The sequence below is a fragment of the Atractosteus spatula genome, chromosome 1, assembly GCF_055471065.1.
Source record: "Atractosteus spatula isolate fAtrSpa1 chromosome 1, fAtrSpa1.hap1, whole genome shotgun sequence".
Lineage (NCBI taxonomy): Eukaryota > Metazoa > Chordata > Actinopteri > Semionotiformes > Lepisosteidae > Atractosteus > Atractosteus spatula.
The window spans coordinates 11,109,949-11,352,351 of NC_142706.1; the positions used below are offsets into that span (position 1 = coordinate 11,109,949).

Here is a 242,403-nt window from a genome sequence, read left to right on the forward strand (position 1 = left end):
CATATCTGCCACAACCCTCGAGGAATGAGCCAGGGAGGCTGCTGTAAGAGTGAAGATGGGGTGGAGGAAGGAGTGCCAGATAAGATACGCGCAAAGGGTACTCAGCAAATGAGTATTCAAACATCAGACAGCAGAAAAGTGGGATTACAATTTGACTTTCCCCCAAATTTCTGTTTAACAATCAAAAAGTATTGTTTGATTTTTCTCCACCGGAAAAAAAATGTTTTGGTGTTTTAGCTACTGGCAGGGTATGCAATGGATATGGAAGACACTAATTACACTAATTGGAGGGCACCTTAGAATGGTGGCACCTTAGAATTGTCCTAGATGTTGCAGCAGACCTTGACCCATTGTGAAAATCTAAACTTTTCTTTATTTTTGTGTTTTGACTTTGCATTTGCAGGATTGCAAAAGCATCTGAGGCCTTAACTAATAGTGAAAGTAAAATTCACTTAATTTATTGACTTATTCTTGTATTTTGTGTTGTAACTATGTATTATATTTATTTGACACAATACAAAGCAAAAAACAACAGCAACTATCTTGTTTCTTACTAAATTTATATGTTCCAGGAAAGACTTACAAAATGGTGGGAAAAAATCACACAACATAGAGGACTGACAGAAATTCAATTTGGCGTCATCTCCTAAGATTAAAAAGAACAATGGCTCGCAGCCACCCTAATTCTGTTTTGTCCATCTGCATGTCTTTCATCTTTGACACTAGCTCAGTAAGAACTCTATCGAAAATCGATCCAACCCCAGCGCTATGTGCACTGCTGCGATGGACATGCAATCCTCACTGGAGGACGTTTCTTTAAAAGGTGAGGTCTGAGGTGTGTTGCAGTAATGCACATGGAATGTTTACCGCAGCCAATCGCTTCAGTCAGCATTGAGAGGCAGATACTGTACGTAGCAAAAAGAATAAAGAAATACTCATTGAGTCAATGAGAGCCACTCCTCCGGCCTTTGAAAGAGGTGCTGTCTCAAAGCCATACCCTCCCACATGCTTGTATCATTAGAACGGTTGCTAGGCAACCCCATGGCCCCGCCATACTGAAGTGACATCAGGTTTAACTGGATTCCCCAGGTGAATGAAACAGAAACAGTAAACTGTTTCAGCCCCCAGGCTTCCAGATATCAGGACATTAACAGCCTTTCCAATGACTAGTCACTGCTCAGCGTTCAGGAGGTGTGGCACTAATCCCAGGGCACTCTGGTTAGCCTGAAGTCAACGACCTGTTATCAGGTGAACTCAGGAAAGAGACCACAGCAGATCTGTAGTTATATGACATTTTAGTACCTTTATCCCCAAACCCTCTCTAAATCACCTACTAAGGATCAGATGGTTTCCATCTTCCTTTCTATTACATAATCATAATTGTAAAGATTAAATCGCTTCAGATGTAGGGTTCAATTTCCAAGTTATATTTATTCTCGTTCAGGAAAACACAATTAAATTAAAAATCACAATAATTCTCCTTTCACTTGCTCAAGATTTAATTTTTTTAAACCTATAGTACTGCACTCTTCAAACACGAAACAAAACAACACCCTCGTCACACCACAGATTCCAGTCCTGCCTATAGTAGCACTAAAGTGTCACTCTACATTTGAACACTGTATAGTACCAAAAGAGAAGCTCCATCTATGTCAAGAGGGAGCTTTCTGCGTCTCCGTCCAGCTGCCGTTCCCTGAACTGATACACAGTAATGTTATAAATGACAGTCCCACTGTCCCTATTGACCGTCTGTCCATCACCAGCTGTAAAATCGGAAGGAGTCTGTGAAAAACTTCACTTGTTCACCCCGCTGCCTCATCGCATGTTTATTTGTTTACCAACTGTGGGACTCCTGAAGATACGATTATATACATTTTAAGGCTTTAAGGATGTTATTACTGTAAATGAAACTCCAGGAGTGCTATGGGTTGGGTAGTGGTTAGCATCGTGTCACGAACCGCACGCAAACGTGCAAGCAAGCGCTCCCGCATTCTCACGAGCACTATCCATGCGTCAGTTAACACCGCACACTTTCCTCTTCAAACACCTCACTCTCCTCCGGGCCCTCCCTCACTATTGAGGTTTCCTCGTTGAGCTTCCCTACTACTTCCTATTCCAGAAGACCTGGAGTTCACGCTTCTGTCCTTGCTGGCTTGGACTCCTAGCAACCTTTCTCGACCACGACTTTGCCTTGCGTTTTGGGCTTGTTTGATACAGAACCGTAATAACATCCTGACCAGACGACACCGGAGACAGCTACGCACAGGGTCCTACCTGTAACTCCTGATGCACTGCTGCTTTGTAGCTGGGGGCCCTGTGTTCAGTTCCCGAGGTGCTGTCTCTGTATACTATTATCATTCTAATCTATTATTGGAGTTAGTATTTTAGTGGTTATCGAATAAGAATAACTGGTGTTTTGCTACTTTTGTTGTTGTTATGTGTTAATAAGAGAGATGTGAGAGTAACAATGGTCAGAAACGTGCAAGAAAGGTTTACAGACAACAAGAGGCACAAGCACCGACAGGCACAACGCAGTATCCCTTCTTAAAGGATTTGAATTTAAAAAAAATTAATAAACTTAAACTTAATGAACAAGCGATCTGAGCATTTATTGTCTGCTGAAGTGGTTATTGTTCCCATATCATCACGCAGCAGTATGTATATAGTATTGCGACATGAAGTAAGGTTCAGGATCTTGTATTGGTGGTGGTGGAGCAGTGGTTAGCATGCCTGTCTTGCTGCATGGGGGTGCTGAGTTCGCTTCTGGAACTGGGGTGGGCCCTGCTTGAAATGTGTACTGTGTGGGATTCCTCTGGGAACTCTAGTTTCAAAGACATACTTCTCGTGCCCATTGCTTGCTGAAGCTCTGGGTCCCCTGGTGACCATGAATTGGACGAAGCAGGTAGAAAATAAATGGATGGATTATCCATTAAATTCTGTAACTCTTAACAAATTATCTAATTTGTCCTCAGACTAAATTACCCATGGAAAAAAATTTACATTCACAAGTTAAATGTTAATGACTTCTGCAGCATCTTCTGCAAGCTCACAGGGTTAACAGGCTCCAGGAAGCTCTTGGTTCTCGAGTTTGTGGTCCAATCTGGCTAACTTTCATTCCGCACAACTCTGCGGCGCTGAAACCACACCTATCGTCTTCTGGAGAAAAGGGGGAAAATATTGGGATATGTGGGTCTGTGGATAAAAAAAAAATACTAAATGAAAGTGAAGTAGAAACTATAGATACAGACAGCATGCAAAATGTGTCATGTATATAGACTGTATTGACATCTTTCTGTATGACCACGATTAATTATACTTATTAAGTTATAGTTATTAAATTTTCAAATACCATAATCAAAAAAGTATTAATACTCATTTTCACACCGTAGCATTACTATTACAATTTTTAATGGTCACTATACATGGGGACATATTTTAAGAGTCTTGTAGACTAAGGATTGACTATTTTATTTCTGTATGTATTTCACTTCCATATATCCATTTACTAACCGCTTCTAGCGATTCATGGCCGCACGGAGTTGGAGTCTATCCCGGCAAGCAACGGGCGCAAGGTAGGGTGCACCCTGGCCGGAACGGCAGCCCATCGCTGGTACATTTAACCTCTTTATTTTTTAAACAAAGATAAAAAAATAAATCCGTTTTCCAAACTCTAATCTTTGGCCAATACTGACCTCTAGTGGATTATCTCCCTTCGGTTTCTGGATATTGATTTGCTTGAGTGAATAATCAACCGTTTACCGTCCTGCGGTTCAGGCACGCACGGGAAGTGGCGTTTCAATTGCAGAGTGGACTTCAAGGGTCCAGAAACCCCTTGAACTGGCTAGCTGATGATACGAATGGACAAAAACATCACGGCACTATTCCGCAATAATGATTGCGTTTTAACGACATATCATGGCGTATATAATTTAATGGCGAGCGCCTGTCTCAAACGTGCACACGCTCTCGTTGTCCCTTCAGTAGTACGAGACAGAAGGGGGCCGCGGACACTTCATTACGCGTGTTTTGGGAGTGCCCACATGTGGCCCTGTTAGGAGACTGGTCTTTTTTTGTCCACTGATCTATCTAGGCAAGCACGGTCCGTGCTCACAGCCAGTGCACTCGATGAATGTCGTACAGTGCGGCAGAAAACAAATCTGTTTGGCAGCGGCTGTGCACCTCATTGAAATGTTGAGTTCTTCCCAGCCGTCATCTTGGTTTTTCTAGACATTATATGGAAAAACGTTGAGGTGCAAACTGTGGAGGCGTTATGTGATGGGAAACGTGTAGCGCTGATAGGGTGAGGAGCGGATTGTGCTGGGTGGGCGGACTGTTTTGTTACGCCTATGTGATATTATGTTAAAAAACAAAAAGTGTTCAAAAAGAAAGGAAATTAGGGTATCAGTAGAAATAGACAATCTAAATCACGGTGAAGTAGAAGCGCTATAACATATTTCGAGGTAGTATCAACTCCCGAAGAACAGCTGACCTTTGTCAGAAGGGATTCAAGCGCCAATCCTGACTACAGATGAAAGTGTTATTTGGTTTTAAAGGCTCTATGTATAATTAAACTGCCTGCCCTAGTTTAGCATCTTCAATTGTTAAATGCCTGCTCCTTGCTCTAAGCTACAGTTTGCTGTACATGTTTTAGATAACTGCTAAAGTAAAGGCCCATTTTATTTCATTAATTTTTAATTGTGAAATGCCTTTAGCTTTACAGGCAGAAACACGCTAGCTACAGCCACACCAGCAGTTCAAAGAAGACTAATATAGCATGTATAGTATGTGGTATATACTATGTGCATTTAAAAAATCTACCTTGTGTTATATATATAAAGACTGTAGATGCTCATAAACACTACTCCTATCAGTTCTGTCCTGGTAATACAGTAGATGCTCTGGAGTGAAATCAGACAGCTCTGTCAATGGCTAAGTATCACATTGACAGCAGCCTTGATGCATGGAGAGACACTCCTCTTCTCCCCTCCTGAGTTCCTAATGTCTCCTGTCATGGAAACTCTACGACAGCAGCCCTCAAAAAGGGGCGAGGAAATACAAAGTGCGTGGTATTAACAGAGCCGAGGAAACGAGGAGGTAACGTTCGCTTGACTGTTTACGCCACCGGTGGCTTGCTGTCTCGTTTTCTCTCATTTTCCTCTGCTTCCGCGGTTCAAAGGCAGAGTGATTTTACCTGATACCGACAGCGTCGACACAGCTGCAGCGTGTCTTCATGCTGAAGAACGGTGCAACGCTAACGAGGGGGCACAAGTGGAAGCTACAGTAGGTGGAAGTGCATTTTGAAGCAGAAATAGGAGGAGCGTCTTTACGCAAAGGGTTGTGGAAGAGTGGAACAATCTGCTGGCTTCTTTCAATACACAGCTGGATAAGGTCCTCATTCAGTCCTCTATCTATTAATTAGCTACTAGCTACCAAACAGGCTACATGGCCCAAGGGCCTCTTTTCATTTGTAACCTTTCTTATGGTACTGTTGGTACTGCTGGGGCAGGGCAGTGGAGTAGATCTAACAACTTATAAAGACTTGTGACACGCGCACTTTGAGCAGGTTAGAGTTTAATTGGGTCCATTAAATCAGGAATGGTCAACCGTGGTGCTTGAGGGCTCAAGGGTTCATATTTTTATTTCAAATAATCTCTACGATGTTTTAGTTCTCAATTTACAGTACCTGCATATTCTGTGCAAACAAGGGTTTTCCAAAAGTTTTAAAAATGATGGTTTAAGGGTGACATATTAAATCATTATAATTATCCATAAAAGCTGCTGGATTGTGGCTCTCTAAGACGAAGGTTGGCCACCTTTGTTAAAGTTGTTACTTGAAATGTTGCAGAACATTAAAGACAGTGGTCATATTTAACAGGAGTGTTTATAAATACTGTAGGAAAACCCGCCCAAGGGACTCTCTGTTATCACACCATGCTGCAAATCTAGTGTATTGTATGCTGGGGTGGAATGTAATATTACAAATGAATAAAGCAAGGACCCTTTGAGAGCTGCTCTGGCTGGGTTGTTTAGTTTTTTAGTTACTTTAGTTACTCCACTGGTATAGCTGGCTTCAGGCATTGGTGTCTACCACTCAGGGCCAGCAGGGGGCGGCCTGCTCCAGTCTGCTGTGACATACTGGTTAGTGAGCTGAGCCCTGCTACAGTACAGCTGAAATTCATCAGCTGTTTGAAAAGGAAATTACCTTCACAAACAGAAGAACCTGTGCAGCTGCAGTTATATGAAGCCATATTTCAAAACTGTTTTTTGTTGTGTTTGAGTGGATTGGTTCTACTTATAACTGTTTACAGCCATATATTATAGTGTAAGTAAAAAAAAAGTTACAGTTCATGTAAGTCAGTTACAAAAGCAAAATACTTGAAAAAATCCAATTTGCAGCCTTGAATTCTTTTGCCTGTGAAAACCTTTGTGAGATGAACACTCCTCAGCCATTAGGATTTCATGAACTCATCTTATGTCTAAACTCTGAAACTTGTGCTGATAGGGTTTTCTTGAGATACATAGACACTGTATACCTTTGAATATTCAGATATCTCTTTATTACACACAGCATTATCAACAAAGTTATGTACATTACACGGAGGTGCAGCAAGCTTTGTGAGCCAGAGACATAAAGAGATGTCACACCGAGCATCTAATTTCTATGCACTGCTCCATACCTGACTTCCCCTGTGTCATTAGTTCAAATTCGTAAGATAAAAGATCCTCCTGTCTGCCATCTGTCCCTCAGCTGCTTTCTCGTGTATGGAATGTTTTCTGGGATTATGTGGTTGTGTCTAGCATCGCGCAGGGCTGGCCCACCAATTGAGGACAGTGTGAATTCAGTATCATCTGTGTTAATTATCTGTCTTACTTTTAAAATCTCACTTGCACTTCTCTTTTCCTTAAAAAAACACCTTTTGTCCCACGCACAAATTCAAAAGATGTCTTAATTAAGCTCTTCAAAATGCTTGTAGATTAATAAACATTCTCAACACATCTGCTGTTTAGATCTAGGTTTCCAATAATGTTACAGCTAGGATTGAAATTATTCAGTGTTTTGCATTTCCTTTCAATTTCCTGGATGGCTGATGAAAAGTATTACTACTAGCTGTAATTGCAGAAGCTGACGTCAAAGTTTCAGGTTACTCCTGCAAAAGCACCTCACACTGTCTTAATTAAGTCATTTCAAATCTTTCCACAACCCTGGTGTACTTAAACGTCTTACCCTGCTGATTACTTATACCCATTTGTATTGATATGGTCTATGAACACCATGTTGATTTCCAGTTTTAGGCATAACTAAATTAAAACATCCCAGATCGCAGTAAGATCTTTGCCCTGTTTAACTGCTTGGTTCAAAATACAGGTAAATCCATTTGCAACCTAATTCAAAATGTATTTCAAACCACAACAGACCAAAGCATTACAGGTTTATAAATGGAGATGTAATAAGGATCATTTTAGTAAGTCATTTTAATCAATTATGATTGCAAACTCTAGATCTGAATACATTGCATCGAGACTGGTCTGAGAGTAACACTTAAAACACTGTTAAGAGCTGATTGTATTTCACAGCAATGACAGCTTTACTGTTGGTTTGTGACCAGTGCTGATAACTAAAGTACCTTTGTCCAAAAGTCAGTGTTCTGTCAGAAGAAATTAATTATTTAGCATTGATTAATTTTTATTATGTTCAAGTTCTTATAGACAATTTTTTTGTCTACTTTAGGAATATGTTTGATGTGCATATGACCTTTTGGCCAGTTGTTGCAGTACTGGTCAGTCGAGAGTTAAAATGAGTAAAATTAGACATCCCTTTAAACTGTTTTTTTAATGGAAACATGAAGACAAACCACCACAAAATTTCCATTTTTTTTTTCAAACATCAAAGAAAAGGGAAAACTTTTGCTCTGGACTAGACACTCAGAAGCTTTGAATACAATAAAGACAGACTGCGCAGTAGGTGTGTCAGGCTATAAGAGGAGAGACTGACTATTACAGCTAACTTGTACATTAAAGTTCTTTTACATGAGGGACAACACCAACCGCTGTCCAGACTCGAAGTGTCCGACTTTAAATGGGTCACATGGCCCTCAGCCAAAGAGCTAGCTGTTCAAAGTCTCCTGTGATTCTGGAGATCTCGAACTTGGACAGTCCACTCAAGTTCTGAAGGACATCTGTTGCTCAGGAGGTTTTTGTGTTGTGCCCACACAATTTTGAAAAAATGTGTTCTAATGTGTTCTAAATTCTAATGGAATGTAGTCAGGAATCTAGGTGTCTCCATCACAGATGTAACTGAAGCAATCTCCATCTGTTTTAGCCTTGCACTTCCCACATTATTGAAGAGGACAAGGCTGACTGATCATTTCTCAGTCTGTTGTTAGAAAAGGACTTTCAGGTTTATCCTTTTCACTACACTGAGATTGACATTGTCTTCTTCACGTTATTCTGTGTCTCATGAGCCTAAACAGTGGGTTAACAGATACAGGTGATTGTGAATGACTTGGTGCTCTCGGGACTCAAAATGATCAATTGGGCTCTAATTCTTTTGCATTGTTAATTGTATTTTGAGCCCTTAATCCTTCAGTCCTACTGTGTCTATTTTCACGCCCCATTTCAGTATTTGATTTGTAATCAATGGAATCTATCTCCTGAAAGGTAATGCAGCATAGACACTAAAACATTATCTTTATACCGATTTCAGATCTTTTTTTTAACCTTTTAGCCTTTGAGGTCAAATGCATTTATATTCCCTTACACTGTCCACTTGTGTCTCTTGGCTGGCCTGTCTGAAAACTCAATAAGGGTTTAACTCTACATGGGTTGGCACGGGCAGACAGGCCACCAGTGGGGGAAGTTACAATACCTAATTCTAGCTTGGTCTTGAGATTAGATCCAGAAGGTAGGCATGGCTGGGCCTTGTCACTCCTACGATGGGCGACCAAGGAAAACCAGGCCGCTGCTGTAAGTGGTTTGGTGGACCAGTAGGTGGCTCTCTTCCCACTGGACCAAAATTTCCAAAAGGCAGTGTCCCAGATGTTAAAACCGTGGTCCTGACTGTTTAATCATTGAGGACTCCAGGATCCTTGCAATGACAGATGCTGATGATTAAGTTTCCTTGATGGGTGAATAAGACATAGAAGCAAATAATTGTACTAATCTGTTCTTAAACAGTGCCTGGCGCATTACTGGATTAGAGAATTTAAGCGTTGTAACAGCTAAAGGTAATCTTTAATCATACAGTGACACACAAATGCTTTTTATAAATGGACCTTAGGTTTATTAACAAAGTATTAATATACTCAAAGGCATTGACAAAGCCAACCCAGTGAATCACCAGTCAAACACAAACCAGAGGACGCAAGTACAAACGACAGGAAGTGCGTTTCAAACTTAGTACAGGAGGCAGTTTTCAGAACGAACAGTGAAACAGGAAACTGAAGGAACCAGTGGAAGCTATTGTGCATGGAAATGTATTTAAACCTGAGAACTAGACTAAAGTGTTACCCAACATTCCCTGGAACTGGTTCTGAATGTTTATGTAACTGGTCATCCAGTGTGTTTCCAGATTCAAACCAGCTCACTACCTCAGCTTCTTATTCCATGATAAACACTTCTTCCACCCAGCAGTCAGCCCCTAGTCTCCTCAGGGTCATGCTTGTGCTCAGCTAGACAGGACAGAATTATAAATGACCTGCTTTCACAAAAAAAGCTCTTTAAGGTCAGTTGTTTAGGTTTTTCATTAATGATTTCTTGCAAATATCCTGTCTTTAGAATTCCAAACCTGTAACAAAAGATAAACTGCTGTATGACTAATTCACAATACAATGCACAGTACTATGCGGGAGGTTTCTAGATGTGCAATACAAGGTTACAGACATTGCAGTTGAAATCCAGAGGACTGAGCTCTGCTTAGTCACACTATAACGTGTCATATATCCATGTGTGTGAATCATAGTTTGGTTTTAGCTGCTTGCTTATACGCTGTATACAGTCCCTAGCAACCATGAAGGCGTCTGTACCCTGCTGCCCACTCCACACACCCTTCTTATCTCACCGAACATTACAAGCACTACATGTCATAAATATTTCGTTGCATTTATACGAAAGTGTATTTTTGCAAAGGCCTCCCAGCAGAGGAGCATGGCCTTGACATCACATGTAATGTCCCTTCACTCGGCCCCCTCTCCTAGTCGACAGCACGTTTCTGTCTCGAGATTTTACTGCGTTGCTCGCGAGCGAAGTACTAGCACACAGAGCGATGGCTAGCAGTCAGTGGGCTATGAAACACCTTCCTTGTGGTGCTGTGAACACATCAAATTTAAAACCTCAGCAGAATGAATTCACAGTGTGCCCATAACAACCCTGATAAAGCTGATAACCTGTTAACTGCTGTTCAAAATGTATAGGCATTTCTGGCATTCCCTGTCTCATACACAAATAAATGCATGTTCATTTCAAAACATAGTTTTTTTTTTTAAATGCAAACACATTTAACTGGTCTTTTATTTGTTTAGGCTTTATATTCTACTGTTTTTATTAGGGTCATCTTCTACATCAGCGGTTAAGTATGCTGAAGTGGAGATGGTAAAGACATTCTCAGGAGGGATTTTGTCAGGTCCCCACAACAGTGTGACAGGTGTGCTTCCTGTGGCAGACACATTCTGTGGAGGAATGCTAATTCCTCAGCTGAGTGAGGCGACCAGACAAGTGCAACGCTTCACTTGGAATGATCTGCCTCTTTCTGCACAACTGAAGCGGGAAATAACGGGATTTTTAACCCTGAGCTGCCTGCATGACAAAGGACAAATGGGGAGCAGGCATTCACGTTCCTGTTCCCGTTTTCCCACGAGGCTCATCTGATCAAAGACAAAAAAGCGATCATTTCCGAAAACCCAATCATTTGCCTTCTTTTGTTTTTTCGTAAGCTGCACATCTGTAGTCACAACAGCAGCGCACCGGGTGGAGGAGTGGTCAGCTTCATTAGAAAACAGAACACATTTTATGACAATTTGGCAATTTATCAGGTAGGTTATGAATTAGAACTTGATCATTTTGGCTAAGATTGACAACGTTGTTCCAAAGAATACACATTTTGATCAAAAGCAGCCGAGTTCAGTTGCTAATTGGTTTACCTGAACAATGCTTTGGCTTGTCTCTTTCGATTTTTTCATCCTCTGCTTGTGCTTCATGACTCAATATCCTCAGTTTCAGGCCTTCGTTACTTCCATGTCAGCCCTTTATGGGGCTGTAAGGCTCCATGAAGGATCTAATGGGTCCTGGAGCAATGAAATTCTCATGTTCCAGGTCTCTCACTTGGCTGGTGCACAGCAATGGAAATACAGGAACCGTCTTGACAAACGTGTCTTTCAAAGCTCATCCCACAGAAGCTCCTGATGGATTGTGCCCCATTGCTGTCATGCCCGGGGGTGATGAGAAATGTCTCTAGCTGAACGACGTGATTGAAGTAGTTACATTGTCTTAAGCTTCACTCATGATGAGGTTTTCCTGTTTCCATCAACCCCTGTTTGAGGTCTTTCTTTCTGTCTGTTTTACACAACTGTATTTGCCAGCAACAAGCTCCACTCTCCTGTAACATGGTATATTTGGTAAAGGGTTAATAATGACCGACAAGATCTTTCCCTTCTCGAATTCTGACAAACTTCTGGTGTCACTCTTTGGCTTGTGCAGTTTGTTGCTGTGTGTTCACACACACACACAGCACCCCTTGATCAGATAAGGGAACGAGAGCTTCCCTTTGAATGTCCCTACGTTTTCTTTGTTATTTTGCTTTATTTTCATGACCTAAAATTGACACATGTGTCTGGAAATCGAAAAAAGGTGATCAGTAGGTTTTGGATGACTAAGACTATGCCTGAACATTTGATTTCACCTTGCTGCACAAATTAAACTTGGGTTTTATAACCCTGTCACACAGGTAATTGCAGTGCAGAGACCCTGATCACACGCAGTCTGCTGTTCTCCCTGATGTCTGAATGGCCCATTAGAGCCTCATTAGAGCCCTGTGATTAGCAGATAGCTGCCTCAAGTTCTCTGACCGTTCTCTAGACAGGAGTTTGCTTTTCATGGCCCTAACATGATACATTGCTTTTGCAGGCTTTTATCGTTTTAGTCATTTACTACTGTGTTTATATGGGCTGTCTTGTATAAATGTGGGGCTTACAATTTAAGGCATTATAAATTTCTTGGTCTAATGGCCACATAAAACAACATTAATGTGACTGATGTCAAAGGTAGAAAAGATAAGGAATGTGGAAGGGGTCTAGCATTAAAGGCACATTCCTAACTAGTTATCTCCAGAGTGTAATACACATCTGTGCTCCAGGAGTTGCGTCAGGTGGACCTGCAGACTTGAGAACTCAAACCATCAGTTCTGAACACTCAGTGCTGCACGGCAACACAATTTTGTAGACTCCAGCGTATTTCTCTAAAGAACTCAACTCAATGACTTGTCCCATGCATCCAGTCATCTGAACAGTGAAATGGTTCATCTACTGACATGACACGTACTGACTGGCACGATACCCCTTCAATAGTTTTGTGATAAAGACTTATAATAAAGACTTCTATCATAAAAGAAGGATGCTGCACTAACTCTATTATAAATACACTTTCAACAAGTTATGCAGAAATACTCTTTTGATATACAAAAGAAGTATAGTGAATATTAATGTGCATGTAACAGTGTCAGTACTTGTTTTTGGATTATATATCCTCTCAGTATAGTTACATATAGTTAGATTTACTGTATGTATGTATACTGTATATAGTAAGTACTATATGTAAAGCAGGTCTTAACTGTGTCTTTATATTGTTTTAAATATAGGCAAAGAGCCTCCTAACTCCTGCAACCTTTTGCTGTACAACTTCTCTGCCTCTGCAGTACTGTAGGTCCGATTCTGTGCTTTATGTTACAGTGTTAATGCGTGTTACTTCATCTTTGAGCAATCTGTGAACAAGCTTTGCCCCTTCCATCTCTCGATAGGCAGCTTTGACGGCACCGTGCTGAGAGAAGAGAGCCAAATAACTGTCAAGTTACAACATCGCCGCTTACAGAGCCTGCAGCCCGTCCCCGCAAATAAGATCGGCGATTTATTTCCGTGTTTGTTTGTTTACGTAGCGCTTCGTGAGGATCTCGGGCAGGCGCTGCGTGTCAACAAGGTAGAACAAAGGAACTGCTGCCCTGTTCACTTCTAACAGTACATCTTCGGCGAAAGCAGAGAGCAGCAGCACACATCTGTGAGCTGCACTGCGCTTGCCATTTACACGACGGCAGGAGCCGTCAATGGGAATTGGAAAAACAAAATCCTTCTGTAAAGGTGACGGCTAATTATTGTGTCTGATTTAATATTCTAGTCCTCCCATTTACCCCCACTACACTTCTTAATACTAGGCGCTATAGCCCTTACTATACTATATAGGGGATACTATATCCCTTCCACCCACCCCTATAAAACTGAGTCTGGAAGGATGACATTTCGAGTTAGTTATGGCTCATGTGGTGCAAGAAAATGCTACAATCTGCAACACTCTCCTTGACTAGCACATCCCTGTAAGGATTAGGGGTAATAAACTTTTGTGAGCATCTCTACACCGCTGACACTCTCTGTAAAAAGGAATATGCTACAATATTTGTAATGCTTCTTGCTTTACAATTGCCATTTCAGTATGCCAGGCCATGTTAAGTACAGTATGTCCAGTGATTTAGAATTCTGTTAGGAGGTCATAAGAACACAAGGCCGTGTTGTTTTTATTGTTTATATCGGTGCAAATCTTGTACACATGACAGGTACGCAAACTTTCTGTCCTTCATTGTCTGTGGAAAGATTTCATTCTGCTTGTTCAAGATTTTCTAATGTACAGAAGCTCCCACAATTGTGTTTTTAATAACAGAATATACACTGAACCTTTTCCAACTGAGGTTCATTTCAAAGTTCAGGTGCTTTTACTGTGACCACAGCATGCACTGACAACAGAAGAGGCAGAGTTCCCGGTCTTCCAGTATGCAGACACTGACAGTTTCTTTGACAGACTGTTCATCAATGTCCTTTACTCTCCAAATAGTGTCTGTGGCTCACCATGACCCACAGGACATTTCTTAAGGAATGCTTGGAGTTAGTGTATTCATCGGTACTGTGACTTCCATCCTTAATCTCACATTTAACCCCTCCAGGATGAATGGTAACACTTGAACTTTAGTACAAATACAGTTGTTGCCCAGTAAGACAAACAACTCTGAAACAACTATTCAACTTTGACCTTCTGCTTAAACTGTGTGTCGATCTGCTGCCCGACATGTTATTAGATGAAGTTAGGGTTGCCAAAAACTCTGATAAGTGACTTTTAATGGTTAAATGAGTGTCTTAGACTGGAGTTGGACAGTTCTGGTCCAAGGCACCATAATATCATCTGGTTTTGTTTCTGGCTGGGCTCTTAAGTGCTTAACTTAACAGGTTTCTTCACCTAATACTTTGCAAATTAGATGTCATTTTTCTGAGTTCTGAGACTGTGGGTAATTTTATGCATAATGATTAGGAATATGAAATCAGCTTCTCTGTTAGGAGCTGACCACACTTTAAATTGAAATTTTTTTTCTAGAATGAAAGCCAGCAGAAGCAGGGCTGGCAAGCCCAGTATTAGAAGCTAAAGTTGAGTTCTGAAATGTATTCAGAAGACTTTTTAATGTCCAGTAGTTCTGTGTGAATATATTGTAAGGGAGCAGGAAGAGTTTAAATAACTGCTGATAAGTAGAAACAAAAGAAAAATCAACAACATTTAGACTATGGAGTCTTAATGAGGTGAATATATGGTCAATCTCATTGGAATGATTTTTTTGTGGTTTTTAAATATTTCGCTCAACCACCGTTTCCAAAGGAAAAGATAACATATTTATTTGACTAACTTTGAATAAATATAACACAGCTACAGTATATGTGTTGTGTGAAGGACTTGCAAAGGAATTTTAAAAATACTTCTTCTTTTGTGTTTTTTGTGTCTCTGAAGTCGAGTCATTTTGGTGGTCTTGGCAGTCATTCTGAGGTCAGTGATTGGAAAGAAAACTGAATTCAAGCCGCTATCAGGACTCTCTCTCTCCTGCTACAGTGCTCACAGTTAGTGTACAAAGGCATTTTAACTTTGGGAATAAGCCAATGAGCTTTAACAGAAAGACATTAAACTCAGTGTCTAGAAAAACTGTTTTTTTTTATTTGTCCAGGGCACAGACAAACACAGTATACTGTGCAAAACTGGAAAGTCTCCCCAGTTACTTTTCTTGCTCTTGTTGATCCAAAGGGTAATGGGGCAATCTTTATAAAAAACAGCAAATACCGGATAAGGGGGGTGAGGTGTTAAGCACTAACATCACTGTTCAACAAGGCCCATTGAAAGGCCATGCAAGGAGTTGCTATGGAGCTATGGTTCAGCCACACAGGGAGTCAGATGCCACATAGCTGGAGAATCTGACTCAAGAGCATCAAAGGTCTCTGTGAAGGGAGGGATTTACACTTATTTCAAAGATGCTCATTTGAATGGGCGACGGTGAACTAGCCACATGAAAGTTTGTTTTACATAGAGCTTACAATGTCTTGCTCGTCGTAGTACCTTCATACAAATAATAAAATATCGAATGGTAGTCTATATGATGCGCTGTGCTTTCGGTAATTTTGGTAAAATTGAGAGAGTTTTTCAAGAAAAGTGCCAAAGCGAATATAGTATTCTCTTATTCTTTTGTTAGATTATTTTAAAATAGCTTTTAATGTTGTCGAATTACATACTTAGGCATTCAGTCAACAGATACAGGTACACAAAATTAAATTGTGTTATCCATACCCTTTTCAAAGATCATCATCATTTGTTTTGAAATGTAGTAGTTTAATGTAACGATTGCAAGGATAAACTCAATAGACAACAACTGGAAACTTAAGAGACCTCATTTCCTTAGGCCCCTCCCATATCGTATACGACGGAGGGCGGGGGGGGCTGGGTTTGTAGACTGTTTCCATAGCACTAGAAGCTTGACGGTACCAATAGGCAAAAACGGGGGGGCTTCCAAAACTATTGAACTGCTTCAGCCTACAAAATAACTGTGGACCCTCTTCTAGGGCTAGCAGGTATAACTTTAGAACTAAAAACTTAATTCAGTACCCGGATTCAGTGAACGGCTTCTGTCACGCAAGCATGCGTGGCCCGACATCGTGGCGTTGTTCCTACCCCAGGGCGCAGTGGAGCAGTCTGTATTTGAATAATACTGCGTCCAGCGCGGCGAAGGGAGCGGGGCGGGGCTGTTCCTTCCCTCCGGCACCTGAGAGAGGAGCAGCGGCTCGGCAGTGATTTATTTCAGCGCCTAGCGGAGCCTCCGCTCAGCGCGGTGAGAAGTGCTGCTACTGACACTTGAAGCACCCGAGTTGCGTCAACTTCTCAGATCTTTTTGAAGATACGCGTCTGGGTAAGGCTTTGGAAAATCTTGTGCAAAGGACCTGAAAAGGGACTCCAAGTTAAAAAGATGCCTCATTTTGTGTTCACTGTTCCAGCTGTTACGAAAGTTTATTTTTGTAATGATACTGTAACACTACGTCAGTAATAATAAGAGTTGTGCAAGTTACAGGTAGCTGTCCGACTCTGAGCAATATGTGAGCTAGTGTTTTGTTAATGTCTGAACATTTCTAGTGTGTGAATTTCTAAATCCACCAATTCTTATTTTTATGACCAGTTAAAGCAACAACTATGTGTTTTCGGACATATTCAAACTGCAATGTATGTTGGATCTAAAACCTATACTACCAGAACAAAAGAGATTCCTGTGCTGTAATTCTCTGGTGAACCCACAGCAACATAACCTGTAGGATTCTTTAGAAATTCTAATACAGATGCAAATATGTTTCTGTAGAAAAATCGTGACATTTCTGAGATACCTTCGGTTTGTTCTCATAAGGGCTGCATTAAATATTTACCGATGAAACTGTACAAGGAAATAAACAGAGTGGTTAGGAACGGTAAATGTTTTTCCTATTGTAATTTAACTGGTATGGTAATTAATAAAGCTAGCAAACGTGACATAGTTGTACTTTGATTTCAGCTGATGACGTATACTTTAACGTCCGTAGTGTTGTGAATTAAAACTTAAAAAGACTTCTCCAGAGCGAATTTCTATGTCAAAATATATGGCTATGCACACACAGTTAGGGGAAAGTTGTTACTCTGCCATGAAAAAGTTGCTTCAAATCCACTTGCACAAGTTAAATTCCAATTTGCTCGCATATAGGCCTCAGCAATTTAGATCAACACAGCACTCTACCAAAATAACCTGAACGCAGCTCCTACTGGGACTTCAGACAGCATCACAACCTTTTCCCAAATGTTTTTCTTTTCATTTACAGCAGACTTGTTGCACATCTCCTAAATAGCAAGCCAGTTCAGTTTTTTGAAGCAAGTTAACAAAGGTAAATATGGAGTATGACTTCTCTAAAGCTGCCTTCCAGAGTCTGACAGTAAAATATGTTATCATGGAAGAGTCTGGCACATACAGAGTAGGGCTGGTGGCCTAACCGATATTATCCAATGAAATGAGACATATTCTTTTCTAAAAAAAAAAGCATTCGTGTTTTAGTTCAGGTGGGTAGCTGCGTCAGCATGTGTTGGCTGCAAAGGAACAAGTAAAGGTTTATTCCATGCTGAAAAGAGAAGAAAAGAAACACAACGTTTCAGCTGTGGAGCCTTCTTCAGGTGTGAATTCATGTTTTATCCCTCCCTGTGAGAACAGCAGGTGGGACTGGCACAGATTTGTGTGTGATTGTGGGTGGCATGGTGGCGCAGTGGTCTGTGTGGAGTGTGTATGTTGTCCCTGCTTTCCAGTGGGTTTCCTCCAGGTGCTTCCAGATATACTGGAAGGTTACTTGGCTTCTGGGAAAATGGCCCTGGTGTGAGTGCGGACGTGTCTGTGTCTGTGTGTGCCCGGCGACGGACTGGCATCCCTTCCAGGGTCTACCCCACCTTGTGCCCGTTGCTTGTCAGCATAGGCTCCAGCTCCCCTCCGACCCCATATTGGAAGAAGTGGTTCCGAAATGGATGTATGGATGTGTGTGAGAGTTTCAGCCAGTTAATAATGTTGCAGTCTGAGTTCTAGAGGGTCGACGCAAGCTTTTCAAGCACTAAGTGACTCAACTGGTAAAGACTGTTGCCCAAGCGCCAGTCGAAGTCTGGGTCATGTCACTGGCTAGCTGTGGCCGGGAAATAACTGACCAGAGCAACTCTTAAATGGCTGAGGCTTTCTTCTTCAACTCAGCGGCCCCTCTAGCCCCTCAGGCTCTTGCAGATGTAGTGCTGTCAGCGAGAGACACAGCTCTTCTTCAGTTGGTACAGAACCTCCGGCATGGAGGCGTAGATTTTTAACAAGTGAGCCAAATTTAAGGGACGACTCTGCCCTCCTGTGTGTTTCCCCATTTTTTTCAGACTAGTGTTAACGCTTAAATACAGTTGTGATCATCTTTGCCAAAGACTTCTTTTAAGTTCAGGAACTGCATAACAAAGTGAACAAATGAGCGGCAGAACTGTTTGTATTTTTTTAATGTAGAATATTAAGCTTTGACGTGCAGACTGGCGGAGGAGGAGTCGGACAAAAGTGCAGATTACACTTTTGTAGGTGTTCCAGTTCATACACACCTGTGGAGCGCTAACGCAGGCAGCCAGTGGACAAAGAATGGCATGTGCTGATGTAGCATAGGCAGTTGTCCATCAGATTCATATTGCTGCTAATGTAGCTACAGTACTTCAAAAAGTCTGACCTCGAAAGCCCACACAAGTGCCAAACCCACTATGCTAAAAGGCCAGCCCCCTACCATAGGAAGTGTCATGGGGAGTGATGTCACTGTATCTTTATGATTGTGCATTGTGAGACCTGGGCTCCTCTAAAGTAATTCACAGAATTAAGCACGGCCGCCCACCCCTTCTAAGGAAGTTACCTGCCATTGTAATGTTAATGGTTTATGAAATACTGTATAATAATACATTTTTGGCAATTACTTGCCAATTAATTCTTAGTGATGTCTTTCCTGATTTTAGCAAGTGGTAGTCAAGCTTTTCAGGGAATTAACTAAATAACTTACAAAGTCTGTAAACTAAACTGTTGCACTTTGTATTTGAACTTTAACTTGTGTTCTGCTTCTTAAAGGAAAAGTGTTGTTTGTAGTGAATTCCAATTAAAACTTGGACACATTACCATCCAGTCCATGCTTGGGGTTCTCTGACTTGGTGTGGAATGACCCCAGAAAAAGATAGACATTATAGATGAAGTTTAAAGATCAAGCAATTAAATTAAATTGAATTTAAAGAAAAATGAAGTTGATTTCTAAGCTTGAAGTTAAAGTAATTTAGACTGGTTGTAAAGTTCTCTAATTTTGTCATCTTCAGTATTTGTGTTGTGGTGTTTAATCTCATGGCCTCTCACCCCTCTCCAGTGTTACTACTTATACATTTCTCTTTTTAACTTGCCATGTATATTAAAACTCAATTTTTTTAGTTTCTGTACCAAATAGGTTGCACTGCTGTCAAACCACAATGCTTTGACCTTGCCTGCTGTCATATTCCTGGCTGGGTGATGATGAATTGCTTTTTCAAACTTTCTTGAAGTGTCGACAAAATGATCAGCTTGCTGTGCCCAGTAAACTCCCGTAATCAGAAGGGAAAATAATCATTTTCAGTCTCTGTTTAGTCCTGCTTAGTGGTTGTCAACACAATTGAACATGAGTAGAAAAAAAGATCACATTTTTATTGCATTGGTTCAATAAGAACTGCTCTGTAATGACTTGTGGTACTATAGAGAGGCACTTTCTCCCCAGAGACTGCTGAGATATATGGATAGATACATTTTGTCTAGAAAATGAAATTACAGTCGTCTGCCTTTATAAATTGATTTTACTAAGGAAAAATAATTATGTTTTTTGACAACATTTTCTATCACTTTAGCTTATGAAGCTTTGCCTTCTTTGCTTTTACATAAACTTTGATTTACAGTTTAGGAGCTAAATAAATCTAAAATTTCATCCAGCCCAGATGCTCTTAACTACCTAGCTGGGAGAGTATTCCCAATACCCACTACTCTTTGAGTACAGAAATGGTTCCTAAATTGTGTTTAATTATTATTTAAGGATTTCCAAATAATTTCCCAACAGTGCTGAATGAAGAAGAAACTTTCTGTCTGATGGAAAAGTCATGGATGGCTGGAAAATGTGAAAAAAACGTCTTAGACTGAGACTGGTGTTTTCAGCAGTTGTTTTCCCTACCTCAACCTAGTTCAAGCTCAGCTATTCATTATTTACAGTGGCCAATCACACAGTCTTCACTCATGCTTAAATAATGGAGAAGCTGCAAATGATTGTTTTATGAACAACACATTAGAGTTCTACTTTCACTGGAACTGAAGTGCCATACTAAATCATACTTAAAACCCGTTTTAATCTAACTTTTCCTGAGATTTATTAAAGGTGAGAGCAAAGTCAAGCAAAATTACCTGTGTTCTGTTGTTAAACAGTACTGTAAATTAAAGGTGTGAATTATAGGGCAACTTTAATTACACTGCAGTGCCTTGCAAAAGTGATGTCCCGGATTACACTACAGTATACAATATTATAATATTTAAATTATCTTTAATCAAAACTTGATTGCTCAGCTTGATTGAATAGAATAGAGGGAAAGTAGTTAAATGTCAGCCAAGACGGTCAGGACAAGTCCAAAACTAAAATATGCTCATTCAATAAGTATTAATTCCCTTGAGTCAATACTTGCCGGAAGTGTCTTTGCCATTAGGATGGTGCAGTTTTCACCTGTTCTTCTCTGCAGACGTGCCGAAGCTTCGTCGGGCTGGCTGGGGACTGTTGATGGACAGCAGTAATTTTCAAGTCTTGACACAGATTTTCTGTCATATTCAAGTTAGTAAATGGGCCACTGAAGGACTTTCACTTTCTTCTTCTTGCGCCAGTCAAGTGTAGCTCGGGGTCGCAGTCCTGCTGAGTGGTGAATTTCTGTCCCAGTTTTAGATCTTTAGCAGACTGAAGCAGGTTTTCCTCTTAAGATTTGCCTGCTCTTTGCTCCATCCATTTTCAGTCTTGACAAGCTTCCCAGTCCCTGCTGATGAGAAGCAGCCCCATAACATAATGCTGCCAAGATTGGCTGTGGGGATGTAGTTGACTGGGTAATAGACTGGATTGGGTTTGTGCCATGTGTAAGGCTTCTAATTTTGTCTCATCATTTCACAAAATTGTTTTCCACAATTTGGTGTTATTGCTTAGGTGTTTAGACTCGCATTTTGCCATTCTGCCAGATAGGCCACCTCTGGGGAGTGAGTGTGATATTGCTGTATATTTTGTCCTTTGACAGCCACTAAACTCTGTAGCTTCTCGAAAGTCACCGGGGGCCTCACAGTGGCGTCCCTAAACAGTATTCTTGCTCTGCTGTTCAGCATGGCCTCGCCAGTGTCTGAGGGCTCTGATACACTTCACAATGATTGATTTCACTGTGCACAATGAGATTTTTTTTCACTCCTTTCTCCTGATCTCTGCCTTTCTACAGCTTTATCCCTGACGTGTTTTGAAAGCTCCTTGGTCTTCGTGGTTAAATCTTTGCTTGAAATTCACTACCTGACCGAGGGACCTTACGGAAACAGATGTATTTGTTCCGTGAAACACTATTACTGGACACAGACACAGGCCATTCAGCCTCAGAAATGACTGACGTGCCCAAATAGCTTTGTGCACCTGAATTCAATTAGGTGTCCTATAACAAAGGAGATGGATATGTATGCAATCAACATACTTAAGTTTTATGATTTTTCTTTGCAGGTTGTGCTGAACCGTAACCATACGCTGTTTAACTTTGAGCCTTCAATTTTTGGTTAGAAATGGTAATTAAAATGCATATTCATCATGTGTACTTAAACAAAATGGGACGTCATTGGAAAGAGGTAAACACTATTGCAAGGCAATGTACTAAACCCATGTATGCATTAGGTGGCCTGCAGCTTACTTTCAGTGCTAATCGTTAAGAATTTTTGTTTTCTAGTTTAAGCCATCTAGATTCTAAGATGTATTCCCTTTGCTAGTTTCTTAATTAGGCTATTATTAGGCTTTCATTGAGTAAGTACCTTTTAAAGCAATGTGTAGAGTCCGACTTATGAGCTCTGAGGGCTGCCTGGAAGAAGCTGAGATCAGAACAGACCAGATCAACCTTTCCTAATCTCTCGGACAGTTACTGGCAAGCCTGCAGACTTTATTCATACTTGCCAACATTGGGAGCATTGCTAACCCTTCTATTCAAACCTTAGGTGTCCCAGATACCAGCAGTTGTCTCCTTCACCTTTGGAAAGAAATAGTAAGAAAGGCAATATGACTTGTAATGCCTGCATTCATTCATCTTCTTCGTTGATCTTGTCATCTCAGTCGGACCGGCTGTGGCTGAGATCGGAGAGCAACATGGAGCCCCGGTCTCCGAGTCCTGAGGTAGGAGCGGAGATCTCCAGCTTCGGAGACCTGTCCATTTCTCACAAGGTGGATCCTTCCAAGAAGAGCCCCGCGGTTTCAGCTGAAAGCTGTGGCTACCCGGACTACGTCTACATCCACGCCGCGGCCATCTTCTTCACCATCCACGTGGAGAAACCCGTTGACCGAAGCCTGGTGAGGTACGGCGACAAGGTCGGCTTCTCGGTGCCTGAAGCGAAGAATGAAGTCGCTCAGCATTATGCTCATGAGCTGGCCTTCAACGCACTGAAATGTAAGTGACTGGAGTTTACTGGACTTGCAACACTCGGTTCTACAATAGCTTTTCTTATGAAATCCTTTATACTTGCACAGTACATAAGCAGGGCTGTGACCTTTCTGTTGGACAAGCAAGTGAATTGCACATTGCAGTGATGTGCACGCAGGAGGAGTTAATATAGTCTGTCATGGTTTTCATGTACTTCAGGCTGTGATTTCTGTGTTGCTGAAAGCTCTGCTGGCTGTGAAAGCCCCCTATTAATGTGTAAGATCTTCTTGTCGATCTCTTCTTATTATAGCATAAGTTATATGAAGCATAAGTTAATTTTAACATGTTCCCTACAAAACACTTGACTAACTTGTGAACTTTGTACAGTCTTAATGAAATCAAACCCCATCATGTCTTTGGAGCCTAGATATACTAGATAATTTAACAAAGGCCAAGCAAACATTGCATATAAAACAGAACTGTCACGCTATTTCAGAATTTAATTTTATAAGATTATTTTGCTGACACTTTTGTCCAAGGCAACTTACATTTGCACCTATATACAGTATGCAGGTGGGTGTTTTACTATTTTACAATTCAGGCACAGTAAGACTCCAACAGTAGTGTCTCCTTTGAGATTTGAGCCTACAGCCTTCTAATTACAAGTCCAGAACCCTCTCCACTGCTCCACACTGCTGCCCTTGAACCCTTTCTTCCAGTCTGGGATGACAAGCATAATAGTATCTGGCTAAATGGTGTTTCTGCTCGTTGTGGTAGTATTAGTAAGTTCTGTATGGAAGTTGTACAGTATCTTGAGAGGCTAAGGTTCAGAAGGGGCTGGAGTGGGAGAAAGCTGGCGTGAAAGGAGATGGTGACGTGCATGCTTTTTTCTCTTTGAGACCATGAAGGCACTTCAATAATAAGCCCAAACCTACGCTACTCTGTTGCTGGATTTCTTGACGCTTCTGAAGTGCCACACGAAGGCACATCACATGAGAGTTGGGAAAGTGTACGGAAAGAGACATTCATTCCTGCTCCCTCAGCGTCCGTGATCAAACTATGCAAACTGCTGCGCTGCTACTGTACGTTTACTCATTGCCTTCTCTGAAGGAGTATTATTTTAACGGAGTTAGTAACAGAGGTTCGGGAGGATTACAAGACCCAGTTTTGGCCAATCCCAATCTCCTGCGTGTAAATACAGGTCTTTAGACCACTGTCAATAGACATTCTTCCCACCTTCGCATTATTGGGGTTTGCCTCTGTCTTCTGAAACAGTTTTGCGCGGTTTTTGCACAGACCGTTTTGGAATGCAAGACATACATGAACTCTATTTGAGCATCACAATGTTTGGCCAATGAAATGGAAGAGTGTTGCAAACGGGCAAAAGAACTCCTGATGTGCAAAGCTGGGAAAGATTTCTTTAGAAGGTGCTGCAACTGCAGGATCCTACCTGGCTTTTGAACCCACAACCTTTCACTCTGGAGTTCAGAGCTCTTTTCTACTGCTCCACACTGGTACTGGTTTTCTTCCTTTCTGTTGGACAGCAGCTGCTTTGCTGATGTTTATTGAGTATTTAAGAATAATACGTTTTGGCTTCAGCCCGTTGGGTTAAGAGCCTCCTGGCCATAGGATGAGGAGGCTCAACCCCCATTCAGAGAAAGGAGTTAACCAAATGGCAGCTGCAAAGGTGGAGATGGGGTAGAGGCAGGATGAATACAAAAAAAATGAGAAAGAGGAATTTATTTGCCATATATAAATGTACATTCAGATTCTTATTCACGCTGTTCTCTCCAGATGTGCACAGTACAATAGGCAACACCACACAATGTGCACAATACGTTACAAAACAGTAAATAATAATGACAGTCACAGCCAACCAAAATGCACAACATAGCACAACAACACACAACCGGTCGTAGAGAACAATAAACACAGAGGACAGTAGGTAGAAAGTGCAGAGTGCAGAAATACACGCAGGAGTTATATATAGCAAAAGCTGGTAATGATTAAATGATTATAATTTAAAACTAGTGGGGGAGTTTTGGCTTATCTGTCTTGTTTTATCCCTCTCAAATTCAGTTAGGAACTCAGATTTAGGTTTTGTTTTTTCCTTGCAGTTTTTGCTGACAGTTACTCTCTTTCACCCAGAAAAGCATGCAGTTTGAGCGTTCGAGTTTTGATTGAAAATATTCACTGCATTTGTTTCAAGAAAATGAGCCGTTTTCCAAGGCACTGTGTCCGTTCTGCTTTCTCAATACACTTTTGCAATGCACAATCGATAACCACAACTCTGTCAGCCAAACCCAGCCGCGGGGTTGTTGTTAGCTGCAGAATAAACATTATCTCTGTGTCACATCGGAAACCTCAACTGCACCCCCATTACTGAATGTCAGTGAGATTCAGTATTGATTATCTGATGATTCTCATTTGTTCTGCTCTTGATTGGAGTCTTCCTTATGAAAAAAATATTACTTTAGCACATATTCATCAGACAGCTATGAGAAAGCGACAAACGACAAGGAGTAGTTTTTAATTAAAAAAAAGCAATACACAGTCCAGGGAGACTCTGGAGTGAACATGACGTGACAGAAGTTAACCTTCAACGTTTGCTCTTTCCCACTCCTCTTTCTCAGGTGCTGAGCCAGCCAGTAGGGTCTTCACTAGCTAGTCTTGCTAGTTTGAATAATATTCTCTCAGTTGAAAGTGAATATAAAGGTTTCTTGCAGTGCAGTTTACATCTTATTCTTGGCAAAAACAAGAAGAATAATGTTCTTAATAACAAAAACAATAAACTAAGGTGGTCTACATGTACATCTTTTATAGCTGTGCACAAATATACATCTGTACTTCACTAAGGGTGACCCAGATAAGGTTATTTTAAGGTTAAATCTTAACATCTGTGTAATGAGTGTACATGTAATTCAAAATGAAGCCTGGAAAATACCTTTACCCCATTCATTTTGTTTTAAATATTGGAGCTCAGATAGGTTTGAGCACTGTCGTACGTGTTTTACTGCTGTGGTGCTGTATGCTCTATTTCTATGTTGTTCTAAGGGAAAATAAATATTTAAACTTTTATGATCTGAGTGAACACATATTATTATCTGTTAAAAGTTAAGTGAATGGATCCTTTAAGCAACCAGTAAGATCTCCAGATGTACTGCAGAAATAGATGATGCTGTGGTTCTATTATGAAAGCTTACCAGGTTAAATTAAATTGATATAGTATTTTTGTAGATTTTCCATGTTTTTACCGAACTGATTCTCTTTTTTTTGCCTCTCTTTTTTTGCCTTGGTTTCCAATGACTTTTTATCTTGCTAAAGAACTAAAGCAAAGTACAACATCAAATTTCTCTGTGCTGTAGAAGCCCCTTATAAAGACCACCAGTATTATGTCTGCTCATCACAGGAAAAATACTGAAAACGGTCAGTTGATAACTGCGTATGAGATTGTGTTGTGTGACAGATTTTAGCATTAAACATTATTAATTCTGGGGAATATCAGAATAAACAGAAAAAAACGTTCACCTGTCCCAGCACCTTACCCTTCACCGCCTTTGTTAGGAAAGAGAAATACATGAAGCAAAGAGACAGGTTGAAGAAAGTGACTTTCTTTAGACTTGAGGAGGGAGTACAGTGAGACTTAACCTCTTCACCCCACTGCAAAACGGGCACTCAGCATCTGGCTGAATTGAGCATGATAACGCAGACATTACATTCATAATATGGGCAGGGGCCTACACCAGTGTAGCTGACTGTGCATTCAGGTCAGCGTTCATGTAATCTGACCAAGGTGATCTTCGCTTGTCTATGTGTGGATCCTGAGGAAGAAGCTGGACTCTCTGTAGACAGAGATGGCGGGGAGTACCTTGTAGTTTCACTGAAGCCTATGTTAATATACTCACCAGGACGTTTTGGCTCAGCAGGGAGAAGGTGTTGATTCAAGCTTGGCAAAGTCCTCAATGTGTCTTGAGACAACCTGGTTGGCCCGTTGGCCCTTCCCCTTTGCAACAAGGTTTCATTTCTACTTTGTCGTACTGCTGAAGGCGGCAGGTGGTTTTAACCCAAGTGTTTCTGATCTTGACAGAGTCAAACCAGGGGACTACTTCAGCCAACAAGTACAGGTAGAAACCAGAAGGCTATTCAGACGAGTGAAAACAGGGGGCACCCTGTTACACAAAGGCATGTGGGTGTCTCTACAAACAACCTGACCATGTGGTTGACATAGATTTTCTAGTATCTCTCGGAACATGGCTTCATAGATCATGAATCAGTACCTACAGGCAAACTCAACCAATCAAGCTACAAGCAAAGATTTCATCTTTCTTGTGTTCCTGATGTTTTGTTTTTCAGTCAGGACACCTAAGCTAGGCCAAATACATATTTATTCTATACCCCGAGGCTTAGATGTCTTGGCTTGAGCGAAAATAAAAGTCTTTGGACAGTTAGCCAATGGCAGACATGACCATACGCCTGTCCCAGTGTTGGGTCCCTGACAACTCCCTCTAAAATGGGAATGAGCACCTCCACAATCACAACCACGTGCCTTGCGCTGTTCTCAAAATCACATTGATGACAGATGCACTCAGGCACACCTGGGGTGGGTCCGGTTGTGTGGTTTCCATTTCCATGCCTTATAAAGCCGAAACGTACGTCCACTGTGTTTGGAAAGTGCAGACCTCCTATCTCAGTCAGATACCTGCAGAATTCATAAATAATTATCATGCTTTGATTTCAGAAGGAATCATGTTGGAGCCTAAGAAATAAGTGTACTATAATGCCTTCAAGATTAAGGAATTGCTGCAGTCTTAGTGAAGTAGTCAGACTCTTATTGAATAGTGAAATCTCTAAATCTCTTCCTCTGTTCGAGAAGAAGATGCCCGCCTCTGAAAAGGGTGTTTTGTGTTTTTTATTTCAAATAGGTTTTGCTTGTGGATTATCACGCCGTGCCTAAGAGTTGAAATTAGATCTGTTTTAAGTGGAGCTTTCTTGCTAAACTGAATAGATGCCGATTCCAAGTCATGCATTTAGAATTTGACCATTTCAACGTATGCTTGTGTGCGCCGAAGAAAGAAATGAGTTGTTCCTCTTCTACTCGCCTTCTTGAAAGCAAGGCTTTTGAATAAGGTTATTTTGTGGGCAAAAGTTCCATTTTCCTAGAACGTTCCAAGAAAATTGGGAACCAAACCAATATATATTTTTTAACTGAAGGGTTATAGAGCCAGATGAATCTTTTCCCCATTGATTTAATAATTCACAGAGCCGCTGCTTGTTTGCACTGATCAGATCATTTCAGAATAGCTGAAATCACTTCTGTGTTCTATCTCGGAACTCCATCGGAGATGCATTATGATGATTTTAATAAGCTCTCCACTTATTATAGATGGGCTGTTGGCATGTTGTTGACAGGAGCAGAGTTTTTTTTGTTTTAAATCTGAATAAAATTTCCCACTGAACAAGAGACCACAAAGCTATTCTTTCAAGGGAGAACCCCTTAGCGATGACTGAAAGCAAGAATAAACCTTGGTGAGATTGATTCTTTCAGATGCTACTAGTGAGGAATTTAGTGAAGTCATTTATTTTTTCTTATGCTCAAGTTCGTCCTGGGCAGTATGTGATATTGGATTGTTTTTTAAGCTAATGTTATTCTATTATTTTAGCCATAAAAGTGTAAAGATTGCTGTGCTGTGACTTATGTTGTAATTACAAAGGCACAGTTGGAGCAGAGGCATTGATTTGTGTTCTGCGGAAAAAGGTTCAGAGAGTCACAGATCTTCACCTTTCATCTGCATCCCTTTTATTAGATGAGCACGGGGTGAGATTCAAATCCCTCTTTTTGCCATTTTTTATTTCCTTTTCATAATGTGTTATACTGTGCCCACGATTATAGGATATTCACCTTGCATTATTAACATCCCCATCTTGCTCTGTTCCCATCCTACACTTTTACACTCAAATGCACAATGTAAATGAAGTTTTGATCAGCGATGATTATCGAACCTGACAAGCCTTTTGAGAAAGTGGTTCAGAACGTACAGTATAGACCTATTTACAACACTTAAAGCCACCTCACAGTCATTCACACAAAAATACATATTTGACTCTGTGAAGGGTCTTAATAATTGTGCAGAGAACTGAGTTTGTTTTTCTTTTACTCATTTACTGTATTTATTTTTAGTATACCTAAACACTGAACTTAAGCTTCAGATATTTTGATTATTCTGACATCAGTGTATTACTTGGCATTTACACTAAAAAAAGTAGCTTGATGTGTATTTAATGAAGGCAAAAGAATTGCTGAAATTTTGTAGAAATGCTTTCTGCCCTATGTGTTGCTCAGTAAATCTTTAGTATTTCTTACATGATGACCTTTACTAAGTGACCTACTTTATTTTTAGTGTTGGTTAAGCTTTTATTTCATCGTGAAGTTAATTGATAATTGCAGTTGCTTATTACCGCGTACTGTAAGGAGTGTTTATTGATGTGGAAGGCATGAATCACTTGACACTTATCCCTTCTTTAAACTGTTTTCTGTATCCCATGCCCTAGTCAGAAAGGTTTTAACAGCTTTGATGTCTTCTCTGCCTGTGGTTTTTTCTCCCGTGCTTCAAAATAAACAGAAATTGACGTAGACAGGTACTAATCGATTGAAACAGAACGTTTCACAAATATAAACATGGAGCAAATAAGGTTATTAGATTTGATCAAACAAGAAACTTGTCTTGAGGCACATGTTGAACTTTATTATTAAAATTTATGTAAATGTTCACGTAATACCCAGAGATATCTATTAGCAGCCATTGTTAGCACAATCCGCAAGCATTACAACTCGCATTGGTCGCCAAGGATGATATTTAGAAAAGCACTTAAATAACTATCAATAAAGGCAATTGTGAACATGAGTAGATACATCAAAGGTAACCATTGCCAGTATTTTTTGTTGATGTTGTTTAATAAGGTTTACAGGTGTTAGTCCATTGATGAAAAGAAAAAAAAAAACTTAAATTAGAAATTACAAACCATTCAGGTTTCGAATGCAAGGTTATAGAAGACCTTTTTAGAGACAATCAGAACATTACTCAGCTTAACAAAAATTATCTTCTAGATCTAGTCAGCACTTATTAATACAACATAGACTGTGATGAAATACTAGACTAGATCTTCATCAGTGCATTTTTCTATTAATGTACTTTATTGGGGCTTTCTGCAAGCTTTTGATGACGTGCCACTTTGAATTCGGAAGTATAAGAATCCAAGGTGGTGTACGCACATGGATTAAGAAATCACCTCCGTCTGGAGTGAAGTCTCCTGAGAAGCACCACAGCAGTCAGTTTTAGGATTACTGCCTTTCCCAGTTTGCATCACTGGTCTAGATTCTGGGTAATATTCTATAAAGCCATAACAGATGGAGTTACAGTAGGGTACTGTATCAGCAGCACGAGCTGTACAGAAAGGCTTTGCGTTTTACTTATGTGAAGAGACACATGGCAAATTAAACTTAATGTCAATGAATGTATGGCATTACAATCTGGCAAAACAGAATGCACAGTTTAAATTTAACATGGGTCGCATTGAACAAAAACTATCGTATGGAAAAAAATGACGATTTACGTTAACTTGTTGCTTTCGTCATATAGACAGTGTGATTGTGGGGAAGCAAACGAAAGACTAACATAATTGTTGGCTTTCTAATTAGGAATGTGATATTAATAACAAGGGTAGATATATGAGAATTTACAAGGTACTGGTTAGATCTCAAATGGAAATTTTTGTTCAGTCCTGGTCACCACCATGCTTTTAGAAATATATTTAAAAGGCACTAATTCCTGGTGTGAAGGAGAGCCAGATTCTGACAGATAAAGGGGAACTGAAATGTTTATGGCTGAAACGTGTTGACTTGATTAAAGTATTCAGAATCCTGAAGGGCATCGGCCACAGTAGGTCATGATCAGCAACAAGGGTGAGGAAATACACAAGAGAAAATTAGGCTGAAGAATACTGGCGACAGAAAACAGGAGACACGTCCGTACACAGGGGATTGTAGAGGTTTAGACCCATCTCCCTTGCTAGGTTGGTGAAACTCACTGGAAGGGATCCTATGAGAAATGGCCTTGTGGATTTCTGGATCATTAACCAGCCAATCTAGTGAGATGGACTGCACGCCCCGCGTCTCATTTGTGTCCTTGTTATGTTCTTGTGAATGATTGATCTGAGCGAGGATTTGGGGGATAAATATCCCAGTCGATCAGTTGGCCAGTTAACCATCCCAGCAGACACCTTCTCCATGCATGTCTGGAGGCAGAGGACAGCCTCAGTCACAGCTGAGGACTGGAGCTGCCGACTGCGGTCTGGTTTCTGAGTGGAAGCCCTTTATCTGTTTTTTGAGCAGAGAAAAAAAACCCCACAACTCAAGAAAGAAGCTCATAAAAGAAAACGGGAAAAAAAAAACACAATTAAAAGGGGGGAAGGTAAGAGCTTGTCAAACAGAATTTGTAAAGAAGAAAGACAATCAGATGTCCTAGCCAACAGAGGTTTGGCAGCTGTACTGATGCGGTCTAGCTGTTCGTTTTTCCACTAGAGCAATGTCTCCAAACAAGTGCAGTCATGTATGATTTAAAGTCCTGGTCTCCCAGGAGCACAAGATAGATTTCCTGGCTGTGGGTGCAGCTGTCGTCTCCTCCACTGCTTAATAGAGACCTGATGATCATTGCTGAGCAGGAGGTGTCTGGGTCTTGTTGGCATTATCATGGCAGTTATGTCGGAAAGCTCACCAGTTATATACTTCCAGAACTGGAATTAAGCTATCCTCCTTATACCTTTGGCTGAAAAGCCCAGTAGTAAGATTTTAAAACGGGCATTGTCAATGCAAAAGCCTTAGGATGTTATATGGCGGCCAGCTGAGCTTTTTAAAGTCATAAATACAGTACCTAGCAAATAACTTCAATCCAAGATGAAAGGAGTATGACAAGGTGTTAATGATACAAACCACTGGCCTGGGACACAATAATAATTTCATGTGATGTGAATGTTGCAAAACAGTCTTTTTAAAGCCGATCTTCTTACAAACTCTTTAATGTCTTCTGGGCAAGCGTTACAGAAGCCATAGCCAATACTTGGATGGATTTTGCCAAAATCATCTTAATAGTTGTGTAATTACCATGTAATTAATACTTTGGTTATTACTCATAACCACAATTAACTTAGAAAAGCCTGGAATAGGAGATTAAAGACTTCAGGCTAGTTCTTTGTGTACCTCTGGGATACCTACTGTACAGTAGTCTCAGAAAGTTTTAAGTGGAATTCACTGCAGGACTGCACTTTGTGACCTAGCTTATGGTATACAGGAAGGCTTCACATATTGCATAATAACGTGTTGGATAAGCATGAAGTGTAACGGTCTTCTCTAATTGAAAAATGTCTCCTGGAAAACAAATAAGATCAGTCCCTTCACATGGATTCCTTTGCATCAATTTGTATATCATCTACAAGATCTATATGCACACTTCTTTCTCTCACTCAGTAATGTTTTCTCTTCTTTGCAGCTTTCAGTTCTAGTTCATTTTTAACACTTGCTCTCCTTACTTTTGCAGATCAGGACTTACTTGAAGACATAATGATTGACAGCTGCTTTTACCTGTCTCAATCAATTGTGAGTATGTAGATGAGCACTGCAGTACAAGCAGTCCTGTGGATGTTATGCTTTTCATGATTGTTTGAAACACGAGAAGGGTTATAATCGAGAGGAGGCTTTTTAGCCCATCCAGTGTGATGGATAATTTTAAGGCTTTTTTTCCCGTTTTGAAATCTGTATGACACCCTGTCTGTTGTTCTATTGTGCAAAGTATTTGCAATAGAACTACCTGCTCCAGCTGAGAAGCCTAATCAGGTTGTCCTACAGCCTTTGGCGCATTGCTTTGTTTCAAACACTAAGGTGCAATACTGATATTCCACTCTTAATATCAGCTCCTTTCATTCTACTTTTGCCTTATTTTCAAAAGCTGTATATACTAGATTTGTCAGCTCTACTTCGGTTCACTTCATCGAAACAGGAACAAGGGGAGGAAACAGCATTCAACATACTTTGATACTTTTACAGGACACAAAATAGAAACGGAATGTGTCCCAAGACATGCAACATACTTTATGATGCATTACAAAATGGATTAATTTAGCATAATTTATCCCACATTGGATTGTACCAACAGTTTCTTTAACGATAAGTCTCAGGCTGATATTTTAACAAGAAGCAGGTTTAGAGACAAGAAAAAGACGTCTAATTGCTAATGGGTTTTCTACGTTATGGTACAAAACAACCTATTTTGTCAAACTTGCAAATTCTTGCACTTGCAGGAATATCAAATCTGCGATTCCAGACATGACGAGCAACATTCAAATAATTATTTTCTAGGTTTCTTACTAATTTTTGTATAATTAGAGGAATTACCTCTTTTTCTCATCTGTATTTAACTAAGTACTCATTTTTTTTTGTGGTGTACTCACCCTAAGCCTAATGCAAACAGACTAACTTTGGTGTTATAAATTCTGTCAGGTCTGTGCTCATCAGGAAGAACTCCTTCTGCTGTTGAGTGCTGTTGCTTTTCTTGCAGGTCATTGTTACAGGTCAATCATCATTGTACAGGTAACATCTGTACAGGTCATCATCAAACTATGACCCCTGAGAAACTGCACAAGTAAACTAAAATGTCTACTTTGCTAATGATAGAGCTCCTCAAAACCTTTTGCCCATAAAGTACAGTATATGTAATTAAAATAAAGAATGTTTGTGGGTTTGCATTTTCACATTAAGTGTGTGCTGGGTCCCTTGGGACTGTTACGAGCGTGCGTGTGGCCCTCCAAGTACCTTGGGTATCTTAGGTGTGAGCAGCTGTTTCGTTTCACAGTTCTGCCCTCCTTAAAGATAAGAAGAACATTAAATCCCGTAAACCCTGGGAGAAAGAAATGCTCAGGGAAACACCTGGACTTCAAATGGCGGCTTTGTTCTCCCGGGTCTAAAGAAAGCTCAGGTACTTCATCACGCAATTCATAATCCGAGGCGTAAAACAATCGCTTATTTCAGTGCAGCAGAAGGAACTGAATTAAGTGCATATTGTGTTCTGCTAAATGGCTAAATAACTGCTACTTAAGTCTCCCCATTTACCCAGGGACACAAGAAAAATAACATCGTGATTTGCTCTGCACAGCTGGGCCCTGGTACAAACAGTTCCACACAGCAGCCAGTGGCATTCAGCTCCTTTCCTTGTGACACCTCCAGGCATTGGTTTTATTTCAGTCCGTCTCGTAGAAGCGATCCTCTTTTTGCGTTTTCCAAAGTAATACGGTAGGTTCTTGTGAGGTGGATCTTGAACTGCATGCGAATGATTCGATTGCTGCTTCTGTAGAACGAGCTGTGAGTACGAACCCTGTGTTAACTTTGCAGGCACATTCATTAGACAGGGCTGAAGAATCCCTAGAGCAGAGCTTCCCAGTCCAGCTCCTTCCTGTGCCTCCATGGTCTGCTGGGTTTTATTCCAGCTGAGCTCATCCTTGTTGAATTGAGCCTCAGTTGTATCTAATAATTTTCTATTTTGATGATGATGATAAAATTTTTTAATATTATTATTAATAATTTGACATTTAATTTATACTATTTCACTGATAAAATCAAATTAATTCTGATTCAGAAATACTTGCAGTGTTTTCATCTTTGCCCTTTGTAGATTGTAGCTGATAAATATTGTTGTGTGCCACCTGTAGGTCAATCGCACGTACAGTAGGATTGTGAGATCATGAGTCAGAGTATGAATGGGTGGGCAGGTGATCTTATTGTACCTCACCTTGCAGAGCTACAATCGCCGAGAGCAGATATTATAAAGTGTTAAAAAAGCTGAGGTCTTGGATGAAAAATTTTCCCTAAATTTTGAGGTTGGTGACCAGCAGTGTATGTGACCATGTTACAGTATATACGAAAGACAGACAGCAAGGAACAGCAGTAAAATTAGAAATAATACTGTGTAGCAGGAGGGATGAGGCAATAAAACTAAAAAACTAAACAAATTACAGCTTTTTATAACCTACCCCCCCCCCCCCCCCACACACACACACACACACACTTGGTTCCTTCGTGACAAACTGAAACCTGTGAGGTACTGTGAGTACTGTGAGGTACTGTGCACTGATGGAGCTGTAATTTCAAATTTGTGCAACTATTAAAGTTTCCTTTGTTAGCCTGACAATCAGAATCAAAGGCTGTGTTTTCGGCATCAGTTAAGAGGGCAGTGTCATACAGGAATGGTAATTTAGTTCATGAATGAAGTCCTATTTCCCCTTGTGCCTTCTTCTGACTGCGTTAATGTTAGGGATGTAGTGGAGAAGATAGAATATAAGGTATGGGGCTCTCGGAGCTTCTTGCAATTATAAAAATTAGTAATATTAGTCTTTGTATTTTATTTTTTGTTTATAAGGATATTTAATAAATATTTGCAGTTTAAGGTATTGTCTGTTTTGTTCTCCCTCTCCAAATGATTCCCTGTTGATTAAGAAGCCTCGTGACCTCACTGAGTATTCACTGCCCAGTGGGGGTGTGTTAGTATTAACTGGTATAACTGGCTTGTACTCAAGCCTGTGTCAGGACTGACTGCTATTTTTAATTTAATATCTCACATAATGTATACAACCTCTACAATCACTGACAGCCCCTTTTTAATGCGAACATTTGTGAGTAAATTGAAAACTGTTTTAGGAGCGGAAAATCATTTAAATAGGTTGTAATCAATGTTACTAGTAAGGCTAAGAAAACAATAGCTAGAAGAATACTTACAAAACGTGAGCATTTTAACAGGGCATTTGATAACGCGAACGCATACAACATTATATATTTAGATTCCCAGAAAGCTTTTGAAAAAGACCCTCGTAAAAGGTTAAGTCTTAAATTAAAATTAATTGTAATATATGTAAACAAAACGAGAATCACTAATGAATAATGGTTTTTTTTATAAAAATATTCTATACTATAATATAAAGGTGAGCTTTAGTATTAAGAAGTGCCAGGTAGTGTTTAATTACTCTGCTGTACGAAGTCTGTAGCCCTCAGTGTGCTCACAGAGCTGTGCAGCTGAGCAGGGTATTGCTTGGAACACAACAAGATTTGGCTCAGATCCTCTGCCCCACATCAGGAACTGTGTTTATTAAGGCGAAGCTGTGTTCTCTATCGGTCCTGCCCTGCAGTTGCCGGTGGCGAGTGGAAATAATCCTGTGGCTGCCCAGAAATATTTCTGTTACTCGTGATGAACTGCAGCTTTCAAACCTGGGAAGGATATAAATCCAAAATCCATTTATTTCATATTTGTCTGTGTACCTAGACCATCCGCTAGGTTATGGGCTGAGCCTTGCAGACAAAATCTCTGGGGAGGAAAAATATTGTAATTTTTATGTATTATTATTATTATTGCTTCGGGCTGGTATATGATTGATGCGTGTATATATTTACTGTATCTATTGGAGAGATCAATTGGTTTAAAAATCAGATTGGAAAAATACAGTATTGCATTCAGAATGTGGTTCAGCAATATTGTTGAAGACAGAGGTGTGCTAATCAACCGCGAATGGGTGGGATGCACAGCAATAATGTCAAACACTGGGTTTGGCGCAAAATTAACATTTAATCCAGGAACTAAACTGGAACCAGCATACGTTTAAAATGATACCCATAAATGATTTTGCGCAGCGTAGGTGTTTTTGCTTCAGAATGAATGAATGGCCTTCCACAAACATGAAACTGGCCTTTCCAGCATGTCCAATGCAACAACTCTCTGGAAATAATCATAAATAAAATGAGATGTAAAAACAGTTTTGCTTGAGATGAAACTCATTAAAACATAATGTAAGGTAAAACAAGCCATGGGTGTGATTATCTGAGGCATAGAAATGTCTTTAGATAATGTCATTAAGCCTACCGAACCTTTATAAACCTGTACGCTGCTCATAGTCAATGGGTTTATGTTGCTGTTACTCTGCATCCTTAAAGCATAACAATAAATTCAGGTGCAATGAACTGCTCTTTAAAATTCATTTTGCTCCTTTATTGCACCAGGTGTTATAAAGTTCAGCCTTGAAGATATCCCGGTATCCAGTAAAGATCGTAACTCTTACAGGGGCGCAGCAAGAGTGCAGATAGCAGTTTTAATTTCTCTCCCGAAAGAAAAAAATGAAAAGATCTTGCGAGATAATCCTGAGAAGTGCGGGACCTGGCACAGCCCAGAATTAACGAGTTCGAATTAAAGAAGCAATAACGTATCTTTTCGTTTGAAAAATACAAAATTGAAAAAAATAGGGTTATTTGAGCTTGGTGAAGCACTTCGCTTTATGGTGGGAGACCAGGGATTTACAGTGGTTTTCAGTGAGGCTGTAAGGGGACACGGTGAAAGTCATGGAGACCCTTTATCTGCAGGAGCACACAGGGAAGAAGAAGATTATGTGTGCTTAGGGATGCTCAGTTCATCCTGGATCAGTGCTGGTCTGGGCTCTTAGCTTGGTGACTTAGCAAGAAGATTCAAACTGAAAACTTACAGTAGATGCAAGTCTGGTATATTTTGTTGAGGACCAAAGATGGATGATTGTGTAGTGAAAACTATATGGTGAATCTATAGCATTTAGAGAACTTGTACAGTATGATAGCTATGTCTGTATTTTGAAAGTACTATTTTTGTATTATGTTTTTTTATTATTATTTTGATCCTCAAAGATACATTTACTATGACATTTTCAGTTTATGATCCATTTTTTTAGTTTTTGTTTTATTGCGTCAAGTAGTTTTAAATACAGTCAATAAAGTTGTTTGAGTAAGGTTTTGTATCCGTATAGGAAAACTCCTCATGGACTCTCTGTTCCTCTTCCAGCCAGTCTCACAGAGCATTAGAGCCGGACTCTGTATAAAACATGCCGTTTGAGTGCGGACTATGACATTCATACCCATAAAAAGAAGAAGAAGCTACCTACTGTATAATAATATCTTTTTCCGTTTTCTAGGCAATGTTGGGAAGCAATAAAAAGACAAGGGAGGGTTAGGATCTATAGTTTGAAGCACAGAATTCAAGTCAATGTAAGTTACGCTACAGTAGTACAATAGACTAATAAGACTTTCTAGTATTGCTCTGGAATCTACCCAGAAGAGAGCCTCCCAGTACCATCTGAAAACGAAGTCTCTACTCTGACAGGCAAAAACAGCTGAACATTTTTATTAGCCTTGAACAGAGAAGACCGTGAGGCAACCTGCTTTGAGCCGATTTGAAATCCATGGAGGCACGGATTTCACTCCAGTGGACTTCTTCAGAACGCGCAGGGAAGCCTGAAGCGGAGGGCACAAATGCCTGAGGGGAAGTGCATATGAAACTGGGAGCAGGCAGCTGTGGCTGGAAGGTTGCCAGTTCAAATCCCACGGCTGTCAGAGGAATCCTACTCCGTTGGGCCCCCGAGCAAGGCCCTTAACCCCAACTGCTCCAGGGGGCGCTGTACAATGGCTGACCCTGCGCTCTGACCCCCAGCTTCTCTCCCTGTCTGTGTGTCTGTGTGTCTCGTGGAGAGCAAGCTGGGGTATGTGAAAAGACGAATCCCAAATGCAAGAAATTGTATATGGCCAATAAAGTGATCTTATCTTATCTTATCAAATGGCCGAATCAGATCTCCGAATCAGTGACTGAAACCCAGACGGGCTATATGAGCCGAATGGCCTCATTGCAAGCTTTGTTAGTTTAACCCCATATTAAAGAACGGTATTATTGCTCTGAGAGTGCTCTGGGCCATGGTTTCACTGCAGTTAGACACCGCTGTCACACACCTACACAGATCATTGCAGAAAATTAAAATGGCTTTGTTCAATTAATGGCTTCTACAAAATGTAAAGAAAGCACTAATTAGACACTGGGGTTCCGCGTCATTACCTTTACAGATGAATGATAGCGATCTGTTGTGATTGTACCATCTGCTAATGATGTGATCACTGTCTGCTAGTGTGTACACCAAGGAAGAATAATTAAACTCATCCTATAATTAATATGTCCCTCCTGAGTTTAATTAGGAAACTGTCTCAGATATTAAAACAAAAATTCATCATAAAGTCCTTATTATGTCGTCCTGTAATTCATATTGTACTCGGTAATAGTCTAAGAGGTAATTTTATTAATATTTAGTGTAATATTTGTTCAAGTAGTATTTCAATAGTTTTGTTAATAAAAATATTGGACTATGATCAAACATCTACAGTATGAAGAGGTGATTGGATTCTGCCTGTTAACATACAAATATGCTCATTATAAAGTGCTACAGTCTTATATTTATCAAAAATGTTTTGTGGGAATACTTCAGAAAAGTAATGGGGTTTCAATGTTAATTGATTTGTATAAAAAAGTAAAGGGAATATAATGTACTTTCATAATGCGAGACGAAGACCATAAAAACGACAAAAAGAAAGCTTATGAAGTTTTTAGAATTACTGGGTCTTTGTAAGTGTATTAGTTTGAAGAAGAATTCCCGTTTTAAAACAGTGTTTCATCTACTGTGAGAATTTAAGATAAAGCTTATCCACAATAGATCAACATTGAACAAAAATGAGCTGGATCGCCTCTCACAGCCAGATAAAACAAATGAAACTGGAGGAATCCAAAACAGCTGAAGTATGGTTTTGATAGATGATTTGTGTCTGTGTTTATATTTTCAGAAACAATAAAAGAACCCATAATTATATGATCCCCCCCAGAAATCCCCTATGTTTTTTCTTGTGCATCTGTAGTGCTAGTGCTTAGTACATTTTACTAGCAGCTGGGCCGCAAATGTCCATTAATCTTAGGACACATGTTTATAAATACTTAGTATTTGATGTGTTGACTGCTTAAATATTCTTCACATCAGTTCAACAGGAGTGACATCGTCAGGTTGCAGCATGGAAACCCATTTAGTCATTTAAGATTTGGCCTCATCTTTGATGGACAAACTCTTGAATGATGGAACAGGAGGGTAAAGGGATGAGAGGGTTTTTCATGTGGAAAAGAGTGGACACTGCGCATTTTCAATCCTTGTGGCATCTGAATCTGGTCAGCCACGTAGCTATTACGCACATGTACGGTATGCACGTGACTTATACTTGTGCCACTCTCTTTTCCAGCCTGACGACCTGACCAGCCTGGTGGTAGTCATGCTGTACGACTTCCAGGATCGCAAATTCCTGCCGCGAGCGTGCCCTGAGGAAGAGGAGATTGAGGAAGTCAGAGACGTGGAAAAGTGTCTTCTGAGGTCAGTTTCCACTGCCAGCCTTTTCCACACGGTCCGTTTCCCAGAGCTGGGATTTCTGTTCCATCCTGTCCATGTGGTGATGACAGCACTGGCACATAATGCTACCTCAGTCCAGTAAAAACAAACGGCTTGCATAATCCCTGATAGAAAATCAGCACCGTTCAGCTCAAAATACAATTTGTGATATTGGAAGTGGAATTTACTCCAGTAAATGTCTCCCTGCACAGAACCTTCACAGAATCAATTTTCTGCCTACAATGCAATTGAATGAGTATGAAACTGAGGAATGCTGACTAGTCTAAAAAAATCAATCATTTATAATATCGTTAATATTTGGAAATTTGATTTTGTGGTAGATTCATGGGGTAAGCCTCAACCGTTTTGTATTGTACAAATAACAAAAACAATATTAGAGGATATAACCCACAAAACATTGAGCCCATGTACTTGAATTTCTGACACACATGTGACACGTGCTGTATATGGAAAACTGAACGCTTGGTAAACAAGACTGTGGTTTTGCAGAGTCAATAAACTATTTTATTGAGAAGTGCCTTTGTAATGAATCCCACTGTGCACTGCTGCGTCCTGGAGAAAGTGCTCCGTAGGGTTCGTTATGTTACATGTGTGTTTCTCAAAGTCATTTTTCTTTCGTTTGCGATTCCCTTTCTGCACAGATACAGGACTAAACTGGCCGCTGCCCTGGCTCGATGTCGAATTAAACACAATCTTCTGACCATTGACTACATTCTACCAGAGTCTGTGCGAAAAAAGCAAGAGAGAGCCAGCACTCTCCCCCTGTACGCCTGGGTAAACTCAATGAAAACCAGGTACTTTATTTTTATTTAGCATTACGTGATATAAAGCTACATTTATTACTCCACACCTTGGTATTCAGTAATTTTACTCTGAACTCACAACATTTTTTGGCATTTCTTATCGTTTCTGGATCTTCAAGAAACGGCTCTGATCCGTTAAGTGCTAATTGCCAAGCAGGCCAGGTGGGCCAAATAGTCCCCTCTCGTTTGTACCTGTTTTAAAATCACATTGAATTCCTTAATTTCATGAGTTTAATCCCGTGCCCAAGTCCATCAGAAAATTCAGTAAAATATAAGTTGAGTCTTGAGCAGCAGTGCTTTTGAAAGAAACGAGCATGAATGTGCACCTCTCGTCTCACTGTCACCCTCGCTCCTCAGACACTTTCATGCAGTGCACGCAGAAACATCATGACTGCTATGAAAGAGTGATAAAATAATCGACACCAAGAAACCTACAGACACTTTGGGTTCTGAGGATCAAGAGGGCGATTTTAATGAAGCGATCACGATGCATATAAAATGTGAATTTGCCCGTATCGTTGATGTGAAAAGCCGTGCCACAGCTCTGAAGGAGGTGTGCCTTAGTCCTGTATCGTATGCATTAAATAATGTTATTCAGATCGGTTCAAGCTGTGGGTGAGTTGTGGTGCAGGGTACAGTAATTTTTCAGTAATGATGTTTTCTGCATTCATTGACCTACAGTACATAAAGGCATGCCTCACTGCTGCGTCCTCATTCCTGGCAGCCATACGTAGTGTGTTAAACGGGAGCTCATTTGGTCTTTTGCATAATATCGCTAAAACATTTTTGTGTTTCTGTATTTGTAACTTACAGCAGTTAGAATTTGGACCACTGTTTTGAACCCACAGTGCCAAAGCATCTCATTAACAAAAGTAAATGGAGTTTTCACATTACAAAGCACAGTGCTCTTATTATTTATTAGTTCTCTTTTTTTCTCGTTTTTTAATGGACTGTTTAAGCTAACTGTAACAGCTCGGACTAGAAAATTGGGAACACAACTAAGAGATGAGGTGGAACGGTTAATTAGTCGAAACAGCATTGGCGTTTTCACGAGGTGATTAAGGAAGCAGCACTGAAGCACTGATGTTGAATGCAGGTGGCCAGGTGGTCGAGGAAACAAACTCATCCTAGCAAACACAGACACATCACCATGAGGTAAATTAGAGAAAGAAAGGACACCGAGGCAAAACCCAGCAAGAAATGCATTCGCCTTACAGTACGCAAGTCGGAAACAGCCCTTAGCCACTGTGTGAATGCATACAGAGAATTACCACTGGTGATATTTGCCCTTGCTGTGTAGGGGAGAGAGGAAGGAGGGACAGGAGAGCAGAACTGTAGGCTCTCTGGGGTTTATTCTCCATTAATGGTTAACGGGTATCAGAGGGCAAGAGAGAGAATGTAGTAGATGCAGCGAGAGAGCTAGAGAGAAAAGGATTGGAAAATAAGCCTGTTTAAATTAGGGGAGAGTAATGAAATCCCAATGAATTAAAAAAGTTTTTAAACCCTGTAATTAGAATAATGAAATACCAAATACAGCGTACACTTTAAAGTGCTCAGTACTGTAAACAAATGAGAATGAGCTTTTAGCCAAAATCGTACTATTCATTACCTTGCATTGTATGTCTCTGTAATTAAACAGGAAATAAAGCACACAGTAAATAGTACAAATAGTAACATCACTTGGGTGCTTCCCTGAAGTGATTACAATATGCGTTACTCACAATATTCACTGACAGTGAGATACTATGCAGACGTTATCACACTGACTTGAAGGAAGAGCGCGGCTTAAGTATAAAAGAGAGCATTAAGCTCCACACTATTCACCACACTACCTGCTCTTTATGCAGGTGATGTGAACTCTCCTTATCTAGAAAATATTATTATGGGACCAGTGGGAGCTTTCTAAGAAGTCAAACTTGCACAAATTGAATCTTGTGTAAACTGGGGAGAGGGAGTACTTAAAAATAACCTAACATAGGCTGCCACCAGTCCTCAAAGAGGCTAGCTGATCACACAACAGACTTTGTAATAATTTCTAACCAAACATAAAGGAAGTTATCTACCACATGCAGGCATTTTGCTTTCCAGATAGTATCCTGTACCACTGCTTTACTGTAACATTCTCTGCGTTGGTTATTTTTACTCACAGTCTTACCTGAGTCTGAGGCCATTTTCACCTGCTTGGTCCTCTGGGGATCATCAATCAGATCTGAGAATTATTGTTCTAAAGTACCTATTGACACTTTGGCAGGTGTGTGTTGCTGGGATCTCAGTGCTGTGAACAAGTTTGAATTAAGAAAGGAGTTCACTCTCTGATCTTTGGTCTGTCAAGAACTGCGTGTCTTATGCTCACTGCAGACATTAATTCTGTTAAGCCCCAGTCACTTATGTATGTTGGCTACAAAATAAATGTTTTTACAGAGCTTGAGTCAGCAGGATTCGGATGACAGGAAAGGCCTTTGTTGCTTTTTATGTGCTTTGCAGGGGGCATTCTTGGCTAGCAAGCTTATTAACTAACCCCAACTGACGCAATTTCATGGCCTTCAGGACATTAAGAGTAGTTCCTACTTGGGATCAACAACTAGATATTAATGTTGAAAAAGAGAAACATTAGAAATCACATTCCTGAGCGAGAGCAGCAGATCCAGTTGTCTTTCATGGCCATGTTTTCGTCCTTTAAAGAGTGATGCGAAACTCATGAAATGTGAGATCCATTTCAGTCAGGGCTGTATGGGCTCTGCTGTTATTGAAAATCTGTCAGATGTTATCCAGTCCAGTGTCATAAACGGTAAGGTCATTACTTGCACACAGGTTTGCGTCTAGGATTTACAGTAAGTGCTCTGTGTCTTGTGTACCTGGTATTTGCTGCACTCTAGACGATATCATTTGTGTTGTGCCGTTGAGCGTGTTTCTCTCCAGCCATTACTTCTCGAGTCTGAGGAGAAAGTGCTTTCACAGCTCTCTGGAGTTCATGGCAACAACTGGGTCCTACTGTATTTATCTACTATCTCTTGTCCAGGAAGAGTATGTGGGGGCTGAGAGCACTTATTAAAATGCTTTTTGGCATATTGAAATTTTGATTCCATTGGAACAAAAATGAACACTCTTAATGTTCAAGGCTTTTTAGTCCGTGGCAAATTTGTCTTATTTTGTATGTGCCTCTGAGTAACTGCAGTTAAGTTACAGTTCATTTTTCTTTTAATTGGAATCGCCAATTACTTTATTATATAACCACCTAATTTGGAGTTTGCTCGTTCTTTACATTTTGAATCACAGCAACACTTCCTGTCGGGAAGAAAGAACAGTGCTCCTCCAAGCTGCTATGGAGCTCTCAACACGTCACAGGCCCTGAGCCCACTGGAAGAGTAGTTAACATCACCACCCGCCTGCTGGCATCTGGGAAACTGTAGGAGTCGGCCTGGCACTGACCCCAACAGCGCTGAGACATTCGTTTTCTGCTGCTAGGGGAATCTCAGTCACAGTCGGCTAGTGACATGACTCAGAACATGCGTTTTAGCCAACTTTACTGGAGCACGTTAGGTTTCTCACATAGTGAGTAATACTCCCATTAGATTTCTTCTGTGGAAACGTGGAGTCATTAGTAGCTTAATTTCAGTGTTTTCAAATAAAAGTTTCCATCACTTTTTATAGTAAAGTGAATCACAGATACAGGTCATCAGCGATTAAGCAGTCCTCCTGCGGATTTTTAAATATTCCTTATGAGAATTGATTTTGTAATACAGTTTCTCATTAGTGTAATGGTTAAATTGTACAAATGCAATCGATTTTTATCAAACGATCCAACGGTTTTTAATTAATGTGGATATTGGAGGACAAGTTTAGTTGTTGTGGCACAGTAGCCAAAAAAGTCTTCTGTGGGCCAGCTGGGTGAAGAAAAGCATTTGTCTCTCGAAGAAAAAAAACAAAACAAAATGAAACATAAAAGCTTGTCAAAAAGCTAGTTCTGTCTCCTGATCTACAGCATGACCAGGAGATAAAGATCGACTAAGAATTCACTGGCACAGAACACTGATGAATGAACGCACACGACTGAAGAAAGAATGCTTTGTTCATGTATCATTGTGCATATAATTAATTTAGACAGCAAAACCTGGCTTTTATAGATAACAAAGACGATCAAAGGAAATAAAACAGCCACTATAATACTGTAATAAAATGTCTGATGTGCATGCTTTGGTGCTCTTCTCATTGTTTTTTAACATATTTGCTGAAAGAGAAAAATCACATCAGAAATTTATTTGAAAACATTGCCACAGTGCCATTTAATAATTGATGGACACATTAATTCATTTCATGCGTGTTTTGCAATTCGTGTTCCCAATTTTAATATTAATCAAGTGGTCTGCCTGTTCTGTGAGCCAGGGCATATCAAATATATAGGAACAGGTCTTGTTTTCTTGTAATTAGGTGTTGTAAAGACAGATTCTCTTGAGGACATTGACAATATTAGGGTGTTTTTGTAAGCTGTAGAGGAACTGTTCAGTTTGAAAATGTCTTTGTAAATTCTTTTTTTTATTATTTTCTTGAATTGGGGAAGGTTACAGAATGAAACTGTCTTTCATCTGGAAAGAAATAAGAGATTTAACTTGTGTGATTTATATTACCAGCCTTGAAGATGTGTGCTGCACCTTGGAGAAAGAGGGATTTTCTGAGGTGAAATCAATCTCCCAGCTCGAAGGATTAACTTTCTGTCAGGACCCTCACTGTCAGGATTTGTTGGTTTTTCCTCCACACCTCAAAGCTGACCTTTACAGGACAAAGCTCTTAACGGAGTACAAGCTCATTATTCAGGTAGGTTTTGGTGCAGCACTGTGCTTTTCATTAAAGACCGGAATTAGACGGAAAGGTTGTGCAGTTTGTGTGGCAATTCCAAACCTTTAGCACCGTTTGTGAGTAAAGTTGTAGATCTGTGCACGCAAGAAAAGACAGTTTTAGAACACTTTCATCCGGGAGTTTTAATTGCTTTATTTTTTTTAAAGCACAAGTGCGTTTAGACACTCGGCATTTATTGGCACACAGATGTTTGATGAATTCTGTCTCAGTGAGTGCAAAGCTCTTTAAAAGCTGTGTGAAATTGTTAAATTGAGGATTAAACATCTAAAAGAAAGTCTAGCCGGGTACATTTTACTGCTTTGGCTTAGACAAACTCGGGTGAATTTAATGGCATATTATCGTCAGCCTCGTTCCTCTGTGCTGTGACGTCCACCTTCAGGATTAAATGCTAAAAATCTTTTTGTCTGCAGTTTGTGAAAGTTAACACAGTCTGGGTTATCTCTTTGAGCGTATACTGGCTGCCTATGTGATAGATATGTGGTGCACAGTTCTATTAGTGTATCATGTCCTTTTTATTCTCACAGTGGTTCCACTCGATAGTATTGCTGACATCAAAGTAGTCTTTACTAGATATTCTCCTCTCCTGTGATTCTTTAATTGTTGACATCCTGAAAAGTATTTAAACTTCTTGAATTTCATCCACACTACGCAGACAAAGTGAGCAGAGGTGCCAAATATCAATTCTGTTGACTCAGAAGCAATCTGAAACACCATAATCTGTACCTGTGCCTTCCTATACCGTACATAGCTCTGTATTTTCAGTCTTCTCCCTTTGCAGTTTTACTTCCCCCTCCTTCTGTCTGATCCAGCAGCTTTGCCTCCTTATTCTCCAACATCTGCAATCACTTCAACACCTCATCACCTCCCTCACTCGCCCTGCTGTTTTAAAGTAATTCCTGTTCATTTTATCTCGGATATCAATGTCTTGTCAGGGCTTTTGTAATCTTGCCTTAAAACCCATGACCTGTTTTGATGACATCTTACAGAATCAGGCATTCCTGCTAATGGAAAACTTCAAGCAACTTTATATTTTATTTACTTTAATTTTTATATATAAGAAAACATCAGGGAAATGAGCAAATCTCCAAATACAAATACTTCTCTCTTTTTGAATGTGTAGGATAAGTCCCGCAGTCTGGCTGCTCACTCTGTGAAGGCCTTGCTGACCGATGACGATGATGTCATCATGGCGAACCCGACCTCTGGCTACACCATTGCCCACATGGCAGCTCTGAGCACGCTGAGCACGGGCAGAGTGTGGGTGTGTGGAGCGAGCTCCCAGGCCAGAGAAGAGCTGCAGGAGATCCTCTCACACATGGAGTGCAAGAGTATGAGTCTACAGTAACTATCATTAAAGGGGAGGGGAACTGCAGCTGTTTTTATATTTGGGGGTTAGAAAGAATCAGCTTTGACGAGTGCATTTCAAACCACAATAACGGTAAACCTGTTCCCATTTACATCACAAAACAGGCACAATTTCCAGGTATGCGCAGCGCCATATTCTGCGATTTGAAGGAGGTATCAAAACTTCTGGTGAGGTGAGGTGGCCCTATTACATTGTAAAGAAGCAATAGAATTGTAAAGAATTTTTTAATCCAATAGAAATAGTGCTCTTGACTTCAAGACGGTTTTGATAATAAATGAAACTTACTTATTAACTCTTCATGCAGATCGCTTTGGAAACTTTCTGCAGTGAAATGTCCGCTGCACAACCTGTGCTTAATTCGCTTGCATATTACATTACATTACGGTGACTAGTGAGCAGGAAGGGCCGCTTCATGTCACAGTTTGCGCAAACTCTTGCTCTGGCGAGACCAGCGGGTTTTGACAACAATGGCAACTTTATAGTCCTTTCACAAATGTTTTTCGATTCTGTGCCTAATTCGTGATTTGTAAAAGTTTTCAATACCATCAATGCTGTTATTTTGTTACTGAGATTTGATAACCGGTCTGAGAAATTGGGACTGCAGTTCCCCCTTTGAATCATCTTCATCCAGTTATCGCATCCTTGAAAATGAAGAGCCTGTAGAAAGTGGAGTAAATCAACGCACTGCTTTCCCAGGGTGCCCCGGCAGTCAAGCATTTATAAATAAGTTACCTCATAGCTTTGCCTGAATTTTATTCAGTTCTGAGTTTTAATGCAGGGTTTATACGCTCTAAATATAGTCTTGCTGTTCACTCATACTTTACTGATTAGTGTGAGTTCTATTTTGCAAACTATTTTATCCTTTAAAACGGAGGCATGATGTACGGTATACTTAGAGGTGGGTTCCACACAATTTGCAATTTGACTTACAATTCTCTTTCTCATTCTCCAGTTTACCAATTTTTCTACAACTGGGTGAGTCAACCACCCGGGAGACGGTACTGTGTGTGGCAAAATAATTAGCACCAGTCATTGGAATCACTGAGGCAGACTGATTCTCTTTCTTTTTCTCTCAATCTCCTTCACAGATGTAAAGCTTCTCCCTGAGAGTTTTACAGATATCGAGCCCACAGACCCACGGCTACAGAAGGCTAAAGTCATCCTGGTGATGCCTCAGTGCTCAGCGACAGGTGTTAGCAACCCAGTGGAGTTCATCTTGAATGACAGTGGAGGTAAAGCACGCATTGTTCGCAGAATGTTTTATTTGGAATCACATTCACTCTCCTTTCCTGCAGTGTTCTGGCAGGCTCGCGTTGACAGACTGTGCCTTAATGTGTCTAGATGCTGGACTGCTGCAGGACCTGTCTCAGGGGTCCATATCTGAAGATAAGCTGAACACCCTGGTCAGGCAGCAGCTTCAGGACCTCATACACGCTGTGAAGTGTAAGTCCAGGGGATGCTGTTTCTCTTGATGGGGGGGGGGGGAGAAATAAAGAGGAAATCAGCAGCTTTTGTATGTCAAACGCACCAAAAACGTTATGCTGCAGACCAAAAAATTCTGCTTCCAAAAGATAGATCATCTTTCTTTATTCTACACAGTGAAGAATAAGCTAAAACAAGAAACTGTTTTATCTGTTCTTTCTTTTTTCCCTTTGTGCCTCATTCATGTGGCAGTGTGTGATTTTGCAGTCAGTTGCTCTGACAGCAACGGTGGTATTCTTTGTGAATTCAACAGTGAACAGCCCCCTTTTTAACTTTTAACTTTTTAACTTTGTTTTTAAATTTAGCCCTTAGCCCTTTTAATTTAGCAGCCCAGGCTTTTGACCTGGGAAGTCACTCAGGCAACCAAAGGTAGAATCTGGTTGCTTCTTTTTCTTGGAAACGTGTCGTCGCAAAGCTGTGGCATCTTCACAGGAGGATGTGTCAGAAAAGAAGTGCCTCCACTTTGTGCCTTTTCTCCTATCACAAATGATTTCCCCCCAAACCATGAAGTCTTTCTAGGTCACCTGGAAAGTTCCAGATGAGGGTGATCTAATGGGGGGGTTCTTTTGCATTCTACTGTATAGTTCAATAGTTACAATTAGGCTGTCCCAATGCAGAAATTGTATCGGAACACTGACCTTTAAATCTGCATTCCCTTTCATGATTTGTAAGATTAGGTAATAACGGCTATAGCGTCATTTGATTTGAACATTTTCCTCTCTTGCTACGTTGTGTAGTACTGTATTCTTTTCAGAAGATTTTGAATTCAAGGTATACATGCTGTTCGAATGCAGTAAGGAAAAATGTGTTTTAGTGAAAGGTGATGGTAATGAATTGTTAATATTTGACTTGAAATATCATTAAGGTTGTATGTCACATGGGGAATTTAAGAAAAGTACATTAGGATTTGTATATTAGGCTTTTTAGTGTGCTGTGTTTTGCCTAGTTAAAGGCACAGTCCAACATTGACCCATCCAAAACAAAAATTAAACATAGCACCATGGGAACACTCTTTCTATTCTATCATGAACAGATTTCAGGGAAACTCTAACCCTATCCTTATCCCAGGCTTAAACCACCATTTAAAATGTGCCCGTCAACTGTGTTCAAGATTAATTCAATGATTTTTACAAAGTACAAGGAAACACAGAATGTTTACCGATGCCAATTAAGTGACTTTAATCGGTTTCCCAAGTGCTGTAGCTTTGTAATAGTTTGCCAAGATACAGTGTGTATCAACTGCAACATTCAAATTAAAAAACAGCTAAAGGAGAAACGCCATTACTCGTTTCAGGTGTACGTACTGCACACAAAGTAGGTTCAGTCCATGCTTGCAGCTGCCGTTCTGAAGATGTATTAAAAATGACTGTTTCTGAATTGTAACATTAGTGTTTTGCTCTGTCTGTTCTGCCGCGGATTGCGATGAACGGGCCGTGTTAAGGGAATGGTATTTTCCACCCTTTTGAGATTCCGAACACGGCGCTCGCCTTCAAGCCTTCAGTTGTTATTGTATCGTTTCCCTCTGAATGCAGTTTAGTAGAGCTGGCGAGTGAATTCATAGAGAGCTTGAGTGCCACGTTGCAATGAGGGGAAAAGCAGTTTCTGCTGTTTTACTGGCAGCCGGCACGTCAGTGGCTGTGTACTCCATCCTCTGCAGGCGTTGCCTTTTTGTGCTCGTGGAAGTGAGTTTTTACGCAACCATCTCCAGGCGCAGATAAGGGGAAAATAAGTACTCATGCAAGCCTGTTATGTGATACTCGTTCTAATAATTATTGTAATTGCTATACCAATTACACATATATGTAGATATTATAGAAAATGATTCACAAGTTGAATTATTACAGAAGGTAATGTTATTTTTTATGCTTCAGGGTTCCAATCCGATTCCAATCCGATTTTCACAGCACAAGAGCACCTTATGCACAGATGTCTGGGATTCATTAACAGTCATGCTGCATCAGTGTATTTACACTGTCTGCTATTTACCTGATTCCAGAATTACAGGTGTGATCTCTAACAGTGATTTACAAAGTGTCCTGATCTGTTGCTTGCAGTGACAGTAACTGACAGAAAGATGTGGCCGCTCTCTGGAAGGTACAGTATATTTGGACTGACTAGGTCCTTGATCTTCAGAGTCTGAGGAAGGAAGTACGAGGGTAGACTGTTTCACAGGGATCAAAGCTGATGTCCAGCTATTACTTTGACTAGGATGCTGACTACTAATAGAATACAGTAAATTTGGGTGAAAAAACTTTAGCTTTCATGTGACTCGGAGTCAGTCAGTAATTTTCCAGGTAAAATTTGTTGTGCTTATCATATTTTTTCTTAATTTTGAGTCATCTGAAACCTAGACTTTTTACGAACATTGCTTCTGTAGGTCACAGATTCAATATCCAGTGTTCAGAATAATTATTGCTTTTAATAGTGCAGACATAATGGTTGTTTTTGGGAATAGGAACTGGAAACCGCCTTCAGATAAGATTGCACATTTTTTAATAGTGCTTAATTAACACACTATCCTTCTAAGTGGTTAAAAATAAGAGTTTTTTTTATTCCATTATTGTAGCATAATAAAATCTCAAAAATCTTTTGTGGTATCATATCTGAATGTAGATCCACCCTAACCTTTAAATCAAACAAGCTCAAGAGATTTAAATTATGAGTTTATAGTTCTCCAGTGAAAGTGCTGTACTACTTTTTTCTGCATTTATATCTCTTCAGTTTCCTGGAGAAACACGGAAGCATCTTTGTCTTAATAAGCCACATACAATGCAGCTGTCCTTATAGTAGGAGTACATTTTTTGTTTCAGATTTTTGCTTGACCTCGGTATTTCATGGCGACACATTCACTGTGCACATCTCTGAATAGCCTCTGTGTACCAATAGTTAGAATTGTGAGATAAGACCACATGAAAACAATATAAGCGATAAACTCCCAAAGTGCAGGCCGTTAATCATGGTGCACGAAATTACTTTCTTGCTCTGACGTGTTTGCACAGAGGGTGTTTCATTTGATCTTGTCTGTGCTGGTGATGGATGGCCCGTGTCTGGTATGCAGGCTGTTTTGTGAAATCGCAGAGGAAGTGGGGTCAGTGATTTCAGGAAGTAAAAAGTAACCGTCCCTAGACACAATTTGATGCAGCCTTGTACAGTAACTGACTGCTCGATCAATTGAATTATTTTGTTAAAGTTTGCCAGTAAACCTTTTGATGATGCCTTCTGTTTTACTCTAGGATCTTGTAGCCCTGCAGTAGCTCTCTAACATGTATAGTCAGTTTCCTGCACTGCATTGTGTGCAGTTAGTGAAGTTTACTTCGACATCTCAGTGCACAGCCACAAATGTAAATTGCTATGGTAATGTCCCGAGTCACGTGGCAGGGATCTCACAGGGATCTCAAGTTCTTGTCTTGGTCACATCAGGCTTTGGATATTTCTTTTCCATTCCATAGCAGGAGCAACATTTAACTTGCAGGCTGATAGAAATTACAGGTCTGTGGCAAAGTGGTATTCACAGTGCTAGTTATCAGAAATTCCTCTATTCTGCATCAAGCGTGTTGTAGTGTTGGTATTTTAGTCCCATGTGACTCAGGAAAGCTTCACCAATTTTATGAACCACAGGTTATAAAGCTGCAACAAACTCTGCAGGCTGCTGTATTCGGAGGAGAAACAGAATCACGGACATACATGACTGAGACTCTTTATCACCCGTTATGCACTGAGACTTGAAAACTCTACAGTCATTAGAAAAACCACAAAGCTGATGCTATTCTTCATTTTCTGGCCCTAAATTCTGAATTAAGAAACTGACCTCTAAAGTGTGGTCAGGCCTGCTCGATGAGAGATGTTAGTTTACATAAATAAATGTCAGTATCTTTTTGGCAGCTTGGCTTAAGCAGAAGCCTGTTAGGGGAATAAAAACCTCCTGCCTGTCATGTGCAATATGTAGCTACTCCACCAGCAAGGTACCAGGAGATTTAGTTTAAAAAATGCAAGTCACTTTTTATCTGACTACACACATATGATTCTGTGTTGTGCTTTTAAGGGTTTATTAATAGAAAAGCCCTCCTGTGCTGTACAGCTCTGGGAGTGAATGGCCGCACTGAAGACTATAAACCTCCTGGTCTCGTCAGGACATCATCAGAGTAGCAAGAGTTGTTTTACATTTCTTAGGCAGTCGCAGGCCTAAAACTATTTTGCCTTATTCTTTCTAAGCAAGCAAGTATTCATACTGTAGGAGTCTTGGGCACCTTACAAATAACCTGATACTGTACATTATGTAAATCATAGTGGTGTTAGACAAGAGTCACCTCTCGTGTGTGAATTCATAGCCTTTAAATAAAGATAAATTACATAAAATACTTTTTTTAAATCGACACATGTTCTTGGGCTTATCTGTCATTTCAGTGACATATCTTTCAGTTGAGTCTGAACTCAATGGAAAACTTGACTGTGATGAAGTTATACATGATTTTTCCACCCTCAAAATGCTGAAAAAACTGGTCGCTTGTAATGCAAATATCTTAGAAAGTAAAGATTTTTAATTTTTGTTGTTTTGTGCTACATAATGTGATAGCCCAACATAAATGGTAAGAGGTAGACATAGTGTATTGCAGTATACTGTATGGTTTGCTTTATCATGGATGTTATTAACATGGAATGAAGTTTACATACTAATGCATTTGGATGTATTTATGTTGTTAATGGGGTATACAGACGCTAAAAAGTTTCCCTTAGTTGTTATATAGTGTTGGTCACACTAAACCACTAAAGATAGACAAAATCAAATATTTGGTATGGGAGCACACAAGTGTGAATAGCTATAGCTATTCTATAGCTTCTAGTACCGACAAGCAGCAATGCAAAGCGCTGGATCCTGGATGAAAATGACTGGAACTTCTTAGTCATATTGATAAAGATAATGATTCTAATAAGGGAATGAGGGGGGTTTTCGCCTGGGTTCAATCATTTGGTATGAAGTTCTAGTAGGAGATCATTATAAGCAGCTGGTTCCATAGGAGATAATACATTTTTTCCATGTTAAGGTGTCATCCAGAACATTGGCCAAATTATAGAATCATAAGCTTACTAAAATGGGGGAAGCACACTGGTTAGGCCACTGGGCTTTTGGCGGGCTGTGGATTTGAGTCCCATGCTGAAAACAGCTCTTGGACCTAAATTGCTCTGATCCACCCAGCTCATGCTGTACAAATGGGTACAGCTCTGGGAGTGTTGTGGGAACTTCTTCCTCAGAGGCGCAGGACACAGTCCTGTGCAGATTCAGTTTTATAGAGCTCAATAGTGGAACAGCAACGCACGCTGGGTCTGTCCTGCAGAGGAGACCAGCTGCAGTGGTTTTACCAGCTCTTATATACAATACACAGGCTCGTAAAGACGTTTCTTTCACACTTTGAATGTTTGTCCCGTCCTTCCTTACGTGATGGAAGTTGGTTTCACACTTTGAGTATTAGTCATCCCATTAGATGTGATAATTCCTGTTCTTAACACCTTGTAGGAGGAAATTAGTTGCTGCAGCTGTTAAAGCAAGTTACCTTTATTCTGTCCTACTTTACCTTTTACCAAGTCTAAATTAACAGATCCCAGCAATGACACTGATATCTTCCACAACCTGGTTCAGTAGTAATATTGTAGTGCTGGATATGTGCAGTATAGATATAGGTCCTACTTCAGCTGTAACACAGGAACATGACTAGCATCCCATCAAGGGGGATGGTCACATGCTTTCAGTCTGCTTAGCACTACAGAACTTGGGAAGGGAGAACTGACTGGATCTGTAAGGAGAAGAAACAGAGTAGTAGCACAGGAAAAAGGTTAAGTGCTCCTACTCTCCCCCACCTCTGCCACCACCCTGTGCACGTTATGGGATCACCATATGGGCTCACCATGGCGACAGCTGAATAAGGAGAAGAAAGGTGACATCACTCCACTGTCCGGCGTTCGGTGCTTTCAAAAGTGGGTTATTTTTATGGATCCAGCTGTAAGAGAGGGATGAAACCAATCCTACACAGAACTACAAAAGTTTCTTTTTGTATCTAATGGAAGAAAAAAAAAAACCCCAGTGGAGCAGTGCGTCTTTGAGTGGGCGCAACATGAAATGTTCATCAAAGTTTCAAAAAGGGGTGTCTCCTTAAATTCCTGTAATCGCCAGAAAGTAGTGAAAGCTGGAGAGCTTTGAGTCAGTAGTCTGGAACTGTAGGAGATGTATTTATATCTTAATGTCTAGAAGGGAATACTGCCTTGCAAACCATTTATTTCTGACAAACAGATTAAGACAGGGAAAAAGAGCTCATAAAAAAAAAAACAATTCTGCGAAGAAGCTGGACGTAGATTCTTGCCACTCTGTTTCAACTTCAACAACATGGCTGGCTAGTTTGTTCCATACTTACACTAGTAGGTCGGTAGCTGACAGTAGGATAGTAACAAGTAGTTTAGCAGTGGTTATGGCTCTAGACAAGCTCATGAAATCCCAGGGAAGGCCCACCCGTAGGTCCCTTGAAACAGGATACTGTACTTCACTGGAAAACATTAGTAAGATTAATTTTCATAATTATGTTTATCAAAAACTCCTTTATGTGTTGGAAAGTATCTGTGTTTCAGTAGTTTGTTTCAAAGTGCAGACATTTTTATGAACTGTAAATAAAAATATCTTATTCCCCATTTCACGGATTCTGTGTATTGCCTGTCCGTTTTAATTTTCCTAGGCACAGCGGAGAGCATGAATTATAGAAATAGGATGAGAAAACCCCCAAGCACTTCAGTGCTCTTTTTACATTTGACTAAGTTTCTTATTTGTTGTTGGGGTCATAGAAAAGGTTCAGCTGGAGACTGAGAAGGAATTGTTCTCGAAGCAGAACCTCTGAAAGGACTGCGTATTGAAGGTCAAGTTTGAAAGGAAATAAAAAAAAATATTGTGCAGTTCCTTTGTCCCCAGGTAAATGAAACATTCTCTCCTGCTGTCCTTTGATTTGATAAATGTTTAATAGCACTGATTTTCATTGAGCTGCTCTCATTTATCAGGAAGACGGTAACCTATTTCTAGTAAGGTGGAGAGCTGGTCCCTTTGTTCAATTAAATACGGATCATTTCAAACTGTTTTTACTTTGTCCATTTAGTTTTACTGCACAATATTTCTTCGAGGGGGAAAAAAACACCCTGCTTTCAAATAAGGTATTGTTTCGTAAATCACAATTATACTTCAAGCTTTGTCTGTGTCAGGTCCTATTGATCTAATGTTTTATTTAGCACTGAGTAAGAATTGCAGCTGAATATTGCTAAGTGGTAAAGGCTCCCCAGTGTGTTGTCCAATGCATTGGTGAGCTTGGTCTCTCTAGGTTTTGTTCTGACTCTTAAGCAATTGCTGAAATATCTCTGAAAAATATGTGAAATTTCTGACATAGAACAGAAAATAAGACAGTGTTACACTTCAAGACCATGTAATTGTCCACACGGATCTCAATGTAGATCATTCTTGAATATGTGGATATTTCATTGTGTGATGAGTTATAGCACAGTACCACACCTACAGGAAGTATAAAGAGATTCATATTCATTCCCAATTTTCTTCTTCAGCGATTGATGAACCACAGTGTTGTGTCTCACCTATGTCACCTGTATTGCTGTCATATTTGTGACTGTTGCCACCATGCATATTTAACTGCCCACACTCTGAGATGGCTGGGGCATTCTTACTGCATGGCACTTGTAAAATTCGTTCCGTACCTTTCAGGAGCAAGTTGAGACTTGAGTTTTGCAAATCAAAACAGAACGGAGGTTGCAATGTTATTTGCAAAGTAAACAAAGCATCGGCCTGAGAGAGGCTAGCTAGTGCAGTCTGTTACAGCTGGATTAGTGGAAAAGCCCACAAGATGAAGAAAATACCCTTTAAAGGCATGAACAGAATATGCAGTAAAACATGAGATGTATAATCAGTCTATATATTTTTAAGCTTCTTAGTCTTGGTACTAAGACTGACCTGGCAAAACTGAATGCTACACTATTGTTTATTACTTTTAGAACATGTTTCCCCTGTATATTCTCTGCAAGATGGATGTTCCAAAGAATCCTGAAAGCTCTGCTTCTTTGTTTGCAAGGGGCTGTAGGCTGACGCATTATTCTGTCAGCCTAGAAAACTGCACATTAGAGTTTACAGGACAAAGGAAACAAAATAAAGTCAATATGACTTTTGCAGAAGATGAGATTTTACACATTATTAGTGTGATGCCATCTACAATTTACATGTTAGTTTTCAGCTCTGTCACCTGCACAGAATCTGCAGTATCTTATCAGTAATTTTAATTTATATTCAGCCAATGTTGTTTTCGTAGTACATGACCATGGCTTTGCATAGTGCCTTTGCATTCATTTTAATACATGAAACTGAATTTACCTCGAATGGTAAAACTATAACTGTATTGCCTGATGTGAAGATGTCAGTAGGAACAAAGCGTGTTGGAAGGTGTTGTGGGAATATACAGTGAATACTGTATGTAGTCAAGACAAGGACATTTTATTTCAGAGAGTAGCTAGATTTAAACTCCTAAATAAACTTAATTTTAATTAATAGATTAATTTTCTCTAGGAATGGCTGGATCGGCTAACTTGGAGTTTTGCCCATTGAGATATGTTAATGTCTGTTCTGTGTCACAGTGTTTAAACTTTGACAAGTGTGACCTGTAAGGCACAGTCCCACAGAGAACTCATCCAAGTTTCTGGTGAATATGTACAACAGATGTAGAAAGCAAAAAAATATATACATTTCTTGGATAAACAAATGAGGCACAAATTAATAAACAATAGAATATTACTTGATAGTTCTTAAAACTAGGTATATTGTGAATGTAATGCTTCACATTTCATTTAATTCTTTTATACTGGGGCATTGTATGTTTAATAACACTTTTTGTAATAGTAATGGGATGCAGAAATGCAATTTACTTGATCTTCTGGAATCAAGCTTCTTTAATTCATATCGAAGAAAGAATTATACGTTTCATATCAGCCTAAACCAATTATATCTAAAATAAAAATTTTGATAGCAGAATGCTGAAAGCTGTATTTGCATAACCCAATAATGTCAGGAAAAATAACAATAAACAATCCACACAGTAATTTTGCAGAGTTTACATAAAATTAGGTGAGAACCGCGCAGAGTTAAAAAGACTCCATTAAATTAATTTAAACTTAAATTTAAACCCTATTTTTTATGATGTTCACTTTCTTCCTATATCAACAGTTGCAGGGGATTCCTGTGTTCAGGCGCAGTCTGCAGCAGGCGGGCTTGTGGGTTAGAAATATTTCATGTGAGGGTCCCGGGCAGCCAGACCATTAAAGGCACAAGTGACTCTGCAGTGAGAGTGAAACTCCCTGGCTCTCTTCCTCGTGCTGCAAGCTCACCGCGTGACAGGACGGCCTGCCACGTTCACAGAATGTGTGTGCTTGGTCTTTGCGTCTCCTCTGTGGCGGAGTGCAAAATAAAGTAAAAAAAAAATAGAAATCCACCGCGAGCGTGGATCTTGACGACCTGCCGTGCCTGAATGCACAGAGTCTGGGACCAAGGCCTGAATGATTATGATGTGGCAAAGCATGCCACTTTCAGAGACCTCTCCTTCAGACTTGTACAGTGCCATTCCTGTCTTCTGAAAGAAATGGTGTGAAATATTATAGCCACAGAGCCTGCCCAAACAATACAGAGGTGTGAGCTGGCAGTAATGTTAGTGTCACGCTCAGGAGAATGCCCTTTAACCAGTACTCTTCCACTCTGTCCTTTTAATAATAATAATAATAATAACAATTCCTTACACTTATATAGCACTTTTCTGGACACTCCACTGCACGCTTTACAGGTAATGGGGACTCCCCTCCACTACCACCAATGTGCAGCCCCACCTGGATGATGCAACGGCAGCCATAGTGCACCAGTATGCCCACCACACACCAGCTATCAGTGGGGAGGAGAGCAGACTGATGAAGCCAGTTCATAGATGGGGATTATTAGGAGGCCATGATTGGTGAAGGCCAAGGGGAAACTTGGCCAGGACGCCGAGGTTACACCCCTACTCTTTTCAAGAAACACCCTGGGATTTTTAATGACCAATCTTACCCAAAGGATGGCACCTTTTTACAGTATAGTGTCCCCATCACTATATTGGGGCATAAAGACCCACACAGACTGCAGGGTGGGTGCCCCCTGCTGGCTCTTCCAGCAGCAACCTTAGTTTTTCCCAGGGAGATTGGTTCTTTTGTACCAATCAGTATGTAGAGTCTAGCATTTTTTTCTAATGATTTTAATCCTGGGCACGTCGTCCCATTTCCGGGACAGAAGGAAACACCACCTTTCTGAATTCTGTACTGTAGCTGAACTGCCTGAACATGGGGTCTGGCTTTCTCTGGTCCACAGTTCCGAAGGCGCAGGCCGTGGTGTACTGCACGTGCTCAGTGCACCCGGAGGAGAACGAGGAGGTGGTGAGGAAAGCCCTGCAGTTCAAACCAGAGGGCACCAAGGTGCAGCCTTACAGGTAAGCAACCGAGAGTCAGGCGCATGTTTTGACGGTCGCAGTGGCTGAACAGTCTCGCGCTACTCGAGCAGGCAGCATTTCCTTTGCTTAAGCACTTGCAGGGCGCTCTCACTGCCATCCTGAAGAACACTGTGCACTGTAAATCACTCTCCGCTAGCCTCTATAAAGTTTTAACGATATGTTGTTTTTTTTTACTGTTTTCTGCATGGTGCGAACAGACTTAGCCCTCCCGTCCTGCCTCTGTGCTGCATGTCAGAGGTCAACAACGCCAGAGAAAACTTCTTCAGACTGGGGCCATGTGAGAGGGCCAATGGCTGTTTCATCGCAGTGCTGACGAGAGAGGTGAGTGAAGACTCCTCTCAGCTTTACAGGCTTACAGGTTGTTCCCCTGAGAGCACATTCTGTATTTATACCTCAGACATCCTGGGGGAGTGTTTCCAAACCTGTCCTAGGCTGTCACTTACTGAACCAAGTGTTCTGTGTTTAATCTGCCTGGTACCTTGTCGTTATTTAACTTGCATTGCTGTCTATGGGGTTTAAAATGTGCCCATTTTACGTATGTTTTAAATGATAAAGGACCTATAAGTGTGTCATGCGCAGAGTTCAGTATAGATATTAAAATACAGGATCAGGTGCTAGTCAAACGGTAGGGAAATTTCTAAAATGATTTGGAGAGCATAACATATCAGCATAGAGCAAAGCACATAAATGTAAGTCAAAAACCTACTGTGTAATATAGAAAGAGAGTTTTTTTCCCCCAAGTGGAAATCAGAGAAGCAGTCTGTTTTTTACATCCATGAACCGAACATTTTAGCATTTGTATTTTATCTCTCCTGATCTACCCGTTTAATAAATGTGGCATGTTTTGAAGGCATGCATTGTGTTTCCCCTCAAGCTTTAAAAATATGAAGTGTGACTGAGTAATGATCCCTAGACATCTATGGGAATCAGCCAGGTCACGTTTTGTGTCGTGTCCGGGGATTAAGGCTGGGAAAACTGACAGTGAACTAAAGAGGTGTTTTATTTACATTTCCATAACCTTTCCCCTTGAACACAAATCACTTTTCAGTAAACTTCATGCACTCCATTTTTATTCATTATTCATTTTATTCATATCGAAAAAAGATAGGAACAAAAACATATAAAATATGTAGAGTTACAGAAACAGTGTCGTGCTGAAAAAAAGTGCAAATTATCATACTGTAATCTTAAAAGCATTGCACAGAGCCAGCCATATTTCATATTATATATCGTATATCCAGACATCCCAACTTTGAAAAAGGCTTGTATAATTAGATAATTTGCTGATAGATACTATAATATATATATGTAAATACTAACTCACCAGTCCAGTTGAATCATCTCACTTTCTTTGCAAACTTTCATTGTACAGAACTTGTTTAGCAGATTGGAGCAGACTATACTATAGACTATACATTTCTATACATCGGCACAACAAGCTGTGATTTGAGCTCAGCTGTACAAGGGCATCAGACAGGAGTTTCTGACAAGTCAAGCATTAGACAGAATTAAAGGCTGTAGGAGGTCAGCTAACTCATCCACCCTGCACTTCAGAAATTCTTCAGGGGAGCTTTCAGTAATTCCACTGAAAGTAGTACTGATCTGTGAGGATGATGTTTTTTCCAGCATTTCCAAAAAGCTTTCAGAGTAAAAAAGCATTAGGGTCACCTCAGGATAGAATAGTCTTCTTTTTTTGTAGTTCTTTCATCAAAGGGTCCATATGCTTTAGAAATCGTTGCCATATTAAAGTTATTTTATCTATTATGTATACTTAATATAAATGTAATCTAGATTTGACTTAACAACTGTAACATACACTATTGTGAAGCAACCTGGACTTAAGATAAACACAGATATTTATATATTGGCTTTGTCATGTTTGTACATGCAAATTGGCCCAGAAGGATGACGATATACAAGTCGCTAACTTACTGTATATGCATGAACTTTTCGCTGGTAGAACCTGGAATACCCTGAACTGTAGTAAGTCTTATCTAGATAACATTAGTTCAGTGACATTTTTACAATGAAATTTAAGGGTAGTTGCTTCATTACTTGGATATAAGGTCTTTGTGTTTTGGGTATGCATACAGCATGTGTTCCTTCTGTAACACAAGTATAGAAAAGTATAAAAAGTACAAGTTGTTCACCAACTTGGTTGTTCACCAATTTGGAATCGCTGAATCATGGAGGCAATGCAATACCTTGTGCTATAAGATGTAAAAGATGTTAGATGTGTCCTTTTCAGAAAGGCTTCATTCTTGCAACTCACCCATACAGCTTTATATGGAGACCAAAATATTGATGATGCATAATTAGTGACAATCTCAGACACAGAACTTTGTGAATCTTTCAAAATCACTGGTGGCTTCATTGTGGCTTCCTTAAGCGTTTTGCTGCTTGACAAAAAGTAGTTCGGGAGATTGGCTTGATCTAGGTAGAGTCTAGGTTGTATATATACCCACTTCTTAATGGTTGGATCCACTGTACTCAACAAGATCAGCAAACCTCCGGATGTGTGCTTTTCTACCACATTTATCCCAGTTTTGTTTCAAAATCTCCATGGTCTTCGTGGTCGATCTGTTGTTTCACTATGTGAATTGTGGCACGAAATTCCGTATCTACAGTATCTGAGGTAATATACAAAAAGAGATGCAAACAAATGTTTTGCGCCTGAACTGATTTAAGGATGCTGCAACAAAAGGGCTTGAATATTTATTCAAATGATAGTGTTCTCATTTTCTCTGAGAGTCAAACTACCTCTACTATCATACTACCAGCTAGCTACAACTAGGTTTGCAACATAAAGTCCTACTTGAAAGTGTCATGTTCGCAAGGAGGAGACAGCAACAAAATATAGAGTTTTGCAGGTTGTCCTCTGTCAATGAGTGAAATGCTCTGTAAAGAAGAGTAAAAAGATTGAATAAGTTCTATATACATTTCATTTGCAGTTTTAGCTGACATTTAACTGCTTAGTTTGAGCATTCAAGTTTTAATTAAAAATATTGTCTTACAAGATGCTGTATTTGTTTCTTGTATTTCATTTATTGACAGAGTAGTACAACCTATAGAAAGCAATAATTCATATTGAATATTGTAAACTCCACTCTTATCACTTGACCAGATTTATCACCAGACTTAGAAAAATGTTTCTCAGAACGAGTCTGATTACCTGCTCGCTGTATAGTGGCAATAATTTCAGATGAGTTTCATATTCAAACCACAGCTTTTGAACAGTATTTGTTTTCGTATGCCTCCTTAGCGGTCCTTTTAATCAATAATGAGATATGAATGAATGGTGTTGCTTCTTGCTGGAACTGGTTCTTGGTAATCATTTTAATGTACCTGCATGACAATTTGAGGCAGAAAATAGTTCAGTTTTGGAATTAAGATCATAAACCATACCGAAACCATCATGCTGTAAACTGTTCAGATGACAAAATAGCCTTAACTAGAACAAGCAATGCATGTTGTGCTTCATACTAACCGAGAAAAAAAGCTCGTTCACACAGTGATCACACAGTGACTTGGAAGGGACAGCTGCCTCTTCAGCAGGACCTCTTTTACACTGATCCTCCTCCCCTGGAGACGGAGGAGGAGGAAGGGTGTTTAGAGGTTAAAGACATCATTAAATCTAGTGTCCTCTTGCAAGGACTGATGTTTTATGTGCCCTGCATAAAAAGCTTGGTTCTCTGAAGAAATTCGCATTTCCTGCCCTTGAGGGCCGTGGGGTTCTCTTGGGTGAGCTTTACAGACAACTGGAAGACCTGCTGGACTGCGACCTGCTGGAGCCAGTTGTCCGCTGGCTTCTCAGGGGGTTGGAACTGATGTGGAATTCAAAATGCTTATTTTGTATTCTCTCAAAGATAATTCTTTACTTCCTTATTTCTGCTTTTAGATTGCTTGTACAATATCGTGCATAATATTTTGTAATAAGCAGCATTTAAATTCAAATTTCAGTTGAGATTTGATGTAATTTTGTTTCAATTATGATGCCAGTTGGGAAATAATACACATCATTTTATGTTATTTGTTTGCAGATGAACATAATGTTAACCCTCTAAGCCTGCAAAAAGAAAGTAAAATAAAAAAATACTGGAGTATACAATCATGAATAGACTTCCTAAACATGCATGTTGATGGAGTAAACCTATTTTTAGGAAGAGAATCAACGGTCGATACTTTGTTCAATCAGATCCTTTTTTCCATGATAAACTGACAGGTGTGAAATAATTTCTCCTGTTCTGAGCCGCATTAGCTGGGCTTGTTTTTATTAGCCCAAGAGTTACATTTTTGTAATGCATCTGCCCCTACCAAGCCAACGGTGCAAGTGGGGAGAATCGATGAATTATTCACGGCTCTGTCTCCAAGCGTTACTGTCAGCAGATTCACTTTAAATAATCTCTCGTTCAGACTAGCACAGCTACTCGCCCTCTCCCTTTTACTGTTTATCAATTATGCAGGTCTCTGAAAAGTAAAAAAAACTTTCAAGTGCGCTTTTGTGTGGTGTGGAGGAGAATGGCTGTTCACTTCACAACATGTCTGCGTCACTTTCAAACTCTGTTATTTTGTACAACACTTGAAGTGAGAAGGTGGAAGGCTTTCTCCATTTCTAAAAAATGCGGTCACATATATGCTAGTGTCCTGTTATTCAATTTAAAATCACTTTCTATTATAAAACGGAACACGTTTCTTTCTCTGCAATGTCTTTCGATTTACTATAGTGAGTCTCACAAAAAATCTAAACACTTGTTGAACTGCAACATATTTTCAAAGTTGGTATCGGGGAAAATGACAAAAAATTGTAGGCCATGCATTCAATATCTGTTTAATTGAACACATATGACCTGCTGTAGGTACAGTAAATTCATTATGCTGATTAATCTAACTTAAAAAACAGGGGGGGGGGGGTCTACAGTTAGACTAACAGTGTAGTAACATCTGTGGTCTCCTCCTGAAGCAATACAAGCTTGTAAGAAAAGGATCTCATTAGCGGTCAGTATCGTGGTGGGATAGCCTGTTCTGTATTCTGTTCAGTAGCCATTCTCATTGGGTGTATTACAGAACTAGACGTGCTGGCTAATGTCCTGGTTCAGGTAGCTGTGGTTGTGCATGTAACTGGTGAATTTTGTAATCAATAAGCAGAAAACTAGCCACTCACAGCTTTCTGAGCTGCAAGGAAAGCACATGTACATTTCACAACATCAGGAATGGCTTACAAACAATAAAAAACATGTTTTACATATGAAAACAGAACTGCCAGGCCATTTTAAACAGGTCCCTTTAAAAAAGTGTGGTGTTATAAAGAGTGATTGTGCCCTGCAGTCAGCAGAAGTCACGCTGAATGCATGAAATTATTTCTATTTCCCCGTTCCTCCTCATGTGTTAGAATTTAATTCAAGCCAACCTGGGCAATAAATAAACTCATTCAGTAATAATGTATTTTTTAATGCATATGATTGAAAAAGCACTTAAATCATTTTCAAGCCAAAATGGAAAAAAGAGCAATCTATTCTTGTACCTGTGACACAATTTCATTTTGCCTCTTGTGAATATCAGTGGGTTGCCTCGGAGGGATTATGGCTATCTAATCGCTGTTGCTCTTTAGAGCAGCTCATTTTGTTGGATTTTAAATGAATGCCCAGGGCAGGAAATTGCCCTCTGGGGTCCTGCATATTAAATTTCTGGCAAATTCAGTCAAAATTGGATAACGATAATGTGGCTTTAATCTTTGCATGAGAGCAAACCTTTTCATTTACGGGTTGGCATACCTGGAAAATGGCGCTGTCGCGTCTTGTGTCTTTAAAGCAGCCGGTTCTCCCGAGTTTTTCATCATCAGAATAACCTCTCTACACACGGTTCAATCTGCTGGTAACAGACCTGGATCCTATCCATTTTCTCACTGGACTGCGAATATACAGTAGGGCCGACCAAAACAAGTCTGTCCAGGGCTGAATTTGTCACTGATGATGGATGAATGCTTCTTATGAGTGCTGTCACACTGATAACGGTGAGAATTTTTTAGGATGTATGATCATATGAAATGTTGAAAATGAGAGGAAACCCTTGGGCTTGTCACGCTTGTTCAGTATTTCTGGGGGGGTTCCTTGATTATTTGACCACATCTGAGGCTGTCAGCATCCTATAGATCTTCTCTCACTAAAATAATAAGAGTCCTTATGACCATCTGTAGACCGTTTTTTAATATTTTTATACACACCCGGCTCCTATCACCCAAACTCTTGATGTCGCTTAGATGTGAGCCTACTATAGAAAGGGAATTTTGGTGTTCCTCTCCAGCGGACCTTCGGCTGATGATAAGATGTTAGCCAGCAGATAAATGTGATGAGAAAAGAGGTTTCGTTTTGAAGCCCGTTGGCGTCGTCTTGTAATCAAATTGGCACAGAGATGCAAAGAGCCAAGCAGAACATCTGCAGATTCCCAAAGATTTGTTTTAAAGCTTTGGGGGTGAAGAATCCCTTGGTTCTCATTTTAACAGCTTGAGCAGGTGCTACAAAAATAAACTCTCACCCAGGACACTAGAGATGGAAGTGGACTGGAACGGTGGAGTCTTTACTGCACTCGGATGACATTTCCAATCTGTTCCAGTGTAGAATTCACTGCTTGATTCCTTAATAATTAATTCAGTTATGCAATTAAGCAGCTGTCTGAACCAAGTATGTGCACTAGACTAGACTGAAAGGGCTGGAATTTAATTCCCCCTTTGGTAATGGACAAGGCTTTTTATAACGCAGGACTTGAATGCATTAGCAGGACTCCTATCACAAGTGTTTGAAATGTTCAGCATCTTGGGAGTGTGGGCATGCTGATGCAGACTTAATGTGAAGGATAACTCAAAAGTCTCAGTGATGTTTGTAAGCTTTGTAAATCGTGATGTGATCATCATCATCATCATCATAATACTGGAGAAATATGAGCACTAAGACATATGGATTAATGGGTATTCCTGTACTTATCCCAAGAAACTAATGGAAATTGCTTTCTCACTCAAGATCAAAGATTGCTTAGAAGACTGTTGATCTAAACTTTAAGGGATTTTTATTTTAAGCTTTGTTTAAAGAAATTAAAACATGACTTATCTTACTGCACAGCTGGGGAATGTGAGGCACTCTGGTCATGTGACAGAATTCATTTGGGTGTGAGTTATTTGACTTTAACATAGTATCGGGAATGGGATTATGTCCCTCCTTTTTCACTATAGCCTTTAATTGTGAATTTATTTGGATGGCACTTCCATCCAACACGACTTAGTCCTGTACACTGGCATTTTCCTGGAGTGATCTGTGCAAAATAACTTGCTCAGGTACATCAGCAGCTCCCCACCCAGGATTTGAACTCAGTACTCTTAACCACTACTCACCTAAGGTGACAGCTCAAGATTTTTCACCCTGTGTTAAACTCACTTCACCAGAGCTGGCTGGAGAGCAGTTCAGCTGGAGTTTGGTTAGCTGCCTGGTCTTCTTCCCGAATGAGTCATTGTCTGGTCCGCATTTTGTGTTCTTCCCACGATAGAAGTACAGTCGACTCCCGCTTTACGCAAAATCTTTTTTTACGAGAATTCGTATATATGCGCGGTTGGCGGCAAAAAAATAATGAAAAATCAAATAATCTCAAATTCAAATCTGGCGTGGCATGCACCTGAGCTATAACCTACAACCTACAGCCCCTACCAGTGCTTTATCGGGCGGCATCACCTTCAATGGGACCTGTAAACCGAAAACAAAGTACATAGGGGAAAGGGAAGTCACGAAAAGTGGAGTAAAGTCAAGATTTTGAAATCAGATTCGTGCAATCAGAGACAGAGAGAAGGCTATTCGTGAGAGCTAAGCATCAGCTGTGTTCCCTCCATTTTATTATTACATTTTATTTGATCTATTTTGTACACTGTACTGTACCTTATTTGAGGTATTTGTGTTTTCATAATACTTTAAGTTACATACACATACTAACCCGATTGATTTGTTTATTTTAGGAGGGGAATAGGAGGGTCAAAGGCGGTGTCTGATCATACGCAATTTTGGGTGTACTGTATGTGCTATGTCAGGAATTTACCGTGTAAAGTGCGAGTCTACTGTACGTGTAAGATGGGTCGCTACAAGTATAATATGTGCCGCAAGTTGGATGGATTTTGGCTGACTGTCCCCTTTCGTACTTTGCAGGACAGCTCACAGACGGTCACTGTCAAGGACGTATTGGCTCGGGCTGCAGCGAAAGGTCTGCTGGAAGGCATCGATACGGGGAAGCCGGCGAAGAAGCAGCGGAGGAAAGCCAAGGCCTCGGCGCTGCCCTCCTCCTCGGCGAGCGACAGCCAGGCCCGGATCGCGGAGTTCCTCAGCCGAGAGCGGAAGACGAGCTCCTCCTCCTCCACCTCCCTCCTCCTCCCCGCCAAGGCGTGCACCAGCAGCCACGCTCTGCTCCGGGCCAGCCAGCGCGCGCGGACCCCCAAGCCCACCTCCTCCAGCCTCCCCGGCAACCCCGCCAAGAAGAACGGGAGCAAGCCGTCCCCGGCCGCCCGGCCGCCCGAGAGACGAGCCCACCCCCCCAGGGCCCGGCCGGAGGAGAGAGCGTCCGTGCTGAAGCCGGTGGAGCTGGTCCTCCCGCCCGTCATGTTCCCGGGCTGCGGCCAAAGCCGGAGCCCGCCCCCGCTCTCGTACTTCCGGTGGAAGGGAACCAGCGGCCACTCCCAGATCTCCCTCAGCCCGTCCTCGTTGAGCGTCAGCCGCCACAGGGAGGCGCTCCGGCCCGGGGTGGTCCTGCATCCGCGGCCCTGGCTGTGACGGTGCGAAGGCTGGCGATCGGGACCTGGGACGCTGGCTATTCCAGAGACCCTTCCCTCCTTTATTTCACAGACACATTAAAATATTCTGCACCGGAGAGCACGATGGATTCTTTCGTATTTGTGGTCGACGATTTTAGCAGTGTTGAACCTAAAAAAGTAGGTACAGCAGCATCAGGCATTGTCCTTCTGCTGATCGATATGTGCTTGGATGCACATCTGGGTCTGACTTAACAGACTGCAGTGGGTATCCCAGAGAGCTTTTTACATGTCACAGTATACTGTATTTTGTGTTTTATTGATTAAAATGTAATCGGTGTCAATAGCATCTCAGCTCTATTGTGTGGAAAGTTTAAGTTTCAAGTCATATAACGGAAATGTCCATGTGCTGTGACAGATGACAGCTCTTTCCCCATAATTCTACGAGCAAATTCATTTTCACGGGACTAAATGTTCAGAAACCAAAGCCTGGTCCTCCAGTACCGGGTTACAGCCGGTACTACAGGCTCTTTTTAAATAAGACCAGGAAAACAGGCTCTCTGATGTGAATTCTTATCCACTGATTTGGTGCAATTATGTCATTAAGGTCTGAGGTGGAACGAAAACCAGAAACAAAAGTGTCAGGGACAAGGGTTGCTCATGACCTGTCCTAGACTTCAAAAGCTGAATATAGTGTATTCTAGGAGTAATGTAAAATTAAGCAGTAAAAGTGCTGGTTTGTCATGGCAAATGAATGGAGACACCATTCACAAAGACTGACAATTGAAAGCAGTGTTTTTAATCCTGAATTATTGTTAATATGCAGAATTTAATTTTAAGTGTGGCCCTATAATACCTGAAATTTAAATTGATTTCAAGGACTGTACCAGTCTAGTGAAGTGTTAATTTAAAAAGGTAGTGTATTGAAAAAATCTATAATGCTGATTATTGGTAGCTGACACTCTGACAGCTGTAATAAAAGCAACAACTCCCTTTCTTCATTTCTGGAGCTCAATCCAGAGAGAACACAGCACAGAAACTCCTGCTGCTTGGCACAAGTGCTTTTTTATTATACACTCCCTCTTTCCAGCAGGATGTTGAAGCTCCAGGAGACCTAGGCATCCTGAGCTACACACGAGACTGGACGAAGAGTATTTGTGGCAATCTGAGAGATGCAAAGATCAGGTATCTCCTGTGTCTAGTTCCAACACAACCCTTGTTGGATGTTCACCAAACTAGAGGAATATTTTCCTTCTTTCACCTGATTTTCTGATGGTTTTAGAAAAGAGCTCTTGACACTATTATCCCACTGTTCCAGAAGGCATTGCACAAGTACCAATCATAAAATCCTAGACTGCAGTGCTACCTGAACCTAGCCCAGCACTTCTGCCACATTTGTCCAGACCCCTGTTATTCTTATTACCGAAAGTGGTTCTTAATACCACTGGCTGAGTATTATGACACTGCTTTTTAAGAACACATCAGTGACTGCAAGTATTTTACTGTAAATTAACTTATTTTCTTCATCTGCAACTGAAATACTATATCCTCACTAAGGGAAATTTTGAATATCTTCACTTGAGATAATAGTCTTAGACATTTCAGTAGTGTAACACTCCATGCAATAACTAATTTTGGCACTGCCTGACCTTGCACTAAGTATTGTTGATACCATTGGCACATTCTTCAGATTTATATCAGCTGAAGTATCATTCTGTAGACAGGACTCTAAATAATGAGCACAGATGATTTAAAAAGGTGAAATATATACAGCAATTGTATGCAAGGCATAAATACACTTTACCTATCATGGAAGTAGAAAGCACAGTAGGGAAAGGGTTTGGCTATTGTACATTTATCACTTTCAACTATTTAGCAGTGGAAAGAAGCAAAAGCCCAAGCTAGCATACATAGCAAAGAATGCAGAATACAGTCTCATGTTCAAGAAGTCCAGAGGTTATGCTGAAATTGTACAGCACTCTCGTTCCTACATTTGAAATGTTCTATCTATACAGTTCTGGTCTTAATGTGGAACAAATGAATGTGAAAAAGTTCTAGATCAGTGTTTCCCCATCCTGGTACAGTGTCTTCTCCTGATCTTACTTGAATTCTTGCCAGAATATTTTTGAAGTCTCTTGCCCCTCAAAAAAAAAACAGACTAAAATTGATAGTTATAGGGGACAGGACAGTAAACACTCTCATTCCTTAAGAGACCCAACTTACCACCAAGCAATGACATTACCCTGTTTTGTTAAAAATAATTCACATGGGTGATTTACTAATGAGGACAGCTTGAACAATGACATGACTGACTCTTCACCACACAATTCCATACAATGAAATTAGCGCTACCTGCGCGGAGTTAGTTTATTCTCGCTGTGTTCACGTGGATTTTTTTTTGGCAGATGCTCTGGTTTCCTCCCACAGTCCAAAAACATACTGGGAGGTTAATTGTCTCCTGGGGAAACTGGCCCTGGTGTGAGTGTGTGCATGTTTGTGTATGTGTGCCCAGTGATGAACTGGTTTCGCGTCCAGGGTGTACACTGCACTCCTCCACAACCCTGTAATGGATAAAGAGTTTAGAAAAGGGATGGATGGAAGCTGTTTTAACTAAAAAGCATGGGGGCAGAGCGGTGGCTCTGTGGCTAAGGATCTGCACCTGTGGCTGGAAGATTGCCGGTTCAAATCCCACAGCTGGCAGAGGAATCCTACTCTTTTGGGCTCCTGAGCAAGGCCCTTAACCCCAGCTGCTCCAGGGGTGCCATACGATGGCTGACCCTGCGCTCTGACCCCAGGCTCTCTCCCTGTCTGTGTGTCTCATGGAGAGCAAGCTGGGGTATGCGAAAAGATAATTCCTAATGCAAGAAATTGTAAAGGGTTAATAAAGTGATGTTGTTATTATTATTATTAAAAGAAACAGCAAAAACAAACCTGTTAGAAAAATCACGTAGTGTTCTACAGTATATGTGGGAAAATATAGGCAAGGCATTTTAAGAGCAATACTGGCTCTGCAAACAAAGAAACATATCGTTCTCACTGATTATCACCACTTGTTCCTCACCAATTTAAGTGCAACATCACCGGAGCTGTGTTGAAAAACGAATGCAAAAAACTAGCTGCCTAGACATTCTCACAAATAATGGCTTCTATATGCATGGTTTCCAAGAAATACATTGTGAAAATCTTGCTCCCTTCTAATGTTATTGCTTCTCGATGACGCTGCCGAGCACTCTCATAATGGTTTGTAATGCTTCATGCTTACTGCATAATCAGTAGTTACGTATTACTTAACTAATAATATAGATCATACATTAATATACAGCACATATGTTAGCATACATGTTAATATTATATTAACATATCATATAACTACATTAATATATTATATATATAATATTAAGCTTAACCAATGACGCTTCCAAACTAACAAAACTGGAATGCAACAGGGAAGTCACAGAGCTACCCCAAGATGAGGACTGAGAAACACTGCTCTTGAGAAAACACGCAGGACCACCAGCTTCATTTCAGATCCTTGACAACACTTGGCAAACACCAGCTACAGGAATGTGATCTAAGATTTTAAAGAGTTAAAAAAGCGATGATACATTGTTTCCTCAAATGTAAAATAAATTCTGGGACCTTCCAGTTGGATACTGTAATGGACATTGATGAGCTGAATTGCCTAGTGTCCTCTTGAACCTTTCCATTATCGGGATTTACTCTGGAAAAAAGCTGTGGCTCAGTACATTACACATTGTAGTCTTGCCTACATATCATTTATTTAAAAGGCATCTGGATTGGTCTTTTTAAGTATTTATTTTCTTAGTGTTTTTGTATTCCTACAATCTTTTACAGCTGCTCTACAAATCAGCTCAGGTCCCATGTTTAAAAAATTACAGCCACATAAATATTTACAGCTTCTCCTCTAATAACCTGGACAAACACATTCATGCATTTTATTACTCCCTCCAGTTTACTTCAATCAGCTAATGTATGCAAAAAGACAGAAAGGGGTAAAGGACAGCCTTTGTCCTTTCATAGCCCCTGACTGTAAGTGTGGTAAAGGAACTACGGTCGGTCTCTTTTACAGGCGGGAATTATTCGGCTACACGCTCGACACACTAACTCCCTCAGAAGGGAGGCTGGCAAGTCCTGTAAAAGCGTTCCATGACTTCATAGCCAGTGTACTTACACAGCTGAGACCCTGACATGACCCTGGGGACAGGCTGGGACACCACATGGCTCTGCAACACTACCAGTGTCATTTCAGACTCCAGATGCTCGCGAGCTAACTTCAGTTACTCAAGACATCTAGTTTGTCCAAGGCATTTTACTGTAGTAAGGTATTTATTAGATGGTATGTGAATTAAGGTACCATTAGCTATTAATTACAGAGGCCCGAAGGGTTTGTTTAATTAGACCAATGAAGGAACTGGAGCAAAAGCCAGACCAGTAGAGATACTCCTCATGAGTACATTTTGAGAGCCTGGTCTAAACGTGCTGTACCCAGTGTGCACTCCACTGTCCTCCACTCTCATGCCACAATATTCTCTAGTTCCTGTCCAGTCCTTTGTGCTCCAACACTGTCAGTTAGAAGACAATGAAACCAAAACTGTGTTGTATGTGAAAACAGTACATTGTACAGCATGGTTCAGCACTGAAACTGGAGTCTGTGCTGAAGGAAAGATGTGAATTTTTCAAACGTGGAGAAAAACACCAAGCACCACATCGCCAGAAACAAGAATGAAAAGCAGTACTTTTTTTTACACTGCATGACATTTAAGAGAGATTTGTAAGAGACGGCAACAGGCAAAAGTGCTCAGGCTGTCTTTTAAAATAATGAGCCCTTCAGCTCTCCAGTGTCACTGATGACAAATGCAGAAAAAGAAAACGAAGATTTTATTTTTTGGGAAGAGTCCAAAAAATTCCAAGAATATATGGTGTTACCACGGCAAAGTTGGAACCAGTTTGCGCTTGCGATCATGAGATTAATATCACTCTAGTATGTACAATATACATTTTGTTAATTTCATGCATTTGATCATATTAGAACAAACACATACTTTGTGTTCAAACTAACAATTTCAAGTGAACATTCTGTCATTTTTCTGTAAACCGTGTAAAATGTTTTTTGTTCTAATGCATGATCAAGTTCATGCAAGGAACTGCCCCAAAATAAAACCAATATTATCCTTATACAGTATATTATTATATTATCCGTTCATGATAATCACGATCACAAATACAAGTTGCTTGCCTGTAAAGGAAATATCACAGTTTTGAGTTCATTATTCCAATGCATCAGGTGTGTACTGTACATCCCAGAAAAAAAAAATGGGAAAAAACTCAGCAAAGTATCAAACTCAGCAACAGGATAAACAGCAAATACTGATGCTGCCCAATGACAACAAATACAATTTACATGAAGACAAAAAAATAACACCGCAGGCAGTGCTGTATTTTAATATGCAGTTTATTCTCACAACAGATTACATTTATATGGTGTAAAATTAGTGAACAGCAGAAGAAACCAACTTTTTTTTAACTGTAAATCAGCTGCATTACATCCTAGCAGGCTTGAGTATTTTATTTCGAGCACTTGAATGCTACTACTTAACCAAGAGCAACTTACGTCCAGACCCAAATATACAGAAGTGAAATGAGAACCATCTCCAGCCAGGCTGCAGGACTGCAACACGCTTGGTTTTGTGTGATATGCTTGCTAATCACAATGGCGTCTGATGTGTGACCTATTCAAAGGCGCGCGTCTCCCAACAGTTTCATGGCTTCACAGAATGAGGGCAGGTGTGGCTTGACTCCCCCCTCCCCCCCTTTTTTGCAGAACCACCCAGACATGCCGGTCAAAAGTGCCGTCAATATGACGGCAGCCATGTTGAAACGCCGGAAGGGACTTTCTGAAAGCTAACCCACCCCGGTAGTCAGAATTTAAAAAGCCACACACCCCTCAAATCTCCCCCCGCCTCCCTTAACCCTTCAGTAAAAACATATAGACCCCCCACACACCTCCACCACTGAAGAAGGTTTCACATCGCAGGTACGCTCCCCTACACTTGGGAGTCTTCAGGGCTGTAATGCACGTTATGTACACTCAATCTTTTAGTTACTGTACCCTGCAACGAACAGCACTAAACAGGAATTTTTGCTTGAGGAGAAATAAGTGTCCGCCTTCAACAGCAGGGGGTTCCCAGTCCCGCTCCTGGAGGACCGACTTGCCTCCGGGTTTTCGCCCCAGCCGAGCTCCGAGTTAAACAGCTAAACCTTCGAGTGACTTAATAACAGGATTAATCTAAAGCGTACCCAGCTCTTGGAAATGACCATTTAATTTCTTCCCTAAGCCTAAATCTAAACTTTCTTGAGTAGAAAAACAGAACTTGCCGATGTACCCACGGAGCAATTTGTTCCATTTAAATAAGGCAACAATTAAGTAATTAAGTTCGGTAGGGAATAAATAGTTGTAGGTGTCTGGGCCTGCAGGACCAGGATTGGGAACACCTGATCTAAACAAGGCAAAACAAGAAACAAAAAAGGTTCTATATCTATGGCACTTGTCTGAGAAATTACCTACTGTATATCCTCAGTGTGTGCAGAATTTTCACACTTGGAAGAACAAAAGGGCACACACCCGAGTTCCCTTTTCCCCACCGGCTGCAGCTAAGCTGCAGTCATCTGGGATCTGATGTGCGCGGTAATGATCCTTTATCTGCAAAACCGCTGGACTAGTACAGGCAGAACATTGATTTAGTGCTGACTACATTGTGAGAGAGAGAGAGATCAGACATTAAACGCAATACCTCCAAACATAATAAACTGGTATACTTCAATATAAAATAGAATAAATAAAATAAAAATATTTCTCTCAAGTCTTTTTTTTTTTAATGTTTTTAAATTGTCACGGGACATGCAAGGCAAAGTGACTTGGCTGTCTGCTTTGAGAATCGCTATATATACGTATAAAGAATGCATAGATAACGCTTGGTTAACTCTAGTCTTACTACAACTAATTGGCCTAACCACAGTAAATAAAATCATATTGACAAGTTTTCTCTTTTTTTTTATCTACAACACAGACATCTAAACATTACACTTTGGCCATGAGTGAGTAAAGTGTTGGACAAACATGTTTCAAGGCTTTTAAGTAGAAAAAAACCCAACAAAACCAGCTTAGAAACTGCGATATAGGTAAGCAAAACTCCTTTATACACACACCCTTTTCACATTGTTTCAACCTTTGAACTGGTTTTAAGAAAAAAAGGTTTCGTTTCCTTGCTGGTTCAACAGCTAACGTCAGGAAGAGTGCGAGCACTGTGATGAAGGGGTCTGAATGTTCAGATATGCACTGGAAATTCAAGTAATATTAACAAGGCGACGACAGTCCGCCGTCCAATCGAAATCGTGTCCTGATGGAGACGAACTTTCAACATCAGGCCTCTCGGAGACGTTGCGTGGAAGAGCTAAACGTGACAACAGCCCCTACCCCCTCCTCCCGAAAAAAACGAAGACACAGAGATACATTAGCAAGTGACGGGAAAGATCAGAGCACTGTGGAAACCCTCCAGAAAGTCAAATTCACAGACATATCAGAGCAACTAGAGGCAAAAAAAACACACATTCAAAGACATCACCCCCATCTCGACAGAGTTTTAAGAAACACTGACCAATCAACTGAAAACAGATGCTGTTTTAACAGTATATGTACAGCAATGGAACAAGTAAAGGTTTTCCTTTCTCACACCTGAAGAAGGTTCCAGAGCCGAAGCAGTCGTGTTTCTTTTCTTCTCTTTACAGCATGGAATAAACCTTTACTCGTTCCTTTGCAGCCTACATATGCTGACGCAGCTACCGACTTGAGCTTCTTCAGCATATAGACAGGCTAGGACTGGTTATTTTAAGCACTCAGACTTCTAGCGAATATCTCCATGGTTTTGCTTCTAGTTTTGTTCCAGCTGGTGCAAGAAATAAGTAACGCTCACAAGTTTCCTAGGCTCCACTTTACATGTTAGGAGACAGGCTCCACAGAGACAATGTCTACGAGCAGCAGGCAGGACAGATATTGAAGACCTAAAGGAAAGCAAATGTATCTCCAATTCATTCTCACCCTAACAGTTTCCAAAGTACTTTTTCTTCTGTTTTTCAAGGTGAAATGCGCAGGCGGAGAAAATTAAACGATATGAAAGGGAACGCTGATGTGGTGAGCAGCCAGAAATGAGCAGCAGCACCAGACTAAATTATCATTCTCAATCTACTGCAGTCTGGGTGACAGGCGGGGAAGAAAAGCTGTAGTAACAAAAGGCTTTTTCAGAAGGGCACCAGGGAAGACCATACGAGTGCTCCATACGAGTGTACCAAGTCCATTAAAGCCAACGTGAAAGAAATTAAAACATATATATTCAAAGACGGTTCACGTGTTTAAAAAAGGTGCTCGTTTGTCTGAACAGCGAAGCAAAAATAAAAATAAATCGTTAAAAGAAAAACCTTATCATGCACCTCTTCATATCACATTATGAAGGCTAGAATGTGGGAACATGCTTGCTGTACACATAGCAGGACAAAGCACTGGAGACATTAGAGCCGGCGGTGAAGGAGAAGGAATGCTGAATGTCAGCGTGTTCCGGTGGCTATGAAGTATCCTCACACACGCAGTGACTGTGCGTCAGGGTGGCCGTGAATTGCTTTTCCAGCTGCACATACACCAATTTATTGGGGCAGTTCCGCTACGGGCCTCTTCTGTTTCAAAGTGTCAATGAGGGACAGCACCCCTCGTTTCACGCTGGTTGTGACCCGCCGGGTCACAGAGTCTGATGGCGGGGTGGCCGAGCAGGCCTTCTGCGAGGGAGGCCTCGCCACTAAACACTTCTGGTACCGCAACTGCAAAGAAAGGAGGGAAAAAGACCGTGATAAACGTTTTCACTGGAGCACCAACAGAACAGGTGGGTCTCCTAGCAACAGACACAGAAGAAAGGCAGGCTACCGCCCAGGTAGAAGTGAGACCTTCTTCCAAAAAACTCATTGGGGAATGAATTCATTACACCTGCTTCCTAGAAACCGCTGCCTGGTTTTCTTTCAGACCTACACCTTCGGCTGCCCATCTGAATTCCCATCAATGAGCCCAAACTCACCCACTGTTATTGTTTTCTACACAAACTGAGGTTCAGATCTTCAAGGCAAGCACAAGTTATTGATCCTCACAGCTTCTGCTCACTGTTACCCCACACAGCCCCTTCTCTGTCCCAGCTGGCTGGGGGGGGGGGGGGGCAGTGAAAGCTAAAATGTGTGCCCACAGAGGAACGCCATACTCTCATGGCAGAAAACTCCAGTTCAGACCAGTCTCCGCACTAACTTGTGTTTAATCATGGTGTTGGGGCTGTAAGCCAAGAATCATGAGGTCAGCATGTTGGTACTGGAAAAAAAAAATGTTTTTATTCAGAGACAAGGGCTTGGCACAGACTGAAGGACATAATCAGCTGGAGTTTCTCCAGGTAAGAAACCGAAAGCTCCCCAGGCCCCGACAGGCCCACCTGCAGCATCTGAGGTGAGTTAGAGACAAATCCAGTCACCTTTATTTTCAGCGATAAAGGCGATACACTACTGCCATGAACATGGTCCTGCCAGTATGGGCCACTACTCAGAAATAAGTGAGAAACTCCAGAACACTCCACCGGTGATGAATGCTGCTGTCTTACCGCCCCTTCAGCCCCTGAATCTGTTCAGACTGGGTCAGCCATTGCATCTTGGACATAGTAAAATAACAGTTCAAAGCGCTCCTAGGCTTTCAGGTCTGGGTAGGGATCATACTATTGCATCGTCAGGAGCCCCAATGAAGACACATGGTAGTTCGAAAAAATATCGTTTTGTTTAAACAAGTCTTTCTTTGAGTTAACACTGTTGGCAATTCAATATTGGTTGTACCTAATTCTTTTTTTTTTAATTTAGAGAACAAAACCAAACCATTTTACGTTTAATCACTATTACTCAGCCTTACTTTTACAATACACTTTCGACTATACATCACAAGCAAAACTGGTCTATTCTCATTTGTTCTCTTAGTATTTTACAGTCATATAACTTTTAAACAAACTATATACATTCAAAATGAGGAAGATGTGTACTTTTATGAATATGAAGAGGGAGGAGACTGTATAAAAGTACCTTATTAAGTTTCAGTTATTTTGTATCTCAAGAAATTCAGACCTTAAAAGTTTAATGTACTTAATAGTTGTACCTATTTCATTATTAATTCAAGACTCAAAATGTTGGTCACGTTGACAATCAAGTGCGTAAAACAGCATTTTTAAAATCTACTTTTTCTATCAGCTCTAGGCCTTCTGGCTCATAAAACGGGCTGGTTTCAGTTACCAGTTGGCTAAAGTTATCCTTGTTAATGTTAGCTGTGGAACTGCATGGAGAGAAAAGGAGAACAGCCGGATGTAATCACAGAAAGCCCATTTCACATTCTCAAAAAACTACGGCCTTGTTAAACTAAACACTAAAACTGAAAAAGGTAATAACCTAAGCATTGGGACATATTCTCAGACGTACTATAATATTTAAACTGATGAATAATTCAAAGTGCAGAAGGGGCTGATGATCGATACGCAGAGAGATACTCATTTTCAGGAATCGCAGGCATGTTTAGTTCATCAGTGTAATAAAGATACAGCCTGCATTCTTGTTTTGTAGGGAATACAGCCCTCAGGGAGTAGTACTGAGAGCAGTTTACTCTGTTATTGTAATTAAAATGCTGGCAAAACAGACAGGGGCCAGACAATCTTGGACAATTACAGGTGATGACATCAGGCCTGCTTTTAATCAGACGTTAAATCTGGCTCTTTCACAAGGGAATGGTCATTGAAAGTTTAATGCATCTAGCTTTCAGACACCTATGGGAAAAAATCTTAAGCATGCACCCTGCTTTCCTGCAGTGCACTGCATTCTCAGAGCCTCTTCAGTGTCTGCAGTGAGTCTATAACCTTGACCCCCATGGAAACTGGCTCCAACTTTGTTCTAACGTTGTCCTCTCTTTTATGACTGTCTTTCTGATCCAGTGGCACCAAGACAGGCTGGCTTCTACTTCAACGAGGAAGGCGTGAGGGTCCTGCAAGGAAACTCACCATACAAGCTGCCTGTACAGCCTCCGATACGCTCCCAGCGTTGGGATCGCACCAGAACACGTGACACTCAAAGTGCTGGTTTCCCGAATCCATGATGAAGGCGAAGGTGTGCACGTCTTTCCCCACTCCCATGAAGGACAGGAAGCGAACACGGCACTCCACCAGCACCTCCTCCTCCTTCTGTCGGGGAAAAACGGCGACAACGACAACAACTTGAACCGGGAACAGAGTTCAGAGTTTCAGCTACAGCCTCTTTTAAAAACTGAGTCCGTGTGCGCACCGGGTGGCTTATCCCTGTGCAGCTGCCCGAGCTCTGCCAAGGGGAGGGTGGGGATCTTTTGGCTCTCAACAACACGGTAACATCCTGGGCACTCACTGGGGTACAGTACTCCTCTCTCCTCCACTTGGCACTGATCCTTTGGTATGATGCTGCCGTAAACGGACGTGTTAAAAGATGAACGGCTCAGAGGCAGGCCGGTGGGATGAGGCTGCCTGCACTTCCTGCTGTCCTGCGTGTGATCGTGGGCTTTGGCGTGTGAGCCGAGATGTAAAAAACTCAAGACGCAGCGAAATAATTGGCGACTCTTGTTTTAAAAATAACTATATCTCCAGGACTAAGTATAACTTATTTTCTACCAACAACAGGCTTTCAAGAGAAAGGGATAATACACTGTTGTATTACTCCTGAGAAGTAATTAGTTATGGTGATACACAGAATAAACAACAAACACTAATGCATTGCAGAAACTGGTTTTCAAGCATAGGCAACTAGTGTTAAAATATCATATTTCCTATTTTAGCTATGTTCTATGCATAATAACAACTTTCTGGTAAAAAAACAACCCCATGTTACAGTACTTTAATCTCAATATTGTACTTCAGTGTTGAAAATGAATCACTAGGGGGAGTGGTCGTGCAGTTTTCTGGAACAACCCTGGCGCTGATCAGCTTGTGCATTTTTCATAACTCCTGAGAAGCAGGAGACAGAGGAAACATCTTCAACCTGAGATGGGAGTGTATCTTTTCACTGAATACGATGGAAGACCACAGTGCTTCTTATGGTTTCAATTTCTGCCAGCGGAAAAAAAGGTACAGCTTGAATCATCACTACAGTAGCCTTCACAGAGGCAAGCTGGAGAAGTACACAAAGTGACGCTAGAAAAGCTAGAAATTGTTGAACTAAAAATGAAACTTTTGAGGCTGCAGAGCTGTTTGTCAAGAGTTACCAGTGTCCACACCTCCAATGGTACCGTGTCGCAAGAAACAACGCCACTGACAGATGAAACAGTATAACGTTTAATTCAGTACAAATGACAAAGACTGTTAGAGATGACAAAAAGGCAAGAAAGTCTGATACCATATCTCTTCATAGAGCTTAGAGTTCCAAAAAAATTCAAACAGGCATGAATATATTGAACATAGTCATATTTTGATTTATGTTTGTAAATCCATGTACAATTGAAAGTGTTTTTACCATACATGAAGAACCTTTGGAGTTTGTCTGATATTTTTGGTGGGGTCCAGGAAACTGCTGAATTTTTAGAAATTTGCTGGCGATCATTATGGAGGTTCACAATTGCGTTGAATTTAAGCCAGCCTTTTGATTTATATTAAGAGTGGGATGGACCGCCCTGCATTATAAACCAAGAAGCACTGTGAAAAACAGCTGCAGTAATGTTGTGAACATTGCCACAGAACAAACTAACATGATTGGAGGGGAACAGGTCATTGGCCCATTGCAAATTTGTAGCTCTCCTTGAGGAAGTGGAAGCCACATTTGATCAATTAGTTCTGCACACTGAGTGCGATTTATGATTAAGAGTAAATGCCTCATACAACTTTTTTCACTTCGTTGGGAAATTGCCACCATTTGCAAAAAAACACAAGTTCAGAAATGAGGAAGTTTCCAAAAGAAGCTGGAGGATTTAAGTTTTCTTTGTGATCTGAGTTTTTTGACTGACCTTCCCCAACATCCGAATTACCAGTTGCAAGGCAGCAGATTAAAGGGAGCAAGCAGAAACTTTTAAAGAGTCAGCTGTTACATATGGATCAGACCCACTTCCCAGTTTGTGCTGAGTGAGTTACTCAACTTTTAGAGAGCACATCCAAGGTGCTGCTTCCCAGATATTAGAGAGTGGGTGCTGAAATTCACCTCTGTGTTTGGGATCACATACATTTGAGGAAGCAAAATCTTGACACTGAACAATCTGAAAAGCTCTTCCAACACATGTGGATTGGATGTATTAAACTTTACATAGATACCCAGTCTTTGGTGTTCAAACTAGACTAACTGCAAGTATTCCTTAAAGATTTGAAAAACGCTTTTTCCTTTCAATATTTTTACTTTACAAAATGTTTTGCACTTCATGCTCCTAGTGTTTCTGAAAAGAAATTCAGTAAACAAGTTTTAGTGATGTATGTTGCCCCCAGGGACATTAAAGTTGCTCATCCTTGGTTATTAACAAACACACGTGGCAACACCCAACACTGATGTGCATTATGGAGAATTAAAACCCAGAACATCTCAGTTAAAGCTGGACTACCGTGCAGAAAAAGAGATATTTGATTATGCCTCGTTTACCTATAAAAACTTTCCTTGACATCTTTATTACCTTGTCAAAACCAAATGACAGCCTCAGACAAAGCAATCAAACTTCCTACTACAGCGTGGCTCCTGTGCCTTCAACTTACTTTTTCTTTGATGACTGTGACTGTGGCATCAGCGACGTTCATGATAACTGGCATCCAATCCTCTTTGCCACAGGAGGCCATGAGGCTGTCGATGGCTCCATTTAGGATATCCATACCTGGGAAAGGCACACGTTACAGACATGGAGAATCAGTCTGGAGCCGGCCTTTAACTCTTTATTTTGATATGTTTATCCTGTTTTCCACTCACTTTTAATTACATCACACACATTTTTCACAGTGGGGAAAAAAGGGTACAGATTTCCTTATGTAGTTCCTGAAAGGCAGACGCTTCTTCAGGAAATTATTTTGCACCTGGCTGAACTCATACAGGCAGGTAAAACAAAGGTAAAAGGGTTGACAGAGGTGCAGGGGTCTATCTCAGCAGCTCAACTAAAGGCTGTAAAACTGTCGAGACTTTGAACTGACAGAACCAGATCATTTTTTATGTTAATCTGAGCCGCCATGAAAACGTCGTGTTGAAAAAAGGATGCTGCTGCTGTATCTCCTGTTTCACAACACAGGTTTGTCGGGATAAAAACAACAGGCACTGTAAATCTGGCAGCAAACAGCTTCTTTAAGGACAACTTTGCTGCTCATCAAAATCCCCTTTTCTTAAAACAGCTCAGAATGTTTCCACTTATAATTCATATCACCGGTAAAACAAAGATTTAACCGGAAGACTTGAAATTCTCCGGTCATAGTTCAAGTTAAGACCATAACCCACTTATTTAAAAAAAAAAACACTATTTTTAAATAAAAATAGCAACAGTGTTATTTAAAAGCAAACCGCTATTTAAAAAAACACTACGGTAAGGTACTGTACGATGAAAGAAAACATTCTCCACCTTCAGTCTAATAGGATAAAAAAGCACTTTAAAAGCAAGTGACGGAGCTTGTATCTCTATACTGTATATCACCATGTGTTGTTAAATAGCATGCCTGTCATTTTTCACTCCAAGAGCCCTATGAGCTACTTCTAGACATCTTCCATAATCCCATGAATCCCCTCCTGCTGGGTACAGCCTGTCAGACATCACTCACAGCGGACAGAGAAACTCTCTTGTCCAAACCTTGACATGACTGAGATGTCTCTCCAGCTCCACACAACGGCATCAAACAGCAGCCTCTGGAATGCTTTGAAAATGACTCGTATGTTTGCCAACTCACCAGATTTTTTGTTTTCCTTTACCGGAAAGCAATAACAGATATTTTCCAACAATGTCCAGGGACGAAACTATGTATACAAGAACCCCAAAGTTCTCTTTATTGTTCTCAACACAAAGAAACTCTTTGACAAACGTGGGAACTCTTTTAAGGACGGGTCTTTTCACACACCCAGAGGCCAAGTTAGTGTGGAGGTCACTGAGGGTTTTGAAAAAAGACAGCAGGGATTTCCACAGGTCTGGAGTGCGAGAAACAAGCGCGCACAGTGCCAAACAGCCGCATGCTTTAGAACTGTGAAAGCGTTTCAGACACCATTTAAATTCGGTAAATCCTCAAAAATCACACCACTGCAGCCCGGGAGCTGATCGGAACCAACAGCCTGAGAATTACAGCTTTCCAAGTGTCGCCACTGCACGCATTATCCAGTCTTTCATTCCTGGGCATGAAAACGAGATTTTTAGGAAAAGCCTAAATCTGTGACATCTAGCCTTGCAGTAAATCTGAAGCTGGACGGATTTTCAAAGGAATAAAGAAGTGATTTAACAAAAATAAAATAAAAAAACTCTTTACAATATTCAGCCTACATATATAAGATACGTGTACCCTTGTATCCAGTTGTTTCTGTACACTTGTTAGCAACAGTACACAAAACAGTATCCCAGTTTCATATGGGTTTGCCCCATTAAAAGTGTTTGAATTCCAGTAGGTGTCTGCATCCTGCTTAGATCTTCAGTGGACGAACACACTAACAAGACCATCCAAAGACACAGCGAAGCTCGTTTCCCCACTTGTGAGGGAGCCTCCCTGGGGCAGCAGTGGCTGAGCCAGCAGCTGGAAGGAGCTGAGGTGAGGGAAACTGAGGCTTTCTGAACTGGTTAGACTCAGAGCAACCTCCCCCTCCACCAGGGATGGGGGCAGTGGGGTGGATTAAGTAGAGAGCAGGGGAGTGGTTTCTCTGGACAATAAACAGTTCAAAACCACGTCGGAGGTCCCGAGTTTGATCGGGCTTATACTTAAAGAGCTAAGGGCATTAAACGGCTGTTCTGTGCGTAACAGTGTTTGAGTCAATAACCTCATGCTACAATATACAAAACCATTAAAGATATCATATCTTTAAAATCTGCCAGTCCAAGCCACTTTTATTTAGAGAGCTTAGTGCTTCTTAGATATGAAAAAGAAACACCAAATGAGAGTACAGGCTGCTTACTTGCTTTAATATCCTTTGATAGTTTAGGAAACTCGTTCCTTCTGGACTCCTGGAGTGCCATTTTGAATGATTCCGAAATCTGCACGAGTCTGTCCCAGCCTCAATAAATTTGCCCAGCCTCTTTGATCTGTTCATGACACCAACCTAGATCTGACATACCAACTCACAAATGATTCACATAGCCGATACAAAGCCCTCCAGGCAAATATATCTGCTCAATAAAGCAAAAAGCAGCGATGGCGGTGTGCCGTACTGCAAACATAATTAGATGACCTGTCATAAGGATTACTTTTCTGAAAAGCAATTCTGCAGCAAAGTTATAATTCAACAGACAGCCCATTATGGTACAGAAAGCTTTGAGAATGCTTAATATTAACCTCTGCTTTTGCTGAAAGGAAAGGCAGCTTTGCATCAGTCATATTAATTGCAATGGCAAAGTGATGTGTGGCGTCAAGGTCTGGGATATGAGCTGAACAGCTCCACAGTGCCACTCCACAGTGCAGGTGGGTTTGGCAGAGACAGGCACATTCAGAAATCACTTGAAACTGGGCTCCAGAAGCCAGTGCTTTGCTGGAGAGGTAAAGAATGTTAAAACACATTAAGGAGCTCATAAGTACACACCTGTTCTTAATGTGTTTCACTGAGACCACAGGGCCTTTAATTTGGAGCTTTTGTCACTGCTGTAAAGGTATTCGCCAATTATATCACGAGAGACTTCCGTTTCACACAAGGGACAAAGACGGGAGGGGGAAGATGGAGAAGGAACCATCGTTTCAACTTCATCAGAACTTCCACTACTTAATTTAACTGAAAAAAATCGTCACTAGAAGCTATTATTGAAGCATTTCTTATTCCCCAGCTTAGCCTAGTTCTCCTGATTTGAACAAAGAGCCACTTGCTGTTTATAGCTACTGACTGAATTCTGCAACTTGTTGCCTCCAGATATTCTAATTGCAAAGAAAACAAGACGTAAAGACTTTAGCAACACCGTGACTGGGACCAACAACAGATTATGTCGTCCTCAATAAAAACCCCTTAAAGTTTAAAATCCTCTGCCTCCTTAAAATACATCGTCACTCCGTCTTTCTAGCACCGGATGTATTACATACTGTATTAAGAAAATCTGACTGAAGCAGTATATACCACAGCCTTCACCCAAATAAGAAAACCAACAAACATCAAATCACAAAACAAAAGGCGTAAATAATCCTCAACAGTTTGACGGATATGGAATTCATGAATGCCCATTTCCATCAGACTTTTACACCTGCATTTCCACCTCTCGGTAAAATTCCTCGCTTGGCGAACCAGCACTTTTTTTTATAAGCGAAACTTGTATTTTTGAAACAGATGCGGACAAACAGAAGGCAGACGGATTGAAGGAACAGCGGACAGACGGACATGGACAAAGTCTTCCCTACCTATTGGCCTGGCAACGGGCATCATTCCCAGGTACATCACGTGGAATTTCTGCACCAGCTCGGTCTTTGGCGTAGGGAAATCTGAGGACAGAGAAGGAGATCAATTGCACGTGCAGTGAAGGAGAATCTGTCGGATGCGAGATTAGATCTGTGTGTAGTGCAGTGGATTTTCTGCAGTAGAGACAGAGATCCACTGGGGATGAAGGAAGAGAGAATCCGTCAGACAGGGTGGGATCAGATCTGTGTATCGAGCAGGAGATTGCTGCTGGACGGAAAGAGATGAGCACGTGTTTTACTACCACACATGGTTTAGCTCCAGGGAAAATTGCAGGAGGGAAAAAAGTCAATGCAATTCCAATTGGCAAAAGACCAGCGTACTATAAGTCAATTGAGCTGCGAGACTTATTTCCAACAACACTGTTGATCTCAGTAAGAAATATACCCAATGTCTGGAACTGCAGCTATCAACGTTCATTAATCGGTTTCAGATTAGGTCAGGGGACTGAAATTACTTAGCGATTTGGAACACTCTAATGCACAAGGTCCTCCTCTCATGAATCAAACCAACAAAATGAGAACCCTTCCAGTAAATCAACCACAAATTCTGTATTCTTGTGCAGTTAAAGAACGCGAATTTACCGGTACACTGCTCAGAGAACCTGTCGACATTTTATCTTTTGTTCATCTCTTTTAACTTGCTGGTTCAGATTACTTTGAAGGTGGTAACTGTCAATCAGTGATGGCTGATCCCCCACAGAAGGAATGTAATTATCGCGCTATGCGCTAACTACTCCGAGGAAGGATGGGGACTCCATTTTTTCAGCAATAAAAAAAATTCTTCTGAGCACAGCGGGCTGGAAGTTGCCCTTTATGCTCCTCTGGGTTAATGAAAATCTTGCACACTGCAGTGAAAAATTTAATCAGGCACACTACCTGTTTTTTTTTATCATGAAATAATCATTCACCTTGGATCCCCTGGAGGCTGTGTGTGGTCAAATAGCTAAGACGTGGGGCTTATTACCAGTAGGTACCAGTTAAAAGCTCACTCTGTCTACCCTGATCGTGTTACTAACACTACTCACACTCGCTCGGCGGGATGAGAGGACAAACTGTTGTCGGTTAATTCAGGTGTAGCAGCTCCTGCTGCCATATTTTACCTCTGCATTCTAAATAAAAGCATCCACTAAATGCTTGACTACAAATGAGTGATTGGATCACGCACACATATGTGTGACGCTGACAACTCCGTCAGTCTCTGTGGCGATGTGTGATGTTTTTTTCATTCATTTCAGTGATTTCCCGAATTGGGATTGCAATCTAAAAGTTTAGAATCTGTTTGAAGCGAATTACAATGCGACACTGAAAGCTGCTTCACTAAGGAGAGGGATAATGAAGTCTGTTCTTCCTCTGTCTGAAGAAGTTCCGCAGACCTGCTGAAGGGGCTTTCACAGGTTTCCTTCTCTTTTGGAGAAGGGAAAGCCTGGGGATTTTTCTCTCCATGTCTGTATCCAGGTAGGATGTGCTGCCGAAAGAGCGATCACTATCTGGAACAGACCGCAAAAACGCCAACAGAAAGTCTACGCTGAGACCGAACAGAACTTTCTAACAGGAGACCCCTGCAGCTGGCAAATCCAGAGAACTGTCAGATACACCCCCTCCCCGGGCTACACCAGACTCGACGTCTGCAACTTCAGGCTTAACACAAATCCTCCTGTGCCTTTTGTGTTGTCAATTGGGTGCAAACTGCACTGTACACATGACAGGGAAGCACCTAAGTGATTTTGCTATTTATTGTTTACTGCATATTTTATTTTGTGTTTAATTCCTGAACAGTACAGTGTAGGGAAATGAAATGTACAGTAAATTTAAATTTGCCGCTCTTCCTACTCTTTAATTTCCTAACATCGAGGAGGATCGCTGCAATATCATGAATAGAAATTATCTATGTAGGTTCATGCAATGGCTAAGAAAGGGTCATTTCTGATTTACTTAAAACTCAGATGACATTCCATCCAGGTATAATCTGAGGAGCGGGGGTATATTTGTTAGGTTTTACTGACAGCTTCACGATTCCATTCGAGCAGTTAATTGCATTCAAATGGGCGAAATGGCCCAACACGCCTCTTCTGTTCCTTAGAAACACAGGAACACCACCCAGAGGAGATAAGTGGAAACTACTGTATGTGAAAGTGAGTTTAAAACTAAGAATGGGGTGCGGGGGAATGGGACATTCATGTTGTTGGATACCGATACCCTGGCATCTTTCAAGAAATTCCTGGATGATGGATCAATTAGCTACTGAAATTGGGAAGAAGTTATAAGACGCTGGCTCAGGAAGACCCAAATTCGTAACTGCTCTTACATACTGACACGCCCAGGCCGACTGACCTCGTAGGAGCTACCCTGCACCCACCTTGGAGAGGAACATCCAAGCCCACTTGAATTCGCTCCTGCAAAGAGCTGCCGGCCACAGCCCTGGCGTTCTTGCGTTCTGCCATAATCTGTGGAGGAGCGAGAAAGTACAGATTTCATGCTCGGTGGTTCAGAGGAGATTTCACAACACTGCCGTCGGCCGGTGTTGCCAGGTGACCAGGCCCCTCCTTCAGGGAAAGGATGTGTGTGGCCAGGAGCGTCAGGAGAGCATTTGCATTCTGCTCGTGTGGACAGCCAGGGCTGGCCTAGAAAGCAGACGCTCTCCATCACTGTAAAGTACACTGGGGAAAGCAGAGAAGCAATGAGATCGGACAAAAACTCCATATTATGCTGAACAGGACTCAAAAGCTGGAGGAGGGATCTTTCTCCTCCACATCAGACTTGTTCCTTGAATCCCCATCCATCTTCAACTTGAAGGCCAGCTGGGCTCTTGCACGTCTGAAACATCAATGAGCCCGATACATGGTTTAATTAGGCCTTGATAATTGGCTTCAGCTCCAAATGTGATGGGGGGGAGATCTCTAGATGCCAAAGACAATCAACTTACTTCGTATCTGCTACTTTGTAGAAGCTAGAAACAATCGCACTGAAGTCCGAGCACGTTTCGCAAAGCTGCAGTTTAATTAAGCACTCAATTAATGACCTAGAGCTCAGCTCAGCTGAACGTTGAAGACACTAGATCACCCCTGACTGGAAGCCCTTTCTGTGGTACATGAGTCCTTGTCATCACAAGTCTGCATACTGTATGAAACACCCACAATAGAATAGATTAACTGCTCACCTGCCAGTAAAAGTGGCTTAGCAAATACCACATTAAACACTGTTGTATAACAATCTATCACACAGCATCTATTGTTCAATGTGGAAAAAGGAGACTTCACATACATTTTAATTGTTAGTTACACCATGTTTTCTGACTCATAAAGAGGCTTATATGCAATGCACAGGAAAGCGTACAACACGCTGCTATTCAAAACGAACAGAAAAGTAGATACTGTATTCTGAAGAACAGGACAATTGGTCTGTCATGTGGCACATACTGTACACTTTTGCTGAGGTCATCACAATATGTGACTCACCAATGCAATCTAGGATGTGTTTGGAATTCTATACAAAGGACTGGCATCTTTTTTTCCCTGACTTTGGTGGCTTCTTAAAGCTACACAAAAACCATGACACAACAGCTCCCCACATTTTTGGACAATCAGATCAGACACTCACACAATTTTTTTTTCGATAGCACATAAAGCCATCCTGTTTCTCTTGCAAAACAGACAAAAGTAGGGGAGCCTATTTATATGGAAAACCATAGCAATTTTCTGAGAAACTAACCCCAAGAGAGAACAAGGCACTATGCTTGATGAGAAATGACCTACTTTTCCTCCACCCCTCTGGTTGTGAATATGCTTCCGAAGAAATATCCATATCCAAGTGAAGAGACGCACCCTGGACTAGAATAGGTATTCTCCACTTCCAGTACGAGTCTCAATTCAACATAAAAAAAATGTGCTTCATCAGCACAAAACAGGATTACACTTTTAGAAGAATGTTTTTAGAACACTTTGCAAAGTTTTACGATTCAATATCATTCTTATGCATTCTATGTTATTAATATAACATAGTAATATAAAGTTCTAGGTCATTAATTGAGTGCTTAATTAAACTGTGACTGACATAACATAGAATGCATAAGGATGCATATTTCTAGAAATAATCCTAGACACAATTGATTTTAGATAGCAGACATTTCTGGGAGAAGGCCTTACCCACTGTGTCCAGAGACTTAACAGCATTGTCATTATCAGCAGAAGCTTTGGTCAACTTTCTCTTGTCTTTAGAGTAGTGCCGATTTACTTCAACAAAGAGATAAGATCACTGTAGGAGTTCTTATACAAGAACTGAACTCCTTATATTTCACTATGAAACAACAACCAGAGGAGCAGGGAATATCACAAAGCAGATGAGCCCTGTGCTGCTAATCACCCTTAACAACTGCACTTAAGAGACATGTTTGTTTAAGCAACAGCAGAGATGGGAAGACAAAAATTGGCTGCTGCTTAAAATAGTCGCTATGAAGTTGGACGATTGATTAAAAATACGGTTACTCTCTTTTTAGGTCATCAACCAAATTCAGGTTCACAAATCTCAGCTCATTTAGGAAAACAACCCCCTTATCTTTGCCTTAATGTGGCATCAATTTTTAAATACACTCATGGACAAACGTTAGGGAAAATAAAAAACAGCAAACATTAGAAGTTACTGTTACTCCTTATTAATTCAAATGACTCCAAGGACAAAAAAAAACTACCAATAAGGACAATTTGCTAAAGAAATCACTAAAAGGTTGTAAAAGCTCATTATGCTCACTTCATTACAAATTTCCATCTCAACTTACAGCTGTTATCTTTACGACGATAATTCTTAACAGGAGAAGCACAGAAGGCCCACAGTTCCAGCAGCTTTGCAGGCAGATACCCACCTTGGAACAGATTTCGTGAAGACTTGTGGCGATGGCTTTTGCTGGGGTGTCACATCGGAACACATGACATTTTAGTATCCGGGTGTCTTTGTCCCTTGCTACATAGGCAAAGTCTCTGCAAAGGATGAGGGGAAAATGAGTCATTCTATGGCATTAAAAAACAAACACTATGGAGTATATACTGTACAGTCCACGAGTAACATCAACTTGATGAAACCAAAACCTGGTTTTCCCAACCAAACGTCTTCCTTCTGGCCAGAAGCTATATCACTCTGCAACTCACAACTGGCAACCCACTGAAGCTCAGCAGGTGTGAGCCTGGCCAGTACTTGGATGGAAGACCTCCTGGGAAAGCTAAGGTTGTTGTTGGAAGTGGCGCTATTTGGACCAGTAGGGGGCGCTCACCCTGCAGTCTGTGTGGGTCCTAATGCCCACTGTTAAAATACTGTACAATACTGTAAAAAAGTGGCATACTTTGGATGAGTGGTAAAACTGAGGTCCTGACTCTGTGGTCATTAATAATCCCAGGGCATTTCTTGAAAAGAGTAGGAGTGTTACCCTGGCATCTTGGCCAAATTTTCCCCTGGCCTTTACCCATCATGGCCTCCTAATAATCCCCATCTCTGAACTGGCTTCATCACTCTGTTCTCCTCCCCACTGAGAGCTGTCATGTGGTGAGCATACTGGAGCACTGGACAGTGGAGTGTCCAGAAAAGCGCTACATCAGTGTAAGGATTATTTATTTATTACATTACTCCTCATTTTTATGAAAGTACACGGCTGAAATCAGCGATGCTACATTAAGATCTGCTTGCTGTTACCAGCTTCGTCTGGAGAAATGAGCGCTATGCCGCAAATACTAGAAAGCTTCTAGCCTAGTGGCAAGCAAAACTAGAAAGAGTTAATGCTATATCTGAACGGGGCTAAAAAACACCTCTGTAACTCCTTCATTTAAAAGCCAAGTCGTGTATGAAGGCCCTGTAGCAACATAAGATCACAAGCATACTAGGACCTCTGTAACTCAGCTGCATCAGAGGAAAGTCCTGGTGACGTCTTTCATGGTGCCGCCCAATCAATCAACTTCAAATCAATGTGTATTTTCAATCTACAGTATACCATTCTCAAGGCACTTTACACAGATCATACATACTGTATAGAAAGGGAGTATGGCGAACAGCAAAAAACAAGTCGAAAACAAGCAAGCTTTGATGCAAGATTTACAAACATTGGCAGAGGATGTGTTTTTAACATGATCAGGAAGAGGATTTCAAAGATGAGGGCTCCAGCCAGATTCCCTAACGTATGACACGTCTTCCACTGTTGTCACCTGGCATCTCTCTACATGAAGTCTTGCTCTTAGATTTTGACAGAAACGACGCTGTTCGTGAACTGTCAAGATGAGTCGCATGCTCAATGACTTGTCAAGGCATATGCGCTGTTTGTGAAGGAGTTAGTATGCTTTTTTTTTGCCTCAATCGAGTAAAGAAAGTTACTGAACATTTTAACGGAGAGAGTGTCATTTTCATGTCAGCACTTGAGTTTGCCGAAATGCACTCATAAACAAAATTGCATTTTTTTTTTAAGTGGGTAGGAGCTGCACTGAAGATGCAGGAGAAGAGGAGAGAGTGACATTTCCTTTGCAGGGAAAGAATTGATCCTCCCCAATTATTTTTTTTTCTTTCTCAGCTTCTGTAATCGAGCTCCTTGCTTTTTACTTAATCAGAGGCAGAAGCCAAGCGCTTCTGGCAAACAGGGCGAGACTCAAATCCCTGCAGTTCAACACGGGGAGCGTTCGATGAAATGAGTCACATGGAGAAAGGAAAAAAGGAAGCAGGATTCTAACCCTGCAGTTCAGAAAATGTATCTACCGATATTGGGGCAAAGGAAGACTTGACTCGTATCTGGACAAAAAACTTTGATAAATCAAAACTCTTCTCTCCTCCCACGAGCCTTTATCATGATTGTAGCCCATAAATTAATTTTAAAAATAACCCTCAGTTTGGATTTATTTTAATAAACCCAAATGAAAGTAAAAGGGTTTATGGAGGTTTGTGTTAATACCAGCAGCATGGATGAATCTACTGCAATTCTCTAATGTCCCCTCAGAGAAGAGACCGGTCTGGCTACTGCCTGTTTTAAAGGCAGAGGAATGACTGCAGTGAACTATGTGTAAGACGGAGAAGACAGAGCATACGCAGAGTCCACAGCTGGCAAACCCACTGGACTGGAACGTCATCCTGGAAGCCTGGACTGAAATCTAAGATTTGCAGAGCGTGGTGAAGCTCCGATAAGAGAATGTGGGGGAAGATGCTGTATTCCTAGGGTGTGCTAAATGCAGATACATCCTCCCCCACATCTGGGATTACAACTGGAAAACTGTTTTGAAAAATAAATGAACGCAAGGCCTAGCTGAACGTATTATCCAGGACAAAAACAAAGCAGGCTCTTTATGTGTGAATCTTACACACGATGCCCCATTTAGAATAACGGCTGTTTCAACAACCACAGTGGTCGAGGATGAACTCCTGTTTTCACTGTACAATAAAAACAATAATAATTGTCAGGTCTGTTCAGTCAAATGTCAAAGGAAGCAATAAACATTGTAGGGTAAACAAGTAATACCAATTAACAATTCTGCATTAATATCATAATTTATCTTCATAATATAGAACTTTTATATTAAATACACTGACAGGGGTAAAAGCTAGCTACCCTTCCTTTTTCACAAGGTAGGGAGCAATTTGATATAAAAAGTACAGGAAATTTTTTAAGGGTAGTTTTTTTGCGTTAATCACAAAACAGGTACGCTTTCTGGAAATGAGCTGAGAAGTTTAAAGGGCGCTGAAGTAGCCCCCTTGTTGTTGCCTCAATCCTCAAGCAAGCAAAGTATCGGACATGACCTCGTTTCTCGTTTTGGCAGTGGTATAATACACAGCAAACCCAATCTTAAGATGTCAGCCAACATTAGTTTTAGGTCCTGTCAGCAGCTTGTAACTGGAGCTAGTTACCTTGTACATAGTTTCCTGTGTTTATTTTATTGTGACACACCTCACTTTAAAAGGCATCAGCACCTAGTGAGTCTTCACTACATTCATATTTACCAATACTTCACATTATGATATATTTTTCCCATCATTTCGGCCTTATTTAAAACAAATGTACAGAAATTGTGATTTTTATACACAACAGACTTTCACATTGTGTTGAAAAACATTTTAGGGCATTATTTTCAACAACTGGCAAAAATGTCACTATAAAAAGATATTTAGTGCTTTTAACTGGGAAGGAATCACTCCAGGGTTCAAAGACACACAGCCATGACACGGAAGGCAGAACACTACCCAAACTGCAGTTAGTTGGGCTCAAATGATAATAAAAGCAATCTTGTAATAGTGCTTTTCTCCAGAATCATAATGACCACTACCTGAGAAACATCTAAATTCCAGTTCTTTTGCTTTTCAGTGCACAATTTCACTAGCTACCTTCTTTCCATTTGAAACCACACTGCATATTGCAAGACAATTGGACCAGGGCTGTGATGACTTCCTTTCTTTCAACATCCTATATGAAATTATTTCAAAAATGATTTGAAAGATTATTCAGACTGAATAATAAGTAGAGCAAAATTTTTCTTCAGACAGAATTGTGAAATAGATTTCCTTGCCTAATAAATATCCACTGAGATTCACATATTCAAGCTCGGATGGTTTTAATATAAAGATAGACCTGATCCCCAGCAACACGTTACTACTAACCTTCTGTAAGTTACTGCACAAATGAGTAAGAACCTCAGAGTATTAGAAAAGCATTAAATGAACGGAAAGAATGATTAACTAGGATTTACCAAGCTTTGCAGGCTAAGATCTTGGAAGCATGTTTCAGGGGTTGCAGTGTTTTTTTTATATACAAAACTTGTATAATCACCTTCTTCAAAGATAGAATAACATGACTATCTTCATAAACGATTCTACCCATTTGGATGAAATGGTCAATATTTAACCAAAAATAAGTCCAAAACACATCATTTAAAGTTGTGTGTTCCTCTCCTGTGTTTTAAAATAAAGGTACACGCATGGCCTGTTAAGAGGCCTCAGTTAAATTGTATTTAAAACCGTATTCAAATGGACTTTGCTGACTTTTGGAAAACCGGTTCTCCAAGGTTATTTCTGGTTGTCCAGGATTTCCAGTGGCCCGTGACAGCAGAGCTACAGTGTCGCAGCCCGGGAGTGGGCATAGTACTGCAAAGCTGCAGCCAGGGTGCGAGGGGAGCACAGCAGTGCTCAGGGCTTCCTGCTGCTGTATGGAATGCGGCAGGCAAGCTGACAGAGAGGGAGGGGTACTGCCCACCCCACCGCCCCCTCCATCACACACACACACTCTGGGCTCCCGCCTCACCGATTCACGACAGGCCGCCGCCTTTCACCGATGGCTCCTCTGGGCTGCAATCCAAAGGCCACCGACTTTGACCTTTCAATTGAATTTTAATGGGTAGCATAACGATACAATTTCGGATTCCCGAGCTCCCCGGGGAATCGAGCTGCTGAAAATTTACTTTCGTGACCCGATCATGTTTATCGGAGCCAAATGCTCTTGTGTGTTTCACAGAGGGGGAACGGCCCCGTTTATATACGTAAAAAACAAATGGTTACACAGCTCTTTAAGGCAATGCATTAATGCTACCTCTACAGCAGAAATTTGATATAATTCATCACATACAATTTAATGGTGTGGAGCCATTGTCATTCCGGGAGGTGAAAGGGTCACAGCAGATTTTATCAATGAATAGGAATGACAAAATGTGTTCACACACTCATATAGGGGGTAGATGGAACCGCAAGAAGAAAGGTCATCACAAGCACAAATACAAGGAAATAAAAGATTTGTAAGAATGTATGAATGGACATGACACAAGCTTACAACTTAAATGCTAATATAAGTGCTCTAATGAATGAATGAATGAGTGAATTATTAGCTGTATTATTAATATTCCTTTCTAGTACATTTCTCATTTTTGCAAATCCTCCACAAACATTGAGGATGAGTAGATAGTGTATTTTTTCAATGAACACATGCATCTTATATTATACCATTCTTCGAGGTAGTTCTCTGAGGTTGCTTGGCACCCTACTGTCAACATTTTCTATTTAACCTCAATACTTGCTGTACTATGAGATTTTGGAATATAACACTCGCAGTTATACCTGATGGTAAGAAACGATGCAGTCTGGACAATTACAACACTGTTTTCACTGTTTTACGTGAGACATTATTTAAAATCAACCAATGCAAAATGAGCTTTTGTTTCAGTTTATGGACCATTCCGAGCGTTGCTGACCAGACTGGATCCACACTCTGTAACAGACTCTCCTGATCCTGAGGAACCCAGTGTCAGCTGGGGTTCAGTGACTCCATCAGGTCATTAATTTGCTTAGAAATGATCTGTAAAAAGCTGTGAGTTACTGACCATATTAAAGTTAACTTGAGATCCCTAGTCATGTCAGCCCTGAATCCAAAGTAATAACTATTCGATCAATTTATCCCTTTCAACAAATGGTTCGATAAAATGACAGAACTCACTGGAGGGGACAGTGAGGTCACCAGGACCAGAATTTGGAAGCCTTTCCCTATGAGAAGACCCCCCACACACGTACTTGTAGTCTCATGGAGGTGGTGTGTTTAAGCAATCGAATGCCCCAGGGCACACACAAGACAGGAGGCAAAGGAGCAACTCGGTTCACAGTGAGGTGAAAACAATTTAAACAGAAAGCATTACAAGCTTCCTCAAACAATCGCGCTGTGCAAACCCCTTCTTGCATCAGGGAGCTTGTGTCAGCAAGAACTGCAGGTGCCTGCAAGAAGGACATGAATACTGATCGATGGAGATCTGTAGTCAGTAGCATAACTGTTGTATTCCTTAATACACAGCTCTGCACCGATGTTATATTCCTTAACACTGATGAATACACAACTCTACACTGGTGTTAAACTCCTTAACACTGATGAATACACACCTCTGCACCAGTGTTAAACGCCTTAACACTGATGAATACACACCTCTGCACCGATGTTATATTCCTTAACACTGATGAATACACAACTCTACACTGGTGTTAAACTCCTTAACACTGATGCGTACACAACTCTGCACTGGTGTTATATACTGTACATTAACAAAGTAACGTGCCTACACAATTGTGCAGGCCTTCCAGACAGGGTGATCCGTCTTTAGTACCCATCTTTGAGAGACAAAGGTTAATTGTTGAATACAATATCAACAGCCTGCCTTGGGTCATGAATACCCCAGACAGTGTCATTAATTATTTCTCATACACAAGATGTTCATGTGCTAGAACCATATAGCCAAGGTTAACGAGATTTAATCTCCTATATTTGCGCAGGTCACCAGCAGCACACTGCTGTTGGGGTCTCCAGGGAATGTTGTGGAACATGGAGGGAATACAGTGAAGACTGAGAAAGTCAGAGGAGAACAAGGAAGCATATTTAGCAGGCAGAAAATAAAATAAAAGATTACCTCTCTCTGAGTCCAGGAAAGCATTAAAAAGGGAGAAAAAAAAGCAAGAGTATAGTCAGCAAAAACCCAAGCAACACATGAGAAGTTTAGTCACAGAATAGTTCAGGACTTTCAAAGTAATGAAATTTGAGCATAAGAGCAGTGTCTGAAAAAGATGTTCTTTCATTATTATTTGACAACCGTTTTTAGGAGTTTCGAGTTGCAGACGATATGCAATGCATTACATCTTTCCTGCCTGTAACACAACCATAAGAGCAGCAGTTCAATGTGAAATAACAGATTCTTCTGTCCACCCCTGAAAAAATCTGAATATTGCAAGGAAATGAAATGTGAACCATTAGAGAAATTAATACATTGCTCATTTTGTCTGTAAAAAGGTTTAAATACGACACATTCCTGCGTGGTAAATGCTGAATAGAGCAAGGTAAAGTCTGTCGCTTATCTATAGCAGAAGAAAAAAGACAATGTCGATGGCCTCTCCTATTCTGGAGGTGAGGAATTCAGTTTTCTGTTTTCCACAAGACCACCAACAGGATGGTGTTTGGGATGCTGACCTATTGTATGTCCGTATGTAGACTGAGGGCTAAACTGAAAACATCCACCTCACCAGTTGATGATAACACCAGCAGTGTTCTGACTGTTGGCCACAACACTTACAGTACACTTCAAAGACAAGAGGATTATCTTCAGGCTCAGCAGGTGTATGAAGAGAGTAATTAACAGCATTTACACATTTCCTGAATCCAGTTTCTGACTTCTGATCCCGAAAACAAGCATCCCAGCATTAGTCCACACTCACATACTGCATGATGCAGGTAACAAGCTAAGGATCACCTTTCCACATATGAACATGGAGCACTGCTGTGTAACAGCCAGTGAAGGTAAAAGAGAGAAGTCACATGATCTGAGACTTAATTGAGCACTTATAAAGGAACAGCCTGGTCAATTCCATTCCTGTCCCTGCGTCAAGAGAAGGTCAAAAGTACTCTGGAACACATATTAATTGTTTGGTACTGAAAGGTGACAGAGAATACAGAGTTCAATGCGTTTTTCTAAATAGGCACAGCTGTAGCTTCATGTCCTGTGGTAACACAAACACCGTGAGGGGCCAGTTGCAGAATGTGACATCCCCAGCACAAGCCAACAGACAAATAGCTACCACACAGCCACCAAGCCAGTGTCACCTCACAGCAAAAACACCACAAAACCATCAATCCATTCTTAACACTTTCATACCAAGCCTATGGCATATGAAGACATTAATTAAAATGAATTACATAAATACTAACAACTAAGAAAAGCAAGCTGAAAATAATTGAAGGCACACAATATTCCAAAAACTGAGGCTGGTTGTTCCATCCTTCCATCAAAATCTACTTGGTAGTCTGGCATAAGGACTAAAATCATGTAACTCATTAATGGATCATGCTACAATACAACTAGTGTCTTTTAATGTCTTTAACCATTTTCTGGAGCTCTGGAAAATATATTAAAGAGCACAGTAAAGAGTAGTGTCTAGGAGCTCTAGAGTCCTCAATCAGAGCGTTGTGGGTTCGAAGCCCAGGTAGGGACATTACCCCAGTACCCTAGAGAAAGGTAAGTACAACCTCTGTGAGTTGAATTGCTGTAAAGAATTAGCCAAATAAATTAAGAACAGCGTTAACTCTGGAAGGACTGTCTTATTATGGGGTGAGGTTCGGAATCATGCAAAAATAATGCAGTAAAGCCATGACTTTTGCTGCAATAATTTAATCCAGCAGGATGGTATCCACACTGGATAGACACAGACATCGAGACATGTGAGAAGAAGCCAGAACCGAAGTTCAAGCCCCTGTGATTTCTCTGACGTGACACGTACTCGTCTACCTCTGCAGAACAGCTGGGGTCACAACCCTATTAAAGATCCATTAGGCAGAACGAAATGCCTGCTTCTGAGATTTAAGAGTTACTGGGGAATAATGAGATACCACAACATGAGCCATGTTAACTCATCCATCCAGGATCAAGTTCCGTGAGTCCGTCTACCAGTCCAGGCAATTCATTTAATTCATCTGTGAAGTTATCACTAGCAAAAGACATTTCTGAGTGACGTCTTTCCTGTGCGATAATTCCTACTACTACATTCCTCATACCAAATCAACTGCAAGAACAGATACTCAAAGCAGCATCATTTGAAGTTGGTGAAGCTGAAAAATAAACATTCAATATAAACTTAAAACAAATACACCCAGTGATGCTTGTTTTTCTTAAATATGACCTTGATCACAATTTTGGAGACTACACATGAGTAAACACGCATCTGTAAAGAGGTCTTGCGAAGTGCTTTTATTGGGACAAGTTACTTCTCAGGTTACTGTGGGAATCTTTTCCAGCCACGAGCAAGGCCAGGGTAATGATGCTCTTCCCTTATACTCTGTGATCATGGCCACAGGTATCATTGCAACACATCTCCAAGAAAAGGACAGCAACTTCTACCTGAGCTCTGGGCTGTCCAGCATGTGGAACCTGGTGCCCTCAGCTCACACTGTTCACACAATGCGCAGAACTGGGAAATGCCAGCACACCTAATCAAGTCTATAAGCATGGCGATGACGAAAACCACTGGAAAACAAAATCCTGCCCACCATTTTATTGTAATACTCTTCTATAAAACTAAAATAGCTAATATCTCTGACACTAATAAAGACACACGTTTCAGTGAAGGCATGTTGCTGAAAGACGTTTTTACCCAACCAACTTTCTCCTGATCCAAAGCAATAATTTGTATTTTTATGGAAAGCCCCTCTATATTTGCAGATAATGATCAAACCATGACAGAGTTCACCTATGGTGCGTTTCTTACGACCTGGCAAGAAAAGATTATTTTGCATCTCTGACATAAAAACTTGGAGGACTCAAAATTTCCTTCATCTTAACTGTGACAAGACTGAAGTCATGCTTACTGGCACCTCCCATCGACTTAGTAAAGCCAATCCTGTAACCCTGTCTGTGGATGATACTGTACTTGAACAAACTCCAGTATGTCCACAATTTGGCAGCCAGAATCCTGACCAGGTCTTCTCCTGTTCTGCCTCCAAGCTCTGGAACTCTCTCCCCAAGGATATCAGAGAGTCACCTTCTCTAAACTCCTTCAAATCCAGACTCAAAACCTTCTTCTTTAGAAGAGCCTTTACTTAACTGGTTCCATTCTTTACCCCTCTACTCCTATTGTATTTAGTAACACCATCTACTGTCTCCTCTACTTATTTGCATCGTGTTTATCGTGTGTATTTTTTATTGTTTATTTTTAGTTGTTGTTGTTGCTGCTGCTGTTATTCCGTAAAGCGCTTTGAGAAGCCACCTTTAAAGGTGCTACAGTGTATAAAATGAAGTTTATTATTATATTTGATATAATATTACGTGTAACCACATGTTCAACAATAACTGCTTTACATATTTCCGAACTCTTTGACAACAACTGGACAAGTACAAAGACAGACGCCAAAATATTTTGGAGATCAGTCTAGAACCTGAAAATCCAACAAAGAAAAAAAAAGCAGTACAATACTATGCTCTTTGATGGCATTTTTTAACAGGCCCTCTATATTAAATGTTGCTGTATTGGTAAAATTCACTTTGTGTGCAAGGTATCAATCTGTAAAAAACTGTAAATGCTTCCTTATTAGTGAAATTAATAATCACACAAAATAGCTCCAATGAATAATACAGACAACCAACCCAGAGGGACTGAAGTCACTTAGCGAAGGCAAGTTCAACTAGAGCATCTGCAGTCTCAAGAGATGACTAATGCTAATATTTGATTTAGGGGCTGGAGGGGACATCTGTAAATTAGAAAAGCAATTCGCTGACAGAGGTAGCTTATTGGCAGCTAATGTATGATAATTCATACATCACACATTAACCTCTTTACGATGAAGACTGGGCTCTACAGCACCACGCCATTAACACTGCGACATGAAGTGCCAAGCACAATTTGGAATCACAGAGCGATTACACCGTGGGACCAGCACGATCATTAGCATACAGAGTGTACCAGGCCACTTCATTCCAACTGGGACAATGATTTTTTTTTTTGGTCTGTCAGCACTTGTACACTTCCTTTCTTCCATCCATCAATCTGTTGTCCCAGTTGCTTTATCTGGTACAGGAGCAAACAACGGGTGCAAGGCGGGTACACCCTGGACAGGATACCAGTCCATCGCAGGGCACACACAGACACAGGCACACACACACACACTCATCAAGGGCCAATTTTCCTAGAAACCAGCTAACCTGCCAGAACCTCTCGAGACTGTGGGTAGAAACTGGAGCACCTAGCGGAAGCCCATGTGAACAAGGGGGAGAACATACAAACTCCACGAAGACAGCACCCCAGGAACTGAACCCAGAGCCCCAATGTTATCCACATCTTCCTACTCCATAGAAATCTACAGACAAGTTGAGATTTAAACAGCCGTGAACAAGAAAGGAAAAACAAACATTACTGCATTAACTTAGGGCTTTTATCAGAACGGTTCGGTCTTTACCCCTGTGCTCCTACTGTATTTAGTACCACCATCTACTGTCTCCTCGTTTGGATAGCCATTTATCCATACTGATCTTTTTAGTGTGTGTGAGACAAGTCAACACACAATAGCTTTGTAATTACTAACAATACAAACCATTAACATTGTGAGCTGTGTGCCATTTCTCGAGTGCCTTAGGGTGGACTTTTGATTTATAAAGAGGAAAAAAATAACAGTTTTCTCACTGTCGCTCCTCTCCTCCACTGTCCGCTGGGTTCTGCAATGCTGCGGCAGACCTGCAGTAGGTCAATTTCTGAGTGACAGATGTTAGCAGTTAATTTCCCTGCCTCATACCCTCGGTGTGCTGCTGTCCTTCTACATGAGCAATTTCTTGCTATAGAAAAAATCAAATCCACTGGTGTGCAGAAAAAGCTCATAACCACCCTCCTTATAGCAGTATGGTTGAAGAATACCCTTCGGGATGAGCTAGAAAGTCCAGTGTGAGACACTATGGGCTGGTTTCACACACCAAGAAAAGCTGTTCAACTGTAAAACACCAGATAAACACTATGGAGTTAACTGGACTCTGTGAAGCCAACGGTGAATCTGCCGTTTTAAAAAAAAATTAAATAATCTTTTTTTGGTCATATCCACCTGATTTCTGGAATAAACAATTGTGTTTTTCATATCTTGGCTCACAGCTGTAAACCCTGCACACGGGAGAATAAGGAAGTGCAGGCAGACTCCACCCACCTTCGAGTCAATTGGCTTGTCACAGGTCACAAGACTTTGTAGCCTGGCAACAGAAGTTCAGTGTTGATTGGAGGAGAGGCATGCCCTTAACTGTCAGGCCACGATGCCTTCACTGCCAGGGAGGGCACGGGGGTCGCTGTGCGTTCCCATGAGAGCCCTGGCTGACTAGTCCCACTCAGCTCTCAAGAGTCACCCATTAAATTGTGTGTTGCTGCTCTGGGAATCCCAGTCACGGTAGAACAGGCTTGAACTTGCAACGTTTGAATCACGTTTGAACCACTTGGAGGAGTGCACTTACCAGCTGAGTCACTTGGGAGGCGCAGTCTACTGATTTTAAGTCAAAGCACCATGGTGTTTTACTGACTACATATGGTAACTATTCTAACTGTACAGCAGGACAAAATTAAACTGCACCACCTTTAAATTCAGCATTAAAAATCTATTCTGTATCTACTGTACTACATGAGAATCTGCAATTGGAACAGCATATCCCCCCCCCACCCCCCCACTCACACTGACCTTATTAGTGTCTGTCTGGGGAGGGCAAGTCAACACAGTGTCACAGAGAAATACAGCACTTCTATGATGTTACTCTGGGGTTTGAGCTGACATTGCAAATACAAAGAAAAGATTCAACTTTGTGTCACTAAATGAAGTGCAGTACTGTATGGTTAAAGGTTACACACATGAGGAATGGCCAAAGACAGGACAAACGGTGTCCGTAAGGATGGACACAAGCCATATGGCTCTGAGAAGCACCCACAGCACCCAGACATTCTGCTCGAGTGGACTCTCACTGAACGTGTAGTGTTAAGGGAAAATCCTCACTTCTGCTCTGCTGGGCTCAGATCAGACCAGATTCATGATTCTAGCCAGCCAGATTCCAGCTTTTTATTTATTTTTTACCTCTGTATTTTCTTTTTCGCATATTTTGAACTTCTGTCCTGAAAGGTGGAAGTGTCCAGTTACGTGTTTTTGGTAAAACTATTTGCTTGCACCTTTCTGACTTCCACTTTGGAATTATTTTTACTTCTAAGAATAATAGAAAAGGTGAATCCAAACTGGCATAAAAACCCAAAATAAAAGTGCAATTGTTCGCAGTTTATTCGTGATCAACAAACAAAAAATCTGCAATTCTAAAACTTTTAAATGCTGCCAGGGCAAAATTCACTATGTTTACATATATGGTCTTTTTGAATCATAATAACTTAAAACCTGATTAAACAGACACAATTGGCCTTGTTAAGAGTCAATAATTTCTACAGTTCTTGACTACCTTTACAGACAGGGTCCTTTCACACAAAATAACTTTTCATCTTATTTTTATTTTTAAAAAAAATTGTTTTACCCGAATTCTTAATCGAAACAAGGGCTCATCCGAAAAAAAAAAACAAGCTTAAAATGGAATCTGAGGCTTTCAAGAAAAGAACCAGAAATTTCTTTTTACATGAGAGAAATGTTCTTTCCTAAAAGTATGAGAGAAAATGTCTACCAAGATGAAAGGTAATTTTTAGACCATTAGACCAACAACATCAAGAAGGGCAGGGTTATGGCCATGAAAGGGCTATCAGTGTTTCCATATACAAACCATTATTTTTTTTTCAGGCCACTGTTAGAAGGAGTAAATATTATACTGGTTTATTCTGAATTCCTATAATTATAACACACCCTGCTAAATCAATGGTCTTACATCAATTTACTGGTTAAACACACATTGTTCATGACAAATATTTCTTCTGCGGCACACACATAAAACGCGTTAGATGTCTTGAAGAAAAATACCAGATTCATTTCCCAGACGGAAATATCCTTGTGTGGCTAACGTGAAGCTGTTGAATATTCAATTAGGCTTAATTAAACAGAAAACAATCTGATAAATGCTCTTAATTTGTATATTAATCATTGTTACTTTAATCTAGCAGGGCTTCCTGACGCTGTTTGTGAAGCAAAGACAAAAGCAATTCAGGCTTCATGTTTTACTGCTGGTGTCACGTTACATTAGGCAAATTTATGCAAATTGTAGCTCATTTACACCATTGAAAGCTGTGTAAAACGATCTATGTACCTCAATAAAAACGCCTATTGATTATCAGACACCCCAGTGCATCTATATAGTTTGTTTCCAGTTTGGCTGTAACAGCACAAGCTGGCCAACGCTAATTCAGGGTATGAAGAACCCACTATCACAACACCAGAGGTAGAATACTGAAGGCATATTTCATTTATGCGGAAAAAGAGTATTAATAAATATTACATTATGATTCATTTTAGTGTTTGCTGTTGAAGGAGCTCAATTTTACTTGATGGAATCAGGCGAGTATTTTAAATGATCCTCCACAAAGCAGAGCCAAATCCCAGGACAGATTCTTCAGAACCTTTGGTGATCTGGGATAAAACGGAAATGGCCATTTTTACTGAAACTACACAACAGTCCTGTGTGTTTTTTTTTACTACCTTGCTACAGGAACTATTCAAAAACTCAAATCCCAGTGAAGTCACCCACAGGCCCAAACATGCGGGTTTTCTAATCTAATCCTCACCCCTTCAGAGACAAGAGGAGGTGAAATCAAACAGCTCTTCCAACAAGGCCATCAATTTCCGAGAGCTGAAAACCACAGTCCATTTTTCCCCACCAGCACCCAGATGCAAAGCTAGTTTTCAACTCAATCATCAGAAACTTAATTAAAGGCAGATAAGTATCCAGCAATTCAGAGGTGTCAGGATGTGGAGGCGTAATTTATGACAGTGTCCCAGATTAAGTGAGTGTCCATCCAAATGGAATGGATTCACATTTTCTGTCCAGCTGATGTGACGGCTTTTGGCAACATAAAATCAAGACAGATTAGCTTTAGTGCAAATAGAAAACAAGAAAGAAATCTTCATTACACAGCAGGGACTCTATCAGTGCCTGTGCGTGTATAATGTATGGAGGAACACTGACAGGTTTTAACACCCTCTCTCTGCTGGGACTAGTCACCAGCGCTGGAGGAACAAGAGACAAGGAAATCTCATTAAATAATGAAAGGTTAATGATGCAGACTGGTGGCAATGCATGTTAACGCTTGGATTCACCACCACACATCCTCTCCTGAAATGCCAAGGTACAACTTCAAGACAGGGCTGCTGTACAGTAGCACCTCTGAGAAACCCAGCCTTCGGGCAGAGCAGAGGATAGGCTTTTGTAATCAATCGAGCCGGGCAGTTATCTTGCTTTCTGGTTTCAATATTCGGTCTTTCCAGGAAAGCGCAATCTTTCTCTCTCTTTTTTTTTGCAAAAGGTACTTGGTTACAAAAAAATGGATCACAAAAGACTTTGAAATCACAACGCTGGTTGAATCTTGTGCTCATGTTCTGCCGCTATTCCTCTCACAGACTAACCTCTTGCTCACACCAGTAGCCATGTACCCCATGGTAATATGCCTTGTCATTTAATTCAAATGGCTGTTTTGTGCCAGTTGTATATATTCCCAAGTGCATCTCTCTGCTGTAACTGTTCACTTTAACTCCTAGAACATTAATCTTTCATTTCACGGCACCACCATTAATCCTGTCAAGCTCGAAACCCTGCAGTGAGTTTTTACTGACTGAGGTGAAAGGAACTGCTTTTACGCCTGCTCTCTACTACAGGCTGAGAGAGAGGGGGTCTGTGCTGCCTCCGAGTAACGAAGCTCTTTCTGTGAAGCTGGGCTGCATGGCACATAGTACTGATGCACTCAGCAGTGCCTGTTGTCAAGTCCAACACTAGGCTGTGTGACATTTTCTTAATGGTAATTATAAGTGGTATTCTCCTCCAGAAGAGTCACAGTTATTCTTGCCATTAGCCAAAGAACTAGAACATGCAATTTAACAGCCAGACCCTTTGCATTAATCAAACAGAGCTAGAAGCTGACACGTACTCCTCCTTTCATTATTTCACAATGGTTTTGACCATGTCAGACACAGCAGTAAACTAGTTGAAACGGATCAACTCACGAGTCTGTGAAGATTTTTTTGAAGGAAGCAGGTCACTGCTTTCCTTCCACAGGCATGAAGTCGAGAGTTTAAACATTAGTTGTCTGTCAGTTAGTACTTAAAAACTACCAAAGGAAATATCAGATATGAAGTACACGAAACAGAAGCCATTCTGTTACAAAACAAATCAGAAGCTGAGGTCTCTGAGAAATAACATCAGGCTAAGTAAACTTTTATAATCCAATCTCTGAATTCCGGTCCTACCGAAATTCCCAGTGACTTTTCAGGAAATTCAGACAGCCTTTGCCAACTTTTCTCATATACAGGAGAGCTTTACAACCAGCACTGGCAGCGCTAGATACACTGGAATTGCCCAGGGAGAGACAACTCTTCTCCTGTGACTGTGTATCTCCTTACACGCCCCCTCAAAACCAGCCAAGGACTTGACTTGGTTTTAACGTCTTGAGTTACAAACAGAAACGAGCGCCAGAAACATCGCCAACCCCCGCAGCATCACGACAGCAGGGCACCAGAATAGAGCAGCTGGAGTACTCACACTCAGTGAAACACACGGCCAGTCCTACGTTCGCATCCTGCCATTCCCTGGGTCATTAACCACATCACCGGAGCAGAGCGTGCGTCTTCTACGACGGGTTACGGAATGATGGTCCTCTCTCTTTTTTAGTCTCTCCCCCCACCCCCCCTCACGTCTAGTGAAACCGTAGCCCCCTCCTGCAGAAGGACAGCTCTCTTTAAACCCGGGTCCCGCTCACTCGCCTCTCACACTTCCCAATATCCTCCTGTCTTCCACCGCAGAGAGTGGAAGTGGGAAAGGGGAGTGCGACTGATGGAGAAACAGAAACAGAGAGAGAGAGAGAGAGAGAGAGAGAGAGAGAGAGAGAGAGAGAGAGCTGAATGCGGAGCACGTCAGATGTCTCCACTAACGCGCTCGGAGATCAGGCTGGTTCCTGCACCCCCCACCCCCTCCCCACAACCACCACCCCCACCCACCCAGGCGGTCGGTATGCATCAGATGATGCGAAGTGCTCCTGATAGAGCCGTGTACTTCCAACAGCCTGTGGCAAACTCCCCCCCCCCCCCCCCACCGACCAGAGAGACCGGCGGCTCATTCGTTTTGTATCAAGTGGATTCTGAATGCCGCCGCTGCTGCTACCAGCCAAACTCTCTCCAGCAACCAACCCCCCTCCCCCCTCACACCCTGTCTCTGTCGCTAACCTCCCTCCCTCCTCCCTCTCGCGGAGCATCACTAACCAGAGCAGACAAAGAGCAGGAGAGGGGGCTATTTTCAGGCCCGCCGCCGCTGTGCAGATCTCAGTGGGTTTCCATGCGTGTTTCTGCGCATAACACCACGCACTGCCTCGCACGCCTCTCAAACCGAAATGTGCTTCAGCTACCCCATATAGGTTAGGAAAAAACGGGGAAATCAAGCATAGGTTACCAGCCGAAAGCAAATCAAATATTACAAGACACATTTTCTATTCAGAGTGAGTCCCACTTTTAAAATAAACAAATTCTACACATTTGATAGAAATACAATATTGCTGAAAACGCTGTAAAAAAATGGGATTGGTTCTATGAAAATCCAGTTAACTGTAATCCTGTTTTCAATTATCTTTCGGCTCTTGTTCAAATGGGCAGCAGGTTCATTAACACTTCACAAGAGACACAAGAGTAGTGTCTGCTGAATGAAGTTTTCTTCTACTCATGACATTCTGTGTTCCCATCCGTTTGTCACGTATCTTAACAAGCAACTTGCTCGGGCAACTCTGAAAAGCCAGTTTTGCAGCAACAAACCACTCGCCTCGAAAAGCAAAGAGGAAAAAACGCACAGCGCACTACAGATAAAAAAAAACCTAGAAAAAAATAGCTGAATTGCAAGCTCTAAAAGAAAAGGTTGGCCTAAATTATACTGAATGTCATACCCATAAAATCTGTTTTATCCACATTAAAATATCTCAGCATATTTGTACATTAGTAATTAGTCTGGAAAACCCAGTTTTCAGTGATTCTTATTAGTACAGCGGCAAGATTATTTCCTCTAGCATTCTTCCTGAATATCCCAGATTTCTTCCTTTAAAGTACGATGCATTTGTTTCTTTCATTTTTTAATGTTAAATGCTATTATAGGCGTTTTCTTTAATTATTCCCTTTCATCATCATTTTTGTCTACTGCATTACTGCAACAATTAGGGGAATTTGGCATGATAACGAGACACACATTTCCATTCGCGATGCAGCCAAGCAAAGGCTGTGCTGTGGGTCTCATTTTGATGCAGGATGCAAATGGTTGAAACAATCTGTATTCTTGCAGTGAAGGCCTCACGAGAATTTTCAGAGTTTCGCAGTTTGACTAAATGCCCCGTTCACGCAGAAACATCCGAGGAATTCCAGAGATGGCATCGGTTCTCCCTTCTTTGTATTGGGAGTATTATTTTGACTTTGCACAAGGTTTGCAAACAAGCACTCTTCAGGGAAGCATGGCATTGTGCGCAGTACTAGATGTACCGGTTGTGTTTTAGGTGTACAAGGAGTGAGGAGGATCAAGCTGCATTTGGAAAGAAATGCTGCGTCAATGAGCCCCTTTGCAGACGCAAAGACATTAGTAATGCGATACAGGAGTCCCACTGCCCCGTGTCTCTGGCTGAGCTGCCCTCGTTTCACTGGGTTGGAATGCACAGATCTGGGAACAAGTCTTCACTGAAAGGGTGATGGAGATAGTAAAACACAGAAGAAAGGAGAAGGAGAATGTGAAGAAGAAAATGAAGGAGGGAGGGAAATCAATGTCTGTTTATTCGCTTGCTTGGCTGCATGCAATTTGCACAAGCAGTGATGCAGCTCTGATGCAGTCTGCCGCTCCATGGGACCAGAACATCTCCTTGCCTGAAAATTCCTCCACTTCCTAAACTATTTACAGTAAAACACCTCAGGTCCCTCTGTATCCACTTCCTACACACCAGTAACAGGCTGGATGAGAGGGCTGAGGTGGACACGGACAAAGTCGATGCTCCCCTGAAATCGACCTGCATTGACTGAACAGAAAAGCCTTTTTACAAGCACTCCTTACAAACAGCTTATTACCTTATAAATTACCTTGAAGCAAAATGAGGTGATGTTTTGTTAGATGACAGATGACTGATGACAGTTACCGCTATTTTGCAAATCAGCGTTGTAGGAGAAGCTCAAATGGTGTTAACTGTAGGCAGGAAGGCTTTTAATATTAAAGCATATTAACGGAGGATAATATTTTAATATCGAAGCAACAGCAGAGACGATACTTAGAGGAAGAACTGAGAGGATGAAGAAGGAAGCCGGCTGAAGTCCATTTTCTATTCCCAATCCTCAGAGGCACAGGCAAAGTCAGCCCAGCACACGTCTTCAGAAGCCACAGTGAAACACAAACCAGAACGCACAAGTGGAGACTGCATTGATGTGCACTTAAAACAGAAGGCCCTTCGTTATCTGAAACAATTAACTCCTAACTACGAAAACAGGCTAGATGACTGAATGGCCTCCTCTCATTTTTAATCTTTGTTGTGCTCTGAAGTGCCCGATTGCCCTGACAAAACAATTCAAAGCTGTTTATGACTAAATTCTGCTTTCAAGTTCCACATAATAGTATTGACTATTATCAAGTCAGTGCTTCTCCCACATACAGTAGCATTGGCTGTTATCAGGTCTGTGTGAATCCTGCACAGTACTGGCTATTAGCAAGTCTGGAATGTATTTTTACACATTACAAGATTGTAACGCATTTTTCTCTCGCGGGGACCAAAACAATGCATCACATGCTACCACTAGCTATTCGAGAAAGGCTGGCTCGGATTCAAGTTTTTAAAACAAGTCGCCTGACTTGCTGTTGAATCACTGTCTCGCACACAGGGTCCGATACTGCCTACACGGCAGAACTGCCCTGCTTTTTGACAAGGTGTTAAACACCCTCTCATTTTCTGCTAGGTGCCCTTCACCAAGGCCCTCGGTAAACCAGAAAAGGACATCCAACGAACAGCTGATGACCTTCATCACCGCAGGAGTCTGGCTCAATTACACTTTCACAATTGGTTGGTCCAAGTGTCGACGGTAGGTGCTGATGCACTTTTGACCCATCGCTTTAAAGCTCTTTTCGTTGTGAGTGCACGGATCTCATCATCAGATCCCTTTTGTGAAAGTAACTGCATGTCACGTAAGCTCCACTCTTCAAAGACCACATGGATCAAAAATCCCAGAATTTGCTACAATATGATTTGTTTCATAATTAGTGGTGAATAGTTTCTGGTATTACACAGGGCTGGCAATGTGGGTGAAAGTACAAGTTTAACCCTGAATCAGGTTCAACAAAACTGCAAAGAGTAGACCTGAAATTGTGCTACTTTCTCTCAGTCTTGTTGCAGCTACACCTTTGTAAAGAAAAACAAAACCACAGCCTGAAATCTTGTCTAATTACAGGTTAGTTTCAAGTCATCGCTTCCTAGCCAGGGTTCTTGTGTATGGAGTAACATCCCAGCTTCAAGGCCATTTAATGACAAACAAGCTCTTTGAACTTTTACATTCAGGCTACCTGACAACCTGCCTTCTACCTTTGACATGATCAATCCTGCACTCCTCTGGCAAGAAGAAACCTGTTGGCATCTCAGGAGGTCCTCTTAGTTGGTTTAGCTCCTATCTTCCTGATCACATGCAATTTGTGACAACAGGACAAACAGCATCTGACCTGACAGGTGTTCCGCAAGGCTCAGTTTTGGGACCTATTCTATTGAGCATCTGTATGTGACAACTCGGTGCAAATATCCAACTCCTTTGTGTTAACTAGTGCTGTTACAACCACTTAGATTTACATGCAAACATGAGGCAGACATTGATGTCTACTGTCTCAATGCAGCAGAACATTTCTCAGTGCAGGAGTGATAAGCAAAAGTATTGTTACAGGAGATGGTTACTTTTACTCTATAGTGCTTTGAGATGTTGACATGAAAGCTGTTATATAAATTAAAACTACGAGAGGACAATTTTTCCCATTATGATACACAAGTGTACTGCAATCAGACTCACAAAAATAAGTACTACTGACGTAACAGTCAAATACTAACAAGCTAAAGCTGTTCATCCCCTCAGGGCTTCATATATAATGAGTGTCTCTGCCATACAACCTGTGAATCACACTAACTTCAGGAAAACTCCTGAGCTTTCAGCCTCCAAAAAACAAAACAAAAAAAAACATTTGAACAAGACTCCATCTAGCAACCCTATAGCATTTACCCATGAAAAATATTACATGGGAAAACCTGACGAACCTTTTACATCATGCTTAAGATTACTGAAACTCATCAGATGAGCTCTGAGTCTTCAAAATCCAGAACTCCTCACTAAAAAAAGTGAATCACAATTCTGCACTTGCTCAAATGCAAAAGTGTCAAATTAATTTTGCTGGAGACACTACATAAAAACAGCCTGAAAGACTGCTCCATCCACAGCCTCAAAGCAAACACATTAGAGGATTCAACGTTCATCAGCAGATCTCTTTATTTAATCAGTCTTACAGTATATTTTGGCAGTCAGAATCAGAATCAAACAATAAGAAATCATTACATGATCCTTCATTAGCTGACAAAGTGTTTATACTGTACTACAAACATATAACCATGCACTGAACAAACATCTGTCAACACAGCTCTAGGACAATTCTAGCCTTTCGTTCTACAATATATCTTATCATCAATACAAACATCTCTTCTTTTACAAAGCTTTTCCATTACTATTGGAAAGGAGCTTGTAACTTTTCTGAGCCCTGAAGACGTGAATGCCTTAAGGCCTGGAGAGAACAGTCTTGGCCTGAGTCACCCAGTGGGAGGCAGGTAGGTCATGGTTTTGTCACATTCAGTTTGGCTGGAGCCAGTCTACACCGGAGAACACAACTGGCAAGAATGAGTATCGAAACACAACAGGACAGGATTGTCCAGGGGAAGAACAAAAAAAAAAGGACCGTGATGTCGCTTTTGTGCCTCATTTGATTTTCTTTTGGGAAAGTTTGTTCTTTTAGTCATTTTTGATAGTGCGGTGTTAATTCAGCCTGCATGCAAAAAGGCACCATTTTCAAATTAGCCATAGAAAAAACTAATTTATTTGGATTTTGGCAAAAGGATAACTCTCTTTTCAGTCTCCAACATACTAAATATGCTATGTAATGTTGTCTTGCATAAATGATCAATTTTGGATCACGTCCGTTCAACCTGTCAGATGAATTCAGACTCTGACAAACTGTAGAAACTATGACAAAACACTGAAAGGCAAATCAGAGACAGTGAGGGCAGTACTAAAAGAAACCACTCTAAAGCAAACTGTTGTGCACTTACGGAATAAAATCAAGCTCCGTCTAAAATTCAGTCCTAAAAAACCTGTAAATGGAGCCTAACTAGAAACGCACTCACAGTATAATTATGCTTGCCAGTTCCTAGTCCACAGAAATTTAGTCATTTCTTCATTACAACCAAGAAGGCTGAACCTTTTTAGTTTTGAACAGAGAAGAACAGAGAACAGTGGACCCGATACAAGTATTCAAAATCCTCAAAGGCACTGACAAATTGTCAACCCAGGAGGCGTCTTCAGAATTGACAGTGAAACACGAACCCGCATGAACCTGTGGAAATTGTTTATAATCTTAATAAGGAAATTGCCTTGGTTTTAAGGCAGAGGTTAGGTAGACATCACTCAGAAGGAGATTTCACGTCAGAGACCTCTGCTACTATGCAATAAACTCTGAATCATTCTGTCATAAGATGTCCTTACTGAATTGCCAGTAAATCACCAAGATCTTGTTCAACTTTATGGGGGTGGGTGCATTCCCAGTGTCGAGAACAGCACGTTGTAAATACCACGGGAAAATCATAATCATCATTCTGTGAAACATTTTCACAGGCAAATCTGATAATGTCATACTTCGTATTAGTCTGAGAAAACAAATAATTTAGCCTTTTGTCCACATATATCCACAGCACACAGATTAGAATTCAATTTTGAGAAATTTTAAACAGTGTTGTTGAATGGGGCCTGTAAGCCTGCCCCCTATATCTAAAATATATAAACGTGTAGCTGAATCATTCTTGATAAACTCACAGTTCAGACCTTTAGGATAACCCAGTTTGTTTTAAAAAACAGGCCCTACAGCAGTGGAGAAATTTGTAAGTCTGAGGCGCTGAGCTGGTTGGTTTTACGTAGCTTTGTTCTGCTGGGCCGTGAGAGGTACTGTCCTACGTCTCTCGGCATACAGTGCTCGTCTCCTGGGCCCCACCTTGCTGTTGTCCACCTCACTAAGTACTTATCAAGCGTCCCGGAACACAGTGTCTGAAGAAGTTATCACAGCAGACACAGTGCTCAGTGCTTTGAATACCCTCACCTCCCTCCCACTATCCATCTACTGCTCGTACTTCTAAAGAGGCCTTGGCGTTTCATCTTTTCTTCAAAGTACCGCAAAACTCCCCTGTTGTCTCCGGCCCTTCAAGTTTCAAAGACGTGCCCGTTTCCTACCCGCATGAGCGGCGCGAGCTGGCGGACAGGGACTGCCCCTGTGAAATCAAAATTGTGACCCCCCCCCCCCCCCGCCGATCAGAACCAACCGACAACCTGCCAATCAACATCGATCGGCGCTCGATGGTGATTGTGTACAAGAGGCTCCTTATATCTGCAGTACCTAATGGAAACTCGCCATCAAGTCCTGGATACGTAACTGGAGTCTGGAAAGTGGGTGAGGGTTGGCTTTAAACCAGTACCGGTGGTTTTACATTCTTTCCTAAAGCTACAGTATCTGGCTTTTGGTATGTCACCATGGGACTTTAATAGCTTTTGGTTCTAGTCATTTTAAATGGCTGCCCCTATGCTAGAATTCCAAGTTGACTCTGGAAAGAAGGAGGAAACAAAGCCGCTGGCCTTTGTGAGGTTTAGTTTTATAGCTCTGTTAGTCGCCAGCAAGGCGCGCGAGTCAAGATCTGAAAAGGCAGCAGAGGAAAAAAATAAAACAAACGCCAGCAGTTTTATTCTTTTTCTTAAAGCAATAAACATACAAGTATCTATGGAGCAAGAGAAGTTAAGGTCAGATTCATTCATTAAAGATATCTGAAAAGGTACTCCTTTCTCCCCCAGCCTAACCATGCCAATTCTAAAAGAAAAAAGGTAAGTGTTTTAGAAGCTGCGTGTATTGGTAGACAGGACGGGACCTTCTCCATTTTAATTAGGTGAGGGACTAACTGCTGCAGCAGCTCGACTCGGCAGCGTGTTAAAATGCCAAAACCTGCTCTGGTTAGAGTAAGTGGCTTGAAAGATGCACAGTAAGGCTTCTTCACAAGATAACCACAGTCCTTAAGGGCACAATTAGGGCCGCCACCTGGGCCTCAGGAAATCTTGGACACAGGACACAGGAGACAGGACAGGCTTTTAAAAGTTACCTCTATGCTGAAGGTAATTAAGGGGTAAGTGGCCAATTACACCTTGATTAAATTGCGTGAGAGCACAGGCCTGGTAAGGACCTCATTGTGTATACCACTCACCAGGAGAAGGACTGACCAAGGACCAAGGATCTATGAGTTCTGTCTGTTTTAGAAAGGCCTCAATCGCTGAGATTCTGCGAGAACGAAACTTGGCGTGTCTGGGAAGAGTCTCCGAGAGAGAAAGAAACTTTTGTTTTGAAGAGTCTGGGAGAGGCCTGACGGTTTGCTGGGAGGCTGGTAAGCAGCGAGTGTGCGGCCATGACAGAGAGGGACTTCAGGAAGAAGTGTGGTCAGGAGCTCAGAAAAGCTTCGGCATTCGTTGGGGTTTTGGTTGGCTGTGGTGTTTTAAGTTTCACTGCACTGCAAATAAAGGTGTTACGATGATTTCTGAACCTCACAACTGTCTGTGTGTGTGTTTGTTGACTTTGACCGGCCTATTTCTACAGATACTGTCACAAGACCATATCATAATTGGCACTTCAACCATCATGAGGGAACATTACAATACAACAGAATCAGGGATGCCAACTGTCTCTGTGTCTCCAGAACTAAATGCAAAAAAAGATTTTAATGTCTTTAACACACAAGTGACTTGAAAAGCAGGTGTTCTCTTCAGACATGTCAGACTAAACCACATGACCCTGGCCACTCTCTACTAACAACAAAGATTGTCAGGTCTCCTTTTACCAACCAAACTGATCAATGCTCCACATTCAATACGAAAGAGGTTGAACACCCATTACAAAATGGGGTACTCCACCTCACAACTGCGATCCAAAAGTGTAAAAACTAAGAAGTATTTCTACAAAAATATGCTAAACATTTTTTTTATCCTCTAAACCAGAGCAGCACTGCAAAGCCACTTTGCTGTAATCAAGTATTATCAATTTACTAAAGGCTTCACACATTTTTCAATCTTTTCATTCATTTAAGGGGCAGCACCACACAACTGTTCTGTCTCTGTATGGGATTTACGGATATATGCAGGCATAACCATACAGAAGCTCACACTTCTAAGAAATATGAACGACAATATCTGAAATCCAATGTAAAACCTTTCCTCATTTTCGAAATGCACATGCACTTTTCCGAAATGCCAGTGCCAAAAAGCATTGCCTCTATGCTCTAAGGAACCCACAGGAATTCTGAAACCAAGAGTATCATTATTTTTTTAAAGCTGGTAGACTTTAAAAGATTTTTGCTGCAAATCAACCCTTGGCACGTGCAGTGACGAGTGTGTGAAAACTTCGGAGTCCAAAGGAAAATATAGGCAATGTGTATGTTAGTTAACAGTTAATGGGTGTTTTGAAAGTATACCGCAGAAGCCTTTTTGCGTTTCAAGCTGTGTTGCCAAAAATATTTCCTTACAGGGCTGCCATCTCATGATGTCCCAGAATGACATGAACCCACGTCTCCAGAGCATGGTTAGAAAAGAGGTAGCGTGTTTTTCCATTGAACCACTGAGCTTTGACATCATTCTCAACGAATGACCAGAGACTTGGAAATCGATGAGTGAAAGAGACCCAGAAAGAGCCTACGACTCATTAAGTGTCACCTAAATCAAGAGAGGGTGTCTTTCAGCATGACAAATCCATATTTTAAACGTCTTTGTTCTTTAATGTCCCACTGATCTTCAGAAATTTACTGAGCTCTCTTCAGAGTGTTTGTGTGCAGGCATATTTATCCTTCTTATCCATCTATCCAGGCGCCAACATCTGGCAGCTGAAAAGAATCCAAGCCGTGCCATATTTATCTTATCACAGCTCATTAGAATGACCATGCGTATAGAGACTGATTTGGCCAGTTGTATTCAAAACATTGCAGCTGTGTGCAATGGCCTGTCAGATGATTTCTCATAACTCGCATATATTCGCCAATAACAGGGAGTCTCAGGCGATGACTAGGATATCACTGAAGGTCCCCATACAGCGATCATGGATGTAGGACTGTGCCATGGTGCTCGTTTAATTCAACCACTGCGTCTCCAAAATTGTATTGTTTCCAACCAACTCTCATAAAAAGAACAGGAATGGGTGAGACACATGGCCTTCTTCGGAAATGCAACTTGGACGTGGAGGCCCACAACAGCTAAATTAAATTAGCATTGAGCCCTGATGTGACCAGTGCCCTTGAACCTGTGATTTTTTTTAAAGATGGAAAGTCTCCTGCCATTGTTTGTTTGTAATTTCACACGGCACCCTCACACCACATCTTGGAGGGAAAAAGCAAAGACGCAGGCTCTACCAGTTGGTGGTGGAAAAACAAAAGAATCAATGCAATCTATGCTGATAAGAGCAAAAAAAGAAAAAGAGAGAAAAATGATATTTTTTCTGGCACGCAGTTATGCTCTCCTGCTGCGTCTGCATATTAAAAATCACTATCAAAGCCCCTTAACCCTTCAAACAACGGCAGATGTTCTGACTGTTACATTTGATTCACAGCTTCTGAAGAAGCGACAATGTGACAAGATTAATTTACGCAATCAACCCCTGGCATACGTACCAACATTTTTCATATTCCTGCTACACACTGTACTTCAATAAATACTGAGGAAAAGCACTACAGAATAGAGCAAAATGTGATTTTTAACAAGTGTGGAGGGTTTGTGGTCTTTACACAAAACCCCCAGTACAGCCAGTCCTGTTTGCACTTTATACTCATCGGACATATACTGTACATACATGATTTCCCTTAGATTTAAACTATTTTTCTTTGCACACTTCACAAAAAGCAAAAGACAGGCCCACAGATTCACATCAGGTATGCACCAACACATTTTAACCAGGCTCTGCACACCTACACAAAAATACACAGCACTTCAGCAGAGAAACAGTCCCCCTTCTCGAGTCGTTCGTTTTTAAGCATTCAGGACAGAAGAACAAGGAATTTAAAAGAAAAATCTTAACAATCGTGAAGCCCTCTCCAAGACTGAGGCAAGGCAATCAGCAGGACCCGTCCATCAGCATCATATTCGAGTCGACCCACCCTCACCTGCCATTGTCCCGGCCCACTCCCCACACGCGGATGCTGACGATGGGCTGAGAGTGCAGAATGGAGCGATCCATGGGGTCCACCAGGTTCAGCATGTTGTTCTCCAGAATCAGGTACATGTCCTTGCCCTGGAAGGGAGGCATGCAGAACAATAGAGAGATAAAGGCTGCGACTGTATTTAACTAACACCAAGCCTCTACAGCGTCGAGAGAAAGATCAAGGACAGGTATGAAAAGAGTAGGGGTGTCACCCTGGCGTCCTGGCCAAATTTCCCCCTGGCCTTTACCAATCATGGCCTCCTAATAATCCCCATCTATGAATTGGCTTTATCACTCTGTTCTCCTCCCCACTGATAACTGGAGTGTGGTGGCTGAGTGTGGTACTGGCGCACTATGGCTGCCGTCGCATCATCCAGGTGGGGCTGCACATTGGTGGTGGTGGAGGGGAGTCCCCATTACCTGTAAAGTGCTTTGAGTGGAGTGTCCAGAAAAAGTGTAAGGAATTATTATTAATATTTTATTATTATCAGCAGCATCATCCAGCCATTGGAAATTTAAATTGCTTTCTTAGTTTCACCTTTGGTCCAGGGTAAATCAAAGTCTTCTGAAACAGCTGTTTGTGTTTAGGCCGGACACCCACAATGTGCCATCGCCAATCGTTTCTGGACACCTTGGGGGTGCTCTTCTGCCGGACTGCACAGGCAGAAGAGCACCCCCAAAAATGCCATGAGACATTTCCCATCACCTGCTGCAAAATCCACAGCGACAAACAGATTTCTCGCAAACATCACGTGCAAAAGCAGCCGCCAAAGGGTCATGGGCTGTAGCCAAGGAAGCCTTTACTGGCCCAACCCGAGCCCGATCCCTGGTGGATCTGCCAGTGGGGTGCGGTGCCATGAGGAATACAGCCTCTCCCAAGGATCACCACCTGCACACGGAGTAACTGTCTTCAGCGGCTGAGCCTCAGTGGAGAGCTTGCAAAGCCAAAGCCCTTTATATCAGAACGCACGACGCCCCAAGAGAACACAGGGCGGACTACGCATACAATGCGAATTTGTATGTTGCGTCTCCCTCGCAAACATTCGATCGCATTTGAACAAAACCATGCTTTCTGTTCAAGTGATAAGAAGTACAGGGACACATTCAGTCTTATGTAAATGTTTAATCATGCATGTGGTTGGATAACCCTTGGATGCAGTAACTTCATGAAACCTGTGACCAACCGAGCTCACCAGACTTTCTGTGATCATTTGAGATGCACGGCCGTCTCTGGAACCCCACTCATCTTTATTGATGATTTCATCCGTGTGGAAGTCCCCCAGAATTAAGCGATATTACATGTTCTTTATCATTTATATTAACATAATTTATATGATATAGACAGCAGTCTCTCTCACACTGCAGCTCTGGTAGCCCACTGAAGCTCATTATTATTATTATTATTATTATTATTATTATTATTATTATTATTAATACACATTGCTTGAATGGAAACAAAAATGGGAGTTTGGACTTTGTCGGCCCAGGACCTTCGGAGGGCGCTGTATATAATAATGAATGAAATTCAGAACCCATAGGTAGGGCCTGTGGCAAATCTACAACTGTCTGCCTAACATCAGAAAAACGTAAATCTCCACATGAAAAGACAGTGGCTCAAGGCTGTAATTTCTGTGAAGATGACAGCCCACCCTGAGGGTAAACATATAGAAAGGAAACTGCGCTTCCAGAGACATGTATTTAAGGTCTTGAGATGCCACATCTAAGACTGTTCAACAGCAAAATGACTAAGCTACAAAGATACCAGTCACTGCACATCTCTTTAAAATTGTTTCCACTCCACATCCTCGAGGAGCTTATTTTCATAGTCTTTAGCATCAGTATTAAAGGGATATCAAACGATATTGTGGCTTCCTTCCTGCCACCTCAGTGCTTCAAAGACTTCAAGGTTTTGGGCCAGATCGCTCCACATTTGCGTAATGCTCCTGGATGTGCTGCCCGCTTCAGAAACAGGAACTCCCTTCCAAGGAAATTTACTTCAGAAAGGCAAAACTGACAGGGTCTTAAAGGAGAGATTACATTACATGCTGTTGCTGAAAAGCAAGGAAGAGGAAATTAACAAGAGAGGTCCAACGACAGCCTGCCACAGGTCAGTTCATTGAAGAGTTGTTTAAAACTGAGCCTGGGATAAGGTTAAACTTCAGTCAACCAGTTTGACCGACCGCCTGGTCTATTCCAATGGAACCAATCAAAAGAATCTTTTTACTAACCAAAACATTGTCTCTCAGTGACAAGGAACAATTCAGCTTCTTAGCTAGTCACCTGTGCTCTCCTGTACCCTTCCTGGGACTGAAAACATCGAGAACTCTTCTTCCCAAGTCGCTCCATCTCACCTTGTGTTCTCATTTCAGACAACAGGTAAACATCAGGGTCAAAGGTTAGTCACATTTCAATGAGTGAATTGTTCATGGAGCAGTATTAGCCTGAATGAAAAACCAGACAATCCCAGAGCCCCTGAGGACTGAATTTAGACTCTAGCAAAGAAAGAGATGCAGCTCCAACTGCAGTTGTCCTACATGGCTCCTCTGGTCTAACTCTCAAAGACGGAGACCGCTGGCCGATGGCTGGTTTGGAATAATCAGCAGCCACTCCTCACCTCTCCCCAGATGCCCACGGTGTCCCGGATGTCATTCTTGCAGTAGGACAGCTGTCGGATGCAGTTATTCACGGCCACGCTGCTCTTCCCTGGGGCCAAGTCGTCCTCAGCCATCTCCACCCAGCCCAGAGAGCGCACCGCAAAGCACTAAAGGACAACAGAGAGGCAAGGTGCTTGTTACTACGGTAACAGCAGCCCAGAATCCCCCAAAACATCGTTAACACAAGAGTCCTGGTGAGCAGCCACTCAGCAAATATTAAGGCTACACTTCTGAAGATCAGAGTGGCCAACGCCTCAAGCCACGTCTGTATAAACGTCATCACCAAAGGGCAAGGAACTGACTTCTGCTAGTTCTTTGCCCATTTTTGTCACTAGTTTTATTTTGTCACAGACCTGCAGGCATGAAATAATGAACTTCACTTTCTGAACTTGTTGAGGTGAGGTGCGCTTTATACAGGAACCGACATCCAAATATCTGGAATTAAATTAAAGATCTGCTTTTAATCCGATAAACAGGAATAACCTGCACACATGACCAGCGGCAACAGCGCTGTTCAGTCTTCCAAGGCGTATAGCTAGGGAGGGAACAGAATCTTTCTTTTCACCAGCACCTGCCAGTTTATCTCAGGAGCCTAGCAATTACACAATAGCTTCCCTTTTATTTAGGTGAAACAGACTTCTCTGTTTTAGCGCAACCCATTTATAAATCATAGGACAACTGTACTTCGAGAACGTGACTCCAGCAGCAAGAAAAGTCAATGAGAGCACTAGACAATGACATTTAACATCCTCTTGCTAATGCAGCATCACTGTAAGGCTGCCAATATTATATTAATGACTACAGAATAATCAGTAACACTGCTTGCACCTGGGCAAGGCCTAACTGATGAAACAGTGTCGATATCGTGATGAATGGGTCACTTTCAGGACCCAGGGCTTTTATCAGCCGGTGCTTGTCCTTTTGAAAACCGTTCCGGTAGACGCAGAGAGGTGAATTCAATATTGGCTTTCCTGTCCTTGCACTGCAACAAAATGCCACAAAACACGGAATTCATACTTCTGCACATATATAAGGCTTGACAGGCAAAATCTAAAATCGTAAAGCCCTTTGTTTCTTTTAAAGTCAACGCAACTTGTGATGTTTCTTTGCCTTACGTTTACAGCACGATAAGGATCCTTCAGACAAAAAAAGCTCTTCCAAAATGGCAACCATGTTCCCCCCCTGTGCTACATCTCTGTCTGTTCCCTGGGGGAGTATCTGCAGGGTGGAGTTCTTTCTGCTTCACTGGAGACAAGCGGCTCCTGCCCACTCTCTCTCCCCCAAACGGGAGAGGCTGTGGGGCTTCGAGGACATGAGGCCGATTAAACAATGTCCCATCTCCAGTTTAATGACTGCCCAGAGGACTGTCGTCCTCACTCAGCCCCATCTATCGGACACGCTCTCTGTACAACGGACCACTGCTGGTCAGAGAAGTTGGGAGGCCTGCAGCAGACGCTGGAAATCGCTGCTGTGCTCAAGTCTACTCAACCCCACCAGGGGGTTTCCCAAAAGGCAAACGCGTATTAAGAAACAGAAGAAGCCGGCCTGTTCTACATCAGCAAAGTCTCCGTCCTGCAAAACTGCAACACCGTCTCGGGCTCTGCTTTCAGAAAACGCGAGAACTCGGGGAGCCATCAAGCTGGTCTTGCCTTTCTCACTAGAACAGGACCTTAAACTAAAGAGTCAAGTAAAGGAGCACAAACTAAAATTGAATGAATGCCATCACATCAAGCAGCTCTTCAGTGTTTTCTCCTCCAACGCCTACTTTGCTTTCAGGCTGAATAGCTGATTTTGTGCACTCAGGGTAATGTATGAGAAGTCCTTGGCGTACAAGCTCTGACCCACATCTTTAGCATATCCGTGTACCGGATAAAATATTCAAACAAAAACCTTCAAATTGCATACAGACATAATCCAGGATGAGTGCTGCAGCTAAATTTTAGAACTACCCAACAAAATGGGTTTCTGTGAGGGAGAAGCAGGAGAATTGAAAAGCTGCCATCTTTTGACAAAGCTCGTAACTTCTCAGATACAGGTGAGGTGAATTTTTAAGAGTGCCTATAAGAGCCTGGTCAGATCTTTTTCCTCTTTCATCAAGTCTGCAGGGGGCTCTGATCAATATTCTGCTAAGGATAAGAAGTTGAAACTAGGAACAACACAGAAATCAGGGGCTGGAGATTCACGAATGTACTTCTTAATACTGCACAGTAGACAAAGGTTTTCCGTTATATTTCTAGATGGAATTTTGGGCCTTTAGAAAATGAACCATTTTCACAGCAAATAGTAAAAGAAGAGTAATTCAACTACAGGATCAGGACGGGATAAGATGTGAGTAACATTCCAAATGTTGGAGTTATCTTTTTGATGAGGGATGCCAAAATAAAATAGATTTCAAACCAATTTAACTTCCCTCCCTCAACCTTGCAGTATGAAAGGCCACTCTGAAATATCATGAAAGCAGATTTGCGGCTACACATTATGACAGCTGGAAAATACAGATAGACTGGCGAACACTGCCACCCACTGGTCAATACAGAGAGCAAACTCACACATTACCACAACAAGCTATTGTACAATACCTACAGAACAGGTAAGTCCCTCTCTTGCTCTGACTAGTAGCCTCTCTGTTCAAAGAGGTCAAGACAGTGCAGAAATATTTCTAAGGAAAATATTATCCCTAAAGAATGAGTTGTGAGGTTCCAAAAATATATCATTACACATTACATTTCTGTAACTCCACATAAAGCATCCTTTACTTCACTGTACAGGTTACCTCTGTTAATTTTAGTGGATATCTTTCTCTCCATTATTCACTTCCCTACAAAGTCTTTTAACCTGCAAGATGTAAATGGAGGTGGAGTAGCCTGATGCTTCTGAAAGAGTAAGTTGGGAACAGGCTGGGGCTGATTGACAGATCTCAGCAGAGGAGTGATGCCTTGTGTTGAGACCACTGTACTGTACGAGAAGAAGTTGCAGGGAGTTCCATCTCTGGCGAAAGTGCAGTAACATCTGCTGCAGCGTTAATATAACTTCAGAAGAACGGAAACATTAGTCAACTGTGGAAAGAGTGAATTCTGCAGAGAAGCTACTGTATGTTATCACTAACTGTGGCTGAAAAGCTGATCAACACATTTGTGTCCTCCTGAATTGACTGCTGTAATGCTCCACTCGCAGCCAGAATCCTGACCAGGTCTAGCGCAAGTGATCACATGACTCCTATCCTGGAGTCCTTGCACTGGCTTCCTGTCAAGTTTTGCGTCGACTTCAAAATCCTTATGCTCACCTATAAGGCTCTGCATGGCTTGGCACCTCAGTACTGTACCTTTCTGATCTATTATCGCCCTACTCCCCACCTCGCAACCTTCGCTCTTCTAATTCTGCTCTCGTTACTGTCCCCCAAGCCCGTCAACACTTTATGGGTGACAGGGCCTTGTCCTGTTATGCCCCTAAGCTCTGGAACTCTCTCCCCAAGGATATCAGAGAATCACCTTCTCTAAACTCCTTCAAATCCAGACTCAAAACCTTCTTCTTTAGAAGAGCCTTTACTGAACTGGTTCCATTATTTACCCCTCTGCTCCTACTTTATTTAGTACCACCATCTACTGTTTCCTCTGTGTATTCTCATCGTGTTTATCTTTTTTTAATTTATTTTATATTTTATTGTTTACTGTGCATTTTTAATTGTTGTTGTTGCTGTTGTCATTCTGTAAAGCGCTTTGAGAAGCCACCTTTAAAGGGCTATACTGTATAAAACAAAGTTTATTTTTATTTACATGTTGACCTTGTCCACCCAGTAGAGTACTGACTTCACACAGTAGCTTATACTCACGCTGTCCCAGAAAAAAACTCTTCTTTCTAATGCCATTTCAGGCAGTATGTCAAGCCTTCGAACAGTGTTGGGAGCAGCAGCAGGCCAAGAAAGGGCCAGTTCCATCCCTTTGGAGTTGTGCAAAAACATAAAAGACACGAGAAACCGTGCAAAGCATGAAAAATGGCAGGTGACAAACTGCTGCAAAAAAGATCAGGGACCTCAATTAAATGCCAGACTTTGTATCACCCATATTACTGCTGTAGATACAGAGCACTCTCCTCTTCTCCAGGCAACTGCCACATTAGGTACATGTGAAGAAAAGTCTGCTTTAGTCTGATTTAAGCGAAAACCACCGCTTTCTCAAATTCCATTTATCCATCACCTGGACAAGCTGATGTTAAGTTAGTTTAGCTAGTCTAGTCTTATGTCTATTTCCAGTCAGGACCAGAAAGACAATACCAAAGGTTGATATAAAATCGGAGAATTTCAAGAAACACTTTTAACCAATATTTAAAACAAGGAACAAAACTGGGGGAAAAAAAAAAACAGTGGAGCTAGCCGAAGGCATCCAAAAAGCCAAGCAATTCTGACAGCGCATCAAATATGTATGGAGTCAACCACAGCTCCCACCTTTAAAACAAGTTCATAACAGCTGTGTCCCTGAAGCAGACCAGCTTTCAGCAGAATTCCAAATTCGTTCTCTTGTGAAGCAAAGTTTGTGTGTGCATATGGGGGGAATGGGGGGGGCAGTGTTCCAAAAATAACAACTCCCAGCTCCTGCATTTAAAACATTTAAAACATGGGCTTTCTAAGCCACAGAATTCCACCATAATGCTAACGTGGCGCATCGTATAACAGAAAACTGTTACTGTGATTGGCACCCAAAAATATATGCAGGAGAAACACTATTGCCAGACATTACTTCTCATGTGAAAAAGAAATGTAATAGAAATGTAATAATAAAATAAGGCCTTTCGACCCACGTAGCCTGTTTTAGAGTTATTCTGAATGTTATAGGTGTCGTGTACAGCGCTGGTCTTGGAGTATGCTTGTCCCTTACGTTTTCATTCCAAATGGCAATATAAGTTTCGTCTTTTACCGAAAAAAACTTTTTCAGAAAAATGCATTGCCTAAAAACGAATAAAACAGCCAAGTTAAGCGCTCACCCATTATTCAGCTACTGTGTCAACAAAAGAACAGAGAGCTGAGAGGCGAAACCATCAGGCAACGTTGGTGCCTCCAGGCCCTGAAACCCATGGTGCATAAAGTGCAATGAAAGTTTTTATTTTATTTCAAGTTTGTTGCTCATTAAAGCACAAGGAAACTACTATGTGTAGGGGATACTACAGTATACCTACTTTTAAGACTTAAAACTGAGCAAATTCTCAATGTTTATGATACCTATCTTTATTTAAATGGAAGGTTTACTTTACCGGAAGTTTCTAATGTTTTGGTGCCTTTTCCCACTAAAGAGACTCTGGAGGCCCTGTCTGCCGTCATGTTACCCGAAACTCTCCTGAAACAATGATCTGGGCTCTTGAAATGGAGAAAATCACTAGACAAGAAGAAAGACACCCGCAGTGTTGGGCACATTTACTGGATCACAGAGCCTTCCTGGTTTGCGAAGAAATGAGAAACAAAATATTGAGCATTTTCGCCATTTGTTTTGGGAGAGAGGTGGAGATTCTAAAAAGACAAAGAAAATCACTTTAACTGTTGAAACCGGTTCCAACTGGAAACGACCAATTTTCGTTGTCCGAGATGGATCTTGAAGCAGCGCCTGAAAAACCACGCATAGCCCAAGGATACACCTTTAGTTTTTGTGATCCTTAGTAGATATCCCATTCTGTGTTGCCACATGACTGTTGAATGCACAAAAGTAGTCTCTATAAATCAAATTCAAATTTGCGAGGAGGTGGTATAGGTATATCTGATCCATTCCTAAATTTCTGGGCTCTTACAAGCAACGCAAATGCACAGTTAGCAGTCTGTCAAGCTACTTTCTGAGCAGCGTCACTACTGATACCGCCTACAGCACAGTGTGTGCCAGAGATGATGTGACATTTTGAGAAAATTTACAGCCAGGCTGGTCTGAATCAGTAGGGACCCTGCTCAAACTCTTGTTCTGAAGTCAGCTCAGCTCTAAAGGGAAAAAATGGCTTTTACCAGCGGCATATACAGCAGTATACTTGTGCATTAAAAAAGAATCCAAATTCTAAAGGTTCAGCCTCTCTCTGCTTGCCATGTTTGTACCTTATGAAAAGGTACTACACAGCTTATAAGGGCTGTGGCAAATAAAAGTCTTTTATAAGGAAAACTGTTTAGTTGTCTCGGTTCTACCTAATTTTCTTGTTCAGTCAAACAGGCGCTACAAGAAGTACAAATGTTTGAAACTACGGCATAGAAATAATTCCTGAAAACAGACGCTTTCAGAGAAGCAAAACAAAATGTTTGCATGACAACAGCCCTTTTCCCCAAGAAGTATGTATATATTTTCCTCCCTCATTCACACAAAATGAAGTATGGTGAAATGGATTCTCTACGCTTCTTATTAAAGGTCTTGAGCAGTTTGGCAAAGCCCATCTCATACTTTCCTGCCAGTTTACAAAAAGACACCAGGAACTCCCAGTCTGCTCTTCTCATTGCCTTTGTCTATCATTTTTCTATTGGGAATCAAAAACTAATACTAAACTAAAATTAAAAAGATAATAGAAATCTATTTATGTGTTTGGTCTCTTGGAAAAGTAAACCTCCGGTTGCACAAATGTTAGTCTGACTTTTTGCACCCTTCAAAACAGGGTTCTCTTTTGGCAGACTTACATTAATTTTTTATTGGTTCATAAAGCATTGTAGATTGAAAATGGAACTCGGGGCTCTGCTAAAACCCTTCATAAGCACTTCCCCCTCCCTTCCAGCGAGAGTCAGATACGACAAGGGTCTGATAAATAATTAGAACACAAATTATGCTTCGGTAGGCTTGAATCTAATGGGGTCTGGCCTCATTTTAAACTCCAGCAATCCAAATATGCTTTAAAGACTGCTTGGAGAGTGGAAAAAAAAAAGATGAGCAACATTCGGTTAGACGCTTAACTGTTTGTGGTTATTTGTGCAGCATATCTATTTATTTGTTCGGTAATAGTAAGGTAGCAAAATTTAAGACTAAGGCATTAAGTAGTGAAATCTGCTCTGCTCGTTTTACACAATGGTTTTAAACCATGCAAGTTTTTAGCCCCCACTACAGATGTCAGAAGTTGGACTGCAAAATATAGCAGCGTCTTTAACACTCTGTAACTGCTGTACACTGCATTCCGCGCTATTCAAAGCAACAAGTCCCTGGACAGCTAGCTTGTCCACATCTGGCTAGGAATTCACTCACGAGCACAAGCCCCTAGTGTGAGATTTACAGCGTGTCATTTCAATTAAAATCATAGTGTGTTCTTCACGTTTTCACCAAAGCTACACCTTAAATTAAAAGGACAGTGCCTGCAACTGCTGTCAGCAGAGAAGCCCATTCGCCTACTGACACAACACAAACCTTCGTTTTTCCACTAAAGGCTGATGAACAGCTATAAATAAGACACATGTTTAAAATTACCCCAGCATCACGCCACATCAGACATATTTAGGGCACCCTCATGAATAAGATTAATTGCTGCTGATTTTACTTTTACCCTGCCGAGTACTTTTTAGTTTGTCTGAAAACATAATCCAGTCCTCCTGACTTCTGGAAAACGAGAGAACTGAAGGTACCGCATATTTCACTAAATGAAAGCTGGATAAAAAAAAGCCTCCAATCTCCAGGAATTAAAAATTCTTTTAGCGCTTCAGAAGCCCTTTCGGAAAGGATATTTCTGTTTCTCTGTAATGGGGACTGCATTATTTATCCGCATGCAGTTAGCAGGCCACTGTAATGCTGTGCCTGGCATTGGGCCAGATACCCAGCTCCCCACGCTGCCACACTGGGATCTGAGGAAGCTAGGATGGACCTGATTTTAGCAAGACAAGTGACATCATGCTCTCTCTTGCTGGGGAAATATTTCCCTGGGCTCCCTGTGTACCTTCATTCTACTAGAAGAATCCACACCTCTAATACAGGGTACAGTACATGCACCAAGTGTTTAATACTGTCCTATGGTCACGCCCTCCTTAATGTCTTTTTACAGAAATAGACTGGCATTAGTTTAGCAACATTCGGTCAATAGTGAGCCTTTAAAATAAGACTTGGCAGAAAACATGCCAGAGCTCCAGCACTGACCTGGACAGTGGATTTTGTGAACTCCCAATCTCTTTTAAGAAATAAATTCATAAGCCACCAGCACAAGGTCCTGCATTATGTAAGAGAACCGCATCTGTCAGTGATGACGCAAGTGACCTCATTGCAGAAGAGATGATAAGACAAGAAGCAAGAGCATCATGGGAGCACCCTGCTGTTGGAGACTCCAGATACCCAAGGGTGTGGAAACCATGAGGTTCAGAATGAAATCAAGCAAACTTTAATGTCGACTGCTGAGCGAATGGATTCATCGCATTTACTTTTCCGTTCAAGCAACAACCTGACCAAACAAGACAGGACAAAAAAAACAAGCCTCCTCTCATTTGCAATCTCTCTAAAGTTACTGTAGCTCTGATTTCTGAAGGACAAAATTAAAGATGCTAGCATGAAGTTCAAGAGGGTTTTCCAGAATGTGGCGGACACAGTAAGTTGCTCATGGAAATGAAAAACGCATTTCAAAAGAAATAGTGTGGAAACTTTACGAGGGTCTGAAAAAGAAATCATTGTTTTCTGTGGCTCAGAGGTGTTTAAAAATAAAGAATTAACTATTCGTGTTCAGTTAAAAAAACGCAATAACTGCATTACATTGTTTCATAAGCAGAACATACAAATGCAGTCACAATTATAATGTATTATTTTAAAAGCATTTACAGTATCATATATGCCTTATTTTAAAGCCATTATACGATGGGTCAACAAATTAGGCAGCTTGAATTTTGGTCAGGGTAAAAACATGCAGTATCATAATTCACGGATCTTACTCTATGCATTTGTATTCTTTGCATCCATACCAAATTATTTAAAAATAAACTGGGTAACCTAGTTTCTTATCACTGCCCCTTGAAAATGGAACTGTCCTGTCAAGATTAAGCTCCCAAGGTTATGACTCCTCCTAAATCATTCTGTGCTGGCAGAGAACGTCTGCTACCACACCCTCAACAAGAGAGGGGAGAAAGTAATCGATTTTTACAAAATATAAAGCTCGTGGCTAGACAGAAAGATGAGGAGGAATCTGATTCTCCCTTCAGACGCTCATATCAAGACTAAGCAGTAAGACTCGGTTTGCCAGGCAGTATTCTTTGCTAGACAATCAAAAATGGATACAGGCTATATTAAAATGGTTAGAAACGAGAAACCGGAATTATCCGTTCTTGCCTAAAATACGTTTTTCAAACCCGGCGCAAAGAAATACATTGTGAAAAGCTTCAACCACTAAAAAAAAGCCTCTGCTTAATAGATCATAGGAAAGCAAAATGGCATATTAAATAAAACTTACATTTTAGGTTTCATATAAAAGTATATACAGGTACCCTCCAACTTGTGAAAATCCAACTTTATGTAAAAAGTCGGCCTCACTCTTGTTCAGTACTGCCCTGTGAGGATATTTTCTATTCCATGGGAATTATCTGGAACATTTTTCACCTCGTGTTTGCTGGATTACCCTTTTGAGTCTCAGCTAGAAAGCGTGAAAGGCACTAGCAGTGTGAAAAGTGCGAAAAGGTGCCATATTAATTTCAATGCATTAGCTATTCTGGTCATAACAACAATATTTACAATTGTTAGGCGGGTTGATTATGTTCTCAAGACGCTGCATTACATTTAAAGCTGTACAATGCTTAGAGTGCAGGAGGGGATCACCAGTTTTAGCTCAAACATCAATTGCAAATTATATTGATTATTGTATCCTTTACTACACGAGTACTTAAAAAAATACTTAAAAGGTTTTTCTTGCAGAAGCAATTACAGCAGAACTCCAGATGGTGGCAGCACTGCCTTGCCACTCTCTTCTTGAATGCGCAGTGTTGAGGTTAGTGGAGATCAAATACTAAAAGCCATGGGGCTTGCATGTCCCACTCCAACGCAAAGCAAATCACTTATGGGCCATATTTGCTAACCTTCTTATGCTCTTATACCCTGCCTTGCGCTTTCAGGACTTAAGGCTTCTGATTATCTTTGGGGAGACTGAAAACCCGATTAGGAATCCTCAAACGTTTTGAGCTTGGAGGGGAACAAATACTAAAAACAGGAACTTCCTCCCAAGTTCAGTCCTAGGGTATCTGTATGCATTTTCAAATAGCATATAAAAACTGAGTTATTTTCACTTAGAAACCATTTTAAATGCTCTTAGTATAGTAGTGCACAACACCGCACTGTAATTGCTAAATCTATTTTAAATAATGCCCGAGTCCCCGCTTCTGGGACTCTAAAGCTGCCAGGGAGAGAAGCCTGTGAGAAGAATGACTGAATTCTAGAGGATAAGGACCCAAAGATCAAAGAATACTGAAGTAGTGACCCAGACTGTCACTTCTACAGTATGGTAATTCAGAATGATTACTCCCGATGCTACAAAATAGACTGAGTTCAATGCAAACTGTTCAGTATAAATGTTGTCTAACTCACAACTGACTGAGTAAAAAGAAACTTCATGTGGTGAAGGGCAAAGCTTCTCCTGAAGTTTCAAAACAGGGGGAAAATGTAGAGGTGGAGATGTCAATGCAATGCTCTATGTGCACACTAGATGGCAGGAGCAGCAAACAAAATGGAAAAATCCTCCGGCATTACACCTAACGCCATTTGACCCAGAGAGTAACTCAGGCCTCACAGCAACCAGCATTTAACAGATATTCCAGCCATCAGATCGGACAGGGCTTTACTGTCAGATCTCATATGCAGATCAACTCCACATTTTGCACATTTTGCTCAAAACGATATAGTTTACAATCTCAGTGTGATCAGGGAAAGTGTGCAACAGTCTTTTCAGAGGGATGTTCAAAAAGCTGGTGATACCCATCACCCTTAACTGGAAAATAAAGATTTCACAGTTTGTGCGCACTGTTATTCCAACTCACCAATGTGCTCAGAAGCCAAACTACATGTAGAGCAGCTTTTGTGTCTGATCGAGGTTTATATGACCAAGATCAACACAAACAAATTAGTTTTATTAAGGGGCCTCTGGAATTATTAATGAAACCTAATCCTATCAAAACTGTTTAAAAATAGTTTCCAATTTTATATCGCTAATCCTTCAACAACAGTGTTGTCCAGCAGCAAGCATTTGAGAATTTGTAGGCTGCATTATGAAATAAATTGTGCATTCAGTAGGAAAATTCACGAAAACATGGAAGATATGAAAAACATGTGAATGTGCATGTCATAATCACAAAATCAGTACCAGGCCATTCTCCTTTCTCTTCTTCACACTGGAATGTCAAAAGGATACAGGTTCTGACAGACATTTTGAATGAGGATAGACTTTGCTCATTTAAGGATTTGCAATCACAGTATGGGCTTCTGAGCTCTTTTCTGAGCTTGCATCTCCTTTCTACAATGTGAGCCTCTGGCACCCCCTAGTGGAAAAGGTTGTCTAAGCACCCAATGCATAATCTGTGGGACCTCAAGGGCTAGGAGGGTTAAGGGATTAATTTCCTTTATTTAAGACATTTAAACTGCATATAAGCAGCTATTAATATCTGGAATAAGGGCCTGAATACCAGAGATAAGGCAATGGACGATATCTGAGAACTGACCTTAGCTTCAGGATCACTGTTAATGCTGCAGGTGTCCTCTTCATCTGAATGTGGCGGATGTCTAGAAAGAGCAGGAGAGGGCGGTTAGGTATCTGGAAGACAAAGGGATGCTCCGACTAGCAGTGGGTTTTTTTTTTCCCAAAAAAATCTGAAGAAACTCACCGCAGTTTCAGGGAAGCGTAGCGCAAGGTAGCCCCCTCAAACTCCTTTAGGCTGGGGTCTGGGTTTACTGTAGCTGCCTGCAGATCCTGCAGAAAAAGGGTAGGTTTGGCAAGGAGGGCAACTTCAGCACTGAGAAATTTTTAAAACAGTGGGAACTTTAGTTAAACTCTCCAGTGCACTGGCATGCATCATACAAAAACCAAAATCGTTTGTTTCCAGTGAAGCTGACTGCATGAGTAATACATGCCTAGAACATCATCTCCAGGTAGATTAGAACAAAGGAAAAAATAAAAATTCTCATTAAAAAAATCATTTGAGTGGTTTGAAAATAATAAAAAAAGTTTTTCGAGTGCCTTTTTTTTCTCTCAGCCACTGCAACCAAAAACTGCGAAAAGTAAAACAAAAAAGCAACCAAAAAAAAAGGAAAACTACCGAGCAGAATTGAGGGTTGGACAGATGAAGCAGCCGACATGCACAAGTCATTCCGTATCGTCGTAGACCGACGAGTTCGTTTTGTACATACTTGCCTTCCAAATCTCACTATCAATCTTTCCCCCATTCAGCACAGCAAAATCACTCCACGGCTGTTTCTAGACATACAGTTATTCACACAGATGAAGGGAAACACATTCATAAAAAAAGGAAAAAAAGACAAGACATGGCTATTAGCACATTATTTCAAGATTGGGGTTAGTGATACAACAGGCCAATCTCTGCAGTCGTATCTTCCCTAGTCACTACGTCATCTGGATGTCAATGACTTAACAAAGATAAAAAAAGACAACACAACAAAACAACACCTAACTCCCAAAAGAGGAAATGGGGCAAGTCACTTCACGCCCAAGGAAGGGAAAAAAAAAATGTTTATTTCACATTTAGGCAAGCGCCCTCTCAGAGCCAGCCTCAGCACTGTGGGAAAACTGTCAGGTTACAGAGGAAACGGGAGGAGATCTTCACATTCCTACCTTGCTCACTTCCTCCTGCGTGAACTCGGTATGACTTTCGTTTTCTGCCATGATCTGTAATGACGATGAGTGAGGCTACAAAAGTTGAGATGTTGAGTACACAGTGGAAATCACTCCTCTCTTCCCCCAGCATTCCCCGATATATCATGCACACTAAACGGCGTTCAGCTCACACGGGCAACAAGACATGACGGGTGGTCTGAGCTACCAAGAAATGGTCACTCCAGCTTATTTTTTTTTTTATACAAACTAGTAAAATCATTTCAGGCTGGGGTTTGTCAAGAGTTGCCACCTCACTGAGCAAAAAAGTACCCAGACCTTTCCCCCCCAAAAAAAAAATCGTAATATTTTTCAGTATAATTTACCACTCATTTCAATCAATATAACAGAGGAGTGAGCTTTAATTCCCAAAACTATCGATGCCACGACAACTTCAGTTGTGTTAATCTATGCAATACAACCAGTCCATGATGACACAGAAAACTATTGCACAACATAATTCTTAAAGATATTAAGACTGGAGTGACTTGACAGTGCAACTCATTCCACCTACAACAAAACACAAGTTGTATATCTGGCCACTCTTCTCAATATTTCATTTGGGCTAGTCCTTTGGTGGCCCAAAATATTTTCACTTCAGTATTGTACCTATCAGAACTGTACTATTATTATTATTTGCTTAGCAGACTTTCTTTAGCTTCATTTGTCATGTTCTCCTTTGTTCTTTGCTGTTTAGTCCCCTTCAGTAAGCACTATTTTATGCTTTAGGTGCTAACTGTTCCCACGAAAATGTCTTGTGTGAGAAGATGAATGGGGGGAAATCCCAGGAGGAAGTATTTCAGTGGTGCACCTCCTTCGCTACTCAGGGTTTTGCCTGAGCTCTGTTTTCAACGTCGGGTTCCTGCTTTTGGCCTCTGATTTGTGGTTATACATGCAGCAATACCACTGGACCTCAGTTACCTAGGACATCTTATTTAATTACCAGGCTGGTTCAATGGTTCAATTTTGGTAGCTGCTAATTACAGTTTCAAAGTCAGAGTGGCTAAGAAATTTGCCACAGGACAGCGTTTCCACTTTATCTGCCCATTTTTCACATTTGCGAGATGTTCTTCTAGCTTTATACTGGAGGCAAACAACGGAAAAAAAACGGAACATTCTAGCAAAATCTGCAGCGATGCAGAAAGCATATCGGTGTCAGCATACTAGAGACACCAGACAACCATTTCTCATCCAGCATGTTGAACAAAAGCAAGCAGAAAGTTTCGAGCAAGTTACTTCTGGAAGGGCACGACACGAACATCTGCAATATCACAGACTCTACCACCTTATCGTTTTGGCATGCCACCAAGAGAAGTGTGCCAAATACCCAGATGGTGACCTTTGTAAAAACTAAGCTGAATAAAACATCCACTGAATATTACCAGCCTGGGGTTGTATGAAGCCGTTTGCCTGGGTGCTGATTTGGGCAGGTTAAAATTCTGTTATTTGCTGATTTAGGAGAGAATCCTGCTCAGAAGAGCTCTTTATTGCTGTAGGACGCTGCCAAACCAATCTATGAGACAATTTCTACAGCACTTACGGAGCCAGTGAGGTTGGATGACTGAAGGACTACAAAAATCCTAAACATCCTACAGATATCCATGCAGAGACATGCAGTAAACAGAAAGAGAGCTAGGCAGAGTGTGCCAGATGACAAGCATGTGGGTTTGCTTCTGAAGGTGGAGGAATACTGCAATGTGCAACAGCAGTCATTTTACACATACTGTTGACATTTAGTTTAAAAGTTCTACATGCTGTAGTTTTAGGGAAACAAGTACCTTATTATTTTGTTAATGTTATAATTTGCTAATCTGTTTCAGTAATCAAGTTTTAAGAAACCAACCATATAACTCTTCCCTCACAGATTGCTTTTGTAACCCAAGTTATTTTTTAAAACTCAGCAAAGCCCAGAACAGGGGTCACATGTGGAAGCTAAGGGTACATATACATATCTTTACACAGACTGTTGCGGGCATCTGGAAAAAAAAACTGCCCACCCAGGATGCTTAAGTCAGCAATCTGTCTTTCTTCATAAACAGCTGAACAAGAATTTGGTGATGTACAAGCAATCAAACACACAAGACAGGGTTAGGGTTAATGCCTCTTTCAGGCTGACATTTGACATGAACGTCTAATGTTCCTCTGAATGCGCATGTGAACAAATATCGGTGAAATGCACCATCGTACTCTGTTAGGGCCTTATTTGCCCCTCTTGCAGACGAGGCTTTTTTTAATATCGCGCCACACTGCTCGAGGCATCACATTAGCACCGCACACTCAACAGCAAGACGAGAAATGTACTCATGACAAACGTTTCTTGTCATCCCTAACGCAGCTATATAACTGGTAAGGGTGTTCACCCAATTGCAGGCGGAGCTCTTATGATTCGGGTGTTGCCAGTTCAAGCCCAGATCATGCTACTTGCCAGCTGGGCCTCGGATTCCCCAAGCAACGGCACACTCCTGGCTGATAGGGTGGGATTAGTGGACCAGGGACCCCTCAGCGAGGGACGCGCCTCTCCTCCAATTGGCGCTGAAACCCCCAGATATGACTAACTCTCATTCGGCCCTGCGTGGGACCCCGAGCAGTTCCGCAACCCCCCAACCTGCCCCCACTCCTCAGACAGGAAGAGCAAGAGGCCTCCACTTACGAAGTAGCAGCTGTTGACGAATCCACAGGAAGGTACAGAGATCTCGGAGGAGGAGACAGCGGGCGGCTCCAGGGAACTCTCGGACGTGGCGCTCCCGGAGAGATTCTCCTGAGAGAACAACTCCTCATGGTGCGTGGCGGCCTGCTGCAGAGACAGAGACAGGAAGGGTTAAGGACAGGGGTGCCTCCACACCTGCTTCTTTGGAACCCTGTGCATTGTGGGTTCTCACTGCGGAGTTCTTGGGTACCTTACTGAATCCTGAATTGCAATAATCACAATTATGTTACATGACTTGCTCTCCAAATACCAGGCCCTCCCAAATTAGTTTGGTTTCTTTTCAGACATTGTAAGAGGGCAGTAAGATGACACACCATGGAGATCGCCGTATGAACTACATTCCCCAGACTGCTGTGGGGGATGCTGCCGTCAATCACCTGAGCAGCTCTGAGAAGATGATGGGTCAGGTGACAATTTACCAATCAAGAAACACACTCTTTCTGGATTAGTCTTATCTGCCATCTGGGGACTGGAGGGCATATCGTACGTGCTACAAACTCTTCCCGAAGAAGAAACCGGAAGGAAGTGACCAACTGAGAGACCATGGCACAGAGGAAGCTGAGTTACAGTGAGTCACTATGAATGAATTTTGGGAAGAGTCGTTATTGAAGAAGACCACATAAACTCAGAGAAGAGTTCAGGATTTTGTTTTGCGATTCCTCAGACTGTAAACAAAAGTACCAGTTTTGTACAAAAGTACCAGTTTTGTACCTTACCACCCATTTTTAAAGATCGGGTTCAGAAGACAAACCCCAACACCCTGGTACGACTTCCGTTTTACAATGTGAATGACTTACAATCTTCTGAAAATGTTTTGACTGTACTTCTGTAAGAGGAAGAGGTTTTTGTCTTTAGCTACCTTCTGCAAGATGCCAAGGGAGAATCACCCCTTAGGAAGAAAAGCAAAATCTTACTGCTCACCTAGAAGTAAGGTCTTTGTCAGCAGTAGCATAACTGCATCATAAGGCCAGATAAGATTCTTGCTACTGGTAGACCATCCAATATATACTACTTCTACTTACAATTAATTCACCTTACAGAAAATATATAACAACAGCAAATTCATTTTGTGATTAAACAGGAGAGGAAACTGGTACAAGCTCCTAACCATAATTATTAAACACATAAAAATTATCTAAAGGGAGAGGATCCAATCTTCTCTGTCCAACACATCTGCCAGTTCACACTAAAACTATACCAAACAGCACCGCCCATTAACAAAAAGTATCCCAGACTGACACAGTGCAGTATATTTGCCATCAAAGGGCTTATGAAGGGTTTAAAGACAGATCTCAGGTTTTAGTCTGTCAAGTGACAAGGGACTGTGATAACTTATTCACACCAAAGAGTCAGACATCTTACAAAGACTCCTCCTTGTAGCACTAATTTTAAGCCATTAATCTATTACCCCTAAAGTGAATAATCAATGGTGTGTTAAATAATTAAGCACTTTCAGTAACATCACTGAAAAAGACTAACGGCAGTTCAGAAGCAACACGAGGCACAATGAAAGAATGGCTCACGAGTCAACGCAGCGATATGTACAAGCTGGAGTTGTATAGACAGGGCTCCTAACATAAATATTACACCTCAAAGGGTGGACGTGTTTGAGTGCAGGCTGAGCTCTGTGATCATGGGTTTGTGCCTCAGTCATATCACTACGATTCTCCCAGCACTGGCACACCATCGACCGATTGCCACTGAAGGTGGGATAAATTGGACAGGGCCTCTTGTGGATCTCTTGTGGTTTCCCAGGTGCTTGCAGGCTGGCCATGCTCCCAGGCAAGGGACAGACCTCTCCTCAAATCAGTGCTGAATCTCTGCTAGGGGGGCCGTGTTGCCTGTGACTTTTTAACGTAACAAGTGTCTTGAAAGTGGACGTCTGCCTACACTTCCTCTTCCTCCCCCTTGTGCGCTGACAGGGTTGGCATCTGCACACCAAGACGTGAAAAAATACAACTGGCTGTCGCACACAAAATCAGGTGAGTGTGTAACAAAAACTTTCATTTCTACATTTAAAAAAAGGAAAACACACTATGAATCAAAGTCCTTAACAATGCTCAGTAGCCTTGTCACAGATTTACAAACCATGAGCAATGATGGGCAAAATGACATTCTTCTCCCATGTGTAAACCTTCTTATGGTCTTAAGAGTGGGGGAACGGCTTTGACACACTTCCTAACCTGCAAGTCATTCAGGACAGTATCTTTTCTAGAACGTTCTAGCACTTCAAAACGTCTTAGTCCGCTCACTTACACTATTCTACTGACTCTCAGCCTCGGTTCGCAGGTATTCCAGTCTTTCATCAACCGCTATGAACAAGGACACTATGGGCACTATCCCACAATAACCCGCAAGCATCTAAGCTACCACAATCAATGGAATTATTGGACCCCAGCAGAGGTACAACCTGTGATGTCAGTCCTGAGTGGCCTAGCTCCTGTTCATTGGAAAATATTATAATATACATTCAATTATTACATTAAAATATGTATATTATAAATTAAAATACTAAAATTACTAATATATATATTAGCTGATGTGTGGTGAGCATTCTGGCGCACTATGGCTGCCGTCGCATCATCCAGGTGGTGCTGCTCATTGGTGGTGGTGGAGGGGAGTCCCCATTACCTGTAAAGTGCTTTGAGTGGAATGTCCAGAAAAGCACTATATATATATATGTGTAAGGAATTATTATTTTTAGTAGTAGTAGTAGTAAAAAAGAATATCCCAACTGACTACATTAAGACAACCACATCATCATTCGGATTCTTATTTCTGCTGTTGAAATGTGTTGCAAAGGCCTTTTTTATAAAATACAGTCTTGTCTAACCCAGCAGAATGAAAATCAGATGTGGGGCTTAAAAATAAATAGATACTATAAAACATTCCCTAAGCAATGACAAAGCTTCTCATATCTCAATGCCCCGACTCCTGACGATAACCTGGTTCCCCCTCCTGGAGCACATTTCAGTAGGGTGACCTTCAGTCTGAACTGGGTATTAAAAAGAAAAGACGAGCTTTTTTCTTCTAATTCAATCATATTTTACTTCCTTTCACAGGCAGAGGAGCAACGCTTGCGACACACATTCAATTTGCCGGATAAGAGATGCAATGATGTGTGTCGCTAACGTTTACTACTGCACAATCTGCGATTTAAGATAAAACCACGAGCATCATTCAACACCGGAAAGCAATATTTCTATGTGTGTGATGACAGGAAAGCAGAAGAGCTGTTGACAAGTTAAGGACTAATCAACAGGTCTGCTTCGTTTTCCTACCCTGACAGGCAGAAGAAACTGAGCCTTGTAAGTCTTGAACACAGAAGACCACGAGGGGACCCGATACAATTATTCAAAATCCCCAAAGGCAATGACCTGACAAAGTTGGCCCCAACTGGGTATCAGAACAAACAGTGAAACACAAACAAGGCAAGCGAGAACTTCATGGAAGAGCATTTAAAACCGAGAAGAGAAAGCACTTCTTTACAAAAGGGCTGGGGAACAAGTATTGGCTCTGGAGCCTTCTTCAGGTATGTGAAGAAGGCTGAAGAACTCCACCGAAGAAGGCTCCACATCTGAAATGTCCTGTCTCATTTCTTTCCTTCTTTCCTTTTCAGCACAGAATAAAACTTTACTGTTCCTTTTGTATCCTACATTTATCCTTTACTCTTAAAAAAAGGACAAATGCGTGGATTCCCCATCTCCACCGCCAGCTGCACCTCGACACCAAGAAATAGCTCTGGCTGCGTCTTTCCTCGGCACCAACAAAAAGAGTTCAGTTTCCGTGTTTCCTCAGAACGTTTCTGGTTTGGAGGGGAACGAATCTCGGGGCGTACGGGAATAGGTGAGGGAGCTACCTCATTCTCCGGCGTGGGTGACGGGGTAACGGAACTCAGAGAGCCCTTCCGCAAGCCCTCGGGGTCGACTGACGGGGCCACAGGCCTCTGCCACTGCGTGGTGCCAGTGGGTATGTGCCAGTAGTAGATCCCAGCGATGTCGTTGATCTTCTTCCAGCCCGGAGGTAGGTCTGGGTCTGTCTGAAATGACTGGTCACTCCATATATCTGCTCCACAGACAAGGGGGGAGGGGAGAAAAGAGACACAACATTTAAACGCCTCTGGAAGACTCGGAAACAGGCGTCCCAAAAATAAATCAAGGAGAGGCAGGAGGAAAGAGCTCCTGCAGAGTGAGCTCCCGTTATTAAAACGCTAAAACATTTCCATTTCTAAATGACTGTTTTGAAAAATCCAATATCGCAGAGGTTGCCAGGCAACAGAGCTGTCATTCCGTAAACAGAAATCTCATCTGTGATTACCTGCAAAACAAACTCAAAAAAATAAACTGACTGTTTGATTGTGCCCTGGGAAAATCACAGAATAACAACGCAAAGGCTCCTCAGCAGGCAGAAAAACTGGACAGCTTTTTTTTTCTTGCTATTTTTGCAGTTGAAAGCGATGGAATTCAAAGTATTACAGCCTTACAATACCAGCATCTACATTCAAGTGCAAAAGCAGCTGTTCGTAAAACTGCAGGGAACACTATTTTGCAATGGGGATAGAAAAATGAAATACAATGAAGTACAATCTCCCCAATGCAAAACAAATCAGCAAGAGAAAGCAATGCAAACATCAGAAAGACTGCAGTCTGCTCCTGCATACTTTGCATTTGCATGTCAGCGTGTGTGCTATCAAAGGCACTGGAACCCATCCTTGGGTGGGCGTCTGTAGTTCAGAAACATCGGCTCCCCAAGCACAAGTGTGCAGAGTCTTGCAGATGAATTCACCTTGCCAGGTCAGCAGCCCACCAACAATACCAGACTTTGACCCCCACCAGGACAGAATCATGTCAGAAGTATACTGCTGTGCATCTTCTATAACACGAAGATCTCCACAGTGTTGGATACAGCAATGCTTCGGCAGACTGGATCGACATTGTAATACATTGATTTTTTTGCTGCTTGGATACAGAAATGTTTTAAGGCTGCTGAGACACGTTTGAGGCACAATAACAAAGCTGAAAGTCTTCAAAATTCAACCCAGTGCACCCAAGTACTTATATGGGTCACTGTGCAATTTGCGAGTCCAGAAAGCATAAAGAATTTTTTAAAGGTTTCAGCTTCAGGGCTACTGTATTAATATCTAGGATACTCCTTGTACTAAACCACCACCTCAGGCCACTGCAAATTAACTCCTCTATCACTCTCCTCAGAGAGCAGTCCCTGTGGGGTAGAAATAAAACAAAAAAACTTCAAAATAATGCATGTCCTCTGCAGACTTTAACTTTCAGCAAAAGTAGGGAATTGCCAAAACTCTCCTCAATATTTTTTTCCATTTCAAAGTCATACAAAACCAGAGCAGAGAATCAAAGGATAAAGATCATTACCATTCCTTAGAAACTTTTAAAAGCCTCCCTTTCCTTTACATTTCTGGAGTTATGGTCTCCCTCAAGAGTGCACATTTCCCTTTTCAATCACCAGGGATGTAATCAGGCAGATTTCAGAGAAGGGAGACCTTTTTTTTTTTGGTAATCAAGAGCTCCTGTTGAAACAGATTCTTCATACTGGAACTCAAGCGAGCTCATTTACACTCCTGTTTCACACAACGGCAAAATAACCGAAGAAACTATTTGCACATATGGGATAACTTGAAACGCAAAAGAAAAAAAATATGTTGAAGATGAACGCTTGAAAAAGAAGTACAAAAATAAAAGAGGGGTCGAGATCACAGGTTCTGTTCTGGACTGTCATTTGCAAGCTCTGGCAGAGATAACCCAAACAGAGAAGGGCCACCAGTGCTGATTTTGGATTGATTCCAGGGCAGGGCTGCTCAAGCTCACTGCTGAACAGCGCCTCCGTGTGGCCAGTGAGGGTACCTATATGCTCACAACTTTTACCAGTTAACCCACCAGTTGAAACTTGAGCTTTGCACTTGGTAAAGTAGGATCTTGGCTTGAAAAGAAGCAGATATCTTGACCCCGCATGTAGTTTGGCTTCACATCATGCTGGTAGAGGAGGGTTGATGGCAAATCACAAACTAGGGGTTAAAAGAAAAACATCTGCATGTTCCTGACATGTGGCTTTCTTTAATCTTCCCAGGACCAAAATACAGTATATTACGCCGTGTCGTTCCAACCACAGCCTGCCACCTCTTCGACACTGTGCAGAATATGCCCTTCGCTGAGCTGGGGGGAAAGGAGACGATCGTGCGAGCTCCACCAGATTCTCTGCAGTGCTGCCCGCAAGTCACACCGGCAGAGTGAAAACAAAACCCCCAAGGAAAACTCTCAAGCCAAAAGGAAGGCTTTGATACACAGAACAATAAGAGCATTCAAAATGCCTAAGGGGAACAGAATCAGACACCGGCAGGAACAGGAAAAGGACTTGACTCGCATGATCACCCTCTGGATAATCCTGTGCCGGTGAGGAACACAATGGCCTTTCACATGCTGTCCACCACCATGGCTGTACTACTGCTCTCAGTATGTCACAACCTGGGCAGCATGACGGTCAGCACCACAGCTCCTGGGTTCATTTCCAGACCGGGCATTCCTGCTCCTTCCCACTTCCAGAGACCTGCAGTGATGGGGCTGATGGACCATTCTAAGAAACAGTTCCCTGTGACCTCCTCTCGGATCTGACTTTTCCAGACCATGTGGGCACTTGTTTTTGTGCTGGCTATATCACTCTGCAACTCACAACAGGCAGCCCACTGAAGCTCAGCAGGTGTGAGCCTGGTCAGTACCTAGATGGGAGACCTCCTGGGAAAAACTAAGGTTGCTGCTGGAAGAGATGTTAGTGGGGCCAGCAGGGGGCGCGCTCACCCTGCGGTCCATGTGGGTCCTAATGCCCTAGTACAGTGACGGGGACACTATACCGTAAATAGGCGCCGTCCTTCGGAGGAGACGTAAAACCGAGGTCCTGACTCTGTGGTCATTAAAAATCCCAGGGCGTTTCTAAAAAAGAGTAGGGGTGTAACCCTGGTGTCCTGGCCAAAGTTTCCATTGGCCCTTACCAATCATGGCCTCCTAATAATCCCCATCTAATGAATTGGCTTCATCAGTCTGTTCTCCCCACTGATAGTTGATGAGTCTGGCGCACTATGGCTGCCGTCGCATCATCCAGGTGGGGCTGCACACTGGTGGTGGTGGAGGGGAGTCCCCATTACCTGTAAAGCACTTTGAGTGGAGTGTCCAGAAAAGCTCTATATAAGTGTAAGCTATTATTATTATTTATGGGGTTGCTGGCGTTGGGGATGAAGATGAGGAGAGCTTGTTTTTCCTCGCCTTACTCCGTTTTTCCTCACACACCACCTAGGCTCACTGACAGAGGCCACTGGGGACCACTGCCCAGGAAAGGGGTTCATTAAAGAAGCCACTTGGGTGACACTGTGTACGGACCCAGAGGCTGGTTTACCAGCCCGCCCCTCAAGTCCTTGGGATGTACTGCTGTTTTTCTCTCATTCAGATGAAGTGCTGAAAATGTTATAGGCAGCAGTGAGAGGGTGCCAACTGCTTCTCTCCAGCTGAGACGCTAGATGCTGAGTCACTGCCTCACAATAGGTCAAGCTTGCTCTGGCACCACAGAACACCATTTTATTACACTGCGTAAACAAGGCTGTGTGCAATTTGCCCTCCCAAATCAGGCCCACCATTTCCTCTTCCAGCCTTCCAACATGATACAACATCGGCGATGAAAAAGGTCTTATATTTTGTCACTGTCACTTGCCCTTCAGAAATACTCTACAGCAGTGGTTCTCAAACTTTTTGGACCAAGTACCACCCCTAATCCAACCAAAGCATCCAAGTACCACCTACAAGTCATCATCTCATAGGAACCCCAGAAATTCTCAATGACCAACATGAGCGTGCATGTGCGCACACAATCACACACACACACATATAATAAATATTATAATAATAAACTTTATTTGATATAGCGCCTTTAAAGGTGGCTTCTCAAAGTGTTTTACAGGAAAAAAAACATTAACAACAACTAATAAAAAAGCACCATTTCAGTGAGAGGGGTGAGCCTGTTTAGTTGAGCAAAGCAGAGGTGAATTAATTTTTCGAGCCTTGATACAATTTTTCGAGTCTAACAGATATTAAATCGTCAGGCATTTTCTTGACTGCAAAGGTCTCGCGGTGGATGTTGTAATGCGTACATTAATTTCTGGAGCAACCTCTCTAATTCGTGCAACTACACCGTTATGTCGGCTTGTCATTGCTCTAGCACCGTCTGTACAAACTCAGACGCATTTTATCCAGTCGAGGCCATTCTCTTCGATAAATTTATTCAGAAGCTGAAATATGTGCTCTCCTGTAGTTCCTGTTGGTAGCGGTTTACAGAACAGAAAGTCTTCATGGGACGTACCCTCAAACTCGTATCTAACGTAAACGAGCAAATTGACCAAATCGACTACAGACTCATCTAATTGCAGTGAAAAACATCTGCTCATCTTAACGCGCTCTATCAGTGTACGTTTGATATAATCCTTCATTTCAATAATTCTATGAATGACTGTGTCTTTCACGGGGAGGGGGGCAGCAGGTCGAGCTGTTTAGCAGCTTTTTCTCCACACTTAATACGTGTCAGCTCTTTTGCCAACGGTAAATAAGGTTCTTCAAAATAGTGTAGCTTACCTGCTTTAGCAATCCGCAAGCTTGCATTTTTCCGCGTTTCCGTTTTTATTTCCGTATTTATTTAAAGTTTTTATTTCATGCGCATGGGAGCGAAACACAGAGACGCTCGGTGTATTTTTCTCAAATTAGAACAGTTATTAAATATTTTTCTGCTATCACGCTTTCGTGTGCTCACAAGATTACCCGCGTTCGTAGCACGTATTTCTATGCATTCCTGTGTTTACAACGTTGGCATTGTTCCAAAATCACGCACATTCTCCTTTCTCCCTATTTGCTGGAGATACAGTAGCTTTTTTTAAATACAATTGGTCACTTGCATCCGTAGCACGCATTCCTATAGAGTGGTATAGAATTACAGAGTATCTCTTGTGTCCACTTAAGTATTAGCACGCAATGTATCGTAGTACATAGGCTGCGTATTCGACACGTATTAAAATACAAAATATGAAAACCCGTCCCGATTTTTCAGCGCACACAACACAGTTCCAGGGTCATTTGGCGTACCACCGGGCGGCACGCCACGTACCACTGCCGGTACGCGTACCACAGTTTGAGAACCACTGCTCTACAGCATGAGGCAGAGAAGCGTGTAACGGCATTTACCTTGTTTTCCACTGGTTCTGAAAAGCACAAGAAAACAAAGGCCGAATCTTTCTTTGCTATGGTGAAGATTCAAAAACTAGGCTGGCGTGTCCTCGCTGCACGTCTCATGGTAACAGAAGACAACAGACAAGAGAGAGAAAAGAGTACAGCGAGTGTTCAAGATACGACCCAAAGATCCCAGAGCATGCAGTACCATGGATTACAGAAACCCGCAATGCCTCAAGTGTAGAGCTCAATTCGGAGCTCTGAAACCAGACCTTTACTGACGAAGCCTCTTGGAAATTCTCCTAGTAGAAACCCCTAGTAGATACCATAAAAACCATCGAGGGTTGTGTACAACAGCAGTGGAACTGTACCACTCCTGTTCTGTAAAACAGATGCAATTTAACTTTAAAATGTGATTTCCTTTCTGCCCTTTCCACTGTCCCACAACATCACACCTTCATACAACCCAATAGCAGCGCGATTTTCAGCTGAAAGAAAAGAGTCTCTCCCAAAATGCTGTTTGAACATTCTGGAATCAAGGAGCTGTTCAACAGGAAATGTTGAAACGGTATTTTGGGGGAAATGCTGATATTCTATCAATGTGCAGAAAGATTCAGTGGACTGGAATGACTGCATGCCAGAGGAACGAGGTCAAAGTTTTTCTTCCGGCTATCTCAGCAATTTCAGTCCACACAATTTCAGCTTTGATTTAGTTCATTGTACACCTCCTTTATATTCCTCTTCTTAAATAGACATACAATACTGCCACAATGCATCTTAATGCAAATAATGACACACCCACTATGTAGAAAATCTATTTAAAGTGTTTTGGCAACTTTAAAGTGGACACCTTTCAACACCCAACTTGCCACAGATCTCCCCAGCTAAAACAGATGGAAAAGCAAACCACTAGTAAAACTATTTAGGCATTCATGGTAAATTCATCCAAGTGATTAAATTGTAAATTAATCCAATTAATTAGTAGATAACCCTTTCCAGGCTTTTTTGGGGGTTGCCCTGGGCTAGTTTTTCAGTGGTAGCAATAAAGCAGGTACCTGCTTTAATATAAGAAACACCACTTAACACTATACTCTGTATAGTATTTAACATAGAGCACAGAATGAGTTGGAAATGCGCTGAATTAACGAGAAACACACTTCAGCCATATTGTCCCTGCTTCACAATCACACCAGGCCTCATTCCTTTGGAAGCAGTCACAAAACCGTGAAAAAAGCTGACAGGCCAGCTGAAACTGCAGGACCTGAAGAATAGATTGTTTTCTTTAGTGCTCACTTCATCAATGCGACACCGAACGGAACTGGGTCTGAGCACAACTTGCATTTGATTTGTGCTGATTGAATCCCGGGCAGCAACGTGTCGCAGTAGTTAGCACTGCTGCCTCACAGCACTGGGACCCTGGATTTAAATCCAGACCTGGAGTGCCATCTGTGTGGAGTTTGTATGTTCTCCCCAGGTTTGTGTGGGTTTCCCCCGGGTGCTATAGTTTCTTCCCAAAGTCCAAAGACATACTGGGAGGTTAACTAGCTTCTGGGAAAACTGCTTGTGTCTGTTGGTGCCCTGTGACGGACTGGTGTCCCAACCAGGGTGTACTCTGCTTTGCGCCAACTGCTTGCCAGAATAGGCTTCAGCTCCTACACTGAGAACGACCTACACTGGATTGGTGTGAATTATCCTTTGTGGGTAAAGAGAATCCTTCACTGAGGGAGAGTTGTTTCCCAGGTGGCTCAACCAGACTCAGTTCTATGATCATGGGTCTGAGCCTGGGTCATGTCATTATCGGACTGCGACCAGGACTTCTCCAGCTTCAATGCACGATATGCTGAGCACTGGGAATAGCTGACCAGGGCTCTTCAGGCTCACAGTTACTCCTGCGAACTCACAGGCACTTGTGGTACAGAAGAGGAGAGAAGCAATTTTCCTCCAACAGGCGCTGAGCCTCCAGCACTGGGCTGTTAAGCCTGCAAAGTGTTAAAAGAGTAAGGTGCGTGCTTACATTACCTCCTTCTCTCATGGAATGAGGAGCTGTGAGCCAAGACATGAAAGACAAAATAAACTTTCCCGAATTGGGTGGCTATGACGAAAATAATCGGTCGTTCTAAATTTAGCAAAAGAAAAGGGAGGGAGATGCAAAGAGACATGTCACACACAAAAAAGGTACAAGAAAAGTTTCTGAAATCGCCAAGTGGTGAACAGGAAACCACAATGGAATGCAGCACTGTGAACATTCAAACACTCAGTTTTGACTACTACATTCTGCAACTCATTGAAGGAGGATTTCTGGAGTAATTTTCATACGTTTCACCATCAACTGGCTCGGTGTTGGAAAACGCTAGAAAAACATTTAAATGTGACTTCAGTAATACAGTCATAATCGGCTTCCAGGTGTTTTTTGGTGTTCAAATTGTAACTGAACTAACAGGCTACAGGAAAAAAGCTTGTGCCCTTATTGCCAGGAAAACTGTAACACTCGCCTGGAAACAGTAGCACGTTGCCAACAAACCCGAGTCTCAGAGAAAGCTACACATCCCAATGGTTCGCCATATAGTTACATCTTGCAGACCATCAGACCATCTAACTTTAGAGCTCTGTCCAGGGTTCAGATATGGCTGCCTCTGGGATCTTCAGACTCTCTTGCAAAACCATTAGCCCCCTCAGTAACCGGTACTCAGTACCAGGACCTAAGGAGGGTTAACACCTTCAATTTGCACTCTGGGAAGAAGAGTTAACAGGTTGTGTGGTGTGTAGCTTTAGGCCACTAAATTGGGGTACAGGACCTTATGAGAATCAGGGATAAGAATATAATGAATAGAGTAGCACGAGCAGAAAAGAGCATCAGCCGCACAGAACTGCCTGCAGCCTCAGACCATACACACCAGTTAAACAGCCAGAGGATTTAATGTCTGCCATGTTTGAGGCTTCTGTGCTTTAAATCAGGATTAGGTCTCTCTTTTAGCAAGCAGATCAGGAACACACCCGCTCAGATTGTACATCAAGGCACTGAACAGTTTAAGTATTAAAATAGGATTCCTGCAGCCTACAATGGCTCAAAATCATTATTTCACAGTTGTAAAACTGTCTTGCCACAGCAAAGTGTTCACTTGTTATCTGACTACGCCAGTCTGCTGGGTGCCAACAGGAATACAGAGCATACTAAGCCTCTCCCCAATATATTTTCATATGAAAATCACTGGCATGCACATCTTCTTAAGACTAAAAGTCGTACCTACCCTCGTAATTAACAATAACAATGGCCAGCATGTAGTCTTTTCCAAGCATCATGGCAAAAACGTACTGTATTAGCATAAAAATAAAAAATAAAAACATAGGAGGCTTTTTTATTTCTTTTTTTAAATCGCAGGCTAGCAGGAAAAAAAATTACAAGCCAGACTTCCTGTCTGGGTCATGCAGACTCGGTCATCCCAGGGTAGTGTTAAACGGCAAAGAAACTGATCATTTGGAAAGTCCTTCCTCTAGGCACATACAGTAGTGTTGTCGTAGCAACCTGAAGATCATCTTTCCTGCAGTATCAGTGAGCACAAAGTCACGTGACCCCAGCCACAGTGAGAGGCAATCCTGCAGCTTTTGGAACAGCAGAAACAACGCGCAGACGCCAAAGCGAGCTCGCACACACAAAACCGACACCTACACCGACACCGAAACACAACCAGGAGGTATGGTGACATGGGGAACAGGGGAGACACGAGACCGCTGAACCTCAGAATTAAACGCACGCAGGTATTCAGAATTAGAAACGCATGAGGCCAGCTCCTGCAAGTTAAAGCTGCAGTGTACCAAATAAATCTGACTTACAATACTAACTTATATGACACACCTCATGGCAAGTACTCTCCATTCTTTGAGCAGTGCAATGCAAAAATATAAAAACAAGACCCTACGAGTCATGAGAAGGACTGCGATTATATAAAAATACATTCAAACAGGAGTACGTTCACAAAATCCCACACAAAAACCAACGCCAGAGATGTCAGCAAAGTGGTTTCAACTGATTTATCACATACATTTGGAATTTGTGAACTGAGATACCTGCACCTTAGATTATGATGTTCTGGAGTGGTTTTGCATCTACAGGTCATGGAGTCTTTGTTACAACAGGGGGAATCATGAACACCAACACATACCAAGATATTCCTGCCAAACCACCGGTTTCTTCTGCTAAGAAGCTCAAACTTGACAGAAAATGGACATTCCAGTATAACAGCAATACAAAACATGCATCCAAGATAGATAATACTTTATTAATCCTGTAGGGAAATTGATGTGACAAGATCCCATAATCAATAAATTATTAGGAACCTTAAGAGTAAGACAGGCTGAACAACCCTACTGTCATTACTTGTATTTCATACATTCAGTTACTCAGTTCTTACATTAAGTTACTCAGTTCTTATACCCCCCAACAAAATTTGGAATTGCTTACCAACCCTCATACCAACAAGTGGAGGAGACGAGGGCTACGCCTGCCTTCCTTTAAAAAATTGGTTGGAGCCACCAGCAATTTCTCCCACTGCGAGCCCCAGAATGCTGGCAGAATAGCTAGCACCAACACACTGGTCACAGATGACTAGAGGTGTAACCCAGACTCAAAGCCGACATGTCTGGGACTATAGGTCACCAAGGGCACTTCGAACAAGTGTCTTCACTGGCGTCGCAGTACAATTCAGCTGTACTGACGAGGAATCTGCAGCTGACAAATCCTCAGTCAGAGGCTGATTTTGAGCTTGAGATTTTACCCTCTCTGATGACAAGAGCCAAGGAAAGGGCGATGATGCACATCAAACTCAAACCTCTACAGCATGTCGTTGCAAAACACAAGGGAGGCTAATTGCCAAAGCTGGTTTGTCAATTGCTTCTATTCTAGGAAGATGACAGGGATCACATGGGTCAGACAAGCTTTTCGCAGCTACTAATTGGTTACAGACACTCCAGGATCACTTGAGAAGCCAGTCTGACTGAAGAGTCTTCTCATTCAAGCCTCTACAGTTGATGCCACTGCACTGTGCATTATCCTTCGGATGAGACGTAAAACCGAGATCCTGAGTCTCTGTGGTCATTAAAAATCCCAGGGTGTTTCTCGAAAAGAGTAGGGGTGTAACCCCGGCGTCCTGGCCAAATTTCCCATTGGCCCTTACCAATCATGGCCTCCTAATAATCCCCATCTATGAATTGGCTTCATTACTCTGCTCTCCTCCCCACTGATAGCTGATGTGTGGTGAGCGTTCTATCGCACTATGGCTGCCGTCACATCATCCAGGTGGATGCTGCACATTGGTGGTGGTGGAGGGGATCCCCATTACCTGTACAGCGCTTTGAGTGGAGTGTCCAGAAAAGCGCTATATAAGTGTAAGCAATTATTATTTATTATTATTATTATTATTATTATTATTATTAACACTGGCAGCAGACTTCAGAGGAAACAAAAATATTCTACTGCAGTCCTTGGATGAACTTCAGTTAACTCAACAAAATGCCTGGTGCAGCCTCTATCGCCATATTACAAGGCAGAACTGCCAGTGGACGGTAACTGCGGCACTATCAACACTGGCTGTCAGGGGGATCCACTTCACATGACAGGCAAAGAACAGCCAGATGATAAGCACAACCTAACCCTTAAACTGGTCACTCAGTTGATCCAGTCAACTTAATCACCCTGCAGACAGCACTGGGGCACTAGATAGCAGTCAAAGGATGCTAGCAAGCTACTTTATAGCTGGTGACAATTATTTCATTCTGTTTCTGAGAACAGGAAGCAAAGGCGGTGGGACTCTGGATTTTCCTCCCCTCTTTGGACCAAGTTTCACTTACCACTAAGTGCAAATCGCGAGACCCCACGAGTGACCTAAAAGTATCTGGACATCAAAAGGACTGGGGCCAGATACAAAAAATTCTAAGTTAAATGTCCCTTAGTTTTCTCCAGTATAAGTGTCTTAGTGTTCCTGGAGTTTAAGGCACAGTGCAGCTAAAGACATCTTAAATGAAGGGAAATGTACTGAAGTTATTTAACAATTAGGGTGCTTTGGGTAACTAACACGCCCATCGAAGTTGTAAAAACAGGTACAAAATTAACACGCTATAAGCAACTCTGCCCACAGGGTGTTACAAACAGAGCATGACTCCGCCCAAAGAGTGACAAATCCAGGCACAGAGTGACACAAACACACCATGACTCCGCCCACAGAGTGACACAAACACAGCACGTGTGACACAAACACTGCAGGTTATCTAGCTTTATCACCATGATGGCTAAATGTAGGTTTCTGAAGATAAATTATTAAACCATTTGGCAGGCCAAAGCTATATTATTGGTATTATATTATACATAGTATTTGAGACAAACTGTTAGGTAAATAGAAATGTCATAAGTTTTAAAGGTAGCTTGTAAAGCACAGTACAGAAATCAGGTATCATATTCATAACATTTCATGATGGTTTTAGCTACTTATGACAAGGACATTTCTGTTACTGAACAGCATTGTTTAAACAGACTTCTTTAATCCTCGAATAAAATGCCTTCTTTACACTTATACTGCAGAAGAAGAAAGAAAAATAATAGGGAGGAGGGTTCAAAACTTTTCCTTCTAAACCCCTTGTGGAGATTTCACTGTGGTTCATGACCGCACTGGCTAGATCAAACAAAACAGATGAGTCAATATCTTACAGTTGCAATGCACAAAGCAGCTCTATATGGTCAATAAGAGGTCTGTGCATGAGAGCTGCTGGTGTTAAATTCACTGTCTTATGTTCAATGTCTTATTGTAAGAGAATGATCTAGAATGTGGTATCTTTAAAGCACTTGTACGCTACAACAGAAACACTATATACATGAAAATCAAATACAGTAAGCAGAACTAAAAGCTACAGCTGCAACGTGAGTAATAAGATGGATGTTTTGAATATGCCAAATGATTTGCAAGATCTGACATGGGCTGAAATACCATTCCGTAGTCTTGGAGCGACACAACAGAATAGAGAGCATGGTCTCCCACAGCTTGCAGCATCAGACTAGCTACTGAAAGAAGACCACACAACACACAAGTATGTAGAGGGTCAACTGTGCACTGATATAGTCAGGAGCCAATATTCAGTGTTCAGTCACTATTCTGTAAGAGACCATTGATTCTGTAATAAATGAGCTGGTCTAGTACTTTGACAATCATTCCTAGTACAGCTACAAGAACTCTTACAGGGGGAATTTAAAGGTCATGATTAAATGAACTATTATACTGAGAGATAAATAAAAAACCCTGTGCTTATCACATGCTGTTATACAGTACTTGTGGCAGAAAGCTGTGCTCTGGGCTATGGCTCCCTGCGTTAAAGAACCATGCAACCTGTAGCATAAGCCCAAATCTGTGAAGTAGAGGCAACCTGGAGCTGATAAAACAATGGTTAAATCACAGGAGAATTTCCATGGGTTGAACTGCAGGAGAATTGACCAATGATTCAAGGATTCATTATAAATGCTGAAGAGCTAAGTAAGGGCTGCACGGCCACATCACAGCTCTTGTATGTCGAATCTACACATCACACGTCCGCCACACACCCCAACTTCCATCCATTTTCTAAGCTCATGGGGGAGCCAGAGCCTATCCCAGCAAGCACTGGGAGCAAGGCATGATATACTCACCCAAGTGACAATTTTGCCAGAGGCCAGTCCTCCTACTAGTCTGTCTTTAGACTGTGGGAGGAAAGTGGACCACCTGAAGGAAACCCACTCGAACACCGAGAGAACATACAGATAGCGCTCCAGGTACTGAATGCAGCGCCCCAGAGCTAAGAAGCAGCAATGCGCCACTATGACATCCCAAACACCAACACTCAAATAAAAAGACATAAGTCACACGAATTTCAAATCATTCAGGAACAAGCCAAAAGCCACAAAAAATCAATACACAACAAAATAACCATCACCATACTGCTGTTCCGTTATAAAGCTTACAAAAGAGGTAGAATACTGAGAATGAGGTTAGAAAAAAAAAAGACTTACACAGGAAAACACAAGGATTTAGATCCTAGGCTGAAGGATGTAGAAACCCTTATACTCACAAGGTCTCTCTTCCTCTGGGCAGACAAGCTGTAGCTGTCCTGCTACCAGCATCCTTTAGCCTCAGACACTGCACAGCACAGACACTGCACTGCAACCCCTCTCTAACGAGGGCTAGAGGGAAACTGCACACAGCAGGCATTACCTTAATTACCTTGAGCAGAAAAACTGACTTCGGAAATATTATTGTTGCAACCCCCCCCCCCCCACACACACACACACACACACAGCAGCCTGCATGCCTCCCATTAACTAAACAAATGAATACCTATTTCAATGCATCTGTTTAGTCGATGACCATGAAGAACCACCAACACGTCAACTTTGCACACATACAATGCAGCAATGCAGCTGAAATCAAACTGATTCCATACAGCAAGGACAGTGATATTTTTCGTGCAGGTTAAGTACAGAAGCCTTGAACTGTGCATACAGCTCTTAATCTTTATGCCATATTGTACCGCAAACCTCGGAAGCATTTGGACAGAGAAACTGTGAGGCCTAGACAGAAAGTGAAAACTGAGCTGACCAAACATTTTGCAGGACAGTCTCTATCAAAAAAAGCCTGGCCGGCTCCCTGCCTTCTTCTGCTCCCCGGCAGAGTGCCGCAGTAATGGAAGAAATTGATTTAGCCCAGGGCTCTCATTAAAGAGCTCCGCCATCTTTAAAACCAGACCTTCCTATTGCTCAAAGATCAATAGCCTAAACAGAGCCCAGGCAGTATACATCATCTCTGCAATGTGAAGAAGTTTGTTTTTCACTCTACTTTCCTTTGAATTGCTAAAATCTCTTATGAAATAGCATCTGAAAAAAACAGCATACATTCTTCACAGGTACTTCTAAGAATATTGCAGGGCTCAGCGTCCACTTGATTATTTTTTTAGGTTTCACCCATGTGCCACAAACACAGGCACATGTGACTCCACCCACAGAGTGACAGCACACTAACTCTGCCCCACAGAAGGACAAACGCAGGCACATGTCTCCACTCCACAGAGCGGCACCAACTCAAACACAGCATGACTCCGCCCACAGCGCGACACAACCACAGCGTGACTTCGCCCACAGCGCGACACAACCACAGCGTGACTTCGCCCACAGCGCGACACAAACACAGGCACTCGTGACTCCGCCCACAGCGCGACAAACACAGCGTGACTCCGCCCACAGCGCGACACAAACGCAGGCACTCGTGACTCCGCCCACAGCGCGACACAAACGCAGGCACTCGTGACTCCGCCCACAGCGCGACACAAACGCAGGCACTCGTGACTCCGCCCACAGCGCGACACAAACACAGCATGACTCCACCCACAGAGTGACACAAACACAGCATGACTCCACCCACAGAGTGACACAGCACGTGTGACCCAGTGCACGAACACATGTGGCAGTAGTAGCGGCAGCACCAGCTTGGCTTTCCTCTCCTGAAACTAGAATGATGCTATAATCAATCATCAGTGAGGGAACTGTGACAATCTGCACCTTAAAGCGGAATCTGATTCCTCTCTTGACATACTCCCCTCAGAAGTATTTTTTTTTATCCATTAGGATAAAATGTCCACACTTAATGGATAACTATTAAAATAGGCAAATCAATTGTACAATTTCTTTATTAATCTTAGTTTTCTGGATGTGATTTGTTTTAGGGTAGATTTCTGTTCCCCTTCAGAACCCGACTGACGCAAGTCAGTGGATAAACCTTAGAGATTTTATGACCAGAGGTCCTTCTGTCTAGCTGCTACGGAAAGGGTGTGTTCAATTATGCTCTCCACCCTTTAAACCCTGGAGCAACCACAGCGACTTGCACACCAAGCAATTTTTGTAGTAAATCCAACTTACAGCAATCTTGTGACCCCATTCCATCTCGAACCTTGGTCTAAGACGTATATACAGTAAATAGCAAAAGAGGTCAAATTCACTCATGTAAAAAGCTTGTGCAAAGAACCAGGGATGTGTCACAGTTTCACATTTACAAACTGAGCTGTGAGTAAACTGGTTAATAAGCACCATCCTGTTGGATGTTACTCCTTGAGCTACACTATCCAAAATTACCCAAATAACAGCAAAGATGCCCAAGACGTGCACTAATAGCAGTCAAAGTGAAGTATTTCAGCAACAGATTTCCCTTTTATTAGTCATCCATCAGGTAAAGACTATCTTGTTTTCTGAAGTTTACCAGATAGAGATTAAGGTAAATAAGATCTGCTCAGCACCTCCTACAAATCGCCTCAGTGCAGGAAAGGGTCATAATGTGTCAGATTAACTTTAGGAAAATCCCTACATTCAGATTTTAATGCTGAAATCAACTGTTAATCTACTTTTCAACTGAAAGTAGGCCTTAAGAAGATAAAGGTTTCAAAGGAGATTAGTGCATCATTCATCAACCCCTACAAGTATAAGTCCTGTAGTAACTAGACATTCCTGCACAGATCATCACATGTGGAGCTCCCCAATGCCTGGCTTGCTGTGCACATTAGGTAGTGTATCTTTCTGCACAGTTTGTGCTGTACTCAGTGATGTCCACAGGATGGTTTACAGAATGCCTTTGCTCATCACTACAGAGGACTTGGCTCTACATTTGGGAGGTCCACTGAGATCTTGCTCCAAACAATGGCAGCCCAAAGACCCCGTGCTCTTGATAACTGGCCTTGTTGGTTCCTTTCTGCACTCTTCTATCATAATTGTAAACAGAGTAGACCTCACCAGGTCACTTCATCACCTGTGCCAAACGAGGCAGTTTAATGATTAATCAAACGCATCTACTCAGTATGCCAAATTTGTATTATATTTCTCTAAAACACACAGTACATGTACAGAGTGATGTTTATTTTGATGCCCAGTATGGCGTTTTCCCTAAACTTCAGAACTTTAACTGAAGGATTCTCATTTTTACTTCATCCTTTACCACTCACTTGGTGTTGAAATGCTGAGAAAAATATTATTTAAGCCTCCATTACATCATATGCATATCCGTTGGCCTTAAAAGTTTCCATTTCTATATCTAGGTGCTGTTTTTTTTTTTTGCTCGATAAAGTGCGGTCTTTCTCCTTACCTAACTCCTTCAGTAGAAAACTACCTAGTGACAATGTGACAAATGTGGCAAACAAGTCACCATAAACGAAAGAACAGCATTGTCTGAATTATAACAGACCACCCAAATGTGTCATTTTGTTTCTTCAGATGCATTCTAAGTGCTTTCTGTCTGTATGCAGATGTGACGGTAAAATGTTGGATGTAGTTCCCACTGAAGACAGCACCGAATGGAAAAACCCAAGAATAACAAGCTATGAGGAAGACATAATGTTTCAATACTGATGGAAAATCAACACATACAGTATGAAGCTCCTCTACTGCTGCAGTGTTTCCCTTTAACCTTACCATGTGCAACACTTAACTCTCCCTTTGAAAAGCACATTTCCTCAATGGTTCAAATTTATTTCACAGCACGTTCCTAGCATTTTTGTATTTTTCTTAGTTATGCCCTGAATCTAAATTACGCCTTGAGTCTAAGCAGTAACAACAAATCCAGCGGATCACGTCTGCCATTGATATTCAGCTCCAGCAGAAAGCCATGGGAGTTTAACTGCTTTTATCAGACAACAAGCACAGCTGTAAACATCATGCAACAGGCTCTTCAAACAGAGAGGTAACACTTCTGCTCTCTGCAAGTGTTGTTTGCCAGATGGACACTGAACGCACAATGTTTTATAAAAAGCTTCCCATGAACCGAGGGACAGCTGCAGGAGGAAGTGAAGAATGCAATGCTATCTGTAATCTAAAAATATTCACTTGAAATCGGTATCAGAACAAAGTTTCTTCCATCCAACCATTTTCTACCTGTTTCACCCAATTCAGGGTCATAAGGGAGCCGGGAGCTTATTTCAGTAAGCATCAGGAACAAGACAAGATACACAGAGGATGAGACGCCAGTCCATCGCAGGCCACATACAGATATGTCCACACTCACACCAGGGGCAATTTTTCGGAGGGGCGTTATTTATTAAGAGATCCCCATGTATAAGGTGATTTGCATACAATACATAAACACAAAAAGAAATCTTTTAAGTACAGTAAAAATATATATATATATATGTGCATCTTCACATGTAACAGACTACTAAAAATGTAAAGTGCCTTTTGTAGTAGCCTTAATCATGAGACCTAAACTTCCAACCTTGTCATACATATTGTTGCTTCAAATGCACACAGCCTTAAGAAAGGCAACATAAACGATACTGCAGCCCAGATCATACAAACAAATCTCTCCCACTCATGGGGTCAGAGACACCAAAAACACATGACCACTTTATTACCTTTTTACCAACTTTCAGTTCCCGTCCATGGCAAACAAAATCAGACGATACACAACTCTTTTCATTCACACAACACATGCAGTAAGAAACACTGTAAACGTCTGGAAAAGGGTGTGCCTCGCTGTACTGGTAGTATTCAAAGTGTGCAGAGTTCTGGATTAGGATTTGACAAGCAGGAAAATCAGAGGCATTAGAATTCAATTTTCTCTCGACACACACGAAATTCACACCCTGGAGGGCAGTGATGAAATGATGGTGTCATTTAAAACACCTTTAGAAACAACACATTCTACATCTTGGCCAGTTTTATGAACTGACTTTTTCTTCTAATACGGTGCACTTTTCATTTGCGTTTCCTTATTTTGCTTCCAGGCAGCCATGTATGAATCAATAAAGATAAACGAAGAGCTGCCTAAAAGGTCAGTAAATGCGTCGGTACCGTACCTGCTTCCTCTGGAGAGCTGAGGGAGGCGCTGTCCTGCGACAGGGTTGTCCAGCTCGAGTCCTCATCGCTGGGGGCCAGGTTCTGGATGCGGTTGAGCGCGCAGTCCGTTTTGGCCCCCGTCTTGGGCTGATCCTTCTTGGTTTCGGGGCTGGAGGAGGACATCACGGAGATCTGGCTGTCCTCGGGGCTGGCCGACCCAATGGAGTGCTTGGAGGCTGGGGGATCGTCTCCAGGGCTGGGGGGGTCCTTGGGCGGGTTGGAGTTGCTGTGATCCACCAGCAGGGGCTGCCCCTCCAGAGTGGAGTCACCCAGGACACCATAGTAGTTGAGGAAGCTCTTGGTCCTGCGGGGTGGAGCTCTACCTTGGTGGGGCCCCTCTTTCCCCTCAAGCTTTTCGGAGATGATGTTGCGGCCGTCGGCGGGAGCCGGGTTTTTGTTGAGGTCCTGGCGCTCGGCTGCCTTACGGAGCTGGTTCTCGCCATTCTTGGCCAGTTTGGGATTGGCAGAGGAGCTGGAGTTGACACTGTTGCCCAGCAGCGGCTGAGAAGCCGGTTCGCTCAGGCCCATGGCACTCTGAATGCTGGTGAGGGCATATTTCTTCCGGCACTTCGGAGGAGTGGTGCTCTTCACCTCCGAGTGCTTGACGTCGGAGTTGAGCAGCTCGTTGTGAGAGGAGCGCAGGCTGAGCGAGTTTGGCGGGGTGGCCGGGCCGTTCCGGTTCACCACATCCGTTGCTCCCGTGTTCGATGCCACGCACACCGACATCACGTCCGAAGAGGAGTCCACTAGAAGCAGAGATAAAGAAAACCAGTGATCTCTCGCACCGCGATTTTCTCAAGTTATAACTTTCTAGCAATTCACTGGAAGAAAAGCACTGGTCCAAACACTCAATTTGAATATATCCAATATTCATATGTAATCTGGAGCCCTGTTAAGCCCTTCCTGGGTTTCAGAAAAGCAAGACAAATGTGTTGAAGATCAATACAAACTGAGCTGTGGCTAGAGGTCTTTGAAGCACTAAGTGTGTGGTTATAAATATTTCACAAGTATGTAACGTGTCCCATGATTAATGTATGTACACTGAGAATTCTGTGGAAGCGAACCTGTAAGAACAAATTAACCCCTGTATCTGCATGATTAAAATCCATTTAATAAGGTTCTAGAAATGTCTCTGTCACAATTCTCAAAAGCCTATATTTCAACTCTTAAGTCTATAAGCCATCTTTCTTTCTGAAGCATTACATGATCCAAATACAGCCATTTCCAGTCAGAAAGTCAGAAAACGACAGTAATGGCTCTCCTATCACAGTTATAGTCTTATCCAGGGCAATCAGGCCAGCAGCACTGTCTCTGCCAACAAGACTAAGCAGCACCTCCTCTCTACATGAGAAATGCCAGCCTCCTACGGTTCCATCTCCACACATCTCTTCAAAATGTCCTTCAACAGATCCCAACAGCCAGCTGAGGAAAGGGAGAGGGTCAGATCCAGCAGTGCTACGTGCCCGGGGCTCCAGGGAGACAACACCTTGTTGTGCAGCCTTGCCTCCTGGCTAGAAAAGTTCCTCCCAGCCTGTGGAGCTCGAGATACCCAACCGCCACACTGGCTAGACTGTGCCTGTCCCAGCTCTCCAGACAGCAAAGGGAAAGGGCCAGCCACCTGACTTCTTTTCAGATCTACCTAGGTCAGCTTTGTAACAGAGAGCATATACATAATATAAACTGACAAACATTAACAGTTGGGGTGGAGTTTCGGGAGAAAAAAAAAGACCGACATCCAATAAAAAAGAGCTTGATAGCAGATACCAACTCAGCAGAAACTGTGCTATACCAAACCTGAGACACCAGCTTTGAGTTGTACACCTCAACTAATGCAGTTATTTTTTCCTGGTGGGATCACTGGCAGACAGATTGCCGTGTGTGCCTTCCCATTACCCAACTCCTAGAAAGAAACGATTTCCTTGAAAGGTTATTTTCCAGAAAGAAACAGATGCCGAAGGCTGAAGATGTAACTGATAGCCCCTGTTACTGCCCCACATGGCATCGAGGCTCTGTCCGATAACATCTAGTCAGTCAGCTTTCCTTAAGAAACAGAAATACCTGGTTTTCCAAACAAGACATTTTAATTTGCTGGGTCATCACTCATGTCTAACGAAACTACCGGTGACACTGATAAACCCTACATCAGACATCTGAAAAAACAAGCCATTTATAAAAACCAGACATTTCAACAGTGAAATAAAGGACAAATGAAATAAAAAAATGTTTTGAGTGGCCTAAAACAGCAACACCCGAAGTTAGTCCACAGGGCTTTTCTTGTTCTGACCATTTGCTCTTCCTTATATAATTAAAGGCTTAAACAACCAAACAATAAATGTATCTGAAATTTACAAACCATCTTCCAAGTTTTAAAAACCTGAGTTTTGAAAGCAGTCTATAAAATCAAATGATCGAGGGCAGAGAACCTCGTAAGAAATTAAATCATTTAGTAAAGGAAAGGCTTACACTGAAACTCAAACCAGGAGACATAGGAACAGTGTTTGTTTCTTTCCATAAAAAACAGTTTTCACAAAAACACACATTTCTTTTATTAAAGCTGACAAATATTCTACCTGGACTTGTGCATATTTAATGCTGGAGTGTAGCGGTTTCCCAGATCGACAACTACATAAAATACAGTAAATGTAACCATCTCTTAAACGTCTCATCAATCTAATGATTTTCTGAACAAAACGTCAAGTATAACCCGGCTGTCAGACCCACAAGACAGTGTGTTTGAAACAGATGAAAGGATGTCTAACCTGGAAGCAGTTCAGACATGAATCACGGGGGGCCTTCAACAATGGAGATATCTGGATATGTTATAATTTGAAATCTGAAAAAAGGGATCATTTAAAGCAATTAAAAAAACAAACTGGATAAAACAAAGATCCAGAGGTATCAAGGCAGAGGCACACAGAGCGGCTTTTAAAAATCTCATTCTCTTGAGCTTCATGGCGTTTGCGATTTTAGAAATCAAACTCGCTTTCGGCTCGGTTTTTCAAATGAGCCGCAAGGGTGTGCGATGGCCTTGATAGATCTGGCTTGAAACAAACACAATCACAGAAAGCAATTCACCAAAACAAACTGTAAAACAGAAGACAAGCAGGGGGGCTGGGGGGTTAAGACATTTGAGAAAACAACAGGACCAAAAAAAAGAGAAAGGAATTTCTGACATTCAGTTATAAGGAGAACAATGTGCATAATTGGAAAACATCTTTTCCACAAACACCAGCCAAAGCCTTTGGAAAGAAACACATCTCAAGGTAAATGTTTAAAATAAGTACAATTCAAAATAAGCATTTACCGCCTTTTAATGGCTTTCCTACTCCAGGGGTAATAAATATTGATTCCTGTTTTTCCATGCACAGGTCTAAATGAAGGAGGAAAGAAAAAATAAAGCACTCTTAAATTCGCCAGCACCGCAGCAAGCAAATTATCAAGGGCAATCTGTCTTCAGCTTCCATCTTCCAGAGACTGTCAGGAGTGAGCACCTTCAGAACTGCCTCACCACAGAGACCTGTCTAACGCCTCACCCTGCACCACATCAGCACCAGTGTGATGCGTCCAGTGCACTGCTCATTCAGAGAACAGTCGTTGTCTCGGAGGCGCACATCACTTCAGCAGGTCTGACTGATGCTCCAGAGCACAGGGCTTCTTCGCATTTAATGGTGTGCTTGGATGCATTCTTGAGACCAGAAATGATTTACCAGTTTGTCCTCTTAGTTGAGGCTTTGGGTCAAAGCAACTTGAATAGAAGGTGCTCTGAGGACTGAATCCCAGCTGGAGCACAAAGAGGACAAGTTCCTGGTGCAGCATGGCAGCCAGTGATTCACAGGTGGACTAAGGGAGAGCAAACCCTCTCTCTGGACCCGGGCAGCTGGACCACAGAGCTGCCTCCTGTCTACAAAAAAAATCTAGGCTTTGAATGCATGAATGATGTTGGAGGAACTTTTATTTTGTATCGATCTGAAGCTTTGCAAGACATTTTCAATTCCGACTTAAGTCAGAGCTCACATAAAGTGAGAGCTTTGGAGGGAAACCATGCTCTTTTCAGCCGGATTCCTGACAGCTCCTATATTTTTAACTAAAACTTGACTACTAACAAAAGGCTGATGTTCAGATCATCTTCTGTAACTGTAATCTTTTTATTGGTAGTTATTAATGAACCGCCTCCAGTTACGGGCTTTTTGCACTACTGCAGCATTGAAAAAGTTTTACTTTAAATAAAAGAAACAATCAGACATTAAGGCCCTGGACCTGGGCCATCAGCTGAGTCAAGCATAAGGGTTGAGCCTCTTCTGACCTGGCTCAGGTGGTTCAGCTTGCTCTGTTATAGCAGTGAGCACCCACAGCTGCTCATCAGTGTAAGACAGCGATGCTCGACCTAACTCTTAAAGGAAAACTATGGCTTCTGGCTTTTGCTATAGCCAAGTTAATAATCACAGGCTAAATGATTTCTGCCTTGGATTTGGGACATACAGCTCTTAAAAGGTCAAAATTAGATTTTCGACCCAGTACCGATTTCAGAGTTTCAGAAATGCCCTTATTCAGCTGTGCTGCCTGAAAAGTGACTTAATGAACCTCTGCAGAAGGAAAACAAGGCTTCCTTTGGGTGTTTCTGATACCTCCACTAGTAAGATCTTTTTAGTCAGAAGTAACAGCCAGCGAGAGGAGAGCCTGCGTAATGTTTTTAATCGCTAAAGCTGTTGGAAACCAGACCCTCAAAGTGTAGTATTGTTGACACTCAGAGCTGACAGAAGAAACAAGTTGAATACAAGTCTGAACAAGCAAGGAGATTAAGCCATCAATCAGCACTGCACATTCAGAGCTCCTCTGGAATGAAAACTCACAGTGTTCCTCCAGGACCAGGGCAGGGAACCGCCTGTGGAGGTCAACTGTGAGTCATGAGTTGTTGTTTTTCACAATGGTTCTGGTGGAATTTGCTATTGCTTCAGAAACGTCGATAGGGGACCCTCATAAAAGCAGATACAGAGCGTCCAGAATTCACACACTGAAAACGCGGTGTTAACACATACTGTACCAGAGATCAATGTTCTTCGTAAAGCGTTCATAAAGACGAAACAGGAACAGCAGGTCTATTCTGGTGCCATGCCTTATTATGACAAAACCATCTATGAATGCTGTTGAGATACATAATCATTTACCTTAGATTATTATTCCTGTTAAACTCCCTCTGTGTAGCCAATTAACTTCTAATTTATGCCTCTTATTTGTCAAGGGGTTCGTGTTGTGTTAAATGTATTTGTGTATTGTGTTACGTCTTCTACCCGCCTGCAAAGCAAATTTCCCCATCTGGGACAATAAAAGGAAGGAAGGAAGTAAATCCATCTGCCCAGGAAGTGTTTTAATAAACCTGCACACTACTGGAGTAGTAGTCTATTGCACCATCCCAGGAAAAGCAGCTGCAATCTACATTTTAATCTGGGATGGAAACAACACAAGACTGCCTCAAAATTTGATCTTTCCTCTCCAGCCAATGCATGTGATATTGATTACCGACGTAGAACATACGTATGTATATAACTTATTAATGCCTGCCACCTTAATTAAAATGTGTTACCATGTCTAGTCAAGTGGGTTTATATACTCAGCTCTGCTGCTCTGGTTCCAACACAGTTGGGCTATCTGGAACATGAGATCAAGCAACTGCAGGGGGTTGAAAATGAAAAGATTCAAGGCTATGACATCCTAACAGGCTTTGCATCTCAAAGTTAAGTGTTCAGATGGCTCACCAGATATCCACAAATTTTCAATTTGGCCCAATTCAACACTGACTAGAGTATGCCCCCTGCCCTCCCTTTGTTGCCTGAGAATGGGACAAGCGATCAGAGAAAATCACTCCTCCTCAGTGTGTCTCAGGTGGCATCCCAGCTCCCAGGGGACACTGCGCAACAGCCTTTGATCTCCCTCACTACAGTCTGGATATGCTCTATCTGCCTGGATCAAAGTTATTGACAGGTGGCTCCGCTCAAGAAAAAATGGGAAAGAAATGCCGCCGTAAGCAGGAACAGAACCGGCTCTTCATTTTCCGAACTGAGGAGACGGGCTAAACTACACGCTTGAGGGATCAAGGACTTCACGCACTGTCAAGCCACAGGATAAGAACTATACCTCACCCCCCCAAAAAAATGTTATACTCTAGAAGGTTCATCTCTCAGTCTGTAAAGGCAAATATTCTCAAGACAGGAGAAAAACAAAAGGCCATCTCTGCAATTATACTCTATTATATAGGCCACTACCAGCCTAAATCAAAAAGGCAGCGCTCCTGAAGTTCCCAGTTAGATACCTGAGAGTGACATGTCACACTGCCTCCATTACTTGCAGTACAGTAAACTGAAGCGAAGAATTAAAGCCTAATACTAAGAAGCAGTTGTCTCAGACAAGCTGGATATTTTCTCCACTATCAAAGCTTTTATTGAAAAAAGCAATGGTAACCTAACCTAACCTGTGTAGACACTTGCATTTTAAGACTGAAACTTTAGGACAGAAAGGAACAGAATTTGCTTCTGCTGAGCTGTAGAAAGTCTTTCAAGATCTGCTCCGTCCACAGATGATTATCTCACACCACATCATTATATCATATCATATCTTGGATCTCAATGCAAGACATACATACATACCCCTCTCTACATTACCGAAGAAGCAAAAAAACAACCCATGTTTGATCAGCAGCAAAGTCAAATTACAAAAAAATCCTTGACTGAAACAAAATCATACAGGCCAGAAAACAAACAGATCTGAAGGCAGATATTAACGTCATGAGTAAAACTATTTTAAAGTCTAAGAGTTTTGAGTTTACTTTAAAACACTGTGCACGTCTAATCACATTTCTGCTGTAGGCTAACAAGCATGAAATGTCCATAGTCATCGCCCAGTGATTGCTTCAATACACCAGCCTGCAGCTGGGTTAAATTACAAACGGGTGAAAACTGCAGCTACACTGGAAGTTTATTTCCATTACTGGTTTGACATTTATAGCCAACAATTTTCCGACTCAACCGAACATAGGAGGAATTGTCGTAAATTACTAATAATACCATAAACCTAAGAAACAAAGTTGAATTACACGGCCAGTTTTCTTGTAGGTGACCTGGGAAGGATTCTCGGACAATCCCCGGTTAAATAATGAAAGAGATGAGCATAATTAGGGGATAAGCCATTTTATCCAACAGGATTTTTAATTAAGTACAAACTGATATACCGGGGTCAAACACATAAGTTGCAAGTCTTTAAAGAACAAAAAGACAAATCTGATGTGACAGCTCTCTCTCTTACTGGTATCACCCTCATAAGTGGGTTGCCAGCAACCTCGTTTTCTAGTTGACAACAAAACCTGTCCCATGACAATGATCAAAACAATTGAGACAAGTAATCAACACTGCGTCGGCTGGCTAATGCAATGATACAATATTACCGACTATGGCAGCATGCTTTACTTTAAAACACAACTTGGAACAGTTGTTGTGACTGATCCACATTACTGCCGAACATCCCGTAATCGGCAAGCAGAGACGCTCATTAATTTATTCCGATCAGTTTCACAGGAGCAGCCTGATCCACATGTTGAGGACGTGAAAACTGGGTGGGCCAGTTTGATCCCTCAGTGAGCCTGGCAGGGATGCAGCCACTGCTGATGCAGGCTGATCACTGAAGCTCTGACAAACCCCACTCCGAATAAAATGCCGACAAGAAACGCTTCTGTAAAACGAGGTCAGACACTACATTCTTTTAACAATCTTACAAGAATTAAACACTCCCAAGTCACAAAAATGTAAGATGTTATTCCACAGAGCACACTGCCAGCCAGAGTGCTGTTTAAATGATTAGCTCCAATTGGAGAAACAAATCACCTCACATTCTATCCCTGTCATTTGGGCCTGTGCTGTAATGACTTCCCTTGGGGGCCGGTGTCATTTTTAAGTTCTTAGATCTGAATTTAATTGCAGCGGATCAGGCTAATGAGGATCAAACTAACAAGCAAATGAACCAGATGTGTCCAGGAGAGTTTGGGTTTACCTGCTGGGTCACAAGGCCACAGGAATACACTTTTGATTCCAAAAGAACAAAAATAAGGATGTTTATAGAAAATCTTTTCTCCCTTTGATGAAAAAAAAAAAAGTTCTGCCCACGGACTGAAATGGAAAATAAAACCCCAAACCGCTGCAATAAATCCTAAAAACAGGAGAAAAAAATATAACTCAGAATACCAATTAAAGACATTTCCAGATGACTTTCTTCTTTGGTTTAATCAGCTATTAACCAAAATATTCTTGAAATATTTGGAACTGGTTTAACAGGACTGATTGCAAACACAGAGGGTCTAACCAAAAACCTTAACCAGGCTCATCGAGACATAAGCGCTTATTCCTTAACCAGCAAGAGGAACCCTCTGAGGGTTAATTCAGTGATGCGAAAGCTACACTTATCTTGAAGGATAACAGGATAAAAGAGCAAGGAAACAGTACTATGGAGTATCAATGTTTTTTGTCCTGTAGCTGCAACCCTTGATTTCCCGAAGCAGGCTGGAGACAGGACCTCCATACTGTTCCTCCCAGTGACAGCCAAGCCTGCTCCTGTTGTACATCTGGACTGATTTTCAGTTTTTGGAACCACACAATGTAATCTCTTCTCTAAGGAACGCACAATGTGGGATAACGAACTGACATCCACTCCGTTTTGAGCAGTAGATTCTTTTTAAGATGAGCGACTGGTACATTGCTGCTTCCAGTGCAATTCTGCAGCAGAAGCTACTCTGTCAGAAGACATGAAAAATTTGTGTAACTGGCAAAGCAGGACCAGCGGGAGCAGCTCTGCTTCATGCTTGCTGACGTCAGCGAGACATGTTGCTTCTCAGACCCTGCCCTAGTCTCCCGTAAGAAATCTCTTACCGTCTCCCGTGAGAAAAATCCAGGTATACTGTAGTTGCAGTGACTCACTGGTAGTGATCAGTAGTGATTATTTAAAAAAATTTAAAAAGGTATGTGCTAAAGGCAAGAGCAACACGTTTCACTCAGCCAGAAGTGCCCAAATGACAAATGGTCTGATTCCTTAAATGAAGAGCACTGTTTTTACATAAAAAACGGCCCAAGCATACTTTAGGGCTACTGAACAGTCCCTGGGTAAATCTGAAAAAAAAACAGCAATTCAGTTAAAGAAAACATTTAAGTATCTGTAATATTACTTAAGAATTTGACAAGAGAGAGCAACTCGCACTTATCAGATCACAGCACTGGCCTGGTCCTCCATGCTGTGCACCAGGGCCTCACTGCTCCCCCTGTTGGCCGTCCGTGGGAAAGAGGTCAGAACAGCACCACTGAATTATTTATTTTGCTCCGCTGAATCAACCCCTCCCTCCTCCCCTTTCTCATGTGTAAACCTGGACTTGGAGGTTCTCATTCTTGGTCCCTGGGGTCCCACACAACTGCTGGTTTCTGTTCCAGCCAAGTTCTCAGTCACACAATTTGGCCCTCAAGTTTTCAGCTCTCAAACATGTTGGACCTCGCCTTTTACCTATATTATAAAATCTCAAACTTCGTAGATATTCCAATATTCCGACAGAGCTTCAACAAGGTAATTCAGCTCAGCTGGAGTGAAAGCCAGTAGGCGTGTGGGCCTCCAGGACCAGAACTGGGATCCCCAGGCCTGGACACTCGCACGGAGCCTGTACTGACCGCAACAGAGTGAAGGAACCGGTGGCGTACTGTACGTACAGGAGTTGTGAGGAGGGTAGTATGCTCCCGGGAAACGCCTGCCCATACTGGAGTGTCAGCGCATTACAGCCACCGGGGGAAAGCTGATGGAGCGGCCCTCACCGTGAAGAAACGCAGCGTCTTTCTGGGATGAGGGAAAAAAAAAAAACACGATTAAAAAAAAAAATCAAACCAGATGAGGAGACACGGCCAATCCAGCCTCTCATCAAAATGGCACCACCTGTGGGTTAGACTGTACATGCTGATAAACAAGGAAGCACAGCAGAGTGATTACTTCTATTAGAATAAGAAGTCTTTATTCAGAAGTTTTAACATGCACCAGAGTTTTGAAAAGCAAACCATAATAACGATTATCCCTACACTTAACAAGTGCTTCTCGGGACACTCCACTCAAAGCGCTTTACAGGTAATGAGGACTCCTCTCCGCCACCACCAAAGTGCAGCCCCCACCTGGATGATAATTTTTTACCTACTTAACGCCATCAATGGCTCCATTGCTATCTGCACCAGAAAAAAAAAAGGACCAAGAGTCTGAACTTAAAGTCTATTGCAGCAAAAGCAAGGGGAACCAAGAGATTCAGTTAAGTTCAGCTAATATTACACATGTATGCCTTTAATTAAAATAAACAGAGGCATTAATAACTCAACTAAAACTATTGGTTCCAATACTCATTTTTTGCCTTTATTATTCTTCTCAGTATATTGAGATGTTAGTTCTAATCAAGTGCAAAAATGTAGCTAAAAGACCTTTTCTTTTATAACTTGACAAGTTATGGTTTGAAATTCACGAGGAAATTGCCCTCTAGAGCTAAAAGAAGTTTGAAATTGGTCTCCTTTTTTTAAAAAAAGAGTGTCTCCAGTGAAGTCGGCAGAGAGTGGTGAATTTTCATCTCCTTCAAAGATAAGACTAGTGAAAAAGTGATGACACAAACTTCTTTTTACACAAACACTCACTAAACACATTTAACATTACACTGTTTGCTCAGTTTTACAGACATGAGGTACAACATGCAAAAAACTACCTGTAGATAAGGAAAGAAGTAAAAAGGCCTTTTAATTATCAAAGAAGGTTCCTGAAGCTGAAGGCAAATTATTCATGTAACTGTTACACAGTTGTGTTTTAGGTGTGGTATGCACAAAAATATAAAATTGGCAGTCCAGTAAAGTATTTTAGGCTTCACATATTTAAATATTTCCTGTCCAACAATGAAAAAGCAGGATACACTCCTCATGTTGGTCAGTAAAGACCTGTGTGTTGATTTTAATCTTCCCTACAATCAGGGAAAAAAAAAGAATTCTGATGCTGCAGTCAATAGCCCTACATTTTAGTTCATCCTAACTAAGCAGAACAAAAGTGATGTGGCTTTTCAACCACACCTAGTCTGTGGTATCTTTCCAAATAAATCGCCAATTTAAAATTTCACACCCTCAACATTTGCAGTTCTAAGCTAAGTCAAAAACTACAGGTCCTGCCACATCTCTCTTTGGAAATTGTTGGTGCCAGAGATCTTTCAAAGTTTCACAATTACCCCAGACTAGAATTGGGCAGCGTGACCATTATCTTGATCATAAGAGATAGTCAATTTCACTGAAAAAAATGTGAAGTACTGTAAACTGTAAAGTAGCAGGCATTAGGACCAACAGCCAGACAACTAGTTACGCTGACTGGAAAAACTACCTCCACTTCTAATACAGCTTTGTTTTCCCACTAGCAAACTACTCATGGTGCCAGGTTATACCAAATTAGGAAGATGAGCAAACACCATAGAAGCTGCACAGGAAATTCAAAAAGAGAAAAACAAGAGTGTGTTACATGTAGATGAAAAACAACTACAAAATGAAAGACAAGGAGCTAAAAGAAGCTACCTACTGTATGAAAACATTAGGCGTTTGTAAGATTTACATGGGGAAGCAACAGAAAAGGCCAACAATGCTAAGCTGTCCTGTTAGATATGTGGAATTTAAATCAAGCAATAGTATGTTAAAAGTGTACAAAACACTAGAATGATTTACAATATTGTGTAATCTCTAGGTCACCACATCACAAAAAATATATTACTGCTCTGAAATCAGTCTAAAGGAGGGTTACCAAGTACATTCCTAGGCTCAAAAAGAATGTCCTGCTCAGACAGGCTAAAATACTGAATCTTTTTATTCTTATTCGGAAAAGACAGCGAGAGGGTCTTTCAAATATTCAAAATCCTTAAGAGCAGTGACTAAGTTAACTCGTTGAGTTTTTTCCAAATTAACATTTAAACACTAGCCAAAGGACACGAATAGGCCAAGAAGAGAAGGTGCATGGAGACAAAAGAACTTTCCAGAAGGGGTTGTGGAAAGTATGGAACAAGCCATTCCCGGCCGTGTTGTTATCTTTCAAAAAGAAAAACAAGCTGGATTACATCCTTGGATCAATTAACTACTAACACACTAACAAGCCAGATGGGCCCAATGACTTCCTCTCATTTGCAATCTTGGATTTAAAGGTCAATTTGTACAGTGGGCTGTCCTGTTGCTTAGATCTGAGAGGAAGTGAGTTATGTGCTTTGTACAAAGCAAGTCTCTCTAGAGCTCAGGACTCTTAAGAAGGTCCATCTTTCACTAGCCACGAAAAGGTCGAGCCAAGTTTCCCTTTTTCCCCAGGGCCTGGAGGCAGTAGGACGAGGATTCAAATGTAAAGCAAGGGCAAAGCTAAGCTTTTAAACAGGGGTCAGCCTACAGGCTAGGGGTGTGCTGCCTAGCCTACCATGGGCTCCACGTTAAACCAATGGCTGAAGCAATTTCTCACTCCTCTGCTTCCTTGTCTGTGGTGTATTTGTGCATGGCGGCTACTGTGTGTTACCCTCACCGCCAAAACCAATCAAAGACAAAGTCAATCTGCTCCTACAGGTAAAGACTTTGGGATCTTATGGGATGCAAAGCACTATCTGTGCCAAGAGGCATTAAAAACAAAACATGTTCTAAGACTTGTCTGTTGAACGTTTAAGGTCTTCAGTATAAATGTAATTTAATTTCATACTGTTCCAACCCCAACAACTGAAACTATAAAATTATCATTAAAGATTGACAACAAAGCTTCACTAAAAAGACTGAACAATGGAGTGGTGTTTGTAGGTTGTTTCATCCAGAAGTGTAAAAATGGCGCTTTAGCTGACTGCTTAATGGTAATATGCTTTGCACACCTTTTCTTAAAATATCCTGAAAAAAGGGCAAAAAGAGATCAGCCCCAAAAGGACTTGCCCCATGTAACTACCGTACTGCTGTCATACCAGTGGAAATCCATTACACTGTTGTGCTCTCTGCCACCTATATTCTACTTGACACCTTGTGTTAGATCCAAAAGATATTGTATAGCGAATTATCATTCTAGTTACTTGACTCATGAAAGGGAAAGGTAAGGCAAAAAAAGTCTTGTCTTCACCTAAAATCACATTAATGTTCATTCCAGAATATCAAGCAGACCCACCTATGTCAACAATTCTCCAAAGTGGCCCTGGAGGGTACTACTGCCTTTTCCTGTTGTTACTCAAGCTCAAGTTTTAATCCCCAAGACATCTGTTTCAATGTTCTGTTTTAGGCGTGCTTTTCAATTTTCTTTCACCTCTGCTCAAGTTGCGTGGGGTAGGTAATTCGTCTCAATCCCGTGCCAACCCCAGAGTTTCAAAACTCCCTGCACTGAGCCGTGACCTCGTGAAATGAAGTCTTCAGGAAATGCAACCACCTGGACTTGAGCAGAAGGGAGCAACACACACGCCTCGTGAGAGTGTTTTGATACAAAGCCATTCCCGCCTGCGCCTGTTCATTCACTCTTAATCCTTTGCCCGTTAAGAGCTCTTTAGTCGGGAACAAGGGAGCAAATTTCTTAAACAGCAGGCTGAGGAGAGACGGCATAGTGCTCAGTATGCAGAACTTGTTGGAAATAATATACTTTAATTGGGTGTTTGTAAGAGCCAAGGAAAGGGAAATAAGTCCAAACAAGCCAGCAAATTCCACGCGGCATTTCATCTCGGCTGAAGATGTTGTGGAGCTACAACAACGTGAGAACTGGCTGCTGGGCTCACGTCAGAGAAACATGTGGGCAGCCCTTGTTCCTCCCGTGCTATTACAAGGGTCGAGTAACCATTAGCTATTCTTCCAATGGAGTGATGTTGGAAGAGCGGCGTAAATAGGGGGAAAAAAGTTTCCAATTCCCTTCTATAAATGCATGGTGCCTTTGTTCGCTCCTTTCTGTAGGAAAATGCCATTTCTAAACCGTTTCTGAGCTGTACAACGACTGGTCACACACCGTTGGAAGACAGTAGAAAAAAGTCACCCTATGCCCTGTATCTCAGTCAAACAAGCATGTGAGAGGTCTGGGCGTGCCAAGTGTGGCTTGGGGAATCATAGCTAGAGTAATGGCATTCACACCTCATGCAGAACAAATTCAGCAATGAAAGGATAACCGCATCCGAACAAAATCCAACAGGATCGTGGTGTTGTAAGACATCACATGCTGACAGCTTATTATCGGTCATTTAGGGAAGTTACGAAGGCGATAAAATCGGTGCTTCTGCCAGCCAGTGCCAAGGACTCCTCTAACAGCTGAACCATTAAACAATCAAGCATCTCAAACTGCTCAATTACGATTCAAATGCTCTCAACTCATAAAAGGATTTTACATTATCCACATAAATGAACCAAATAGCTTAAAATGTTTCATTTCAGGAACTGGTGCAAACGGGAAAAAAAAAAGGTTTAAGAAATGACTGTGGCATGGAGACGAGGAAACCTCTGGCATGAAAACCCATCGGAAGTCCGTTAGTGAGATGGAATAGACACGGAGGAGGCCCGGAAGTGAGTCTGCTTGAGCTTCACGTTGCCCAGGATTAACAGAGTCGAGTCGGATTCTATACATGAGCATCATTCACAGAAGTCCCCTTTGCCTACAGCAGACTTGATGGAATAATGAGTTAGAGAGGAGAGCAAAGTACAAATGGGAAAATTCATATAAAATACCGCCCCATTTTATACAGCCCATTGTACAGAGGCTGCTCTCAAAAGATTACCACCAAACAATGAAGCTGCACAGCGCACATAAGGCAAACACTTAAGGTTCTAAAATCTGATTGAAATGAGTCTGTCATTGTCGCTGAGGTGCATTAAGCGACAGAAATCGTAGAGGGCTGCTTTTCAATTCTGCCATTTTAAATCTCAGGCCACTGCCAGACGCTAGCAGTCATCAACAAACCAACCTAGCTGTGGAAAGGCTCGCTTTCTGTTATCATCCACTCTTGGCTACAGCAGCCCTGGGAGTGCGGGAAGCACCAGGGAGGAGATAATATCAAATTAAAACATGGCTTGGTGGTTTGAATTCTCCTGCCACCTCTTTTTGGAAATCTTAATGAACTGGAGACGAGGTAGGCTGGCACGATTTGAATTATGTTGAATCTCGCGGAAGGCCCAGAGATTCACAGGGAGAGTAAGCAGCATCAGGGCACAGACTGAGCGAAGCCGACCGCACATTAGCACTCTGCGCTGGCTGCTGATGGGACAAGACGGTATACCAGCCCGCTCCTGAGCTGCCAGGACCCAGTACTCTCCACTGCTGGATACCACGCTTGGGAGTTTCCCCACTCGAGCGCACCGGCGCCGCGCAGATGAAAGCAGCAGAGTCATAAATCCATGCTGCTTCATCGGAAATAAGACGCCCAGACGACAGTCTTGGGACTCATCCCATCTGCTACACTTCGCAACTCTCTCCCCTCTTCTCCTCCCCCCAGCTCCCTGCACCACACGTACACAGAAGATTCTCTATTCCCAGCCCACCCTCCCCTCTGCTCGTTATAGAAAAGCAGGCTTCTGTACCCTGTTTCTGTCCCAAGGAGTTTATTAAATTGCTTCTATTATCTCTTGAAATGCATTCCACCTCCTGTCATCTTCGCCCTCTCTAAATATTAATAGCACACTCTCGAAGACATGGTTAGCCACTGTGCTTTACATGGAGGCCCACGATTTACTGCGTTCTGTGACTTTAGGCCATAAGCCCACTACAGCTCCCTCATTAGCTGAATCCTCATGCTGGACACACCAAAGCACTCTACCCCCCCATTCAGATATTATAAGGATGAGACATCAATCACTGCACCAGCATGTCCTGGAATTCTACTGTTACATGGAGGAAAAACATCCCAAGCAAGGTTAAATGAGCTGCAATGTATGCAGTGAAGAAACAGAATGATGCTAAGGAAGTGAAATCATTTAAAATAAACTAAAACCAAGCCAAAAAGCACCGTCACCAGAACAAGTTCAGCGCAACCTCTTTCCCCCCTTTCCTTTTGACAAACGACAGGAAAACTTATTTTGCCCTTCCTCAGTCTCAGCTCCGACGTTGATATTGGTTTTTTTTTTTAATTAAATAAATTCAAGCACGCAAGAAGAGCAAACAGTCTTGTCAAAGCATGCTCGGCTAACAGCCAGCAGAACGGCTCAGGTAGTAACGGGTCTGGTTAAATCACAGCCCTTCTTTTGCACCCACTTCCATTCAAGCAGTCCAAGGACAGACGGCTCTCAGCTGACGCACAGACTGCCGCTTCTTTCATTAAGACCAACTCTCGGCCGGAGGCGGCGTGTGACACCGAGCAGGACCGGCTGCGCGGCGGTGCCCTCGATTCTCTCTCTGCAGAAAGCCTCGGCTCGCCCGGACGGACGGGAACCCGCGCCTCGCCTCAGTCCCGCGGTGGGTGGGGGGGGGGCTCGGAGGCGGCGATCGCGATCGAGCAGCCAGACAGAGAGATTGAAGAGTGCGATTCAGTGAGCTCCCGCCTTCCCCCTGCTGCAATCTTGTGCAAGACCCAGGGGGAAGGAGAGCACGTGACAGCTGTACCTGCGTCATAGCAACCAGCGAGAACAGGCGGGAGGGTGCATGTTTGGGAGTACAGGGGGAAGGACAGGCATTAAAAATGCAAGGGCTCCTCTTACCCTCCCTCCAGCACTCGGACGTCCACAGAGCCACAATGCCTCTCCTAGTCGCCCCTCTGCTGAATCTCACCCTTCAATATTCATATATTCAGTATTCTGTTTTGTCTTGACATAAGACAGTCCGCAAAACTTGCAATAATAAGGAACAGCAGCCCTTTGCTTTTCCCGTGTGGAGGGTGAAGAAAAGCTCTGTATTCCCTCTCATGAGAGCATCTAAAACACTGTATCATAGAGGTTACAAATCAGAAGAACTATTTCTGCTCCAAGGAGCCTTACAAGTTACAAGTTTATGAAGAGCACAGGTGGGCACAATCAGCACCTGTGCCTGTGAGCAAGGCAGCAAGACAAAATCCTTTTTTTATTACCTGCACCGCAAGAATGGGCGTGGAAAAGACGTCAAAAGCAGGCAGAAGTGAAAGAGCTTGTGTATTCTGAAGCGCCTGCGTTCACCGTACAGTCCTCAGCACCACATCGAGCTGCAGAACTCAAAAAAGAACAACCAGACTACTCCCAAAAGAAATCGCCCAACATTGCCCCCAAGATAGCACCTTGTTACCGTCTGTGTGGGTTTGGTTTAGCGCAAGAAGGACTGTTACATTTTCCTTTGTACCCTTTCTGGCCCTTCAACTTCATCTGCTAGAGAAAGGCGGTTAAGTGAAGAAGTAAACTGGCAACACGCTGCGACGAACAGACATTTTGTGGGCAAGCGAGGGTCATGGAAATGACTGTAGCTCCCGTCTAGGGCAGGGAGACAAGACAGTTAACCTCTCTTCCCCGTTATCAGAGGCTCAAACTCTCTAGAGGTTCCTGGCTCCCTAGCAACCATCCCCCAGCATGCACCAGACAAGCACAGGTAGGGGATGCTTGGCTTAAACCGGCTCCTTCAGCATGAAATCACTTGTGAAACAACACCGATATTAGAGCTTCCAAGTAAAAACAGAGCCTGAACCCCTGGGAGGTGAACCATATATAGCAATATCATCAAGGTTACCAAAGTCTCAACTCTCAGTTAATGTGAGCTTCGGTCAGGTGATGTACCCCTAGGGACTGGTCTGAAGCATCTGTCCTTTTTAATTTTTAAATCTTGTTCGGTGGTATTAAGCCAACGGGATCACGAAGGAAAAATCTCCCTAAATTTTCTGTAAACTATAAACCAGTAGCATCCTCAACCCCCTAGCAACAATACCAGAAGATTTATGGCTGAAGAGCATCCATACACCTGAAGTATCCCAACCCAGAGCACACGCGTCCATGAATTTCTGCTTCCAAACAGTGCTGCGGTTTTGTCACCTGATACTGCTCAAAACAAGGCCTACTAAAGCAGCAGCTGCAACTGACTCCACCTGTTCCAGGGAAATGGGCCTTAATCTTGGCACTTCTATGCCACTGCTAGCCTTTGCTCAACTAATCCTTAATTTTCAAAGACATCTGCAGGGCCTGGGTTAGTTAAGCAATTAAATATCAATTGAGTCCTATACTGGTACTGACGGAAAATACCACAGCTCTAGAAGAAAGCTTCACTGGAGCAACACCCCTCATGCTTCCTGATCTCACAAACTATACGTTAGTCGTTGATCTTTCCTAACTACTTTCTGTATAATTAAGTTCCATTAAGACATGACCAAATCATTTCCACCGCTTGTAACATGCAATTTCAAACAGAAACGAAACTTCATTTGGTGACGGAAATCTTTTCGCGCCACTCACCTCTGTCCATTCCGTGCGAAACAGACCGTGTGTGGGAGATTTCTGGCACTTATTGCAGGTCTCAGCGTGTTTTAATCAAGCAGATTGTACAACAGTAGGAGCAGCTTTTCAGAAACAGCTGCTAGCTTGCTATTTTATATTTTAATGTTTATTTGTTAAAATTTGAGGACTCTGGAATGGACACAGTTCACTGATGCAGAAGTCGAGTTTAATGAATACAGTTGTAAGAAGTGCAGAACTGTAATTAAAGACCTAATTTATTAGCATGCACATTTTACTTACAGGCATAACTAGATACCACTTTTGAGACGAAGCAATAAAGCATATTGTGCTAATTGTTTGTCAGCTTAGCCTTTTAGGAGAGCACAATTCTCAGGGTCAAAGGTCAAGGCTAAAGGCCCATCACTTTTTGTAACATCACAAGAGGTTTTAACTTCACTGTTGACTTACCAAGCTGGTGTCTTATCAAAATGACAACAAAAGCATCTCTCCAACTCAAGCAGTAACCAATGTTTTTGATTTTCAAAACCTAAAACTGATACCATGCATGCTTTCAAACCCACCAACCAATTACAACTGCAATCTGAAACTCAACCCAAATAAATTTCACTGAAATTTCACTGAAATCTGAAATGATGTTTTCAAGGTGTTAGTACTTGTCAAGGAATGAAGATTATCTGTAGTGATAACCCAGCCTGCAATCAGTTGTTTGAGAAAACAGACACACATATCGAAGTTTCTGCAAAATGTCCATTATAGTCTTTGTACTGCATTATTAAAAAAGTAGTACTTAATGTACTACAATATTAAATGCATGTTTTTCTTATAGCTTTGTTCTTAATTCTTGAATGGGATTCTTTTCAATACACAAACTACTGTATAGTCATTTGTCAAGAAATATCAAATTCAGGTATGTATTCAGAAAGATTGTGTTATATCTGCTATGGGCTATAATTTCAATTAACTCTACAGCAGTGATAGCAAAGTTAAAATACAACACTTTATTTTATTTTAACGTATGCCCTGCAATAGCCCACAGTACACTTTGTCACCCAGAGCGCCAGCGTGACATAGGATGAGGAAACCCCAGTGTCACGAACAGTTCTTTCCGGGCCCTATGCAGACGACACAATCCGGAGTAATGAGGAAACACTGGGGGAAAAGTCATGCAGGAGACGGGAATGGAGACAGGGGGCATGTCCTTGGTGTGCAGGTGTCCAGGGGGAGTGAGTCCGGGGCGAACAATCCAAGAGGAAGTCCAAACAGGGAATCCAAAACACAAGCATAAGTCCATGGCCAGGCGATCCATCCAGAGGATTAAAAACGGGAACCTGAACAGAAAGTTAAAAACATAACGGAGCCAGACGCATCAGGACCCGGGCTCACATGAACCGGGAGTCAATGTAGAGCCCTGATTATCGTCTGCGTCTGGCTTTTAAGGGGGAACTGAAAAGGGGGCTGGAATAAGGAACAGGTGCGGGGAATGAGGCAGAACGAGGAAGAGCTGGGGCGCCCTTAAGAGGAGGAGTAGCGATTGTGACACCCAGATCCAATAAGAGGGGACAAGTCCTTTAGCAGAAGGGTGTGGCGGCCATCCGGGCAGTGCAGGCTGGGACATGGGGAAGCGTGTGTGATTGGAGGTGTGACCACTACGCTACGCCAGAGTCCACAGTTTCTCCACTGTCCACTCCCACCAAACTGCAGCTGACAGAGGAGCTGCTCAGGAACGCACCTCGTCCTTCCTCCAGGTCTTCGGTGATACAGTACACCACCGACTCTCAATCGTGGTGCTGGAGACCACTGCCTGCTGGTTCTCTTTCCCAGTCCTAATTAATGACTTATTTGACCTCTGCCTGTTCAGACTTTTATTTACCTTGTTTCTCCCATCAGGCCTCAAAAATACCCTACTACAGGCATATCATTTCACAAATGACTCCCTCAGACCACACTTTATGCTCCATGCATACGCAATGTACACAGGTAGCACACAATGGCACACTTTGTAGTTCAGGGACGTTTTCTCATTATCTAAAAATATCTATCTGTTTGCAGATCTAGAAACTTCACTAGACCCTCACCCTCAGGTCACAAAAAATGCCATTTCTTTCTCTTCTCACCTGCCTTGCTTTAAATTACCTAGTATAGCAACAATATGCTGCACAGAAAAAGCTCAGAAGCAGATACTGAATCATTGCAGAAAGAGACATCCATAGAGAATTAACAGTAAACACAAAGCAAACAAGTGGCTCCAATTTCAGTTTTACACATTACTGCCACTACTTTCAGTCCCAAAGTAGTGCCTTGGGTTGGCTTTATTAATATCTCTGAAGATATTAAACATTTCATCTCGTACATATAACAATTTCCCTCACCACCTCTCTGTTTAAGACAAAAGAAACACACTTTAATAACATTGCTGCTTTCATTGTTTCCTGTCATGACTAATCATTAATCTGGCCTCCTAAATTCACTCTAGCATGGCCAGATCAGCACCTACAGAAATACAAATCCAGGATTTTGTCTTCACTTCAATTTCAATGGCATTCAGTGGTACTACTGTTCCAGTAACAGTGAAGATCTACAGTGGGTTGTTTTAAATAATACATGGGATTGACATGGTTTAGAGAGAGGCCTTCCATTTCCAGGTAACACAACAGCAACAGCAGGGAGACAAGACATGACAAAAATTAATTCCCATGCTGCACTGCAGTCTGTCACCTAAATAAGACGCTCAGTGCTGGTGCCAGATTTTTCTTAAACATGCCTAATACCTGCAGTGGTATCTGTATGACACCGTATCTGCCCAACCACAGGTCCAGAATGGCACACAGTTCCATTAGGCACACAGGATCATGGGAATCCTGAACAGACTGCTTCTACACAGAGAAGCACCAAGGTCAGTGGAGGCTGTGGTGAGCACCACGTTTACTCCAGAGCCCACCAGACCCTGGATTCAGTTCTCTCAGCAAGGAGAGTTGGGTTAGAGTCAAACGATGCTGAAAATCACCTGATCCACAGAACTAGTCTCTCTGGCAAAGACCAACAGTTTCTTCTTAAAAAAACAAGACACGTTTGACAAGCACAAGTTGGGCTTTTGCTGAGTGCATTTCTAAATGTAACCCCCCTTCTATGCTGGCATAATGTCATTAGTTAATTATATAAAAAATAATATAATAGCAAAATGAAAGAATATATTCAGTATATTATTTTACTTTGTATATGTTGTATCCGTAAATCCATTTATTATTACATACGTTAAATAAGTTAAAAAAAACAAGAAAATGAAGACCCACCATACCTGAACTCAACTGAAGAAAAAAAAAATCATCTATCATCCTGATCCTTTATCAAATGCTGAATTGTAATTATTCTTCAATGTTTTTTTTTCTGTTGTTTAACAAGACTTTGCCTTTGCTTGCTATATGTTTTGTATTTGACTCCTTGGACTTTTTGGGGAGATTCTCTGAATAAACCTCTGGTGTTGACCTTACTGAGGTGCTTTAAATTTAAAAAGCACAACTGCAGGCATAATGATTACAGGTCATTTCTTCTTTATATTAACTTCTGCACTCTCTCGCAGGTTACGTGTACAGCCTCCAATGACTTTTTTCATTTAAACATTTCACCTTCTCAAAAATCAATTTGCCATTTGCAACTTTTTAACAAGACATGAGAGGTTGGAAATAATCCCTGTAAGCAGAAATCTGCTGGCGGATGTTCGTGCCTGAGACCCTAAGCTTGAGCTGTTTCCATCACCCTCCTCCCTGTCTCCACGTCTCTCCACAGGAGAGAGACTGAAGAATCAGCGGTGTTAATTACAACAGACAGGGCCTCCGGGGCAAGAAAACAGTTCACAGATAACAGAAGCAAAACCACCTTTCTTCTGGTAACATGGTCATGGATATTGTTGTTAAAACTGCCCTAAATGGACAGGGACCACGATAAAACTGGGGTTCACTCAGCGGTCAAAGATGAACCAATGAAAAGGCCACTGCATACAGTAGACTGAGGTTTGTGTCTACACCAATATTTCAGGGTATAGTATGAACGTTCGGGCTGAAACAAAAGGTTAAAAAATACAAGTTCAGGTTAATCTAAGACGCAAAACCCAACTGAACTGCACACAGTATGCAGGCCTCCTTATCGCAGGATAAACTGATAAATTAGAGAGAGATCATTTCCTTATAACTCTGAAGAAAGGACGGAATGAGTCATAGTTCTGGCAAAGCTCTCCATCTGTAATGGTCACAGACTTTTTCGCTGATGCCTAACTTCTGCATTACTGTTGCATAAAAGGATTATAGAGTTGTCCTTTCAAAGTCTACTAGGCCAAAATAATGGCCTAAACCAATTAACTTGTGAAATTCTATCCTGCCTTTTTTTCTTTTTCCTGCACAGCAATTGTACTCATCCAGGCCAGAGACCCAGAAATCTGGAGTCATGGAAACCCACAGGCTTTTCACAACATAAGGTCCTCCATACAACCTTCAGCATAAGGTCACCCAGCCTATTATAGCCAGGCTGTGCTTTCACCCTGACAGCAGGACAAAAATACACACCTTCCGGTCGCCAATAGCAATGCAGGGAGCCTCACTCTGTACACACTGCCGATATTGCCACGACACAACAGTGACCGCTTTCGGACAGCTCGCGAGCCGAATGACTGACAACCCCCCCGTTCTCGGCAGCTTGTTGAGTCTGCTCAGGCAGGGAATTTGACTGTGAAAGGAGGAAGGGGAATAAAGCAGGAGAAATGTCAAGCGACTCAGCAGGGCTCTGCAGTTTGTTTTCCCACAGATATCCATACAGGAGGCGATATCAGCTTCCCAGGATGATCGGGAAGGATTTGGTTGAGACCCACCAATTCCTCCTTTGCTTCAGCCAGCCCAACAAGCAGGCATCAGCTGCACAAATCCAGGAATAACAGTGCCGCTGATGGGAAAACATCCACCTTCTGCATTTTTACACCCTCCCCCTGTGTCCCACCCTCTGGTTCAAGATTCTTTCGTCCACTGCTATGTTTTAAGCCTAAGTGGTCTCCACAAATGAAGAGGGCCAGAGGGAGCTGGGAATTGGGCACAACAAAGGATGAGAAACACTCTTTTAAACGAGAAGTGCATTATGCCACTTTAACATCCCTTAATTTAAATTTTCCAGCTTTAACTATTTAACCTAACATAGGGTTGGGCAACCCTGAGCCTTGTATTGAACGGCCAGTTGAATTCCAGTGCAGTCACTCACGCACGCACACACATCACTCCCTCCGTTCCCTCTTGCATGGGGATAAATGTCAGTCTAAGGAGTTGAGCCTTAAAGGAACAGGTCTCAGCTGTTCCACACAAGGAAGGTAACTTGTGCCTTGGGCAGCTGGTCCCCAGAACAAAAAAAGGTTGTGGAGGGCAGTTGTAACAAAGCCCCTGGAGATTGTCGTGTTAAGGTTTAGCCCTCTTGATGAGTTTGAGAATTCCATCACCTCAGTCAATGGTCTCTTTTTCTTGTCCTCAAAACCAGAAGAGGAAAGGTGACGACTGTTCACTTGCATCTGGTGGCCTTCTAGTTTTCTCTGTTCAAAACTAAAAAGGTTTGGTCCTTTTAGCCTGTCAGTGTAGGATATTTCAAGTGCCAGAATACATCTGGACTGATTTCAGAGTCTTTTTTTTTTGTAAAGTGGCGACCAAAAGAGTAAAGGATCTCAAATCTGCACCGGTCAGCACTGGAAGACAACATACAGTTTTAATTTCACTATTTACAGACAGTAAAAGGACAAAAAGATCGACCAAATTGTGTGTTTTTGTCTCTATTTAAAAAATGTAAACTATGAATGTCCCTTTAACGTGTAACTGAGGAATTTCTTTTTTGCACTTTCTACCAAAGTGAGCCTGATCATTTCCCAAGATATGCTACATCTGAACTCTTGCTTTGCCAGTTTTGGTTGGTGTAAGACAACGCTGCAACAGGCTGGCTAGATCGTCAGGCAGGGCCCACAGGGAGTCCGCTGAAGACCATGTGACCAGCTCCCAACACACAGAACAGCCTTCCTTTCATCTACCACAGCCCTGATGAATTAGAATGAGCTGACGCTGCTGGAAAGAAGTTGCTTCTGTTTCGTCAACGCCGAGCAAAGCCGCGTTTCAAATTTAGCCCCAGCAAGAAAACCAGAGCGGCGCTCGCAAGTAACACCGACACGGAAGCAGCTGTGCTCAAAACAGATTTAAACCCCTTCTGTTCCTTTTACATTTCCATTAGGTAACAAATCATCTCTCTGAAATCATTCGATGAAAGGGGGCATTTCTGAGTCACGCCAGAACAGATGCAGGCTTTCACAAACGATTAGAAAAGCAAGTTATAAGTAACATTTGGAAATCCATTCTGGAGATTAAAACTACAATTATTTCTGTCAGAAGCCTTGCCCAGACAGGTATGTAATAGCAGAGGAGGGGTCCATCCGAGTGAGAAGGTTGTGCAGGTATTTACTCTAAGGACATGTTACACAATCAAAAGAGTGGGGAACAGATGCGACCTGCTGTCTCAGTCCCCACCTTACTCAAGATTAATTGGGCAGCACTATGGTGGGAGTGGTTAGGTCCCTGAACTCGGAACTGTGGATTCTGCAACCTTCCAGTTACGAGTGGGTTTGAGATTGGATTCTGCACATTCAAGCCTGAGATTCTAGCAGATGAGTTCTGAGAAACATCCGGACATTTTTTGAGGGTACGGTTTCTCAGAACGTACAGTACCTCTGAAACACCTAAAACATGCAAACTGTGAACTGCGGCCAAAGTTCGGATTTTTCAGCTCGCCCTCTTCAGATTCCATTTTTTAAAAACACTAGCTTCTCAAGTTGCAGCTGACACGCACTCTACAAATAACACAAGAAGGAAACAACACCCGTAACGTAGTTTTTAAAAGAGCCAAGACGCTGGGCTCTAAGAGGCGACAGAAATCCTGTGTGCTGCTCATAAACAGACTATGAGTGAGGTTTTAAGATCACAGTAGCAAAGGATCTGGATCTCATTGTAGATGTTTTCATAGTGTGCCACCCATGTAAAGATTCCAAAACGCCGCTGGTTTGTGCTGGCCCTGGGCCTGCTCACTGGGCCCTTGCCTGCCCACAAAAAAGAGGCCCTGTGGTTTCTGGGGTTGCATGTGAAGAAACCAAAGTAAGAGCAGTGAGTGAAGGACAACCTCCTCTCTTTCTCTCCAACCTGCGGTAAAAACAGATGGGCAAAACGCGCTGCCCAGCCGATGCCAGAGAAGAAACACAAGAATTTAGTTCACAGCAACTGTGTCTTCTGCCATCCAGACACTGCGGCGTTATCAAGACCTCTGCAAATGCATTCGGTACCGCACGACACTTGGGAGAGACAGACGACAGCTGTCTCACACTTAACAAATCAAGGTTAAATCTCAAGGGCACTTCGGAAAATGGTTTCTTTCTCTTCCGGGGGATTACGAGTCCTGCGGACAACTGCACGTGCCGTACCAGCATCTGCAGATGAGCAGCGGTCAGGCTGGGGCCTTTCCTTCCACTCCTCCCAGAGGAATTCCCCGAAGGCCTTCACAAGGCCAGAGCAACTGCCAGGTGCCGTTCACAGGAACAGCCCACGTCAAACCCACAGAGTAACCAGAGTTAAGGACAGCGGAGACAGCACAGCCCGGGGGGTAACGCAGCTGAGAAGGTTTGAAATGAGAGGAGATCGTTTGGTCCCACAAGCCTGTTCGGTAGGTAGTTGAACTGAGAATCATGCAGATGTTTCTCAAAGGAAGCCAGGATATCATCTTCAAGAAAATGGCTGGGCAGCTTCCACCATACTCCCACAACTCTTTAGGTTCAGGAGTTCCAGTGGGTTGGCTAGGGTGATTTTAAATACCTGTAACTGATCTGTAGGACATTCCTTTAAACCCTGGAACTGATCTATTTTCTCTTTTCTGGACCAATACCAGCATTGCAAGATGTTTAACATGATGTCCTTAGAATTAAATTCTACACTTTTTAACAATACAGGACATGTGTACATTCTGTTTGCTTTTTAATAATTTCCCTACAATATGAATGTCAGTATAAAAACATTTTGCCAGTTGATCATGTATTCTGCCTTTAAAGGTGACATTTTTTAAGTAAGTGATCTGCCTTGAATAAGTTGAACAGATGGTATCTGATGGGGGTGTGAGTTGTCTCACCTTGACAAATACAACCCCAAAGACATTAGAACAGTGTTTTCAAACCTGAATACAGCAAATTACAGCAATTTAACTTAAAAAACACATTTGATGTACGTGTCATTTACCTCACAGGGCTTGCTTGCTCTAAGCCAGGCTTTTGAAGTCATCAGCTTAAATTTTCAATTCCAACGAATATGGTGCTGTAAACATCCTGAAATCATTAGCCCCTCTCTTTAAAAGCGGTGATGATATAGATGTTTCTTATAGAGCTCTTCTTACTACGATAGCTAGCCTTGATTAAAACTTGAGAAAATAACCTTGAGACGCCCGGTTTTAGAAAACCACTCACAGGTGCGCACCAGATGGAAATCAGCCAAGAAGTTTCAAAATTAAATATCCTCGGCACATTACCATAACACGCGAAAACAGACATCTACTCACTGAGTACAACCAGTCACAGTATGTTAACATGCACTTAAGTTAAAGTAAATGCTAGTTAAGGTTTATTGCACTGGGAGTGTGATTTTATTACACAGCAATGGTTAGGAACCTGCATAATATTCAATTCAAGTTCATTCCAAATAGCTCAATTGTACTTTGACCTAGCACATATACCCTACTAATGAAGAAGTACTGCAAGCTGTTGTTCACCTTTGTACAACACACCTGCAAAAACATGTACTAATTACTTTGGAACACATGAGCAAACCACTTTTACTTTCAAATGAACACCCAAGAAACAATGCGGTTGTTTGTTTTTGTTCCAGTACAGCTCATTTCCTGCAAGAACACAAAAGCATCAAGATGACTGGGTATTTCTAGCGCTCTGAGACCCAGAATCCTGGGGGCAGAGGTTGGGCAGCCTCAGCACACAGCCTTGGAGGGGAAGAGATGTAACACTAACGCCAGACAGCATCCATCACCGTCCAACATGTCAAGAGGAACCTGGAGTCACTGCAGACCACAAACTCCTTGGTTTGCTAAGGTACAATAGCAGCTGGGACAATCCCGGCCTTTCAAAATCAAAGTAGAATAGTGAAACCCTAACTCTAAAAACTCCTCCATGAAGACGTGGACACGTTTAGTACTGAGCTTTTCCACCTTCCTCTGGAATCACCATCATTCTGCAAAGCACCAGCTTAATTGAAAAAAAAAACACCTCAATTCATTACAAGAAGATACCAGACGTGTGAAACCAGACATGAGAGCGAAAGTCATGACAATCCTCAGCCGAACAGAAAACGTCTGTTCAGAAAACAATAAAACTCGGTTAGTCAAACTACACGCCTAATCATGTTTCTAAAAAATAGATCACAGAGCATTCGAGTCGATGTTGCTTTAGTTCGGAGGGAATTCAATATATCACACTCAAAGAATTGGAACTGAGGCTACACAAATGTGTATTATTTCAATTAAAATGATGAAGCATCACAATTCACTTTCACTTATCAGCCCCTCAATGGGACCTACACCCTCTGGGGAGACTCTAACCCTGTCTAGCTTCTACCAGCTGAAGACCCTTACATATGGAATATTATACACCAACTAACGTAAATTGCACATTTCAAATGTGCCTAATTAACTCATGTTAAAATTAGTTATTTCTCAGTTCAGCTTCACAATGGCACTTTGTAGAGAAGCATGCAGCTGAAAAAATTTAAAAGGCGACAAACTGCTATGCAACAGGAGTCTTGTCCATTCTCATGAAGAACCCCCTAAAAGTCTCGCTACCTCTAAAACATTATTAATACCAATGCACGTAGACAGTTATGCGGATATTTGACTTTTAACTCCTTATAAATCCATGTTTGTAACCATCACAACCCTTACACAGCACTTCATATGAACCGCTCTCAAATAGTGACCATGATACACACTGGTGCTACAAAAAAACAAGGCACACAAACTATGGCACCGTCCCACAATAGCAATTCAATCCACCCCAGCTACATCAAAAGATTAAATGACAGTGCAGGACCTGTGGCATTCTTGAGCTGATCCTGCAAAGCACGTCAAGAAAATAACCCCCTCGTACAGGATTATACAGGGATCAAAACATAATTCCATTCTCTCACAGAAACAGGTTAGGATGTCTTTGGCCCCTTGCCTAGGGAGGAACCACAGAAAAACGGCTCAGCTCAGTCGGGCTCATCTCTGCGAGCGGGCAGGACAGAGGACAGGCCGTGAGCTCAGAGAGAGCTGTGTGCGAGTCAGCTGCCTGACGCAGTGAAGCATGACAAGAATCCCTATCGATGAGTGCCTCTCAGAGCAGCAGGACTGACCACAGAGACATGAACAGGGAGAGTACAGCTCGATGGAAGCGACACACAAAAGGGCCTGAACCCAGTCCCCCCCCCCCCCCACCAAACAGCCAGTCAAGATCTGAAAGATGTGTTCCATGCACATTAGCTTCCAAGAGGCTTGTCTAAATGTTAAAGTAAATCACAGGCAATGATCAAGCTGTTTGAGCTCATCCAACCATTAAAAGGGAATATTTACAACATGCACCGTCCTGGAAAGATGGGAATAAATTCCCATCAATGACTGGTAAATCAATTAAAAAAAAATGAAGCTGGACATGTAACAGTTCACTCGAATGCAGCACAGACATTTTTTTTTGTTAGACAAATCATTTACAGTAATAATTGTCCTTACACTACCACCAACGTGTCGCCCCATCTGGATGTTGCAACGGCAGCTATAGTGCACTATCAGTGGGGCAGAGAAGAGAGTGATGAAGCTAATTTACAGATGGGGATGAGAAAGCTACCACAATAGCTGCATAAGGGGTATTACTGTGAGCTTGCAGAAATTAAGTAAATACCTCCAAATGATCAAGATCAATCTTAAAGTTAATGGTCAACAAGTGTGTGCGAGGCTCCGACTCACAATTAACACTATCCTTAAGGTCCAAGAGCTTGACATTCTGTCTCCAGTCCTCAGTCACCTTGTCACCTTCAAATAGATTAACTGGAAGCAGAACTTGACTGAATGATAAAAGCGATCACATCACAATGAAATTTCATTCATTCCAAAACTCAAAAAAAAAACAGAAATGAAACAGAGTACAAAGGTATGGTTCATTAATCTGACATCCAACCACCCACATTTTAAAGAGGTTCATGGAAATATTCCAACATTTTAGTTATGAACTACATTGGCACCATTAGCTCTTAAAAACCGAGCACCTGAAGCATGATTCAAGCAGACTGACTGATGCTTTTCACACTGAGCTTCAACCTGTGCCTTCCAACCAGGCTGTGTAAAAGCCCTTAAATGATCTAGGGGCAATTTTCTTTCGGGAATTGGTCCTTTGCACTCACAGAACACTGTCCAGCAGACACTGTTCAGCTTAAACCCCACCTTGTTTGTCGAACTAAGATACGTAGTGCTATAATTTGATCAAGATTTTCAAAAAGTACAGAAATAAACATTGCCTCCGTATGCATTTTTGGTGAGAGTGTTTACTACCCTGTTTGACATTGTATTGGCCCCATATCATGGAATAAATAGCCACTGGAATTTGCAACCGCAACGGAAAAAAAAAAAATTTGAGCTTCAGGCTTAGACAAGTTTCTAGTCTGCAGCTGATTCATACCCAGGTCATATCTCACATTCTCATACTGTTATTGAAAATATAAGAGAAATTCCATCCAAGCCAGCAAACTGCATGTAGCCTTTTCCCTAATGAGAGAACAGTTCAGTGAAGGTTTGTCGAGATTCAGATATAAGACTCCCTTGTAGATAATACATGTTTTTTTTGTTAAGACTTCATGCTATTGGGCCTACAAATATGGTCCAGTATGTGAATGGCTGATGAGCTGAATTTTACCAAGGATTCCCAACAGAGGCACAGCAGAGGACTGGAAGAAGAGTCAACATATTTCTGAATTGTGAACGGAGACTCCTCTCCCAACTTTGCAAGGCCTCTTCTTCAAGAAACAAGGCTAATATAACCGCTGCTTTTTTTTAAATAAAAACAAAAAAAAGATCTGTTTTTTCTCTAGAAAAGGTCTATCACTCACCAGCTGATCACCCTGAATACATATAGTGTGAAAACACTTCTGAATTCAGTCTCGGGACTCAGCAGCTAGTGTGGGAGGAGGAACGTTTTTCACGGCCGAGGATCACGACAATAAAGCTGAGAGCCGACTTCTCCCTTAAACTCACGCCGAGAAGATTCACGTGGAAAGGAGCAGCTCTGCCCAGTTCATTTTCGAAAAACAACACATTCCATCTGCTAGACGTTCAGATATGCTCTAAATCCACATGGTCTTCAGCTCATGCACTGTAGGGCTCCAAGTAAAGCCAGCATGTCAAACAGTTACATTGAGGACACTAAGGGTCCCCAGAGAAGCCTGAAGGAAGATACAGGTGAGCCAGATACAGCTACACAAGACAATCAGTCAGCAACCGGGAGCTCAGGAAGGTTGACTTTGACGGAGGCAATTAACACTTAAAACCTAGGAACAGCTGCAAGAGTCCATGTGGGTCAATTAGCACTCTGTGGGAAGAACTGAAAAAAGCCTGACTCATCTGGCAAGAGATGTGTGTGTCGGTTCTCATCCTTCGTACAAACTGTCCTAAATTAAAGGTTGTTTTTTTTTTTTTCGTTTGACTGCATAAGTGGTAGCCAACATGGGTGGAAAATCAAAGCACTGACTCCCTAAACAACTCCTCCAAGTAAACACTCAGATGAAAAAAAATCACCCTGGAGTGAGCACGCATGCACAGTCATTCCCATTTAAATGAACCTGCGAGGTTTTTACAGCAGAGCGCCGTGTGAATCACAGTCACGCACCAACAGCTCTCCTCGAAAGAGAAGCCTCATGGAGGACTAATGATTAAACTGAAGCATCACCTACTGAACTCCACAATGTCGGCACCTGGGTATGCAATTTTTAACATTCAATTTTTAGTATATCCTGTATGTGAATTATACAATAAGTTGTTCTACAATTCCTCACTTCTATCCAGTCATTTTGTCGCTTAAACAAAGTCAGTAATTGGCATTTTCAACCTAAATAGGCTCGCAACCTTTTTGTACACAAAATCTTGGCAAAACCAGCAGGCTGCTTTTAAACTGAACATTTTTTTTTCAGGCAGAGAGACAAGCCAGCTGAAAGTACTTGCTGGTGTTTTTAAACTAACTTTAAAAGAAAATGCAAACCGCCAGCAAGATCAGTTGGCATTTTTTTGTAGCGAGCTTGAAAGTGTTTTTTCAGACCGAGAGTACTGAGCTGTACCATGTAGTCGAATATTTTATTTTTCCAAATAAAAGCCTATTTCACCTCCAACAGTCACTATTTTGTGATAATAATAATTCCTTACACTTATATAGCACTCTTCTGGAAACTCCACTCAAGCGCTTTACAGGTAATGGGGACTCCCCTCCACCACCACCAATGTGCAGCCCCACCTGGATGATGCAACAGCAGCCACAGTGCACCAGTGCTCTAACCACACACCAGCTATCAGTGGGGAGGACAACAGAGTGAAGAAGCCAATACATAGATGGGTATCTTATCCAGGTGGGGCTGCACACTGGTGGTGGTGGAGGGGAGTCCCCATTACCTATAAAGCGCTTTGAGTGGAGTGTTCAGAAAAACCACTACATAAGTGTAAGCAATTATTAATTATCATTATTATTCATTAGGAGGCCATGATTGGTAAAGGCCAAAGGCAAATTTGGCTAGGACACCTGGGTAACACCCCTACTCTTTTAGAAAAACATCCTGGGATTTTTAATGACCATAGAGAGTCAAGACCTTGGTTTTACATCTCATCTGAAGAATGGAACCTTTTTACAGTATAGTGTCCCCGTCACACAGACTGCAGTGTGAGCACCCCCTACTGGCCCCTCAATACTTCCTCCAGCAGCAACCTTAGTTTTTCCCAGGAGGTCTCCCATCCAGGTACTGACCAGGCTCACACCTGCTGAGCTCCAGTGGGCTGCCACTTGTGAGTTGCAGGGTGAGATGGCTGGTGGACGTGTATATGATTACATACAATCATAATTTCACCAATTTTTAGTCTTTTTCCACGAGTCCTTTTACACATTTTTCCAATAATCAGCACCGCTGAGGTGCAGTGGTGATAACCGTGATGAAACCGAACGATCGTTTTTAACATTTGAACATAAACCGAACATTTGAACATGAAACCGAACGATCGTTTTTAACATTTGAACATAACCGTGCCACTTACATTAATTAAGCGGCAGATGGAGAATAATAATACTGTGGGTGTCTGTGAAAGAAGAGAATATGAGCACAAATGCCGTTAGCAATTTAGGTAGCAGTTTTTCCAGTCAAAGACATTATACTGCAAATGTTTTTTTTTTTGCCTAAAAGGTTTCCATTGGAATTACTTTGAGAATATGTTCTGGAGATATTCATTTTGATGTTGTGAAAATGTGATTGCGTCTCCCCTTATCTCTTCAATCCGAAAGGAATCAAAGGGCAATGAGACGCATCTGATCTTTGGTGAGAATAAATATAGCTGCACTATACAAAGAGATTTACTGGTAACTTCATTAAAACAGTAGGCTGACATTTACATCTGAGCAAAAGGCAACTCCACTCAATATCAGGACGTCCACCTTCCAGAGGATCAACCTCAGCAGATCTGGATTAGCTTCCCGTAATCACAACAAACAGTCAGGGGAAAGTGTGGTCACTCAGCAGGCCCATCGGTGACTGACAGCAGAGATCAAAAACATCCCAGCTGTGCTCCAGATCATTCATTATTAATCCCTTACTTTACATACAGACATGACAACAGCTACTTTGCTGTGTTTTTAGAAGTGAAGGTTAACACTGATGCTTCTTCATTTCTCCATTTGAATACGGCCATATTTGAATGTTGTACATAATATATATAGTAAACAACTCCTCTGTAAGCCCCAAAATGACCAATAAGCATTCAAAAGGGTTTAGAATTAAAAAAAAAATTGCAAAATCACTTTGAGAACATTTTTGTAATTTGAAAGATTAAAGCTTGCTGCTCCGGTACAAATCCTAGGTCACTAATCCTTCATTGAACCTGGGGATGAAGGAAGGAAACTTCTGCTGCTGCACTTATAATTAAAAAAGCCTTTCATTGAGTGTGGAGCACAGCTCTGTTATTCGTTCTCCCAATCCTTCCTTCCCAACATCCCTCCAGCGCCTCAGTCCTCCGTGCAGCGGTTCCCTGGTCTCTAACGACACAAGAGCTCTGACCACGTCCTCCACATGGACAGGTCAGTCTTGTCTGAGTCCAGGCGCGTTCATGATGGATTAATGCATTAACCCCTCTGTAAATGCGTTACATTGTGGGGTGTGACTGTGCATCATTAGAGCATCACTGAACTTTGCCTTTGAACACAGTGCCACCCAAAGACAAAGCAGTATAGCTCAATGTTCTTGAATTCAGTTTTACCAGCAGCCATCTCACCCTGCAGCTCGCAGCTGGCAGCCCACTGAAGCTCAGCAGGTGTGAGCCTGGCCAGTACCTGGATGGGAAACCTCCTGGGAAAAACTAAGGTTGCTGCTGGAAGAGGTATTAGATTTGCCAGTAGGGGGCGGTCACCCTGCAGTCTGTGTGGGTCTTAATGTCCCAATATAGTGACAGGGAGACTATACTGTAAAAAGGCGCCGTCCTTCGGATGAGATGTAAAGCCGAGGTCCTGAGTCTCTGTGGTCATTAAAAATCCCAGGGCATTTCTCGAAAAGAGTAGGGGTGTAACTGGCCAAGTTTCCCACTGGCTTTTAACAATCAATGCCTCCTGATAATCCCCCATCTATGAACCGGCTTCATCACTCTGCTCTCCTCCTCACTGATAGCTGATGTGTGGTGAGCGTTCTGGCGCACTATGGCTGCCGTCACATCATCCAGGTGGTGGTGGTGGGGAGTCCCCATTACCTGTAAAGTGCTTTGAGTGGAATGTCCAGAAAAGCACTATATAAGTGTAAGGAATAATAATTATTATATTATCAGAATACAGATATGAAAAACTCTGACAACAGTTTATTTTCCTATGCCTAGCCACTATATCTGTCATCTTTTTCCTGTAGGATCCTATTGTAGGATCCGAAATTCTCATGATACCGCAACTTCAATGTGTATAAAGTGTAAAATATCCCCAAAGGGCGCAGCATAACTTTCGTCTTCCACTGAGATAATAGACTTGATATCCCAAAGAGATATAAAAGGAAAAGATACTGTACAGCGTTAATTCACTGCAAAGCTGAACAAATGATGGTTCACCCCTTTGTGCTGCCTGGTGTCAGTACTGCAAATCACTGGAAAAGGTCTCATTTGATTAAAAAAAGATAAGCCCAAAGGCAATGAAAGCACACAGACACAATGGCAGTACATGTGCAGCACTCCCTTTTCTCAATGTGTTTGTCAGCATTTGCGATCTACACACTGGTATGAAAGCAGACCAGATAAACCAATGACCCCTAGTCAAGCGAGCTGAAACGACTGCGATTTAATCAAGCCGAAACCCAATCGTTTCATTCCAGAGGTCGTGTGGGCTGCTGGCGAAGACGGCACAGCTAGCATTCCCAAACCCTTTTTTTACGGCCCGAAATGTTCCCACAGAACAAAAATGCAGAAAATTGCAAAGAGCAGGACAGACGGAGAGGGGGTGCAAGAGCAGCAGTTCACGTTGCGGCTGATACCATATTTGACAAATCCAGAACTGCACACAGCTATTCCAAGAAGCGTAGAAAAACAGCCACTCAAATATCGTCTCAAAACAAATCGAGCAGTGAAGGGTTTCGCCGTCCACAGCAAGGCATCAGAAGACTGGTGCAGTGCGGATGCAGAGCCAAGACCACAGTTCCTTTCTGAGGCTATTTCAGAGGTGCCTGCTCAACCACACAATAAAATCCACCAATCATTTTCCTTAAAAAAAAATAGAGTTCCCCACATACCAACCCTGAGTCTACCTATTCAGCACGGTAATTGGGCTATTCTTTTTGCCTCGCCCAGGGTGACCGTAAGCTGAGTGTTTTTAGTTTCAAGTTACTGTATTTCAAATGGTTGAACTTTGGTCACATAATGAGGCCCTTGTCAAATCACGGAGTTGGTTATGGCAGATCTTGGATGGCATGTGTTCCCGACCTGAAACCTTTCTTAGGAATGGAGGGAAAAGGAGTCATTCCCAGACAACAGAAGATCTGAAAAGTGAAAACCAAAGCTGCAGTGGGCAGTACAGAAGAATTACGACTTGAAAAGACCCACATGAAGAAACAAGACCGGCTCCGCTGCTCATTCCTGTAGCAGACTGGGTGAAAAATCCTTTTGATATGTACATGGGGGTAGAGCTGGGCGATAATTCGATAACGATAATTATCGCGATGTAATTTTCCTCGATATAATTTTAACAGAAGTTCGATTCATGTTCGATATATATGTTTATGCTTTGCGCCTGACATGCGCATGGGCACAAAATACTGCGCGAGTGCGCCTTTAAACTTGAAAGAAATAATGATTTGACATTCATCGTGATAATTATCGATATCGACTGATAAGAAAATTTTTATCGTGATAATGTTTTTGGCCATATCGCCCCAGCCCTACATGGCGGGGGGAAAAAGTGATTTGTGAAAAAGTGCTCATCGCAAGGTGAGAGTTTGACTCATGTCAAGAGCCGTAGTCCTGCAGGTTTTATAGATACCCTAGAAAACTACTTCTCATCACAGACTTGGAAGGCTGGAGTTTTACTCAAATTTTACCATTATTTTAGTAAGTGAGTGAAAGAGTGCGAGTGCATGTGGGGCCAGAAGCTATTGTACGTGCCTACTACATATCAGAGTGACAAGTGTCATGAAGGTATGAGGATACCATGGTTTAAATAATTTATACAACACTTGCAAAGCTCCACAAAACTAGCCGGCAACACCTAACAGCATGCCTGCTATCACAAACTGTGCCTGATTTTGTTGGCTGGGAACTGTGGTAAGCAAATTCTTTACGTTTTATTGCACATTAGCTTTATACAAATAGAATTTCTTGTATTAGGAATTTGTCTTTTCGCATACCCCAGCTTGCTCTCCATGAGACACACAGACAGGGAGGGAGCTTGGGGTCAGAGCGCAGGGTCGGCCATTTATACGGCGCCCCTGGAGCAGCTGGGGTTAAGGGCCTTGCTCAGGGGCCCAACAGAGTAGGATTCCTCTGCCGGCTGCGGGATACGAACCGGCAAACCTTCCAGCCACAGACGCAGATCCTTAGCCACAGAGCCACCCACCGCCCCCAAAGAGCAGTTCCACTCGGTGAAAAGGTCACGGCACACCACCGGTTATTAATCTTCTTAAAACTGGATGACCAAGATCTTCAAAAGAAAGCAGCCAAACTGGTCTGCCGCAGTCCAGAGCCCTTGAAAATAAGACTTTCCAGTACAAACATGAGACTGCATGCTTGAGATCATACAAAACTCATTTCAAGTATTAGCGACACTCCTGGAAGACCTTCTGATGAGCTACCTTCTCCATTACATAGATCCACCTCAGTCACAAACAGCATCCTCATCCTTAATACTGAGGGCTGAACTGCCAACGCAAAACCTTGATTCTGCTGCCAAACATATTTCCTGTTGGAGCTTCAGCCAAGAAAAACACTGCATGCTTGTTCAACAAAGAAAAGATTACAGCAGAAAATTTAAGTATACACAAAAATGCCTAATTAGGATATTGGTGGTAGCTTATTAATACCCAGCAGTACACTCCACACTTAGGCCACAGATGGCACAAAAAGGCAAAGAGCCACAGTGTACAACAGAATCTGCCTTCCTCCACAGTGAGCCGACAGAGCTGTAGGAACTGTGATGCATCACACAGGACTGTACAGTACTGGACAGCACGTCAGGCAGGGGTTTCTGAAAAGCCCTTATTGGTTTACAACACACACCGCTAAGAGGAGTTTGAATACAACATAGGAATATCCATGGGCTTCAGAAATCTGAACATGGAATCTGGAATCTGTACATATGGATAAAACATCCGGGCTTTGTCATGGGACTCTTCCTTTAAAAGTCATCGGCCAGCCTTACTGTCCCTGAGCGCCAGCAGCACTTGTTCTGAACGAGGCAAAAATTAATTATGCCACAGTTATTTCCTGTACCTGTCAAGACTCTAGGAGTTAAAGCACAGCAGGGCTGACGTCCCAGGATTTACGAGCTAGCACTCACACAAGGTCAGGGATGAGGATAAAGCTTGCAGCCCAAAAACATAACTCAGGACATTTTTCCGATAGGGCTGTCATGTCCAAGGTTAAAGAAGGACATCCTCTCAGCACCACACGTCATTGCTGGTTCAGACACGGAAGCTGTATCACGAGAAGATTCTTTTTCTTTTCATCCCACTATCAACACCAAAAGGCGCCACAATTTCATATGTTCAGATACACAATGAAGAAGCTGCAAAGCCGAATAAATCTACGACGCTCCTTTATACTTTATATTAAACCAAGAGAGCAGTCCATATGTCGCGCGACTCAAGGTTATCTGCAAGGTTGCAGTGTAATAGAGCAAACGTTAAGCAACACCTCTCAGCTGGACGACACCTGTATACTCTAACCATGCTTACTTTTTTCACTGGTGTCTACTATCACAAACTATCCCATCTCAATTCAGATTTAATCCTACTTGTTATATCTAACCTTTCTAAGCCCATACTCTATAAACCTACTCTGAAAAACACAAACGGGTAGATGTGAGTGCTACTTCATGCAGTTTCTCCTCTTTCAATAGGATTTACAACCAGCAGGACTTGAAATACCTGAATGCATTTATTCTTGCAGTTTAATCTAAATCTATACCATTTAGATTAGGGATCTCAAGCCCTGGTCCTATAGAGCTCCATCCAGCATGTTTTTTTCAGGTCACCATAAGATCACCAATTTCTAAAGATATGGAACAATTCCATTGTGATCAGTTAAAAAAGGCATTAGTTAAATTCATTAAGAAAATATTTGGGACTAAACTCTAAATACTCTTCAGCCCTCAATCACTAGACATCTCCTACTTAAGAGTTCTCTTAACTGATTAATGAATCTCTTGGATTAATTGAAAGTTTACAGGCATTGCCAATCTTTAAAAACTGGATTGGGACTCTCCAAGACCAGGGTTGGAGATCCCCAAACTGACTGGATAAGAGCTCTGCAGGAGCAGGGTTGGAGAGATCTGGGCAGAATATGGATTGGAGTTCTCCAGAACCAGTGTTGACTAACTGGATTGGGGATCCACGGGACTTGGGTGTGAGGACCCAGAACTACAGGAAGAATTTGCTGCTTCCATTCTGTAATTTGGTGGCCTGTTCATCACTGCACCTTCCCATCCTGGAGCTCAAAGCCCAGAGCTCATTGAGAAGCCAATTAAACAATTATCCTATTTTTTAAATTAAAAATATCTAAGGTTTCTCTCAAGGTCTTTTACATTTGTGAAAGTAAGATACAGATATTCACTTCATTAAAGATACAGTTACCTACAAATCGCCTCAGAGCGTGGTTAGAAATAATACAAAAATGCAGTTCATTCAATAACAACAAGACCTCTCACAGATAACAAGGCTGGAACAAAAACTAAAGGACACGAAGCCCTCAAGGATGTTGTCTGAGACCCCTGACCTAAAGGGTCTATAAGTGTCCTCGACCTGTAGACAGAGATAACGTTTGTCTGAATAAAGTAAACTGGCCAGTATCGGATAAAGAAGAACTGACCGCTAGTCTGGAATAAAAAGCAGCGGTTCTCTCTATACACGACCAGGGTTTCTGCTAATGTAGAGCGGTACAGTCAGATTTCAATAATAACTGAACATGTTTTCAGCTGATTCATTCCGTTAAGGATTTCACACAGCACTTGTATTTCATACAAGAAATGAAACCCAAGCCAAGTCCGACAACACACTTTGTCACAATCTTGTGTTGTTACTTTACTTAATTTGACCTCCAATCTTCAGAAATGATGCATTGTTTTAGCATATTTAAGCAGTAGCTCCTGCCATTTTAATGTAAAAATATATTGAACACACCTACTGTATCGTCATCATTTTCAGAGAAAGTAGCACCAATTTAATGCTAGGAATCTGAACTGCAGACCCATCAATGCTTCCCTCCAGTGTCACAGACAGCAGTAAAAAGTGCAAAACAGAAAAAAATTATTGACTCAAACAATAAAAACTAAATCTTTTATTATAATTTTATGTAGGTATAGTTACATAAAGAGGTAATTGCGTAATATCTCCTGGCACACCTCTTTTGATGTAGAAACTGAACTGGCATGATGAAACTGTAGGTCACTGCTATGCAATGTCATGCTGACCAATTTTATTTCCCAAAAAACGCAGCCTTCAGTGATTCATCAACACCTGGTACATTTTACACAGGTCTACTGCATGAATCACTAATAGTGATATGAGTATAAATGATTCAGGAAAGATATCTTCCAGCCAAATGAAACAGAGGCTAAAGTGTCCACAGAGCTACCCAAGAAGAACAAGCAACCCCACTCTTACCAGCCAAAGTACTTGCTGGTACTCATAACTCCTACAAAATTCTTTTTTCCCAGGAGCCATCTTGAGCTATAATCAAGTGCTGTTGTTGTGGGATACTTCCTCGTCATGCGTTTCTATTTTTTAAGTGGTAATGGCAACAGTGGAAAATACACTACATCTTTAACCATCTTTAACAGAGGGCGCGCAATGAAGGATGACCTTGTATAAGTAAAACAGTGCATGTTTATGAAGGGTATCACTTTCTCCTCATTTCCCCCTCTTCAGACATCTTTCGGTCATTTTCTTTCCATTTCTGTTTTCAATTCCATCTCGACAAAAAAATCAACAATTTGCCAAGTAAACTGCATAAATGGTTTTGCTAAAAACCTGACAGCAGCCTTTGGTACAGCTGCAGTCCAGTGCCTCTTTCTTCTATAAATAGCTTCACGCTTAAAGACTGCAAAAACAACTGAACCTGACCTTAACGGGCAGCTTTGTTACGCTTTTAATTAAGAAACTAAAAATACCTCCAGCTATCAAAAAGAAAACTGCTAAATAACATCTAAAAATGGGTTGTCCTGTGCCCTACATTCCAAGGAAATGATTCAGCTCTCAACATCTGCTCACTCACATGTTATATGTACCATAATCAGGAGAGCCATTGTCACACAGTTGTCGTTAGCCCACACTTGCCCAACAGAGCTTCCGACCCAATACTGATACTGAATCAATCAGATGAAATCCAGTACACTCTAATACACCGCAGAGTGCTCCTCAGGGTATGTATCTTGGCTGGAAAGGCCAATGCAGTTACCAGAGAAGTCCGGAACACAACAGAACTGCCGCCGTATTGCACTAGGGCTGCAACACGGTCAACTGAGGGGACAGACTTGGAGAAACGGCCATAAAACACCGCCAGAGACCGCTCATCTGCAAGGAGGCAGGATGTGCGGCTCGCGTTAAAAGCTCAATTAAGTGCTCGCTTGCCCTGCCAGCTGCAGAAATGCCCCACAGCTCAACTACAAACTGATGTCTGTTGACAGCCATACCCTCAGCACAATTTCAGAAGAGGATCTCCAGCATCCCCAACGCACCTCTCTCCAAAGTTAGCAGGCATAAGGCATGCCCACATGGTCTTCCATTTCTTTTTCTGTCGCATTAAATGTAAGGTACCAGTGTAATTAGCGCAAGCACTCTTCTTATTCTCTTGCTGAAGCACTTCAATGTCCATGGCAAGCCTTCATACAGTGCTGTAGCAAATTCAAAGTAAGCATGATGTTTATTGGGCATTCTGACTCTTCTTTATTGTTCTGTAACAATTATTTCTCTTGCCATTAGATACAATTAACATCACATGTATAACTAAAACCCTTTTACAGAAAAGATATATATAAGTGGTAATTCTCATCTGTATGATTGGCAATATCCCAGAGAGTTGAGCAGTCTACATGTGTCAATCTGATGCTGAAAAAAAGACCACGTTTGCGACTGCACAAATTGCACAGTGCTTTTTCAATGAAGCTTGTTGCACATACATTTTTTATTTATTTACCCCAGAAGGATTAAAAAATAACTACCTGAGATGAGCAACATTTATGGCCTTCAAAACAAGCAGGATGAGATCAGGAAGTTTCCCATAATAATCACCAAAGCGTGTGAAACTACAGGAGGCTCAGGTCAACTAGCACCAACATAACGAAGTCACAAGCAAGATGTCAGAATGCTGTCCCTCATCAAATGGCTTCTCACCTGCCAACTGCTCAAAGCCTTAACACAGGTTCTGAAGAGGAACCCGATTGTGAGGCACAGGGATTAATGTCTCTCTGCGGGGAGTTCTGCTACATTCCTGCAGTTGCCTCCAACCAATTCTTCTCAGCAGCTCCGCTTGTCATCTTTCTAGTAAATTTCTAGCTCTAGAAAACAGACTACTCCCACTTTCCTCCATTTGAAAACCATCCAAAAGTATGAAACGGTGACAACAACTCAAAGACTCCCAAAACTGAGCACAGCTGGGCGCTTGTTTTCCAAGCAAGGTTCACCACCTGATCTGTTAACACGTGTGGACGGCATCATAACTGTGTGCCAAAAGCCGTTGCCTTCTTTTGAAGAATTGGCTTCAAAAGACAGATACCACAAAAGATTGCTGCTCCTCACGTTCCTATGTTTTCAATGGCAAACGTCCTCCACAAGGGTTGTGTCTGCAACAGGCTGGAAATCGTTAGCTTCAGAGCCAATGAAACACTACCCCCAGATTGCTAAATGGTGGATGAGAAGCTCAACTGCCAACTCTAGTTCAAATAACCTTCAAAATGTGCCCTTTTAGTGGCAAAGCACATTGTTGCAAACACGTTTCAGTTTCATTACATTTTCTGCTTGATCTACAAAAAAAAAACGCTGTCAAGGCTATGCTATGCTGAAGACAACGGAGCCGGAAAATATGACTAGGCGCAGTGTTGAGCTGTCAAGAAAACAAGCAGCCGGTGAAGAATGCAGCTCTTGGGAAAAGAGCCCAGAGGTCTCGGCACGTTTCTGCCTGGCGATTCGACTGCCACCACAATCCAGATGTCCAAACTGAAACCGGCTGTAAAATTCAAGTGCTCGACTTGAATTTTATGAACCTGAAACTGAAATAAAAATGAATCTATGAGGGAAAAACTCCCAAGTCAGGGGTAAACTCATGCTCTTTCATTTTAATCCACTAAAAAGCAACTTCCTAAACAATAAGGCGTTAACTGTTGTGTTTGAGTCATCTCAAATTCCCAAAGCCCCCACAGCAATCTCTTTTCACACCAGCTGTGTGTTATTGTTGCAGAAGAACTAACACAGGTCAGAGGCATCACCCAGTCGGATTTCTATAACACATCACTACCATCCCTGATTTCAATTGGAGCACTGCTCTCTTGCTCTGGTCCTGCAGAGTCCTTCATGTTTGACAGGAACCATCATCTTGACTACTAAAACCCACCAGCTGATTGTTTTAAATACACTCAGAACTGTAATGGACTTAAAAGCGGAAAAGAGCCAGGTTCTCTCCAGGACCAGTACTGAAGACCTCTGGTATAAATGCATCTACCTTTTGCAGAACCCTTCTTGAGAATATCAGGAATAAGTCATACTCCCATAGCCTTCTCATGTGACCCCAAATTTCCACGTACACACTGAACATGCTACCTCATTATATTCCTGCTCAATGATATCTATTCCTGTCCAATTGTCTCTTGCTACAGACATGGAGGACCAGGTACAGCCCTTTTTGCTGTTGCAAGCCTTGACTGATTGTAACATCATTAAAAGGTAAACCGACCGACACCAGCTATCCAACTTCCCATCATTTATACTGCTCCAAACTCATGCTGGTCGAAGCAAAGCAAAAGATCTGATGCTAAATCCTCCAGATCAAGCTCTTATTGTATTTGCTTTCCACACTTGGCACCTTATTATCAAAACAGTTAGGTAGGAGCATGTTAGGTTCCAGGGGTGTGTGTGTGCAAGGGGGTGGGGAGTAGAGGGTAGTGACTTTAAGTCAGTGAAGGTGCTTTCTGGTTGCTGGAAGGCAAAACCTCTCTTGCACCAATGAGTCAAGCAAATTCCAGACTGCAAGCCAAACACTGCTGTAGTAAACTCACTTATCAAGAAGACAGCGGGCCAGACTTCAAAATAATCTAGTCAAAATTGCAGGCTTTTGTTCCAGAAAAAGTATGCAGGAGCTATACAGTATATTCATGTGACAGAGATAATCTTAATTGTCTTTGAGAGCATTTTTTTGTTTTCCTTAACCCTCTTCTCTTTCCTTTATAATGTCTACACAACAGCAGTTCTGACTTCTTCATCAGCATGTGAAGAAAAACCGCAAGCAGGTGGCTGGTTACAGAAATACAGCAGGAAGTGAGTTAAGTGCATAAGAATAGTTACAAACAGGGAGGCCACTTAGTCCATCTATCCCAATTGTTAAGGACTGGCTGAATGTTGGTGCTGATGACTAACATCAGCGTCTCTAGCATAGAAAATAACTTTTTTAACTTGGAAGTTGTTTATTGTTAGAATTCAGACTCACTGAATGTGAATGGCTGGGATGCAACAATGGCTGCAACTCCTGCACCACTCTGGAGGAAACAAAGTAAGCAGACACGGGCCTCCAACACACCTACCAGCGAAACCATCCGGCATCAAGGCTCTGTCTGACAGGACAGATGTAACGCCAACACGTCAACACTCGCTGACACCACAGCAAGTCTGGAGGCACCCAGGAAATCACAGTAAAGCAGGGAGGAACCTCATCAACTCATACCAATCCAGGAAGCATTCCACAAACTCTCTGCTTGAGGAATCCTGATCACAGCTGGCCAGTGATAAGGCCCAGGTTCGAACCAGTTCCAAGAAATTGGCCTTTTCGGCCAATTCCATTAATATGTTGGCAACAGTCTACAATTACCTTTAGGTTTGGCATGATGATTAAGACATACAGGGCAAAGACGATGTTTGATTCCAGTAGTTTGCTTGAGCCAGGGCAGATACCAACGTGCACATCTTCAAAAAAAAATAAGACAGCTAATGTGCTTGTGAATTAGTCAACTACTAAACCAAGTCTCAGATTCTGAGACCGTAAAAAGGCATTACTGGGCAACAGATTGCTTAGCGGAATAACATTTCACATTCTGCAGTCAAGTCAGGAGACAAAGACCACCCACAGCGTACACAATTAACACTAATGGCCGATTCCTCAATTAGCTGAATTACCAAGTGCTGTTGTTCTGGGGAGTCCTAACACTCCAGAGCTGCCGTTTTACCTACCGACCCCCCAAGCACGAAAAACCCTCTCACGCTTCACAGACATGAAAAAAGTTGCTGCTTCAGCAAGAAGGATTCAGGGGAAAGAAATGGGTTGTCTCAGTGATGAGCAAGTTTTACAGTGGCTGCTTCCAAATCAACCCTGGAGCAGAGCAGGAGGCTCTAAAAAAAATGAGCGAGTCTGTCCCTCCGAGTTAAATAAAGGAATCAGTCAAGAGTCTTCCGATAATTTATGTTTTTCAGGTTTTTCTTTTTCCTGAAATAGGATGCAGCTGGACATTCCTTGGTACTGAAGCTGCTTAAATCTTCTGTCCTACTCCTATCCTGCCCTAAAACTACGCTATTAGTACAGGCTGCCCCAACGATTACAAACAGCTACAACACGTGAGCAAAGCACCATAAGATATTTAAATAATTTGGGCACACCAACATACGTACACGCTGTTTATTTTCATGCTTGATAGTATTCAGAGTGAAATCAGTGCACGTCTGTTTCATGAGTGAGCCAAACAAAAAACCCTAATCACTGCTGATACTGTGAGTACTAGTAATACATCAAGCATCAAGGAAAAGGCAGCCTCAGAGAAAGGAGAATGACCATTACAGATCAGGTATGTCAAATTGCTCTACGAAGACAAAGCCAGAATCCGAGAAATGTGAAAGTATTGTGTCATTATTAGTATTGCAACAGTACAGTTCTCTATTAATCAAAAATTAAACAGGCTTCTGTGGACTACCCATTTTCAACATTGTTTCTAAGGGATAAAGTTTAAGAAAGCAACATTTAAAAAACCCCGTATACGAGTTTGACCAAAATTGTTTATCATAGCAAGAAATAATGGACATCGGCTTAAAGGTGTCAATCATCCAACATCAGATACGCTGACAGAGAACAAATTGTGATTTACACAACCAGCCCAGCTAAGAAACGGACATGACTGCAGCAGAAAGTACCCTCAGAGCCTACAAACGTACTGAAACAAAACAAAAATGAAAAGTATGCAGAAAGAGCCTCATTACAGTTCAAACTGTCCTCAGGCTTTTACGAAAAACACTTGGGCTTGAGAGTGGGCATGTCAACCATCATCAAGGCCCTGTCCGCAAGAGGACACCGAACTGGATCAGCCTTCTACGCGACAGTGAAGGCTAGAGTTCGCACGGAAAACGCACATCCAGCTTCAGGCCGGCATTCTTGACTCTCGGCACGCCAACGCACGTCAACACAGCAGGTCGACAGCAAGCCTAGCCACGTGGACATAGCAGTATAAACACCCACTCTAAGCAATCTCTGACAAGGGGAGTTTTCTGACCGGACTTCAGCCTTGTCCAAACATGCCTCCCATTTCTGGATCCCAAACAATGAAAACAATCTGGCTACCATTCCGTCCTGGAATCGTCCGTGACGCCAAAAACAATTTGTCCATTGTGGACCTTTTTAATGGCGCATTCAGCTGAGACAGGCCCGTTCGCCCCGGACGAAAACAGGCTAGACCAGTCAGGGGTTTCACGGCAAGACTCTGAGCGAGACGAACAAAGAGCAGCACTTTGTTCAGAGGTGCGAAGCAAACAAAGGACACTTCTGAAACTTGTCGACTCATTTCAAAACACTGCAGACACCCAGCCCTAGCAAGAAATCAAAATCGCATCACTTACATCGCAGTCTCCTTGTTCTTGACTCCATTCTTCTTTCTCAGTGCAGAGCTCATTGTTTCATATGCCAGAAACACATTTGTTTGCAGCACGTCACAGCGTATTGAGGCCCGGCTGTGCTGTACTTGGGTAGGTGACATTCCGGTTTATTGGCCTAGCACCCAGGTGGAAATACCACTGGCTTCACATCAATAAAAGGAGCTATAGATCAGTGCCAGATCCACAAAAGAATGATAATTCCTTACACGTATGTAGTGCTTTTCTGGACACTCAACTCAGAGGGCTTAACAGGTAATGGGGATCCCCTCCACCACCACCAATGTGCAACCAAAGTGCGCCAGAACGCTCCCCACACATCAGCTATCAGTGGAGAGGAGAACAGAGCGATGAAGCCAATTCATAGATGGGAATTATTAGGATGTCATGATTGGTAAAAGCCAGTTGGAAATTTGGCCAGGACACCGGAGTAACACTCCTACTCTTTTCAAGAAACGCCCTGGGATTTTTAATGACTACAGAGAGTCAGGACCTCGGTTTTACGTCTCATCCGAAGGACGGCGCCTGTTTACAGTATAGTGTCCCCGTCACTATACTGGGGCATTAGGACCCACATGGACTGCAGGGTGAGCACCCCCTGCTGGCCCCACTAACACCTCTTCCAGCAGCAACCTTAGTTTTTCCCAGGAGTCTCCCATCCCAGGAGGCTCACACCTGCTGAGCTTCAGTGGGCTGCCAGCTATGAGTTACGGGGTGATATGGCTGCTAGCGAATGATGACAACATCACATGGTACTTTCCTAAATCCTGAAATTAGATCCCCCCCAAGTCATTTTTGAGTTTAGCTGAGGGATGCTGTACAAAGCAGCTGAACAAATCGTACTAAATATCCTTGTCAACAGAAAAGGTATCAATACACAGTATTAAAGGCATTTATACTGAATTCAGTTAAATGGAACCAGCTTCAGTGCCTTTAGTTCCTTCCCTGCTTCACTGCCTTTTATGCCTTTGGGGTTTTTCTGCCAAATGCCCTCAACCCACTCCTCTGGTCTCCTTCCAGTCCAGCACACACTGCTAACTGCTGTGTCCGTTTCTTCTGCAGGCCTGAGCTGGTGATTGGTAAGTGACGTCAGGTCCCGGTCATCATGAAAAGACAGTCTCTTTCCAAGACTCTCCCCTTTCTACCCTCAGACAAGATATTGTTTCCTCCTGTAGAAACACGAAGGAACTGGCAGGGGACCATAAAGCTAAAAACTACATTTAGTATTGTACCTCTCTAGGAGGACTATCTCTTATCTTAATGCAAAACAGCTATTGTTTCAGTGGGAAACTGACAAAGAACTAGGCTTCTGCATAAAACAAAAATATACTGAGGGCAATTAAAAACCTAACAGGTGAATATTGGGACCAATTATATTTGTTGCTTTTCAATGCCTCTCAGTATTTTAGGGAAAACAACAGAACACCAAAAGTAAATGTAATTATAAAAAGTGAGAGGCTAGAGCTGTTTATTATTTTCGTATTTAGTTCCTTAAGACAGCTCAAGTCACATGGTTCCATAAAATTGCCAGTTCAGTGTTTGGGATTTGAGCTGTTAAAGCTGAGTAAGAAACTAAATCACTGTTCAAAATATTTTTTTTTTAATAAACTGAAAACGTAATTGATTGAATCCATTTGAACCAAGTGTTGCGTTGTATTATGTACACTGGTATAAGCCACTAAGTGCTTGTCACGTTAAATGCTTATCTTAGTAAAGATGTGCTGAAAACCAGTATCTGAGATCTTTTTTGTCAGATCCCTGCCCTCAGCCCTGGGCGGCTCTGTACTCGCCAACAACATGTTTTGAAGACAGACTTAAGCACGGCGATGTATTCCCACTATCACATGTCCCCAGGCAGTTGTTATAGTTACAGCAGCAGAGGAGTGGCTGAGGACAGGAGAAGACTGGCTGTTGTGGCCTTTGGGTACTGCGTGGAGCTGTGACAGTGTTCAGCACTTTGACAGAACCAGGCTACAGCCCTGCGTTTTTCCAAGGCAGCGACACTGAAAAGGTGCTCTGCGTGACTGAAAGTCACCGGCGCCACTTCAACAGAGCGGGCTCCGTTTCCTTAACAACAATTTCCCAGTAAGATCGCACGATACATGGAAAACAACACAGCCAGCGGACTAAAATTATGTGTGATCAGCACACCAGCATACACCAAGCGAAACTAACACACAAACCATGCGTGTGACAAAATTTTCCCCTTTTCTTTTAAAAAAATTGAAAATTTTAAAAATGTTGTCTTCGTCCCCCTCCAGAAATCTCTTGGTCGCTGTTATTGGTCAGATGAGCTGACCAGAACAGGCTTTATCCCTGCACAGGAGCCTTTAAGACAACATGAAAGAACATGATCGGCATCTCTGAACTGCCCGTGATCTTAGGACAAGTGACTTGCAAGGTCCCATCCAGGGTGTAGTCCCTGCCCTGTGTTCATAGAATAGGTTTCAGGTTGCTGTGAGCCTTACCAGGAAAATTCGGCTTTCTGATACCTGAATAGGCATCCATACCTCAGAATGGGCTCTGGCAGCTCAGTGCTCTATTTCACAGTGGCAAGTCAAGAGAGACTCAGTTGACTCACATCTCCAGCCAGCTCCCCTTCTAGGAAACCTTATCACAGCGCTCCCACGACAGAGCACTGCAGTATGGTATCGTAGCTGTACTGTGAGCACAGGCCTGCGTCTCACCTTCTCAATACCACCATGATGGACAATACAGCACCAGCAGAAAGCCCCTCTCTGGAGCTTGTCTAACTAATGCCCACTGATTTTCTATGCCAGGGATATGCTCCCATTAGGTAACTCACACAGAAAATATGCTGCTTCAGTACGAGCTCTGAACTGTCTTATCAGCACAGTGGGAACAGAGTATGACATCAGCATTTATCAGATATTCACGCTTTTCTGAAAAACATCAAAAGCACAGAAGCCGATAACAGTTTTGCTGTGCTAAACATCTTCTAAGCAAGCGATGCATCCATTTCTGTAATATCAATGTTATTTTGTTTGGAAAAATATCTACTGAGAACTATCACATTTTTGTTGTAAAAAAAATTAATCTCGGATAACCTACCTTTGTTGTACAATACACTACACTATCTTCAACATTTGTTTTCTCAAACAGCTCACAAAGGCAAACATACTACAAAGGCCCCTCAAAAAGGTATGCTGCTTTGATTCATTCATTTTTTAATTTGTGTTCACAAGGGTCCCATGAATCTTCCCTTAGATGATTAGGAACAGCTGTTACACTACAACTAAAAGTGCCATACACCATCACAGTCTCCAGCAGCCAGTACTGGGGCTTGTTTCAGTGTTCACCTGAGGCACTCTTCACTGCTCTAGAAGACCAAGGTCTAATGATAAAACCCTTTTCTCCGAGAAGATGAAGATCTAACGATACAACTGTTTCTCAGAGACTTCATAGCAAAATCAGCGGATTTATCATGAGCCAGGATCTTCCTCAGAGCCTGCTCTGGTGTACCAGAACAAGACAGTGGTGGCCAGTAGCCCCTATCGGACAAGTGTTTTCTTCTCCTGTGATGTGAGGTCAGGAACTATTCATCACATTAACCCATTTAATCACTACCGCACGACTGACAGTGTTAGTTGGGAGCTGCATCAGCATGTGTTGGCTGCAAAGGAACAGGTAAAGGTTTATGCCATGCTGAAAAGAGAAGAAAAGAGACACGATGTCTTGGCTGTGGTGCCTCTTTCAGGTGCCAGGTCTTGGAACAGATCGCTGTGAAGAGACGGAATGCCAGTTTAGTGAGAGAAGAGGGCAAGTAGCTCAGGGAAGAGGAGAAGGAATGATGAAGCGATCTAGAAAAAGATTAAGTGGAAGGCATAGTGGGTCGCAGTAGGAATGGGTTGAAGACGTTCAAGTAGGTAGCTGAAGAAGGCTCCACAGCCGAAACGTTGTGTCTCTTTTCTTATTCATGGAATAAACCTTTAGCTGTTCATTTACAGTGCTACGCAACTCATGAATCTTAAATAAAGGACTGGTGGATTAAGTTTGGCTTTTATTGTCTAAGTGCAAAACAGCCCACCAGTAACAGACAAGCAGTGTTTTGTTTCACACCATAACTTGGGCCCTTCGGAAGAGTCATGGCACCATCAGATTGTCGGCGTGTCCGACATCCCATGCTGGGTGCACTTCTGCCTTGTGCCCTGGGTTTGTTGGAGAGATTCAGACCCTTATAAGGAAAAGCAGATGAGAGGAAAGACAATACACTGTAGCACCCGAACTCTTATCGTACAGCAGTGCCCTACTGCAGGGCTCTCAGTGTCTCTTCTAATCAGGATAATTATCCTCATCCTGTCAGGTCATTTGCACGCGGACCCTATCTTGGTTTCAAATGGGCCACCAGCAGTCTACCAGACAGTGTCAATGTCACTGTGAAGGGTCAACATGTCGAACGCCTGGCTAACGGGTCTCAGCTTCACAGAGACCATCATTAGCTGAGCGGCCCAGAAGTCACCACACAGATACAGGAATTGCCCCCGACTCCCAGATGCTTGAGACGACCACCCTCAGGGACTCAGGAACAGGCTCCGCAGTGAAAGCGCACGCGGTCTACCCCAGCTTTCTGTGCAGTGTGTGGACTGATAGGCGAGACTCCCAGACTGTTGAGTGTTCCTAGATCAGGAAGCTGCATCCGCATTTAGATATAAAGAAACCCCAGTAACAAACCTTTTTGCTGCTCATACTGGTTCTTGCTGCAGCTTTAATGCTGTAGTTGTCTAGATGTAAAACTGACTCCAACTCATCCACCGGGTTTTGAAGGTAAACTGGGTGATGAATTCGAAATTACATATTCAGATCTCACACTTTTAGGTGTCTTTATTTATACACACACACACACACACACACACACACACACACACACACAGATTTATTCTTCTTCAGGTGTAAAGTGCAACAAACAAAATGAGCTTTAGAATACAGACTGTAGGCCCTATTTATAACAACAAAGATTTTTAAAGTGCCACGTAAATCTTCCAAGAAGCTTTTTTATGAGGTCATATTCAATACCTTTTTCTCATTAGAAATCAACGATGATGAACCTGTAAGGTCGCAAACCTTTCAATGAAGGTAATTCAACAGTCGATCTAGGCCTGTAATTATTTTGTTAAATTATTCGTTTGTGCCTTAATACAGACTCTAAAGTACAGACAGGAGGCGAACTGTGATGAATGAGTTGAAAAATGTGTACACAGCACTGTAATAATGCTTCAGAGCCTGGTGCTGGAGTCCCTCCTGTATCTACAGGTTTTTGTTCCAGCTGGGCCCTTATTCACCAGTGCTGCTTGCTGCCAGTAACTGATCTGCTTGCTGGTTTAGACTTTATTATGCACTTAGTCCTTGGTTTAAAAAAAAACAGCAGGCACAGTTTGCTCCAGGACCAGGATAAGGAATCACAGAAACTAGATCTTTTGAACTGCTCACCTAAAACATAGGCTTATCTGCCAAGAGAACTCGCTGAACTTATCATGAATTATTATATTAGCGACAACAACAGTAATAAAAAATTATTTGACCCCCCCCCCCAGACCCAATAAAAGTTTCAGCTTTCACCTCTCTTAGTCGGCAGTTTCTAAATTAAATTAAAGATTTACCATTAGATTTCCTTAACGCAATCCAATTCAATTTCTATTCACTTTCTTACAGATTATCCTAACACTGCAAGAATCATTCACTGACTTCATTTCTCTGCTTGGCAGCCACCATGGTGCAATCGCTATAACACACTTGCTTGATATATCACCTGTAGAGCTTTTTGTTAATTCTCACAAGTGCAGGATCTCTTTTGTCTTGACCTGATCATTGATACAGAACTCTAACGATGTTCTACCCTGCTACCTGCAGGTAGCACGGTTACCTAAAATGCCCCTCATTTCCCTATATTCCTTGTAGAACTGGCTATAACCCATGAAAGGTCTCTTCAGATACTGCGAGACATTTGAGCAGCCAGACTTGTTAGAATAGTGTGACTCTCGGTACTGACTCCCAGCATGGCCATTACAAGAAGACCTTTTGCCTTTCAATCCTGTGCCAATACGGAAAAGACATAGTTAACTGCAATAAAGTAAAAGTTAAGAGGCTTTCTGTTGTTGGCACTGCCTATATTAAGGCAATTTCTAAACCACAGTGGTCCACATATCAAGCTGTGACTCACATTTTCCACATCAGCTTTACAACCTTAAAAAATGGCCAGCCGTTTCTATTAGTGACACAGTCGATTAGAATATTCTTCACATACTTCAGAGCGCTATTGAGGCCGTCTGTTTCCATTGTGGTTAGCCCTAAATGTTGGCTAATGTGTAACTAAATGGATGGGGTTAACAGGTTGTTGACCAACTCACTCAGGAAGGCATACCCTAAACACAACCTGGTCTCTTGTTCATTTCTGTTATATACTGAGCTGACAGAACTGTGGAACCTAGAGCGGTTTGTCTGAGGTCCTTGGTTGCAGATCATGCTTCAGGTGTGGAGTTAGACACCTGAGAAGAGAAAGCGCTTAGCTGCCTCTTTTGCTTTCTACGTTCCTACGTGGTATTAACCTCTGCAAGCACATCGCAAAACTGACATACGGGTGTGTGCAGTCTCCTGACATTACCCACAATGCAAGGACAAGAGTAACAGGACTCAGACAAAATGAAGACTGCTGCCACCAGGAAGATGATCTGGATGGGAAATGACCACGATCGAATGAACACCAACAGACAGGCACAGCTACAGTTATGTTTATGTGGAGTGTCTGGTCAATTAAATTTAAAATAAAAAAAAAATCAGTAGTTTCTGTCGATTCTTGCCTTCATAGCTGTATTCCAGTAACACTGTTCAAGCGAGCTCACAGTGTTAGCTGACAGTTGATAAGTGGCAGGGAACCAGGGTATTCCTCAACACATCACCACGCTATAGCCTACATACAGCAGGAGCAAGCCATTCTGGTCCTGGAGGTCCAGTGTGTTGGCCGGCTTTCAGTCCAGCTCAGCCCTTCAGCTCAATCAGCTTCATTAATGAGGCCAATTTAACACCTTCTCCCAACTCCACTTCAGGTGCTGCAGCTGAGAAGAGACCCAGCAAACCCGCCAGCCCACCCAGACCCCCTAGGGCCAGTGCGACACAGGTCTGGAAAAACTCCACTGTCACCAGTCCCTAGGGCTGACCAGAGCCCACTGGTACAAATCTAAGATAACGCCGATCTCTGTGCCAGCACTCGACACATCAAGAAAGACTGGCTCAATGCAATGAGCCTTCATTTTACTCCTTATATGACAGGTCTGTGTGTACGTACTGCACAAAATCTAAACACACCAGTTTAAACATGTCATCAGCTCAAATATTCATATTACCTCTGTACTGTACAGATTCCCATATTTCAGGTTGAACACCAGTGGTGTTATGTTCTCTGAGTTTGCGTTCTTGGCACACTTAATTCTTCCATTAGGATGTATTTTACTGTGTAGGGTTTAATTCAGTCTTTAATCCAGTAAATACACTTCAATTTATTTAAACATGCAATAACACCACCACAGCTAAGTGTTCCGAGCAAGGCCTGATATACCCTATCACTGTACCATTTTTAACCTCTGGGCAGTTGTATATCAAGCACAATAAAACTAGCCCCAGAACGAAATCTTAAATCCTGTAACAAGTATATTCAGAACTGTGAAAATTATAACAGAAAAACTCCAACGTGTGTTTCACTCCAAAACAGGGTTGAAATGTTCGCGGGTGACTGCAGAAATGCTGGTCAAGAATAAAACACCAATTCTCCAGAGACAACCCAAGGGGTGAAAAACATCCCACTGTTTCTAAAATACTGCAGTGTAAAAGAGTATTAACAAAGAAAATATTTTTCCTAGCGCGTAATTAAAAAAAAACATTCCAAGTCAGAATCAGACTTTTGACTAGCAATAACGCTCAAACAACGCAGTTGTTGTTTTTTTTAATGTCCTGGCCTGTTTCAGCTTTCATGCGGTTGTATGAAGTGTTACCCTTTGATCTCCAACTGCGTAGCGCAGTTTTGAAGTCATTTTCTCCGAGGTGGTCTCTTGTTAACGAAAGGACGGCAAACCGCTCTTCTAATGCAGAACATTTGTCTGTGGTTATGTCATGATGTTCATTTTATTTACAGTGTTGCAGCCCGTTGAACACATCAAGTCAGCTACAGGCTGTCGTGTATTCCTTTAAAGGCTACTTAGAGCCATCTCTGGCCACCGTCTGTCCCCTTGAAAAGACACTTAAGTTTGTAAACTGAAACGTTAATTGCCTCAAGCACGGTTTATTTATCGTTGCTGCAGAGGATACTGGCAGCGATAACTGCAGACGCTTGTGACCGAAGCCAATAACGTAACCAGCTTTGCTGCAAGAAAAAAAAATTAAATACTGTGCAATTTTTTAAAAAAAAAATGCAAGCTACCAAACTTAGGGGCGCTTAAACAAACGGATAGTTTCGCATTCGGGCTTCAGATGAATGTTTTTAACAAAAACGGAAACATGGCAGCAGTAAGCCCCGATGCCATTATTAAAGGTTTAAGATGCAGCACATTTCGGGGTCCTCGACGCGACCCTTCCCAGAAAAAGAGCGGACCGAAAATTACATCGACGAGCGGTTGGTTCTGGATTAAAAAAAAAATTAAATTAGAGCGCAACAAGAGGAACAGCGAAATTGGAATAGCGCGTCCGAGGTTTCTTTCCCCGGCGGTGCGCATTCCTCCAGACCGTAGCCACCGCTCCGCTCGGCTACCAGCGCCGCTCCTTAGAATAACGCACGGACAAGCGAACAGTCGCAGAACGCAAAAACCCATCACCGGCATGTATCGATTGATCCGAACACTATTGTTTTGAGAACTGGCTGTCACTGCGTTTGCCTGGAGTATTGATCCCCGTTATGTTAATATTAATATTGCCTCCCCGATGCTCGCCGTCAGAAAAGTGCCAGAATCTCGAGTCACAGATGCTCAAATTTGACACATAAGCCTCACTCGCTATGGAAAGAGCACGGTGTCGCAACTTTCTGGTCAAGGTAAAATATATGGCTTGTTCTGCCTTCCTTCGCTATCCTTTTTTTTTGCCATCAATCTAAACCATATTTCCCCCCACAGCTAGGCAGAGCGTGTCTCCAATTCTCTTATTCGCAAGGTAATGCTGAAGTTCGGACAGTCTGCGATTTTAGAAGGCAATCAGGCAAAGGACATATAAAACAGATTCCCAGAGAAAACCTTTGCCGTTATTACGAGATCAGGATACAAGACACAACTAAGTTCAGATGCAGCAGCGTCCATACCAGACCGAGGACCCTTCTCTGCCGCAAACCTCCCCTCCTCCCGACATTCTGGTGGAAGGCGATTTGCAAGCGCCGAGAAACCAAAATAGGGTACTCGCAATTGCAACTCGAATTGACGCGTCTGTGAGCTGAGGAGAGCAGGTTTCTTACTGCAATAAACAATTAAGCGTCCGGTTTAAAGAGAAATTCGTTGCATTCCATATCACTCACCTCCCCTGCTTGCGTCTCCGGGCTCAGCTCTTTTTCCAGATGTCTCTGCCTCTGAGAGAGCAGCACTCAGCGCTCCGGAACTGAACGATCCAATCACAGCTTCAACCACAGGAAACAATTCCTCGGCTCCTCTCTCTCTTTCTGGGAAATGGATAAGGACCCTGAAAACAACGACGAGAGTGCACCACATGGTGACAACACCTTGTTTTTTTTTGAAGCCGGATTGTTATCTTATTTTTTTTTTTCGTGGAGAGAAGGGGAACTGGTAGTAAAAAAAAAAATAAAATTCAGAAAACATTTCGTCTGTCTCAGATTTGCTCCCAAGGAAGTTTCACTTTTATGTTTGTTTTCTCTGTAGTCAAGACTTTTCAGCCTCTTCGTGATGAATTAAAGAAATACATGTTAAGCAGAATTCTGCACGACCTTGTTGAGTATTTTAATCCACAGAGACTGTAAAGATGGCAGCATATAACTCAAAGACAAAAATATTTCCAAAATGCACGCTGTGAAAGGTAATAAAACCACATTCCAGGAAGATGTAAAGAATACACAGTAAGTGTGTATTATAAAAGGATTGTTGTGTAATGTCATCTGTATTGAAAATGGTGTTTTTCTGTTCTCTAAAATACAAAAATTAAAAAAATACACAGATATAAATTTGGTTCACAAACAAATGATGCATGAGTATTCACACTTAAGTTATTAATTGCAATACAAGTTAATAAGGATAAGGTGTTTCAGCAGATGAATCTCATAGTCAACTGCTGTGATTGTAATTGTTGACTGGCATGCAGATCACAGTTTTCACTTAATTGCAACAGATCAATTCTGGTTCTGAGGTCCTGGTTGAAACTGAAATCCTAAAATTCCACCAGGGATCTCCAACCCTGATCCTGGAGAGCCCTAATCGAGCAGGTTAAACAGCTCACCATTATATCCCCAATCTCTAAAGACACGGAACAATTCCATTGTGATCAATTACATTGAAATAACTCAGAGATCAAAACCCTCTTCAGTCCTCAAAGACCAGAGGTATCGTAATTGAATTGATTACTCAAGTATTGCCAGTCTTTAAAAATAGGTGACTTATAAGCCTAAATGGACCGGGGCTTCCCAGCACCACAGTTGTAGATCCTCTGAATTACATGATCTGTAAGAGTTGACTTGCTGTTTGTGAAACAGCTCCTGGTGACCCCACTATTTTGGGGTTTTCATTCCAGCTGGAACTTTGATTGCCTACAGTAATTGACCTGCTGATGTGATTGAATGAGGCTTTTTAAGTGCTTTCTGCTCCCTCGGAGTTGATATTTTCGACTTCTGACTGTGTGTAATTAGTATTAGTTATTAGTTAAATCTAAGTCTAATTAAATCATCAAGGAACTCACACTCTGAAGTCCGGAGAAGTACGGAGGACTAGGGAACCTAACTGTTAAAGCTCTTGGTACTCATCTCAACATACAGTAGATATACAGTAGTGTTGATGTGAACAGCTTTAGTTTCATGATGCAACTCTATAGTCTGTGGAAACCTTTATCTCCTTACCTGTAATCCAAACCATTACTTTTTTTTAAAGTAAGATGTTCCCAGTCTAACAGATTTCCTAAGTCCCTCTGAATCCTCATTTGTCTAAGATTAATGGAAGATATTGAAACTGATCCACTTAAGTCTCAGACGAACTAAAGCTGTTGATGATTAAAAAAACACTAAAAAACCTGTTGGATTCTGCTCTTTAGTGACCTGCATTGGGGATCAGATCAGTTCACTATGATCTGAGTTTACCATGGTTGGTCAGGATCTTTACTGAGCGACAAGAAACACACCTACAGATTATACAGGTGATGTCCAGTAAAAAACTGATGTAAACAGCAGAAGCTACCACGCACACACTCTACTCCAAAACAATTTATTTACACTTGTCTACACTGATGAAGGCTTGAGTTCGCCAAGGCATTGACAAGTGTTAATAAATAAATCATTTTGGTACAGAGAGAATTTGCTCCTGCTGGATTCTACTTTTGTGAGAAATGTGCCAAACACTTGTACACAGAGAGAGATAAAAGCATGATTTCCTTTCATATTGTCAGTGTTGTCTGAGAAATTCCCAAAGGGAAAACAAAACATGAATAGGACAAGAAAATGACCTTGTTGTTTACATGACAGGCCATCTCTGCTGAAAATGAAAAACAAAACACTGAAAAAAAAATGAAACAAGTCTTTTGATTAAAAAGATTAGATTGCCTACCTAGCTTGTGATACCCTGCCCTGAATTCAGATAAATAAAGGTTTTAATGCCACCTTGTTATCTGCTTCTATATTTGGCAGAGGAATTTACTTTCTCTCATTAACCTGCTGCTTAGTAACCTATGGTCTTGACCTCTGTTTTTGAAGGGGGGTTGGAATAATGATCTCCAGTCTTTTTCCACTAGGGATCTTCCTATTTAACCTGAAATTAGACACATACCTCTCTCTTTGGAGACTTCCTCCCCCCCACCCCTTCCAGAACACCTGACAACATTAACTGTAACAAGAGCTTCAGCTGATAATTATATTTCAATGCACTTTTCTCTCCCTCAGACCTTCCGCTGTTCTTTTCATCTTTAATTGCAGTTAATTGTATTGTAATTATTTTCTTTAGTATTTCCTATCTCCCAATTTTCTCAATTGGTTTTTATTCAAACATGAAATCTTGGGAACATTTGTATGGGGGACATCTAACTTCTTTCCCCCCTGAAAGTGTTTCAAGTTCTGGTTAATTATACACACTGGGTGACCATCATTTGCAGGTGAAATTCAACAAAACAGTCCATAATTGGAAGGGGAATCATTTCATCCACAGCAGAACAGTTGTTTGAGGAGTGGTCAGGTCTTTGGATTCAGAAGAAGAAAACAGCTGAGAAACAATGTGACCAAACTGGCTAATCAAGACAATATTGGCTTCTTCACCAAGCTTTTTGGAAAATCAAGTAAATTAAGTACAAGTGTCTGGAACTAAGAGAGAAAGATAGAAAGAAAGGGAAAAGCTTGAGGCTGTTGACCAAAAAGCTCAAGTGAAGACAAAGGAGTGAGTGAGAGGGTATGACTGGTCCTTGGTAGAAAGTGTTTAATGTACAGTATATATAATTTAGCATGAGAACCCTTAATACTTTAATGAAGCATACTCCAAGGATACAATCCCTCCCTCTAGTAGGTGCTCTGATAAACGGAATGAGAAAGCAATCATTAGTTACGTGAATCATTTCAGCTGCTGGGAATCCTGATGTTTTTTTTCACAATCTGTGTGAGAAAAATTAGTCTCCCGTGACAACTATGTCTTCCTATACATACAGTATATATCCCCAATTCAATTATGTAAAACAACATTGTAATCTATATCATAATCAAAACACTTGTTGTGTGCTATAGATTACACAAAAAATCCTTCGAATGTTTATTTTACAAGGGTGACGTACAAAAAGTAACAGCAATACTGGAATGTAACAAGTTACAAAAAAAAGTGAAAGAAAATTGAACACAAACTTCCTGGATAGAACGTAAGGCGACCAGACATGAGCCCTAGAGAAAAGGTGTGTTCTGAGTTTGGATTTGAAGAGAGTCAAAGAATTGATCTCTCGGAGAGTTGGAGGAAGGACATTCCATAACAAAGGATCAGCAACAAAAAAAAGCGTGGTCACCAGATGTCTGAGATTTAGTCTTAGGTACAGTGAGCGAAGGATCAGTCTCAACTGACCTACAGCAAGTCTACAGGAGGGAGTGTAAACCTGACGGAGCTCAGAGATGTATGATCGAGCAACATTAGTAATAGCTTTAAAAGTTGGTAACGAGATCTTATGTTGAATATGTGACTATAGACAACCAATGTAGATACAGTATTATAGTGTAGGAGTGATGTGCTGCCGAGGTCTACTGTGAGTTAGAAGTCTAGCTGCAGACATATGCAAGCCACAATGTTACAAATGCATGAATCATTTGTGAATCAGGCACTCAGCATCAGATATTGATAGCAATGTCATAATGCTGGCAATATTTCTTAGGTGAGAAAAAGATGTCTTAATAGAATTTTTTCACATGGGGCTCAAAAGACAGGAGAGAATCAACTGTGATTCCCAAATTCCTGAGTAAGGCTGACACTTGATGGGAAGCCTTGAACTATTACTGTGAAGCGCTCCAGTTTTTACAGTTGACATTTGCTCCTCGCCAGCAAAATGTCTGTTTTGTCACTTCAGGGAATTTGATGTCAATCAGAGCTGGATGTCATGCAGATGAGGGATAACTGATGAAGGTGGGAGACGTTTTAATGTAAATCTGAGTATCATCTGCATATCAATGAAACTGAAGACCATGTCTGCATATAACCTGACTGAGATGAAACACACTGTATAAATAATAAAAAGTAATGATCCCAAGACTGAACCCTGGACACACTGCAATTGACGGGGGCCAATGGGAGTTTGTGAGGACCGAGAGAAACAAGATGCTCCCTGCAAGTCTGATGAAAGCATATCTTCAGAAGGCAGGAGGATACCAAGAGCAGCTGGTGCAAACCCACATCAACACAGAAAGAACATGCAAACTCCACACAGACAGGCACCCCGAACAAGATTTGTACCCTGGACCCATGTGGCTGTAGAGTTAGATTTTTGAAAAGGTTTTTTCCTAAATTTTGGTTCCTCAATGTGCGAGTGAGACAGACACATCATGTGTGAAGTGCCTGCAAAAAAAAAAAAAGGACAGGGTGGAGAGGTGGCTCTGTAGCTCAGGATCTGCGCCTGTGGCTGGAAGGTTGCCGGTTCAAATCCCACAGCTGGCAGAGGACTCCTACTCTGTTGGGCCCCTGAGCAAGGCCCTTAACCTCAACTGCACCAGGGGTGCTGTACAATGGCTGACCCTGCACTCTGACCCCAGGCTTTTCTCCCTGTTTGTGTGTCTCATGGAGAGTAAGTTGGGGTATTTGAAAAGACAAATTCCTAATACAAGAAATTGTATATGGCTAATAAGTGACATTTCAGAGCAGCCGAAAGGCTGGGATTATAAATTTTGTCAGAAATATTATGTATGGTAATCTGTATGAGGAACCTAAATGTTATTACTAAATACATGATAAGTTTACACACCTCATTTAGAATCAGCAATGAGTGTTTATCCTTATCTCTCTGCAAGGAATCATATCCCAGTCCCTCCACAGGGAGGAATGAGAAAATGCAGGTGAATGCCACTGACAGCCCTACGATTTTGATATATCACAGGCTTTGCAGCAATATCCACAGAGTCTCAAGGGCCCCACTTTAACCAGGAACCATCAGAGCCCTGGCCAATTAATCCCAACCTTCCCCCAGCAGTAATGAGCTAATTAACTACTGCTGCTTGGAGAATCCTGGTCAGAGTTAACCGGTGATATGACTCAAGCTTGAACCTGCCACATCTGGATCATAGAACTGGCATCTGGATCATAGAGCAAACTATTACACACAGATGACTCTACTAGTTGAGTCACTTAGCAGCTCCTAAAGAATGCACTTCTTAATTGTAAACCTTTATCTATTTGTCTAATTGGTTGCCATGCTTTTTTGCAAGATTTTGGTACAGTTTCTTCCTTACTGTATGTAATCAAGCCAAGCAATATGTTCTAGTGAAGTGTTAATTCAGTGATGTTTAAAAAAGATTGGCACAATTACATTTTTAAATATTACTCCTATTACTGGATTACTTTAGCTCTGTAATGTTTCTACTATTGACGGGTGAAAAATCAGTTTTCTGTTTTTTTTTACTTTTCATCATAAGAGCCCAACACAAAGTGTAAAAATCTACATTGTTTAACACACTTCACACAAATAATAAATTCCTTCCTTAATAGGCATCAAGTTGCAGGAAAAGGAATGCAGTTTGAGGCTGGACATGATGGATTACAGCATAAGCGAAGTTAGTAAACTAGCAATAAACAACCACAGAAAACAAAGAGCCCCTAAATGTTTGAATAGATACAACAAGAAACATAATTAAACCTTTCTGGGAATTGAAAGTTTACAATGGAGTCCAAACCTGCAGATGCTGGAGTCCTCAAAGGCTGGAATTTGACATAATGGCACTAAACTAATCAAGATTCCTAACCCAAACTGAGATTAAATCAAAACCTCACCCCACCTGCAAGTCATAAATTCCAGAGGTGTTTGGTATCTGCCACAGGCATCAGCTCTATACCGAAGGGAAAGCCAACAGCATCAAGCAAAGGACTTGAACTTTCCAATAGCTGTGCTGGTAAATGTTTTGTCTCAGTACAGGTCATAGAACATCTTGTTTGCTTGGTTCTAGGAGTGCATGTTACATACTGTCACAGTCAAAGCCTCCACCGCCAAGACCTCCCAGGTTTACCACGAAGCCTGTCATACTGAATCACATTCGTGAAGATCAACAGTGCAGGAATTCACTGGCAGTTTCTACTTAAAGATAAGGAAGTCTGTTGTTTTTCTCCTTTTCTCTCTGAAGCACAGAGTCTGAAATGCACTTTATACCAATACTGTAACGGCTGTCTTTTTACACCTCAGTAAAACACCTTTTCCACCTTTGTGATCTGTGTACAAACCATCACTAAACCTTTCTGAAGTGATTCAAAGACCTGTTGCAGTAACAGTATGAGCAACCACTCATTGCATTAATGTGCTGAATCATAAAAACCCACAGTTTCTCCGATTAGCCATATACAGTACATCTCAAACCCCAACAGAGCAGCACAGTTACTCATAGTATACCGTAAAATGGCATAGTCACAGTATGGAATCTCTACGTGTTACACTCCTTAATGCATATACACAGCCCAGGCAGGAAGGAAGGTGCTTAGAAAGATCTATTAGCCATTTGGAACGGTTTTATTTACTAGCCAGTCACAAGACATTAGGGGACCAGCATAGAAGAAAGGTCTGAAAACACAGGGAATGACAATGACAAATCACAAACCAAAAAAAAAAAACACCGCACGGTAATAAAACGTAAGGAGGAATGGCCCGCATTAATTGAAACTGCAAGCTCTTTGTCTGAGATGCTGCTAAACCACCATTAAGATTTGCGTCACGTCGCAGGTCCGTCTCCAGGAGTCCGCAGGTGGAGGGAGAGATAAGAGACCGGCTGAGTAATGAGTTGCGCCGCGGCGAGGTGGGCTGGCGGCCGTCCCTCTGCAGCTGACAGCGCAGAGTCCACAGTCTGCCCTCTGCGCCCACAAAAACTCTGCCAGCAGCCTTTATTTGACGATCTCTCCGCATTAATGCTGACCCATCCCAATCATTCGGAAAAAGAAGTCCACGCTTATACTTCACCGTCGCAGCCACCCTGACAGAGGAGATAATCACTGGTTATACAGTACGTGTCCTCCGCTATATGGTTTAAACGCAAACGCAAGCAGTTACTTGTGTTTTGTGAAAGATGACAGATTTGCGAAAGATGACAGTTTTTGCTTCACATTGAAAAACCGGCTTTCAGTGCATACTGTATGTAGGCAGGACCCTATTTAACATTTTTATTTTTGATGCATTTCAATGAGGGAAATGAAACCCCAGATTTTTTTATCTAAAGAGCTCTGCTGCCGCTGTTTTGAGGTTTCCAAGAAGGCAGATGAAGAGCAGCTTATTTGAGCCCCAGACTGGAAAGCATGAATCAGACAACGTGGTATTAATGAAAGCCTGAGGTAACAGTATAAACCTGATTATAATATGAATGTGTCCTTTAGACCCTTTCTCGTGACCATAGGCAGTGTAAAACTCAGCAGATACCAGCTGAAGTAGAAGAGGCAGCCAGATTTGGTTTTCAGATTACCCACAGCATGCATCTCCAACCCTCATCCCTTAGAGCCCCAGTCCAGCAGGTGTCTCAGGTCACCTTTAAACTACACATTTCTAAGTGATCAACTAAACAGGTCAGGTGTTAAATTAAGTAACTTACAGATCATTTCGGACTAAAATCTAAGTACTTCCCAGTCCTCAAGGTCCAGAGTTCTCGAAAGTGAACAGATTACTTGCTCGGCTTATGAATATCTTACAGGTGTTGACAGTCTTTAAAAACAGGTTTCCTACAAGCCCAACTGGAATGGAGCTCTTCTGGACTACATCTGACTCCCTTTCTGATAAGATGGAAAAATTGGAGAATGTGCTGAATTCAGCCTTTGAGTTTTATCTCATTCAGAGCTGTTAACTGTAGCAGTTACCGTTCAATAGCCAAAACCGATGCCCTGCTCTGATACTAGAATCTTATCAGAAGCTGGTTTGCATAAAAAGCAAACAAAATAGTCCTTACATTTGTGGCCTCACAGGTCAGCAAATGAACAAAGCTTGAAGCTAGAGGTCAGGTTGTTAGGTAGATTAGGCCGCAGGATCTTGACCCATTTATCAAAATACTTTGTAAGTAAACTGTACAGATTTTACTGCATTTCTGAAGGGGGGTGAGCAAGGTCTCTCTGGGAATCAGCTCATTTCCTCTCAGAACTCAAACTCTGACTCACAGCGAGGCTTCACAACAAAGGCATCTGTTATTTCACACAGTGGAGTCGATTGATGAAGAGGAAAAACGATCCTTTCTATCAAGACAGGCAGAAGTCTCTGTTAATTGACAGACAGATCATCTGTTTATTGAAGCACATTCAGAGTTCAGATGTATAGTCCGTCTGCGAAGGACTTTACAATGTGACCTGCTTCTACCTGCTTCATGTGCATATAAATCTACATGTATACAAGCTCTCCACAGGGCAACAGAGGAGTCTAAAGTCATTGTCAATTAGAAGATAAGCGATGAAAACTGAGGTGTGCAAAACAACATCTAACCCCGCAGGCTGGAGAAACTGCAAATTCTATGAACAAGGTTAGGAGGGGTGGGAAAGAAGCAACTAATACCACAGGTTGTATTGACTGAGACAGCTTCCATATTTACACCATTATGCTGCATCAAGGACACAAATCCAAGAGCTGCTGTTTTACTGCTGTAATGACCTGGACAAGTCTCGGGTTTTAAAATAACTTTGATCAACAAATGATGAAAAAAAAACATTATGATGGAATCGAAAAGAAACAAAACTCGTTATAACCGTGTCAGACATGTCCAGTACCTGCGAAATGTATTTTCTATACAGTGTCCACTTCCTCTCTGAAAGATTGCAGATAATTTCAAATACCACAGGTGAGTTCACAATTTTCCTTCCTCTGCCACAAGCAACACATTCCCCATCCCCCCAAAAACCTGTAAAAATACATCCATTTCCCTGTTTAGAAATCCTTCCAAGCAGTAATCTGGAGCTGGAAAAGCAATGTAAGACAGAGAAAGTGTTTTCATTTGGGTATCAAAACCTGTACAGTATCTTGCTCCCTCTACAACCTTTAAAAAAGCATTTAAAAAGTTGAACCATAGCTCTCTGTGGCTCACATTGAGATGCAGCTGATTACCCTGCAGGGCTATTAAGATCATCAGGATCCTTTTACAGCAGCTCAGTGTGCATCTGGGCTGTTCTCAGTACAGTTCTCCAAATACCATGCGCTCCCTGCTTCTGTGTGGCATAACACATGACTGGGTGATGAGGACAAAAACAAGGACAACGGACTGAAAGGAGATTTAAGGAACACAGGCATTGCAGCGCACCCAGGTTATTATGAATAAAACTCACAATCCTTGCAATCTACAGAAATGGAGAGAAGAGGTCTGGGGGTCAGAATGGAGGAGTAAACAGTGTGTGATATCGCCAGGTATGGGTTTATAACCTGGTGCTGTTTTTGCCAGATGGATTACAACACAATGCCTGAGACGAACAACATTACAGATGCTCCATAGTGCAACAGCTCATCTCTCACAACGGAATGCTTCTCATTCCAACACTGTGGACAAGTTACAGAGTCTCCCCATACCTAAGTTGATTGAGAATGTGGTCAAGCTTTCCTTTCTGTTCAGGAATTCATCCAGTATATCTGGCAGTATTATATTTACATGTTCTACAGCCATCTCTCCTGCTTATATCCTCATCCTGAATCACACAGTTACATTAAACCAATGTATTGGAACATGAAAAGGCTTAGGATATAAGCTGAAAATGAATTTGAAATTAGAAACAAAGAGCGTCCAGCCGCTGTTCAAGGACAAGATGCCACCTCACACTGGAAATTCTTATTCCTTCACCCATCCATTTTCTAAACGCTTCACCCAATACAGGGTCGTGGGGCAGCTACAGCCTATTCTGCAGGCTTAAGTGAGGATACACCCTGGACGGGGCAGTAGTCCCCCGTAGAGCACACACAGACACAGACACACAGTGGTTAGCAGTGTTGCCTCTCAGCGCTGGGGCCCAGGTTCAATGTCAGACCTGGAGTCTATCTGTGTGGAGTTTGTATGTTCTCTCCGTGTTCGTGTGGGTTTTCTCCTTGTGCTCTGGTTTCCCCCCACAGTCCAAAGGCATACAGGAAGGCTAATTGACTTCTGGACATCCTTATTCCTATTGCAGTCAAAATAAAGAGATACTGCATGCTACTTAAAGCAGAGATTGAGAACCTGGGTCCAGGAGAAATGAAGAGTCTTTCTGCATACTGCTGCCCCTGGGTTCACTGCCCATTTAAGATATGCGGGACCACGGTTTGCTTACGTTCTCTCAAAAGCCAGCAGTGACATCGAGACAAGTTGCCAAGATCAAATAACTGGAGATGGATTCTCCTGTGGCCTTCAGCAAAAGCAGACTTGATTCGAAACAGTTTGAGATGCTGCAACAGGCAAAACTGTGAGCTTCTGCTGCGCTGAAAATGAGATCACCAAGAAACATCACTGTCTAAACTCCCTAGATTTCACCATGCTGGTCATTTTCAACCCGTTTTGTAATGATTCCTAACTGGAAGTGATTGGACGTCATGTCGGCTCCTTATTTTGAAAGTACTATTCAAGCTCACATTTAACCCAAGGATACCTTGAGTTTTTTGCTTTAATTTCAGTTTGATCCTGTTATATAAGAAAATACTGTTTCTTCATCGCTTTTTTGTTTGTATTTCCTTTTTAAAGAAACACTGTATAATTGTGCAAGTACTGCGATGGTGTGGTCAAGAATGCAATATTGACAGTAGGGGAATTAACCTGTACGGAGTTGCCTTTAGTCTGAGTAAGTGTAATGCGGAGATGTTTTGCTAAGCACAACCTACTAGCCTTCAAAAATGAAAAGTAACAGCTAAAAACAATCAAGGATTCTGGTCTGGCTTGCCTGAATAGTCTCCTGTTCCCCCGCGATCCTAAATTGGATGATGCGATTAGCAACTGGATAGAATGGTGACAGTGCATACCGTCCATTATTCTGAGAGGGTGTTCTGACGCCCTCTGCCGGCACATAGTGAAAATACAGTCTTGAAAACCTGAAAGCGACAGACCCTGTCAAAACACACAGAAATGTGGAAATAATGCCCAGGTTTGGTATCTCCTACCACAATTTCATGATGTATTATCACCATCTTGGGTGAATGTATGCTTATTTTAATGTTGAAAGAACTTAACACGTTGTCTTTACTTTTATAATAAAGAATTAACATGACAAACGCAAAGCTTCAGAAAGAACTGAAATGATATGGCCTGTGAGAGAAGTAACCCTTTTTGGTTTATATTTGATGTTTTATCATGAACATATGTGTGGATTTTGCTTTAACCGTCTATCCAAGTGCATCTGCTTCATTCCTTGGTTTGTCTTGCCCATATTGGACTGTACAGGAGGTGCTGTTCCTCTCTAAAAGGCAATAGTGCAGCAGATATTTCCTGATCGGCCAAAGAAAAAGAACCAGTCAGCCAATGTCAACTAATTCAAGGGCATCAATCAGCGTACAGTGGTTTACATTGCAAAACACCTTTGAAATTGCTTTGGACAGGCCTGCGCAGCAGGGGAAAACACACAAGGTTATTTTGAGGACAGCAGAGCAGCTTTCTGAACTGCAGTGCTCAATCTGTTCTGTATCGGAACAAGGGCCAATCAATACTAACGCACAGCTCTCAGCCATGCTTCCCGCAAACTGTGACAATGCACGATTGGCGCCCTCTGAAACAAACCCCCCCCGAGCAGGACTGCTGTCCAGTTTTTTAAAGACTGGCTCCAGTTCTCCACCAGAAGCGTCACCAACAAAAAATTGTAAAAAATAAAAAAGTTCTCAATTTAAGGGATTTCTCTTCCTCGGACTAACACTTTGATTGCCATTGCTTACCATCCTTTGTTTAACAAGATATTAGGTCATTTGAGTGGTCCTAAATTAATTCTACTGGTACACCTAAATTCCTCAATCTTTTCTAGTCTTCACTGAATTTTAAACCTTATTTCTGAATTGGAGACCCCATAATTCTCTCTAATTTGGTTTATAGTAGTAATCATATTATTATATTCTGATAAATGTATATATAGAAATGTTCATTTTTGGATGGTCACGCTGATAGTGTTGCAGATGTCAATTATTTTAAATTTCTAGGCTAAAAGGACCAGGCTCAGAAACTTGTCCTGGACTGTAGAAACAGAAACTACAGTGTGTAACAGGGAGGGGCGCTGCATGGCTCTGCAGATACATACTGTACTGTAGGGATCTTATTGACAGTCTATTGAAATGAACTCAGATAATTCATCTGGAATCTTCTCTGCAACAACCTGACAAAAGTAATCACTGTTTAATAAATGTTGCATTTCTTTAAGAATTAAAGTAAGCTAAGAAACTGCTGAATTTCACTGTTGCCAATACTTCTGTTTGTGATTACACGTTGCAGACTTCAGTTTCAGCAGGCTGGAGCCCCGGGCATCAGTGAGAATGCTGACTGTTGGCTTTTTTAACCTTTGTCAGTTCTGCCTATATCTCAAACAGTGAAGCTTATGAGGGACCCGATCCAATTATTCATAATAAGTCATTAACAAAGCCATTGCCAATGAATTTCCTCAGTACCAGTGAAACAGGAACAAGATGTCAGCAATGGAAACGATGTGGAAATGTGTTTAAGTCTGGCAGCAGGTGGCACTTCTTTACACAAAGGGTTGTGGGAGTATGAAACAGCCATATTTTCAAAGCAAATACGCTAGCTTTTTTAAAAAAAAATGCAAACTGGCAAGAGGAACCAGATGGCCTCTCCTCTTGTTTATAGCCCTTCTTCTGTGCTTGTGCTTGATTTAGGTCCAGAATCAATATCTCAGCCCAGAAAGAGCCATTTCAGCAGTTTAATTCCCTGCACCATTCATCACAATAGAAGATTTGAGTTCTTTTCAAGAAACTTCCTGTTAAGGGCAACGGTATGCACTCTGCATAGTTTCAATTCAAAATGATTTAATTCCTCCTATATTGATTAGGCAGCAGCAATATCACCTTCCAACTCACAGCTGGCAGCCCACTGGAGCGAAGCAGGTGTGATCCTGTCTGGTACCTGGGTGGGAGACTACCTAGTAAAGCTAAGGTTGCTGCCGGAAGAGGTGTTTGTGGGGGTGGGGGGGCAGTAGGGGGCACTCATCCTGTAGTCTGTGCAGGTGGAGACACCATACTATAAAAAGGCGCTGTCCTTCGGATGAGATGTAAAATCCCAGGGCGTTTCTGGAAAAGAGTAGCGGTGTTACCCGGTGTCCTGGTCAAATTTCCTCCTGAAATTTACCAATCATGGCCTCCTAATAATCCCCATCTATGAATTGGCTTCATCACTCTGTTCTCCTCCCCACTGATAGCTGATATGTGGTGAGCGTTCTGGCGCACTATGGCTGCCGTCGCATCATCCAGGTGGGGGCTACACATTGGTGGTGGTGGAGGGGAGTCCCCATTACCTGTAAAGTGCTTTGAGTGGAGTGTCCAGAAAAGTGCTATGTAAGTGAACGGTATTGTTATTATTAAGAATTTAATGTGTCACAAAACCTATATTTAATGGTGTTGATGAGAATAGAAATATTTTAAAAATCATTCAAATTTAACTAGCAATTGTATTCATTCGTTTTTGGTCAATTGCTTTATTTTACATTCTAAAAATAAGCATCTGTGATAAAAAAAAAGAAAAACTGTCAGCTGGAAGAGAATAACAGTTTTTTACGACTTCATTTGAAATGTTACAGACAGGGGTATCTAGGGTGACTGGACAACCAAAAAGTATAGGTGCTAAAAAAAATATCTGAAAAATATGCACGTTTAATGTTCTCTAATTTCAGTAGCGTTAATAATAATGAGTGAAAGCATTTTGTATTGGAAAGACAGAAATGTATAGAAGCATGTCTGAGGCTACATAAGATGAGACAGGCTGCTATAAAACCAGTACATAGTTTAGGAAAGAAATACAGGCTAAAACTGGATGTGTCTTCTGTCCTGCACACCTTCAAAAGCAGATTCAGTCCCAAAATTGCATTTGTGGGTCTATTTAACAGTGCCACATTCAAGGGTTACACTCTAAGCATAAATAATTATTGTACTGTATATGGACGCATTCCATATACACAATATGACAGCCATACAGTTCAGTAACAACATAATATGCTTTCAAAGTTACTTTACCATTAAATGCAAAGGGCTGTCTAAGTCTAAAATGAAAAATATTTGTATGTAATGTTTAGAAACTTGTGACAATTTATTTTGAATATGAGAGAATGCTAGAACCTTACTTTAGAATAGCTTTTAGAATATCAAACACAGATACATCCTATGGAATTTCTTGCTAATCTCTCGTTCTTATGAACAAGAACCTGTAGCACAATTTGTGAATTTGGTGAATTACATAGCAAACGTGTTGTGTTGAATTAAACCTGACAGAACTGACGATGAACATCATAAGATTCTCAGGGTGGATCTATTGCCCAAAGACACCAGACTTAGTTTTCTGGTACACTGTCAGACTTGGGAAAACTCCTAGAAGTACATGAGTCTTTCACATTGAAATCTTCTGTGCTCCTTGCATTCTGTGTTTCAACTTTTTGCCAAAACGGCACATCTGCCAGGCTTAGCGGTCAAAAATTTCTCATGGGGTTTCTCATAAGCCGCACAGAGAAATGCCTGCTTACATCCTAAAGTATTCAATGTTTTACAAAAAAAAGTCATAGTATATCATTTTGAAGGGAAGAAGTGGAATTCTGCAATTTTGTATCTGTTAAGAAACACGCAGCAGCCCTGTTCCTGAAATGGGAGGTTGCCTTGGTAACAGTAGGCCTCAAGAGAGCACGTGTGTGTCCTGTCACTGGGGAAACATCACAACGAAAGTTCAGCGCTTCCCCATAAACATCTCGCACAGTGCAGAGTACAGGCCTCTGACATTTGTCCACCTTTGATTTTTTTTTTGTATGCTGATTTAATTTCTTCGAATGAATATATGGGAACAAAAACATACTCCTAAATGTTCCAACTGCTTCATGGATCATTCTTTCACAAAAGAGACAATGCATCCCTCTGGGTGATATTTAAAAAACAACTGCACCTCATGTCTTCCACCTCCTCCAGCGCTGCAATCTGCACCAGTTCCTCAGCTCTGTATGATCTGGGGAAAGTGAGGGTTGGTCCAAAGTGCACTAAAGGCCCTACAGCCAGATGCTAAGCCCTCAGGTGACAGGTTAGAGGAAAACCCTCCCATCGTAAGCTCAGCCTGCAACTACTAATTCATTCTTGTCCAAAGTACTGAACCTCAAGATGTGCAAGACTGAACTTTTAACTGCATCTGAAGTATTGCAAGAGCCATTTCACATGATGAAATGTCCTCTTTCCTGTGTGCTGAATAGATTATGTCTATGTTAATGACATGTCATGTCATTTGCCAAACCGCTTTATACTGTACGGTGTTGTTGGAAGCTGGAGCCTACATGGCAAGCAACGAGTGCAAGGCAGGGTACACCCTGGATGGGACGCCAGTCCATCGCAGGGCAAGTGCAAGCCAATCATACATGGGGACAATTTGGAGGCCACGGTAAAGGCTTAGGGGGGAAATTTGACCTGGACACCGGGATAACTCCCTTCTCTTATTGAGAAATGCCCGGGGATCTTTAATGATGAGAGTCAGGACCTCAGTTTAACGTTTCATCCAAAAGACGGCGCCCACTACAGTATAGTGTCCCCACCACTATACTGGGGTATTAGGACCCACACAGGCCGCAGGGTGGGCGCCCCTCACTGGTCCCTCTAACACCTCTTCCAGCAGCAACCTTAGCTTCTCAGGAGGTCTCCCATCCAGGTACTAATAAGGCTCAGCTTCAGTGGGTAGCCAGCCAGAGCTGCAGGGTGATATGGCTGCTGGCGTTAATTAATTACATGTGCACAAGGAAAAATTAATATCTGCAGTGGGGTCACGTACAAAAAAAAGACTTTTAAGATGTCAATTTCTGCATGAGGAAACCAGTTGTGGGGATCTGCCTACGATACCATTTTATTTCAAACATGTCTTCTTTCTTATGAACTAATGAAAAATAAAATCAATTTTTAAGTTGTTTTTTATGAGGATTTTTTATTAGGAACGATTGTATGAGATCCTCAGATTACTTAGGACTACCAACCAAACAAGATACAGTACATAGGGCAAATAGCTTAGTCTTGTTTGTACCCTTTCTGGTGTTTTTAAGTCCTTTGGACATTTTCCACATACTGTACAAAACCAATAAGGCTAGAATAGGAGACCAGGTGAATATTGTTATAGCAGTCTAGTGTTTCAAATCAGGCTGAGAAAAATGTCAGTCCAAAAAAAATGGTGAAATAGCATTTTTTCATTACGCATAACACAATCGGAGCTAGCCTTATCCTTGTTTCAGCGGAGAAATCCCAACCTGGCACTCTAAGGTCTTGGGAAAGGGGCCAAGCCATCATGCTCGTCATGTAACTAAGCCAAGATCATTTCTTTCTAAACTGATCCCTGTTTCCATTTTGCGCATAAGGTAATATTTTCCTCAGAGGTGGCCATTACAACAAGTTAACAATAAAAAGACTGTTATCTAAAATTGTAACCAAGATAATAAGAAATCGTTTTCCAGAAATTTATTTCACAGTTAAAATGAATATTACTCTCAAGCCTCAGGTGTGTTGAAACGTGTTCCCTGTTTATCAACGGTGCTGGGAAATCACACTGTTGGGGATGAGGGATCAGAGAATCAGACTGAAGTAACCAGGACCTCCACAGATCATCCTACAGGACATACAGTATACTGTGTACTGTATAGCAGTATTTCATGTATCCGGAACAGTGTATACCAAACTGATACACTTTGTATATCAGCTCTTAGGCTAATAATAATAATTGCTTACACTTATATAGCACTTCTCTGGACAATCCACTCAAAGCAGTGGTGGCAGACTCCCCTCCACCACCACCAATGTGCAGCCCCACCTGGATGATGCGACGGCAGCCAGAGTGCGCCAGAACGCTCCCCACACATCAGCTATCAGTGGGGAGGAGAGCAGAGTAATGAAGCCAATTCATAAATGGGGATTATTAGGAGGCCATGATTGGTAAGGGCCAATGGGAAATTTGGCCAGGACGCCAGGGTTACACCCCTACTCTTTTCAAGAAACACCCTGGGATTTTTAATGACCACAGAGAATCAGGACCTTGGTTTTATATCTCATCCGAAGGAGATTGCCTGTTTACAGTATAGTGTCCCCATCACTATACTGGGGCATTAGGACCCACATGGACTGCAAGGTGAGCACCCCCTGCTGGCCCCACTAACACCTCTTCCAGCAGCAACCTTTGTTTTTCCCAGGAGGTCTCCCATCCAGGTACTGACCAGGCTCACACCTACTGAGCTTCAGTGGGCTGCCAGTTGTGAGTTGCAGGGTGATATGGCGTATCCAAGAGTATTGCCATACTGTATATAGCACACACGTTTCCAACATTTTAATTAAGTCACTAGAATATAAAAACGGTTATAAATGAGGAAACTATTCAGCTCATCTAGCCCATTTGGCTTGTAGTGCCGAACTGATTTTGAGGAAATCGTTCAGCTGCTACCAGCTTTAAATTCTCTTGAGACAAAAAGTTCCTGCTTTGTGATTTTGTTGATATGTCACATCAGTCTCGGGATAATTTTATGAACTAAACCATGTGCAACCATACAGTCTTGTGGTTTTGGTGAGAGTGGAGAGTTGTGTAACATACCAGAAAAGTGGAAAGACAAAACACCATGTCAATAATGTTCGAATCTCCTGTAATAGGGCAAAAGGGAGAAAGGGGGAAAAATAATTCAGATTGGCTGCTTCTCGCAAATAGAAAGCAAATAATGATTGTGCTGCCAGACCTGTCCGTAGTCTATACCAGGAGTGCCCAGTTCTGGTCCAGGAGGGCTGGAGTGCTTGCTTTCTTTCTTGGTGTCTGGATCAGCACCAGGAGAGCAAGCTGGAAGATGGTGTTTAATTGGTTAAAACAGCTGGTTGAGCTCATTTAAAGCTGATTTGGAATGGCAACCTGAAAACAAACATCCGTCCAGGCCCAGAACTAGACACCCCTGGTAAAGTCTAAACCATATACAGTATTTGTTCAGAGACCAGGCATCACTACTGTAAAGCTACCACAATCAACTATCATTTCTTTAATAACGTTCAGGAAAACTGCCTATCATGGTCACTCTGTCTCTTTAAATCTGGTGATCTTAAGTGCCACATCTACACAAAACTGGAACACAGTTTATGAACATTTCTATCCTCGACTTTGTAATAATCTCCACTGCATTAAGTATGAAAATGGTCTTCAAAGCCATGTGGTTAAATATGTTTAAATCTTCATTTACCCATGTTAAGCGTTTGTTCCTAGGTAAAGCAAAATGCGTTTTGCCAAGTGTACTAAATAGAAATAAGATCTTTTCTCGATGAATTACTCCTAAAGTATAGTTCATTGTCGTTTAGAATTGACCATATTGACAATATTGTGTACAATTTTGGTCACTAGGTTACAAAATAAATTATTACTGGTCTTGAACATGCAAAGAGAAGAGCAACTGATACACTACCAGGCTTAAGGGAACTGACAGGCTAAAAGAATTGCCTTGAATTCATAGAATTCAAAATCCTCAAAGGCACTGAGAGTCATTCCAGTGAACTTCTTCATAATAAACAGCGGAAGTCAAAAGATCGGACACAAGTCCGAACTATGTGGAAGTACATTGAGAACAGGAAGAACTCTTTACACCAATGGTTGTGGAAGTGTGGTACCAAACACTAATTGAAGCACAATTAGAAAAGTAGAGTAACAGGACTGTTAGTGTTACACGATCTGTAATGTAGTTTTGTGTGAGAATGAGCACAGCAAAATCTAAGCATCTTTTATCCATTTGGCTGCCTGCCTTGAGGTGGTTATTTGATCATGTGACGGACAAATCCACACAGTAAAATCACTAACTACATTAAAGATAAATTATCAAGTCTCGATAAATTATAAATATGATGAGAGGGTCCGCGTTGCCTGTTATCTATAGTTTATTTTGACAATATGCAGTTATTGGTATGTGACTTTATGCATTAAGGAGTTGGCTAATTTTTTTAAATGAAGACATGCACCAACTTGTATTGCTCAGTTCTTGACAATAATTAAGGTACTCCGTTCCTTTCGTTTAATGTACCGAAAAAAAAACACGTTTCACGCCGGCGCTGCACAGCTCTTTCGAACTGGCAAGCTCCCCCGTGGATATTTGCTAGCAACTTCCAGACGAATCATGCGACCTGGACTGTGCTATTATTTAAAGTCTTCACAAAACTTGCAAATGTGGAGCCGCTTTCTCACGAATCAAAGTGTTTATTGATATTACTGGTGAGTTACTGCCCAAGGAATGTTGCTTTCGCCGGGGAGGTAAATCTGGTCTTTGATATAATCTAATTATAAATTTCCGTCCCCCTCTCCTGTGCGAGAATGGGATAGGACCACTTCTATATGAGCAGCGGCGTGGGCCCCCTTTGATACTGGTGATATAAACGGTAGAGCAGCCGGACAGAAGCGCTATTTCTAGCTCGTGTGACGCTCAAGCCAAACTCGACCGCAATGGAGTGGAAGCCTATGGAAATTAACCCTGAGGTACCTTCTGCTGTTACTCGCCTGCTTGCGGCAGACGGAAATGTTGCTGTCGCTTGGAAGCACCTTGCTTTCTTAAATGACTGATCACTGCGCGTTTCTCTTGTCTTTTCAGATGCTGAACAAAGTACGTGCTACAGTAGCTGCTGAGTCATTTGTGCATCGAAAAGCCTCTCCGAAATGGTCATTAGAGCCACCTGCAGCCTGGCTGGATTTGTTAAATGCGTACTCTTTACTCTTGTCGGTTGTCATCCTCAGCGCTTATTTAAGGGCGTGGTCTGTCTCAACTTTAAAAAATTTTAATTAAAAAACTGATCGGGTTAATCCATTGTCAAAGTGCACGGCTAAAGATGAGAGAAAAAAATAAGTCAAACGTACGAATACTGTATATTGCTTGCAGATATATTGCAATAAAAAGCGAAATCTGATTGTGGTTTAGGGGTTCAATGTTTTTACGTTATGCGCACAAGCGAGTGCATTGCCTATAACGCCTATTCGAGGTCTTGGTTTGCTTTCTCCCTCCCCGCCCCAGGTGTTGTCTAAACTGGGCGTGGGCGACAGCTGGCGTTTCGTTGATGTCTTGGGGTTCGAAGACGAGTCTCTGGCCTCGGTGCCGAAGCCATCTTGCGCGGTGATGCTGCTGTTTCCTCTCACGCCTCAGGTAGGGCGCTGGTCGGGGCTCCGCCGGTGACGCGTCGGTGCGCCTCCGACTTACGCAGTTCTGGGAAGACCTGTCCTAGCACAGGCGAAACAAGGCTTTTAGTGCATCCGAGCAATTTTGTCATTCAGAAGTGTTGGACTATGGGCTGTTTAAACGCATAGAAGCGATTAATTTGACAATCCTCCGCAAAAGATGGTTATCCGCATCATGCGGTTTTGAAATCGGTTCAGTTCGGGACACTAATCGACAGAGCTTCCGGTTGATGCTATAAATTTCGTGGCTGTGCGCTAATTGGAGGAGGATGCGGTCATCCGTGCTAATGGTTTTGTGTATTGATTTTTAAGTATTTAGAAAGTATAATGAAATCCTTGTCCAGCGCGGGTTGTGTGGGGTTGATGTTATGTACTGGATTAGTTTCTCAGATCTTAAAATCTTTCGGAGTTGCCCTGCGTAATTTAAAAAATAACTGACCCTTTGTCCGATTTCCAGTGTGAAACCGAGAAACCATTTTTTTTAAAAAATGAACTCTGCTGGTATTTTACCAGTCTTTAAATGTAATATGCACCTACCAAGTGTCAAGTGCAGAAACGGCCATAAAAATCTAACTGGAAATGTTTTATTCCTCCCTCTGGGATTTGTAGTTGAAAGGAGAAGCTGGAAGTTTAAAAATAATGATTATGCAGGCACATCAAGAAAGGAAATGGACTTGGAGCATAATGTGCTTTTGTCTGGCTTCTATGACCTACATCTGAAACTAATATTGATTGCTTCAACAGCCGGCTCTGTGAGATATTGGTGTTTTGTATCCACTAAGCAGCCTAGAGCTTGATGGTAAGAAAAAGCTGTTCAGTGGCTGTACTGGGTTACTGGGGTGCACTGCTGTAATGGTGGTAATGCCTTCCTCTCCGACAGCATGAGACCTTCAGAGAAAAGCAGTCCACAGAGCTGGCTGAGAAGGCCAAGGAGATCCCCAGCGTGTACTTTCTCAAGCAGACCATCGTCAACTCCTGTGGCACAGTCGGGCTTCTGCACGCTGTAGCCAACAACAAGGACAAACTGGAATTCAGTGAGTTTTGTGATGGGGGGGGGGTTAGAGTGTCTAGAGGAGACTGGAAGTAGCAAGGCTGCCCACTCCTGCTCCAGAATAGATTCCTTGTTCTGGTTCGGCCCATTCTGCTTTTCTTTGCACCTGCCAAAAAAGCCAAGCTCTGTTCCAGAAGTTTTCAGATCGTGGGGTGTCCCTTTCAAAATGCACCCAAGATCTGAGAACACCTCTTCTAAAGATGTGTAGATGGGATTTTCCAAGTCGGTATTGACTTGATTCACATGACTGGTTTAAGTTGCACACATTTCTGGTTTATGATTTATGATTTACAGATGGTAGTTCCAAATCAAACATCAGTTTTTTGTAGAACAGAGGAAATGGGTAGAACTGGCCCTGCAACTAGAACGGCACCAGAGCAGTGACTTTTCTCCTCATCTTGATTTTTGCCTTTTAAACATTTCCTCCTGCCCTCTAAAATGATTTTTCCCCCCCAACCTTGGTGACTGCCAAATGACTTCCTCGCGCTCTGCTGAGTGTTTTGGAGAGACGTCACTTTGCATTAACACTGAAAGCTTCCCTTTCTCAGAGAGTGGATCGGCACTGAAGAGCTTCCTGGATACAACCGCCAGCATGTCTGCAGAAGACCGGGCCAAGGAGCTGGAGAAGAGCCAGGTACGTATCCACGGGGTGGAATGTTTCACACCACTTTCAGCATATCGACAGGTTTTGCCAGCTGTCAGTTCTTATGGTCTCCCCCATACTGGAAACGTAGTTTTTATTGTCTGAGTGGGCACTGGACCCAATAATCTTTGCTAGTTATCAATCGGGAAGCTTACCTTGATTGGGTTACAGCACAAACAACCTGTAGATAGCTTGCCAACGCTTGAATATTTCAGACCAAACCAGAAGACAATTTGAAACTAATGGGAAAGCCTATTTTAAACCTAGGTCTGGAAGCTTTTTTTTTTTGCACTTGTGGGTACGTTGAAGACATGATTTCAACAGTCTTGGGTTGCTTAGTTTCTACTAATAAGATCTAAATTTTAGGAAAATATGCTTTGCAAGATTTGACGAAACTCCTTTTCTCCGACGTCTCATGTCGGAACACTAAGCTCCTGAACTTCCAAGTGAAAATGTCATTTTTGACAGTAAATGCAGCAAGGCAGGCTACCAGAAAATAAATTTGCATTTCTTCCAAGACTGAACTGACTTGATGCTTGTAGCACGTATTAGTGTTCAGCTGCTTGGAATCTCAGAAGGTGCGGAAGACATGGGATTTTCCACTGCTCACTTGATAGGCTTGTCACACCCATTTCTGGTTCATGATTTACAGGCGGTGGTTCTAAATGAACACCTGTTTGTGTTCCATCTGGGATCTAACATAATTCAACCTTGCCAGCTTAATTGCAACTTTTTGATTGCTTAACTACAGCATCATGTAAGAAGCTTTAATCTCCACTTTTCAAGTGGGGGTGGGGGGGGGGGGGGGGTTGCCATAACTTCTATGAGCTCTGCTGGAGGAACAACCAGCAAGTGTATGGACCTGCAGGAACAAAACTGGAGCCCCAGCCTTAAGGAAACTGATGCTGTGGCAGTGAATGTACAAAGTAATTCTCCATGGCTTGGTTTTGAAGCCCCCTATTTATGACCCTGAGACCCCTTTATTATTTAACCTGGCCTTGAAGAAGCCATCTTGCTCCATTTTGGTGAACATGCCTACCATATACACACCCAAAGTGGGCATATTGGGTTTTGATGAAAGTGATTTACACTAAACTGAAGCATCTGGACACCTCAAATGGCAGTACAGTATTTGTGTATAAACAGGTGGTCCTGCACTGTAGATGTACAAGTCCACTAGAGGGCACTACTGCTGTTCTGTAATGGTTTGTCTCAGAGGGGTTCAAAATGTAGTAGTCTTTATTGGACAGGATGTGATGGAGAATCATCTTGTAATTCCCACACATGGCCTATAATATTTCCAATATAATGGAAACATAGGGTGCATGATGGGGAAATGGAAGCCAAGCTATGTTCATATTGGTTTTTTTTTTAAAGGTTCTCCTGAAATTAAATCCAGAACCGTATTGGAGAATTACTGTGAATACTCCTTTTCTAAGAATCTGAATGTTTCTTCTCATGACAGGCCATCCATACAGCCCATGATGAAGTAGCGGCAGAAGGACAGTGCAGGGTACGCTTGCTCTTTTTTTTTTTCCCTATACAAAATTCACTGAAAACCTTCAAGTTAACCTTATGAGCAGCTGATTTAGTCTTGGTTTCTGTACTGAAGTTACTTTCCTTTTGCATGTAGTAGGAAAGCTTAAACATGGGCTTTGAACATATGTGGTTAGTACTGGATATAGTCTTTCCTCTTATCACACCTCCTGTTAGTCTTCAGGGGAACTGTAGTTGGTAGGTAACTCCTGTGGTGTTATCGCAGGGCATTCTGAAGCGATAGGTTGAGATCTGTTGTCTAACATGTGACCTGAACATCCCATTAGGTAGAGGAAGATAAAGTGAATTTCCACTTCATTACCTTCATCAATGTGGACGGGCACCTGTATGAACTGGGTGAGTAAGGATACTTATTAAAGGTCTTGAGCAAGGCTTAACTCCACTCCTGCGTTCTTGCATCTGCTGTGCAATGGTTTTTACTAGCTCTTGATCTCTGAAATCTCATGGTGGGGCTCTGTGCTAATTTAATTCCACTGATGCAAGCATGAATCCAGCAATTGAGATTGACAGCTTGTGCCATCTGAAGATCCTCATTTCCTGAAACATGACTGTGGGGAACCTCAATATATTAACCTCTCTCTGATGGAGGATTAGGTGCTGGTATTAATTAAATTTCTTTTTAATGAACAGTTTATAGAGTGGCTTCCTCAGCAGACTAATCTAATAAATAGAGTGGTTACTCCTCTGCTGGTAGGCCAGCTTTATGTAAGCTTCTTGACTCTGGCCTTCCAACCATATGTACAGCCAAATGCTGCCACCATCACTGGCACTAACCCAGCTTCTACAAACCCATGTGAAAAGCCTTATTTCTCAAAACTACCGAACAGCTGACCTGATGGAAGCTGCAGTTTTTAAAGTCTCCTTGGAGGCCTCCAGTGGCCCTGCTGTTGCTTTTGCAGGCTTTGTCCATCCTTAAAGGTTAACCTGTGAAGAATGCAGAGCTGGATTCTGATTTCTTTTAACAATTTTCCTAGATGGAAGAATGAGTGTGCCCGTTGATCATGGGGCTACAAAAGATGACTCGTTCATCATGGTAGGTTGCACAGTTTGATTCCTTACTGTGATAAGCGTTTGATTATGCCTTGAGAAGGGGTGACTTTTTAGCAGCAGGCTGCATTTCTATACACTTAATTTGTCTTGCATACATTATAGTGCAGTATAATACTTGTAAGGCCTGAGCTCCACAGAGACACTGTGGAACTGGCATGAAAATATGGGCTCAGCTTAAGGTCTGGGTTTAGTAGTGACTTATAAAGACAATTTTAGAAGTAAGATTGTTTTTTGCTATTTAGCTATACATACTATACTAACCCATTTGGGGAATTTTGTTTTACTGATGTGGGTTTCTGTGTTGCAGGATGCTGCCAAGATCTGCAGGCAGTTTGTGGAGCGCGAGAAGGGGGAAGTTCGATTCTCGGCGGTGGCACTGTGCAAAGCTGCCTAAACCCGCAGTGTGTGCTCGTGAGGGAGGGGAGAGATGCAGTTTGCACCAAAAACTAGCACACGCGCACAGCACGTAGAGCCAAGCTTGCAGAAGCCTTGTGTTTTGGTGTCTCCTACCAAGATGGGAATTCTTGTAGCAGTTCTTAAGTACTAAAATGTCAGTTGTCCCATCTCTTCTCTGACCACTTCCCACCTCTTTCCTTTCTGGTGTTGGAATAGTTGTTGAGGATGGGCCTTCTGGAGGAAAAACAAATGCTAAAGTGCCTCTTTGTGGTTTTGAAGTTGTCGGGGCGGGGGGAGAACATGCTGAGATGTTCCAGTTATGAGTTTCTACCTTTTGAAGGCTGCAGTACTCTGTTGCCTTTCTTGCCATGTCCATTTTGTTCACTTTGTTCCGTGTTTAGCGCTGAGCTGTTGTGGAAGACCATTAAATGCCTCTGGGCAACAACTTGGGTGTCCTGTTTTGTTTTTTTTAACTGCTTTGTTTCAGGCATTGCTGTTGAAGCTGGAGCTTTTACCTTGGCATTTTGGTATTATGCAGGTATTCCAGCACTGCCATTATTGCATGCAGATTATGAACTACTTGGACGTTTAGCATCTCTTAAGATGCCCAGTTTACTAGCCTCATGCGACCAGGATGGAATATGCATGCCTTTAACAAGTATGTTAAAAATAAGTATGGATATACTATAAATTAGTATGTTTGTAACTAGCTACCTCTGCACTGAGGTTTTGGGAGTTGAAATGGTCTTTTTAACAGTTATTGCATGAAAGACCATCAATGTTGTACCAAATCAGTTTTGGAGAAATAATATTCCAGAATCCTGGTGCTCTGGCTCTTACTTACAGATTGTAATTAAATGAACAAGTAACCAGGACCAGAAATTTGGGTTAATCTATAGTGCTTGATTTAAGGGTTCTCACAATGCATCTGTGTTTATGCTGTCCTTAGTTACAAACCACACGTTACTGTATTTTAAATGGAACTAAAGTAAAATGCATAAGGAAAATTAATGTATATTTAAAAAAAGGCCTTTTTACCATTTGTGCTCAAACTGTCTTACCAGATACTTAGTTTAAAAGGCTATAGCAAAATTATGCTGACATTATGCTAAGATCCTTCATTAATGGTCTGGAGAAGGTACCTCAAGAAGTGGTCAACTGATTAAGACTGGCTCAATGGCCCATACAGTGGGGGACTGTCCTAATGTACTGCTTGCTTGAAAAGTCTTTTAATAAGACTGGAAGTTGATGAAAACATTGCTTGTGAAACTCCATGTCACCAGTAGATGTCATTGCATGCCACAAATCAAACTCTTGCCATGAATATTTACATGCATCTCTGGGTATAATGCAAGTACAGGAGCAGCATTCAGATTTTTCTCTTTGTCGTAAGAGGACAAGGAATAACATGAGAAAGAACTGCAGCATAAAATTCCATCTTTTTTTTTTTTTTTTTTTTACTGTTTGGATTATACTGTACTTCATAAAGTTGTGTGCTTACTGTTCTCTTGTCTTTGGTAATGTCTCAAACTGCTCCTCAGAAAGCTTGCCTGTAGCACCAGGTTGTAAAGCTCACTCAGAACCACTACAGCCGCGGGAGAAAAAATGACCATTTTAATTAAGAAATTATTCTTTGCAGAGGCATGCACAATTGGAGGCCTCCTTTACTGGCTGCTAGGAGCCCTTAATGACCCTGCCCTCTCATCTTTCTTTGTGCTGCTGTAGGATAATGAAGAGACCTGTCCCTGAGCACTTCCCCTCTTCACATTCTCATCTCTGGGTTTTCCTCCCCCCCTGACTTGGTTCTGGTGGTAGACCAATGAGCGGAAAGCGTTCAAGCAACTGAAACCACAGAGAACAGAGTTGCCTTTTAAAACTTTCAAAGCCTTTCTAGCACTTACTAAATTTATAACCATGCAGAATGTCTAGTGCTTGGCACCACACTTTTTTCTAGACATTTCTCGAGCTTTACAAGTAAGTGTAAGACATGCTATTGTGATTTTGCTTTCGCAGAGAATGCTTCACAGTTTTGATCAGCTTACAACTCGGAAGTTCTCTCGATCACTGCGTTCCTCCTGTTCTTGATCAATGTAGTACAAAAAGCAGCACTGCAGTTATTTTCCTCTGTGAGAGTCTGTAGAATTGGAGTGAAATTGCAACAGTTACGTAAAACCATTCCTCCCGCAGAGCAGATATTTACTGCATTGTTTAATCCCCCCAAAAATTTGCTGCTGTTTTCCATTGCACACTGCTCCCTCATGGTGTCTTTGTGCCTGGACAAATTGCTGTTCTGTATGTGCACTATGTTCTACGGTAGAGTTTGGAACTTTTCAACTTTATTGTACTGCAATGACAGCACTGCTATCACATTATAGTCTGATCCCATCGGATCTCAGAAGGTAAGCAAGGCTGGGCCGGGTCATTTCTGTGATGGTTGACCACTGAGGAAGACAAGGCTGGTGCATTAAGTGGTGTTGGTGGACAAGTAGGTGGGGATCTCCCTTCAAGCAGAATTCAACCATCGGCTGAAATGGGAGAAAATGTTTGTGGGTCAACAATATCCCAGTCAATCCATAAACCTGGCCTTGGCATTTTATGGGCTAGAGGCCGAGTGTTACATCTGACACAAACTCAGTCAGTGAGAACCATTCCTAATGTCAAGCATAGTGGTGGTGTCATTAGGTTATAATTTTGCTTCTCTTCAGCTGGGACTGGGAATCTTGTCAAGACCTGATTGAAACACAGATGGAGCAAGGGAAGAGGAAGCTGATTCAGACCAAAAACTGGGACAGCAATTCACCTTTTCAGCAGGACAGGGATGCAAGGCACAAGGCCAAAGTTACACTGGAGTGGTTTAAGGAGCAGAAGGTGAATGTACTTGACTGGGCCAGTCCTGACTTGAATTCAATTGGGAATCTGTGGAGAAACTTAAAAACTGTCCATAAGTGATCCATAAGCACCCTGAGAGAGCATGACCACATCCATCAAGAACAATGGGCACAAAGTACACAAAGCTGGTGAGAAATGGATAAGTCTGGTGAGACTTATCCAAAGCTTAAGGGATACTTTTTCTTCCACAAAATACAGATCTATCAGGATA

General features: G+C 41.9%; 3 protein-coding genes across 15 annotated transcripts; 2 read left to right on the plus strand and 1 right to left on the minus strand.

Moving 5' to 3' along the window:
* Positions 1-22,453: 22,453 nt before the first annotated feature.
* LOC148840602 (protein NSUN7) lies at positions 22,454-68,259 on the plus strand. Its single transcript, XM_088910522.1, has 11 exons — positions 22,454-22,779; positions 32,343-32,401; positions 39,908-40,035; positions 40,713-40,865; positions 45,503-45,686; positions 46,849-47,056; positions 48,183-48,326; positions 48,436-48,537; positions 58,991-59,108; positions 59,327-59,450; positions 67,310-68,259. Exons 1-11 carry the CDS (start codon positions 22,482-22,484, stop codon positions 67,925-67,927), a joined length of 2,136 nt encoding a protein of 711 aa, XP_088766648.1. The 5' UTR covers positions 22,454-22,481; the 3' UTR covers positions 67,928-68,259.
* A 5,101-nt stretch (positions 68,260-73,360) lies between these two features.
* LOC148840603 (amyloid beta precursor protein binding family B member 2-like) lies at positions 73,361-214,038 on the minus strand. 12 transcript variants are annotated; one of them, XM_088911056.1, is made up of 18 exons: positions 213,958-214,025; positions 167,635-167,797; positions 160,702-160,775; positions 157,903-158,688; positions 139,692-139,897; positions 135,776-135,919; positions 133,087-133,140; positions 132,649-132,711; positions 132,122-132,207; positions 131,960-132,020; positions 120,309-120,455; positions 117,657-117,784; positions 90,430-90,544; positions 87,931-88,018; positions 85,518-85,598; positions 81,726-81,841; positions 79,035-79,214; positions 73,361-76,791 (listed from the first exon to the last, which is right to left on the minus strand). In XM_088911056.1, exons 3-18 carry the CDS (start codon positions 160,718-160,720, stop codon positions 76,621-76,623), a joined length of 2,445 nt encoding a protein of 814 aa, XP_088767182.1. In that variant the 5' UTR covers positions 160,721-160,775; positions 167,635-167,797; positions 213,958-214,025; the 3' UTR covers positions 73,361-76,620. The 12 variants fall into 12 exon arrangements, with proteins under 12 accessions (XP_088767182.1, XP_088767017.1, XP_088767097.1 ...); XM_088910891.1 differs by having other exon boundaries at positions 133,087-133,161; XM_088910971.1 differs by having other exon boundaries at positions 167,674-167,797; positions 213,958-214,010.
* Positions 214,039-233,753: 19,715 nt separating this feature from the next.
* uchl1 (ubiquitin carboxyl-terminal esterase L1 (ubiquitin thiolesterase)) lies at positions 233,754-239,748 on the plus strand. Of its 2 annotated transcripts, XM_088909481.1 has the most exons (9): positions 233,803-233,916; positions 234,029-234,040; positions 234,446-234,574; positions 235,487-235,640; positions 236,206-236,291; positions 237,766-237,813; positions 238,124-238,193; positions 238,832-238,890; positions 239,215-239,748. In XM_088909481.1, exons 1-9 carry the CDS (start codon positions 233,884-233,886, stop codon positions 239,299-239,301), a joined length of 678 nt encoding a protein of 225 aa, XP_088765607.1. In that variant the 5' UTR covers positions 233,803-233,883; the 3' UTR covers positions 239,302-239,748. The 2 variants fall into 2 exon arrangements, with proteins under 2 accessions (XP_088765617.1, XP_088765607.1); XM_088909491.1 differs by lacking the exon at positions 234,029-234,040 and having other exon boundaries at positions 233,754-233,916.
* Positions 239,749-242,403: the final 2,655 nt, after the last annotated feature.

Coding starts and splice junctions, on each gene's coding strand:
- LOC148840602 (XM_088910522.1), top strand. CDS start 22,482: ATGGAGCCCCGGTCTCCGAGTCCTGAGGTAGGAGCGGAGATCTCCAGC. Junction 22,780..32,342: donor GGCCTTCAACGCACTGAAAT/GTAAGTGACTGG, acceptor TTACTTTTGCAG/ATCAGGACTTACTTGAAGAC. Junction 59,109..59,326: donor ACCAAGGTGCAGCCTTACAG/GTAAGCAACCGA, acceptor TGGTGCGAACAG/ACTTAGCCCTCCCGTCCTGC.
- LOC148840603 (XM_088910642.1), bottom strand. CDS start 167,719: ATGGGCAGGCGTTTCCCGGGAGCATACTACCCTCCTCACAACTCCT. Junction 135,920..139,691: donor CACCCACGCCGGAGAATGAG/GTAGCTCCCTCA, acceptor CTGTCTCTGCAG/CAGGCCGCCACGCACCATGA. Junction 88,019..90,429: donor TTCACGAAATCTGTTCCAAG/GTGGGTATCTGC, acceptor GCTCCTCCACAG/ATTATGGCAGAACGCAAGAA.
- uchl1 (XM_088909481.1), top strand. CDS start 233,884: ATGGAGTGGAAGCCTATGGAAATTAACCCTGAG. Junction 236,292..237,765: donor AGGAGCTGGAGAAGAGCCAG/GTACGTATCCAC, acceptor TTCTCATGACAG/GCCATCCATACAGCCCATGA. Junction 238,891..239,214: donor AAGATGACTCGTTCATCATG/GTAGGTTGCACA, acceptor TCTGTGTTGCAG/GATGCTGCCAAGATCTGCAG.